Source organism: Suncus etruscus, chromosome 14 (genome assembly GCF_024139225.1).
Source record: "Suncus etruscus isolate mSunEtr1 chromosome 14, mSunEtr1.pri.cur, whole genome shotgun sequence".
In the NCBI taxonomy this organism is placed as follows: Eukaryota; Metazoa; Chordata; class Mammalia; order Eulipotyphla; family Soricidae; genus Suncus; species Suncus etruscus.
This window is the reverse complement of record NC_064861.1, coordinates 15,792,483-16,080,840: the sequence shown is the minus strand read 5'-3', so window position 1 is coordinate 16,080,840 and position 288,358 is coordinate 15,792,483. Positions and strand designations below refer to the sequence as shown.

The window sequence follows — 288,358 nt, the reverse complement described above, 5'->3', positions numbered from 1 at the left end:
GGACCATATGCTGGGAGTAGTATTGTAAATAGGGCACATCTGGAGCAGCAATTACGGTTTGACTCACCACCTTATTAATTTGAGGAAAATTCATTTCATTCTCAAGACCCAAAACTAAGTTAAAACAGAATAGATTAGAAAACACACCTTGTTGAAAGTCTTTGAAGATGACAATCATGATTAAATTTAAATATGAAATTAAATATTCATATTAAATTAAATATGAAATGATAATAATTTAATCATAATTGCATTGCTTTGGTTTACCTTTTTGATGGGGAAGCATAATCACAAATGCTTCCTTTTGTAACTTTGATCAAATAATCTTTGTAGCATAAAGGTTGCATGCCTTGCATGAAGCTGACCCAAATTTGATCCCCAGAATCACATGGTCCCTTAGCACCTTTGGAACAACTCTCTGAGCACAGAACTGCAAGTATCCCCTAAGAACTACCTGCTGCAACCCACCCAAGAGCAACCTTTGCTTCAAAAATTAGTGGGAGAGCATAGACATTTTGCTAATTGCCCAAGTATCTCTAATTTTAAAAAACCTATTTTTACAAGAGGGGAGAGAGCCAGATTATATTTGTGGGCCATGTGACTACTAGAAGATTAAATCCGGCCCAACCCTTTTTATTATCTGTGTTCAATATTCCTGGTCACTCTCATAGAATGATACCTAAGAACAAGCCATCAGGAGAGACTAGTAATCCCTACAGAGCCTAGTTATGTCCTTAAGTCTCTGTTATGAATGTGCTTGAAGACCCACAGAACAAATCCATTCTTCATTACAGTGCTCTTTTTTAAAAGTACAGCTTGGGAATACATCTAAGAAAATGCATGAAGACCTATGTCCTTCTGCCCAAGTAAGACTGCTGTGTTTGCTCAAGCTAGAGTTTGGTTTTGTTTTTTTTTAATTGTAACTGAAAAAAAAAAGTCTGGATTGGAGAGCTAGTATATCAGTAGAGCACTTGCATTTCATACTGCTGTCCTGGATTCCATCCTCAGAACCATACATTATTTTCTAAACCCTACCAGGAGTGATCCCTGAGGAAATAGCCAGGAGTACTATGGAGTATAGTCCAACCACACCCCACAAAACACATAAAAGAAAGGCAGCAGTGTGTGTGTACTTGACATCAAACCCAGGAACTCACATATCTAAAGGAGGATCTCTACCACTGAACTGCCGGATTGCTCCTGCTGGATGGTCGCTGCTAATTGCTGAAGAAACTGCTGGACTCTGCTCCTCCTGCCTTTTGCAGCCCCTCCTACTATTCTGGTCCTAAAAATACCTATCCAGTATATGGAGCCTGCTGGTTACTTTTTTCAAAATATTTACCAGGTTCTGGCATGCTTTACAGAAAATACTTTAAGTGGCTCCGTGGCTTCCATAGTCCAAAGCATGTAATCAAAATAATTTAACTTAAACCTTCCAGATACTGCATGATTCACCTCCTACTTCTCCAGCCACATTCCTGGCCACTGTTTCTGCTTTCTCTAGGTCAGGAATTTGCATTTTTTTCTCAAAAATCCAGAGAGAAAACAGTTTTCCTTTTCATATCATATAGATATTTTTACACTCATTTATCCTGCCCTAGCAGCACAAAAGCCCTACCTATTAATTATTGCTTACAGGGCAGCCTCACCTCACAGGAATTTCTCTCAGCAGCACCTTCAATATCTGGAACCTTATGTATTCTACCTTGGGCTCTTTACTCACACTGTTCCATATCTGCCTGAAGCACCATCTTTCCTTCCTCCTCATTATGTAAGATGCACAGGTCCCCGGTAATCTTATACCCATTGCTCTATGTGATTGTCCACCATTTCCAGGCTTCATTAGAGTGCCTGGCCATTGTGAAAGGTTCAGTTCTGGAAGGTCCCAGTTCAAGTCTTGCCTGTACCTACGTCCAGTTTTCTCCAAGGCTAGGAATATAGTCCAGTGGTAGAACAATTGTTTGTGTTTGTGAGATTCCAAATTCAATCCCTGGCAGTAATAAAAGGAAAAGGGAAGGAAGGACTGAAGGAAGGGAAGGGAGGGAAGGGAAAGAAAGGACAGAGAAAAGGAGGAAGAGAGAGAGGGAGGAAGAAGAAGGAAGGAAAGAGGAAAAATGGAAAGAGGAAGGAAAGAAGGATGAATGGATGGATGGATGTATTCTGAAGTTCAGTGCCAGTAGAGTAGGCAAATGTAGAATGTATTTTAGAGATATTAACTCATATGTAAATGAAAGATTAAGAAGATAATATATAACTGATCCAAAGAACATTTGTAAAGTATCCATCTACTAGAAAATTTTTAATGTAAAAGTATGTTGAATAAAAGAATTAGATTAGCTAATAAACTAGTTAATATGGTTTGATTAAATTTGCAGCCATATTTTATTTAATTTGTTGTTTTTATTTTAGGTGCTGTGGTTTATAATATTGTTAATGGGAGGGTCTTGTGCATAATATGTTCCAACATTCATTCTTCACTGACTGGCCACTTTCCTTCAGTTTTGGCCCATGTTCCCTGCCCCCCACACCTTTATTCTCTCCCCTCTTTCCCCATGGCTAACTTCCTATTAAAGGTCAAAATAGAAATAGCTCTTGGTTTCTATTGCTTTGAGGAATTTGTTATTTACCTACTATGTGCCTTTATATCCTGCATATGAGAGAGATCATTCTGTGTCAATCCATCTACTTCTAAGTTCACTCAGCCTGATGTAATCAAGATCCATCCACATAGCAGTGAATTGCATCACTTCCTCTTTCCTTATGGCTGAGTAGTATATATATATATATTCCTGTATATATTTATATATATTCCTGTATATATTCATATATATATATATATAAACACACACCAGAGTTTCTTTTTCCAGTCATCTGTTCTTAGATACTTGAGTTCTGAAATATTATTTGCACTCCTATGCTCATTGGACCATAACACTATTCAACAATAGTCAAAGTCTGGTATGATCAACTTTTGTAGTTACCAGTTTTGTCAGCAGAAACTAATAATTAATAGGCAAAATTTTGTATATTAATATTTTCTCCTAAGTATTATAGCCCAGTGATGATATAGAGAGATATAATTTAGGGACCAACGATACATACCATGCATATGCAAGGCCCCAAGTTTGATCTCTAGTACCACAAGGACCTCTATCACCTCTAATGTAGCTCCTCAGCACTTCTGGGTCTAGAAATAACACCACATTGCCCCAACACAAAACTATCAGACTGTTAGCTTGAGTTTACCAAGACAGGGCTCCTGAGCACTGCTTGCCTGTACTCTACAAAAGGAATTATAGAGTGCACCAGAATATCAAACATAAAGTTCAGTTTTGCAGTGACGGTATTTTCCAGTATGCCTACTTTTAGGTTTCCATATATTTTGTTAAGTATACCATGTCATTGAATAGTAGAAAAAATGGGTTGTTTATTTCAGCATAAATATGATTTACAATCATTTCATTCTGATTTCTGTTCAGATTAAGTGAGAGATAATAAGGCAGTATATATAAGGGTAGTTTTTATGTCAAGAACTACATCAAGCAGAAAGTTAGTTTTATGTGAAATGGTGGGTAGAACATTTCTTTTATTTAGAGAGATAGTCCAGAGTAACGCACTTTCATTATATATAATCAATCTGATTCTATCCTTGGCACTGCATATGGTTTCCTAAGCATGAAATTAGGAGTAAATAAGCCCTGAGCAGCAATGAATATGAACCAAACACAAATAAACAAAATAAATAAGTTACGTATGGCTGGAGAAAGTACAACAGGTAAAGTGCATACCTTACATGCAACAGGCTTGGGTTTCAACTCTGACACCACAATATTGTCCTGCACTGAATCAGGAGTGACCCCTGAACACAGAGTCACACACACAACTTTTTAAAGTTATGTCTTTGATTTCTAGGCTAGTTACTAAACTTTTATTTTAAACCCAAAAGTCTAACTTTTGATTCCTAAAATTAATTTCTATCATGGTTAGAAAAAAACATTCTTAAAACTGATAGCCCAGTGTAGCTAAAAATAAGACTTGGAGATATTTTCTTTTTATTATTTCATCGGGCCTTGGCTGCTTAGTTGGCAGTGTCCTAATTTGAATGAGTCCTGCTGTGAAGTAAAAAGCTGACCTTAGTTCTTTGGAGAGGTTATTAGGATTGCAATTTCTAAAACCAGCTGTCCTTGTAAATAGACCTCATCTACTACAGAGGAGCTTTTGCCCTCTCCTACAGATGTTTACCCTCACCTCACACAACTATCTCTGAAGCTATATGTTTTAATAAACCCTGTATGAAGTTTTTAACTTTTGCATTTGTTCATTATTCCTCTCCCCTTTCAGGGGAGAAGCATGAAAGGCAATCACCAAGGCGATCTGAATCCGGAGAAACTCAGCATGTTGAAGGGCCAGGATCATGGGGAGTTGATCTTGTCTTGACTCACCTCCCTTCTTCTTTGCCCCTCTTTCCTCCCCAAAATATTTTTTGAATTGTTGAGAATACAAACCCTGGGATGAGTCATTTGAGAGGAATTCTAAGAATCTCTGACTTTTATAAATTGGTGTTGCTCATGACTAATGAGGTGTTCTATTGTGAACTTGGATAAGGTAACTCCCAGGGGCACTTTCTTTCGAAGGGGTGGGCAGGAAGCCATATCACTCTGTAGTATCAAACTCAGGAAATAGAAACGGAATTGCTCCCACAGTGAGGATTTGTCTGTCATTTAGTACTAAGTAAGCTCAAAAGTCTAATTTTCTTTCTCTTCTTGGTAAAACAAATGCAAAAGGCAGAAGAAATTAATTATGTCTTATGGAATGTAGATAGTCCTAGCAAATAATAATTTAAATTCTCTAATAATTTCTTTGACTCATGACATACATACATACATATTGTCCTCACAATGAAATTTTAAATATCTCAAAGTTTTTTTCAATTTTTATTGTGATCATAAAGGCTTACATATCTTTCACAGTAGTATTTTGGGTACATATTAACATTGAATCAGGGGAATACCCATCACCAAATTTGTCCTCCCCCCATCCCAGTTCCTTTTCTGCAACCCATATACCCCACCATCACCCCCCCAGGCTGCTAGAGTAGGTGGACCCCTCTTTGTCTAGCTTACTATTTGTGGTCATATATCTGTTTGGTCCTGGTATCCTCCCTTGTTTCCCCCTCTATTTAAGAGGCTGAGCTAGATAAATCGAGTTATGTGGTTTTGTTTGAAGAAAAGAAAAGCAATAGAATGGGGTAAAAAATAAGAAAAAATAAAAATTAAATAAAAAAAGAAGTCAAATATTTTGAAAATGGGCAGAGACCTTCTAGAGGCTTTCAACCTCAGTTTGAGAGAGGACATGAAAAAGGTAATTGAAACACCACAACAATACAGAAAGAAATATCAAATTAAATATCCAGTGAGCACTACAGCAATAAAGACAGGCACCACACAATAGTCTCAGTTCTGAAATCAAATCATGCTGGAGTGCAAAAAGAAAGAGAAAGATAAGATAAAATAAAATAAAATAAAATATATTATTATAAAATATATAAAAACGAAATATAACATTGGAGATATCAACTTCAATATCTACACAAAAATAAAGACGTCAAAAATCGATCAATCAATAAATAAATGTGTGGAAAGATGATTATTTTGTGTTTTTTTTCCCCCCCTGCATAGGCACATTAAGTATTGGGGATATTATAGAGGGAATTCCCTTGGCCTAGGAGTTACAGGATTTTTCTACCCCTGAAGTATACTGTCATGGGATTAACTGTAGACTCCTTGCATGATCATTTACTCTCCCCTCGGTGCTTTTGTGGTGTATGGACGACTTCTGCTTGGTCTTGGATGGTAAAATCAGACCTCTGTATCTAGAGATCTTGGTGGCTGTGCAGCTCAAGGAATGGAGCTTATGATGGAGTCTTTCTTTGTGGTCCTAGGAGTTCTGCTTCTTCAGTGTCGTTTTAATTTATCTTCTGTAGTTGGTGGTCTTGGTCATTATGTTGCTCCTAATATGGAGCCTGGGATAAAGTTTTTCATTATGTTTCTGGAAGACCCGTTCAGTTGCGGTTGTCTCAGTCAGATCTCTGGAGTTGGAGATCTTGTTTGTTGAACAGATCGTAGACCAAAAGCTAGGCTAGAGCTTTTCTTTGCTGTTGTTGTTGTTGTTGGTCCCGGGTTGCGTACTGTCGAGTCCTGGTTGTAACAACCGGTCATCTGTATATAGTGATCTTGGCTTTTGCTCAGGTCAAAGGGTGACATGTTTTCTGTCGTTGGCTGATGAGGAAGGACAACTTGCTCTTAGATCAAGTTGTTCCCATTTCCTCGTTGTCAGGCTATAAATTTAGAACTGGTGCATGTTGGCATCAAAGCAGCATTATGATTGCCCTGGAGGGGATTTGGTTCCTGGAGCTGTTGTGGAGAACTCTGTCATTTCTATGTTGGGATCCAGGAGTCAAGGCTGGAAGGTCGGTGTCTAGTTCCCTGAAGTCTAAGTTGGTTCCACATGACATACATTCAGGGTGGGAGATGTCCCTGTGTTGTAAAGAAGTATGAGTTCTTATCCCTAGTAAATATCTCAAAGTTTAAAAAATAAATCAAAGTAGAGTTTCTAAGATGGGAAGATATTTTAAATGGCTAATATGCATGCTTTGAATGTCAGAGGTCCAGGTTTGATCCCTAGCACTGTGAGCACTGCAAGAAGGAACCTCCAGCTTGACCTGAGGGTTAACCCTGAGTATTACTGGCTATGACCCCCCACCACCAAATTCTAAAGCAAAAAAGTAATTTTTTCAATGTAATGGCATTTTCTATTTTTCAAGATAAAAATTGTTTATTGAAAGTAAAACATAAAAAAGAATTGGTTAAGTAAATAACTTCAAAAAATTTTGTAATGTCATGGAACTTTTAAAAAATAAAATTTGGTTTAAACTCAATTTTTCATTTAAGGGGGAAATCCTGGAGCCAGAGAAATAGCATGGAGGCTGGGCATTTGCCTTGCATGCAGAAGAACAGTGGTTCAGACCCGGCATCCCATATGGTCCCCCAAACCTGCCAGGAGTGATTTCTGAGCATAGAGCCAGGAGGAACCCCTGAGCGCTGCTGGGTGTGACCCAAAAACCAAAAAAAAAAAAGTGGGGGGGAGTCCAAATACATTTTCACTTACTCTGGCAATATCAATACCTATAAAATAAAATACCTAGTGTTCACCTCTAGGTACATAGCAAAATAGAGTTCTCAGAGATGCTTTGAAAATTTGTTACTCTTGTACCACTAATACCTCTGGGAAGATTGCATGGCATATTTTGTAATTCTCATATGTGTATTGGCCATTCAACATACTTTCATTTACTATTTAATTATTATATATTATTTATATTTATATTTATGTGTTTTATGATTTACTATTATCACGAAGATATTGGACCATTATTTGGTAAAAATTGTGGTTTCCAAAGTATTTTTGGAAAGATGTTCTGGTAAAGAAGAATCAAAAGTAAGATAGACAAGGGTGACCTGTAAGAAGCCACTTAGATGCAGAGTACGGAGCTCTCTGTCAACTCTAAGCAGAGGAAAATGCCGAAAATGAGACTTGTGGCCAGTCCACCAAAATAATATGCCTTGGTTCTAAAATTTCTCCAGCATTCTTGGTGTATCCAAACTTTCCCATTAACGATGGAAAGAGAGAGGGAAAGGGACAAGAAAACTATGTCACATAACTTTAAGTTATCCCATAGTCCTTGATCAATTTTGTAAGTGAAGCTCATGCAGAAAACTACATATTTATATGTTCTAGTCCCCTCTGGTTGTCTGAAAGGCTGACTGGGTCTCCTGACAAAGGGGCCTATGGAACTAGTTTTGCTGACAGTACAGTGTACTTTTTCCATCAATGTACTTTTGTTTAGTCACTTCCATTATTTGAGCCATTTAGGTAAATTTAAGAAGAGCATAAGATTATTGTTCAAGGGCAGAGTACAGGAGTGATTTGAAAACACACAACTGTGGACAGATGATTATTTTTTCAGACAATCCCGAGACCCAAGCACTGAGGAACCCTCCTTATGTCTCCCCAACTGATAAAGTTGCCTTTAAATTCTGTTATAGTAATGTGAACTACTACTGGGTCACTATGGGGTTAGCATCGTTGCTTTCAAAGTTTTTCTTTGTGTTAATTTTCTGTGACCCTGCACATAATCTGTCATCTCAAAAGATGGGGGTTTATTTTTTATCCACTCTTCATAGTGTCTAGAAGAGACAGAAAAACTTGATGTAATTATTTTTACATAATGCATTTAAAATATTTTCCAATGTACTGTTCGTTATAAAAATACTTCAACTGTGTCCACTCTATGTGTCAATAAGTGTATTGCCTCTGGAAATTATTGAATACAGTCCTTAAGAATTATATCTATCCTCTGTATAAATATGTAAAATACTTTAATGAATGATGAGGTGCTCAAATACCTAACACTTCCAAATTAGCATAGTTTCGTTGGCATTAATCAACTAGGTAACACCATAACCTTATTCTCTGGAAAATTCCCCAAACTGGAAGTTTCAATATCCATGTTCTGCTTAATCACATAGCATAAGCACACAAGCCTATTAAAGTTCCTACAAGAATTAATAATGAGGCAAAGCAAGAAAAAGAATTAATAATGAAATTATTGTAGAATTGTTCTGCCAAATATAGAGAATTAATTGATGGATTAAAATATTCCCAAGATCAAGAACCTAATTTATATTTTTCCAAAAATAAAAATTCCTTTGCTTTGGGGAAAATAAGTCAAGGCTTGGAAAATACACTGGTGTCACTTAATCACCTCATTTACTCTGAATAAATTCCCTGATTCAACATCCCGTGCTTTCTATCACTTTGAGTCCCATTCATGCACCTGCATTTCTGTTGTGCTTGGAAGACTGAGCAGATAGTTCTGCCTCCACTCACCAAGAGTTCTGTGCTATTTGGCATTCCCTTGTTTTCTTTTCCATTGAATTTTGTTTGGCCTTTGTGATCCAGATGTAGCATAATGCCAAGCTTATGTATTATAATGATAGTTACTACAGGACTGCAGAGATAGGACAGGGTTTATGTGCAGATTTTGAATGTGGCCCCTCGCTGTTGGATCCCTGCCATCCCAGAATTCTCTGAGTGTGGAGTGTGGTCCCCAAGCACTGCTACAAGTTTCAACTGGCAGAATGCGCTTGGGTTATATTGGTGGAGAATCACTGGAAGAGATTTACTGGCTGAGCCTCCTGAGTGGTGCATGAGACTCCCTCAAATGATGACGATGCTGATAGTCAACACCATCACCATCACCACCATCTTCATCATCATGTACAATTGAAAGAGTAAGTCACTCAGTGTCTACACTCTTACACATGTTAAGAATTTGTTGTTCATTGTCCTTAGTGTGGTAAGACAGTTCTATTGGAGTATTTGTATTTTTATTTAAGAAAAAGGCCATTTTCAAATAAATTTTCTTATGATTTATTGCAGTAAGTTTTTGGTACCTGTTTACCTGGTGTTCTGTATAAATTTTTCAGATAAAAAATGGTAGTGAGTAGAGAAAGTTTAAGATTTTAAGAAGCATAGAGTGCAGACTTTCAACTCTGGTTTCAAGCTGCTTTCCTTCTATCCATCCATCCATCCATCCATCCATCCATCCATCCATCCATCCATCCATCTTCTATTCATAGGAATATATCTGTATATATCCATCACCTGTCTGTGGGGAATTCATACTTAAACCACAATGTAATAGGTGTTCTAGGTCTTTCTATAATACAGAAGATAGAATATGGTTCTTGGTTCACAAATTAAGCGTAACTTAAAAGTGTTTTTTTTGTTTGTTTGTTTGTTTTTTTTGGTTTTTTTTTGTTTTTGTTTTTTTTTTTTTTTGGTTTTTGGTTTTTGGGCCACACCCGTTTGATGCTCAGGGGTTACTCCTGGCTATGCGCTCAGAAATAGCCTCTGGCTTGGGGGGAGCATATGGGATACTGGGGGATCGAACTGCAGTCCATCCTACGCTAGCGCTTGCAAGGCAGACACCTTATCTCTAGCGCCACCTTCCCGGCCCCACTTAAAAGTGTTTTTAATTTTTTTCTTTAAAGTCCTTTTATCTAGGCAACTTTAAAGAGAAATCATTTTGCTTTCTGAGAATTCGCTGTGCCAGCTGGATAAAAGTCTTGGGATTTATTTTTTATAACTGCCCCAGTACCTCAAAGAGGACTCTTGGATCCCTATTGAACTTTTTTAAACTCTTGCAAAAAACAGAGGTTAATACTAGGGGCCCGTGTGGTGGCACAAGCCTTGCCCTCACTAGCCTAGACTGGACCGGGATTCGATCCCCCGGTGTCCCAAGTGGTCCCCCAAGCCAGAAGCGATTTCTGAGAACATAGCCAGGAGGAACCCCACAAAAAACAAAAACAAAAACAAACAAAAAAGAGGTTAATACTATAATAGACCCAAGAACTGGCAATTCTATGGGTGTGGCAGGAGAGATATTAATAGGATTAAAACATTTCTGAGAACAGATCCAACAGTAACTCCCGAACACTGCTAAATGTGCCTCCCCAACCAAAAAGAACATCCCAGTCTCCAAGGGAAGATGTCAAATCCCCAGATATTGATCTGACTTTTGATTTTTAAAAAATCATCATTAAAATCATCTCCATGATCTAGCAAATGTCTTGTTGACCTGAACATGTGTTACCAGCCTTACAATAAAAGAGATAAAATTAACTTGATGGGTTGATCGATCAAGGTTCACTCCTGAAGGTTAATGATAAACTCATCTAAAAAAGTTTGTACAAATAAGTTGGAGATGGGGAAGGCAATGGGGTGGGGTAGTAATAATCTTATTATGTTCCATTCTGTGATTTCACTGAATGTAGGGTATAAAATATTTAGTGCCAATGTTAACTTTGAAGCTCAAAGAAATGTAAAATACAGAAAAAGAAAAAATTCTAACATTTCAGGGATAAGAGTCCATTAATGACAAGGCGCATTTTTTGCCATCTACTGGACAGCTAGCATTTAGTAAGTTTCAACTCCCATGTACTGAGTCCCAGGGTGCAGCAAATTCTGAGTTGAGCAGAGAGAATATTAAAGATAAAATGAACAGTCTGGGCTGTAACAACTCAAGGTTGCATTCTTAACATACATAGACTCATATTTAGTATATTTGTTGAAAATATTACCTACTCATCTCTGCATGTCTCTTATAGTTGAGGCAAGCAATTCTACTCTAACTTCTGGTGAGTGGACTTTCAAATTTCTTTATTCTGCACTCTGAAATACCTAACAAAATCACAGAGCTCCAACCACTTCTTGAAAAATTCAAGTGCTCTTATAATTGTAATCCTTTGAATTTATATTTGGTACTACATTTCTTTTGACTATTTTAATTAATGTTTTTCTATTTTAGTTTTTAATCTTAGGAATTGATGTTGTATTACACTAGGGTTTTGCTTTCTTGACTTTAGGTTAATGGGTTAGATATTGTTGTCTATAATTTCCTAAATGATATTTTTGTATGGTCTCAGGGCTTTTTGCGTGGGCGCATCATAGGCAAAATACTAGGTTTATAGGAGTTTCCATCCATTTTGGATGGGCCCTCAAGTTGTTTATTTACACAGGGAGTGTCTCTGCCTTAAACATTTTGTTTTGGTTTGTGTCTTAAGCTCCTATCTATAAATAATCAACCTTATTGGTACATCAATTTCGGACATCATATGGACTTCAGCCTGGACTAAGAACTTGGAGTAAGTTCAGTAGCCTATTGATCATCATTGCAGTGGCCCCCCACTGTGCAGGGGGTATATGCTTCTTCCTCCAAAATAAGGGCCTAAATCAATGAGCTCAAAGATGGGCTTTCTGGTCTACCTGGACTTGAATGAAAATGAGTTCAGAGAGATAGCATGAAGATAAGGCTTTTGCCTACATGCAGAAGGTCATTGGTTCGAATCCCAGTATCTGCCAGGAGCGATTTCTGAGTATAGAGCCAGGAGTAACTCCAGAGCACTGCCAAGTGTGACCCAAAAACCAAATACCAAAAACCAACAACAACAACGACAACAAATAAAGAAAAGGTGCTTCTTCTCGCCTGCTACACAACCTTTCTGGTGTCTCTTCGAAGGATCTATGTACATCTTAGATTTATCGTCTTAGAAGCTTGTAGTTGATTCCTTGATACATGTTTCTGGTTTTAGACACCCTGTGTTTAGGTCAGAAGTTTTTCTTTACATTTTCCTGTGATGCGCTTATGCAAACAGCCGCTCTTTTATTATTGACTAGTTTTTCCTTTAATAATTGTAGACAATATTGTTTGTTTACTAAAAAAAGAGGAGTTGTGTATGTAAATATTTTTGATATTATTATGTTACTAACCCTACCCTGATCAGTGATTGTGCCCTACCCTAGGGTGTGACCTGGCATTCTGCCCCCACCCTAGGGTGGTACCTTATTTTGCTTCCACCATTGGATGGTATCTGATCCCACCATTGGGTGGTACCTGAATCTGGGGGATAAAAAGGCAAGGGGTGGTTGGCTGGAACTGAGGCTGAGACCTTGGACTTCAGTCTTGAAGCTAATATTTCCACAAGCCTGACTGTCTGCAAGCTGTTTACCCGCTGTTTCACCTCATAACCTTCGGCTGGACAGGGTGGCAGATGCATGCTCCGAATTGGAGGGGAAAGACCTCATCCTCCATCCCTCAATCAGTCAACCTCTTCAGGGGCGGACTTGCAACAGTACTGAGAGGAAACTTTATAGCTATGCAAGCACACATCAAGAAGGAATAAAGGACCTAACTGAATAGCTTAATGAAGCAGCTCATAGAATTAGAACAGTGCTCAACAAAAGGAACCAAAAATAGGGAGACAGAATGAAATAACAAAGCTGAGAGCAGAAATCAATGAAGTGCAAACCCAAAAAACAATCCGAAAGATCAACAAAAGCAGAAGTTGGTTCTTTGAAAAAATAAACAAGATTGATAGACCACTGGCAAACCTAACAAAGAAAGAGAGCGAGAGAGAGAGAAACGATAACTGATATTAGGAATGAAAAAGGATCACTACTGATATGGCAGAGACTCAAAGGGTAATCAGAAACTACTTTGATAAACTCTATGCCACTAAAAATGAGAACCTGGAAGAAATGGATAAATTCTTGGATTCTTATAGTCTTCCACGGTTGAATGCAGAGGATGTAGCATATCTAAACACCCCCATCACTCTTGATGAAATTAAAACGGTAATCAAGTATCTGCCCCAAAGCAAAAGCCCAGGCCCAGATGGATTCACTAATGAATTCTTTCAAACTTTCCAAGAGAAACTACAACCAATCCTGGCAAGACTCCTTTATAAAATCGAAAAAACAGAAACACTTCCAAATAGCTTTTATGAAGCCAACATCACATCACGTTGATACCTAAACCAGACAGAGATGCTACCAAAAAAGAAAATTACAGACCAATATCGCTGATGAATGCAGATGCAAAAATCCTCAACAAAATCCTGGCAAATAGGATTCAATGCCTCATAAAGAAGATCATCCACTATGATCAAGTAGGTTTCATCCCAGGAATGCAAGGCTGGTTTAAAATCCATAATCTATCTACATCATACACAACATCAACAACAAGAAAAATAAAAATCACATGATCATATCAATAGACGCAGAGGAAGCATTTGATAAGGTCCAACACCCATTCTTGATCAAAACTCTCAGCAACATAGGAATGAAAGGAACCTTTCTCAATATAGTTAAGGCCATCTACCACAAGCCAGTAGCAAATATTATTCTCAATGGAGAAAAACTAAGAGCCTTCCCTCTAAATTCTGGCACAAGACAAGGCTTTCCTCTCTCACCACTCCTATTCAACATAGCACTGGAAGTACTCGCTATAGCAATTAGGCAAGAAAAAGATATCAAGGAAATCCAGATAGGAAAGGAAGAAGTCAAGCTCTTGATGTTTGCAGATGATATGATACTCTACTTAGAAAACCCTAAAGACTCTACCAAAAAGTTTCTAGAAACAACAGTCTCATATAGCAAGGTGGCAGGCTACAAAATTAACACACAAAAATTAATGGCCTTTCTATACACCAATAGTAATAAGGAAAAATGGACATTAAGAAAACAACCCCATTTCTATAGGTCCTTCACATTTTTAGTCAAGTCGATTCCAAGATATTTGAGTTTGTGTGGCACTATTGTGAAGGACCTATAGAAAGAAAACTATAAAATCTGCTTCAAGAAATAAGAGAGGACATGCAGAAATGGAACCACATACCCTGCTCTTGGATTGGCAAGATTAACATTAAAATGGCAATACTGGCCGGGCGGTGGCGCTAAAGGTAAGGTGCCTGCCTTGCCTGCGCTAGCCTTGGACGGACCGCGGTTCGATCCCCGGTGTCCCATATGGTCGCCCAAGCCAGGAGCAACTTCTGAGCACATAGCCAGGAGTAACACCTGAGCATTACCGGGTGTGGCCCAAAAATCAAAAAAAATAAAAAATAAAAAAAATAATAAAATGGCAATACTCCCCAAAACATTGCACAGATTTAATGTGATTCCTCTAAAGATACCAGTGACATTCTTCAAAGAAGTGGATCAGGCTCTTTTGAAATTCATTTGGAACAATAAACACCCTAGAATAGATAAAGCTATCATTGGTAAAAAGAATATGGGAGGAATTACTTCCCCCAACTTTAACCTTTACTAAAAAGCGATAGTTATCAAAACAGCATGGTATTGGGATAAAGACAGGCCCTCAGATCAGTGGAATAGACTTGAATACTCATAGAATGTTCCCCAGACATACAATCACCTAATTTTTGATAAAGGAGCAATAAATCCTAAATGGAGCAAAGAAAGCCTCTTCAACAAGTGGTTTGGCAAAACTGGCTAGCCACTTGCAATAAATTGAACTTAGACCCCCAGTTAACATCATATACGAAGGTTAAATACAAATAGATTAAAGACCTTGATATCAGACCTGATACCATAAGACATATAGAACAACACGTAGGCAAAACACTCCAGGACATTGAGACTAAAGACATCTCCAAAGAGGAAACTGCACTCTCCAAAAAAGTGAAAGCAGAGATTAACAGATGGGAATATATTAAGCTAAGAAGCTTCTGCACCTCAAAGGAAATAGCGCTCAGGATACAAGAGCCATCCACTGAGTGGGAGAAACTATTCACTCAATATCCAACAGTTAAGGGGCTAATGTCCAAAATATACAAGGCACTGACAGAACTTACAAAAAAAAAAAAAACCATCTAATCCCATCTAAAAATGGGGAGAAGAAATGGACAGACACTTTGACAAAGAAGAAATACAAATGGCCAAAAGACACATGAAAAAATGCTCCACATCACTAATCATCAGGGAGATGCAAATCAAAACAACTATGAGGTACCACCTCACACTACAGAGATTGGCACACATCACAAAGAATTAAAACAAACAGTGTTGGTGGGATGTGGAGAGAAAGGAACTCTTATCCACTGCTGGTGGGAATGCCGTCTGGTTCAACCTTTATGGAAAGCAATATGGAGATTCCTCCAAAAACTGGAAATCGAGCTCCCATATGATCCAGCTATACCACTCCTAGGAATATACCTTAGGAACACAAAAATACAATACAAAAACCCCTTCCTTACACCTATATTCATTGCAACACTATTTACCATAGAAGACTCTGGAAACAACCAAGATGCCCTTCAACAGACTAATGGCTAAAGAAACTGTGGTACATATACACAATGGAATATTATGCAGCTGTCAGGAGAGATGAAGTCATGAAATTTTCCTATACATGGATGTACATGGAATCTACTATGCTGAGTGAAATAAGTCAGAGAGAGAGAGAGAGAGAAAAATGCAGACTAGTCTCACTCATCTATGGGTTTTAAGAAAAATGAAAGACATTCTTGCAATAGTAATTTTTTACAGACACAAAAGAGAGGAGGTCTGGAAGTTACAGCTCACCTCATGAAGCTCACCACAAACAGGGATGAGTTTAGTTAGAGAAATAACTACATTTTGAACTATCCTAATAATGAGAATGTACGAGGGAAATAGAAAGCCTGTCTAGAGTACAGGTCGGGTTGGGTGGGGAGTAGGGAGATTTGGGACATTGGTGATGGGAATGTTGCACTGGTGATGGGTGGTGTTCTTTACATGACTGAAACCCGAACACAATCATGTATGTAATCAAGGTGTTTAAATAATATATATATATATATATATATATATATAAAGAAGACTTCTGCTTCGTCACAGATGGTAAAATAGGACCTCTGTATCTAGAGATCTTGGTGTCTGTACAGCTCAAGGAATGGAGCTTATGATGAAGTCTTTCTTTGTGGTTCTAGCAGTTCTGCTTCTTTGGTGTTGTTTTAATCCATCTTCTGTAGTTGATGGTCTTGGTCATTAAATCATTGCTCCTATGATGGAGCCTGGGATAGAGTCTTTTGTTATGCTTCTGGAAGACCTGTTCAATTGTGATTGTCTCAGTCAGACCTCTGGAATTGGAGAACTTGTTTGTTGAACAGATCGTAGACCAAAAGCTAGGCTAGTGTTTTTTGTTGTTGTTGTTGTTGGTCCCGGGATGCATACTGTCCAGTCCTGGTTGTAACAATCAGTCATCTGTATACAGCGATCTTGGCTTTTGCACAGATCAAAGAGTGACATGTCTTCTGATTTTGTCTTATTGTTGGATGGTGAGGAAGGACAACTTGCTCTTGGATCAAGTTGTTCACATTTCTCCCCCGCCCCACCCTATGACTGTAAATAGTATCTTCATTAAAAAAAAAAACTTTAACCTGCATAACAAAAATATATAAAATAATTTGAGCTGATTTTTTAAGCAGAGGTGGTGTCTGGATTAATGGCTACAATGAGCACGTTTTGCAATGCATAGCTTTTTGAAGCGGGGTTTGAAGCAGGACACAGCAACTCTCAGCTCCAGAAGCATACAGAGACATAAACACGGGGCTTAGTTTGTTATTATAGTGTTTGCCAAGGTCAAACGTGCCCCCCTTTATGGAGACTCGAGCCCCCCCCCCGGGGGGCGTGCCCCACTATTTGAGAACCACTGATCTAGTGACAAATTATTCTATATTTTCTTTATACAAAACAAGTCACAGAAATCAACCAAATTTGTCAGAGCCAGGAGTAAACCTTGAGCACTGCCAGGTATGACACAAAACTAAAAACAAAACAAAAAAAAGTAAAGCAAAGGTCTTAAAATAAAATATTATAGTAAATTAATTTTATGTTCAAACGCGAATTATTAAAAAGATTTAGATCACTTCAAAAGTTGTGATTATTTAGAATTATGAAATTGTATTTGGGGCCAGAGAAATAGCATGGAGGTAAGGCGTTTGCCTTTCATACAGAAGGTCATCATTTTGAATCCCAGCATCCCATATGGTCTCCCAAGCCTGCCAGGAGCGATTTCTGAGCATGAAGCCAGGAGTAACCCCTGACCACTGCTGGTCAAAAAAAAAAAATTGTCTTTGAATATAATAAGTAGGCTCTTTCTTGAATTGCTTGGTGGACAGATTTATGAAATAAGTAAATAAATAAGTAAATTATACACACTAAAAATAATTCCATCTTTTGATGATGTATATTAATTTTAACAGTGATAAAAATTAATGCATAACACTCACAACCCCATTACTACCAACAATTTTTGTTAGAAGTTAACTATTATCACTTTAATATGATCAATCTTTGTGCCCTCTTCTACAACCCCTTTGAATTTCATTTAAGTTACCATAGTTTATAGTTGTTTTTTTTTTTACATGGAAATTCTTAGCTAAATGAGTGGCTGTTTATTACAAATATCTGAAGTGCTAGAATGACTGGACATACTCAGGACCTCCGGGGCTGCAACTAGCAATGTTTGTGTGTGCCTGTGGTTCTGGGAAGCAAAATCAGGGTGACATGCAAGGCTTGAGCCTTAACCTCTCTCCTATCTTTCTGGCCTCCAGAAATATTTGTTTTTCCAAACAACAACCCATGACATAACAAAACATTTTTTAAACTATTGATAATAAAAATGTAAACAATTATATAAGAGGCAATTTGCAAGTTTAAATCATTTTTCAGTGGACAACAAATCTTGACAAATGGCAATCAAAAGATGGCACTCCAAAATGAGACAACAAAAATTTCATAAAGGCATCCTACACATCACAATTGCCTGCTATCCCCCTTGGATTTGAGGAAATTTGTAGCTTCACTAGCTTTTGCAAACTTGTCCTGATTTATATATTGCTGGATGCAATTTGCAGTTTACCCAGCTCTGTTACATTTGACATTCATTCTTTTTCTTCTTCCAAATAAAGTCTCATTTTCACACCTGAATATATGCCTCCATATTTCATTCCTGCTCATTGAAATTCTTTCTCTGTGCCCCTATCAATTTCATCAACATTGGGCCCCTGGCACTTTGGGGAGTGGAGCCCATCTATTCCTGCTGACCAAGATCACTGTCCTGTTTTCAATTTCTTAGCTTTTCGAGCGTGAACAGAGAGAGATTTCAGAACTGTGAATTTTACTTACCAATCTCAAATTCCTTTACTCAATATTCAAAGTCTTCATTTTCCAGTTCTAGTCTATCTCTTAAAGGAACATTTGCCTATGTCTACAAGTTATGTCCTTGGCTTTGTCTGTATATTTTTTATTCATTTACTGACACTTGCCCTTTGAAGTCCCTGAGGTGGTGCGGTATGGGTGGGGGGAATTAATTGGCACAAGAATATGTGGTAACGAGTATATATATTTTAGGGGGAAAGAAGTTTGCTAATTTTACCTTAAGCATACTCTTCACAATGTAAATCTGAAAGTAAAAATGGATGGAAACGTCAATTTTTTTTCTAATGGCTGTATCTGAATGGTGTGTGGCTATTATTTATTTATTGTATTTCTCTATAGTCTCAAAGCTCACAATGAGCACTTAGAAACAAAGCCCCAGACCAGACGATCCCACATGCCAGGATTCCGGCTCCTCTCCTACGGGTATGGTTGGGAATCTGGGCAGACAGCTGGCCAATGGCCTTCTGGGCTGACCATTTAGTCCAGGAGACCGAGATCCCCCCATGCCAGACTGGTCTTCAGGGCCAGGTTTGGCAACTGGGCTCTGGGGGGAGGGGGAGGAGGGAAACTCCAATCCCATGCTTTTTCAAACTGGAGAGGAAGGTTGCAGCTGGATCCAGAAGATCCCACATGCCAGGATTACTGCTCCTCTTCTACTGGCATGGCTGGAAAACTGGACAGACAGCTGGCCAAAGGTCTCTAGGACTGACCAGTTAGTCCTGGAGACCGAGAGCCCCCCACACCAAGCTGATTTTCAAGGTGCGACAAATTCTCTTTAAGCAAGATTTGGATGATAACACTCAAATAGATCTTTAAAGTCAGTCTTTATGGTCGTGACTTTCCCTACTGACTCCAAGCCGAAATCACAATTATAGTATATATAGTATATATATAGTATATATATATATACATAGATATATATATATATATATAGTATATATCCCCTGTCATGTATTGCCTCTCCCCTACCCCTGTGTCTCCTCTATCCCCGCATTCCCCAATCCTGATCCATTATCTCCCCTTAACTTAACCCTCTTTACCCTCAGTTGCTAACTCGGTAGGCACCAAGATTGACCTCCTGCCCCAACAGACCTTCTTCCAGCTCCTCAGTGAAAGACACCCTCTGGGTTCCCGTTTTCATGCCTTGGCAAAGAACTACAACCAGCATGCCTGCTGACTCATGCTTGATGGCCCCTCTCATCCCCACCAAATTGTGGACTGTTGCACGATACAGGAATTGGCCTCAGCAAAACTCCCAGATTAAAGACACTATATGGTTTCGTTATGCAGCAAAGCATCTCTCAAACTCAATTCCAAGGCCTGTGAATCGAAAAGTACCTTGGCTTTTACTCCCCACAAGAATATATCAAAAGACCTAATTGGGAGTCTTATATTGCCTATGGAAGCTCAATACCTGTATAATAATACATCTTAAGATGTGTATTCCTAAATATACAAGTAGCCTCTTCCACCACTTGTTTTATTTGAATACCTTTTCTTTTTAACTTAGTTTTATTTATTTGTTCTATTTTAATATATACATTTTTTCTCTATCGTTACCATTTTTGGTGCTGCTTGGTACAAAAAGCCTTGACTGGGATAAAAGCTCAGAACAAAACCAAACGACAGAGACTGTGTGTGCAGCCTGTTATCCTTACCCAGAATAGCACCAGTAACACAGTATGACAACATACGTTTTTGTATGGGCACAGTAAAAAAAGGGGAAACCATAGACACAGAAACAAGATCTTATCTTCCACGAATAAGAACTCACTTTTTATAGCAGAAGGGTGCCTCCCATCCTGAACATGTGTCATGTGGATACAACCGGTCCCCAGGAGATTGGACAGTGTTAGTCCAATTCGAAACCCCAGATCCCTGACATAGAAATGATACAGCTCTGGGCTACACCACCAGGAACTAAGCTCCATTGGGAGATTTATAACTACTCTGACACCAACTTGTGCCAGTTTTGATATGACAACGAGGAAAGGAAAACTTGACCTAAGACCAGGCTGTCCTATCACATCACCTAACACTATATGGAAATCAGAAGAGATATCGTCCTTTGAACTGTGAAAAATAAGAGCACCAACAACAGAAAATTGACTTTGACAACCATGACTGAACAGAGCCTACCTTGGGACTAATAAGGAAAACCCTACTTTAGGCTGTAGTCCAGGACACATAAACAACAACAACAACAACATGTCTTATTGCAGAGGTCCAACTTGAACAACAGAGACTGAGCAGAACCTTTGGATCCATAATATCCTAGGCTTCGGCTTAGGGACTGAACGAAAACAGGGAGCAAGTGTTACAGAAGACTGAACACCACAACGATGGATAGGAACCTCTAGTTTAGAACCTAGAGACTCTATCCTAGACCCTGACCTATAACCTGCGCAAATACCAAGATTGCTAGCTACAGTGGCTTGATTTTCTCACACACAACCGAGAGGAAACTTTGCTGGCATCACAAAAAAGCCTTTGGGATGGGGTAATGAGTATATATGGAGCCAGAGGTTGATACCATGATGGTATGCTTCAGGGATGGAGAAACCCTGAATCTCTTAGGCCATGGGAATTCCCTTTCTTCCCCAATGCTTACTGTGCCTATGCAAAAAAAAAAAAAAAAGTTGGGGAACACCAAATTCTACCACTCCAGCACCCATACCCTTTCTTGTTTTGTTTTGATTTGTTAGTTTTTGACTTTATTTTCCTTCTCTTTTTTCTTCCACTTTTCTCATTCTTTTTCACTCTTGAGGTTATTATTTAGAGATTTATTTTTATTTTTATTTGCTGGATCTATTTTTTCTTTTCTTTCATTTTGCTTTTCTTTTTTCTCTCTCTCTTCTTTCTTTTTTTGGTAGTTGTCACCAAATTTTTTTCTCCCCTTTTTATTATCCTTTTTATCTCCAACAATGGTGGAATAAATGCTTAATCTACAACAAGCTGTAAAGTGGAGACCAGTTGCACTAGCATACTGGGGGATAGAGGAGGGAGATATGGGATGCATACTGGGAACAGGGGCGGAGGGAGGACGGCACTAGTGGTGGGAATGCCCCTCATTCATTGTCACTATATACCATAAATGATGCAGTGAAAGATTTGTAATGCACTTTGGTCACAATAAAAATTAAAAAACAAAAGAAAGAAAAATGAAAGACATTCTTGCAATAATTTTCAGAGACAAAAGAGAAGAGGGCTGGAAGTTCCAGCTCACTACATGAAGCTCATCACAAAGAGTGATGAGTGCAGTTAGAGAAATAACTACATTGAGAACTAACCTAACAATGTGAATGAATGAGAAAGCCTGTCTAGCGTACAGGCGGACATGGGGTGGGGAGGAGGGAGATTTGGGACATTGGTGATGGGAATGTTGCATTGGTGAAGGAGGTGTTCTTTACATGACTGAAACCCAATCACAATCATGTTTGTAATCAAGGTGTTTAAATAAAGATATTAATTTAAAAAAAGAACTGTTGTAAAAAAAAAAGAAAAGAAACAAAGCCCCAAGTTAACTAGATCCAATCTATTTTAGTCATTTTTAAAGAGGAGAAAGTGCCTTGAATAAAATATGCCCTTATTCAGACTTTGTTTCAATGAACCATTCTAATGAATGGACCATTCTAATTGGAGCTTAAGGTTAGAAACCTGGCATTCCTGTGATCTACTCTCAGAAATGGTATTAACTTATTCAGTAGCCTTAAGCTCTTCACTTAACCTTTGAGTTCACTCTTTGTAAGGAGAGGATAATAGCCTTTCTGAGAGAATTACAATAAGAAATTAGCTTAGGTTTGTAAAGTGTTTTAAAGATGAGTCTCTGTATTAAATTGCTTTGTAATTTGGGCTATTATTTGGAGAAATAATGAGGATGGTAATTAATTAAGTGTCTGTGTTTCCAAGGTAAAAGGAAACAGAGCTTTATAATAATGTATAGAGTAGAATCTTGGAATGGAAGCTAATGACTTGATGAAGGGATTCAATGGACAAGTTTAAAATTAAAAGTCAGATGGAAACAGCACTGTATGTTCTCTCTGTATCCCACACAGTTGGTTCTTTTGAAAATTGTATTTATTTGTGTCGTTTAGAAACCAAGAAGGATTTAAGGATGAAAGGAAAGACAATCTTGTCAGTAATATTAACTACAATACAAATAGGGTAGGGAGAAAAACATTCAAGAATTGAGAAATGATTTTCATAAAAGTCTCTTCCATAGGAAGGAATAATCATTCATAATGTGACTTTAATATGACTCTTTCTGTTGATCAAAAATAGAATTATCCAAATCTGACTCAACCTGAACTTAGTGTTGGTGGTTAATGGTCCCCTGACAAGTTCTGAGACTTAAGAAATGAGTGGATAAGGTTGCAATACTGATTAAAGTCAACTGATTTGGAAGTAACTTCTAGATGCAAATGCAACCAACTTTTATCTTTATAATTTATTTGCTTGTAGGAAATCACAATTCATTAGAGGGCAGACACACATGTTTTTTACATCATCAAAAGTGTAAGCATGGAAAATAGTATGGGGGGGGGAGAGTGTGCCCCCAAAGGGTGGGAGAGCCTTCTTAAATACTGACAAAAGGCTTGTTTAATTGTTTAAGAAAGTCTATTATGTCTTTGATATTTTTTTTGAGAAGTGCAGAGTTCGAAATCAGAAGTGCACATGTGGTTTGTGTTGAGTTCATGTCAATGCAATTTGTTCCAGCTCTTCTATCTCCAACTGTCTTACTCCTATCAACACCAGACTGGAGAGGAAACAGGAGTTAGGAAGCTAGATCCTGCTGAAGCAAAATCTTGAACATAGAATGAGGGATGATCTTGTCCATACCCAGCAATGAAATTTTGTGACCTTAATCCCTATACTTCTTGGGATATTCGAGGTATTGGGATATCCAGGAGATTTACCTGGAGCCAAGCTATAGCTCTAAAAGCACAAAACTTGTCAGAGGCAATTTTATCTAAGTAAAGGAGTCACCATTCAGATCCAACCCTGGTACCAGCCCTGACCTGGCCCAATTCTCCCAAAGAAACTTGCAACCTTTTTGCACTACATTTAAGGTTGGTCTAGCAATTCCAATCTCTAATTTTGTTCTTGGGCACATTAGTCTAATTAGTCACATTAGTCTAAATCTTCCATAAGCACCCCCTAAATTTACCACTATCTTCCTTTTTGCCCTTATTGTTTTGCCAGCTTAAAGAATAGTAAGCAAAAATGCAGCTGTGAATGGTTTTGTTCACAGAAAACTTTTTTCAAATGTCTTCACCTTTATATTGTAAAAGACTTAAGACTGACTCAAAACTCAAGTCTCAAGACTCAAGATTCAAGACCCTCCATTTCAGAATTATGACTCAAATGGTCCTGGTCTGATGTTTTCTGTAAGCAACATCCCAATGGCTAAAACCAAAGGAAAGTGGAAGAGTGGGGGAGGGAAATATGATTTCAATGTTTCATATACTTCTTGTAACTAAATGGCTTTTCTCTGGAGTATGGACTTTTGGCCCAGTTAGTCAGTAGAGAGAGTATGCTGTTATGAAATGAACATTCAAAAAGGTAATAATCAGGTATTATGAGATAATAACAGTGTATAGGATGCTGTGCATTTTAATGACCTAAATTCTCCACAGTATATCATTTTTTTATAAAGATTTGTCCCTCTGATATTTCTCTATTCTCTTTCTCAGAGACCTTTCATGGGGTTTGCATCAGCAAATAAAATGAATAACAAGTTAAAATATTTCGAGTGCTAAGATCTCATCATATTATTCTTGTTTTGGAATTGTTTAATCAATAAGTTGCTAATAGTGTGCCTCAGTAGTAGATTAAGAGGCTAAGGAGTGTAAGGGTTTTGTTGTCTGAAAATTTTTCAGAGGAAGGAGGAACTTTCCTAATTATAGAAGAGAAAATCTGCATTTATTAACATAAAGATTCCAGTTATTTGCTTAATTATATGATTACACAGTCATATAAGTGTTGTCCATTTGCCTTACAAAACTTAAACGGTGAAGTGGTAAAGACTTTCTCTAGACCCATTTCTCAAACCTCTCTTAAGGCTGCCCATTAAATATAAGGCCTCACCTGCCCTTAGATTGTTTGTCAAATAACCATCATAAATTTTGGACCTGATGTATATGCTGCATCCATTTGTCTTCTGCAAAGAAACATTTTCATAGGCCCCACGTACTCCCTGCTGAATTTAAAGCTGATCTTTCTGGGGTTGGAGCTATAACACAGCAGTAGGGCATTTGCCTTGCATGTGGCTGACCCAGGACAGACTGGGGTTCAATCCCCAGCATCCCATATATTCTCCCAAGCCTGCCAGAAGCAATTTCTGAGTGCAGAACCAGGAGTAAACCCTGGGCACCGTCGGGTGTGGCAACCTCTCTGTCACCTCCCAAAGCTGATCTTTCTGCAGCAAACTGGTCTGTGATTGAACATTTTTGGGGCTGCTGAGGGTTATCAATACTTGCCTATTTCTCCATTTTCCAGTTGATCACATTCTGTTCTTGCTACCTGGGTCAAGGTAATGAACTAACCTTAACAGAACTAATGAGCTTCTCAGTATTACAATCCTAAAGATTTTTTTCATGTAAATAATGGGACTCACTTTTAATATGATCTAGTCATCCAAAATACTACCACTGTCATGTAATTTTTTGTTACAGTATCGGGGAGGTCTCTGTGTTGCTGCAGTTCTGAAACCTTATACAAACCTTATACATTTGCTCATACTTGTCATATATTTGCTGTCCATGGGAGCTGGCATATGTGATACTAAACAAAACTTAGGTTAGCAGCATGCAAGGCAAGCACCTTACTCCCTTTACTTTCTTTCCAGCCTCATACACCTTTTTTGTGCACTGAGCACCTCCAGAAGTGAGCCTTGAGTACAGAGCCCTAAGTAAGGCCCAAACACTGCCTATGTCCCTAAATCAAAAGAAGAAAGGAAGGAAGAGAAGGAGGTGAAGGTGAGGAGAAAGCAGAGTAAGGTCTGATGAAAGGATGACTTGGGGTTTGGATTGGAAAAGGGAATTATAATTTGAGGAAGTGAAGAGAAGATGAGTGAAGATAAAAAATAAGAAAGACTCACATGCACCTAAGGAAAGGAGAAGAACCAGAAGATCTTTCAGTATCAAGTATAGGAAGATTATACCTCTAATCAAATTAATGCATGCCATTTTAAAGGTTTTTTATGGTCAGCATTTATATCATTTGCAGCAGCTTAACTTTTAAAAAGAGTGCATTGAATAAGTGCTTTTCTTTTATTAAAAATAAGATTTTAATATAATTATTTTAATATAATAAGTTCATCTCTGAAATTCATTTTCCCAACACTTACTTCATGAGACACTGTGAAAGGTAGTGTCCTCAATCTGAGAAGTTTGTTGCAAGAAGCCATATCTCTACAGATTCTTAAAATCTGTGCACTCTGGGGGCCAGAACGGATGAGGTGCCCTGTGTGATGCAATTTCTTGGAGGTGGTCATGTAGCTGCAGGCATCTTCAAGACCATATATTCTGTATTTTCTTCCTAGTGCTCTTGTGGGGGAGAATTTAGTTTCCCCCCCCTCCCTATGTTGATGTTGCTTTTGCTATGTCAGAGGTGCACACGGACCTCACACAGTTCAGTTATGATGCTTCTGGAAGGATGGTATTCACACACTCATTCACATAACTTGGTTATGGTGCTCACTGTGATTCTCATGTCTTTATTTGCATTGTTTGCACATATGTTCATGAGAGTGTTAAAGGGGGACTGGGGAGGAGTGGGAAGCATTATTGCATTCCTAACTATAGTGCCCCAATGTTTTCTTCATTGTGTTGCTTTATGGGGCTGCATCCTTTAATTTTGATACTTGTATACACTTGACAATGATGCAGCTGGACAGTGATGCCTTTGCTGTTCATCTGAAAAGCTGTCAGGATGCACTGTTGCACATGTGGTGGCACCAGGAATTGAACTCATGGCCTTACACTTACAAGTCAAATGTTTTAGCTGATAATCTCTGTTCTGGCAACCAGAATTTAGTTTAAAATTCACAAAAGCTTGTGTAAATTTGGGTTAAATAACATTATAAATGAATGAGTCACTTTCTAATCAGGATCAAACACATTTGTTCATTTTAGAATCAAGCACAACAAAAAAATCACTGCTTTCTAAATTACCAGGTGGTATGTATATTATTGCAGTAAACATAGATAAACATATACCTACAAAGTATCATTCTTTACAGCAGACCTGTTCTTTGAAGAAAGAATAATTTCTCTAATTGATAAGTGAGCGATGTTTGACTTATTTCTTTACAGAAATGGATATTACAATTTTGTGTATAAGCATTTTTAGCAGCAAAAGACTTCTGAGCTTTACTTGTAATTTTCAGAAATGGCAAATTTGTCAATGTATCACTTTATAAGTACAGAATGAAAGTAAATTTTAACTGTTTTATACCTTATATGCATACAGCACAAACTTCATTAGAAAAGAAAATTCAACAAGTTATCTGTGTCATTAATAATGAACTTGAAGATACTGAAAGTGAACTTTAGAAGTCTATTTGGGGGGGCCGGGCGGTGGCGCTAAAGGTAAGGTGCCTGCCTTGCCTGCGCTAGCCTTGGACGGACCGCGGTTTGATCCCCCGGCGTCCCATATGGTCCCCCAAGCCAGGAGCAACTTCTGAGCGTATAGCCAGGAGTAACCCCTGAGCGTTACCGGGTGTGGCCCAAAAACAAAACAAAAAAACAAACAAAAAAAAAGAAGTCTATTTGGTACTTTCCATGTGCACTTTGATTTATTAAATACAATACTGAAATAAAAGCATACATTTTGGAAATGAATCTTTTAAATAAAAAGCTATGCAGTTTTGCTCTTGTAGATCTTCAAATAGTAGGTGCTCGTAGGCTATTTAAAAAATTAATACATATTTACTTGGTTAGTATAACTAAAATGCAGAATTAAAATGCAGAGTAAACAGTATATGCTTTATTATTTATGAACATTTTTGAAACCAGTTGAATTACTTAATAAAGACATCCTGAAGGAACCAGACTTCTTGGCCAACTATTAAGGGAAAAGACAAAACCCTCCTTGTATGGAGTTTGGCAAGGAAGCATCTCTTGGTTTTTCTATAAAAATACAGAGCAAGGGTAAATTGGGGGAGATGTATGGTGGATGAGGTAGAGAGGTACAGGATTCAAGGAAAGAACAACTCTTAGGCAAAATTATTTATTGAAAATCTGGAGCCACCCTCAATGCTTTTGGACCTATAGTTTTACCAATTTCATCTAGAACTCTTGAAGAAATGCACTTAAAAAACCTGCCTGTTAAATTCAGAATTCAGGGTTTTTTTTTCTTTAATAATAGCCATTTATCTAGGCTTTACTAAGAGTTTCACACCACTTCCTAAATTTGACATTGAAATTTGCATCTATACCAAGGTTGGAGGTTATAGGAACAATGACAGACACTAGTCTGAGTGTTGGCCACGCTTTGCTGGGATTGGAACTTAATGTGGATTTCTAAAATCCACAAGCTTAGAGACAGGGACGTGGATGATTTAGAAAAGAGATGACAGAAATAATGGTGCTCGGACAATAAGTTTATTCAAAATCCATGAATGTTGTACTTATTGCATGAAAAATATTTTTATATTCAACTTTAAATCATCCTCAGATTAACTATACAAAGATTGCATTTTGCAAATTCCAAGAGATTAAAGGGGCCATCAGCCTGGAGAAAGAAGCTCAATATAATTTGATACTTGTAGTTCATAGAGGATCAGATTTTCCAAGGGAAATTTCTGTTTAAATATCTTTAGAGCTAGGCTTAGTATCATATCTTTATTGCCAGTCACATGATTATGGCCCTAAAGAGTTAATGTCTGTCTTTGAAATGAGAATTGCTTTGCTCCTACTTATCTGTAGGGCTTGATAAATAGTCCTCAATATGCTTTCAAATCTTTCTTATTATAGTTCTCACTACATCCTTGGAAACAGGTGTTTATGGGCAATGTGGCTAATTAAGTGGTAGAAGTCAAGGGTTGGAGACAAAAAGTTGGTACTTTGTTCAGTCAGCCCTGGCAAATAAATAGCATTTGTGGAAAATCGGAGAGGAAGAAATTTAAATGTGTGCATGCCAGCCACATTGTTGTTCATCCTGTTGTACATTTCTGAATTTAAAAGTATTTAGTGATGGATCCCTTGTTTTACAATTATTAAGAGTAATTGGGGAGAATACTACAGCTTACATGTAGTAGTAGCTGGAAAAGATAGGTTCATTCTAGGAGGCTCCCATTACTAACTCTTCTCTCATTTTTGTCTTGTTTTGTTTTGTTTTGGGGTCACACCCATCGACTTTAGGGGTTACTCCTGGCTCTGCGTTCAGAAATTACTCCTGGCAGGCTCTGGGGATCATATGGGATGCCAGGATTTGAACCACCTGGATCAGCTGCATGCAAGGCAAATGTCCTACAATCTGTGCTATCTTTCCGGCCCCATAACTTTTCTCTCTTGACTGAGGACATATTGAAAAGAAGTACCTGAGAGAACTCATGTTTAGAGAGACTCTAACAGACAAAAGAAATTAGTGTATGTGAGATTTAAAACCTAGAAAGATGATTGATTTATCTGAGAAGATCCAGGAGGCCATCAAAGATGGGATAGGGTGTAAGTTGATGGTTTTCATGGTGAGTTTTGTCGACTAAATTTTCCAGTTCTGTCGTTTTTGTTTGAATTTTGATCATTTCTGTTATCAAATTCTCCTGAGTCTTAGTGACTGTTCAATAATTTTCTTTGAGTTTATTGACCGTCTTCAACATTTCCTCTCTCGAGTCCTTATCCAAGAGTCATAATTGATACAGTTATGATATCATAACTGATACTGGTTGGGTCTTCAGAGCTACCATCTTTATTTACTAAGAGTGGTAAGGTTCTGAGTTGCTTTCTCATTGGGTATTTGCAGTCTAGTGGTGTTTCTTATGTGTTGTGGTGTGGCTCATTGACTAGAAGAATTGCACAGCTCCAGAATGAAGCAGAGCGGCCACATTCTTCTCAGGAACCACTAATCTACATCTGAAGAGGTATTTCTGAATCACAAAGAGGACCTCATTGCTGCTCTATCTGTCTCAGGTTCTTTGGACTATAAGTTCATAGTAAATTTAATAGATCAGTGAAACAGGAAGACAAAAGGAGGACTTTTTAGTTGTAAGAGGCAACAGAAACATCTGGTGGAAAAGATGCAGGATGGATGGAGAAGGTTTCTGTGAAAATTTAGTAGTAAATAAAATCAGCAGGGTAGACAAAGTCATGTTGCCAAAAGTCAGATCCCAGGAAAGGTGGGGCCTCTGCACAGAGAAGCAATGGGAGGTCCTCCTGGCTAAGAGAATTTGCTTTATTCGGAGCCTAATTATTGCACTGCACCTGTCAGAACTCATTACCTTTTTCCTTGCCAGGTGCTACTTGTCCATGATTCATAGCGTCTAGGAGTGACTATAATTTTCCACCGGTTTTTGATTTCTCCAACCTGGTTATTTGAGTGATTACATGTGTGCTCATCTATATATGTGTGTGTGTTTAGGAGAGAGAGAGAGACAGGGAGTGTGCATACAAAGTGAAATCTCCAAATATTATATCCCTGTTCAAAGAGTATTTGTTCAAAGAGCTGATCTCAGACCATTGTGTATGCTAATATTAAGCAAATTACAGCAAAACAAACAGAAAAAAGTGAATGGTTCTGTAAAAAGTAAGCAATTCTTAAGAACATGACTTTCATATGTTTACAGGGTATGTTTGTAACTTTTAATATTTCTCAGAGGGGTAAGGGATTTCTTTGAGGGGTAAGGGATCTTACAAGTAGTAATCAAGAAGTTAAGGAACCTCTGCTGGTGACTTTGGCTACATCTCTTGGTTAAATGGACCAGTGGTTCACTGTTAGGATCCAAGACGCAGAGGTGGGTCTGTAGTTCTCCAGAGGTTCTCCAGGACTATAATACTCAGAATTCCATGTAGTGCAAGGGGTTCTAGGAACTGGGATCAGTTGCATACTATGCATGGACCCTGTAGTAGCTCCCTGGTTCTAAAAATGGCACTGGAGAGAAATTATATTCTTTTCTGTGAATCTCTAAAGAGAATAAATATGAAAAGAAAATTTTATAAGTGAAATTGCTCATTCATAGTCAATTTAATTAATATTAATTAAAAGTTATAACAATGTCAATGAACATAGTTTATAATGTACAATTCTCCTAAGCATTTGTACAGGTCAAACCTAGAGTATGGGCAGTTATTACCAAATGATGAATCATTTCTTCACACACATGCTTGCACATATATACACATAGTGATGTATTAATGACTTCATGATATTTTAAGATGTTGTATGAAAAAAATTACTGCTCTAAAAAAAATTATGCACTAGTAAAACTCAAAGTAATGCCCAAACTCTTCATCTTTTCAAATAATGCCTCTTTCTAGTCTCCAACTACCTACCCCAAATACCAAAGATTTTACAAATATTTATTTATTCTCACTTTTAAGCCTGCATATTTTTTTAGTTGTTTTTGGGCCACACCCATTTGATGCTCAGAGGTTACTCCTGGCTAAGCGCTCAGAAATTGCCCCTGGCTTGGGGGGACCATATGGGACGCCGGGGGATCGAACCGTGGTCCTTCCTTGGCTAGCGCTTGCAAGGCAGACACCTTACCTCTAGCGCCACCTCTCCGGTCCCAAGCCTGCATATTTTTAAAGATGTCTAGATCAACTTTAAACTAGTTTCTTCTATTATCAGTAATAATACTTGGACTTTTTTAGCCATTTTTCTCCATTATTACTTTTATGCTGGTATATAGTATTTTTCAAGAAATGCTTTATTGTTCTGTGGAAGTGGGTGCCTCACTCAAATTAAAAATAGGTCACAAATTTAGTCCCAAATGTTAACTTTGGGACAGATGTTTTCTTTCTTTATTTTTCTGCCATTGGTTCATTAGAATCCTTTTTAGCTTTACAATCAGAGTTAAATAAATAAACGTTTCCATTGGGAAAATTCAAACTTTCAACAGCTGCAAGCTCCACTGCATTGGTAAATTTATGTTTATTCTATAGTAAAACAATAATGCGTGGTCCTGCCTGAAGTCACAGCTAAAATTTAATCTGTTTAATTGGGCAGGTTCAGCGTGAGGTCCTTCTATCCTTCATAAAACTGTGCTCTAGTGTTTATAATTCTAGCAAATCTCCAAAAGTGAGTTACGGTTTGGTACTCAAAGTGGGAATAACCACAAGATTATTCAGAACATAATATCCCAATTAGGGGCACTTTATCTTTATACAATGGAATATTTAATTTTACTGTGACTAGAAATGTTTTTCAAAGAGGCAAAATAAAAGATTTTTTTCAAAGACCTTTTGTCTTCTCTACAGTTTTCTAAGGTAATTAGTGAAACAAAGCTTCAGTTTCTTTGACTAGAAAAGGAAAAAAGTTTTAAAACTTTGGGTTAAGTTTTAAAGAGAAGTCAAGACTGAATACAGGTTTTTGAATTACTATCTGAACTTAGGGCTTGGCTTCTCTCCCATCCTCTTAGTCAAGTGTTTAAATATAAACTGTAAACCCACAAATCAGATGTACCTTATAAAAGGAATTTAAATGCCAAGTTGTATGCTCTCCTCTTGTTGAATAGAATGAGAAGGAACCTGACATTTTGGGGAAACATTCACCATAAACATATTGTGTGATACAAATATGAACTCATTTTCTCTGCATTTATAGGGTGATATACTATAGACTTTATCTAGTTGATAAATACATAGATATTTACATAAGCATTTAGACATTCACATATTAATAAATGAAAATATATAGTTGTATTTCTAGGAGATATATTAGAATACTTAATACTCTTGATAATTATTTACATCCTTAGTCAGAGATAAATACTTATACCCCTAATTGTGTGAAAAAAAGAGCCTAATGTTTAGACATTACTAATTTCTCAACATGGAAGTAGGAAATAAAACAACATTTTTCTAGCTCCAAATTCTACTTTTTCATTCACTTTAGTTTTTCAAGATTGTGTAAACTATACCCCCAAAATCCATTTTTCTTTTAAAAATGGATTATTTTAACTAGAATATTATGTTTAAAAATAAAGTCTTTAGGGGCTGAAGTGGTTGTGCAAGCAGTAGGGCATCTGTCTGCTTTGTCCGCACTAGCCTAGGACAGACCAGGATTCGATCCCCGGCGTCCTATATGGTCCCCCAAGCCAGGAGCAATTTCTGAGTGCATAGCCAGAGGTAACCCCTGAGTGTCACCTGGTGTGGCCCCAAAACAAACAAAAAAAAGTCTCTTTACAAACCATCCTGATACCCATCTCAATTCCTTTCCTGAATAAAATAATCTGTCATTTAATGCACATTTTATATCTTTGTTGTTTTTTTTTTGAGGGGGGCACACCAGGTGACGTTCAGGGGTTACTCCTGGCTATGTGTTCAGAAATCGCTCCTGGCTTGAGGGACCATATGGGGCCCCGGGGATCAAACCAATGTCCTTCCTGGGTCAGCCGCGTGCAAGGCATATGCCCTACCACTGTGTGTGTGTGTGTGTGTGTGTGTGTGTGTGTATAATATTTTAAAAGCTTTTTCTTTAAAAGCTTTTTCTTATAAATAAGTATTGCTGAAGATGCATGTCACTTAATTTGGTGACAAGGGAGATAGACCAGGGATCAGTAGCACATTGTTTCCTAACCCTGGCATTGTATGACCCCCCCCCCCACAAGTACTTCTGGGAATAGTCTTGGTGGCCCCTAAATGAAGCTGGAATGTTCTGGTAATCCCCAATAAGCCCTAAGCATAATCTTTTAGCTCTGGTTGATACAAATCTACAATTTTATATGTTTGGTTATTTTCATAGAAGTCATGGGTTCTGAAAATAATTATTCCAGTTGCTTTTATCACTGGATATTATGTATGAGACATTGCTATTCTGGGACACCCTGTTCTAGCTTATTCATGATAACTGCCCTCTCCATCTGTTATTGTATCATAGACAGTTCAGTGATAGAAACTGCAACAAATATTGTGTCATGTTTTTACAAGTTCTTTGGAGCATATGTGATAGTTTTCTGTAGGAGTAGGATCTGTGAATAGAATGAATGAATGTGTCCATTTTTGAAGTTTAATATATCTCATAAAATGGAGACTTCCAATTTATCCTTGTGCAAACAATGTATGAGAGTGCTATATCTATGCCCCTTGCCAATTTTGCTGTTTGTAACCAATTTTAAAATGTTTACTGAAGCTATGTCATAAAAAAAAATAAGTCATGGGGCCGGGTAAGTGGCGCTGGAGGTAAGGTGTCTGCCTTGCAAGCGCTAGCCAAGGAAGGACCGCGGTTCGATCCCCCGGCGTCCCATATGGTCCCCCCAAGCCAGGGGCGACTTCTGAGCACATAGCCAGGAGTAACCCCTGAGCGTCAAACGGGTGTGGCCCAAAAACCAAAAAAAAAATAAATAAATAAGTCACATTATTTTGCTCCAGTTTGTCTTTGTTCTCTATAGAAATTAGCCATTTTCAGTGGTCATTTATGTTTGTTTTCTAATTGCTTTTCTACTTTTGTCTTTTTTTCTTTTAGGTATTTATTTTTTTCTAAAGATGTCTTTAGCCAGTCTTTGACTGTCACATTGAGTGCAAATAGTTTTCTTAGTCTGTGTCTTTGAATATATGTGTAATTATTTGTTGAATTGTTCAAAAGTTTTAGGTATTGATTTACTTCACAGTATCTTTTGTAGAATAATTACATTATTATTTAAGGTTTCATCTACCTCAAAGTCATGAGCCATTCTATATTTTTCTAGTAATCTTAAGAATTTGCACTGTGTAGGCATCAGGGAGATGGTGCAGTGACCAGGGTATTTTCCTGGATGCAGCTGATCTGGTTTGATCCTTGGTGCCTATATAGTACCTTGAACCCCACAAGGAGTGATCCCTGAGCACAGAGCCAAGAGTAAGCTCTGAGGGCCAGAGTGATAACCCAGTGGTAGGACTTTTGCCTTGAGCGTGGCTATCCCAGGACGAACCTCAGTTCGATCCCTGGAGTCCCCCAAGCCAGGAGCGATTTCTGAGCACATAGCCAGAGTAAACCCTGAGCATCACCGGGTGTGGCCAAAAAACAAAACAAAACAAAATAAAAAAAGGAGTAAGCTCTGAGATCTGAAGATGATGCTCCCCAGATAATCCCAATAATTTCCCACTTCTTTATCATTTGCATTTATTTTTAACCCAGTGGTCATCTGCTCCCCTATCCATGGAGGTTAGAGATATTTCCCAAATTAATTGTTGGGGTAAATTCTGAAGGTGTCTGTAATTGAGCTTGGTCCGCCAGCAGGCAAAGCATGTGCTCCAATCCTTTGAATTATCTTCCTAGCCCCAAATTCTATCTGTTGTATATGGTAATGTTATATAATGATGTCAGGTCTTTTGAAACCATCTAAAATAACAAATTGTATAAAGCTGATAGTGGAGACAGATTCCCATAGGAGAAAATAAAAAGGCAATTTCTCCACGGGCAAGTTCAAGAAGATCTGGTCCTTAATATGAGATGACTAATTTGATTCCAGATTGCTTTGACAGTTATTACCACTGAGATAGAGAAAGGGCTCTCAAAAAGAAAAGCCAGTACAAAATATACTTTGTGCATTTAAGGACAAAATTTTGTTCTTTTGGTGGTGGGTAGCAGAGCACTTGGAGATATAACCAAGCCACTCCTACCTTGTTGCTAGGGCTCTGTCCTAGCAGTTCTCAGTAGACCATGCTATGGCCAGGATTAAACCTGGGCCTCATGCTGCAAAACATGTACAAGCTCTTTGAACTCCCTGGAACCAGCATTTATTTTTTTCTTGTTCTTGTAGACTCTGACTGTTGAATAAGATACATGTCTATCGTAATTTAAGGGACTTTTCTGAGTAAGAGATAGTTATAGTAACTCATCTTTCATGGTCATCCAGGGAACAGAGCATATTATAGGTTCAGTAAGGGCCATGGCCTATTCATGTGAACAACTGTTTCCCTGTGGACATTGGACTGTCTGGTAGAGGACTCCATAGATTGGGTCTCTGTCGCATCAGATGCTAGAACATGGAAAGCAGTAGGGGTGGGAAAGAGGGAGACATCTAGATATCTAGATTGTGGGAATGTCCTGGCATCACCTCACACAGTCAGACCACAATCAACATGGAGAACCTTGCTAGCATGTAAATTCTGCCTATGTGCCTCAGAGAAGGTTGTTGTCTGATTTGGGAAAAGGAATCATGGATGGCAGAGGCAGGTAAGGTTGTAGTGATGTTTCCTGGGTCAGATTCAGGCTGTCAAACTTTGAAAGTAAGTTTTCAGAACTATGCTAATATCACATTCTCAGGCTATTTAGTCTAGATTTCCAGTTTGTACCCATTGTCAGATAAGTGCTTTTTCTGATTGAACATTGGCTTTCATTTTAGAGATTAATGGATACTATTTGAAAAATTAGGGGTAACAATAATTTTGGTATAGTTACACTGTTCTTGTAGGTATTTAAAACGGTCACTTTTTTTTTTGGTTTTTGGGCCACACTTGGTAATGCTCAGGGGTAACTCCTGGCTATGTGCTCAGAAGTTGCTCCTGGCTTGGGGGACCATATGAGACGCTGGGGGATCGAACCGCGATCTGTCCTAGGCCAGTGCTGGCAAGGCTTACCTCTAGCGCATGGCACCGGCTCCTAAAATGGTCACTTTTAAAAAACTTATTATGGGATGGAGTGATAGCACAGCATTTGCCTTGTATGTGCTGACCCAGGGCAGACCTGGGTTCAGTCCCTGGCATCCCATATGGTCCCCCCCCATAGTAGTGATTTCTAAGTGCATAGCCAGGAGTAACCCCTGAGCATTACCAGGTATGGCCCAAAGACAAAAATAATTAATTATTCTTTTTGTGTGTGTGTTTCTACAGTACTCTTGAGAATGAAATTTTTAATGTCTATCTCTTCTTTATAGTTATTTATATATAAGAAGATCATTGATTTTTTTAAAATATTTTTTATTTAAACACCTTGGTTAAAAACATGATTGTGGTTGGGTTTCAGTCATATAAGATGACATTCCTCCATCACCAGTGTAGCATTCCCACCACCAATGTCCCAAATATCCCTCCTCCCCTCCCCACCAGCACCTGTACTCTAGACAGACTTTCTATTTCATAATTATTCTTGTAGCCTATTTTAAAATCTGAGATGTACTATTTTATTTAAAAACATGACTGAATTGATTTGTTAAAATATTAATATGTGATTTAAGAATTTTGTATTTGTGATCTCAAGTGAAGTAGAATGTTTTCTCATAATGTTATTGTAGTATTGTATTTTTCAGAATACGGTAAACTGTGAGCTAAATTGGTTAAATTTAATTGTGGGGGAAATTGTTTGGCCATACTTTGGGGTACTCAAGGGCTATTTCTAACTTGATACTCAGGACAGATGCCTAGTAGTGTCTAGGGGATAAGATGTGATATTAGGGATTCAAACCAGAGTCAATAGGATACAAAGAAGTCATCTTAATTCCTCAATTATACTCTAGTCCCAAGATTGAATTTTTTTGATTTTGCTTTGTTAAGGAACGTTTTAAATAATATCTTTATTTAAGCACCATTATTAAAGATATTTGTAGTTGGGTATAAGTCATAAAAAGAACACCCACCCCTTCACCAGTGCAACATTCCCACTACAGTGCACCCCATCTCCCTCCTCCCCCAGCTCTGTCTGTATTGAAGACAGGCATTCTACTTCTCTCACAATTAATATTGTCTTGATAGTTGTCAGTGTAGTTATTTCTCTAACTGTATTCACCACTCTTTGTGGTGAATTTTGAACCGGTCCTTCCAGTCCTCATTTCTATTGTCTTTGGGCATTATTACAATATTGTCTTTTTTATATATATCTTTATCTAAGCACCATATTTACAAGCATGTTTGTAGTTGGCTTTCAGTCATGAACTGAATACCCCCCTTCACCAGTGCAACATTCCCACCACCAATGCCCTGAAATTTTTTCTAAGTTCTAAGTCTGTTTACCTAAGAGGAGGGAAAACTGCTCCCTTGTAACGACTCCCAAATAACTCCCAGTTATCTCCCAGATAACTGCTCCCTTATTATAATTTTGTGTCTTACATCAAATGGCTTTATATACATACCACCCATTATTATATAACTGTTATTATTGTTCTGTTGGATTTCTTGTTATTACTTTATGGACCAGTTTTAGTAACTTCCATCTTTCTAGAAAAATTGTCCAGTTTACATAGGGGATGTAAAAATTCAGGAACAAGGTTAGTGATATTGAGCAAAATTTTGTACAGTGTAAATTGTTTTGAATTAGTAATATCCCCTTTTATAATCCAATTGTTTTGAGTAGTATCCTCATATTTTTTTTATTTCTTTGTCCTAAATTGATCTTTTTTATTTGCTTTCTAAAAATATCACCTTTTATGATCATTTTATTCATTTCACTGTTTTAACCTTATTCATATTCTTTATTTAAATTGTGTATATAAACACTGTGGTTATAAAATTGTTCCTGGTTGGATTTCAGTCATACAATGCACACTGCCTTCACTAGTGCACCCTTCCTGTCTCCAATGCCGCCATTTCTCATCCCCCACCATCCCAACCAACCCCGCCATACCTAGGGCAGGCAATTTGCTTTTCTCTCTCTCTTTCTCTCTCTCTGCCTACGTGTCTCTGTCTCTCTGATTCTTGCTCTCTCTCTCTCTCTCTCTCTCTCTCTCTCTCTCTCCCCCCCCCCCCTTTTTGGCACTTTGGTTTGCACTATTGTTAATGGATGGATTCTTCTCCCCTTCCTTATCCCCTTTGAGTTCTTGTCCAGATTGATCGTTTCCAACTATTATTTTCCTAGCAGACCCTTCTTTATTTCAACTACACTCACTGCTCTTTGTGGTGAGATTATAATACTGGACTGAACCTTTTGACATTTATCTCTATTGTCTATGAATATTATTACCATTCTAGCTTTTGTTTTTCTTTTTTTTCTTTTTCTTTTTTTTTCTTTCTTTTCTTTTTTCTTTTTTTTTTCTTTTTTCTTTTTTTTTGGCTTTTGGGTCACATCCAGCCATGCTCAGGGATTACTCCTGGCTCTATGCTCAGAAATTGCTCCTGGCAGGCTCAGAGGACCATATGGGATGCCGGGATTCAAACCACCAACCTTCTGTATGCAAGGCAAATGCCTTACCTCCATGCTATTTCTCTGACTCCCTCTTATTTTTCTTATATTACACAAATGAATGAGATTATTCTATCTCTATACCTTTCTCTTTGGCTCATCTCAAACAGCATAATAATCTACATGACAAACATGTATAAGCATATTACATGACTTCATTTTTCCTAGCAGCTGCATAGTATTCAATTATGTAGATGTACCACAGTTTCTTTAGTCACTCATCTATTGTAAGGCATCTGGGACAAATATTTTAGTGGATGAGAATGTCAAGTTATACTTAGGAGTATTATTCCTGAAGTATTGTCTACTGAGAATTCTGGCAAAAAAATTAAGTAAGGATGTTTTATTAATAAGTGTTAGAGTTTGGGGGCCAGAGTGGTGGCACAATTGGTCAGCATCTGCCTTGCCTGCGCTAGCATAGGATGGAGCAGGGTTAGATCCCTGCTAGGAGCAATTTCTGAGCGCATAGCCAGGAGTAACCCCTGAGCGTCACCGAGTATGGCCCCAAAACTAAAATAAATAAATAAACAAATAAATAAATAAAATAAGTGTTAGAGTGTGATGTGGAGATTAGAGGGTATAACTAGGCATTAGTACCCATGATAGAGTCAACAGGAATCTAAAAAAATCAAAATCTAAGTCTTCTCATTAAAAAGAAATTGGCTTTTCACGGTCCAAAGCTGTTAAAACTTTTCCCAAAGCAGGAAAAATCACTATTGAAACATAGCTTATACTACTATTGATTTATAACTTTTGGCAAGAAAATAATCAACTTTTAATTTTAACTATCTAGTTGTTATTTGTTTTTCTCGTTTCCTCTTAGAACTGATGTTATGTTTATATGGATATGCCCATATGCTTAAAACTAAATATATTTGCATCCATTGAAATGGTTGATCTATTTGCATATGAAAGAGTTCTCAGTGAACAAATCCAGGACCTCATGCCCCACCCACCCCAAATGAGTAATTCTTAACACAAGAAATAATTGCACATATTTTGGTTTTTACATAAAAATTGTCATGTGCAATGTTATTAGGCTAAAAATATTTATCTTTTGAATAAATTGTTATTTTTTTACAATTCTTTAGAATGAGTGAAGCATTCTTTATTAGGTATGTTCTTTAAAATAAGTGGGAACTGGCTGAACTCTGCTGAAACTCTGATGCCAGCACTTCTATCTGCCTGTTTTCTGTGCTGTGCTGCATTGTTGGCCTGATTTCATTCTGTGTGTGGCTCATCTGCAGATGGCTAGCCTTCCCTGGAGGTGAGTTTACATGCCCAGAAAGGGGAAGCCACTGAACTCTGCTGAAACTCTGATGCCAGCACCCCTATCTGCCTGTCTTATGTGCTGTGCTGCATTCTCGACCTGACTTTATCCTGTGTGGGGCTCATCTACAGATGGCTAGCCTTCCCTGGAGGTGAGTTTACATGCCCAGAAAGGGAGGAGCCAGAGGAGCACATCATTTAGCCAATGAATACAACCACAACACGTAGAAAAACCCACAATACAAGTGTGACAATGGGGAAACAACGCAGGCCAGCACAAGACATAGAGAATGAAGACGGCAACTCAGATGACCAGTATATGGCCAACCTCTAGTCAGTCTCTCAGATAATGAGTTTAGAGTTGCAGTATGGAAGATATTCACAGAACTCAAAAAACGTATAGAAGGGAACACTAATAAGAATCAAGAGAATATGAAGATAGAAATCAGAAAACTCCAAACTGAAATTCCAGGTCAAATAACAGGTCTGAAAAACTCAGTAGATGAATTGAAAAAAAAATATGGATGAGATTTCCCACAAATTAACAGCAGTCTAGGATAGAATTAGTACACTGAAAGATGAGATGAATAACAACTCTATACAGCAGAAGCGATTGGAAAAAAGCATTAAAGCAAATGATCAAACAATGGAAAAATTAGTCAAAGAATGGGAACAGATGAAAATAGAAGTCTCAGATAAGATCAACAGAAAAAACTTAAGAATCATTGGAGTCCCAGAGACCCAGGAAGAAAATCTCCAGGAAGTCAAGAACATCATTAAAGAGAAACTACCAGAGCTAAAGAATGTATGTGATCAAATCCTGCATGCCCGAAGAGTATCAACTAAAAGAGACCCCAGAAGAAACACCCCAAGACACATCATAGTCACAATGATGAACCCCACAGATAGAGACAGAATTCTGAACGCAGCAAGATAAAAAAAATTGCATTCATGGGAACATCCTTGAGATTTACCACAGACCTGTCACAAAAAACACTCAAGGCCAAAAGGCAGTGGTGGGACATAATGACAAAACTCAATGAAACAAATGCTTCGTCTAGAATACTGTACCCAGCAAAACTCACTTTCAGGTTTGAAGGAAGAATACAAGGCTTCACAGACAAACAACAGCTCAGAAACTTTACAGACTCAAAACCAGTCTTAAAAGAAAAACTGAAAGACCTATTTTAAGACAAGACTGACCAACAGAGACACCAAACTTCGATAGAAAAATGACACTAAATCTCAGGACAATTCTTTCTCTCAATGTCTATGGACTAAATGCACCAGTCAAGAGACACAGAGTGGCTAAATGGATCAAAAAACTCAACCCAACCTTCTGCTGCCTACAAGAAACGAACCTGAATAGTCAGAACAAGCATACACTCAAAATAAAAGGCTGGAAGAAAATCATCCAAGCAAACAACACCCATAAAAAAGCTAGAGTGGCCATACTAATATCAGATGATGCAAACTTTATACTCAGGAAAGTTATAAAGGACAAAGATGCACATTCTGTATTAATCAAGGGATTTGTACAATAGGAAGAAATCACTCTCCTAAACATATATGCACCGAATGAGGGGCCAGCAAAATATTTAATACAATTGTTGACAAATTTGAAAAATAGTATCAATAACAACACAACAATTGTGGGAAAACTCAACACGGCATTGTCAACACTTGATAGGTCAACCAGACTGAAACCCAACAAGAATGAACTAGACCTGAAAAGAGAAATGAAAGAAAGAGGCCTAGTAGATATATATAGGACACTCCATCCCCAGAAACCTGGATACACATTCTTCTCTAATGTACATGGGACATTCTCCAGGATAGACTACATGCTAGCACATAAAACATACCTCCATAATATCAAGAGGATAGAAATTTTTCAGGCTACCTTCACTGACCACAAGGCCCTGAAATTATATGTGAACTACAAAGGGACAGAGAAGACTACCTGGAAGTTAAACAGCCTAATACTCAATAACCAGTGGGTCCGAGATAAAATCAAAGAGGAAATCAAAACCTTCCTGGAAACAAATGACAATAAAGACACAAACTATCAAAACTTATGGGACACAGCAAAAGCGGTACTGAAAGGAAAATTTATAGCTTTGCAAGCACACACCAAGAAAGAATGGGCATACCTGAATAGCTTAATGACGCAACTCATAGAATTAGAACGTGTTCAACAAAAGGACCCAAAAATAGAGAGACAGAGGAAATAACAAAGCTGAGCACAGAAAGCAACGAAGTCAAACCCAAAAAACAATCCAAAAAATCAAAGAAAGCAGAAGTCGGTTCTTTGAAAAAATAAACAAGATTGATAGACCACTGGCAAAACTAACAAAGAAAGAGAGAGCGAGAAACTTGATAACTTGTATCAGGAATGAAAAAGGAGAGATCACTACTGATATGGCAGAGATTCAAAGATTAATCAGAAACTACCTTGAGAAACTTTATGCTACTAAAAATGAGAACCTGGAAGAAATATATAAATACTTGGACTCTTATAATCTTCCACGGTTGAATGAAGAGAATGTAGCATATCTAAACAACCCCATCACTACTGAGGAAATTAAGACAGTAATCATATGTCTACCCAAAAACAAAAGCCCAGGCCCAGATGAATTTACTAATGAATTCTTTCAAACCTTTCAAGAGGAACTTCTATCAATCCTGGTAAGACTCTTTCATGAAATCAAAGAAACTGGAACACTTCCAAATAGCTTTTATGAAGCCAACATCACCTTGATACCTAAACCAGAGATGCTACCAAAAAAGAAAATTACAGACCAATATCGCTGATGAACACAAATGCAAAGATTCTCAATAAAATCCTGGCAAATAGGATTCAATACCTCATTAAGAAGATCATCCACTATGACCAAGTAGGTTTCATCCCAGGAATGCAAGGCTGGTTTAACATCCATAAATCTATCAACATAATACACAACATCAACAACAAGAAAAATAAAAATCACAAGATCATATCAATAGATGCAGAGAAAGCATTTGATAAGGTCCAACACCCATTCTTGATCAAAACTCTCAGCAAGATGGGAATGGAAGGAACCTTTCTCAATATAGATAAGGCCATATACCACAAGCCAGTGGCAAATATTCTCAATGGAGAAAAACTGAAAGCCTTCCCTCTAAATTCTGGCACAAGACAAGGCTGTCCTCTCTCACCACTCCTATTCAACATAGCACTGGAAGTACTTGCTATAGCGATTAGGCAAGAAAAAGATATCAAGGGAATTCGGATAGGAAAGGAAGAAGTCAAGCTCTTGCTGTTTGCAGATGACATGATACTCTACCTAGAAAACCCTAAAGTCTCTACCAAAAAGATTCTAGAAACAATAGACTCATATAGCAAAGTGGCAGGCTACAAAATTAACACACAAAAATCAATGTCCTTTCTATACACCAATAGTAATAAGGAATAAATGGACATTAAGAAAAAAACCCATTCACAATAGTGCCACACAAACTCAAATATCTTGGAATCAACTTGACTAAAAATGTGAAGGACCTATACACAGAAAACTATAAAACTCTGCTCCAAGAAATAAGAGAGGACACATGGAAATGGAAACACATACCCTGCTCATGGATTGGTAGGATTAACATCATCAAAATCGCAATACTCCCCAAGGCATTATACAGATTTAATGCGATCCCTCTAAAACTACCAATGACATTCTTCAAAGAAGTGGATCAGGCACTTTTGAAATTCGTTTGGAACAATAAACACCCTAAAATAACTAAAGCAATCATTGGGAAAAAGAAAATGGGAGGAATTACTTCCCCCAACTTTAAACTTTACTACAAAGCAATAGTTATCAAAACAGCATAGTATTGGAATAAGGACAGGCCCTCAGATCAGTGGAATAGGCTTGAATACTCAGAAAATGTTCCCCAGACATACAATCACCTAATTTTTGATAAAGGAGCAAGAAATCCTAAATGGAGCAAAGAGAACCTTTTCAACAAGTAGGATTGGCATAACTGTCTAGCCATTTGCAAAAAATTAAACTTAGACCCACAGTTAACATCACGTGCGAAGGTAAAATCCAACTGGATTAAAGACCTTGGTATCAGACCCGAAACCATAGGATATATATAACAACACATAGGCAAAACACTCCAGGACATTGAGACTACAGGCATATTCAAGGAGGAAACTGCACTCTCCAAACAAGTGAAAGCAGAGATTTACAGATGGGAATATATTATGCTGAGAAGCTTCTGCACCTCAAAGGAAATAGCGCCCAGAATACAAGAGCCACCCACTGAGTGGGAGAAACTATTCACCCAATACCCATCAGATAAGGGCTAATCTCCAAAATATACAAGGCACTGACAGAAATTTACAAGAAAAAATTCTAATCCCATCAAAAAATGGGGAGAAGAAATGGACAGACACCTTGACAAAGAAGAAATACAAATGGCCAAAAGACACATGAAAAATGTTCCACATCACTAATCATCAGGGAGATGCAAAACAAAACAACTATGAGGTACCACATCACACCATAGAGCTTGGCACACATCACAAAGAATGAAAACAATTAGTGCTGGCGGGGATGTGGAGAGAAAGGAACTCTTATCCACTGCTGGTGGGAATGCCGTCTAGTTCAATCTTTATAAAAAGCGATATGGAGATTCCTCCAAAAACTGGAAATCAAGCTCCCATACGACCCAGCTATACCACTCCTAGGAATATACCCTAGGAACACAAAAATACAATACAAAAATCCCTTCCTTACACCAATATTTATTGTAGCACTATTTACCATAGCAAGACTCTTAAAACAACCAAGATGCCCTTCAACAGATGAATGGCTAAAGAAACTGTGGTACATATACACAATGGAATATTATGCAGCTGTCAGGAGAGATGAAGTCATAAAATTTTTCTATACATGGATGTACACGGAATCTATTATGCCGAATGAAATAAGTCAGAGAGAGAGTGAGAATAATGCAGAATGGTCTCACTCATCTATGGGTTTTAGGAAAAATGAAAGTCATTCTTGCAATAACAATTTTCAGACACAAAAGAGAGAAGGGCTGGAAGTTAAAGCTCACCTCAAGAAGCTCACTACAAACAGGGATGCGTTTAGTTAGAGAAATAACTACATTTCTAACTATCCTAATAATGAGAATGTATGAGGGAAATAGAAAGCCTGTCTAGATTACAGGCGGGGGTTGGGTGGGGAGGAGGGAGATTTTGGACACTGGTGATGGGAATGTTGCACTGGTGATGGGTGGTATTCTTTACGTGACTGAAACCCAAGCAACACAATCATGTATGTAATCAAGGTGTTTAAATAAAAATATATTAAAAAAGCAGTAAAAAATAAGTTGAAACTTTTTAAAACTAGCTTAATTAACACACCTTTTTAATTGAATGTTTCTTTGAATTTTATATTTTTTAATATTTTCCTTTTGAAATTTTCACAGCTCCTTATCATAAGCATAAGAAATATTTTACTTACACTATAATCATTTTAAATTTCATGGGCCAGAATACCTCCTCGATATACTTTTTATAATTCTTACTGAAGTGAATGGAAACTTAGTTAGATTATTTGAGAGCAAAATTTGGGATTACATTTATATAGATATTGACTTTTTCCTGAGTCATACTTTATTGAAAAATTGGACATTTAAATTGGCTAGTATTACCTGTAATAAAGTATTTGAACTTGGTGCCATTTAGACATATTGAGACAAGAAGAAAAATAATATTGTGCTGCAGGTTGCTACTTTTCAAATTTTGACTTTCATTTCCCATGAAGAAAATATAAAACTGGAGAATTAAATACCTTCACATTTTCCTTACTAAACTCAAAAGTTAAACAGCATTGCAATTGCATGAGTAAAATATTTTTTATAGCATATAATAACACTGGAACTCCAGGAGACTGGCAGGAGTGGGGAAAGGAAATAGAGGAGTATAAGAGGGGGTATAAATGAAATATTGAGCCCAGGAATTTAAAACAAATGAACCAAATAGTTTTAAGATTAACTCATATTTTTTCATCTCTACATCCTTATTCTGGGAAAGGTATAACAGAATTTTCTAATAGTTGTATGTTTTTGATGTGGACTTTAACTATCTTTTAAAAATATTGCAATCATGTAGTACACCCAGTACTTAATTAATTCAGTTCTGTGTGGAAAGAATTCTGCCAAGAATACAGCTGTTAGAGCATTGTTTATCTACTCTGAGCATCAGACTTTCGATGGAAAAGCACAGGTAGCAGATAAAGTTCTCAACAGGTAGAGTTCTCTGATATTAAATGCATTTCTAAAGAACCTTTTTTTTCATTTTTTATTTTATTTTTTTGAGGGGCCATATCCAGTCATGCTCAGGGGTTATTCCTGACTATGTGCTCAGAAATCACCCCTGCTTTGGGGGACCATATGGGACTCTGGGGGATCGAACTGCGTCTGTCCTAGGCTAGCACTCCGGCCCCTATTTTATTTTTAAATTTATTTTTAATATAGTTGCAAAGTTGTTAATGACTGAGTTTAGATATACAATGTCCAACACACATCCTTTCATCAGTATACATTTCCTGACACTAAAATCCCCAGTTTGCTTCCCTCCCTCCTGCGGCTTCCCCAGTCTGCCTCTATGGCACATTTTTCTTTCTTTTTCTTTTTCTTTTTTTTTCCCTTGTTTTTTTGAGGGGGCACATCTGGCGATGCTCAGGGGTTACTTCTGGCTCTGTGCTCAGAAATTGCTTCTGGCAGACTCGGAGGACCATACAGGATTCCAGGAATTGAACCCGTATTTGACTGGGTTGGCAGTGTGCAAGGCAAGCCACTGGGCTATTGCTCTGGCCCCAATGGCACATTTTTTCTTTTCTCCCCCCCCTCTCTTTCTCTTGCTCTTCGTTTTTCTCCCTTTTAAATACTGGCTTACAAAATAATTATTGAAGGGGTGTCAGACCTGTCACTTTACCTCCCTTCATCAGCCAGCAGAAGAACATTTTAGCACTGAAGGATAAAAGGCTGTGCGGAGCACACTGGAGCATAACTATGATTGTCTTAAGGCATTAAAAACTTATCTTTATTTCATTATTTTGTGTATGTTTCTCCCTGGGGATCCCATACCGTGTTCAAGGTTTACAGCTGGATCTGTGCTCAAAGATCACTCTTGGTGGGGTTCAGGGAACCATAAGTGATGTTGGAGATCAAACTAGGGCCAACTGCTTACAAGGCAGCACTTTATCTGCTATATATCTTAAGTACTTTTTGAACCTGAAGAGTGCCTGGCCCTCCCCACTTTAAGCAGCACCCCTGTCACATAGACAAGGAATAACAAGACAATCCTTATTAAGCTTTCCTATGCTCTCACAGTAACACATTACAGATCTGTACTCCTAACTTCCTGTTTCCTTTTTTTTCCTTGCTGTTCCAGTAGTTTTTTGCCACTTTGTCAGAGGCGGGGAAACACTCCTTGTAGAAAGCAGTTCCTCACAGTAGGAGCTCAGGAGAAACCTTGCTCTGGCAGTGGTGCCTGGGGGAAGAGGTTTCCAGAAGCTATTTGGTGGGTTGACTATATAATTTAACACAGACTTTAGCAGTGTCTGGATGATTTCTTTCTTTTCTTTCTTTCTTTCTTTCTCTTTCTTTCTTTCTTTCTTTCTTTCTTTCTTTCTTTCTTTCTTTCTTTCTTTCTTTCTTTCTTTCTTTCTTCTTTTCTTTCTTTTTTCTTTCTCTTCTTTTTTCTTTCTTCTTCTTTCTTTCTTCCTTCCTTCCTTCCTTCCTTCCTTCCTTCCTTCTTCCTTCCTTCCTTCCTTCCTTCCTTCCTCTCCTTCCTTCCTTCCTTCCTTCCTTCCTTCCTTCCTTCCTTCCTTCTTTCTTTCTTTCTTTCTTTCTTTCTTTCTTTCTTTCTCTTTCTTTCACAGTAGGAGCTCAGGAGAAACCTTGCTCTGGCAGTGGTGCCTGGGGGAAGAGGTTTCCAGAAGCTATTTGGTGGGTCGACTATATAATTTTATAATTTAACACAGACTTTAGCAGTGTCTGGATGATTTCTTTCTTTCTTTCTTTCTTTCTTTCTTTCTTTCTTTCTTTCTTTCTTTCTTTCTTTCTTTCCTTTCTTTCTTTCTTTCTTTCTTTTCTTTCTTTCTTCTTTCTTTCTTTCTTTCTTTCCTTCTTCTTTCTTTCCTTTCTTTCTTTCTTTCTTTCTTTCTTCTTTTCTTCCTTCTTTCTTTCTTTCTTTCTTCTCTTCCTTCCTTCCTTCCTTCCTTCCTTCCTTCCTTCCTTCCTTCCTTCCTTCCTTCCTTCCTTCCTTCCTTCCTTCTTTCTTCTTTCTTTCTTTCCTCTCTCTTTTTTTGTTCCCTTCTGACATTCACTTTGTGTTGCTAAAATGATGCAAGAACGTTTAGATCTAAGAACTCAGCACTGTCTTTCGATAGAGAGATTTAAACCCCTGACTTCTGCAGAGAAAGACAACTGGAATTCGAATGTAGAGGGGACATCTGATCCCTGGTGTAAGGGAATGTTTTATTTTCCATTTTTGATTATTTAAATTTGGGGGCTATCTCTTCTCCAGAAAATATACCCAATCACACAACTAGAAGTCTTCTACTTTGGTTTCCCATATGTTGGGAAGATTCTCAGAACTAACAGTATGTTAGACTTGTATACAAGATCTTAAAAAGCTATAGGCCCATTTGACCACAGAAAATTTGGTGGGTGTGTCAAAAATAAGTGTGTGTAAAGATTGTTTATTGGCTGACTTCAAAGACTAGAAGGCTGTTACTTTAGTAATTACTAATTACTAATCACTTTAGTAAATCCTCCCGTCAACTTCCCTCAGTTGATGTGACTGATGGTTGTGATGCTACATATTTGGTAGTGGAGTTCACCTGGGCTGGTCACTCACTAGTTGAGATGCTCTCACATTTTCTGGCCTTGGTGGGTTGTATTAATTATGAATTATAAAGTCCTAGTGTTGTAGTGAGACCTCTTTTGTCTTGGCATGCACTGGTCGCCCCTCCTGCCCTCGGGTCTATAGGTTTCAGGGTAACGACTAAGCAATTCAAAAAGCAGTCAGATAAAGTTTCAGGAGGAATCCAGTTTTATTACAGGTCCTAACCTCCATGGGGATATCTCCACATGGCCTCTAAGCTAAGCTTTTTAAGCCAGCGTTTTTCAACCACTGTGCCACGGCATACTAGTGTGCCGTGAGATATAGTCTGGTGTACCATGGGAAAAATTCCAATTTCATCCGCAACATGGGGCTTTGGCATGATTGGTCTATTTGTGAACCTGAAGCGCATAATACAGACTATAAAACTAAAGACAAAAAGAGACTTAGAGCTGTTGACAAAGAGCTATGTGTGTGTCTTTCTTCGATTCCTGCCAGAATATCAGCCTTGTGTTCAGCCAAACAGGCCCAGGTTTTGCACTAAGTAAACTGAAACATGAACAATGATAAAATACTTTATCATTTCATAATAATAATATATTATATTATATGTAATATTAATATATAATACTATATAATAATATAATTTTATAATAAAGTAATAATAAAACAATTTTTGTGTTTATTTGATTCCTATTCAAGAGAATTACTTTATATATAGTCAGTATAGGCAGAGTTAAATTTTTTTTAACATTTTCTAATGGTGGTGTGCCTTGTGATTTTTTTCATAAAAAAGTGTGCCTTTGCACAAAAAGGTTGAAAAATACTGTTTTAAGCAACCTCCTTCAGTTGCCCTCCATCCATCCTGACTGTTTCTGCCTCTATGTACCCCTCCTCCCAGACTCTCTATTATCCTCTCTCCCAAACAACATCCCCACCCAGGAGTGGATGGGACTGACCATCCAAGTAATATTAGCATATGGCACTTGGAGAGGGGTAACATTGGTGCATGTATGACTTTTCCAAATTGTCATGATACTGGGATCACAGAAAATGGGGGTCGAGGTCCGAACCATATAGTTGTGCTCACAAACACAGATGGTGTAACCAGATATTGTTTGTGGTACCAGGAATCTCAGGCACTGAGCTTTCAGGATTGTGCTTGGTGTTTGGTCAGTATCAGGAATTGCACACTCAGCTTCTTTCTTACAAAGCAAACACCTTAGCCAAGAGACATCTTCCAGTCCTGGGATTTTACTTTCTTAAATTCACCCAAGAGGCCAAATGAACAACATTTGGAACCAGAGAGAAACGCAGAAGTTAAGTTACTTGCCTTAAATGCAGCTGATCCCACTTAGATCACATGATCCTTTGAGTGCTGCTGAGTACACAGGGGTGGCCCAAGTAATTTACAACCTCACAGGACCAAAGCAGCACTCAGTCCTTGCATCTTCACATAAAGCTGCTGATGAGGTTGGCCAAGAATGGGGAGGGGCCCCTATCTCTTCCCCCCAAAAGGAATCATGTTTTTGACTCATATGTAAAAGATATTAAGCTAGTACTTAATTATAATTGGAGGCAACAAAGAAATATCTAAAGTAAATTAAATGCAAATACACTTAGCTTTGGTGGGCTGGCTCAGTAATAACAGGATATCATTAGAAGCTTCTTCCAATGATGAGCTACTACCAAAATTTTTAATTTCCCCAAAGGAAAGTAGAGAAGCTCTTAGGAAATGTCAGTTCCACAGAGCATTATTGATGCTGATCATTGAGCTGCCACTGACATCCTAGCATTCAACTCTGAAGTTCATTTACAATCACATTTTTTTCTGAAACAAGTTGGTTCTTGCCTCTGTCCTCAGTAATCAGTGAATCATCATTATGATTATTAACATGATTGTTTTTACTCTTAGAAAATGATGATATATACTGAGGTGTTTCTTACTCAGTTGGAATGGTATGTTAAGAAGGGGCCCTTCAGAGGCCAGAAAGGTTGTGTAAGGGTTAAGACACTTGCTTTGCATGTGGCTGACCCTGATTCAATCCTCAGCACCATATGAACCTCCCTAATAGCCATTGCCAGGTGTTGGCTAAAACTCATAAATGTAAATATATACATATATATGCATATGTATGTACACACACACACACATATATATATAAAATATATATATATATATAAAATATATATATATATATATATAAATATATATATATATATATATATAACAAAGATGTCCAAGGATTGGAGAGGTAGTATAGTTGTAAAGTGCTTGCCTTGCATACAGCCAGCTCAAGTTTGATCTGAGCATGCCTCCATGTCTCCTTAGCACAGAGAAAAGAGTAAGCCCTGAGCAGCTGGGTGTGCCCCTCCACTCTGCCCAAAAAGAAGATGTCGTCTGTTTTTATATTTCCATTTAAAAGTCACCATTTCATTTTAATAAGGGAAAAGGAAATCCAGGATCACAAGTTGAGAGGTTCTAGTAAACAAATTTCTTACTAATTACTAAAGCTTCTGATGTGATAATTTTTGTGGATGAAAGTGTGGAGATAAACTAGATTCTGGGTATCAATAGACCAAATCTTAAGCCATCTGTCTGGGCAGGGGAGACAGCTCAGAACTGGGGTGTACAACAAGCTTTTGATACTTGAGTTGGAACCCCTTATTGCAGATTCTCAGAAAATATATGTAAAGGCCTAATGGGAAGTAGAACTGGCTGAGTCAGCCAGTACTGACCAAGGACATGGGAATCATTCAGTGAACTGTTTTAATGAAACCCTAGGCTTCAGAAGCATGAAATTGGCAAAGATCCATCACTTCCCTGACATTCACTTCTTGTGGATAAAATAAGTGAAGTCAATTCAGTCAGCAGGGTCCTTACAGAAGGCGTTTTGAACTTTAGGTTAGTGGAGAAGAATCTAGTATAGTATCTGGCCAATAAATCCTCAGCCCATGGAAACTATTACCATTGGTTCCGCCTCTCACATTGGCTCAACTTCTCTCCCACACCCCACTCCATAGTTCACATTGATTTCTCCTTTGTATTTCTTTTTTCCCTAATGTTTCCCACTCTACCCTCAACAACTTCTAGGTTTCTTCTAATGAAATGGTTTTATGATTCTTCTCTAGTACCACATATAAGTCTTTAGTGTCATCATAAAAAACCCAGGGATTATAGAAAATTTAATATCCTGCCTTTATTTTTTCAGGTTTCTGGGTTTTTTTCCTATGGTTTTACTGTTCTTGCGGAATTCATGCTAAGGAGTGATGGCTTCAGAGAGACAATCTGACAATCCCCTTCTGAATTTTATTTTCAAGAACATTTTCTTTTTTTTGAGCCGTACTAAATAAATCATCATTATTATTTTTTTCCTTGAGAACTTTGGTTTTGATATTCTTTCACTAGCAAATCCCTCTGACTCTCAGCAAACTAAAGACAAATAAATCTCAGTGTTTTTGGTTTTTTTTCTACTAGGCTTTTATTCTAGCAGGACAGTGGAAAATAATTATTAATAAAAAAGAAAATAATCATTAATAATGGTGACACAATCAAAATAATTAGGCAGTATGGGTGGTAAAAGTAATAAATTAATATGGAGTTTTAAGTCAAATCTTTCCTGTAATGAAAAAGTAAAATAAACCAAATAGGACTTACAGCACTGTATAAGTTTGAAGTCAATCACAAGTTTCTTTAGGCACATCACAAGTTTCTTTAGTCATAGGTTTTTAGAAAAACCCATCTCCTACAAAAGTAAAATTTGAAAGTAAGGAGAAATGTATTTGGTATTAATTCTCATGTCATGGAAGAGCAGTATTTTCTAAAATAATCAAATTGAGAACAGGATACTACTTTCATATCAATATTTTATTTTTTAAGCTTATTTTTAAGACCGAATTTAAACTCTTGATAGAAAGCAGACTTTTAATTTCCCATTTTTCAGAGATACTATTGAAAGGTCACTCTCTAGCTTTCAAAGTTTCATGGAATGACTCACCGTGCTACTTGCCTCAAAATCAAATTTCCAGTCAATATTGTGTATTTTGATTTTTCCTTGTGTAAGGGATTACTATTAAGAGCTTTTTATTATTAGTTTCCATGTTTTAGCAGCTCTTCAGTACATCCCATGAAATAGATAAAAAAAGAACATTTCATGCTTTAATGAATTAGACTGTCTGTTGTAACAGTCCTGGAAAGTTTCTTTTTTTACTTTTTTCAGATTCAGAAAGAACAGTATCCCCAAGTTGGCAACATGGTTTTCCAGAAACATTGTGGGCAACCAAGAAGGAGATAGGCCCCAGCAAGGGTCCTCTCTGAATAAGGAGTTTCACTCTAAAACCCAAATACTTGTTTATCCCTCTCTAATGTTCAAAAGCTATGAAAACTTCTATGCCCAAAACAACATGACACAATTTTGGACAATATTGACAAGGCTATGTGGTTTCAGGACCAGAGCAGAAAGACTGTGCTTGGAAAGAACCCAGTGTCCTGAAGAAAAACCACAGACCACTCTGTACTGGGGCCTGGTATCAGCAGGAACCAGTGGCACTGAGCTCATTTGGCTTTGGAAGCTCCAGGACACCAGTACTCATTTTTTCAAATTAATGTCTTCGTGTTTTGGAGATAGATGCCAAGAAGTGGTATTGCTGGGAGCTCTATTTCTATTATTTGTTGAGATCTCCATACTGCTTTTCATAGAGTCTGGACAAGATGATATTCCTACGAACAGCAGACAAGGGTTCCTTTCTCGCCACAGCTTTGCCAATGCTGGCTGTTTCCAAACTTTTTCCATTCTTATAGGCATGGGATAATATTTAATTGCTTTGATTTGCATTTCCCTAATCACGAGTGACAATAAGCACTTTTTCCTTATGCTTCTTGGCTATACATATATTTTTCTAATAAAGAGAAAATGTTCTTAAAGAAAACGCTTAATTGGATTGTCATAAAGGTCTTCATTCGCTTTATCTTCCGTTTGAGTAGGTTAGGGGGAGCTAAAAAGAAATAGGAGGGTTGAAAATAATCGAGTGTAAATGGAATTATGTAATCATGTATATCCAATCCATGTTTGCAATCAACAATTGCATTTATTAAGTATCAAGATCGCCGAATTGTAGATTCCTACAATTGTTTTTATTTCATTCAGTTTCCCCTATTACGGAAAGAGGAAGAGTTCATATGGAATGAGCCCAACATATGAAGCAAACTGAACAGGGAGCCAGAGCCATAGTATAGAAGTTAGGGTGCTTGTCTTGCAAGCATTGATCTGGGCTTGATCTCCAGCTTCACCACTTTGAGTACCCCCTAGGAGTGATATTTTAGTTTAGAGACAAGAGTAAACCCTGAGCACCATTGGGTGGCCCCCAGATCCTCCAAAACAAAAGAAAGGAACAATTCCATGTTCAGTGAAAAAATCTTCAGACTGACAACAGAACTGAATTTTCACCAAGTGGGAATGGCAATGAAGAGTCAATAGGCCCTTCCTTGGCTCAGTGGTGGCATGGAGTGGTAATACTGCCCTCCCTAAAACATGTAAACCTAGTTGTAAATGTATATAAAGACGGTACATATCTTTAATAACAATGTAATGGCAGCTTATTTTACTTTGATCACTTAAAAATAGAAGGCGCCTTCTGAGCAACATAGCAAACAATCATTTCAGATGAAGCATTTCACTGTTTTGCATTTGGTAATCCGGATTCCGGGCTCTGGGCACCAAAGATCTGACTTGCACGGTGCATGATACGTAATGAGTGAAGTTGCAACACGGGATCTGTCCCCTTCCCCCGGGACCCATCTCCTTCCCTGGGATCCATCCCCATTCCCTGTAAACTCATCAGCAAACTCAATTGGTCCTTTGCAAGCTGAAGTTTCGAGAAAACTGCATGGAAAAAAAAAAAAAAAGAAAGAAAGAAAATCCAAAAAAGAGCGAAATTTCCTAGATTCTGGGGTGGTTCCGAGTGAGGACTCGGGCGGGAAGATGCTTTGGGGAACTTGGCTGAAACTGGCTCAAGCTGAGTTTGGGGGTGGGGGGGCCCAGGTTCAGTCCTGGCTGGCCCCTTTGGAGTTGCATCCGGAGGTCCGATCCCCTTCGCCAGGGCGGAAAGAAAGATTCGGAGCGGGGCCAGCGCCCACCAGAACTGAGCATTCAGAAGCCCCGGCTTAGCCCGGCTCGCGGCTCCGAGCCTGGGCGCGGGTCCGAGGCGCCCACTCCGGGCCAATCAGGGCGCGGCGTCCGGGCGCCCGCAGCGTCCGGGCCCGCGCCCCCGGCGCCCCGGCGGCGGCAAAGGCAGCGGTGGCGGCGGCAGCGGCTCCGGGCCGAGCCAGCCCCGGGCCGAGGAGGGGCTGAGCCCCGGGGGTTCGTGCAATCGCCGGGGACCGAGGTGGGGATTCTGGGAGGAAAACTCCATTTCCTCCGGCCCGGCCGGCCTGGCCCGCCCCATCCACCGAGCCCCCAACTTTGGAAGTGCGAGGCGCGCGGCGGCCGGGAGGGACCATGCTGGGGATGTACGTGCCGGACCGATTCGTCCTCAAGGCGTCCCGGGTGCAGGACGGGCTGGGGCTCTACACGGCCCGCCGAGTGAGAAAGGTGGGTGCGCGGCGGCGGGGTGGCGGGGAGGGGCTTCTGCCCGGCGCACCCGGCTCCTAGCGGGCAGCGCCACGTATCGTGCCGGCGGGGCGCCGGGCCGGGGCTCCCCGAGGCTACACGGCCTGCTCCGCGCTTGCAGGAAGTGGGCCGGATGCGCCTCCTTCTGATCCCCTGGGCTCCGGGCACGTCTGGGCGCGGGCGAGGGCGCGCGTGGGTTGGGGGCTCCCCCGGCGCGCTCGCAGCCCTCCCATCCCCTCGGCGATGAATGGAGGTGGCCGGCACACGCCCCACTTTCGCGGGCTAACGAGGGGCGGGAGCACCCCAGGGTGCCGGAGAGCCCCGGGATTGCAGGCCCGAACCCCCCGCGGGCGGGTGTCTGTCCCTTCTTTCTGAAGGCCACAGCTGGGTTCTGCCAGGTGCTCACTTGAGGTCCCTTTCCTGTGCCTCTGCATTTCGGGGTTTGCTCCATTGCTTTGGATGTGGGTTTTGTATCCTACCTCCCCAAACTGGATCTCTCCTGCAAAGTACTTTCTCGTGCATAGTACTTTCTCATGCAAAGCCCACTTGGAAGCTGCATAGAACTTTGTATCTTGAAGCTGGGCAAAGAATGGAGATAAGTAGAAAGTTCCCTCCTCTTTGGCTGGAGTACAAGTAGACTCAGGAGCCGATGGCCAGAAGAGGTCAAATTCAGAAAGCGACCTTCCGATGACTGATTCCTGAGCAGATTCTCTGTGCTAGATCCAGATCTGATTCTTGAAGCTCCCATTAGGAATTGTTGTCCCCGTAAGAACGGGGTGCGGGCCTCCTGTCAGATGGCAAAGGACAGAAGGGAAAGATTATTAGACTTTCTGCTGAATTAGACGATAGTTTGAAAACAGGCTTAGACAAGAGCCGCATGGACTGGTAAGGTGTGCTACCAGAGGCTCATAGGTATCACCCAGAAAAATGGGGATACCTTGATCTCTTAGTTACCCCAGCCACTTACCCCAGCTCAAGTGCATGCGAAGAAAGTTTTGATTATATTTAAAGGGCCCGAGTTATATTTGAGGGCATTTGCCTTGCATGTGACTGACTCAGCTTCTATCCCTGCTATCCCATATGGCACCTGAGACTGCCAGAAGTGATTCCTGAATGCAGAGCCAGGAGTAACCCCCGAGCACAGCCAGATGCGGCCCCAAACCAAAAACGAACAAACAAAAAATATTATGTCTAAGATTCATTAACAGCACAACCTATTAGCTTTTCCCAGGGTAAAAAATAAAGAAAATAGTCCCCATGTTTGCTTTATTATAGGGGTGTTTGGAAGAATGTCAGAGATCAAATACGGAGATAGGTAGGCTGAACTGAAAGTACATTGAGGACTGGAGACATACGTAGTACAGCAAGTGCTTGCCTGTTATGCAGCCAACGTGGGTGATTGCTCTCAGGTGTGGTGGGGGTAATACATATGGTCCCCTCCATCAGGAGTGAACCTTGAACTAGGAATGAGCTCCCAAAGAAGAAGAAGCATAGTTAATGAAGGCATCTGTTTACCGGGGCTGGAGTGATAGCATAGCGGTAACTGACTTGGGACAGGCCCGGGTATTTTTTAAATTTTTAAAAAATATTTTTATTTAAACATCTTGATTAAATATATGATTGTAGTTGGGTTTCAGTCATATAAAGTACATCCGCCTTTACCAATGCAATCTTCCCATCACCAATTTCCCAAATCTCCCTCCTCCCCCGCTGCCTGTCTTTCAGACAGGCTCTCTACTTCATTCATTCACATTGTTATGACAGTTGTCAGTGTAGTTATTTCTCTAACTGCATTCACCACTCTTTGTGGTGAGCTTCATATCGTGAGCTGGACCTTCCAGCCCTCATCTCTTTTGTCTCTGAGTTATTGCAAAAATGTCTTATATTTTTCTTAAAACCCATAGATGAGTGAGACTATTCTGTGTCTATCTCTCTCCCTCTGACTTGTTTCACTTAGCATGATAGCTTCCATGTATATCCATATATAGGAACATTTCATGACTTCATTTCTCCTGTTGGCTGCATAATATTCCATTGTGTATACGTACCACAGTTTCTTTAGCCATTCATCTGTTGAAGGGCATCTTGGTTGTTTCCAGAGACTGGCTATTGTAAATAGAGCTGCAATGAATAGAGATGTGAGGAAGGGATTTTTGTATTGTATTTTTGTGTTCCTAGGCCATATTCCTAGGAGTGGTGTAGCTGGATTGAATGGGAGCTCAATTTCCAGTTTTTGAAGGAATCTCCATATCGCTTTTCATAAAGGTTGGACTAGATTGCATTTCTACCAGCAGTGAATGAGAGAGTTCCTTTCTCTTCACATCCCCACCTGCTCTGATTGTTCTCATTCTTTGTGATGTATGTCAATCTCTGTGGTGTGAGATGGTACCTCCTACTTGTTTAGATTTGCCTCTCCCTAATGATTAGTGATGTGGAGCATTTTGTACGTGTGTTTTGGCCATTTGTATTTCTTCTTTGACAAAGTGTTTATTTCTTCTCTCCATTTATTGAAGGGATTAGATGCTTTTTTCTTGTAAAGTTCCATCAGTGCCTTGTATATTTTGGATATTAGCCCCTTATCTGAAGGGTATTGGGTGAATAGTTTCTCCCACTAGTGGGTGGCTCATGTATCCTGGGCACTATTTCCTTTGAGGTGCAGAAGATTCTCAGCTAAATATATTCCCATCTGTTTATCTCTGCTTCCATTTGTTTGGAGAGTGCTATTTCTTCCTTAAAGATGCCTTTAGTCTCAGTGTCATGGAATGTTTTACCTATGTTGTTCTATATACCTTATGGTTTCAGGTCTGATATCAAGGTCTTTAATTCATTTGGATTTGACCTTTGTACATGGTGTTAGTGGAGGGTCTGAGTTCGCTTTTTTGCAAGTGGTTAACCAGTTGTGTCATTGCCACTTGTTGAAGAGGCTTTCTTTGTTCCATTTAGGATTTCTTGCTCCTGTATCAAAAATTAGGTGATTGTATGTCTGGGAAACATTCTCTGTGTACTCAAGCCAATTCCATTCATCTGAGGGGACAGACCTGGATTTTATCATCAGCATCCCATATGGTCCCCTGAGCCTGCCAGGAGCGATTTCTGAGCACAGAGCTAGGAGTAACCCCTAAGTGCTGCCAGGTATGTCCCCCCCCCAAAAAGACATTTGTTTACCAATTGGACAATATATTAAAGTAAATTTTTTACTTTTGGTTTTTGGATCACACTTATTGGCACTCAGGGGTCACTCCTGGTAGGCTCAAGGGACCATATGGTATGTTGAGGATCAAATCCTGATCAGTAGGGTACAAGGCAAGTGCTCTACCTCACTATGTTACTGCTCCAGCTCCTAAAGTTAACTCTTTCAAAGCAGTTGAAATAATGCTTTTCATTATTTCTCTTAATATAGGAAAATGGACTGGAAGAGACAGTACTGAGATGAAGGCTGTTACCATATATGCTTCGCAGCTGGACCTTGGTTTGATGTTGACGTACCACCTAGTGCAGGGTCAGGGAGTAGCCCTGAACAGTTCTCTGTACTCTGTACTCAGTGCTCTGTTTCCCTGTACCATCCTACCCAGTCTCCCAAATAGGAAAGTTCCTAAATGAGTTTTTCTTGGAGGTCTCAGGTCTAAATGTAATTATTAAAAAAAAATGAAACTTGCAAAAGTTACTTTGGTTAATGTTATGAGTAGTCTATCCCTGAAGAAAGTTCCTACATATTAGAAAAGTTACACAATCTCTATTTTTTTTTTTGCCTTCCATTAGTTAGCTTTTTAGAAAGACCAGGAATATGTATTTTCTTTTGATAATTTTATTAATTCCAACTTATTTTTCCATCTTTGGTTATTTGAAAGTTTCAGTTGTTTATGACATGAACAGTTTTCAAAACATCATGTTATTGCATATTATTGTTGCCAATACTAAATAGATACTAAATATTTACACAGGGAGATTTTCATATAGATCTCATTTAGAAGTGAATATTCAAACATGAGTAACTGTAAATTACATTATTACTCTGTGATCACATACTTTAGTTGTACTAAAGGGTACTTACCATAGAGACGTGATTCTGGATATTGAAATCAATATGATCTTGAAGGTTTGGGTTCCTTTACTTTCCAAATGCTTTGAAGACCTTGAGGATTTTTGTTGTATGGGAAGGGCCAAGCTGAATATCATTGCATGTAACTCTTTGCATATAGCCTTTTCTGTTTTCACTTACTTATGTGTGTGTGTGTGTGTGTGTGTGTGTGTGTGTCTTTTCTTTTTTTTCCTTTTGGCTGCAACCATTGGTGTTCAGGCATTACTGCGCTCAGAAATCACTCCAGGCAGGCTTGGGGGACTATATATGGTATGCCAGGGATCAAACCATGGTCTGACATGAGCAAGGCAAACGCCCTGTGTTATTGTTTCAACCCCTTTTCTGTGATTTTTATTTACTTTGCCTTTAAGGGGAACAACTTTCTGAGTAGTGCTTAGGAGTTCCAGAATCTCAGTAGAGTGATTCTCTGACAACTGGATCTGCAGTTTAAGGCTGATGTGCTGTGGAGCTGGGGATCACTGGGGCACCCTCAATATCCTGAGGGGAGCCATGTGGTACTAGGGTCCCAAAAGGTACTAGGGTCCTGAGGGAAGCCATGTGGTACTGAGGCATGCAAGGCCAATATCTTATCTCTAGCCTTTTTGTTTTTTTTTTTCCCTCAGTTGTTAATGTGCTCCTTGTGACCTTATTTCCTAATTCTGGCTGTCAATCAAGGGTTTGAGAGTTTTTCTGCAGCCTTATTAAAGAGCGTCCTCTTAAGTCTTCACCTTTCAGATTCCAAACAAATGTTGGCAGCTAACACTTTAGATATCATTGCTGGAAACTGCAGGTACTTTGTCTCACTCTTGTAACAGTGATTCTTATCTAGCCCTTGTTTTCCAAAGCACTTGCAGTTGAGGCTCTCTGTTGGTTTAGGAGTCAAACACCCTCATTAGCCGAAGATGGGGGTTCTTGCTCCAGAGAACCCATTCAACTCCTCCATCTGCCTGAGTTCCTTTGCTTTGGAACCTGCCAGCTCTTCTTAACTCTCTCTCCTCTTATACATAGAGCCTTGAAGTCCCCAACATCCACACTGATGATCTGGTTCCTGTCTAGTGTTCTGCTCAGTTTTTCCTAGGTAGTTACTTCTTTTTTTTTTTGCCTGTCAATTGCCCCTTTTTTCTTGTTATGGAGTGGGTATATAAAATCTATAGAATGTTAGGTCTGGAGCTGGAGCTATTGCATAGTGGGTAGGGCATTTTCCTTCTAGGCAGCCAACTCGGTTTTGATCCTCAACATCCTATTGGGGTCTCTCAAGCATCTTCAGGAGTGATTCTTGAGTGCAGAGCCAGGAGTAACCCCTGTGCAGTGCTGTGTGTGGCCACACCACCCTACTCACCCCCTAAAATTTACCACCTGTCAAGATCAGAACTTCCTCGGGCCTCGGAGATAGCGCAGTGGTAAGGCATTTGCTTTACACACAGCTGATCCAGGACAGATGGTGGTTCGAATCCCGGCATCCCACATATCTGAACCTGCCAGGAGTGATTTCTGAGCGCCGAGCCAAGAGTACCCGAGTACTTCTGGGTGTGATGCAAAAAAAAGGAAAAAAAAAAAGAACTTTCTTTTCTTCTGTGGAAATTAAAGGTTGAGTGAGGTGGTGAGAATCTTCCAGTATTTTGTTTAAAACAAGCCATAAGTATGCATTAATTATTCTTAGAGAAAGACCAGATTTTCTATCCCAAAACTTTTTTTTAATTGAGATTGATGTGAATTACAAGTCTTTCACAGTTGTATTTCAGTTACAGAGTGACAGTGAATTAGGGCCCTTTTTTCACCACCAGTGTTGACCTCCCTCCACCATATTTCTCAGCATGCATCTCATATCTTCACCCTTAGCCCTCTGGACTGCTAGTGTAACAGCTCCATTTTTGTGTATAGCTTATTATAGTCTGGGTCTCTTGATTCTACTGTCATTGACATTGGTTTTGGTATTTAGGACTGACCATTTTTTTTTAATTTCACTCTATGCTCCTGAGACCCTTTGGCCCCATTTTACCCAAAAACTTTGAGTAGAAAAACGTAGTCCTAGTTCATTCCTTTTATCCATATCCCCAATTACTGATTATTGATTGGAATCATAAAATTAACACTTGGGCCTTTGATATACCAACAGTATTTCATGCTTCTTTAAAGTTGTAGAACTGAGGGTCACAAAGTAATGGGCAGATTTCAATTAATATTGAAAGTTACTATATTAAATATATGGTTAGTTCTTGCCTCCTGCTGTCCTCTCTTGTAAACCATGTCTCTAAGCCAAATGATGAATTATGAAACAGGCCATTTAGTTGCATGTGAGCTAGTATTTAAGCTTTTGTGATCCATGTTATGATGAAATGACATTGGACAATATAAAGTTATTTGAGTAACTGCTGTACATTTGATTAAAAGCTAAGTAAACATCTTACTACATTACATTTAAAAAAAATATTAGGGCCATTCTTTCACTGGCCCACTTACATAATTAAACCAGAGAGTGGCAGGTAGAAGCTGACAATATGCTTAAATCCAGAAATGGGAAAGGGAGGCCATAAGATTTCTTCATGTTCCATTTTCTGTGATTTTATTGAGAAGATTTAGGTAGGAAAGATACTGCCTTCCCTTTACATTTACTGTGGTCAGTTTGATTCTCTTCCCTTTGCTGTTGGTTCATTTACTCTTTCTCCTAGCTGGTGCTGTAGATGTGTGGTGGGAAGATCCTGGGGTTTAACAGGTTAGCAGGACAGACCTTGGTCCTGAAGAAGCTTATTTTCTGGTATGGGGAGATAAGTAGGGAGTAAGGGGAAGAGGATGAGTTTAAGATAATGAAAGTCCATGAGAGGTGAAGAAAATGCCCAGGATGGGGTATTCAAGAGGAGAGGAATGTAGAGCATTTTTGAGGTGCACTGAAAGAGGAAGACCTTTCAGAAGAGATCAAACCTGAATTCAGAAGGTAAAGGTGGAGAGAAAGAGAGAGGGGGGGTGGTAGTCCTCATGAGCACAGAGAAATCAAGGTGTCATAGAAAGGTAGAGAGGTAGAGATAACAGGCTGAAGTAACAGAATCTTAAAATGGTCCAACTGAAATCATTCCATATTTGTTGTTCTTCTGACATTCTGATCTGCATAACTTCTAGAATTATTGTTCTATTTCGCACTTAAAAAGAGAGGAGTACTCTGTTGTATGCATCAACAACATCTATTCAATATATTGATGTGCACCCGAGAAATTTTCATATCTTGGAATGCAAGTAATGCTGCAGTCAACCTTGCCTCTGAACATTGCAGTTTGATTGCATGCGTGGAGGAGGTGCCAGTGATGCTACAGTACCCCACATTTTCTCTCCACTCTTCTTTCTGCTTAGGAGGACACTTGTGATTAGATTGGGCCTATTGAGTTAATCCAGGTTAACCTGTTGGGTTGACCAAGTACAAGGCAAGGACCCTACTTGCAGTAATATCACTCTTTGGCCCCCTGCAAAATAGCTTTTTATCCTAGGTCTAAGTTTTAGTCAGTGGATGCTTGATTTCCTCCCTGACAACTGATGATAACTGATCAGTGTGAATCCTCACTAGAGAGCAAACAGTGCCAGTGATGCAGGCCATATGTGCGTTCTCTTTCCTGGGTTCAAACATTTTCTCTTCATCAAGGAACTTAGTACAAGATCAATTCCAATGGCTAATTTTGCTTTACATGTGGCAGTTCAAAGTTTGGTTTCCATCCTTCATAGTCCCCTCAGCGCCACTGGGAGCAAAGCTAGAGCCCAGAGTCTGGAGTAACAGCCAGCAGTACTGGGTATTACACCAAATCCCCCCTTCAAGAAGTATATATTATTCGCTTCAATTAGTACTTTCCCCAAAATTTTATATTTTGTTTTTGAGAAACAGAGTTACACTTTATTCATTCAACAAATACTTGTTGAGGGCCAGAGAAATAGCACAGCAGGTAGGGCATTTGCCTTGCACACTACTGACCTGGGTTTGATCTCCATCCAGCATCCCCTATGTTCCCCCAGCCTGCCAGGAATAATTACTCCTGGTGCAGAGATAGAGAAATCCCTCAGCCCAGCTGGGTATGGCCCAAAAGCAAAAACAAAACAAACAACCCTCCAAAAGCCCCCAAATACTTGTTGTGTGACTGTATCAGGCATAGGACTAGTAGTAAGTAAACTAAACTTACTTAAACGTAAACTTACTTACACGTACTTAAACTTAAACTTAAAAGTAAGTAAACTTAGTACTCAACTATTACTAAGTTAGTGCCAGTAAGATAAGTATCAGTACTAACAGTACCTGGGTGCATTACATGCTGTGCACTTCAACCTTACAAGTAGCAGTTGTCATCCTTGAAGCTCAGTGGAAAAGGGACTTTAAGGAGGGTTATATCAACAATATGTAGACATATTTTGAACTTTTTATACCTTTATCACATATACTACATATACATTTCCATGAAAGAGCCCAAATTTGTTTATTTTTTGTTTGTTTTTGTTCAAAATAATCTAGGGCCATAGTGATAGTACAGTGGGTAGAGCATTTACCTTGCATGTAGCTGCCAGGATTATATCCTGGGCATCCCATATGTTCCCTGTGTACCACCAGTGATCCCTGAGTCCAAAGCCTGGAGTACCCCAAGAGTACTGCAGGGTGTTGCTTAAGTCCCCACTCCCCCCAAATCATAATGCCTTTTCAAGTAAAGTGTGAACTTTTTTTCATTCCATAGCATTCAATGATATCTCACCAAGGAATTTAATTTGCCTCAAGATTATTATTATAATTTTTTTTTTTTTTTGGTTTTTGGGCCACACCGGGTAACGCTCAGGGGTTACTCCTGGCTATGCGCTCAGAAGTCACTCCTGGCTTGGGGGACCTATGGGATGCCGGGGGATTGAACTGCGGTCCATCCTAGGCTAGCGCTGGCAAGGCAGCCACCGCGCAGGCCCCAAGATTATTATTTTTAACAACAGCATGTTTTGTGTTGTAGATGAGGCACCATTTTCCTTTATTCAGAAGGCTCCAGTGTCAGTTCCTCCTTCCCTTGATTCCTGCCCTTTTCTTATTCACTTTCTTTTGTTTGTGGGCCATCCCCAGAAGTGCTCAGATTTTTCTCCTGCCTCTATGTTCCGAAATTACTCCCAGTGGCACTTAGGAGACCATATTTGATGCCAGGACTAAACCAGGGTTGACTACATGCAAGGCAAGTGCCTTCTTCCTGAACTATCTTTCTAGCTCAGATGCACTATTCCTTGCAAATAACTCACTATTAATTTTTTGAATAATTAAAAGTAAGACTTTTTGTCTTATCTTTTTTGTGTGTGTATGTCTGGAACTCTCATTCTGTTTTAAGCTGCTTCTGTTATATTTTTTATAGTAGAACATATTCATTGAATGTTTTAGTGTTCTGAGTTGACTGGAAATAATTTCTTTTATGCTTTTGGTTGTCTGAAAGAAGTGTTTTTCTTTCATCTCTGAAATATGCCTTTCATCTTTTACCTAGTTGCCTTTTATTGAAACTCATGTAATTTTTCAATAGGAAGATTGCTGCAGTTCTTACCTTCTTTTGTACCTCATGTCTTTCTTTATACTTTATAGATATTTCTTTTGGATTTTTTTTTTATTTTGACTACAGCATGTCTAAGATGAAAAAAATGTCTTTTTAAAAAACTTTTAGTTTTGGAAAATGCTCTTCTATTATCTTACCAATTATGACTTCTGATCTAATATATTTATTTCTAGGACACTAAATACATATGTTGGAACATTTGATACAATATTCACATTGCTCTTGCTTGATTCATTCTCACCCCCTCCTTGTAGGTTAAGCAGTTTCTGTGATCTTTTCTTCAAGTTTACCAATTCTTTTTCAACTATGTTATTTCATGATGAGGGTGTTGAAGGAAGTTTTATTTGATACCATTGTTTTTTTATTTATAATATTTCATTTCAACTCTTTCAGTTTCCATTTCCATTATCTCCCTCTTTCTTTGGCCCATGCCTTTCGTCTTCCTTTTCCAGTAGATTATTTAACTAATTGTATGTAGCTATTTTTAAAGCCCTTGTGTGTTGGTTTCAACATTTGTGTCATCTCTGAATCTGTTGGTCTAATTTTTTGTCCTCATTTTTTTGGGGGTATTGTATTTTTGTATATCTTATATTCTGGGAGGAAACCTCCTGAACAGTGCTCAGAAGACCCTGAGCTTCTCAATGGGCTTACCTCAACTGGGCTTACTGCAAGGAGGTTTACTGCAAGGTCTGAAGGGAGCCACCCTGATGGATCTGGGGCTTTCCAAGGCTGTATATGGCAAAACTTTGGGACCATTTGATAATAATTTATTTGTTCTTGTTTCAGTGGTGTTCAGGGTTTACTCCTGGTGGGCTTGGAGGACAATGTGGATGCTGGAGATTGAACCAGAATTGGTTGCGTGCAAGGCAAAAACCTAACTTGTACTATTTCTCTGATCTCATCCCATGTGGCGGTGAGAACCGAACCATTAGATTATCTGCCAACACCTGTCTTCTATTTTTTTAATTGAATATAAGCATCATATATAAAGCAATTAGGAGAGTGGTAAGCTAACTTAGGTTTGGAAATCTTAGCATCTCTTAATTCTGTCTGGTATTTGTGAGAAAGTTTGGAATAAACCAGTTAGGAGCTAAGATGGCTTTGTGTTGTATTACTTTGTTTCTTTTCATTCTCTAATTATATTTGTATGCCGGACTTGAATCTCCTTAAATCCCTTAGTATACTTGACACATTCCTTTTAATTTAAAGAAATTGTTTTATGGAATATTTCTTGATTTACTTTTTGGGGGTCATTCCTGTCAGTGTCCGAGGTCTACTAGGACTATAATTAGCAGTGATTGAGGTAGCATGGGATGCCCCAATGACTCAGACAACCCTGGGCCTCACACACACCAGCTTGTCTCACACACACCAGCTTGTGCGTTACCACAGACACATCTGGTACTGTTAGTGTCTCTCACTTTCATAATATTTTCTCTCTGAGATCTTTGTGCTTCTTTGGGTAGGAATTTCCTTCAGTTGGTTGATTGAAGCAGTGACTAGTCATTGGAGGAGCTTCTGTGTTATTAGTCCTGCCCTGTAGGCTGGGGGAACTCTAGTGCTGGGCCAGCACAGACAGATTCTTGGTCAATACACTTCCTGGACTTCTGGTATTTTCCTGGGCAGCAAAGCTAGGAAAGTCCATGAGCTCTGGGTTTGGCACTCCCACCTCTTTGATTTTTATGTTTTTGATTTGGGATCCTTTAATTTCTAGTCTTTGATGCTGACTTCTCTGTTATTTTCCAGTTTATTGTACAGCTCTCAGATGTGTGTGCTAGAGTCTTGTGCTTGCATCTCCCAGGTGTGCATGTGATTGTAGCAGTTGTTTTACTAAAGATAAACGAGTAGTTTAGGGTTGGGTTTATATGAAAAAGCATTATATTTAGGTTACTGCATATGCAGCATTATACTCTCAGCTCTCAAATATTTCCATTCCACAGTCATTTTATTTGATTTCGTTTTTGGGCCACACCTGGTGGTGCTGAGGGCTTACTCCTGGCTCTGTGCTCAGGAATCACTCTTGGTGGGGCTCTGGGCACCATGTATGGTGCCAGCAATGAAATATGTGTTGGCTATGTACAAATCAAGTGCCCTACCACCTGTACCCTATTGGTCTGGCTCATCATAGTAATTTTGTAAGTCATGCATTTTCATAAAAAGGATGCTTTTATAGTCTGGGCAAGAACATTTTCTTTCATTCAGTATTAGATAAAGATAGACAACTGCAGAAATCTAAATGTTGTGGCCAAAGAGATAGAACAGGGGTTAAGGCACATGCCTTACATGGGACTGAACCCAGTTAGTTCAATCTTTGCACCATATGGCCCTTAATTATTGCTGGGGACATCCTCAGACCCTTTTGTTAAATCCTTGTCCCAGTTGGGTTGAGATGGGCTGGGCTGGGTCCCTGGGTCTCCTGTCAACCTCTTGGGAAAACAAAGAAATCTCTGCCTTGAGAATCATATTGTCCTGATAATTAGTTGGTATTTGGGCATTAACTGCTCTCAGTTCAGGCTCAAAATGTCAGATTGAAATTTTGTGTAATTCTCTTGGCTGCAAGGTGGATTTTTGAACCCAGCTATTATGCTACTATTCCAGATGGGGATAAAGAGGAATCAAGGCATTGATTGGGGTGTACTTGCTAGTGGACTTATTTCACCTTTGAGAGTCTGTAGGTTATTAGTTCTTTAATCTGTCTAAATGGGAAGCTGATGAATGTCCTTTTGTTGCCTGGTTGTATTTTACCTGACACAAGGTCAGTGCTCTAGTACGAATGGAATGGACAGAAGGAGGCAACAGGTCTCTTGGGGAATAATCACAATAAAGCAGGTTGGTTATTTTCTTACTGAATATTTTATAAATATCCTTGTGGAAGGCCTAATTGTATTGCAAGAGCACACACATGTGCCCAGTAATCTAAGACTGATGTGTAATTGCATTCTGTGTAGGGACTCTAGACTCCTCCTGTGAAAAATCATCACCATCTTACATGCAAGCAGTTCAAATACAAATCAATTTACTTTAATATAATTTGTTTCATTTATATGTATATGTTTTATTTGCTGAGCCATTTGAGAGTAAAATATAGACATTATGACAATTTATTCATACATATTTTGGAATGAGGTCATTCTCCTAAGTAGCCATAATATCACTTTGATATTATGTTCTATTATGATAGAAATAAGTTCTTTATACTTTCTCATTCTGGCTTATACTCCAACCACTTCAATTTTCTTTAAAATATTTTCATACTGCTTTATTATTGAACTATTTAGATAAGGACCACCTCTAGGCTTTGTTTTTTTTTCTCAAAATTTTTTCACATACACCCTTTCACACCCTCATTTCCTCTTTTCTAATAATAGCGACTTTCTGAGGAGACAGCTTTTAGGTCAATTGCTTCATAGTTTTGATTTACCTGAGTTTTTCCCCTGGGGTTTCCTTCACTGTGTTAACGCTCTGGCCCCTAATCTTATTTTAAATGTTGAATTCCCTGGTATCATGTTATGTTATTTTAAATTTGTAAATATTTTGTGTTGTGGAAATTAGTATTTTAAAATGTCTTTCAGTGGTTGGTTATGATGCTTTGAAGAAAATAAATAATGATTCTAGAAGAGAAATAATGGATTATTAGGATAATGATCTTTTGTACTTTTTCTTTTAATCATTGCTACTCAGGGTGAAAAGTTTGGACCATTTACTGGAGAGAAGAGAATGCCTGAAGACTTGGATGAAAATATGGATTATAGGCTAATGTGGGAGGTGAGGATCTGGTTTTTATGCTCAGTATTTTAAATGTTTCATTTTTATTGTGGATATTTTTTAAATTAAAAACTGTATTACAGTTTAGGTTACATGGTTATGGTTTTGATGTGCATAGTTACTGTACCCCATTCAACAAAAGTGCCCATAACCTATGACATTTTCCCTTTATATTAATTAACACTTTAAAAAGTAAGTTCCTCTTAACTACCCTTATATATAAAAACATAATTTCAAGGAGCTGAGTAACTGCAACCTTTCACATTAGAAAGAAATACTCCAATAGCATCAACAAGCATTTACAAAAATAAATTTAATAACATTAAAATGAAGTATCTTACTAGATAATCCTTCTAGAACTCTGATGCTTATTGGTTATCATAGCAAAATAAGTTTTTCATCATGGAAGGTGTTTGGGTTTCAAAATAAGTATGATCTTTTCCCTGAAATTTAGATTTTTATTTCTGTAAGAAATATATGCCCTAACTTCTATTTGTTAATTGCAGGTCTAATTGCATTGAAGCAATTATTTGCCTCATGTCTGAATGAAAACAACACCTTAAAATGTTCCTTAACTCATTTATATATTTAAAGAATCTTCACATGGTACATACTCTTTTAAAATCTAAAGTGTTTCCAATTCAGAGATCTTTTTTTTTTTTGAGGGGGGGCAATACCTAGTGATGCTCAGGGGTTACTCCTGGTTATGTACTCAGAAATAGCTCCTGGCTTAGGGGGATTGAACCGAGGTCTCTCCTGGGTCAGCTGTGTGCAAGGCAAATGTTCTTCTGCGCCATTGCTCTGGCCCCAATTGAGAGATTCTTTTTTTTGTTTTTTTTTGGGCCACACCCATTTGATGCTCAATGCTCAGGGGTTACTCCTGGCAAGCGCTCAGAAATTGCCCCTGGCTTGGAGGACCATATGGGACGCCAGGGGATCAAACCACGGTCCTTCCTTGGCTTGCGCTTGCAAGGCAGACACTTTACCTCTAGCACCACCTTGCCGGCCCCCAAATTTTGTTTTGTTTTGTTTTGTTTTGTTTGGATCACACCAGGCAGTGCTCAGGGTCCTCTACTGGCTTAATGCTCAGAAATCACCCCTGGAAGGCACAGGGGACCACATGGGATGCTGGGATTCGAACCACTGACCTTCTGCACGCAAGGCAAATGCCTTACCTCCATGCTATCTCTCCAGCCCAATTGATAGATCTTATATATACAGATGTATATCTATATGTTACAGGAATTTTTATCCTTGCTTATGCCAGTGTGATTTGTTATTTTTTGTTATTAATTTGAAAAAAAAAGGGCTTGAGTAATAGGAATGGTAAAACAGAGGACAAAGATTATTGAAATACAAACTTGGGAAAATAGACTCAGTGCCAAGAACGAATTTGGTTAACCTCCATGAAGAGGGATGGGAGCTGAACTATGTGTAGATGGTGCTGAAGAAAAGTATCATTTTAAAATCAGAAAGGTGAAGAGTACTGGACATAAGTACTGGTTTTACGTAGTCACCTTGAATGTGTATTTAGTACTGAGGGGCTCTTGAGAAAGTGAAGCAGTAAATAGAGCACTTCTATGTCCTGGAATTGGCTCACATAATTGTAAGGGTGGAGAGAGGCATGCATGAGAAGGAGATACTAGAAAGGTTTTCAGTGTGCAGTTTATCTTTTACTAGGAAGGTTTTTGGATGCTAAAAATTGGGGCAAGATTAGTTGTTCAGTGAGTAGAAAGGTTTTTAGATGCTAAAAATTGGGGGTCAGTGCAGTTGTTCAGTGGGTAGCTGTTCTTGGCTTTGCAAGTGATCAACCTGAGTTCAATTCCTGGCATCCCATATGGTCCCTTGAGCACTACAATGAATAATCTTTGAGTGCTGAGCTGGGAATAAAATTTTAAGTAATACATATGAAAAAACAGGTTTTTTTAAGAGATTTTTGTTCCTGAAATTTTCATTGTTTTGGTCAGTTTAATGTTTTGCACAGTTAGCTATGGGTATTGCTAAACAGATGCTTATGGTAAGTTTTTATTTTGTTGGAAAAAGGGCTTATTCTTGTATAGGAAATGTATAAATTATTTAACAGTGTACTAGTATATCTTCAAGTATTATTTTATTTCTTCAGTTCTTCAAAGTCTTCACGTTATTATTTGCTTTTATATTCTAGCGCTACTCAGTTCTCTTAGAAGGTTGTTGATTTTTCATTTTCTATTCAGGTATTATAATCACATAATAAATGCTATTCTCTATTTTGTCTCTTATTCTTTGCTCCAATTTGGAAATAAGTAATACTTAAACATTTTACCTAACTTGGAAGAGGACTGAAGAGGAGTATCCCTGTATTCTTTAATCCTGCCCTTTGCACATAAAACCTCTGATCTCCTTAACTTCTGCTTCTCTCTGTCCTTCGCATGATCTTCATTTTGGACAGTCAGCCCCTGGCGGCTCTGTTTCGGGAGCTACTGGCCCTGCTTGGGTCATTTAAAAACCCATCAGCACTTTTCAGCAGCTAAGATTTATTGCCTAGAGCTTTAATCCTTTTCCTTATTATATTAACTGAGTGAGCTGCTTCTCAGCCTTGAGTTATAGCTTTAAAGTCCTTTTTATTTCTGCTTTGGTAGTGCCAGGATTCTGAAGGAGCACAGAGAAGGGAGAACTGATCTTAGTCCAGTCTTGGAGCCTTTGAACTTTATCAAAGAGAGGTAATGAGATTCTTTCTCTGGGGCTAGTTTTTGAAATTATTTCTAATAGGACCCAGCACCGTGGAGCTCACCACTGGCGGCTCTCACCTGGACACTGAGGTAGCGTACATGTGGAACGAGAATCACTTACTGGAGGTAGTTTAGACCTAAACCCTCTCGGTGAGTCACCTTGTGATATGGAGAGATATGGGAAATGTAAAAGGCAAGAACATTTTCTCATGTGAGACCTTGAACATACAGCCATGACTGTAGGGAACACCTACTGATAGCAGACTGAGTGTAAAAATAATATGTGGAAGGTCTTCAAAGAGATGTTCAAGCAAGGACAGTTAGTGAGAGGAAAAGTCTGAGTGGATGAATTGATCAGCTTCTTTCCTTGAGAAGGTAGTTCGACTCTCACCACTTGAGATTTGGAAAAGAGGCTACAAAAATTTGCACTCTGCCCATTCAGAGTGGTGGTGTTTGTGAGATTATAGTGGCAGTGTTAGACATCTAAGGAATTCAGAAATGTTGCTGGCATTGGGAAGCTGGAAATGAAGCCGGCTACTTTCTAAAGAGTTGAGAAGGGTGAAAGAAGTAGTTTCCAATTTGTTTTTAATCCAGTATTTTGTTCTTGGACATTTGATATTTTTTCCATATTTTTGGTATTCTTTTCTATTAAATTTATTTAGTTGATGATATAAGACAATAGTAAAAGTTTTTTTGCCAATTATAATGCGTTTCTTTCTTTTTACTGTGATGTAGAATGAAAGATTTCATTCAGCCAGAAATTAATGTCTTAAAATGTTGTGACAAAGAGATGTGAACATGCATGACATGACATACAGAACTGAATCAATTGCACTGTCACACAAACATGGGCCTTCGAGTGCCTCAGTGAAGGCAGTAAAACATATTTACTAACAGATTTAGGAAAGATTTTTTTATAGTTCAACCATCAGAATTTATCCCAAAGGAAATAATTGAAATGTCTACCTCAAGAAAACAGACTGATGCATGGTGGGATTTTGATGACATGGATTAGCAAAAAGCTGTATAATAATGAATACTTTGTCACTGTGCTTAGCATAGTTGATGAATTTTGAAGCTGGAATCATGATGTATATCCTGTATTTTTCCATTCAATATAAAGTACGAACACTGGTAAAATTAACAAATAAAATGTTAAGTCAGGGTTATCCCTGCTTTGTTACAAGGTCAGTGATTGGGTGAGAGGACATAGGGATGAAGTCTGGGAATTTTATTATTGAATTAAAATCTTTAAGTTTCTCTTTTCAGTGATATTAACTTTAATTTATCATACTCTATAGGTTTAAGGCATGCAATATTAATTTGATGACCATATATACCACATTGTTAGAACTACCAAAACATCTCTAATTTCTGTCCACTACCATATAATTGGCTCCTTTGACTAGAATACTCACCTCTCTTTCCCCCTTTACTTCTGGTACCCAGATTTGTAGAACACTATATTTTAATCTTTGTACTAATTTTATTAGTGTGTTTACTTTAAGAGAAATCATTGACTCATAAAACTGAAAGTTATGCTTTTCTTTAATCATGTTAACCAAAAGTTTACTTTAACAATAGTACAACAGGATTACTTAGGCCATTAGTTGCTACTCGAATTGGGCTATCAGATTCAACTGGCACCTAAGCAATGAGAATTCTGTTAAATGAAGAAGGCTCAAGTGAAGGGTACAGGAATTGCAGGGATGGCTGTGAATTCAAATTATTCAAAGAATAGGAAGAACCAGTGATACTGGAGGCTAATAGATGAGGGACATGGGATTAGAGAGGCAGTGAGAGGGGTTTTGCGGTGGCAGAAAGAAGCCTTTGAAGGGCTTTCATCTGGAGAATGATGAGATCCTATCCTTGCTTGGAGAACACAGTCTATTGTGTGGAGAAATGAATAGACATTGACCATGATTCAGGAGTGATTGATATTAGCGTGGCTTGGCCCTCAGCAATGTGGTCTGCAAGAAGGGGTTGGTTTCAGTTGTGTGTTGGAAGTGACTAACATCTTGTGTACGTTAGTTGGTGTGTTGAAAGGAAGAAGTTGAGATGCACCTGAGTGTTCAGTGTGAGGTAGACATGTGGAGACTGGTGAGGATTTTGGGATGAGGCCATTGGTGAGTGAGGGGATGGAAAGGTAGGGGTGGGCTCCCAACTACATTGGAAACTGGGCATCATTCTTCTTTGCCGTTCTCTTCAGATTTCAGCAGAGTATATAGAAACATCTATGATTGGTAAAACTTCAATTGAGTTCTGATTCAATATTTAAAATCATCAATATTCAATCAGCTGAACATACATTGTTTAACTTCTTGACATAGTTAGAAAATACTAGTAATTTAAAGGTGAAATAAAAGAAACATCAATTCATTCCCTTACTATTTTACTACCTCTAGTTTATGTACTTTGTAGACATTATTTTGTTCTTTCTGTGAATATGGTGAGTTGACCGAATTATGACTGATTTGGATTTGATTGATTAGACAGTAAATTATACATTTTATGTTTTTTCCCCTCTCTTGCAGTTATTTTGTGATTGCAGCTGTTTTGTTATTTGGTAACTTGATTTAGTACCAGGTTTGCAATATGTTTTCATTTTTTGGGACATGTTTTCAATCTTTGCTGTTTATGGAAGTTCTTCTTAGGTGTTTGAGACAAAGTTTTTCTTTACCAAATGTTTTTCTTTTGCAGACATTAACGTTTTTGTTCTGAGTTCCAAATGGAATCACTTAGAGGAGGCATTAGTGGAGAATAAATAGAGAATAAATAAATGGAAAATAATTGGAGAAAGTCTTGAGGAATGTGGGGAACTCTGAAACAAGCAGAATACTTAGGTGTGCCATCCTCTTGACGTGGGCTCTCTAATTTGGGATAACACAGAAGTCATTGGATGTTCCTAATATCCTGGAAGGCCTAGATTTGTTCCTTGTTGTCATATGTAAATTCTTCACAAGATGACATCTCTGTGTATTCAACCAGAACTGATTTGACTAGAAGAGTACTTGGAACGAAGGTTGAGAAGTTTGCTTAAAGAGACAGCTCAAGGGGACCAGAGTAATGTACAATAGGTAAAGCACATGCCTTGCATGCAGCTGATCTAGATTTGATCCCTAGTACCCCATATAGTTCCCTGAACACTGTCAGGAGTGATTCCGGAGTGTAGATAGAGCCAGAGTAAGAAGTATCCCTTGAACACCGCTTGGTGTGGCTCAAAAACAAAAAGAGAGGATATGCCTTAATTTTGGGGTGTAGTTTTGAAATCCACAATGCACAACACCTGATAGGAATTATATCACATTGATGCGTGGGGCTACAACCAAAAGCAGCTCTAGTGTGTTTGAGTAATGAGGACATAATGTCAAATCAGACTATTGATTCTATGTTCTGTGGGGCAGCAGACTTCAGGGGCCAGTGGTCTAATGATGCTGCCCAGCTGTTGTTCGCCTCTGCACTTGACTGTCTCTCCTTGGCCTCTTCTCCAGTATGCTGGCGGGTAGCTAGAATGTGGGCCGGAGAGATAGCATGGAGGTAGGGTGTTTGCCTTGCATGCAGAACTGTGATTTGAATCCCGGCATCCCATCTGGTCCCCTGAGCCTGCCAGGAGCAATTTCTGAGCGTAGAGCCAGGAGTGACCCCTGAGCACTGCTGGGTGTGACCCCCAAACAAACAAACAAACAGCTATAATGTAACTCTCAGATTGCACTCTCTCTTCAACAGATCTCTCTCATCCTGTCCCAGAGCCATTTCTGAATTTTGAACTAGTAGAGAGAGTGATACTCTGCTTCCCCAGACCTTGTCTTTTGGAGGTTGGGGCTGATTGGCAGGCAACATTTTTTTGACTCATGGGTCCAATGGGCATCACAACAGTTTGGTGTTCTTTGAGGAGGATGATGTCTTCCCTGAGAATGACAGGACAATGATCCTTCCCATGAGGATGGAGTATGTCTTGCATGCTTTTTCTGCCCCAGATGATAGATTAGGATGAATATCTGGGGAGAAGGTGAGCTTGAATGCTAAGGGTTCAATATCCATGTCTCTTCTGGTTGCCTCAAACTCATTTGATTGGAACATAGAGTGTTCTGGGAGTAATAAATCTTAAAAGAATATGCTTCTAAGCCAGAGAGATAGAACAGCAGGTGAGTTGTTTGTTTCATGCACAGCTGAACCAGGTTTGATCTCTGGCATCAAATATGGTACTCACAGGCCACCAGGAGTAATTCCTGAGTGCAGAGCCAGGAATAACCTCTGGGCACAGCTTTTTGGATGTGAACCAAAAACCAAAACCAAAATCGAAAAAAAGAAAAATAAGAATATTCTTCTGGAAGTTCTTCATAGAGGTTGAAGTAAATGTTTTAGGTTGACAGTGTAACTGGAGTGGTAGCACAGTGGTAGGGAGTTTGCTTTGTATGCTGGTGACCTAGGATGAACGTGGGTTCTATCCCCAGCATCCCATATGGTTCCTCCCAAGCCAGGAGTGATTTTTGAGTGCAGAGCTAGAAGCAACCCCTGTGCACTGCCGGGTGTGCCTCTGCCAAAACAAAACAATACAAAACAAAAAGCAAAAAAGCAAAAACAAAACAGAAAGTGTAATGAAGGGAGATCCATCTATCAATCATGTTGTATTTTCAAAACCTTGATTGTTAGAAAGATACATATGAGGGGTCTCAGGTGCATTGTTGGAGTTAAGAAAGGACAGAACTGAGGATCCAAGTCAGAGTCAACAACATTGAAATCACAAGACCCCAACCATGGTGAAGGAGAATGTTCTTTTTTTTTTTTAACTGAAGCTCAACTACAAACATGTTTGTAATCATGGTGCTTCAATAAAGATATTATTTTAAAAAAAAAAAAGCTTGGGGAAAAACAAAACTAAAACAACCAAACTTAAAGGAGTTCCTGTTATGATGGCAGGCTTAGAGGTTAGGGGATGCTGGCATGGGAACATTGGTGTAGGGAGGTTGACACTGGAGTTGGGATTGTTCCTGAGAAATTGTTTGTCTAAAACTCAATTATGAATAATTTTTTAAATCACATTGGTTTAAATAAAACATTAAAAAATTCTTGACTGTTGTTTAAGTCATGTAAGTAAAAATTTAAAACAATACACATGAGTATAAAACCCTATATTATTTTTCTATGCATCTCACAGATTATTGTGTGTATTTTCTAAGTATTTAGGAACAATAGGAATATTCTCTGGGTTTTTTGTGTGCCTTATTTTATTATAAGTAACACTAGTATTGCATAGTTTTAGTCACTGAGAACCTTGTCTTCACTAGTAGTCTGCATAAATAGAGTCATCATTTGTGATTTTTGGGAAAGGAAGGTGGTTTGAGTCACAACTGGTGGTGCTCAGGGCTTTTCTTCAACTCTGTGGTCAGAGTTCACTCTTGGAATGCTCAGAGGGACTGTAAGTCTTGCAGGAGTAGGCTGTATGAAATGCAAGGCAAATGCCTTACCCCGCCCCCCATACTAACTTTTAGTGATTTTCTAAGAATTTGTGATTGTTTTAAAGTTTGAATTCTTACTTAGCTATAATTTATTTATCATGAACTTCACCACTTAAAATTTCTGAGCAGTGTAATTTGGAAGCTTTAACACTGCTGAAAACTTTAGTTGGGGTTATGTTTTAGTATGTACACATAAATCGAAATAAACTTAATTACTATTAATTTCATAAAGTTCCTTTGTTTATATTTAGTGTTGTACACTTGACATGTTCTAACAAATGTATAGTGGCATACATTTATCATTACAGTATCATATAGAATAATTTTTTTTTTTAATTTTTTTTTATTTAAACACCTTGATTACATACATGATTGTGTTTGGGTTTCAGTCATAAAAGGAACACCACCCATCACCAGTGCAACATTCCCATCACCCAAGTCCCAAATCACCCTCCTCCCCACCCAACCCCCGCCTGTACCCTAAACAGGCTCTACATTTCCCTCATACATTCTCAATATTAGGACAGTTCAAAATGTAGTTATTTCTCTAACTAAACTCATCACTCTTTGTGGTGAGCTTCCTGAGGTGAGCTGGAACTTCCAGCTCTTTTCTCTTTTGTGTCTGAAAATTATTATTACAAGGGTGTCTTTCATTTTTCTTAAAACCCATAGATGAGTGAGACCATTCTGCGTTTTTCTCTCTCTCTCTGACTTATTTCACTCAGCATAATAGATTCCATGTACATCCATGTATAGGAAAATTTCATGACTTCATCTCTCCTGACAGCTGCATAATATTCCATTGTGTATATGTACCACAGTTTCTTTAGCCATTCATCTGTTGAAGGGCATCTTGGTTGTTTCCAGAGTCTTGCTATGGTAAATAGAGCTGCAATGAATATAGGTGTAAGGAAGGGGTTTTTGTATTGTATTTTTGTGTTCCTAGGGTATATTCCTAGGAGTGGTATAGCTGGATCGTATGGGAGCTCGATTTCCAGTTTTTGGAGGAATCTCCATATCGCTTTCCATAAAGGTTGAACTAGACAGCATTCCCACCAGCAGTGGATAAGAGTTCCTTTCTCTCCACATCCCCGCCAACACTGTTTATTCTCATTCTTTGTGATGTGTGCCATTCTCTGGGGTGTGAGGTGGTATCTCATCGTTGTTTTGATTTGCATCTCCCTGATGATTAGTGATGTGGAACATTTTTTCATGTGTCTTTTGGCCATGCGTATTTCTTCTTTGTCAAAGTGTCTGTTCATTTCTTCTCCCCATTTTTTGATGGGGTTAGATGTTTTTTTCTTGTAAAGTTCTGTCAGTGCCTTGTATATTTTGGAGATTAGCCCCTTATCTGATGGGTATTGGGTGAATAGTTTCTCCCACTCAGTGGGTGGCTCTTGTATCCTGGGCACTATTTCCTTTGAGGTGCAGAAGCTTCTCAGCTTAATATATTCCCATCTGTTAATCTCTGCTTTCACTTGCTTGGAGAGTGCAGTTTCCTCCTTGAAGATGCCTGTAATGTCCTGGAGTGTTTTGCCTATGTGCTGTTCTATATATCTTATGGTTTTGGGGCTGATATCGAGGTCTTTAATCCATTTGGATTTTACCTTTGTACATGATGTTAGCTGGGGGTCTAAGTTTAATTTTTTGCAAGTGGCTATCCAATTGTGCCAACACCACTTGTTGAAGAGGCTTTCCCTGCTCCATTTAGGATTTCCTGCTCCTTTATCAAAAATTAGATGGTTGTACGTCTGGGGAACATTTTCTGAGTATTCAAGCCTATTCCACTGATCTGAGGACCTATCCTTATTCCAATACCATGCTGTTTTGATAACTGTTGCTTTGTAGTACAGTTTAAAGTTGGGAAAAGTAATTCCTCCCATATTCTTTTTCCCAATGATTGCTTTAGCTATTCGAGGGTGTTTATTGTTCCAAATGAATTTCAAAAGTGTCTGATCCACTTCTTTGAAGAATGTCATGGGTATCTTTAGAGGGATGGCATTAAATCTGTATAATGCCTTGGGAAGTATTGACATTTTGATGATGTTAATCCTGCCAATCCATGAGCAGGGTATGTGTTTCCATTTCCGTGTGTCCTCTCTTATTTCTTGGAGCAGAGTTTTATAGTTTTCTTTGTATAGGTCCTTCACATATTTAGTCAAGTTGATTCCAAGATATTTGAGTTTGTGTGGTACTATTGTGAATGGGGTTGTTTTCTTAATGTCCATTTCTTCTTTATTACTGTTGGTGTATAGAAAGGCCATTGATTTTTGTGTGTTAATTTTGTAGCCTGCCACCTTGCTATATGAGTCTATTGTTTCTAGAAGCTTTTTGATAGAGTCTTTAGGGTTTTCTAAGTAGAGTATCATGTCATCTGCAAACAGTGAGAGCTTGACTTCTTCCTTTCCTATCTGGATTCCCTTGATATCCTTTTCTTGCCTAATCGCTATAGCAAGTACTTCCAGTGCTATGTTGAATAGGAGTGGTGAGAGAGGACAGCCTTGTCTTGTGCCAGAATTTAGAGGGAAGGCTTTCAGTTTTTCTCCATTGAGGATAATATTTGCCACTGGCTTGTGGTAGATGGCCTTCACTATATTGAGAAAGGTTCCCTCCATTCCCATCTTGCTGAGAGTTTTGATCAAGAATGGGTGTTGGACCTTATCAAATGCTTTCTCTGCATCTATTGATATGATCATGTGGTTTTTATTTTTCTTGTTATTGATGTTGTGTATTATGTTGATAGATTTACGGATGTTAAACCAGCCTTGCATTCCTGGGATGAAACCTACTTGATTGTAGTGGATGATCTTCTTAATGAGGCATTGAATCCTATTTGCCAGGATTTTGTTGAGGATCTTTGCATCTGCATTCATCAGTGATATTGGTCTGTAATTTTCTTTTTTGGTAGCGTCTCTGTCTGGTTTAGGTATCAAGGTGATGTTGGCTTCATAAAAGCTATTTGGAAGTGTTTCTGTTTGTTCAATTTCATGAAAGAGTCTTGCCAAGATTGGCAGTAGTTCCTCTTGGAAAGTTTGATAGAATTCATTAGTGAATCCATCTGGACCTGGGCTTTTGTTTTTCGGCAGACATTTGATTACTGTTTTAATTTCATCAATGGTGATGGGGGTGTTTAGATATGCTACATCCTCTTCCTTCAACCGTGGAAGATTATAAGAGTCCAAGAATTTATCCATTTCTTCCAGGTTCTCATTTTTAGTGGCGTAGAGTTTTTCAAAGTAGTTTCTGATTACCCTTTGAATCTCTGTCATATCAGTAGTGATCTCTCCTTTTTCATTCCTGATACGAGTTATCAAGTTTCTCTCTCTCTCTTTCTTTGTTAGGTTTGCCAGTGGTCTATCAATCTTGTTTATTTTTTCAAAGAACCAACTTCTGCTTTCGTTGATCTTTCGGATTGTTTTTTGAGTTTCCACTTTGTTGATTTCTGCTCTCAGCTTTGTTATTTCCTTCTGTCTTCCTGTTCTTGGGTCCTTTTGTTGAGCATTTTCTAGTTCTATTAGCTGTGTCATTAAGCTACTCAGGTAAGCTCCTTCTTCCTTCCTGATGTGTGCTTGCAAAGCTATAAATTTTCCTCTCAGTACTGCTTTTGCTGTGTCCCATAAGTTCTGAGAGTTTGTGTCTTTATTGTCATTTGTTTCCAGGAACCTTTTTATTTCCTCCTTGATTTCATCTCGGACCCACTGGTTATTGAGCATGAGGCTGTTTAACTTCCAGGTGTTAAAGTGTTTCTTCTGAGTCCCTTTGGAGTTCACAAATAATTTCAGAGCCTTGTGGTCAGCGAAGGTAATCTGCAAAATTTCTATCCTCTTGATCTTATGGAGGTATGTTTTATGTGCCAGCATGTAGTCTATCCTGGAGAATGTCCCATGTACATTGGAGAAGAATGTGTATCCAGGTTTCTGGGGATGGAGTGTCCTATATATATCCACTAGGCCTCTTTCTTCCATTTCTCTCCTCAGGTCTAGTATATTCTTGTTGGGTTTCAGTCTGGTTGACCTGTCCAGTGTTGACAAAGCCGTGTTTAGGTCCCCCACAATTATTGTGTTGTTGTTGATATTATTTTTCAGATTTGTCAGCAGTTGTATTAAATATTTTGCTGGCCCCTCATTCGGTGCATATATGTTTAGGAGAGTGAATTCTTCCTGCTCTACGTACCCCTTGATTAATATAAAATGTCCGTCTTTGTCCCTTACAACCTTCCTGAGTATAAAGTTTGCATTATCTGATATTAGTATGGCCACTCCAGCTTTTTTATGGGTGTTGTTTGCTTGGATAACTTTTCTCCAGCCTTTTATTTTGAGTCTATGTTTGTTCTGACTATTCAGGTGCGTTTCTTGTAGGCAGCAGAAGGTTGGATTGAGTTTTTTGATCCATTTAGCCACTCTGTGTCTCTTAACTGGTGCATTTAGTCCATTGACGTTGAGAGAAAGAATTGTCCTGGGATTTAACGCCATCTTTATTTCAAAATTTGGTGTGTCTTTTGGGTAGTCTTGTCTTAGATTAGGTCTTTCAGTTTTTCTCTTAAGACTGGTTTTGTGTCTGTGAAGTTTCTGAGCTGTTTTTTGTCTGTGAAACCATGTATTCTTCCATCAAACCGGAAAGTGAGTTTTGCTGGGTATAGTATTCTGGGTGAAGCATTCATTTCATTCAGTCTTGTCACAATATCCCACCACTGCTTTCTGGCATTGAGGGTTTCTGGTGACAGGTCTGCTGTAAATCTCAGGGAAGCTTGCTTGAACATGATTTCCCCTTTTGATCTTGCTGTTTTCAGAATTCTGTCTCTATCTGTGGGATTTGTCATTGTGACTAAGATGTGTCTTGGGGTGGTTTTTCTGGGGTCTCTTTTGGTTGGTACTCTTCGGGCATGCAGGATTTGATCACATATATTCTTTAGCTCTGGAAGTTTCTCTTTAATGATGTTCTTGACCATTGATTCTTCCTGGAAATTTTCTTCCTGGGTCTCTGGGACTCCAATGATTCTTAAGTTGTTTCTGTTGATCTTATCATAGACTTCTATTTTCGTCTGTTCCCATTCTTTGACTAATTTTTCCATTGTCTGCTCATTTGCTTTAAGTTTTTTGTCCAATCTCTCCTGCTGTATGGAATTGTTATGTATCTCATCTTCCACAGCACCAAGTCTATTCTCAGCTTCTGATACCCTGTCCCAGAGCTTATCCATTTTGTCATTCACTTCGTTTACTGAGTTTTTCAGGCCTGTTAGTTGACATGTTATTTCAGTTTGGAGTTTTGTCATTTCTGCCTTCATATTTTCTTGGTTCTTATTAGTGTTCTGTTCAACTCGATCCATGGTTTCTTGGAGTCTGTTGAGCACCTTCCATATTGCTAGTCTAAAGTCCTTATCTGAGAGGTTGATTAGTTGTTCAGTCATTATCTGGTCCTCAGAATTGTCATCTTCATTCTCTATGTCTGATGCTGGCCTGCGTTGTTTCCCCATTGTCACACTTGTATTGTGGGTTTTTCTACGTGTTGTAGTGGTATTCATTGTCTATATGATGTAGGCAGCACACTCCTCTGGCTCCTCCCTTTCTGGATGGGCTGACTTGCCTCTAAGGGAGGGGAGTCCTCCGTGGATGAAGCCTCACACTGGGTCAAATCTTAGGCCCGAGCATGTAACAGAGAAGACAGTCCAGAGAGAAATGTTTGCTTCTGTGATATAGCGCCGTTCTTAGTGTGATTTTTCCTTCTTGTTGCAATGGAGTTCTTTCCTTAGAAAGAGTGCACGGCCGCGTAGCGAAGCGGAGCGGCCGTGCTCCTCTGAGCCTCTTTTTGCCCCACTCGCAAGAGTTTCACGCAAGAGGACAGTAGACAGACATAGACAGGTCACACTCACAGTCTTTCACAGCTGAGCCCCACTGGGCCGGTGTACTTTCGCGGATTTTCCCCGCCTGGTGTCACACACAGGGAGCCAGCTTTTGCAAAGGTTAGCCGGTTTTTATGCTCTGAAGTCCCTCCCTGAAAATGGCGTCTGGGCGAGCGAGGTTTCTGGAGCCTCTTTTTGCCCCACTCGCAAGAGTTTCACGCAAGAGGACAGTAGACAGACATAGACAGGTCACACTCACAGTCTTTCACAGCTGAGCCCCACTGGGCCGGTGTACTTTCGCGGATTTTCCCCGCCTGGTGTCACACACAGGGAGCCAGCTTTTGCAAAGGATAGCCGGTTTTTATGCTCTGAAGTCCCTCCCTGAAAATGGCGTCTGGGCGAGCGAGGTTTCTGGAGGCTCTTTTTGCCCCACTCGCAAGAGTTTCACGCAAGAGGACAGTAGACAGACATAGACAGGTCACACTCACAGTCTTTCACAGCTGAGCCCCACTGGGCCGGTGTACTTTCGCGGATTTTCCCCGCCTGGTGTCACACACAGGGAGCCAGCTTTTGCAAAGGATAGCCGGTTTTTATGCTCTGAAGTTCCTCCCTGAAAATGGCGTCTGGGCGAGCGAGGTTTCTGGAGGCTCTTTTTGCCCCACTCGCAAGAGTTTCACGCAAGAGGACAGTAGACAGACATAGACAGGTCACACTCACAGTCTTTCACAGCTGAGCCCCACTGGGCCGGTGTACTTTCGCGGATTTTCCCCGCCTGGTGTCACACACAGGGAGCCAGCTCTTTTTTTTTTATATGTAAGGTTTCCCCATTATTTAGTGTGTCTTTGCAGGGGGAGGTGGAGCCACATTGTATTGTCGGTGTGGTTGGGGGTGGACAGAGGGGATAACAGACACAGGTCACATACCCAAAAATGATAAAAAAAAATAATAATAATAAAATAAAATAAAATAAATAAAAACGTATGTGCTCACAAATGTATATATAGGACCAACATTTAAAAAAATAAATAAATAAATTTCAGAGGAAAAAAAAAAAAAGAACGAAAATGAGTTAGCGAAGTTTTTAAAGGACCAAAGTGGTGCAAAAGACTACCTTACATTTGGGGGAGAGCAGATAACGAAGTGGTGTATTACAGGTCTTATGCCTATGTTGGAAGTACAGTTTTTCCCATTGTCTTTTGGGTTTTTCTTGTGATGTGTGGGTTCCCAGGCATCTTCCTATCACACCCCCTGACCTTCTTCAGGTTGGTAAAAATTTGCGGCAGGGAGGTCTTGGAAGAGTTCTTGCATTGGGGATACTTTTGGACCTAGGTCCGGTTTCAAGAAACAGTCCATGTTAGGGGGAGTTGGTAGGGAGGGCCTCGCAGCATGAGTCCGCAGGGGAGTTGGCTGTCTTTTCTTGCCCGGGACGAGGTGTGGGTTTGACTGGGTGTCCCTTCTCTTGGGTGCTGGGTACTGGTTCGTTGGGGTAGGAGGTCGATCTTGTTGCCTAATAGATTAAGGACTGAGGGTGAAGTGTTTTAATATAGAGGGAGGTCTGGATGGGATTGAGGGGTGGAGGGATAGTTGGATTTCCAGAGGGGGGAAAGGGTAAGGTGTATGGAAGGGGTAGGGGGGGAGAAAAGAGAAAAATACATTAGAAAGAAAGGGAGAAGAGAAAGGATAGAAAGTAAAGAAAAGAATAGAAAAGAAAAAATAACCAAGAAAGTGGTGAGAAGAGAGGAGAAAATAGCAAGGGAATGCTGGTTTGCTTTAATGTGTTCAGTGAATAGAGCATGTAGTTTAGGTCTGTAGTTTACGTCGCTGTTACTGCTTCGGTGGTCTGACTGGTCACGTGCTTGAAACCCTAAAAGAAGGTAAACCTAGGTATAAAGTGTATGTTAAAGAGTTTTCTCAGGGCCAACTCGTAGTGCAAACTGGGTATGGTATCTCGTGTGGTATCCCGAGTTGCCATCTTAGCTTGTCCGCCCTTTGTATCCAAGAACGCCTGTGGACAGAAAAGCTGAGAGGTTATTTTAAATATAGTAAGATAGAGGCATTAATACGTAGTTTTATGGGATGTTTCCATTGGAGCCAGTGGTTTGCCTTGGTATTCTTTACCTGTGTTCCTGTATACGATCTCTACATGATTATTATGGGCCATTATTGTAGAAGGTTAATTACGTACCTGTTCTCTCTATGCTGCTGTTCTGGTGTTGCTGTTTTCTTTGTGGTATAATGTGTAGTCGTGAGTTTGTGTTGTTCTTTTTTCATGTGTTTTGGGCACTGTTCCGAGGTATATGTTGACTATTACAGTGGTTGGAGTTTCTACCCTGTTAGACCCTGTTATTTGATTGTTAAGTATTAGTTGTGATTGAGATGTATGTTCTATGTGCTTCAGAATAGTGCTACCATTCTGTGTTTATCTTTTGTCTTCTGACTTACTTCGTTTAACATAACATGATCTAAGTCCATCCACGTTGCTGCAAAATCTGTGATTGTATCATTTCTGACTGCCATGTAATATTCCATTGTGTATAGATACCACATCTTAATGATCCATTCATCTGTTGTTGGACATCACGGTTGGTTCCAAGATTTGGCTATTATACTGAGTGCTGCGATAAATAGTGGGGTGCACACGTATTTTGGAATGAATGTTCTTCCAACTTGGGGATATATACCTAGGAGTGCAATTGCTGGGTCAAAAGAGAGCTCAATTCTGAGTTCTTTGAGTACTCTCCAGACTGTTCTCCATAGATGTTGGACTAGGGGGCATTCCCACCAGCAGTGGATGAGAGTTCCCTTCATACCGCATCCACGCCAACAAAGATTGTTCTCAGTATTTTTGATGTGAGCCATCCTCACTGGTGTAAGGTGGTATCTCATTGTTGTCTTGATTTGGATCTCTCTGATGATGAGTGAAGGTGAGCATGTTTTCATGTGTTTGTTAGCCATCCTTCTGTCATCCTCAGAGAAGTGTCTATTCATTTCTTCTCCCCATTTTTTTATGGCTTTGTTTGGTTTTGAGGGGCTCAGTTTTCTGAGTGCTTTGTAAGTTCTAGATATCAGCCCTTTATCTGATATGTCTAGTGAAAAGATTTTTTCCCATTCTGTTAACTGTCTTCTTGCATTAAGTAAGGTTTCTTTCGCCATGCAGAAGCTTTTTAGTTTGATGTAGTCCCATTTGTTTATGTTTGCTGCTAAGGTTCTTGCCATTGGTGCTCCATTCTCAAAGACCTTTTTGATATATAGGTCTTCGAGTGTTCTCCCTATTTTATTCTCAATAAACTTTATAGATTCGGGTCTGATTTCAAGGTCTTTGATCCATTTTGAGTTGACTTTTGTATAAGGAGTGAGGTATGGGTTGATTTTCACTTTTGTACATGTGGTTTTCCAGTTGTGCCAACACCATTTGTTGAATAGGCTTTCTTTGTTCCATTTCAGATTCTTGCCTCTTTTATCAAATATTAGTTGGCTGTATATCTGGGGGTTTATGTCTGGGAATTCTGTCCTGACCCACTGGTCTGAAGTCCTGTCTCTGTTCCAGTACCATGCTGTTTTGATTACTATGGCTTTATAGTATAGTTTCAAGTTAGGTAAGGAGATGCCTCCCAGCTTCTTGTTTTTCAGTATGTGTTTGGCTATCCTGGGTCTTTTGTGGTTCCAGATGAATTTTGTTAATGATTGTTCTAATTCTTTAAAGAATTGTGTCTGGATTTGGATAGGGATTGCATTAAATCTATATATAGGAGTTTGGTATAGGAGTTTGGGTAGGATAGTCATTTTGATTATGTTAATTCTACCTATCCATGAGCATGGGATGTTCTTCCATTTCTTTAGATCGTCTTCAATTTCTTTCTGGAGTGTTTTGAAGTTTTCCTGGTATAGGTCTTTCACTTCTCTTGTAAGGTTGATTCCTAGATACCTGATATTTTTTGATACTATCTTAAATGGAATTGTATTTTTAATCTCTCTCTCCTCAACTTCATTGTTTGTATATAGAAACGCTACTGTCTTTTGTGTATTGACTTTGTATCCAGCCACTTTGCTGTATTGGCTGATTGTTTCTAGGAGTTTTACTGTGGACTCTTTAGGGTTTTTAATGTATATAATCATATCGTCGGCAAATAGAGATAGCTTGTGTTCCTCTTTCCCTATTTGAATTCCTTTGATTCCCTTCTCTTGTCTGATTGCTATTGCTAGGACTTCTAAGGTTATATTGAATAAGAGTGGAGAGAGTGGACAGCCTTATCTAGTTCCTGACCTTATTGGGAATGCTTCTAGTTTCTCGCCATTAAGTATAATGTTGGCTGTTGGCTTTTCATATATAGCTGTAACTATCTTGAGGAAAGTTCCTTCTAACCCTATTTTTCTGAGTGTCTTTAACATGAAAGGATGTTGGATTTTGTCAAATGCCTTCTCTGCATCGATTGATATGATCATGTGGTTTTTGTCTTTCGTGTTGTTGATGTGATGTATCAAATTGATTGATTTGCGTATGTTGAACCAACCTTGCATTCCTGGTATGAATCCCACTTGGTTGTGATGTGTGATCTTTTTGATGAAGTGCTGAATTCGGTTTGCTAGAATTTGCTTTAGTTGCTTGTGTATGTGGAATGAAACAGTATTTAGTTGTCATACCATGACTGGCATATTTCACATAGTATAATGATTTTAGATTTCATGGATGTTACATAGGACAGGATTTCCTTAATTTTTAAGGCTAAATATTAGTCCTTTGTAGGTTTAGATTGTTCATTCATCTAGCCATGGGACATTTGGCTTCTGATACATCGAAGTGGAAATTATGAACTTGTATACACAAGTGTGCAGTTAGTGCTTTGAAACTCTTTTTTTATTTGGTCATATGTGAGAAGTGAGATGCTTTTCTGGGGGCCTGGGTTACAGGATCCTACTGCACCTGTGTCTTTATTTCTTGAGGAATTTTCATTCTGTTTCCTTAGTGATTGCACTATGGTTCACCAGTTGAGCATATTTGTCCATATACCCCAACACTTGTTATTTTCAATAGAGCATATGTGAGTGTGCATATGTGAGCATATGAGTGTACATGCATGATGTGGTATTAAGGACTGAACCAAAGGGCATACACATATATTCTTTACAATTCAATCATATTCTGACCCCAATTTTGTGTTGTATAAGTGTTTTTTATGCTCACTCACATATGTGAGTGAGCATATGTGAGCATATGAGTGTACATGCATGATGTGGTATTAAGGACTGAACCAAAGGGCATACACATATATTCTTTACAATTCAATCATATTCTGACCCCAATTTTGTGTTGTATAAATGTTTTATATAGTAACTGTCAGAATGGGTTTGAGGTATAGATACTATTTTAAGATTTTTAAAATACAAACACACACATATATAAAAATATATGTATATGTATATATATATATATATATACACTTATCAGTATTGAAAGCTATTCATTGCTACAGTAACTGACCAGATGCTCACATGACAAAATCAAACATGGGTAAAAGTAAAATTGGTTGTTGAAATTTAAGTAGCATGACACCAGAATTAGATGAAAATGTCTTAAAGGGTGAACTTGGTGAACATGGATGTCTTGTTCCTGATGAGTAATTTTGCTTGGAGATTAGACTGACCACCCAGATTGCATGAAGAAGTAGAGTGCTGGGGCTGGGGAGATGACCCAAAGCAGAGGAGTTCCAATTTTATTCCCATTACTGCAAGGAGTCTGAGCAATACCAGGAGCAATCCTTAGTATTATCCAGCTTTGGGGTAGTCCCTGAAAGCCATCTCTAGATGTGGCTCCAACACAAAACAAGAGAAAGGAAGCAAGGAAGAGAGGGAGAAAGGGAGGGACAGAGGCAGGAAAAGAGGGAGGGAGGCAAGGAAGGAAGAAGGGAGGAAGGAGGGAAGGATGGAAAGATGGAAGGAAGGAAATAAATTAGTATTGAGAGTAAAGATGAGAAGAGCTGCCTACTGAGTACTGGCTTAACTGTGTCTGGAGGGTCTCATAAGTTCTAGGTATTGGGTCTGGTGTGGAAATGTATAAACAGTTGATACTCAGGCAGGTTCTTAGCCTGAAGAAGAGCAGAAGCAAAGGAAGGTTTTTCTCTTCAAGCAATTGACAGTGTTGTCATGTTCATGAAGGCTTTGCTTTTCTGTGTGAGGACAGAGCTAGAAAGGAAATACACATGGAAAGAGGAGACAGACAGAAACAGAGAGAAGAGAAAGTGAGTCAGAGAGAGAGAGAGAGAGAGAGAGAGAGAGAGAGAGAGAGAGAGAGAGAGAGAAAGAGGAGACAGACAGAAACAGAGAGAAGAGAAAGTGAGTCAGAGAGAGAGAGAGAGAGAGAGAGAGAGAGAGAGAGAGAGAGAGAGAGAGTTCTAAACATGAAAAAAAAAAACAAAACCTTGCCTGGCCTTCACAAGGTGCAGGGAACCCTTGAGGGAAGTCTAGCTGAGGCTGCTTGGTGGGGGTTGCCAGAAAACTGCCCTAAATTCTTCCTTCTCTGGAACCAGAGATACATAAGACTAGGATACACCTTCTTGTGGGCATGAAACAGTGTGGGAAACCAGACAAAAGTCACTTCCACATTGCACATTCATGAAACAGTTATGTTCCTATTTACATTTTATCCCTTACCCCAGGCTCCCTATGACTCAGACTTGGGGGACCCAGCTCTTTTGAAGATGTCTAGAACTTGGGGCTGTCTTGGTTGCTGAGAATCTACCTTTTTTCAGAGTGCACTCTACCAAGTATTCAGCAGAGCCTAATATTTCAGCGCATCTCTTCCCTCTCCTCCTGCCTCAAGATTTCCCCCTCCCCTGCATTCTTAGCACCATCATTAGTCCCTGCCCACTCAGGACTCTGGTTCATCCTTTTCCTGCTGGGTCCCCTCCTCTCTTGCCCATGCTTACTCTTTGCTTCTGTGAGGTCTCTCTCTGCTCTCTGCACCTCTGAGGCATCCTGCAGGATGTCTAGGTCCCCCACAGCCCGTGGCCCTTCTAAGTGTGGCTGATCCATTTGTCTCTACAGACAAATGCTGGAGCAAAAGACAGCAGGTAGGGTGTTTGCCTTGCACAAGACAACCCAGGTTCAATCCGAAGCATCACATCTAGTCCTCTGAGCACAGCCAAGAGTAATTCCTTAATATAGAGCCAGGAGTAACTCCTGAGCACCACAGGGATTGCACCCTATCCAGAGAAATTGTTCCTGCAGACAAAACAGCCCATTTCTTGCTGGAAATGAAAAGTGATGGAGTCTTTATCCCGATGCCCTGGTGTCTAGTCTAGTGCTTGACACATGTTCCTTGTTTAGGAATTTGAGGGTGAATAGAGGAAATGAATATATGTATTTATTCTTCTGCTTTCAGTCATCATATCAACACATGGTTCTAGAAACCTGATTCTGGTTGGGGTATATGGCTAAATCTCCAAGTGAAAGCTTAGATCCCCTCTTCCTGCTCTGCTGCCCCCCTTTTCCCTTTCCCTTCTTCCTTATTTCTCTTATATGCCCCTTCCTTTTCTGCTGTAGTGGATCTTCACAGTAGTCCCCCCTCCCCCGTGATTTCCATGGGGACAAGTTAGTCCCACCTCTCCCCGCCCATGACAAAGGAGACTTAAAAGCATAACCTTGTTCGATTTCTACACATTAGACTTTTTATTTACTTGTTCTTGCATATTTCCTTTGTATTTGTGCCAATCTCCTGATGCCAACCATCTGTTGATTCTTAATAAAAACACAGGCTCTGTTTGTATTGAGTCTCATTTACATTTTTGTTTGCCAAGGTCTTTTGCTATTAGTATTTAATATAGTAAATGTGAGAGTAGTGGGCAAGGCTACAAGTCTCTTTATGAGCTGCTTGCTTTGTTTGTAGGTGATTATTTTTATTTAAGCTATTGTGTGGTTACTGAGTTCTTTGTTTTGGTAACAATTTGTATCTCTCATTTACATCTAATTTAATGTAAAACAGTAGATCTAATGAACTCTTTCTGTTAGTCAAAAGCACTTGCCTCAGTGTAACTACTTTGCATACATTGGAGGGACTCCAAACACTGCTGAAAGTTTTCATAAAATTCTACCTGTGGAATTCCATTTTTATTTTTATATAAAGAAGATTAATGTTCATGGACCTGCATAAATTCCATTGAATATTTGGCCTCTAATTTCTTTACTGTATGATAAATTACTATTCAGAAGAAATTTGTTCCTTGAAGAAATTTAAGGACAGCTTAGATAATTAATGTTTTGGTGTGCATATTTCTTACTTTTTAACTTTTGATTAAGGAGTCATTAAAAAAATCTTTCCTTCTTTTTAGACCCTCGATCATTTGACTCACATACATATTTCTGTCCGGAATTTGAAATGGTAATTTTGTATTTTCTAAACTCAGACTTTTTAAAACCCAAAAGAGAGCTGTGTTGACATCATGCTGTGGGATTCCTTACTGTCTCTGACCTGCATTTTAATAGATGCCATTATTAATAGTTTAGAAAGACTGTACGTTTTAGCATAATGGATCCAGGCTTTATCACTGGGACTCACTTCCGGGCCAAAGGGAGTTTGGTAATTACTTGACTACACTCTGGTGAGCTGCTTAAACACATAAAGGACTTCTGTCCCCTGCTGACTGACACGGAAGATTTCTGTCCCCTGGTGACTGATATGAAGGATCTCTATTCCCTGCCTCCCCCTCAAGGACTGACATGGAGGTCTCTGTTTTCTGCTGCTTGGAGGATCTCTGTCCCCAATGACTGACATGCTTTTCTTTTCTTCTGCAAATGACCTCTCCCCTTGCTGTCATTGCCAGAACCTCTGTCAACCTTCTGATACTTTTGTTTTTTAGATTTTGGTCCACACAATCTGTGCTTAGAGTTTACTCCTGACTCAGGGATCACTGCAGGTAGGCTTGAGGACTATTTTTGGTGCTGGGGATAGAACATAAATATAGATAGACCATGCGGGCTCAGAACACTCCGCATGCCAGGATTTCTGGGGTGTTTGTCTGGTATGTTGGGGGCTCTGGGCAGGACAGCTAGCCATAGGCCCCCTGGGCTGACCACTTAGTCCAAGGGAACAAGATCCCCCCCCCACACCAGGCGGGTCTTCAGGGCCACGCCTGGATAATCGGGCCCTGGGGGAAGGGGGTGAGAAATTCCTCCCTATGCATCCAAAAACTACAGAGGCTCGGCTGGACTCAGAACACTCCGCATGCCAGGATTTCTGGGGTGTTTGACTGGTATGTTGGGGGCTCTGGGCAGGACAGCTAGCCATAGGCCCCCTGGGCTGACCACTTAGTCCAGGGGAACAAGATCCCCCCCCACACCAGGCGGGTCTTCAGGGCCACACCTGCTTAATCGGGCCCTGGGGGGAGGGGGTGAGAAATTCCTCCCTATGCATCCCAAAACTACAAAATCGTTTGTTTGCAAGGTAAAGTGTCCTACCTACAGAACTATTGCTCTGACCCCATATTCTGCCACTGTGGGTCTCACCGTTATTGAGAAACCTCTTGGTTTAGAGATTTTGGGGGTGGGGCACACCCAGTGGTGCTCAGGGGTTACTCCTGAGTCTGTACTCAGAAATTGCTCCTGGGTTGGGGGACCATATTGAATGCCAGGGATCAAATCCATGTCTGTGCTGGGTCAGCAGTGTGCAAGACAAAGGCCCTACCACTGTGCTATCACTTCAGCCCCTGGTTTAGATTTTTTTTTTTAACCTAGTAATCTGAAAGCTGAAAACTCTAGAGAGCATATTTCTTATTATTTAGGGCAGGGGTCTCAAACTCGCGGCCCACGGGCCATTTGCGGCCCTCCATACAACATTTTGTGGCTCTGTCCTAGAGGAATCTTGTTTTGTTTTGTTTTGTTTTAGTTGTTTGGGTCACACACCCCCAATGTTCAGGGCCTACTACTGACTTTGCACTCAAGGATCATCCCAACATTGCCTCCTGCGGCCCCAGGTAAATTGAGTTTGAGACCCCTAAGGGGTTGGCAAACCCTATAGTACTCAGGGTTTACTCCGGACTCTGTGCTGAGGGATCACTTCTTGTTTAGGTCAGGGGACAATATACCATGCTGGGGATCAAAATGGAATTTACTGTATACAAACACCTTATCCAAGTGCTGTATCTGTGGCTCCTAAATTCCATATCTTAAAAAATATATTTTTATCAGCACAACCTGACTTGATCTTACGTGAGGCCATTTTGAGCTTTTTATTTGTATTCTTCTTCCCATAACTCTTTGTACATTTAGTTGCAGCATTATGAGTGTGTTTGATTATGGGATAGTTCCCAAATGCTGTAGAAAATAAATCATGAAAAGTATAGTATTTTTACATTATTACCCTTTTTAAGTAAAAGTTTAAGAATGCAATGTTAATATGTACCTAAAATATTATTGTTAAAGATATGTAAGCCACTATGATTAAAATAAAAATTATATTAAAAATAAAAAGAATGCAGCATCCCTCAACATCTGATTGAGGCATTGTGATACAGCCTAGGAACATTTCTATTGCTTTGCAGGGGTCTTCAAACTACGGCCCGCGGGCCACATATTGTATTTGTTCCTGTTTTGTTTCTTCACTTCAAAATAAGATATATGCAGTGTGTATAGGAATTTGTTCATAGTTTTTATTTTCACTATAGTCTGGTCCTTCAACGGTCTGAGGGACAGTGAACTGGCCCCCTGTTTAAAAAGTTTGAGGACCCCTGCTAGAGTTACAGACATTTCTATAGAGATCTCTTAGGGCAACCATAATAGGGTAACAATGTAAAAAAAGCTGTAGATTTTAGAGTCAGTAGGGGATTCTTTGTTCATGAAAGTAAAATGTCATGTATATTCATGAAATAAAACATGATAATATTTACGTGCAGAGATTGTCCTGGCTGGCAGAAGTTCGCTGCACAAATATCCTGTTGTCTCCTGTCACCTTTTGAAAGTCAAAGAACCCATTAAGCAGGTTAGCATAGCTTTTTTTTTTCCAGATGGCCAGAACACTTTGTCAGATTTTTGTATTTACAGCAGCTGCTGGTGAAAGAAGGTTGTTTGCTATGTTATCATTTTGAATGTTTCATCTTAAAAAACAGTTTGTTGGGCTGGTAGGGTGTTAGCCTTGTGCGCAGCCAACCCAGGAAGGATGGTGGTTCAAATCCCAGCATCCCATGTGTTCCCCTGATCTTGCCAGGAGTGATTTCTGAGTGCAGAGCCAGGAGTAACCCCTGAGTGCCACCAGGTGTGACCCAAAAACCAGAAAAAAAAAGTTTGTTATGGAGCCAGGGAGGTAACACAGCTGGTGAGGCATGTGCCTTGCCAGAGGCTAATCCTAGTTCAAACCTGGCACCACTTATAGACCCTTGAGTCCCTTTAGGAGTGATCCTTGAGCACAAAGCAGGAGTAAGCTCTGAGCACAGCTGGATATGCACTGCTCCACTCTCTGCAAAAGTACTTTGCTGCAAAATTAAAAACATTCCCTTGGGAATAGCCCCACATTTGTATCCACTTTAGCCTTCAGCTAATGTTAGGTAATACCTGGTGAGTGTCACTTTCCCCAACTTCTCTTTATTGTGTTCTGCATCTGTATTTTGAATGGTTTCTTATGTTTTTATGAAGTGAAAAAGCAATAGAAAAATATTTGTGGTCGATAGTTTCCTTATGTGTTAAATTGTTAATACAAGATTGATATCTCTATGTCTACCAGTAAAAAGAAGATCCCTGTATTTGTCTAGAAAAAAAGTGAGAAAGCATAAATTAAGAGTTAAGATTTGGGGAAAGTAAAAGAAAGAGGAAATTTAAAAACAGAGTTAAGAATTTTATTAGAACTGATTTAACCCAGTAATTTAAATTAAATTTTGGTTCCATGACTTTAATTAACTACATTTGACTATCGTCATTATTTTGTTTTTATTTGGGAGTAGACCTGGGGGTGATTATGCCAGGGATTACTCCTGGCTCTGTGCTCAAATCATTGTGGGGTTTGGGAGACCATGAGGGGTCCCAGGGCTCAAACTCACATTGGCCATATACAAGGCAATTCCCTACCCATTTCTCTATCTCTCCATCCCTGTTTCTATTACATGTTTTTTTTTGGGGGGGTCACAATTAGTAGTAGTCAGGGCTTATAGTTGGCTCTAGGAATCAAGGGACTAGGTGGGCTGTCAGGGATTGAACCCAGGTTGGCTATATGCAGGGCAAATACCTTACCCACTATATTATTGTTCCAGCCTCTGGTTTTATGACTTTAAAGAAATTAGCTGCTAACCCACCTGAGTCCAGCAGCTCTTTCTCCAGTCTTTCCCACTTACCTGAAAAAATAATAGTCAGAGAATTTAGTCATCCCATACTTCTGATGAATCTAGCCTACTATAAAAAGTGGATATTACATCAGACAAGGGGCTAATATCTAAGATATACAAGGCACTGACAGAACTGAACAAGAAAAAAACCACCTAACCACATCAAAAAATGGGGAGAAGAAATGAACAGACAATTTCTCAAAGAAGAAATACAAATGGCCAAAAGGCACATGAAAAAATTCTCCACATCACTTAATCAAAAAAAGAATGAGGTACCATCTCACACCACAGAGATTGGCATACATCACAAAGAACAAGAACAATCAGTGCTGGCGGGGATGTGGGGAAAAAGAGCTCTCATTCACTGCTGGTGGGAATGCCATCTAGTCCAGCCTTTATGGAAAAACAATATAGAGATTCCTCAAAAAACTGGAATTGAGTTCTCATTTGATCCAGCTATACCACTTCTAGGGATATACCCTAGGAACTCAAAAACACAATACAAAAATCTCTTCCTCCCACTTATATTCATTGCAGTACTATTTACAATAGCCAGAATCTGGAAACAACCAAGATGCTCTTCAACAGATGAAAAAGATGCAAAAGAAACTGTGGTACATATACACAATGGAATATCATGTGGCCATCAGGAGAGATGGCCTAGAACAATGGGGTACAGTCAGGTGGACTGTCCTGTTTCCAGAGAGCTTCCCTAGACATCTTCCAACACATAACCTATACCAAAAGCTAGCCCCTTTGCTTTTTGCTCTGATTGCATAATACATGGTGATTGCATTGGAATTATAGAAAAATAAGGACTATTCCTTGCCAGACTTGGAAGGGAACACAACAGTCCTGGAAGCACACAGTGAAGTTGCAGGGAGTGAGGCGTGAACATGTGTGCATATGTGGGGTTCTCGGGGTGGGGGGGGAATCTGCCTTTATTCATATTGAAAATAGGGTGCCTAAGCATTTCATGCTTGATAGTTGAATTTAAAAACAGAAGAGTGGTATTTACAGTGCAGGGAGGGAAAAACAAAGAGCTAAATGCAGTAGCAATCATTTAATTTAATCCCTTGCTAGTCTCCAGGCCCTGAGCTGGTCTCAGAGGCTGGTGTTTGAGAGTGTGGATTAAGTGATTGGAAGGACAGAGTCAGAAATCCAGATGTCACACTGGAACCTGAAGTATCCTTAGTAAGGATCAAGATTCCTTTTTGGAAGGGGTGGGGATGTAAGAAGTTATTGGCTGGGGTATGGAATGGCAGCTGTGAGAAAATCTGATCACAGGACTCAGATCACAGTTTCTCCATTAGAAAACATAGTTGGCATTAGTATTTGTGCCCTAGGTTTGTACACATTCCTTGCTAGACCTTTTGTTGCCAGAGTGTCTCAGGCTGCCACACACAGCTTGGTCTGCAGCAGGGAGCTATTCCTATTCCAGTGATCCTGGCAATGTGATTCCTTGGCAGAAATCTAAAAAATGTGCTCCAGTAAGAGGGCTACGAAGGCCTCATGGATACTTGGGGACCCTTCGGAGCCAGGCCTGCTGTTCTAATTGGATGATAGGAAATTAGAGCTTTTGCTTGAATTATTGAGTGAAAAACTGAATGTGTGAGGCAAGTGGAGAAGTGCTTCTTGGAGAAGACATATTTCGAAGTCTAGTTCACTTGAAAAGTGCATGCTAGGGTGCTCTCTCTCATGCTCTTCAGGACCCACCACAAATTATGTCTTGACATTGCCCTTCTATAGGAGTACTGGGAATTCTTGGCCATTTGAAGGAGTAGGTGAGAAATTTGAGAAGAAAATTTTAACTGTCCTTTATGTTTGCATATAACATTAATATTAGAGATTTTATTTTGATAGGGGCCACATCCTGCTGTGCTCACGGATTAGTCCTGGCTCTGTACTTAGGGTTCATTTATGGCAGTGCTCATAGAGTAATATGTGGTACTGAGGATTGGAGCCTGGCTCACTTGCATATAAGGCAAACACCTTAATTCCTGTAATATCTCTATGGACTCAATCTTTTAATTGTATTATTTTCTGGAAGCTGTTGCATAAAGACAGAGATCTATACTGATGGTGGAAGAGCTAAGATCCAGAGAATGTCTGGGCCAGAACTGGCATGTAGTATGTTCAGAGCTGTGTGTTTGTGTATGTATGTGCATATGTGTGTATGTGTGTGAATCTAAACACCAAAATTGGCATGTTTTAGAGTCCTTTCAAATATTCAAACTAAAACTTTGCTTCACTAAACTCTTTGCTTAGAAACAATAAATCCCTGCATGTTTCCAGTGATGGGTCTTAGTAATTTCTGAAAATGTGTCTCTCTTTGTTTTCAATATGACAATAGTGCATTGTCAAAATTGATTACAGGAACATAATGACTTTTTGTGTATGTGCTCCAGAAGGTACCCTGAAGTTGGGTTAATTAAACACTGAAGGCAAGACATATGGCTTTACGTCACTAAAAAACAATTGAAGGAACAGTGTCTGTAACTTAAATATAAAAATATGATGACATGTTGTACTCTGAAGACATATATACTCTAAATCTTAGTGCTTAAAACTATCTTTTTTTGTAAAGCCTTGTTGAAAGACAGAAAGGAAAATTTAGTTTCTTTAATAAACAAGTCACATAACATAGCATATTATGATTTTTCATTATGGATAGTATTATTATTTTTGGAGGAACAAACTATATTCCACTGCCATGAAATTTTACCATATATTAAATAAAATGTAGTTGATTGTATTTCACACTAGCTGGAGATACCTAATGGTTTCTTTGCTGTGGAGACTGGATGGCCCCTGCATGGAAAGGGACAAATTTCACAGATATTCCTAGTGACTAAAGCAAAATAATAAGTCTCACATTGTGAAACCTTCTGGAAAATTCAAAATCATCAAAGAAATAAGTGTCTTTTTTATAATTGAATAAACAAAATATCAACCCTTAAGAAAAGACTATTTGTTTTGCCTATTTCCCTGGCAGATTTTCTCCATTTGAGGCAAATCTTTTTGTGAGTTCTTGATTTTTCCATTCCATTTCTAGAATGGAAAACCAGCCATGGTGACTTATATTCAGCCCGGGAACCTGTATCCTTGAGAAAGGGTGTGAGACCTGGTCCAACATTCTCTTGGATGCTTGAGAAGTGAGATTAGCAGAACCAAACAGAGATGAACTTGCCAAATTTCTTCCTCCACAGTGAGAGGGCACAGTGGTCAGGTCAGAGCATTAAGGAATAGAAGCCCAGTGTGACCATTTCCTCTTTCCTATAAGGATTTGCTTCGTTTCTGACTTGTGCTTACCTTTCCCATCTGAGAACATCCCTTTCATCACATGGCCAGGTATGTGATGGTCCTCTAAAGGACTGTCACCAACATTCTTCATCTCCATGAAAAGTTGAAGAGAGGAAAGTATTTGGAATAGTCTTTTTGACAGGGGGGAAAATACAGTTGGCTTCAGAGATGAGATGTTGAGACATTGAGACATGATTCTCAAAGGAAATTTGAAACTTCCTTATTTGTTAGGCTTTAAAAATATTTATTTCCTTAAGGGTCATTATTAAGATAAACAAATGACAACCTTAATAGTAGCATATGTTTGGGATTCACTTGTATAAAAAATTGAACTCAATTATTCTCTTTGAATATCTCCTGAGAGTTCAGTGAGATAATACTGTGCTTGGGTTAGAAAGAGGAAAGTGGTGAAAACAGATAATTTGATAGGTCTGTGAAATAATCAAGACTGGAAAAGTGGTTAGGTGCAGTGACAAGCTTTCTCCTCTTGAAAAGTGGAAAGAGAAGGCAGCCCTGCCCCAACAATGCAGTTAAGTGACATATTAAAATATACCTATAAATAAATTATTTTGTTTTGGTTTGGTTTTTGGGTCACACCCGGCACCGCTCAGGGGTTACTCCTGGCTCTATGCTCAGAAATCGTCCCTGGTAGGCACAGGGACCATATGGGATGCCGGGATTTGAACCACCGTCCTTCTGCATGAAAGGCAAATGCCTTACCTCTATGCTATCTCTCCGGCCCCCAAGAAATAATTTTGACCAGAAAAGAACTCTCAGCACTTGATGTTTCTGAGAGTTGATTGCACTGAGAGTCATCTAGATATCTACTAAAGGAAATAGTAGGTTCTGCTTGGATGGACATTGCAGGAGGAAGAATGTATATTAATACAGCATCTACTCAACACCAGCCAATAAGAAAGGCATATGCGGGGCTGGGATATGGCCCAGTGGTAGAGGGCTTGGTTTTGTCTGCAGGAGGTTCTAAGTCTGATTTTCCTTCACCTTAGAAAATAGAAAGGCACGTGAAAAAAGCATTTATATCCTGTCCTTGATATGGTTAGTATGGCTCATACCCACTAGGAGCATCAACTCAAAGCCTTTTATGTTTCAGGTCCGTGGAAACAAGGGTGAAGTTCTCTACATTTTGGATGCTACCAACCCACGCCACTCCAACTGGCTTCGCTTAGTTCACGAGGCACCATCTCAGGAACAGAAGAACTTGGCTGCCATTCAAGTGAGCTTATTTGCTTCTTATTTGTACTGTGCACCATGAGGGGGAATGAACTAATTTATAACTATACTCCCTGTTTTAAATTTATTTCCCAATGACCTGCTTCAAATAACAGTAACCAAGTCATGAAAAACAGAAATCTCATCTAGTCAGCATATGCATGCAAGGGCAAGCCCGGCTGTAAATTGACACCAGATCACTCACTTTATGGGAATTCTTGAGGGAATGAATTACATGTTATGATATTGTCCTTGGCAGTATCTTGCTTTCAAGTACTTTTAATTCATTCAGTGGGTGTTTATAGATAGGTTTTTATTATTATGGGATGGTTTGTTTGGCTCATGGCACAATATTCTGTGCTATTGTTTGGAAAAAGGTTTCCTGGAGAAAGTTTAGTGGGGTAGGTCCCTATGGCTGGACTTGTTCATTTAAAGATAATATATGTATAGTTCACGTTTTTCTGAGCAACTGAACCAATAGGAGTGCTCTCTTTTGGAAAAGGACAGAACCCGAGATAGCGAGAAGCTTAGAGATTTATTATAAGAAATTGCCTCATGCAGTTATGTGGAGTGTTAAGTCAGAAATCTGCAAAGTCAATTTGCAGTCGCTTGGAGCCCAATACTCATAGACTTCTGTAGAACTAATCCTTAAAATTGAGAGCCAAAGAACTTAAATTCACAGAACTGAGATTACCAGGTTAGGGGGCATGGAAATGATAGATGTGACCCCTGGGCTGGGATAAAGGGGCTTGGGCACTTATCGACATTGCAAAACTGGATGTGGAAATAAATATAAAAATAAATTTATTTTATTTTGTAAAAATACAAATGAAAAGGATGCAAAGGACAGCTCTTTTGTCTCAGTTTATATTTGAAGTACCAGAGGCCTTCAGTAGAGGCTGTGGGGCAGAAGAGTGGACCTTCCTCTTTGAAGGTCATTGGAAGCATCATTCACCTGGGAGGGTCCCTTCTGATCCTGCTTTGGCCACCCACATTGTGCTTTATAGAGCCCCCTACTTAAATGTGAATCTTCCACAAAAGCACCCATCCAGATGATGTTTAAACAAACTTCCAGATAACTGATAACCTATCAAATTGACTCAAAATGGGGACTAGGTTTTACTGAATTCCGCGTTCCTGTATTTTAATATCACATTGCACTTCACCCTAACCTTCCACAGTATGAACTGTGAGTTGTCTTGAAGTGATTCTTCCTGGGCTTTAATATTAGCAAGAGGAGATTGGCTCAGAAGGTTTGAAAGGGTCCCTATGCATGAAACTCATTGAGAAGATGGTTAAGAGAATGAAGAAATAGTAGCTCTGTTGTGGGACTGTTTACATGCTGAAAGTACAGAAAAACTAAGACTATGGTTGGTAGGAAAGATATAAGAAAAAGAAGGAAACACATTCATTCATACACACACACACACACACACACACACACACACACACACTATTATCTAGGAGCTTTGTGTATTTTATGTCATTGACTCATAAAAGCTCTCTTGATATGCTCAATGATTTGCTGCCAGTTATGCTGATTGTGCTCAATTACAGGTATAACACCAATAGTGGTGGGAAGGAAATGCACAGAATTAGTTTTTAAAGTAGCTAGAAAACACAGTCCTCTTGAATATTCCATTTCCTAGCATTCCTAATCAGAATATTCCTCTACAACTGAGTATTGTGTATCAAGTATGATTGCTGTCTCTTTGTATGAATAAATAAGAGATGCTCTTACCAAAGGATCTGGGTTGGAATGGAAAATAGGATCTTTTGGCTGCCAGAGATATTTGAACCAGGTTTAAAATAATTCAAGACATACATTGATCCAATCCCAAATTTAAGCCTAGTAATATTTTAAATAGGTAGGCTTTAAGTTGTTTTTTGTTTTGTTGTTTAGTCACACCCGGTGATGCTCAGGGGTTACTCTAGCCATGCATTCAGAAATCACACTCCTGGCTTGGGGGATTATGTGGGATGCCAGGGGATCGAACCATGGTTCGTCCTAGGCTAAAATGTGCAAGGTAGACACCTTACCTCTTGTGCCACCGCTCCAGCCCCTAGGCTTTAAGTTTTTTTCAAGTATTTAGTTTGTTTTCTGGGGCAAACTCATCTCAAAGGCCCTTCATTTATATCAGATTTATTTTTATTACAGTCTTAGTTTAAATGTTTCTTTGTAAATGCTGTTAATTACTTCTAGTACTATGACATTTACCTAGACAAATCCATAGTTATGTAAGTTCATTGTATTTTTCAGAATATTATTCTTTTTAAACTGAAATCTTCAAATGCTTAATCATTTTATGTTTTATTTTACATTTCTTTAGTTTGAGAAATTTCTTTCTGTTGCCTTATTTCTTTACCTTCAGTAGCTCTCCCACTTTCTCTCAAACTTTCTAGGCGGTAAACTTTTGAGTTGTTCCTCATTTTCTCAGGTTCCTTATGTTGGGTAATCAAATCTTGTATCTCTTTAACTTAATTTTTTACTACCTACATCTGCTGCTCTGTTCTCCACCTATATATCTGGTCATATTGAGCCATTTTTTTTCTACCTTTTTTCTCTACTCTTTTTTTCAGTAATTTCTAAATTTCCAGAATTTCTAAGACTTACACAGTTCTTATGGTCATTTAGTATATTAAATGCAGTATTTTCTTCTCCATTTATATCAACTGTTTTCTTGCTCAATGAAAGAAAACAGGGATCCACAAAAAGATGACTATTGCAACATTATGACTCCCAGTAATTAGGATTAGATTTTATAAAATAGGCTGAGGTGGGGCTAGGACTCTAATCTTAGTTTAAAATGTAGATTGCAACTCTATCCAGGATCAAATAACTTAATGTGGAAGTTGTGAAACTATTTAGAAAATTTAATTTTTTCTTTATAATCTATTATCAGTAAATGTTTGAACTGTCAAAATATTTTGTATACCTACATGCTCAGGGTCACATGAAAATTTCTCAGTTTAAAAGTGTTTGTATGATAGAAAGTTAAAGAGAACTTTAGTTAGGAGAACTTATTCATTAAAGAAGCCATCAGGTTTTATACCTAAATTTAATATTTGTTTAAATGCCAGAGGGAGAGTCCTTTGGTGTAGAAGTGATGGGATTCCTTTATCTCCTTTTCACTTTTTTCTGTTTTCTCTTTGATGGGGCCTGATGGCCTGTTGACCATGTTCCTTGCCATAGAGATCCATGTTTCTCTTTCTAGTTCCCTTGTGGTGTCTCCTTTCTGACATAAACAGTAGCTAGTTTAGCACAGGGTTCAAAATCACACTGGGGATGAGGGCAGAGAGCATCCTTGTAGGTCCCCTGGCCCACAATGATGGCAGTCTTCTGATGGGGGGGCTTCCCTCTGGAGAATTGCATTTTAGAAACCTTGAGTTGGTAAGAGAAGATTGTAATGATTCCTGCATAACATTATGAATTACTTGCATTCCAAATTGTATCTGAAATTTGAGGTATTCAGGAAATTTTTTATTTGCTTTGTATGTCCCAGGAGTAGAGTAAATGAGAAACATTTGTGGCTCTGTGGCTTACTTGGTGGAAAACGTCAATACTTGGTCCAATTTTTTGGATAAGGGCATAAGAATTTGAGGTCCGTTTTGACAGGGGGTTGGAACTCCTTCTTGGAGACTTGATTTTAGTTGGAGTTTTGCAATGTATTTGATTTTGCAGATGACGATTTAAGTATTTGAATTATTGGAGAAAGATCTCGTAAGCAAATAGTTCTTTCCAAAAATATTTTCAGCTATTCTAGCAATTCAAAATTTGAAAAATCTGGCTTAAAATGAATGTTTAAGCTCCTGTTCTGAGAGATAACAGGGGTTAAAATGTTTGCAGTACATTATGTTGACCCCAGTTCAACTCCTAGTGCTTAGGTCCTTTCTTTCTAACTTACTTCACTGTGGAGTAAGAGCCCTGACCACTGCTAGGTGCTTTCTGCCAAATGAGAAATTTTGTTTGTTTGGAGGCCATACCCAGCTTTGCTCGGGGATTATGCCTGCCACTGGAGGTCAGAGCATCACTATTGGTAGTGCTTAGGGGATCATATGGGTGCTAGAGATTGAACCTGGGTAAGTGGCATGCAAGGTAAGCACTCTACCCACTATAGTATCTCCCCTGCCATGCAAATGAGAATTATTATGTTCAGTAAGAAATGGTGACTCTTATTAAATGTTAAGTTTGTTACATGAAGAAAAGTTGTTTTCTCAGAATTTGGTAGGTATTAAAATTTCTCACTTTTTGATAAAAATTATTTACACAAATATAGATTTAGGCCATTTAAAGTGAAGGTTTGACTTCTTTGGGCATTTCAAGGTTAGTATCTATGGACTTAACTCTAGACATATCTACTCTGGGACTCTTGCACTGTATTATTTACATAAATGAAAAGGTACTTTGGTATTTTTAGGAAAAAAGCACACATGGAAAAACATTTGGTTCCTGGTCTACCTTTTGAGGGGTGTTAGGCTGTGGGAATGTCCTTTGAATAAGCTGAGAGGACACTGGGCATCAGTCCAAGCTTGTAAGATCAACACTTCAGTGTTTCAATTCCAATGGTATTTCCCCCTTTTTTTAGGAGAGCTTTTCTCTTATATAATATTTTACTTCCAGCTCTTCCTTGTGTGGTCTGCCTATATGAAGATGGAGAGACATAGCTTTTTATCCAGTCTTTTCTCCCTGTGGCACAGGACCAGAGCTGGGAGAGTGCTATGAACCTTCAAAGTCAGCAGTGACGTGTGTGTGTGTGTGTGTGTGTGTGTGTGTGTGTGTGTGTGTGTGTGATAAATAACAGACATTTATGTCACACATTTATGGAGTCAGGGAACATCAATGTCAAGCCCCTGCCAGATTGGATGTATGATACAGCTCTACTCCCTGGGTCATGGACAACTCTCCTTTTACAGTTGCCTTAAAAGGAGTGCGGGGTGCCCTTGGGATTTATTTCATAAGGGCATTAGTCTCACTGAAGGGGTTTCAACCTCATGACCTAATCTACTCCCAGAAACTCTACCTTGTCATTAGAAATCGGCATGAAAATTGGAGTTGCTCAGACATTTGGTTGATAGCATATTCTGATCTCATTTCCTTTCCTGTATGATTATGCAGGAGTCCACACATGCTTTGACTGTTGAGGATTTGTTCTCTCCTTCCTGTGTACAGATACTCTTCCAGACCAATGAAAGATCCTCATATTTGAAGCTCACATGACCTCCATATGGATGGTCACACTTGGACTGTTCATCACTGCTCAAGAGCCACTGACCTCTCTTTGACTGAGTTTCCTCATTTTAACTCTTACTGGCTTTCATTGCTTATTTGGCTATTTGATCATATTCATCATGGAGCAGATTTCTCGTTCTGATAAATAAAGAGTCTATCCTGGCTTTGACGATATGGTAGACATTTAGAAACTTGTTACTCTGAGAGAATATCTGAATTTCCTTTTATCTTGACCTTTGATCAAGGTCATTGTCTTTGGTGACCTCTTGAACAGTAATGGAATTGATCTGGAGGGATTGGGAGGAAACTGTACATGAATTTTAGTTAGAAATGGCTTCAAATAATCTGCATACAACTGATTTGGGTTCAATTCTCAGCAGAACATATAGTCGTCTTCCTGGCAGTACAAAGAGTGAATTCTGAGAGCCAGAGCCAGAGCAGCATCATTTTAAAGTTTAACTCACAGGTTTATTTTACAGATAGAAGAGTTGGTCCAGTGAATTGGGCACCCAACAAAGGCATTGCATGAAGTTGACTCATATTTGATCCCCTACACCACATATTGTCTCATTAGTACTACCAGGAGTGAGCCTGGAGCACAGAGCCAGGAGTAAGCCCCAATGCGGCCTAAAACAAACCAAACTTTAAAAACTCATGGCACAGCTACAAGTTTCTTCATTGACATTAATCCAAAGGCTTACCCAGTAATGTTAGTGTAGAATTCAAGTAGTAGCAGTACCAACCAAGGAATAAAAATATCCAAAAGATTTGTCACTTATGTACAAAACTTTAAGTAATTTTCTCATTCTGTTTGTTTTTACCCTCTGTTTCTTACCAGATACACACTATTTCTATGATATATATGTTCAAGACTCTGTTATAAAATAGTAAGGACATAAATGTCTCAATTGTTTTTCAAGAACACTATAAAGTTAACACTAAAAGAGTCCACACAAATTTAAAGTTTTTTTCTTCTAGTAAGGTACATGCTAGTTTTTTATGAGACTAAAAATTAGTGAAATTTTGTCGGAGATATGGTATAGTGGGTAAAACATTTATTTTCATGCAGCTGACCCAAGTTCAACCCCTGGCATTGCATATGGTCCCTGGGGCCTGCCAGGAGTGATCCCTGAGTACAGTCAGGATTAAGTCTTGAAAACTACCAGGTATGGTCCAAAATTAAAAACATAAACAAACAAAACATCTAAAGTGAAATTATAAGCCTTGGGTGCTATGAGGTTTTAAACCCCAGTACTCCTGGGCCAGTGTGCTTGTGGGAAATAGGGAAATTTTATTATGACTTTTCTTTCTGTTGTTTGCATGAAGGTTGGAATTTTTCAGCAGGCTGAGTATTTATGAACTTGCCATAGTTCCACTTGTTTATTTTTGTTTCTTTATTTTTTGCTCATGGAGTCAAATCTTTGAAGACACCTCTAAGGTCCATTTCCTAGAATGCTCAGCCTATATTATTCTGGACATACTTTATGGATTCTGTTCTAATATTGAAGCCTTTAATTCACTTTTTTTTCCCTTTATTTTTCAAAAAGGTTTTCTTTTTGCTCTTAAAGACAGTAATTTTAAAAATAGGATTGACTTTAAATTATTATGGTAGTCACTGTGTGCCAAAGTTTGTTCTAGAAAACAGCTTCAGATTTTCAGTTGTTGAGGCCCCCCAGACTTTATTCTTGAACTGTGGGTATGGGTTTCTGGAGGAGCTGGGCCTCTCCAGCTCGGATCCTCAGAGTTTCTGAGAGGAACCATCTATATCAGTGATACAATGATTTTCTGGTGGAGGGGATGGATAGTGGTTGGAGCATGGGTTAACTCTTTCCCTGGAACATAGAACTTAGTTTACTTGGCTTCTAATCACATTTTACAGGTTAGTCATCTTGTTGACCCTGGTAGGGTTTATGCCTAATAGGCCTGTTTTGGGTCATGGGGTGGTTTTTGCTCACGTCCTGTTGGAGGAAGTGAATCCATTGAAATGCTATGATCTGTCACAGTTGTGCCTCACTCTCATAATTATATTAATGCTAATAGTCTGTGTTCATATTATACTGGGAAAATGTTTATTTCCTCCTGTTTATCAGTTTTGTATATTGAATTTGATAGAAAATAATAAGTTGATTCAGAGCTTTGGTAATAAAGAGTTAAGTGAGAGGATCTCCAATATGGCATTCTAAATTTTTTTTCTGCATCTTTGTCACTTGTCTTGGTGACTGAATAGGAATTCACAAGTATCCCTCTGTTCCCCCTACACCCACTTGTATAAATTATTTATACAAATTATTTAAATTTATAAGCCCAGAATTAGTTCTGGATGTTTTGTTTATTTAGACCACACCTGGTGGTACTCAGGGATTACCGTTGATACTCGGGTATAACCAGAGTTTTTTGGCACAAAGTTTGTGCCGAAAAACCTGAACTTATACGTGGGTCATGCAGGTTATTTGATTCGGTGTGCACACACCGAATCAAATGCACGCAGTCTCCAGTCGTCTTCTGACATCTGCTGGCGGGGGCGGTGCTTCAGCTGAGTTCATAAGTCGCAGCTGAGCTGAAGAGGTAGGCGGCTGAACTGAACTGGATGCCCCAGAACTATTTAACCTACAATATTCTGCGCTTTGTATGAGACCGACAGCAGTGATGATGATATTTGTGAACTCAGTGATGATGACAATGGCTATGCTGATACCCTCACATCACAAACAGCTGAAGCTCTGTTTGGACATACAGATGATGATGAGGAGGAGAGATCCAGTTTTGAAGGATTTTAACTTTTGTGATTTGGCTTGATTACCTGTTAAGCTACAGTTTTCTGCACTTTATTTAAAGTTTTAAAGTTATGGTTGCTATTTACAGTTTTTTTATTTTTTTTTTATTTTTTTTATTTTTTTTAATTAATTTTTTTTTAAATTTATTTAAACACCTTAATTACATACATGATTGTGTTTGGGTTTCAGTCATGTAAAGAACACCACCCATCACCAGTGCAACATTCCCATCACCAATGTCCCAAGTCTCCCTTCGCCCCACCCGACCCCCGCCTGTACTCTAAACAGGCTCTCCATTTTCCTCATACATTCTCATTATTAGGACAGTTCAAAATGTAGTTATTTCCCTAACTAAACTCATCACTCTTTGTGGTGAGCTTCCTGAGGTGAGCTGGAACTTCCAGCTCTTTTCTCTTTTGTGTCTGAAAATTATTATTACAAGGGTGTCTTTCATTTTTCTTAAAACCCATAGATGAGTGAGACCATTCTGCGTTTTTCTCTCTCTCTCTGACTTATTTCACTCAGCATAATAGATTCCATGTACATCCATGTATAGGAAAATTTCATGACTTCACCTCTCCTGACAGCTGCATAATATTCCATTGTGTATATGTACCACAGTTTCTTTAGCCATTCGTCTGTTGAAGGGCATCTTGGTTGTTTCCAGAGTCTTGCTATGGTAAATAGAGCTGCAATGAATATAGGTGTAAGGAAGGGGTTTTTGTATTGTATTTTTGTGTTCCTAGGGTATATTCCTAGGAGTGGTATAGCTGGATCGTATGGGAGCTCGATTTCCAGTTTTTGGAGGAATCTCCATATCGCTTTCCTACAGTTTTTTTCTTAAGCAATAAATATTGAAAAACATTTAACCTACTGATTCCTCAATTATTATAATTGTTTTGGATATATATTTTTGTTTTTGATATTTACCGGTGGCTGCTGCATTTTCCACTTTGGCTTATACTCAAGTCACTGAGTTTTCCCAGTGTTTAGGGTAAAATTAGGACAGTGGGCTTATTCTCAGGTTTGCTTATACTCGAGTATATGTGGTAACTCCTGGCTAAGAGCTTAGATGTCACTGCTGGTAGAAAAGATGAAATGCTAATCTGATTTAGGTAGACTTAGGTAGACAAAGCAAGCACTTTACCCTTGAACTATCTCTAGGGTTCACTAAGAATTGTTTAGAGGATGATTTCTTTTTGCATTGATTACCATCATGTCATTCTAACTGTCAATTTTTGATTTTCACTGTTCATCTCCTTCTGAATACAGTGCAGTAACGCTGCCAATTTCCCAATCCTGGCCTTTCTTCTATTGTTCATGTGTGGACCACCACTTGCCAACAAGTAAAAAAACAACAATTTTAAGCCCCAGGTAAATGCAGCAGATACAACAGGTACAACAAATTACCCATGATCTCTTCTGGAGTTTTATTTATTTGCACACAGTGGGAATTGCTATTTCCTTATAAAACACATTTACTATTTTGAAAAAGCAGCACTGAGCCTCAGTGTCTGAGTTTACCTGACGATATCACCTAGAAAACTGGAGTTTTCAGAAGCAGTAATGGGCAGGTTGTCCGAGATAGTTGAAATTTGTGAATCAAGCTAACCCGTTGGAATATTTGTCAACAAAGACTCATATGCACTTGTTATGCCTTACTGCAATTTGATGAATCTCACTTGTCTTTTAAGTGGAGACAATATTTAGCATGTGCAGTAACTAAACAATCTACTGCTTTACATAATACTCTAAACACAAAATTGTGACAGTCTGTTTCATTTTTCGATGCACTCCTAGTTTGATGTCCTGTTATTTCTATATCATTCTTCCTTCTGGAGGCTGGGATCTAAGAGTAAGAGTCATGATCACATCAGCCTGTATGCACATTTCCCCTGCAGGTTCATTAACCAGCTGTCATAAGACTGAGTTTATTTCATGTGTGATTGAATCCAGCTCTGGGGAGGGATAAGATAATGAAATCCACATCCATCACTTTAGGAATTAAAATCAAAGAGTTCTAGAGATAAGAAACTTGCCTAGGGTGACAGAACTGAGAAGAGGAAAGCCAAAACTAGAGTTTTTTTTTGATTCTTAATTAATTCTTCCTGACATATAAACAGTTCTTTCTGGAGAATATTAACATTAAGTACAGTTTGTCAGGGGCCAGAGAGATAGCATGGAGGTAAGGTGTTTGCCTTTCATGCAGAAGGTCGGTGGTTTGAATCCTGGCATCCCATATGGTTCCCCGAGCTTTCTGAGCATAGAGCCGGGAGTAACCCCTGAGCGCTGCCAGGTATGACCCAAACACCAAAAACCAAAAAAAAGAAAGAAAGAAAGAAAAAGGAAGGAAGGAAGGAAGGAAGGAAGGAAGGAAGGAAGGAAGGAAGGAAGGAAGGAAGGAAGGAAGGAAGGAAGAGAAAAAGTACAGTTAGTGGAATGACAGTGCCTCCTATGCATGAGATGGCGCTCACTTAGTCAATTATAGGTTCTGAGCCTGATGTCTCACCAAAAACATAAATTTGGTGACTCCTTTTAAGTGGACAAAAAAACGTTCTATGAAAAAAATTGTGGTAGCCTTTAAATAAATTGGCTTATTTGGGATATACCCATTCAGTAAATTTGAAATTGTGTAGATTAACTCTTCTTTAGACATGCCAGCTCTTCTCATGGTTATAGTTCCTCCCTTCAGACACATTCCTGTTGGCTCTGGGAGTCCCCAGGTGGGAGCTTTACAATTTGTGTATCATCTTCTGTGTCTTTGATTTTCCCTTATGAAAAAGATAGACTGGCTGGAGGAGGTGGCATTGGAGAAAGAGACTGATACTACATTATCCTTTATGATTTATCTCCTTTCTGCCTACTGACCACCAAACAGTATTACTGAATCTCCCAAAGAAACCCTTTGAGGTCGCTACTGAGCACCCTGTTTTGGAGAGAAGTAACTGAGGCAGAGAAAATGTGAAGACCTTTCATATTCATCAGCTACTCACTGATGGTTTAGGATCCCAAGTCAAGTCTGTGTGACTCCAGATTTAAGTCCTTCTCCCTAATGATACTTAAATTTCCACCCATTTCTCACTATTTGCATATGGGTTACAGTGCAAATTTTCTGATGAAATAAAGTAGGGGAAAACTATAGAAAACTGCAAAGTGACCTTGAGCAATCATTTAGCATGTTAAACATCTTATCAGAAATTAGTAGGATGTTGAACACCTTATCAGAAATTAGTAGTAGGTTCAGAACATTGATCAACCTAGGAGTTAATCATTGTTATTATTATCACTTTACAAATGAAGAGACTAAAGTCTTGGAGAGATCACAAAGATGCTCACATAGCTGTCAAGTGGCTCAGTAGATGAATCCCAGTTTGATTCTAAAGCCATAGGTCTGGTTTTAAAGTTGCTCCCTTTGATATCCTTGCTCTTCCTCCCTAGAACTGACTCCTGCTTTCACGTACAGAGATGGGGTTCCCTGACCTGTAAAATTTTGCAGCCTGTGTGCTAAGGCACTTGCTAAGCTAAGAATGAGTTGCTGGTGCAGTATGTCATACTGCTGTTTTATTTGGACTATTTACATAACATTAATCATGGCAGTTGAATACAACTATAACAGCTCTACTTTTATGGCTTGACTTGCATATGAATTAAGAATGAATTTTCCTGGCCAAACCTAAGAATTGGGTGAAGTCCTACCCCCAATAAACTGCTCTGTAGTAGACTGTAACCTAGACACTGGCAAAGTTATGTTTCCTGTTGAGTTGTCCCAATGTGTTATTCTTTGTTTGCTGATTTGTCTTTATTTTTTAGGCTTAGCTGAAAACCCTGACAACCTTTTAGTTATCATTGGTTATTCTGAAGGACTCTTACTTTGCAAATGTGTTGAAGTTTTAAATCTGGCTGAATTGACTGGCACTCTTGGATACTGAATATAAGAAAATATACAAAGTGAAAAAGCACAGATGCAGAGAAAAATATTGTAGTTTGTAGCTTTGTTAGCCACACCTGGTGATGCTCAGGGCTTATTCCTGATTCTCTGCTCAGGTGTTACTCCTGGCAGTGCTCAGGAGATAATAATATGTGGTGCTAGGAATTCATCTAAGGTCCATGTGTGCAAGATTCTGCTTGCTTCTCAATCGCTTTGTATGTTACTTTGTATGTTACTTCCTCTTTCTGTAGTCCAATTACTGGTATTATTGGAATAGACACCCATTAATAAGTAAATAAGAAAATGTTATTTTTTTTACTAGTGAGTTTTTACATTTTAAGATACAGTATGAGTCTCTTGGTATTCTCTCTCACTGTAACCTTTTTTTACTCATAATGAGCAACCATTATGAGTATTGCTTATGCTGTGGAGAACACATGGTAATTCTTGTCCTCTGCCTGGAGGAAATCATCTGGGAGACCAGATGCAGAGTAGAGTTTCATAGATCTCATAAATTAAATGATAAAAATTAAAGAAACAAGTTGTAGGTGTGTTGCCAATTGAAGTTAAGGCTTTTATGTACAGATTGTTTTTTTATCAGAAGAAATGCATGTCTTTGGAAGGTTCTAGAAGGTGGCATGGAGGATGATGGCACTAAACTCTGCCTCAGGTAATTCTGAGGAGTTCTAACAGGGGGACAGAGGAGCCATCTTTGCAGTGATACTGAGACAGGAGTGCGTGCAGTGGTTTCCCAGTTAGTGTGCTAGAGTGATGAAGGTAAGACTGGTTCCTTTGCAGTATGCTGAGGATAAGAGTTCAGTTATTGCGAATCAAATTGGTAACATATTGGAATTGACTGTTGGCGCCAGTTGTTGAATAAGATATTAATTATGGAGTCCTGGATGGGGCTGGATGATGGTGAGATGGATGGAGGGAGGCCCTTCTCTTCCAGCCCAGGCCATGCCTTGCAACTCTCCCCAGCCGGAGGGTCTGAGGTCTCAGGGTAGCCAAGAGGAAATGATCCACAGGCAGTCAGATTTCAGAAGACATGAAGCTTTATTCAAGATCCTAGCCACCTAGGGCTAGGCTAACCTTTTAAGCACCCTATCCCAGCTTCCCTGCCATCTTAACATGTTTCTTCCCCCTCCATCCTGCCAGCTCTTCTGCTTCTCTCTTGCTGAATCTCTCTCAATCTGCCTTTTGGCCCTGAGGCAATCCTTTTGTTACCTACCAAAGACCCCTCCCAGAAATGGGCAGGTCTTATTATCACCTAAGGTTATACGAGGAGAATGGGGGGTGGGGTAAAAGTGACTAACTCTAGACTTTGAGGCTCCTGAACTGGGACTGGAGATAAAGCAATGGATTTAGTCAATAATATTGATGGGATGTATTAAGTGGAGTTGGGAATTCTGGAATTGAGAGTGTGAGAGTGTTGTAGGAGTAGAGTGAGCCACTGTCATGGTTTGCCCTTGTAGCTCCCATGTTTAGCACCAAAAACACTGTTCTGGAAAATCTTTCCTACTTTACAGGTTCTGATGGTCAGTTGAAATCTGCTTAGGTCCAGAGATGAGAATAAAAGGTCCAAACCAGACAGGAATGAGAGGTCCAAACCAAAGCAGCCATTAGTATTAGCAAATGCAGAATGTGATAGCCAGAAATCTAGAGAGAGCCATTCAGATTTCAGGTAGGCAGGAAGTGGGATTAAATTATATTTATAACTGAAAGCACTTTGGCCAATTGAAATTTAACCAAGATCCTCATTGTTGAAACAACTTTGTGTATGTGAGTTTGATATATATTTTGAGGGACAAAAGAATCTTTTTAACCACTGGCTCACTGTAAAAACAACAATAACAAAAGCTATATATCATGTGCTGTGTGCTTGCTAGATTTTACTGGGGAGATTTTAATGGGAGAATAGAAATATTCAAGGCTTACTCCTGTCTCTGTAGTCAGGCTCTGGCTCTCACTCCTGGTGGTACTCAGGGAACATATGTGGTGGCAGGGACAAAAATTAGGATTGGCTGTGTGCAAGGCAAGAGCCTTTTCTCTTGTACTCTCTCTAGCCCTGCCTTACCTTTACATTTTTTTCTATAAGGTAAACACAGATGTATTCTACATTTTACTAATGAGGAAACTAGTTATTAGAGCGTTAGCTTAGTTATTTTGCTAATCTTTGAACTTGAGGCAATTTGTGTCTCCTGGTATCAAGTCACTGCATCTATTTATAGGAGAATTAGTAATGTGTAAACTGGCAGGAGGTTATGGAAAGATCCTTGCAGGTTCCCTATTTAAAAGCAAATTAAGACTTTTGTTGATATAATTTTCATTTTGGGGAAGTATATCTCTACTGTGTATGCAGTTTTTTTCTATTGGTGATTTTTTTTTTTTTTGGTTTTTGGGTCACACATGGCAGCTTGGGGCACCATATGGGATGCTGGGATTCGAACCTGTCCTGAGTTGGCCGCGTGCAAAGCAAATGCCTTATAGCTGTGTTATCTCTTTGGTCCCTTGATGAATCTTTTAAAATTAATGGTCAGTATTAAATTTTTTCCAAATTCCATTGTGTGACATTCAGATTATTGGGCCTTTTTTGAATGGCCAATGGCTTAACATACCAAAAAGTGGCAGCTGAGAATGATTAGTGAATAAGGTAAAGTGAAGAGAAAAAATATATAAAATATAAAATATTCAGAACAAGCAACAGTATTGCAAGAGATAAATAGCAGTTGGAAAAATCACTGTTGTGTGCCTTAGCCGGTGATATGAAGACAAACCAGCTGAGGAATTTTATTTTTTGAATAAGTATTATTGAGCATCTTTCTTAGCCAAAGTGTTGGCACTAGATTCACCTGGATCCAGTCACCAGAATCAAGCCAGGCACAAGCCCCAAGCTAAGAAATTAATTTATCCCTAAAAATGAAATGTGAGGAGGAATTCTGTCCTGAAGAAGCCACAGGCCTGTGACCAAAAGTGACAGCTGCATTAGGGAGGTTGATTTCAGAGTCATAATATTAAGTCAGTTATAAAGATAGAGCAAAAGGTCACTGTCAGGCTAATGGCAATGAGACAAAGATGCTGAGTCCCAGATTATTGGGTCTCTTGGCTTGAGAAGGGTCTCCAGGTGGGAAACTTTCCCAAGAGAACTCTGGAGAGGAATCTGCAGGTTCTGACAATCAGAGGTTTTGTATAAAGGAGACTTGTATAAAGCTGAGCTGCTGGTTTATTCAACTGATGAGGCGTAGAAATGAAGCAGTTTTTGTCTTTCTTAAAATTATTTTAGTAGCAGTTAAAAGGAAGAGATTATAGGGGCCCGGAGAAATAGCACAGCGGCGTTTGCCTTGCAAGCAGCCGATCCAGGACCAAAGGTGGTTGGTTCGAATCCTGGTGTCCCATATGGTCCCCCGTGCCTGCCAGGAGCTATTTCTGAGCAGACAGCCAGGAGTAACCTCTGAGCACCGCTGGGTGTGGCCCAAAAACCAAAAACCAAAAAAAAAAAAAAAAAAAAAAAAAAGGAAGAGATTAATTATTGTCATGGGCAGTGGCAGGGGAAATGGGTGGCTACCATTAAATGAGGAATAACATAGTACTTCTAATGATATTTTTTATCATATTTAGGCATGTAAAAAAACCTATGTTTTGTCCCAGGGGACTGTCATTCTGCCTTTACTCACATTAAAGTTTTAACTAATTGCAATAATGCCATATATAATAAATACCTGTTCTGTCGACTAAAATATTTTCCTCTGTCTTTGGTATTTACTCTCAGTTTCTAGCTCAAAGCTCATGGAAGCCTTGGAATTGCCTACCTAGTAAAGTGTCATCAAATGTGATCCTTGTTTATGTAGTAATTTGGGAAAACACCTTAAGATTGACTGGTTGTAGGGGGAACCATGGTGAGGATTGATTTCTGATTACTTCCCTTGATTTTCCAGTGGGGAGAGGGACCAGTGGTCAAGGAATCCATCAAGCCTGCCCATGGATGGTGCTCATATAACCCTACCCCCAGGTTTGGTACATTTGGGGATTGGCAAAAAGGTGGAGCTTTGGGAAACTGCATGCCAGGAAAGAGCATGGGACTGTGTGGCCTTTTCCCTTCATACCTTGCCCTGTGCATCTCTTCCACCTCAATGTTCCTGAAAAATATCCTTTGTAAAAGCTGCTCATCTAGTAAGTAGATGGGTTTCCTGAGTTCCAGAAGTCTCTTGGACCAATGAATAGAACCTGGGGTGGGTGTCTAGGAAACTCTGATCTCTATTTAACTCAAAAGTACAGGTCTCCGCCTGCATCTAAGGACAGGTTAGCAGGAACTTTCAAAGTTGGTTGTTGCTTGGATGCCTGCACACAGTTCCAAGTGCTGGGCTCTGTTGTCTCAGAGATTACCCTTTGTCCAGTGGAATCTATAGGACTCTGGTTAGATGGTAGAGCAGCGTGGAGTGAATTCTCAGACATCTGGCTAGTGCCCAAGAATTGCTAGTTGATTCAGGGAAGCCTATTTTTCGCGCATTTGCATGGAAACTGCTGTCAGGGCATGCAACATGCCAGTTTATTACAAAGTCCTTTTTTAATTACTGAGTTCTTAGCAGACATGTGCTCTGTCTCAGGACTATAGTATCAATTCTTGTTATCATGTTTAAAATGATCAAATATTTTGGGGCTCTGAAGGCCATCACCAAATGAATGACTAATGTGCAGGAAAACCATCCTAATTAACTTTCTTGGATATTGATCAGATAAACCCCAAGATTGATTGCACTCTGAAATTTTTATGAGGCCTTTGTTGCTTTGGATAACTACTCTCTGAGAGTACTTTCCTAACACTAGAAAGAACAACTTCTGAGTTTATTCATAGAGGCCTCGCTTGCTGCACATATGTGTTATTCTGATTTTTTATAACAGTTGTATAGAAGTGAGTTCAGTGTTCTTTTTTAAATTTTAAATTAAGTTTTTTTGTTTTTTTTTAGGACCACACTCAGTGGTGCTCAGGGGTTACTCTTGGCTCTGCACTCAGGAATTATTCCTGGTGGGCTTGGGGACCACATGGGATGCTAGGGATCGAACTTGGGTCAGCCGCATGCAAGGCAAATGAACCTGCTGTCTGTACTCTCAGTCGGGCCCCCACCTTTTTAAATTTTGTAATTGTTTAAACACTGTAGTTAAAACACATTCATAATACAGCTGATTTTTTCACATTTAAAAAGTTCTTCATGATTGAATTTCAGTCCTACAGTGTATAGCACCCTTCACCAGTACACATTTCCCACCACCAGTGTCCCCAGTTTCCCTCCCGCCCTCCCCATCTGCCTGTCTCTGGGGGCATGTATTTTACTTCTCTCTTTTTTCTCTCTTTCACTTTCGTTTTTTTTCCTTTTAGACAGTGTGGTTTGCACCTTTGTTGCTGAAGGGGCATCATAAATATCACTTTACCTCCTTTCTGCACCCAATTTCTTGTCCAGAATGATCATTTTCAGCACTCGTTGTCCTAGTGGTTCTATCCTTCATATCTGGAGGTATAACATGAAAAACACTTCTTGTAGTGTGCTAAATGTGATAGGAATTTCCCTTTAGTAAGTAATAATAGCTAATCGTTAAATCTGTTTCCATTCTGTGGATATTTGTGCAACCTTTTAAGGCAAAGTCATCATTTCCACTTTTGTTCCATAAAATTTCAAAGCTATCTTGTAGATCTTAGTAGGAAACAAAAAAGTAAACTCAACTAAATCACTGTTGAGTGTCAACTTCCACCTCTCACCTTCTTCACCTGAGCATTTATATGGGCTTCTTGCATCTCTGTGGCCATAGATATATTCATCACATTCTACTGCCCTCCTACTTTTCCTTTGCCCAAACACATGGCCTGTGATATCGCCAGAGGAGACAGCTTTGTTCTGAGTTCCATGTATTATTTCACTCCTGGTGGAACTTATTGTCCTGCTGTCCCTTCACACACCATGAAGGTTCAATAAATCCAGGCTCTGCTTTGGCTTCATTTGAACCCCAGCAACCTATCCACTGCAAACCTAAACTATGTAAATGAGCAATTCTGGCTGTTTCTCCAGGGGACTGCCAGCCGTGAAGCCTCACTTGTGACTTCCCTGATGTTTGACCCCGGCCCAGAGAAACTTTTGTGCTTGTGGATTCCAAGTGTGAAGTTTCTGGTGTTTCTTAGGGAAGTGGCCCCTCTCCCCAAACCTCTCTCCTAAGTCCTTTAGGGGTTGGGATTTGTGGGGCCTTTAGAATCGATTGTTTCATTCCCAGTTTCACTTTCTGGAATTTGATTCAAATTGTGGTATTTAGCTAGAGGGTCTGGTTTTCTTTTCATCTGTCTTCTGTACTTTTAGGGGAAGTATTTAGGGCATCTCTGTCCATACTCAGACACTTCCAGGTGCCCAGTCTAGCGAAAAGAAAATTCTGTTTGGGGAACCAGTTTTTTTGTTCAATGGGTACTTTGCAATTTGAAAAATATTTTTTTCCTATTGTACATTTGGTGTTCATGCTAATAAAATTCTGAGTATCTTATTGTTTTCTGTGTTAGTGACCCCATTACTTCACATATAGATCCTCTACCACCTGGGTGGGCCTCTACATGTCCAGTTAATCATGCAAAAGTAATTTTAAAATGGAAAGTAATTAACCTTATTTTATCTGAGAAGTAGGACTGTCCCTGTTTTAAATCTGTATTTTGTTGGCCAGGATTTATTATACAGTTTCTTTTTCAGCGTCCAGGTTAACTGGAGAGTCTAATAACTATTAAAAATATGTACATTCCTAGTGCTTTATCATTGGTACCTGTATACCATGCCTCTAAAAATGTTGTCTTTATTACTTTCAGACACAAGCCATCTGTTCAGCATTTATAAAGATTCACTGAGCTAATATGACAAATGGTAACATACATTTCTGTCTCAACTTTGTCTCAGGAAGGAGAAAACATTTTCTACTTGGCCGTTGAAGATATAGAAACAGATACAGAGCTTCTGATTGGCTACCTCGACAGTGACCTGGAGAGTGATGAGGAAGATGGGCCCATGACAACAGTGATCAATGAAGGGCAAATGCAAAATCCTGATAGCCAATTGACAGCAAGCAGAAAAGGTATTTATTATTCACTCTTCTGAATGACTTGCAGCACTGACAGTGGGGCTGGAAGATAGTGGCATTGTCAGAAGAGATGGTCTCTAGGCAGTTATTGCTGTCCTGGATGGGGAATAAACCATAGTGGCTCAAGTACCAGCAGGAAAAGGTGGGTGCTGGGCACGAAGCATGGATGTGCCTGCAGAACCTGCCTGAGGTGAGAGACAGATCCCCTGTGTTGTGGAATGGAAGGCCCTGTGAGCTTCTGTCTTTGCCTCTGACTTGCCTCTCATGTGTCTGGAAACTGGGCCTATCACAGTGCTGGACCTTCACTGGCTCATCTGCACAAAACAGGGAGAGCTCAGGTTCTGGGCCCCTGTAATTCTTGTTTCTCATGCTTCTTTGGGATGATTTGAGTTCCCCCAATCTTTTGCAACTCTTTCTATTCTGATGATAGAGGCCTGTGGATGGGAGCACTTTTGGGATCACCACAAACCTGTGGTGGAATCGGGTCAGTAAGTTCTGCCCCTCAGGAGCTAGAGCGCTCCTTTGTTACCTGCTCAGTGAGGGAACAACAGGGCTGAAAAGAAGCAAGAGGCATGTCATGGGTGACATCACTTCATTATGGACTGATCCTTCCTCAAAAATGAATTTGGTACCTAAAAGTTCCCGCAGACACTGGTCTCTATAGTTGCCTTGGGGATTTCTTTGAGGGGAGGTTTTGATTCCTTTTGGTCACCTAAGCTGAGAAAAGTATGCATGTCTTCAGAGTTGTTGACTTCTACTTTTATGTCTTTGAGTTGGATTATTTAAGGGGGAGGCAAGGCTAGGCTGTTTTATGTTGTTCAGATATACTGATGCTGTTTTGGAATGTCAGATTTGGGGTGTCTGGAATTCTTTATCCCTCCTTGTCAGTGTTTCTGCCTTTATTCATTGCCCTCAGGCCATGCTGTTGTTTTGTTCACTCTTTTAACTGAGATTTTCAATACCTCCTTAATACTTATCTGTTATTAATTTTACATCTCAATAAAGTTTTTCAGAGGTACAGCTTAATATCTTGCTGTTTGTAGGAGAATATACCCATGTATGTTTTGATTATTTAAAAAGAATTGAATTTGTATTTTATTTCTGGTAAAACAACAGAAATCTTTTAGAAAATAATTCATATCTCATCCCCTTAGTATCACTTTTTCATGGTCACTTTTACTTGCAAACAAAATATGAGTTATTAATTAGAAACTATTAAAAACAAGCCTTATTTTAAAATGAGGACAGACATGAGGCAGTCTTGGTTTTAATTCTGTCTCTACATCTGTGTCCATCTTAATATGCAGATGGTTTTCGCAGCAAAGAGGACCAGACCTGTCCCCAGTGTGAATCCACTTTTACCAGTGAGGTGATTCTGGCCGAGCATCTTCAGACCTTGCACCAGAAGCCCATAGAGGAAAAGGAATTCAAGTGCAAGAATTGCAAGAGGAAATTCCCAGTAAAGCAAGCTTTGCAGCGACAGTGCGTACAGTCAAAAAGATGCCCCCTACCCACCGGAAAAAAATAAAAGCAACAAAACCCAAAAAAACCTCTTTAAAATGAGATGCTAATTCAATTTGTTTAGATTCTTGAACTTGATTCAGTCACATAGTTTGCTTAGACTGTGTGAAGGCTTGAGTTGGGAGAACGGAAACATTCCTTATGCTTGTGGACTCGTCATTGTTTAGTATCATATGTTGAATCCCAGAACATTCTAATTGTGAAGTTTAGCAAGGAAATATTTATGCTGAAAGGTGATTGTCCACTTTATAACTTAACATTAATTTGTTATTTTGCTAATATGAACTTCAGTTAGAAGTTTGAAGTTAACTTCAGTTAGAAGTTCAGTTAAAATTTTGCTACTGTTAGGAGGGGACAGGTAAGTTTTTGTTTTTTTTTTTTTTTGTGTTGGATGTTCCTTTTGAAATCAGTATAGGGAATATTTACTAAAGAGAAACAGGAGTGTTTGGGCGGTACACTTTTTATGACAGTTTTTCACAGAATTTTTCTTTAATTGATGAATAATTTATAGAATAAGAGGTTACAGGACATGATGGTTAGGTTAATCAAATGATATCACAGTGTTCTGCTTTCCTTATTAATCTGTTCATAGTAATCACATGCTATTATGAATTCAAAAAGGTGAGAAAGTAGACACATATCACCATTTTGACAGGCTGTCACCATTTGAACAAGAAATCTGTGACATCTTAATGTTTCATTTTTTTATTCAAGAAAAATGAGGAAATGTGCTGTATTTCATATTGAGACTGCATTCAGTATAACTACATTTCTGCTTTTGCTCATGAAATTTGAGATGGAAAAGTTTGCATAAAATGTAATAAAGCTTACATAACACAAGGATTATACCCTTGGAAATTAGGTATTAGGCTCCAAAACAAAAACAAAAACAAAAAAAACCCCAGTCAAGTGCTATGTACGTTTTAATGAATGGATTGTAAACTCTGTTATCACCAGCATGGTATTTATTTCATGTCTTATTAATGATTGTACATAAAAGAATCTTTGGGGCCGGGCGGTGGCGCTGGAGGTAAGGTGCCTGCCTTGCCTGCGCTAGCCTAGGACGGACCGCGGTTCGATCCCCCGGCGTCCCATATGGTCCCCCAAGAAGCCAGGAGCAACTTCTGAGCGCATAGCCAGGAGTAACCCCTGAGCGTCACAGGGTGTGGCCCAAAAACCAAAAAAAAAAAAAAAAAAAAAAAAAAAAAGAATCTTTGGCTTAACTGGGTCTTAAGTTAGGCACTACTCAAAGTTTAAAAGAGCATGACGAGAGATGAGGACGATGTTTTTCTGTAGTGATCTTTTCCTAAGTTTTGGTTTCACACTTCCAGTTTTTCTTTCCTCTACCTTTCATTTCCTTTCAGCGTTCTTCACTGCAAAGTAAAAAGCAGCTTGAAAGACTCTTCTCAAAGTTTTCAATGCTCCAACTGCAATGCATCCTTCAGTTCCACACCAAGGTTTTGTTTCTCTGTTATCATCTTACGTCCTTGTGGGGTCCCTTTTTGTGCATGTTGTGACTCATTGCCCCATGAGCATTTAAAGACTTTCCTGCTTCCCCACCTGGGCAGCCCATGAAATGACCCAGAGAGCCCTCTGGGGGGTGGGGGGGAGGGAGAAGGCTGATTCATAAAAGAATGCCCGGCTGGCCAGCTCAGAAGCTTGTGTGGTCCTCATCACTTCTTCCTGTACCCCCTTCCTGATTGTCTTGTAGTTTTGAGCGGCACCAGGAGACTTGCCGGGGGGATGCCCGGTTTGTGTGCAAGGTCGACAGCTGTGGAAAGAGGCTGAAGAGCAAGGATGCCCTGAGAAGACACCAGGAGAACGTGCACACTGGTGAGACATCGTAGGAGGGTCCTTTGGAGAGGGGGCTTCCTCCCTATGGGCCACAGGGCTCTGGTTTCAATACTTGCCCTAGCCCTGCGCTGTGCTTTCCCCTTGTGTCCCACACAGATGTGGAACTCTAGCTGGTGGTGGGGCTTTTCCTTTTGCCAAACACTATTTCTTTTTCAAGTGGATTTCAGCAACTTTTGTCTCCTCTCCTTTCTCTGAATTCTTCACCACTGCTTGGGAGTCAGTTTTGCATGCAGAAAAAGTTCCTAGAAGTTTTAAAAGCTAATTTTTAACATTGCAAATGCGTAAAATTTCTTTTTGGACAGATAGATTCAAGCTCAGAGGCACACACTTCTGCCTTAATATTTTTTACAGGAAAGCTGCTTCAAAAGCTGCTTATGTTTCTCCTATTTGGAGGAAATTACTGGCTGCATTTGGATATGGGGCTTGGATGTGTTTGGATTAATAAAGCAGACACTATTTGAATTCCTTCTAATGGCTAGCTAAACAATGAAACAATTATAACATTTGACTGTCACTGAGATTTCATCTGCTCTGCACATGGGAAGCGCGTTTTCAGGGAGGGATTGAATCTATTATATGAGCAGCTGGCTGGGGCATCAGAGTTAACTTTCTACTTCCTCCTGTCGTTTTTCCTCAGAGAAGGCTGAAGTTCATGGAACTTCTCACACCCTTCTGGGCCTCTGCTCTTCTTGGGAGTCCACTGTTGCCTTTGATTCGGGTGGGGTTGGAGGCAGTCAGGATCAGGGTGTCCTTGGGAGGCCAGAAAGTCGCTTCTATTTTTTTCCCCTGTCCCTTACCTTCCCCACAGAGGAATAACGGTGAATGGCCAGGCTGAATGTTGTCTGGTTCGATGTGTATTTATTAGCCAAGCAGCCAAGCCATGTCTCCCTGAACATATTAGTAGAGGATAGTTTGCTCTCTCAGTCTGGGCTGTCCACTAAAGGGAAGCTACACATGAATGCTTCTGGTAGTTCAGGCCTCTTTAGGGAATGCATGTCACTAGCCCTCATCCCCTCTATTTTCTTCATGAGACTGTGAGGCTGATTCAGGGAAGATGAACATTCATTCTTTACATTGAGCATGGGGCCTTGTAGCTTTGTGATAGACCTGTCTTCCTAGTCTTTTTAAGCCATTGTAGTTAAAATGCTGTTCTTAATTTTCCCCATCTCTGTCTGCAATGTATTAGAACAAATCTTTCATGTCAATTTTAAAGTTAACTTTGCTGAACTAAGTGAAAAACCAGATGCAAGCTGAAAACTCTGGAAACTTGCTTTCTTGTTATTAAGCATATGGTCTTCAGACTGTGCTAGAAGTATAATTTCTTGGAGGCTTCTTGTAATTGGCCTGAGATATTAGGATATTATTGATTCTGGAATTCATGGTGATTTTGGAGGAAACCATTCCTAAAAGGAAGTTTTTAATTTTTTCTGTGCGTGGATCTTATAAAAGGTAAAATTCACTGGATTTCAGCCAAAGGTCACTGGGTGTACTTATTTTTGGCTGACTTTGGTATAGTGTATCATTCATAATTTCTTTCCTTCCTCCCCTTTTGGGAGAGAATATTCCACCTTGAAAAGAACAAGACAGTGTTCATGCATACAGTGGCAGAGCATTTACTAGAGGGAGGCAAAGGTAGTTAAATAAAGAGGATATCTGGTAACTTTTACCACTAACAAAAAGTAGTAAATCATCATATTGATGATGAGGAATGTTCTTGTTAGGTACTTAGAACGGAAGATGCTGATAAGAAAGCAGGTGTGTGTGTGTGTATGTGTGTGTGTGTGTGTGTGTGTGTGTGTGTGTGTGATGTGTTTATGCTGTGCGTTACTTTATTTAAGGCAATGCTAGTTTTTATGATTGTGACTGTATCTTAGGGACACAGTTTCAGATCTCTTCTGAATCTCTGTCTTCACAGCACACTCTCCACCAAAGTGCCAGTGTCTGTCCCTGTTCCTGTTCTCTGTCCCTGTTCCCCTCCAGTAACCTCAGTTCTGTGGTCAGAGTCAAATGGTTGGTGTTTGTTTGATTTTGTCTGAGCCTTTGCATCTCTCTATCTCACAACAGAATGGGGTCATCTGGTAGTTTTTCATTTCACTTAGCGTATCCCCTATAGCTCATTCATGTTGTCACAGGCAAGATTTTATTTATTTCTTTGGGGGGGGGGTAGGGACTTCCCAAGCAGTGTTCAAGGAACCTGGAAATAATCCTTTATGACAGATGATTCAATGCTAGGATCTGCCAGTGTCGGGGGCCATCAGGGCCACATCTAGCATTTCTTGGGGGCTGTCTAGGGCTAGAGCCATTCATCTTGGGGATTAGGCACGTGGTGCTAGGAACTAAACTCTACTCCTTGTGGATTCAAGACCTGTACTTCTGTCCTCTGAGCCATCTCTCTTGTTCCAGAATTTTCTTTTTTCTTTTTTTTTTTTTTTCTTTTCTTTTTTCTTTCTTTTTTTTTTTTTTTTTTTGGTTTTTGGGCCACACCTGGCAATGCTCAGGGGTTACTCTTGGCTGTCTGCTCAGAAATAGCTCCTGGCAGGCACGGGGGACCATATGGGACACCAGGATTCGAACCAACCACCTTAGGTCCTGGATCGGCTGCTTGCAAGGCAAACGCTGCTGTGCTATTTCTCCGGGCCCTGAATTTCATTTTTTCTTAAGCAGAGTTATATTCCATTGTATATCTGCACCATATCTTTTTTACTCACTCATCCCATTGGTCACTGGAAATGTTTCCTTTCCCCTCTATAGGAAACACCAGCTGTAGAGAGAAACTAGGTTTCAGATTGTGATTTATATGCTTTCACAGAACCCATGCTGTTGAGGTGACATACCTGTGTGAGATCTTATTGCAGTGTCAGTATGGCTTATACCATCTCTCAAGCTTCTCCTACCTTTGAAAAGAATGTGGACTCTGAGTATTTTAAAAAGTGGAAACTACACACCAGATATTTGTATTTAGCCAAATATAGGAAAATGGAAATAGGGGAAGGTTTAAATAATGACTTTGTAGATACTTGTACCCTTGTGCCCAGGGAAGCTGATGGATCCTAAGAATCTTCCCAGTTACCTATAAGGCCACATGGAGTGGGACAGATACTCACTTCTTGACTTTATCTTAGATTTTTATGGGGCTAACCATGTGCTTTCATACTTATTGAAGACCACAATTTTCCTCTGTTTTCAGATGAACATAATTTTTCCCCATTTTTCTCCTCAGAGGAGCTCTGATTTAGTTTTTGGGGAGTAAAGGTTGAGGGAATTGGAGGGATTGGGCATAGCCAGGACAGGGAAGAGAAGCAAGAAGTGGTTTAGCTCATGTATTTCTCTGGCCAGCTGTGAAAGAGGAACAGGAAAAGAAAGTTAGGGATTATAGCCTTACTGAGGGAGTGCTCAGACAGTGTGTGTTAGTTGGGAAAGGATATTCTCAGCAGCTCCGCATACATGGCACATTTGTATGGGGAGTTGTCAGGTGCTGATTTTTCTTGGGAAAATTTTCTTCTCTAATTGCCAAATTACTAGTTGCTCTTTAGATGTTACCTATCACATGCAATATAGTATCTGATGACCCTTTGACTGTTTCTGTTTAAGTCCTGATGTATGTGGTTTTATTCTTTAGGAGATCCTAAGAAAAAACTCATCTGCTCAGTATGCAACAAAAAGTGTTCTTCAGCATCGAGTCTGAGGGAACATAGAAAGGTTAGTAAAATAGCTTCTACTGCTTATTGGATTGTAAGCTCTTATAGTCATCTAGGTTGTCTGTCATGTATATTTTGAAGCATTTTTTAAGCTAGCACAAACCTTTGTTATTAAGTGCATGAAAGACATGTAGAAAAGTGAATGTTGAAAAGAATATTTTAAGTTGTTGAAGCGTTCCTCCATTGATAGGATCATGTCTTGACCCTCATGTCTTTGCTCTGACACTCCATTCTGGTTTCCAGCTTTGCCAGTTGCTGCTTGCTCAGGAATTATTGTGTATTTTTGTACTATGCTCTATAGTGACATTTAATTAGTAAACAGATATGTATTTTATATTTATATTTGAAGAACTAGAAGTATTAGCATATCAAAAATATCAACAAAACCCTCATGTTGGGAGAAATGATACTTAATGGATTTCATTTATAACTATAAACCTTACTAAACTATTTTCATTTGAAAAAGTTATCTAAATAAGTGGTATTATTAACCTTAGCAATATTAATAATAATTTAATACAGTGTTTCACAGAATTAAAATGAAACTTAGATTTTTGTTCATATGCAGAATCAAAACTTCATATTTTAGCAAAGATATCAATGATATTTCCTAATTATGTATGTGTTTTTTTATTTTTTGTTTTTTCGGGTCACACCTGGCAGTGCTCAGGGCTTACTCCTGGCTCTACACTCAGAAATCGCTCCTGGCAGGCTCAGGGGACCATATGGAATGCCAGGATTTGAACCACCAACCTTCTGCATGAGGGGCAAATGCCTTATCTCCATGCTATCTCTCCGGCCCCATGTGTATGTTTTTTAGACTGTTTAAAAACATACAATATTTTCTGTCAAGAGATTTAATACTGAGGAAGAGAGGCAATGCTATTAGTGATAGTACTTTTGCTATGATTTTTAAATGAATTTTGGCTCTCCATTTTGTAACTAGATTATTCCCAAATCCCGTGGCATGACTTAAGAATCATCTGACACTCAAACCTATAGCTCCAACCATGTACTGTGAATTTGACCTCTGACATAGGAAATAAGTTAATAAGATGTCTGACTGAAGTTATGGAGTAATTTTGACCTGTAGGGATAAAAAAAATACAGAACTATTGGACAGTTAGAGAAGTGGTTATCTTCTTAACTTACCCTCTCAGTAACCTTGAGGGTCTGTTTCTCATCTGTGAAATGTGACATTAACTCATCAACACTTTTACATTATTTTTCTCTAAGTGACATGAGACTTTTTTCCTTCAGTTCCAAGTGGTTACTTGATTAAATTATTCTAAAGTAGGGAACAGTTTGTGAACTTATGGGTAATTTTTGCATAAGGACAATGTGCTCTGCAAATAAGCATTGAAGTTACTTGTAAAATAAGTTTTGCATAGAATGCTATTCCATGTACTTGTTCTTGGAAGTTTTAACATCTTTTATAATTTAATGCTTTATTTTTCTAATCTCTTGAAGATAGTTTATTAAATTAAAAATTCTACCTGTTTGAGTGTTTCAGCAAAATCGATTGTGACTATGTTAGCAGATGGAAATCCCACATGGAAATGGCTGGAAAACATTGCCTCTGTTGTCTATAGAATATTAGTAACCTGCACAGTGCAATGCTTCCTAATCACAACATTGTTCCTCTTTCAACTTAAAGCCCTTCTGACTCAATCTATTAGCTGAATTTATGGGCAGTGTTTACTTCTCATTTTTATGGTATGCTTTTGGGCTACACCTGATGATGCTTAGGTCTACTTCTGCTCTGCACTCAGAAACCACTCCTGGCAGTGCTCAGAGGACCATATGGGATGACAGGGATTGAAGCTGAGTTGATCTCATGCACGACTATACTATTGTTCAGGTCCGAATTCAACTCCATTTTTACTCTACTTGGATGGGAATGAGGAATGTCTAAGTTTGGTTGCAGTATTTCACCTTGCCAGTAGATGGTGCTTTATGAATATACCTAATTGCATTAAAGTCTAATAAAGTATTTGTCATTACTATCTATGTACTACCTTTATGTTTCAGTAGATATGTGTTATGGTCCTTCTTGAAAATTGTTGCATTTGTAACTTCAGATTATAAATATTCTTATAAACTTGATAAGCTGTACATGTTTAAAAAACATGCTTTCCTTAGCAGTCAGCATAAATAGTATCACCTGTCACTTTCATTTTAAACAGATTATTTTATTAAGCCATAGGCATTTTGAAAATAGCTTTGGGCTGAATTTTCCACTATAAATAAGACAATGCAAAATGCCTTCATATATTGTAAATGTTCTCTTATAAATTAGGGGACATTAATCTATAAATCAGACAGAATAATTAAAGAAACAAAATAGAGATCCCAGAAATAAACTATGAATATAGTCATAGTCAATTTATGACAAAATAAGAATATAAAACTGGAAAACATTACTCTTTAATAAGTGGTGAAAAGAAAACTGCAAGGCCACATGTAAAAAAATTTAAACTGGACCACATCCTATATCATATACAGAAATTTACTCCAAATGTCTAAAACATAAATATAAGATCTCATTCCATAAAATCCCTGAAAAAATCCCTATATTTGTAAGTTCCTTGGAACTGACTGCAAAACTAAGAATGGTGGGGAGGCACAAGAAACCAATAGAATTAGACCAAACTAAATATCAGCCTAAAAAACCATCAAACAAAAAAGTTAATGATTTGAGAGAAACTGATCATAAAACACTGTCAGAAAAGGGATTAATACACAATATATATAAAGAACACATACAACTTTATAAAAATACTAGTTAGAAATAGCCAGAGGAGCTGAGTACATTTCTTTTCTGCTCCAATTATGCAGCTGTCCAGTACACAAGTAAATGATGCTCAGTATTTCTATTCATTAGAGAAATGCAAACCAAAACCACAAGGAAAGAGCAATTGAATTTACCCTTTAAGAACTAGAGTTAATAAAGTGAGTGTGACATTTTGGTTCATAGTCACCCTTTGCTTATGGATTGATATTTAACTTTCCATACTCTAATAAAAACATGTGTTTGGGAAGAAGGGGTGAAATCTTTCAGGCTAACCATTCTCATGCCTATGGCTTACTTGTTTTTTGCAGATACAGTGTTCTTTAAAATTGTAGGTTTCTGATAACCTTTCATCAGGCAAGTCTGGCAGTGCCATTGTTTACAGCAGCCCATGCTGACTTTATGTCTGCATCATAGAAATAGTTTCAACTTTTCCATCATTCAGTTATGGTGAACTGTTTACCAGGGACTTTTGATGTTACAATGATAATTGTCTTGGTGTGTCCTGAATTGCTTACTCCCTTGAAATAGCAACCTTGTTTTGATGTTGTGTTCCACCAACATTTCCCATTTTTTTCCCTTTTTGAGCCCCCATTCCCTTGCAAAAACGGTGCTGAACTTAAATGAATTGTTACTTGTCCAATGGCCCTACAAGGGAAACACTTAAGTCAAAAGCTAGAAGTGATGAAATTTAGTGTGGAAGGTATGTTTATCAAAGGCTCAAACTGACTGAAAGCTAGGTTTCTTGGATTAGTTTGCCAAATTTTGTATGCAAAAGAAAAGCATGTGAGCAAATTGAAAAATGAACCTATGAATAAAAACATGGAACAGCACCATTGCTGATAATGGAAAGTTTTCCATGGTAAGGGCAGGAGACAAGTCAGCTACAGTATTAGCCAATGCCTAAACCAGGTCAAGGTGCTCATTCCCATAAATCCTATGAAGACTGAGAGAAGTGAGGAAGCTACAAAATAAAATCTTGAAGCCAGCAGAGATTGGTTCATAAGAAGTTTCAGTTGACACAACAGGTGCTGGCGGAAAAGCTGCAGCGAATTCTCCAGATCTTGTGAAATTCATTAATTCATTAATCACCACAGGTTTTCAGTGCAGACTGGACAGTCTTGGAAAAAGAGGTCACTTGGGACTTGATTGTCTGGCTTCAATGGCTGGCTAAAATTTACATGGGACTCAGCTGATGACTTTAAGTTAAACCTGTAATTATTTATCATTCTTAAAAAGTGAGGACCCATTAAAATTACGTTAAATTTACTGTCTATTCTATACATGAACTAACAAAACCTGGATGACAACACAAATGTTTTTAACATGATTTTGTTGAATTAAACTCACTGCTGATATCTACTCCTTGAAACAAGAAAAGCTAAAAATGGATTTGTCATTGTGAAAATAATGTAATATGTATACATGTTTAATTCAATGATGCACACCTGAAATGTTATAATTATATAAAATTATGAAATTATTTAGTGTCAATAAAATATATGGTTGAAAATAGTAATTTTCATTGACTGCACCTGGTTCTTAGAGGTCTGTTGGAGGTAAATGTGGTTTTCATGTCATTCATAGAAAGAACACCCTAATTGCTCTTGAGAAAGAGCAATTTTGGCTTTTCAAATCTAAAAGTAAGGCAGTGGTTGCCATAGATAGTGATTCCTCTGATGAATCTTGGCAAAACCAGTTGAAAGCTATCAATAAAGAATCCTTTATTCCTGATAACCTTCCCTGATTCATGGGAAAGGGCAAAACTATCATTATTAACAGGAGTTCAGAAATAGCTGGCTATAAATACTCACCAATGACTTTGAAGGGTTCAAGACTTCAATTAAAAAGTAACTGCAAGTGCAGTGATAGGATGTTATGATTTACAAGAAATGTGTTGTTTAGTCATTCAGACACTGTCTTGTCCATAATCCTGGATTTCAGCTCACCAAACTCTTGGGACTTGCTGACTGATAGAGCAATAGGACTTCAAATATTTTGTCTTGTCCTCTGTTTCTGAAGCAATTTTAGAGTCATAAAAGTGGGCAATTTGGTATTTCAGATTTGTGCTCATGAAAGTAATTTGGGAAATACCAGACGTGGCCACAGGTTTGCAGGAGAACTAGATCTGTGACAGGAGATTTGGGACTTCTCATCCCATTGGACTGTTGAGGAGACAGGATTGTCTGTGTGCAAGTAAGAAGGCTTCCATAAAACCCAAAAGTAGAGACTTAGGTTGAGGTTGAGTAAGTTTTTCTCCCAGGGAAGACATGGGATGTCTGTGCCGTTTCTCAGTAGCTTTCTCTATACATTTATTCTATCTGGCTGTTCCTAAATAATATACTTGGATATTATTAACCCACTTAGTAGCTATTATACATGCATGTGTTCAGAGCAAATTAAATAAACTGGGCTAGAGTGTCCTGGGAACCTCTGATCTGTTTGTTAGCACAGGTAATAACCCAGGCACACAGCCTGCATCTAAAGTGGAGGCAAGTGTGGGAGGGTGAGTCCTTCATCTCTGGAATTTGGAGAAGGCAGGTTATATATCAGACCCACTATATGTGTGGTTAGGTATAGGATTAAGGTCCCATTGCAAGCCTATGTCCTCTCAGCCTTGCTCCTGTTCCATCTCTTTCCCTTGAGTTATTCCAGGCTATTTAGACCAAGAGAGATAATTGCCCAGAGCCAGCTTAGTCCTGCACACATTACTCATTACTCTGCTGGTGCAGGCAGGGTCTCTGCCTTGACATTTTACTCTAGTGTTCCTGTCATCCCTGCAGGGTCTTCTGTGGTGCCATATTTGCTGGCGTATAAGACGACCGGGCGTATAAAACGACCCCCTAATTTTGCAGTTAAAACATAGGTTTAGGCCTATATTTGCTGTATCAGACAGAATGTTCCTGTGCTGCATGTGCTGCATTTGTTCCTGTGCTCATGTACCACAATGAGCCAATCACAACAATCAAAGGTTCAAAGGTTATACTGTCATAGACTTCCTCTCTGACTCTGGCCAATCTGAGCAGGCTTTTGACAGTGTAGATTCGGGTCCAGAACATTGTCTAATTTGCATACATCAAAAGCCTGCTTGGATTGGCTGAGTTAGAGAGGTGGTCCGAGCAGCCACCTGCAGTGATTGGTGCAGGATCGAGTTGGAAAATTCGTTTTGTGGCAATATTCAGACAGTTTTTGTTTAGCGGCATATTGAAACATTTTTTCCGGATATACTCAGCGTATAAAATGACCCCCGATTTTCCGTTGACTTTTTTTTGTTTCAAAAGTCGTCCTATACGCCGGAAAATACATAGTTACTATTCCTCCTCTTCTGCTAGAGGGCCTTTGCTTGCTCTTTATTTAGTGCTGTGAGATCTGCCTAAAATGAGATTGAAGCAAAATGTAATTTGACCAAAACCACTTTTGAAATGTATTGGCATTCATTAGGACGATCAGTATCTCTAGTATAACATTTCATACAACTCATTCCTCCTAGACCTTTGTATTTGGTTTCTGGTAACACATTGTAGGCATATCCTCATGCAGTTTACTAGTTGCTTTGATTTAGTGTCTGGGAGAAAAATAAATGAACTAAATATTTAATTGTATTTTTATATTAACTATGTCCTCTGTTATTATTATGTTTTTGATCTTTTTATTAGGCACTTCCTGTCATTTCCATTTTGCTGTGAGGGTAATGTCTTTTCTTATTGTGATTCTTGTCTTTCACAGTAATTTATGTGTTGTTCTGTAAAAATTATATTGAAGCTTAAGATACTATTGACCTCACAATGTTACCTATTATCAGGTTGAAAGTTATGCATAATCAAAAGTTAATCTATGGTAGGTGTAATATTTTGCAAATATTCTAAATTTAGTATGCCCTAAATAGATCAGCTGTCCCATATTTAAAACATGTTCAATTGTACTTTTTAGTGTCATATTTTTACAAGGTAATTTATACTTATAAAACTTTCAAATTATGTAAGAAGTTCTGGATAAAATAGGCTGACTTACATAGCTTGATAAATAGTATGTGTTCCCTTGCTTATACTTCTACGTAAGATTGACTTACTGTTCTTGTCCAATAATTTAGTTCAGTTTAATTTAACTATTTTCAGATTCATGAGATATTTGATTGTCAAGAATGTCGGAAGAAATTTATTTCAGCTAACCAGCTCAAACGTCATATGATCACCCACTCAGGTAAGAGAAATATTTTTTAATTTTTTTTTTACTGAAATCACATCAAAGTTTCACTTGTTCTTTGTAGAGCTCTGAGAAGTCAGTAGTCCTTGTAGCTTGACCATTGGCTAGCAAGATGATTTTGAACACAATGCTTCTTGAGTCCTTAGTGTATTAAAGCAAAGATAAATTGGACAAAGACATTTAATACAGTTTGCTTTGGATAAAGCAAAGATAATTGAACAAAATTTTATTAGAGATCTTCAGAGTCCTTTTTTAATTTGTTATTATTTCTTCTTGAGCCTTATTTTAGTCTTCATCTGATATGTTTTTTTATTTTTAAACTTGCTAGGAAGGTTTAATATTATTTGTATACGATAGTATAGTGTCTGATATTTAGGAAAATTTCAGAATCATTATTTTTACATCTCTATATGCTTCTATGTTAAATTAAGTTACTAACATGCTGCTGAGGAAGTTACAAATAGAATTAAAGTCAATGTTTTAAGGTCCTAGTTTTATTTTAAGCAAGTTTGAGTTAAATTTTTAAAAATAAAAACAGCCCTGAAAATAATTTTTGATTTATGAGGTCTCTAGGATGTCTATAATCTGAGGCCATTAAAGTCAGAATGTTTTTAAATATTCAGTTTGTTTGGAGACAGAAATAGATATTTTGGCAAGGGAAAACAGGAGATCAAAAACTGGTGGCCTTCAGATATGGTTTGTTTGAAACCAACAACTTTCAGGCTAGTTGTCAACATTACATGAGTATTGTATAAATATAACTTGGCCATAGCAATCTCAATGTGTGCCTTCTGCTGCGAATGGGCAGCTGAGTATGCATGGAGCCCATGTGCCTGAGAGAAGCATATCTGTGGTTCACCTCTCCTCACAGAGCTGGGTCCTGGTAGAAACACACATTCTCTCGACCACTCTTTCCATCCTGAATCTTTCATCTACTGTTTTCCTTGGATTTAAATTTCCACCTTTATGTTGAATTAATAAAATGACTGGGGGGGAGCATTGGGGGGAATCTGGGGACTCTACTCAACCGTATTTGGGAGCCACTTCCATATTAGTACCCCGGTCACTTCCAGTATTGTCCAGGACACCATGTGGTGCCCAGACCCAAATAGAGCTTCTGAGTACAAAGCCTGTTCCCCTGCCCTCTGAGCTGTCTCCCTGGCATAGAGTCATCTTTAAGCTAAGCTAGGACATACTTTGAGTTTACAAAAGGCCTTTGAAGCAAGCAGATCACATTCTTTTAATAGGCTCTCATCTCTAATAGGTACACTGGGGAGGAGATATTTTTGCAGCTGTTTTGATAATGTTTCATTAGTTTTATTCCTAAGTAGTAATGCAAGGTAATGCTATTTCCTTTTTTTTTAACAAACAAACAAGCAAACAAACAAAAAAACTTTCTAGAGCTATGAGATTGCCTCAATTTCTTTTTTTCCCCTCCCCGGCAGAAAAACGGCCCTATAATTGCGAGATTTGTAATAAATCTTTCAAGAGGCTTGATCAAGTTGGGGCCCACAAAGTCATCCACAGTGAGGATAAGCCCTACAAATGTAAGCTTTGTGGAAAGGGATTTGCCCACAGAAATGTTTATAAGAATCACAAGAAGGTAAGAGTTTGTACTGCTTTTATGTTTGACTTTTTATTTGCTGATAAGATTCCCAAGGAATTATCTCTCTTTTAGAAGTTGCTGTCTGAGAGATAGGACAAGGGGGTAAGATCTTGTAGAATGCTGATTTTATTGGAATCCACTATCCAGGTACCATTGCAAATGGTCCCTTGAGCAATGCCAGGAGTACTGAGTCAGCACTGAGTCCTGAGCACCACTGGTTGAGGCCCTCTAGTAGCAGAAAATTGCTGTCACTTAGGAGCCTGCTGAGTAGGGTGGAGCTTTGAGTGAAGATCTAGAGTGTTTTCTCAACTTGCCTGGACCTACCAACTCTCTTGCCTGGCCTTGTTTTTCCCCTCAGTTTTCTGTAGAAACTTCTCATAAGGAACTTGTTCTCTATACCAGCATTTCTAAACGTTTAACTCACCCTGGATTCCTTCTGACCTGTTTCCCATTTCCCTTTTCCCAATGGTTGGACCCTTGTCATGTGCCATGGCTCCCCAAATGCCTGCATCAGGGTCAATGTGCTGCTAGCTCCAGAGCCAGGAATTTTAACTGTTATTTTTTTCCCTAATCCTAAATTTCACACTCATTTTCTGTTGCTTATTTGATTCATAATTGAGCATCTTTTTTGACCTAGTGGATTAGGTATGTCCCAGAATGAGATATTTATTCATTTTGCCACAGAAAACTTATATTTGTAGTTTACTTTGGCTAAAGTAGTCACTATCCTGTCTTTGTGTTATCTTATACTACTTTGTAAAATGAGAAGCTAAATAAATCACAATCCACTTGCTTCATAGCCTCCTGGTTTTCACATTTAGAAGGAAGGAAGAGGTAAGTTAGAGAGCAGAGTTATCCATTTCTTTATGAACCCAGCACTCTTTCTGTCACTCATCTTCCTCACTTTCACAGCTATGCATATAGTTTACCTGTTATTCAGGCTTCCATCTTTTAATCAGACAATCCTTCCCAAACATAGAGCTGGTGCTTCACTGTGGTTTTTGAATATTTTAAGTTGAATTTTACTGCCCTGAACAAGTTTTAGTGCATGAACCCGATTTTGTCACAGTTAGTTCAGAGCAAAATACTATGCCCTGAACCCACTCTCTCATTTTCTGTTCTTTTTTTTCTGCTTTCTTTTTTTTTTGGGGGGGGGGTCACACCCTGCGGTGCTCAGGGGTTACTCCTGGCTGTCTGCTCAGAAATAGCTCCTGGCAGGCACGGGGGACCATATGGGTTACCGGGATTCGAACCAACCACCTTTGGTCCTGGATCGGCTGCTTGCGAGGCAAACACCACTGTGCTATCTCTCCGGGCCCATTTTTCTGCTTTCTTATGATCCTAAACAACTTAACATTTGCCTTAATTCAACTCTGCTCTCTAACTTACCCCTTCCTTCCTTCTAAATAGGGCTCTATTGATTTTTGTTTGTGTTTTCTACATTTTTCTCAAGCTTTTTGTTTCAAAGTATTATTAGTCTTATCATTTTTTTGAGTAAGAATCAAAAAATTTTTATCTGAATTCAAAATTTGTCCAAAAAAATTTGAAAAACCTTAGACATGAATTTTGAAAATGTCTCATGATGTGATAAATGCTTTCTTATTGTTTTGGTTAATATAGTTTATCAGGATATTTTATATATGGATAACTTTTTACAGGACTTCTTTACTTATAACATTCCATTGACATTTTTGGCATTTCTATATTCATTGAAACTTTATTTATTTATTTTTTTGTTTTTGGACCACACCCGATGATGCTCAGGGATTAAATCCTGGCTATGCGCTCAGAAATTGCTCCTGGCTTGGGGGAACATATGGGACACCAGGAATCAAACTGAGGTTTGCCCTTGATCATCCGCATGCAGGACAAATGCCCTACTGCTGCGCTATCACTCCAGTCCATTTATTGGAACTTTTAAGAAAGATTTTTTTGTTGTTGTTGTTGTAACCAAAATATTTATTGATAGATTGAAGAATGCAATTTTATTTTATTTTTTATTTTATTTTTATTTTTTTTTTGTGGTTTTTGGGTCACACCTGGTAGTGCTCAGGGGTTACTCCTGGCTCCATGCTCAAAAATTGCTCCTGCAGGCACGGGGGACCATATGGGACACCAGGATTTGAACCGATGACCTTCTGCATGAAAGGCAAATGCCTTACCTCCATGCAATTTTAATGGAACAAGGCACTACTAAAATGGTTTGATATACAGTCAAAAAAAATCATAATCTTCAGAATTTTACATAGACAAGTCAAGAAACCTCTGAAGTACCTAATAGATCAGTGTCAGACAATTCTTCCCTTTCATAAAATACTTGATTTTATATATCACTTGATTACAAAGTCAGACTGATACTTCATCAAAAATTCTTCAGTCATTTCTACTGGAGTAATCCAGCCCAGTAACCTCCTAATCCCCACTCTTCCCTATCTTGAGTTAGTTTTCTTTAGAAACCCCCATCCTGAACTATGGTGCATACACAGTCTAGGATGGCCTTTCAGAGCAAAGAAGCTAGCATTCAAGCAAGCAAGCAATGAATCAGAGAGTGCCAGTCCCAGCAGATACATGATGAGGACTCAGACAAACAGACTATAAAATGATAGCAGCTTAATTCATTGAGGTCAATATTAGTTGACTTAGAAAATTGCTCTGGCTCATAAAACCTTCTCAGTTTGTTCTGCCAGTGCCAGGCCAATATTTATAAGGGATAAGCAATGTTGCTTATAAGAGGAGCTATGGGGTCATTGTAAGCAAGTGGCTAATGATCTGATATATTAAATTCTTTGGACTTGTATTAGAAGCTCATTATGGCTTCCAACATAATATTAATATTTTCCAAATATAAATTCTTAGAGAATTGTGTGCAAAACTTCAAGATACTGAGGTCAATCTTTAAATCTCTTGGACTGGTATAAACAAGGCACTTCTGTAACACTAATCTTTCTATTGGAAAGGTGAAGTAAAAAATATTCCTGAGGCATAAATCATCTTGAAGAGGTGGTAATACAGGAGGTGATCAGAGTACTTACCCTCTTTGCACAGAAAGCTGGGTGATGATGGTGTCCCCAAACTAAGCCAATCTTCAGGCAAATGTCTGTTTCTGAAGCTACCACCATAATAACAGACTAACAGGAGGAGCCACACAGGTTGGATCCTGAGAATCAGAGGTCAGAGGGAGAGCAACTTGGACAAGCCAACTAGAGGTTCCACTTTCATCTCATCATGGCTACCACCCTTCCAGAACCTTCCCCAACTATCCTTCACAAAATAACAGAGTGCAAGAGATGAAGAGAGGGTCACACAGTTCTGAGAAAAGTATGGATTCCTGAAATGCTTCTATAAAGGCAATATCCCCAAGATTCATAAATCCCCAAGGTAAATAAAAATGGCCAAACCACAGAAAAATCCTGACAAATTAGAAATGCATTTATCACTCCTTAGGCCTCTGAGGAGACCTTCAGGTATTCAAGAAACACAGACAGGCACAGGAGAGATTTCCCTTGAAGTCCTCAGAGTGAAAGGAGCAAGAAATCCTAAGTGGAGCAGGGAAAATCTCTTCAACAAGTGGTGCTGGCAGAACGGATTAGCCACTTGCAAAAAAGCAAACATAGACCCCCAGTTAACATCATGCATGAAGGTAAAATTCAAATGGATTAAAGGCCTTCATATCAGACCTGATACCATAAGGTATATAGAACAAATTGTCGGTAAAACACTCCAGGACATTGAGACTAAAGGCATCTTCAAGGAGAAAACTGCACTTTCCAAACAAGTGGAAGCAGAGATCGACAGATGGGAATACATTAAGCCGAGAAGCTTCTGCACCTCAAAAGAAATAGTGCCCTGGATACAAGATTCACCCACCAAGTGGGAGAAACTATTCACCCAACACCCATCAGATAAGGGGCTAATATCCAAAATATACAGGGCACTGACAGAACTTTACAAGAAAAACCATCTAATCCCATCAAAAAATGGGGAGAAGAAATGAACAGATACTTTGATAAAAAAAAAAATACAAATGGTCAAAAGGCACATGAAAAAATGTTCCTCATCACTAATCATCAGGGAGATGCAAATCAAAACAATGATGAGATACCATCTCACACCACAGAGACTGGCATACATCACAAAGAATGAGAACAAACAGTGCTGGTGGGGATGTAGAGAGAAAGGAACTCTTATCCACTACTGGTGGGAATGCCGTCTAGTCCAACCTCTATGGATAGCGATATGGAAATTCCTCCAAAATCTGGAAATTGAGCTCCTATTCGACCTAGCTATTCCACTCCTTGGGATATACCCTAGGAACACAAGAATACAATACAAAAACCCCTTCCTCACACCTATATTCATTGCAGCACTATTCACAATAGCTAGGCTTTGGAAACAACCAAGATGCTGTTCAACAGATGAATGGCTAAAGAAACTGTGGTACATATACACAATGGAATATTATGCAGCCGTCAGGAGAGATGAAGTCATGAAATTTTCCTATACATGTATGTACATGGAATCTATTATGCTGAGTGAAATAAGTTGGAGAGAGAGATGCAGAATAGTCTCACTCATCTATGTATTTTAAGAAAAATAAAAATCATTTTTGCAACAATCCTCAGAGACAATGAGAGGAGGGCTGGATCTTCCAGCTCACTTCATGAAGCTCACCACAAAGAGTGGTGAGTGCAGTTATAGAAATAAATACACAGAGAACTACCATAATCATGTGAATGAATGAGGGAACTGGAAAGCCTGTCTGGAGTACAGGTGGGGGTGGGATGGAGGGAGATTTGGGACATTGGTGGTGGGAATGTTGCACTGGTGAAGGGGGGTGTTCTTTACATGACTGAAATCTAATCACAATCATATTTGTAATCAAGATGTTTAAATAAAGAAAAAAGTTGCCTATAAGTGCATCATAAAAAAAAAAGAAATGCATTTATCAGCAGAGCTTGAGGTACCATGCAAAACAGAAAGGACATACAGAAGTTGAGAGCATAGGGTGAAGAAAACAGCCAAGCTGGAGAGAAATCTTGCCAGCTCCAGTAGCCAATGCTCAGGGAGAAAACTTTTCTGGCATATTCTTGGCAGGAGTTCCTTGCTCACTTTCTCAGACTGGATGGACATGTGACATTCAGTAGCTGAACAGGGGGAGATGAAGTTTAAATGGAGATCAACCAGCAAATGATAAGATCAGAAAGAGACTATATGTATGATTCTGTAATGCCCTGTTTACACACCAAAAGCAGGTGTGTTTATGCAACATATTTGGTGTTGTCATGCAACAATATTAGTATAAGAGCTGATGTGGGGCTAGTGGGCAGAAGGATGCTCGAGTTCTAGTTCTTAAATAATAGAAAGCAAGGAACAGTTTCCTCTTGGTCCTTTAATGAAGGACTACATCCATCTTCTCTGAAACCTTAACAAATTCAGTGAATACTATTGCACTGTTTCCATCTTGGTTAGCCTCCCAGATAGGCCTGTCTGCAGTGCTACTCAACTGCTCACCTGAGATATTCACTCTAACCGTGTTAGCACCTATAATAGCTCATCACTGGAGATCTTATTTTTATCCCAATCATAGGGTTAAAAAGCAAAGTGGTTTGTTACTTCCACTCTTGAGTGGTTCTGGTCCATTCACATCTTTCCTTTTTTCATTTTCTTCAATGGGTCAGAAATGAGCCAACAGTCTCATGAATCCATGGAAGTTTACTTGGTCTTCTCCCTTTGGAAAGAAGGAATTGATGATCCTGTCTTACAAATGGTTAATAAAAAGTCCTGGAATCCATTGAAAGTCTTGCTGGCTGAGAGTCCTTCTCTCCTTTGTCCAGGCTGGTGAAGCTGATGTAGAGGTGATCTGACTGTGGGAAAAGCTCATTTCCTTCTTGATCTCAAGATCTTTGTCCTGCAGTAACATGGATATCTGAGACCCATCACAAAGTTGGGCTACTCCACAGCAGAAGCAGTGGTGGCAGGAGGAAGGGAGGAGGGAGAGAAGGGAAGGGAAGGCCAAGGGTCAAGAAGGGAGAGGGCACTTTCCACTCTATAATGAGAAGTTTGATCTCTTTTGACATCATTAAAAGAATATCAACTTCAGCTTCACTTCAAGAAAAAATTTACCTAAGGGTAAACAATTCATGGATAGTGTCCCAAATTCTGCCTACCTGATTTCCAGCTGCCCACCCTTTTGTTTAACTCAAGCACTGTAAGTCTAGGGGCAGGATCATATTCATGATTTTTTGAATTACATGACTATAAAAAATTATCTGGCTTGTTTCCTGCCATGTCTCTGCAACCCTTTTGCTTCTTTTTTTTTGGTGAACCTGATCTATCCACATTTATGAGTTTTTCGCAGTTTGGCTTATGTTATATGCCATATGGGAATTTGGCACGAGATTTTTGCACCATCTCTCATAGTTTCAGCCATAAATCATATGAAAGTAATAATGATCTTAGGAAGGCTAGAAACAGTGCTGCCTCTAACTTTCAAAGTGGAAAGCACATTCAAGGCAAATGTGTTTCTCACTGTGTTATGATCCTAGCATGTGTTTGGTGTGGTTATATGAAAATGCTGTGAAATACTCTCCAAGAATGCAAAAAAGGGCAAACTTTTCTCCCGACTCTTATCATTATTCCTTAATGGCTGGTTAGAAAATTGAATTGAAAATAAGGATGTGTAACATTGGATCAGATTGATTTTTTTTTAGATTGATTTTTTTATCATGTAGTACAACCAGAAATTGTCTTAATTAAATTTTATTTTGTAGCCCTTATATATTTTCCTACTTGTAATTTATTTGGAACTTGATTTCTCTAATTTATTCTTTGCATATATAAATTGTCTTAATAAAAGAGGTATTTTCTTCATGATAAATAATAATATTTAGTGAAATTTGGAAATTTCTATTTCTACAACCCAATTATTGGTCTTGTCATCTTGCTAGTTATAAAGGCTCAACAGATCAAAATATGTTTTTCTCTCCTGAACTTTTTTTTAATAATATAATTTTTATTTTGATCATAGTGGCTTACATATAGTTGACAATAATATTTTAGGTACATATTTACATAAAATCAGGGGGGATTCCCATCACCAATTTGTCCTCCCTACACCTTTGTTTTTATCCTACCTCCCATATCCTCTTCCCTCACCCCCAGGGCTGCTAGAATATATGGTCCCCTTTGTACCTAGCCCACTACTTAGTAGTCTTGCACCTGCTTGGTCTTGGTGCCTTTTTCCCCCTTTAACTGGGAGGCAGGACTAGCTAGTTCAAGTTATGTGGTTTTGTTTGAAGAAGAGAAAAGCAATAAACTGGGGTAAAAGTCTAATATGCCGAAAATGGGCGGGATCCTTCCAGAGGCTCTCATCATCGATTTGAGAGACGAAGGAGAAAAAGAAGGTGAAAGACTCCACCAGTACAAAAAGAAGTATAAAATATCCAGTGAGGACTCCAACAATAACGATAAGCACCACACAAAAACAAACAAACAAAAAAACGCCATGGTCTTGAGATAAGAAACATGGCATAGCACATAAAGAAAGAAAAGAAAAGAAGAGAAAAAAAAAGGTATAACTGGGGACAACAACTTCAGTAACCACACCCAAACAAAGAAATCAACCAAAAATAGATAGGTAAATAAAAATGATAATAATATATGAAGATTAAAAAATAATATATAAAAAATAAACAATGTTTTGTGCCTTTTTTTTCCCTCCTGCCCTGGCATAGTAAATATTGGGGTCATTCGAAAAGGAATTCACTTTGCCTAAGAGATATGGGGTTTCTCCATCCTTGGAGTATAATGTCATGGGATTCTCCTGAACTTTTTTAATGATCATTTCATATGGTTTTTTGTTGGCCTTTTAGAATCTGGATGATATAAAAATTATGTGGGTCCACATGTGCCTTGACTCTTTAAATCCCAAGTGGGCAAATGCCTCATACCCCCAGGAGATAAACAAGGAATCTGCACATTTTCTTTTGCTCGTTTGTAAATTTGCTCAAAACAGAATCAGGATAAAATTTACATAACTGCTTATGCTCCAGGCAGGATTTCTTGTCATTGAAGCATTGTGTTTCCTGGAGCTGACATTATTTGCTCTATGGCTGAAATGTGTACACAGGGTTTTCTGCAGATGAAGTCATAACCTCCCAGGGAACAGAAATATGTCTGTTCAAATAAAAAAATTATCTAGCCTGATCCTGTTTAGAACCTTCTATGGACGAACTTCAGAGGCCTATAAACGTTCCATACAGTTTCTTCTGGAATGATAAACTTTTTGGGGGGTTCCTGTGGTAATAGTCTCAGCCAGGATTTGCAAAACTTTGCATCCTGACCCCTTTCTCAATCTAGAAATCAGTGTCAGGAGTCAAGTATAAACTTTTGAAATATCAGTGTGTTTTAGAACATCAAAATGTTTAATGTTCTAGAAGGACCAATGTCACCCTAAATAGATGTGGTTTGTCTTTTTTAATTATTTAAAGAAAATGCATCACCTAGTTGACCATAATACATTTGTTTCCAGATAAGAGAGAGCAAAGTTATTTATATAAAAAAAGAAAGAATATAAAAGAAAAGGGAAGAAAAATTAAAAAAAAATTTACAGTGGAAAGCACATTTGTGCAAATTGTTGTAGACTCAGTGAAGTTATTAATATGACAGGTTTAACTGTCCATTCTGTTAAATTGGTATGATCCTATAGGGATGACCGCATCAAATAAATGAAGCTGTCCAGAAATTCAAAGCACTGTTATTGATTTTAGGGGCATGTTCTTAGCCTCCTGGAAAGATGAGGTGCCTACAGTTGCTTCAAAAAGCTCTGGTGATATCAGTCTAAACACCAGTATACCTGAAGTTTGATCAGATTGGGGTCACTAAAGGAATTGTAGAGGGGTGATGAAGCAGGACCATAAGTAAAATTGTGAATCTAGGTATTGGATGCAGCAGTGTGGCTTTGGCAGAACAGGTACTTGACCTACCTCTCTTCCAGCTGTGTGGCTGGAATACCCATGATTTTTTACAGCTTGATTTACATCTTTTGAGAAAAGAGTGAGTCTCTGGAGTTGGCCTGGTACAAACATGGTGATGACCAGTTTAGTCTTAAAAACCATAATTTGAAAGATAAATGTTACATAATAGGAAAGTCCTTCAAAAATTTCTTAGGAAAGGGACCTCCACAGAGAGCAAGAGTAAGTTTCTCAGTGTTCCTTGAATAATGGGAGAAGAAGTAGTGGGTTCACTTATGAGGCCTTGTCATGCACTGTGAAGAGAAACTCACTCTTAAAGGGGTACACAGGAATTGAACCTGACCAAGGCAAACCACAACACAGAAGCAAACCTCAGATTCCAAGGTCAACTTAGCCAACAGCAAATCACTCACCCTCATTATTTCCCAAAACAAAAACAAATAAAAGAAACCCTTATTATTTTTTAGAAACTATTTTTATAAACCTTTGAGTTTTCCTGTTCAACTCTAAGCTTGAAGATGTTTCTACCCTTTAATTCACATACCCTTTCACTGCCTTGTACTTTGAATCTGGCAGTTGTTTCCTGAATAGGTAAAATCCATCGAAAGACTATGGCCCCCTCAAACTAAGATTTAATTATCATAGTTAAGTCATGGTTGTAATATGAAGAAATATTTCTTTTAGATATATTTTTGAACTATATTCTGACACAGGCAGCCTTGTCTTTTTTCTGTATTCTCATGATTTAATGAGCCTATCAAGGAACTTGGGATCACTGTGTATTCTTTCAACACTAATTGAGTTTACTAGTTGAAGTTAACTTAAGTCCTCTTTCTATGTTTAATTAGAACATGTTGTCTTGTTCTGATTTTCTGAACCCTTTCTTAGCTCTGGGATAAATATTTGACTTGTACCTTGCTGCCAAATCTTTGAATTTCCTCACTTTAATAGAAGATCCTCCCTCCCGGCTTTGTTTGCCCCAATCCTGCTGGCACAGAGCTGCCTCCCAGCCTCAAACCTTTACTCTTTGCTTTCTTCCTGATAACTCCAGGCTAGCATTTGCCTGCCAAGTGTGCCCTGGGCACAGTTCAGCCCTCAAGCCCTCTACTTTTTACCAGCCCAACACAATCCTGATCTGGGAGTTGAACTCACCTTGTTTGACTGGCCTGATCAAACTGCAGATGCCTTATCCCTCCCAGAGCCATGGAGGGCAATGTGGGAAGAGAGGTATTTACATTTTTAAACTTAATGAAAACTTTCTTTCTCTCCTTCGCCTCTTTCTTGCTGCCTTATTCCTTTTAGCAATGAAAAACAAGTGCTTGAAATCAATATGAATGCATGGTGGTCTGTAATTGAGTATATAACCACTTTCTCTTTTTAGAGTCTTTTTTTGGGAGGGGGCCACACCCGTTTGGTGCTCAGGGGTTACTCCTGGCTAAGCGCTCAGAAGTTGCCCCTGGCTTGGGGGACCATATGGGACGCCAGGGGATCAAACCTCGGTCCTTCCTTGGCTAGTGCTTGCAAGGCAGATACCTTACCTCTAGTGCCACCTCACCGACCCTTATAACCACTGTCTTGTGCTCATGACAGTTCACTCTGGGAGATGTTTTGCAGGAAATTCCCATTGGTATTATAAATTGTATATGTTATCAGTATAACACATTTGTTCTGATCGCATCTATATTCAGAGGCTAGAGGTAACTGAGGGTGCTTTGAACCCTAAGCCATGCTTTTCCATGCTATGTGTTTAATTGTTTACAGTGGGCTGGAAGGTGGAAGCTAGAGAGTTTTAGACTGGGATTGATGTGGTTGGGTGGCAGAATAGAAACTGGGTAAGGTGATCAGTGGAATGGGAAAGACTGAGAAGAGAAGCCAGGGTTCGGTCAAATGCGTTTACTAGTGAGATGCTGTTACCCACGGGGTACCACCTTCACTCCAGGAATTTTCTCATGTTGCCATGTTGTTTTTGTGTAACCAAATTTTCTTCTGATTAGAATTTGAAGAATAACACAAGGTTTCAGTTGGGCTTGTGAGAGATAAATATGTTTGAATGTCAATGGTTTTCTGATACATGTTTTCAGGGACTTAAACTCTGCTTTAACATTATGAGTTTTTGATGGGCTTCTAGAAAGTTATTTCATTTTATTTATTTATTTTGGCACAAGTATGGCTACTTGGACCAATATTGCAGTTAATATTTTTAACCTACTTTTTAGTGATGCCAGAGTGTGTATAGTAAGTTAAGACTTGGATTTGAAAGTTATGGGTTAAACAGTTTATTTGGCTTTGATTGCTCACATACCAAGTGCCTTGAGAAAAAAAAAAGCCCAATATTCATTTAGTAATGTTAAAAGTACCCTTTATCTGTATTGTCACCAACATTTGACTTCATGAGTCAAATTTATTTAATCTGAAATTAAAACATGATAATTATTGCATTTTAACAAAGGCAGATAAAACGTTTTAATGTTTATTTTCAGTTCTGTTTCTTTTGATACATGTTTGTAGGTTGGATTTTGCTATTTTTCTCCATCTGCCAATTTGCATCTTTTGAATAAATAAGTTTTATGAGTTTATGTTTTCAATATTTCATGGACAAATGAGTTTTATGACTTTGGAGTACTTAGATTTTTAATTTTTATGTTTTACTTGGAAAACATTTCTTATTTCAGTATTATGCAGATATTAATTAATGCCTTTAAAAGTTAAACTGGTCTCTATTTTTTTATTAGTATTTAAGTCCAACAAAAATTTTATTTTTAGGAGTAGAATGAAATAGATTAATGCCCTATGATTATACATCTCATAAAAATCTACTTTTCTACTCACTTTAACATTAATTTCTGTTCCAGTAATTTCTTAATTGATGTCTGTGTGTCTTTTTTCTTTTTTCTTTTTCTTTTTTTGCCAGACCTTGCAGTGCTCAGGGTTCACTCTTAATGAGTTTGAGCTTGGGAGATCACATAGAGTAGAAGGATCAAACTTGGGTCAGCCATGTTCAAGACAAATACTTTACCCCAATTTACTGTCACTTTGGCCCCTAATAATGTGTTTTGATATGATTTGTACAATACTACTCTGATGTATATTTTTATGTGGTATTTTTGGAATATTAACAATCAGATATTTTACTTAAATATCTTTCTTAGTGGAATAAGTGTCATGTTAAAAAATTTCATATTTACAAAAATTATTCTTATGAGCACTTGCATATATAAGTGCTTAAAGATTGATTAAGAAATGAGATGGAGGGGCATGGGGCACAGGAAAAAAAAGAAATATTTCATTGGGGCCAGAGAGATAGCATGGAAGTAAGGTATTTGCCTTACATGCAGAAGGTTGGTGATTCAAATCCCAGCATCCCATATGGTCCCCTGAGCATGCCAGGATCGATTTCTGAGCATAGAGCCAGGAGTAGTCCCTGAATGCAGCCGGGTGTGACAGAAAGAAGGAAAGAAAGAAAGAAAGAAAGAAAGGAAGGAAGGAAGGAAGGAAGGAAGGAAGGAAGGAAGGAAGGAAGGAAGGAAGGAAGGAAGGAAGGAAGGAAGGAAGGAAGGAAGGAGCGAGGAAGGGAGGGAGGGAGGGAGGGAGCGAGGGAGGAAGGGAGGAAGGAAGGAAGGAAGGAAGGAAGGAAGGAAGGAAGGAAGGAAGGAAGGAAGGAAGGAAGGAAGGAAGGAAGGGAAACAAAATATTTTATTTAGGGGCTGGAGAATTTCCCAGCTCCCACCTTTTAGGTGAACCAAAAGAGGATGAGACAAAACCCCATGACCCTAGATCGGGTAGCATTAGCCAGAAGATCTAATGAGGGCATTTAAAAAGGAGATAGAAACAATAGATTAAACGGGCCCAAAAAGCCATGGATTTAGCTTTAAGGCAAGTCCCTATATTTACGGGAAGGTTTATATAAAGAGTAGTGAATTTTAAACAACAATCTTAGTACTATTAGTCTGAAATATAAGTTAAATGGAAAACCTTTTTAAGGAGTGAGCTCTTCTCAAATGTTTTGTGTCTCACTAGAAAATGTCATACATATGAGCCAATAAAGACTTAGATATGAGGGCCGGAGTGAGAGTGCAATGGTAGGGCATTGTCTTGCACACAGCTGACCCAGGATGACGACAGTTCGATCCCCGGCTTCCCCAATCCAGGAGTGATTTCTGAGCGCATAACCAAGAGTAACCACTGAGCATCACCAGGTGTGGCCCCAAAACAAAACAAAAGATATGTACAAATGAGAACTAAGTGTTATAATTAAAGTGCGTTCTTGAACACTTTTTTCAGTCAAATACAGTCTTTGTACATAACCTCCCATCTGAGAGTTTTATACTTAAAATACTCTGGAAACAGCCAAGATACCCTTCAACAGATGAATGGCTAAAGAAACTGTGGTACATATACACAATGGAATATTATGCAGCTGTCAGGAGAGATGAAGTCATGAAATTTTCCTATACATGGATGTACATGGAATCTATTATGCTGAGTGAAATAAGTCAAAGAGAGAGAGAAAGACACAGAATGGTCTCACTCATCTATGGGTTTTAAGAAAAATGAAAGACATTCTTGCAATAATAACTTTCAGACACAAAAAAGAAAAGAGCTGGAAGTTACAGCTCACCTCATGAAGCTCACCACAAACAGGGATGAGTTTAGTTAGAGAAATAACTACATTTTGAACTATCCTAATAATGAGAATGTACGAGGGAAATAGAAAGCCTGTCTAGAGTACAGGCGGGGGTTGGGTGGGGAGGAGGGAGATTTGGGATATTGGTGATGGGAATGTTGCTCTGGTGATGGGTGGTGTTCTTTACATGACTGAAACCCAAACACAATCATGTATGTAATAAAGTTGTTTAAATTAAAAAAAAAAAGAAAAAAAAGAAAAAGTAGAAAATAACTTATAGTTAGTTACATGCATGCAAGAAAGTTAAGCACTCTACTCTGATTAGGGAATTCTTTTTCTTTCTAAATTTTTTTTAATTGAATCACTGTGAGACACAGTTACAAAGTTGTTCCTGATTGAGGTTAGCCATACAGTGACCCTTCACCAGTGAACATTTTCTGCCACCTATTTTTCCACATTTCCTCCTTTGGCCTCCCAGCAGCCTGTCTCAATGGCAAACATTTTTCTTCTCTCTTCTACTTCCTTTCTCCCTCACCCCCTCTTCTTTTCTTTCTCCCCAACTTCTTCCTCTTCTTTGTTCCCTCTCTTTCCCTTTGTCTATCTCTCTCTTTCCTTCCCTCCCTCCCTCCCTTTCCCTCTCCCTTCCCTTTTTTCCTTTCAGGCACTGTGGTTTACAAAACTATTACTGAAAGGGTATCATGCATTCACTTTACTCTTTTTCAGCACTCAATCAATTCATTGATTAGAGGAATTATTATGTAGTTGGCTTCTGGAATTGAACTTTGTACTAAGGAGGTCAGGGTTGAACTATGCAAGGTTGTAGATCTGTAGCAACAGCACCTAAATATTACCCTCTTATCTATAAGGCCCCTACTTTTCCGTAGATAGAGAGCTTAAGCTGATTTCTTTCTCTCTCTGGTTCCTTTTCATTTTTGTGTGGAGAACTTTTAAAGAAGTCAGTTATAAAGTCGACAGTAAAAATTTATTTCCCAACCCTTGTGAACAGCCAGATGACATACATTTTATGTGGCTTTCAGTTTGTTACGTGACCCAATGGGACAATAATAAACTCTGCTAGACCTGAAGCTTCAATAATAAAACTTTTTTTTTAAAAAGTATAGTTCTAATACTTATATTGCTGCAATATTTTTCCAAGTTTATTTTCTATATGTATTTATTTCCCCTGAATTTTATGATAGTTTTCTTGCTTTGCACTTTACCCAAAGGGAAAAAAAATAGTTTCCAGTAAATACTGTTACTTTTTTGTGGTATAATATATATTATTGCTATTCAAAATACCTTTTTTAATTATAAATTTTTTCACTTATAAATTTTTTAAATTATAAATGGTTCTGTTGAAAATCATATCCTGCTTCCATGATATGAGTATTTTTTTCTAGGGGCTAGAAATGTGCTAATTTAGTAATTATTGTAGAAAAGTCATGCCAAATATCTTTAGAAACATTTTAAGGACATTTTATTAGGTGTTGTGAATATTATGATAAATTTCCTATGCATATTCTCCATCTGTAACAGTAATCAGATTTGATGCCTACGAAGAATTGGGGCATATAAAGTTACATTTTGTAATGTTCTTTTATAGACTAATTCATCACCATGACTTGGCATTTAAATGTGAATTTCTATAACTCAAGGGTAATGCAATTAATAAATTAGTATAAACTTTGGCATTCCTCAGAGATGAAAATTGAAAGCTAGCATATCTTTGTAAAAGCTTAATTTTGGGGGTAGGGAGACAGTACTTAGGGCATTTGACTTGCATGAAGACAACTGAAGTTCAATCTCCAGCATCACAAGTTGGTTCCCCAAGTTCAGCCCAAAGTGATCCCTGAACACAGAATCAGGAGTAAAACCTTGAGCATAACTTGGTAAATCCCAAAAACAAGAAGCTATAGTAAAAAAATAAAAACAAAACTTTAATTTTATCTGAAATCCAACTCTTTGTTCTATAGACTATCTTCCAGGACTTCTTTGTAAGTATGACTATGCATTAAGAATTGCATCCTACCTTTCCCACTCAAGAATATGTCATGGAGGATTTTTCAAGTCCAAGAAAATGTACATAAAATTCAACTAGAATTTAAGTCATAGGCTTGTGTCTGTTGAAAGCATGTAAGAGCTTCTCTTTAGAAGTAGAGATGTTTGTGCAAAAGTTTACCAGCTACAGTTTCGTTGCTTTGAGATAGAGCCATAGAACTCATTGGGAGTGGAATCTCTGCTGTTTCAGCCTTGTTCCTAGTTCCTCATTTTCTCTTCACTTTATTGCTGAATGGGGCTCAGGTCACTCTTAAAGTCATCTTCCTTCTTTCTTTGTTCTATGCTTCAGATCCAAGTCCCCAGCAGGGCCTGTTAACTCTCCTCATCTATCCAGATATCTAATATTTGATGTCTGCAGCTGCCGTGCTGATAGCAGCCTTAGTCATCTTTCCCTTGATTTATCCCTGTTGCTTCTCTGGCATCTACCTGCTACCTCCTGCTCTCCATTCAGCCTCCTTAGCTTCCTGCTGAGTGCCAGGTGAATTATGCTACTGAACAGCTTAGAAATTTCACTTCTGATAGTAAAACCCCAAATCCCTGCAGAGGCCAGCTGTATGCACCTACGTGATGGACTTCTCCTCTCTATACATCTCCCATTTCTCTCACTTCATCTCTCACTTCTCTGCCTTGTCTGCCCAGCTCCAGTCACACTAACTTCAAGATCTTACCAATATCTGCAATAAGAAGTATGGATCCTGGACACTGTTCTTTCCCATCACTTCTCTCAAAGGTCACCTTTTCACTATGACTTCCGGCACCACAGGTTTCAGATGGCTCCCATTGTCTGAAATACTTCTTTCCCTTTTTGTTTGCCCCCTAGTGTGTACAGCATATTCTATCACTTGACTCTCCTCTTCCTGCTAGAATAAGTGCTCCTTGGGTTTCCTGGGGAGAGGGGTTATACTAGGCAGTGCTCAGGGATTAGAAATGGATCTGTCCCCAGGGGTCACCCTTGGCAGGGCTCAGAGAAACATATGGGATGCTAGTGGTGAGAGTTAAACTTGGAAGCCTACGTAAGGCAGGCATTCTGTCCACTGTACTATCTCTCAGACCCCAAGGCATTTATTTATTTATTTATGCTTTGGAGCCACATCTGGTATTACTTAGGGCTTACTTTTAGCAGGGTTGAGGGGTTCATCATAGTGTTACCAGGGATGGAACCTGACTTTATCACATGCAAGACAAGTGTCCTGAATGCTGTCTTATCTTCCTGCCCCACGCCCTTTTAAAAAATTACTTCATTTAGTGTTTTTATTTAATATGATTGACACAGAGTAATGCTTGGCCAAAAGTTAATGAAAAAAAATTTGTTTTTGGGCCACACTCAGCAGTGCTTAGGGATTACTGTATTTTCCGGTGTATAAGACAACTGGGCGTATAAGACGACCCCCTAATTTTGCAATTAAAACATAGGTTTACGCCTATACTCGCTGTATCAGACAAAACGTTCCTGTGCTGCAACTGTATGTACCACAGTGAGCCAATCACAACAAGCAAAGGTTCAAAGGTTCTACTGTAATAGACTTCCTCTCTGACTCTGGCCAATCTGAGCAGGCTTTTGACAGTGTAGATTCAGGTCCAGAACATTGTCTAATTTGCATGCATCAAAAGCCTGCTTGGATTGGCTGAGTTAGAGAGGCAATCCGAGCAGCCTTGCAGTGATTGGTGCAGGATTGAGTTGGAAAATTCGTTTTGTGGCAATATTCAGAGAATTTTTGTTTAGCGGCATATTGAAACATTTTTGGGGATATACTCGGTGTATAAGGCGACCCCCGATTTTAGGTTGACTTTTTCTTTTGTTTCAAAAGTCATCTTATACTCGGGAAAATACCTCCTGGCTTTGTGCTCAAGGATAATTTTTGGCGGTGCGCAGGGGACTGCATGCGATGACATAGATCAAACCTGGGCTGGCTGCTTGCAAGGCAAATGCCCTACCTGCTGCACTATCTGTCACTCCAGCCCTGAGAAATGAATGAAATGCTATTTGGAGGCCTGTCCTTGATCTTAATACAGTTAGTATATTTACAATTAGTATATTAGTAATATTAAACTTCAGTTTTATGTTCCAAGTACTTTTGTCACCAAATATATTTTGCTTTACAGTTTTAAATTTAATTCTTTCATCTAAATATCTAGGTCTTTAAAGTAATTATGAAATTTACTCATTTTCTTCTAATTATTAAAGGTTTTATTCATCAGTCTTGAAAAATACCTGGGTCTACATGGAATTTATCTTATAGTAAGAGTTGAACAGTGTCCTCCATTTTCTGCAAGTGTCTATTTGGTTGTCCCAACACCATTAATAAATTTTCTACTATTCTACCAAATTTGACATGCCAAATGTCAATGTTTTCTGTGCTAGGTATAGATTTTGTGTAGTGAATAATATCCACATTTTTTTTCCTTACTGTCTTATTGGTCTATTTCTTTCCTGTTGTCCTTTGTATTTTAGCTACATTTAAATATCTCGAGTTTGTTTTTCAAAGTATTTCTCATGCCTATCATTAGTGTTTCTAATATATATACTTATTTGTAAACATTGTTATCATAGAATAGGATTTTATTCATATATTTGCACCAAATGTATTAATTCAGATATGTGATGGAAAACAGGTGAAGTGATTGGTCACTGTTTTTGTTGTTGTTTGATTTTCAGTTTTAGGTTTATCTGGTGCTTTCTGTTGTTTCCTACTTAACACTATATTTTGTCTTGTATTTGATTATGCTTGTTGCATTCCTGCTGCTTGCTATTTGGAAAGTTTTTGAAACATTTCAAGCATTATTTTGCTTATTTACAAAAAGGGAAAATAGTAGTAATTTATTTTATTATTATTTTTAATAATAGTATTTCAGTCATTATCATATAATAGTGTTCTCCTGTATTAACTTAATTTCTGTTAGGATGTCAAATAATTGATGTAGCACTTGACAAAAATACACTTTTTTTTGTATTTCCTAAGTTTCCTAATTATATATGGTACTAGGGGTAGAATCTGGGTTGATTAAGTGCTAATTATAACCTAAGTAAAGGTTATAACTGAATTTAAAGATAAAGCAGCATCTAGGACTACAGATGATTTGGTCAGTCAGTGGCATTGAGAGGAAAGGGTAGAAATAGCTGCCTGCTTCACAAATTTCTCAGAATCAAAGCCTGTGCAGTGTGGGGGACTATCTTGAGAGAACTTGCACATCTTTTCTCTCTATAATAACAAGTCATAAGTGACCTGTTTGTGTCCAGATGGGTAGGCCAAAGTCACAGGAGCCACTTCCTTCATATGATACTGTAGTGCTGACTCATTGCAATGGAGCTGTCTGTTCTCCTGGAAACAACGAGTGTCTCTGTGGGATGACCATTGTCCCTTTCCCTTTCTTAAATCATAGATGCTGCCTCTTTGCCTCTAACCACTCTGCTTCTGGACCCACTTAACCCCTTTCTCTTTTCTAACAGACCCACTCAGAGGAGAGGCCCTTCCAGTGCGAAGAGTGTAAAGCACTGTTCCGGACCCCGTTTTCTCTGCAGAGGCACCTGCTCATACACAACAGTGAGTCGCCATCTGGGCTAAGGGTGACAGGAATTCCCTCATTTCAGGACTTCGGGGTGAAGAGGGACTGGGGGGTCTGGGCCACACTCAAAGGTATTCAGGGTTTATTCTTGGTTTTGTGCTCAGAGAGCAAACCCAGGCAAACTGCATGCAAGGCAAAAGCCTTCCCCACTGTACATCTCTCCAGCCCTGTAGTCTACTTGAAAAGTTGAAAATTACTCCAAATGCTGCCTTCTAACTACTCTTCCTGTAGTTTAGCTTTTTTTCTTAAACTGTATTGGGAGCCATTTAAGAGCCATTTCACTTCATATCGTGACATCCTGTTTGTGTTTAGATGTAAGACCATTTCTTAGTTTTATCCAGTAAGACATTTTTGAGGTTTGTGATGGAATAAACCTTGATTCCTTTCTCTGTAATGGTTTAGGAGCCAGGTCTGACACTGTAGTACAGGCAGAGCATAAACTCAGGAATTGGGTCCATTGGTGAAGCAAAGACATGGCCCTGATGTGGTTCCTGAGTTTTTATTCCCCTAAAAGCAAGTATACTCTGGTATGATTATACCATCATCCCACAGAATCTGCTCTACTTTTTCCTTTTTCACCCTAGTCTCTGTTTTCTAGGCAGGAACTTTAATTTTTCTTTCAAATGAAGTTCCGCACAGGGAAATTAGACCTGCAGGCCTGTCCTGAGCTGTTTCCAGTAACACAGTTAATAACCGTCCTGCTGCAGGGCAGTGTGTTATGAGATGTCACCACTTTTTGGGAACCCAGCTTTGAAGTGGATTCTCTGTCCATGCTGAACTCACCTGAGATTTACTGCACTGCTGTATTAGACATGAAAGAAACTGGCCCAGAAGACATGCCAGCCCTTGCTTTAATGAGTTGCCTAATCAGTACAACCTCTTCTACACATCATGTTCCTACTGATCCTTAAATTTTTAATATTTCTGAGGAAAGCCACACAATTACTCATTCTGACAACTGATGATAGAGATAGTATCTGGGAGGAAAGTTTTCTCAGGACAGCTAAAAGCAGCTCAAATTCAAGTTAATAAATATCTCCAGGTTCTTATGAGTACTGAGGAGTGATTGTGACTAAAGGCATCTCGTCCATTATAAAAGGACTACTCAGAGCCCTTGCCATTCTGCATGCTGGCATGACTTGCCATTTGCCTTACAAAGAAAAATTTTCCATTGAAGGAATAAAATTGTTCCTGAAAGAAGGAATTTCCATCTTACTTCAATTTCATAAAGAACCCATTAAGAAATGAATGGATTTTAGAAGGGAGATTTAGACTCATGAATGAATTTAGACTCTTTCTAAGACTTAATGTCTCTGAAAGTGGACCTGATGCTATGGAACTGTTTCTTTGGAAAGATAAACATCTTTTTAGTAATAGCAAGTAATATTGCTAAGCAGAAATCTTATATTTCTGATTTCAGCTTGTTGGTTCTATTCTGGCTGGAACCTAGAGTTGAAGTGTACTTCCCATGCTGCATAATTCCGTATGATATACTGATGATTATTCTAAATAGTCAGTGACTTTTCGAATCTTGTCTCATGTCAACTAGTCCCAGAAAATCTACTTTGATATTATTGCTCTGATAGTCTACTTTGATAATAAAGAGGAAATTATTTTAAGTTAAGTTAGGCATGAATTAAAATGAGAGAACTTAAAGGTGAGAAATCCAGAAATGGATGAAATAGAGGACAAAATACTATTTCCCAATTGTCAGGATGAAAAAGCAAATCCCTGACTGGAGCGGTGGCATGGAGCAGTAAGGTGTCTGCTTTGCCAGTGCTAGCCTAGGACAGAACATGGTTCGATCCCCCAGTGTCACATATGGTCCTGCAAGCCAGAAGTGATTTCTGAGCACATAGCCAGGAGTAAACCCTGAAAATCACCGAGTGTGGCCCCCAAAACAAAAAAAATAAAAGAAAAAGAAAATCCATTTAACACTAATAACAGCAAAAACAAGCAAACTAAAAGGCTTCTAGAGCTGCTACTCAGAAGCTGCACCACACTTTGGCTCAAAATAGTGTCATAATTTGTCCTAATCTAATTGGAAAGGTGTTTTTCAACAAACAGTGAAACAAAAGGCAAGCTACTAGTTAGCCTTTCACTTTGAAGGTAGGGTAGAAATTCTGATAAACTAATGGTAGAGAAGTGTGATAAAGTGAAATTTTGTTTTGGAATTTAAAATTTCCAACAGAGGGGCTGGAGAGATAGTACAGCAGTAGGGTATATTTTTTGCATGCAGCTGGCCTCGGTTCAATGCCATATGGTCCCCTGGTTGCCAGGAATAATTCCTTGAGTTTCAAGTCAAGAGTAACCCCCCCATATTCTCTACTCTTTGTGGCAAGACTATTACAGACTGGTCTTCCTACACCTTATCTCTATTGTCTCTGGATATCATTCTCACACTGTTTTTTTTTTTTCCCTTATATCCACAGATGAGTGAGATTGTTTTATGTTTATCCCTCTGCCTCTCACTCATTTCAATCAGCATAATAATCTCCATGCTCGTCCATTTATAAGCAAAATTCATGAATTCAGTTTCCTAACAGCTGCATAATATTCTTGTCCATCCATGTATAGGCTAATTTTGTGACTTCATTTTACGGCTGCATAATATTCCATTGGGTATAAACTACAGTCTCTTAAGCCACTCATCTGTTATTGGGTACCTGGGTTGCTTTCAGATTCTGGCTACTGTGCTGCATTGAATACAGGTGTGCAGAGGGCATTTTTGTATTATGTGTTTATGTTCTTGGGGTATATCTTAGGAGTGGTATTCCTGGGTAATATGGAAGCTCAATTTCTAAATTTTTGAGGAATGTTTATATTGTTCTTTTAAAAAAGGCTGAACTAGTCTGCATTTCCACAAGCAGTAAATGCAAGCCCCTTTCTTTATGCATCTATGCTAGTATGAAATCATCCCACACACTGTATGTCCAACCCCAGGTGAACCATTCTAAAGCAGAGTTGCTGCATGAAATAATCCAGACCAGACTGAAGGTGATATATGTGTAGTCTGACAATCTCCTACCTCATGTGGAGAGCTGCCTGCCAGAACTGTTGTTTTTAGAGTAGAGACCGTCCCATGTGGGGGAGTAAAGATAGAGTAGGGCAGATAACTCAGGCTATCCTGAGCCTGTTCTACCCAGGTTTACATGTAAGACAATCTCTGTTTTGGGGTAAAACCATGTTGTAAACAAACAGATTTTGTATCTGTTTGAAACCAGGGATGATCTTTGTTTTGGGTAAAACAAGGTATAGGTTAAGGCTGCACCATTGGCATGTAAAATGCTCATGGTCCTCTCCAGTGGCTCATGCTACATGATATCATCTCTCTGGTTGCTGATGCTGTCAGAGTCACTCGAGTCATTCTCTGCAGTCACACCATTATTGTGGTGTTCTCGGCAATTGCCTCTTTCGCCATAAGATTGTTGTTCATGACTGGTTTTTATGATGTGTGATAGTCTCTGTGATATGAGATGATATCTCATTGTTTTGAGTTGCACCTCCCCGATGACTAGTGATGTGGGCCATTTTTTCATGTCCTTTTTGGCCATCTGTATTTCTTTTTTGAGGAAATGTTTTTATTTTTTTCTCCCATTTTTTGACAGGGTTAGATTTTTTTTCTTATAAAGTTCAATTATGCCTTATATATCTTAGATACTAACCTCTTCTCTGATGGGTATTGGGTGAAAAGTGTCTCCCATTCCATTTGTATCTTAGTCACTATTTTCTTTGATGTACAGAAGCTTCTGAGTTTAATGTACTTCTACAGTTTTTCTTTGCTTTCACTTGCTTAGTGTTTCATCCTTGAAGATGCCTTTGGCTTCAATGTCTTTAATATCTTTAATGTCATGGAGTATTCTGCCTATATTTTCCTCTATGTGTCTTATAGTTTTAGGTCTGATATCAAGGTCTTTAAAATCCATTTTGATTTGACCTTTGTGTATACTTTAAGGAGAGGTCTGAGTTAATTTTTTGCATGTAGTTGACCAATTTTCCCAGCACCACTTAATGAAGAGGCTTTCCTTGTTCCACTTTGTATTTCTTGCTCCTTTATCAAAAGTAATTGTAAACCAGTGTGATCATCTCTGGATATTCAAATCTATTCCATTGATCTGAGGGTCTCTATTTCAATATCATATTGTTTTAATGATTACCAATTTATAGTACATTATAAAGTTGGGGAAAGTGATTCATCCCATCTTTTTGTAGTTGTTGTTGCCAACAATTGCTTTAGATATTTGTAGACATTTATTTCTCCATATGAATTTCGGGAGCATCTGATGAACTTCTTTGAAAAATGTCATAAGGATTTCTATAGGAATTGCACTGAATCTGTATAAAGCCTTAGGAAGTATTGACATTTTCTTTTTATTTTGGGCCACACCCAGTGACACTCAGGAGTTACTCCTGGCTATGTGCTCAGAAATCGCTCCTGACTTGGGGGACCATATGGGACACCAGAGGATCAAACTGCGGTCCATCCTTAGTCAGCCATGTGCAAAGCAAATGCTCTATATCTGTGCCATTGCTCCAGTCCAGAAGTATTGATATTTTGATTATGTTATCCTGCCAATCCATGAGCTGGGTATATGTCTCCATTTCCTGTGTCCTCTTTTATTTATTGAAGCAGTGTTTTTTAGTTTTCTTTATATTGCTCTTTCACTTTTTCATTAAGTTGACTCCAAGGGAATTGATTTTCTGAGCACAATTGTGAATGGAAATGTTTTTAATATCTTTTTCTTCTCTTTTGTTATTTGTATACAGAAAAGCCATGGATTTGTGTGTTTTGTTGTTGTTGGTGGTGGTGGTGGGTTTTTTTTGCAGATTTTTGCGTAGCCTTCCACTTTACTATACAAGTCTATTGTTTCTAGAAGTTTTATTGTGGAATCTTTGGGATTTTTAGATACAATGTCATATCACTGCAAACAATGAGAGATTCATTCTCTTTTCCTATGTGGATGCACTCAATAGCTTTTTCTAAAATAATTGCTATAGCAAGTACTTCCAGTACAACATTGGACGAAATAGCAAGAGGAGGCAAACTTGCTTTGTGCCATATCTAAGGGAAAGACTTTTTCATTTTTCCCCATTGAGTATAATGCTTGTAATGGATTTGGTATAAATAGCTTTGATAATGTTGAGGAAAATTACTTTAATTCCCATCTTCTTGAGAGTTTTTATCATGAGTGGGTACTGGACCTTCTCAAGTGATTTCTCAGTGTCTGTTGTGACAGACAGATGTCTCAGTGACATCTCAGTGTCTGTTGACATATGATCATATAATTTTTGTTTTTTTCTTTTATTGATATTCTGTTTTATATTGATTGATTTACATATGTTTTTGTCTTGTTTTGTTTTGTTTTTTGGGGCCACACCCTGCAGCTCTCAGGGGTCACTCCTGGCTCTATGATCAGAAATCGCTCCTGGCAGGCACGGGGACCACATGGGATGCTGGGATTCAAACCACTGACCTTCTGCATGCAAGGCAAATGCCTTACCTCCGTGCTATCTCTCGGGCCCCTGATTTACATATGCTAAACCACCTTTGCATCACTGGAATGAATTCTGTTTGGTTATGGCAAAAAAGCTTCTTGATGAGTTGATAGATTCATTTTGCTACTATTTTGTTGAATATCTTTTTATTCATGTTTATGAAGCATATGGACCTATCTCTCTCTGTCTCTCTCTCTGTCTCTCTCTTTCTCTCAGCATGGTATCCTTGTTTACTTTGGTTATCAGAATGATGATGGCTTCATAGAAACTATTTGAGAGTGTTTCTGTTTCTTCAGGTTCCTGGAAGAACTTGAAGAGGATTGGCAGTAGGTCTTCTTTAAAGGTTTAAAATAATTCAGTAGTGAGTCCATCTTGACCTGGGCTTTTGTTTTTGGTAAGCCTTTTGATAAACCTTTCAATTTTCTCAATAGTAATAGGTCTATTTAGGTATTCCACATTATCTTCGTTCAAACTTGGTTCAATGCATTAGTTTTTGTTGTAAGTTATGTAGTCCTTTTTTTTCCTTTCTAATAAAAGTTTGCAAAGCTATAAATTTCACTCTTTCTTTTGTTATGGAAAAATATAGTAAATATGTGACATCTTTATATTAAATTTTTTTATTGTTTCCAAAATTTATAAAGAAAAAAAGATTGGCTTGAAAGAAACACTATTGGCATAGTCAATTTGTTTCAATATATAAAATTACTAATATTCTCTTTTAGAAATCGTTTTTTTAATATATTTTATTTAAACACCTTGATTACATACATGATTGTGTTTGGGTTTCAGTCATGTAAAGAACACCACCCATCACCAGTGTAACATTCCCATCACCAATGTCCCAAATCTCCCTCCTCCCCATCCAACCCCCGCCTGTACTCTAGACAGGCTTTCCATTTCCCTCATATATTCTCATTATTAGGAAAATTCAGAATGTAGTTATTTCTCTAACTAAACTCATCACTCTTTGTGGTGAGCTTCATGAGGTGAGCTGGAACTTCCAGCTCTTTTTTCTTTTGTGTCTGAAAATTTTTTTTAATTTTTTTTTTATTTAAACACCTTGATTACATACATGATTGTGTTTGAGTTTCAGTAATAAAAGGAACACCACCCATCACCAGTGCAACATTCCCATCACCCATGTCCCAAATCTCCCTCCTCCCCACCCGACCCCCGCCTGTACTCTAAACAGGCTCTGCATTTCCCTCATACATTCTCAATATTAGGACAGTTCAAAATGTAGTTATTTCTCTAACTAAACTCATCACTCTTTGTGGTGAGCTTCCTGAGGTGAGCTGGAACTTCCAGCACTTTTCTCTTTTGTGTCTGAAATTTATTATTGCAAGAATGTCTTTCATTTTTCTTAAAACCCATAGATGAGTGAGACCATTCTGCGTTTTTCTCTCTCTCTCTGACTTATTTCACTCAGCATAATAGATTCTGTGTACATCCATGTATAGGAAAATTTCATGACTTCATCTCTCCTGACAGCTGCATAATATTCCATTGTGTATCCATGTCTGAAAATTATTATTGCAAGAATGTCTTTCATTTTTCTTAAAACCCATAGACCATTCTGCATTTTTCTCTCTCTCTCTCTCTGACTTATTTCACTCAGCATAATAAATACCATGTACAACCATGTATAGGAAAATCTCATGACTTCATCTCTCCTGACAGCTGCATAGTATTTTATTGTGTATATGTACCACAGTTTCTTTAGCCATTTGTCTGTTGAAGGGCATCTTGGTTGTTTCCAGAGTCTTGCTATGGTAAATAGTGCTGTGATGATATAGGTGTAAGGAAGCGATTTTTGTATTGTATTTTTGTGTTCCTAAGGTATATTCCTAGGAGTGGTATAGCTGGGTCATATGGGAGCTCGATTTCCAGTTTTTGGAGGAATCTCCATATCGCTTTTCATAAAGGTGGAACTAGACGGCATTCCCACCAGCTGTGAATAAGAGTTCCTTTCTCTCCACATCCCCGCCAACACTGTTTGTTTTCATTCTTTGTGATGTGTGCCAATCTCTGTGGTGTGAGGTGGTACCTCATAGTTGTTTTGATTTGCATCTCCCTGATGATTAGTGATGTGGAGCATTTTTTCAGGTGTCTTTTGGCCATTTGTATTTCTTCTTTGTCAAAGTGTCTGTCCATTCCATAAATTTCACTCTTAATAGCACTTTTGCTCTATCCCACAGATTCTGATAATTGGTGTCTTCATTCTCAATTGTTTCCAAGAATCTTGATTTTCTTTTTTGATTTTTGTTTCTGATCCACTAATTGTGCAGCAGTCAACTGTTTAATTTCCAGGTTTTAAAGTTATTTTCCATGACTGCTTGTAATTCACCTCTATTTTTAGTGCTTTATGATTTGGGATACCCTCTCCCTTTAAAATAACAAAGAGCCATTATTTTGCTTACATGGAAGCTGCTGTGGCATCTTTTTTCTCTTCATTCTTTTTCATGTTTAAGGTGAGAGGACTTTTAAGTGCCATCACTGTGATGCCACCTTTAAGAGGAAAGACACCTTGAATGTCCACGTCCAAGTGGTCCATGAGAGACACAAGAAATACAGGTGTGAGCTCTGCAATAAGGCCTTTGTTACACCATCTGTGCTCCGAAGTCATAAAAAGGTGCGTAGTAGCTTTCTGGTGTAGATTACTTTTCTTAATTTCTATATCACGCTTGTCATTGTCATGTAGTGGTTTGATGATCTAGTGTGTCTACTTATAACAATAAGAAATGCATGACGTAGAGAACCAGTGAGAATATATCTGTCTGAACTTTTTCAAAAGAGAGCCTAGAATGAGACATGAGTTCCTCAGAGCCTAGCTAATATAAACTTGGCTGGTAAGTGGCTCAGACAAAAATAGTCAGTGGTAGCTTATCATGTTCTTGAAATGTTGATATTACTATAACTTTTAAAGGAATATGAATAATGGTTTAATTTTATTTTTTGAGGATCAGGTATTTGTATTCATATATTTTAAAAAATGCACAGGGCTAGACTTACAGAAAAATAGAACAGCAAGTACAAAGTTTCTCTATAGTCTCTGTTCATGCTCCCTTCCACCTGTTTCCTGTTATTATAGTATTATTTATTAGCAAATTCCATAGAGATGCAATACCACACTAAGAGGGAGCCCTGTTAGAAAGTGTCCTTGTGGACTTCAGTTAACAGTGCTACATCCAAAATAACATTCTTCAATGCTACTTTATATGCTTCTGACATATTTCTGGTGTAGGCTTTATAGGATTTCTGGGGTCTCTTGTGTGATACATTCTAGGAAATTTGGAGACTGGGCTGGGCTTGGTAAGTATTTGCTCGACTCAAGTAAAACGGCGTTTTTTTTAATTATTGGTGATTAGAGATGATTCTTGTGTTTTGTGTCCAGATCACACGTAGATCACAAGTTTTTTTTTTTAATTTGTTGAAAAAGTCCATTTTAAGTATGTTTACAAAAATAGCAAAATTCCAGGTAACACTCATAGTTAATGCTTTTTTTGTTGGCTCTGGAGATAACCTGACTAAGGGTCATTTTCAGCCCATTGTGTATCACGAATGAATGTGGAAAAGTGATTCTCACTCTTCCTCATCTTTATCTTGATGTTAATCTTTAATGTAGGAGTTTCCAACTAAGTAAATATAGTGATTTCTTATACTTTTAAGGCAAAGTATCTGTGATCTGTCTTGAATTGCAGATCATCACAAAATATATTTTGCAATGTTCTATAGACTTCCTTCTCTATTATCACTTATTTCTATAGTAACTTGCTTCCATGCTTTCTTATCCAAGTTTATACTTAGGTTTTATCATTAATCCTCTTGTATTTTTAATACAAAGCTGAATATAAGGTCAGTTTAGTATTTTCATCTTTACCTTGAGAAACTTGCACCAAACAAGAGACTGAAATCCTATGCATGAGCAATGAAATATTTATGTAGTAGAAAAAGAAGGCCTGTGAATTTTTATAAAGCTATTGTGAGCACATTGGCAGTTAGTCACCTGGTTGAACTGATCTCACATTGTAACGGTAGATGAATACAATTTCGAAACTCCCTTACTCAAATCCAGAAGGTGCTGCCGTACTGTGTCCCTACTGTCAACGGCAAGAAGATGGTAAGTCTGCTGTATATTAAAATGTTAGATCATTTACTTTAAATTGAGCCACAATGTGAACCAGGGGAGTGTGGCTCTTACTGAGGTGTGAAGAATGTAGAACTGCTGCCTGTAAGAACTTATAGTAAAAATGGAAAGTTAAGTGCCTGCCAAATGCAGGCCTAAAGTGATATCTGTGGGAGAGTGTCATGGGCTAGTGTGGCAGTTGATTCAAGTCTATGTCTCAAGCTCTAATACGATAGAAATCCTTTTTCATTTTTTCTTAGACTATGCTAAATTTTATTGTGAAGATTAAGTAGATGGATTTAGGTCCTTCCCAATGTGTAGGCTTTTCCTTTTACGTGTACATGTCAGTAATCCTGTCTCTTGATGTCTCCTCCAGAGTATAATGTCTTAGTCTTATCCCTGGCTTCTTCCCACTTCCAGTGTATGGTGACCCAGATTTGTCCCTAATCTGTCTTATATCCAGTATATATATTTCTAGTCTGAAGTCTTCAGCAGGATCCCTGTCCCCCTCTCCCTTTCCTGGAGCTGCTATTCTCTAGTAACTTGTCACTGGATGTCTGTAGGGTTCCCTATTTCCTTAGCTTGCCCAAGTGTCTTAACCATGGCCACATGTGTGTGGATAAGGTTCCTTCTCTCTTGCAGTCAGTCAGGGTTTAGGTAGATTTCTAGAGAGCTCACCTCCATCCTTTTCTGGGGCTTGGAGAATAGGATCTGAATGAGACAGATGCTGGCTAAGATACTTAGTTTATTGCCCCTACTTAAAAATGTTGTAAATATGGGGGCCAGAGTGGGGTAGGCATTTGCCTTGCATGCGGCTGACCCAGGATAGACCCGGGTTCAAACCCCAGCATCTTATATGGTCCCCAAGCCTGCCAGGAGCCATTTCTGCAAGCCAGGCAGGAGTAACCCCTGAGTGCCACTGGGATGGCCCAAAAATAAAAACAAAAAAAAATTGCAAATAGAATAATAGATAGCCACATAAGATTATACAAATTAAACATAATTAGAAGGATATGACATAATAAAGTGAGTCATTTTCAGTAGAAGATAAGAGCATTCTGGGAGCCAGAGTTACAGTACAGTGCTTGCATTTATCACAGTTGGCTGCACCCTTGATGGTCCCTTGAGTCTTTCCAGTTGTGATCTCTGAACACAGAGTGAGGAGTAAACCCTGAGCATTTCTAAGTGTATGCCCGCCATGAAGATGAGAGTATTTCATTTAGTCACTGGCTCATTGAGGTTGTCAGATGAGGAGATGATAGCTCTGCTCCTCACCATCGCTGGTGCCTTATCATCATCCCTCTGGAAGCTTCCTTCACCTCTTTCCTGCCTCTGGGGGTTTTGTGCTGTCCAGGGGTCCCAAGCACTTGGCTGTGGTATTTTCACCTGTAGTTTTGATGCTGCACACTGGCTCCTGGTGCTCACCCTCCTTCTTTACATAGTACTGCCATGTCTTCTGGTCATAGCGCCTGCAAGGGACATCACTACAGTGTCAGGACACTCACACAAATGTGTTTAGGGGCAGGGAGACAGTTGGAGGACTCACATCCAACCTCCTTGGTTGCATGCATTTTTGATTGTGGCATTCTCTGGTGGTCATTACTTTTTGTTTTGGTGCCTGTGTGGATTGGGCAGTGGTGTGCCTGGAATCTTGGATCAGAGAAACTGAGATTGTGTGCTATCCATGCTGGTGGTTTCAGGAACCCAACTCATTGCCTCATGCTTGCAGAGTGGGCACTCAGGCTACTTCTTTTTTTTTTTTTTTTTTTTTTTTTTTTTTTTGGTTTTTTGGGCCACACCCAGCATTGCTCAGGGGTTACTCCTGGCTGTCTGCTCAGAAATAGCTCCTGGCAGGCACAGGGGACCATATGGGACACCGGGATTCGAACCAGCCACCTTTGGTCCTGGATTGGCTGCTTGCAAGGCAAACGCTGCTGTGCTATCTCTCCGGGCCCACTCAGGCTACTTCTAAGTCATCTCAAACTCCGAAGGCTTTATTAAACAAACAAACAAGTAAAACCCTCAATTCTTTCTATATTCATTAGTCCAAATCAATTTCAATAATAATTCTTGCAAGAAAAGTGATGCATTTTTGTGATAGAGCATATGTTTTTCATATGTAAAACTCTGGGTTCAATGCCTCCATATTGAGGATAAGTGGGAAAGACATAATACTTGCCAGTCTCTTGACAAAAATAGATTCAGGCTCTGAGAGCTCCATTTTATGGCGAATTGGTGACCAACTTTATGCCTCTACTTTTAGGTTATCAGCAAAATTAAAAAAATATTGTTAGAGGCTGGAGAGAGAGCACAATGGGTAGGGTACTTACCTTGCCTGCAGCTGACCTGGGTTTGATCCCAGTATGCATATGGTGCCCTAAGCACTGCCAGGAGTGATCCCTGAGGGCAGAACCAGGAGTAACCTCTGAGCACGGCAGGTGTGACCCCAAAACTAAAAACCACAGTCTTTAACCCTTGTCATAAAGAACATGAAGGTATATGAAGACATTTGTCTTTCTTTATCTTATTTTTCTTCTCCTTGTTGAGAAGTAAAGTGTGTTTGTGAGTTGTGTTGACCCTCCTTAATGATGGCAGAATCCTATTCTCTCATGACAAGATTGTTAGACTGCTTGGAAATGTCCCAGCTGCCTTTTCTTTGAGAAGGTCACTCCTTTCGGTTCCCTGTCAGGGAACCAAAAAAAAAAAAAGGAGAGGGTCACTTTTTTCAAAACTAACTTTTGATGCTACTGACTCGCCGGTCCTCATGAGGTGGTTTAATGCCCAGATTAAAGGTCTGCTGAGGACAGGAAGGTCCTTTGAAACTGACTGTGCCATTAATCCCTGCTGATGGAAAGATCAAACACAGATTAATCTTCCCTTTCTGCTATTTAGTCCAATCGGTTCAGTCAGACAAGCATAGTGCAGGTAATAGATTACTTTATTGAGATTAATTCTGTCCTCAAGAGCTAAATACACCCAAAGAATGTGAAAAATGCTTCTAAGGAAGTGTTTCTTGGCAGCTGCCCCGGGCAGCTGGGGCTTTCTTCATGATTCCATGCTTTCCCTAGATTGAACCGGCTTTGTAGAAGCTAATCGTTTTTAGATGGGAGCTCTAAAAAGACTTAAAAAGTAAACTGCAGAATTATTTTCAAATTAGCACTAATGCATGATGCTAAGGTTTTGTGTGTGTGAGTGTGTGTGTGTGTGTGTGTGTGTGTGTGTACATATCTGTGTGTTTTAAGACCAGTGGGACTACTCATGATAAATTGTTGAAAATCTCATTGTGATAGTAAATCATTTTAATGAAACATAATCCTGGCAAAAATGGATTTACTGTAGTCAGAGGCACTTAATCATATTTTTTTTACTGAATTCTTTCTGTGTATCTTCCACTCTTCTTATTCCTTTCCATGTAGACACATACGGGAGAGAAGGAGAAGATTTGCCCTTATTGTGGTCAGAAATTTGCCAGCAGTGGGACCTTACGAGTTCACATCCGCAGCCACACAGGTATGTGCATAGGGATTTGTGTTACAGCATAGAGAAAGCAAACTCCTCCCAAGAATAGAAATAGGGTTGTATGAACAGAATACCTCCCAGTGTAAAATGCATTCCTGACTGCTTCCCTTTGTCTTAAAGTATTGCAAAACCCACTATTTACTGAGAAAAACTTGGAATGAGTGTCTGAACTGGATGTGCTTGACTGTTTGGTTGTGATAGAGCCACAACCTCTTTTATTGTTCTGATGGCGGCGTTGTGGTTGTTTTTTTTTTTTAAATGTATTTTTAGTCACCATGAATTTAAGTTACAAAGTTATTCAGGAAAATATATAATTTTTGTTGGTTTGGGGGCCACACCCACCAGTACTCAGGGGTTACTCTGGGCTCTGCACTCAGAAATTACTCTTGGAAGGCTCAGGGAATTAAAGAGGTACTGAGGATTGAACTCGGGTTGGCCACATACAAGGCAAATTCCCCACCAGCTATGCTACTGCTCTAGCCCCAGTGATTGCTTTTTAATAGAAGATTAAGAGCACCTCTTAAGAAAAATCTCCTGTAACTCACATATTGGGACATCTCAACTTTGTAAAGTCTTTGAATGTTACTCAAAAGCAATAGAATTTCATTGGAATGCAGGTGAGGTGATTTGACTGGAATATCTGGTTTGCCATACCTTGTTTTCTAAAGAACTGCCTTCATTTGCCTGCACATTTTCTCTGATGAAGCTGGGCTATCTAATAAAGGGTGAATGAACAAGTAAGTGTCTTGAAAGAATATTGTAGAATTTTACTTTTTGTGTCAAGATGAACTTGGGAAGGTTGAGATGAATGCTCAGTGGTACTCTTCCCAGAGCTGAGGTGTTTGGCTGCTATGATGAGTGTATCCCCAGGACCTAGCACAGTGCCTGTTTAGTGAATGAAGATGACATATATGAGTCAGCTGAAAATCACCACTAGGGTTATGATGCACAGGAGAAAAGGGCTGTGGTGGGGTGTAATTTTGGAAAATTTCTGGCTAAACTGAAAAGACAGGACCCATTAGTAATATCTCAGAATCCCCTCTTCAGTATTTTTACATGAAGCATGTTACCAAGAACAACTTAAGGGACACAGGGAAACAAAAGAATAATGGGAGGAAAGGAAAATAAAGGAAGGAAAGGAGGTATTCTTAGTCAACACACATCTAGAATAAGGCGGCAGTGGTGGTGGTGGTGGGGTGCTTCAAAGTTGTGTTCAGCCTGTGCACAGAAGCCCAGGGCAGCAGAAAGGAGGAGAAGTCAAAGGAAAAGAGCAGTCAAGGGCCAAACAGTGTGGGACTCCCAAGACAGCAGCTCTTTGAACACTATATCCTAATAAGAAGAATTAGTGATAGAAGCCCTTGGATGTCAACAGGACCCCTTATCGAGTGCCGCACAGAGTGAGGGTAAATGTGATGGCAGCCAACTCATGTTATCTATCAGTCTTCCTGAAAGGATGTATTTGACCTCCCTGAAAATAGATTTTAGAGTCTGTTCTTCCAATTTTCTGTCCTGTCAGTATGCATTTCTGTTTTGACTTGATGGAAGGAAGGTAGGACATGAGCAAAAAGCATATTATGGAGCCCAAAAGGGTGAAATTTATACACTGCCCTGAGACTACAGGGTGTCACTGAATTCAGGATGTTTGGTATAGTATGTTTTTTATTTACTTTATTTATTTATTTATTTATTTATTTATTTATTTATTTATTTATTTATTTATTTATTTATTTATTTTTGACTTTGGGGCCACACCCAGTGATGCTCAGAAATTGCTCCTGACTTCGGGAACATATGGGATCCAGGGGGATCGAACTGCAGTTTGTCCTAGGTTAGCAAGTGCAAGGCAAACGCCCTAACACCTGCACCACCATCCTAGCCCCTATATTTTATTTTATAGGGAGAACGAATAGTTGGGAGAAAAGAATAAATTACTTAAACTTATATTTGTCCACTCATGTTTAATTATGAATATCTTCATTAAAGGTACAAGCACAAGAGAGTTGTGTTTTGGGCTCCAAGAATTTTCTCTAAAATATTAAATGTATGCAGTGAGTCTTCTTGTTTTCTATGACAGATCTCTCTCTAGTCACATTTAACCTATAAAGAATAGTCTGAAATCCAAATAATATTTTGCATGGAGTGCTTGTTTTTTGTGTACATAAAACTTTGCCAAATGTTATACAGATTTTGGCCTTTTGGATAGGTAGTTGTTCAGCAAGAGAACCGGCCATTGAAATTTAGCCAACATTGCCAGAGTCAATATTGGCATTAACATGAAAAAAAAAATAAAAGGTGGCACACATTTATTCACACAAATAGAGAATTATTTAGTTGTTTTCCTATAACTATACTGCTCTCTTTCAAATCTGAATGATTTAATTTTTTTTGTGGGGTGACTTGTGCCCACCCTATTGGCCAGCAAGGGTCAACTTCTTCCTCCAGGTACATTTGAGGACCCAGGATGTTCCCCCCAGCTCATAACTGGGAAAGAACGAGTCCCAGGCTGATAACCAGAGACAGTGTATTCTCTTCCAACAACACTTAACCAAAAGAAGAACTGGGATATTTGAAGAACATAGCCCAGGGAGTAAGTGAGGTACAGGGGAGAAGCTAAGCATGAGCAATGGGGCTTAGAAATGCTCCTGGAACAACAGTGTTAATAGGTAAATTATCCCCTTTAACCAGAGCTCTCTTTGAGGGAGGAGGGATGGCCAAGGTCAAACCCTATTAAGAATCTCTAATCATGGAGGATGTACCTCTTTTTGTACTGTCCTTCCACATCAGTCACTCTTAATAATTGTGGACCCTGAGAAGTTGGCTTCTTGAGCTTTTAGCTGCAGCTGTTTATCAGAAATTAAGAGCTGCTCTTTTATTAGAATATTAATATTTAGTAAACCCATTTACTGATAACCCATTTTACAGATGATAATTACATGTTCCTTATTAGAAATATAACTTTGTGAGAAGGGGAGACATTGTTTTATTTTTTCTGACACTTTCATGACCTGTTCAAGAAGAGGCAATTGGATTCTCATAGTTGTATCTGTTTATCTTCTAGAGTATATTCTTTTGGTGTAGAATCTGCAGGATATCTGATCTCAGTCCTGAGGTGTTGGTACAATGAGGGTTTTGAAAACCAGCTATTTAAAATAATTCTTGGTATTGATAAATTCTTGATTCTTTTCAAAAAATTCATTTTGAAGGCTGACAGTAATGAAGAATCAAAATAATTTCAGTCAACTTTTCCAGTGTTGCTACATTAAAATCCATTGGTGTGTCCTGTACTTCTAGTCTTTTCCCACTCTATCTTTCTGTAACACAACATACAGATCATTGGGGAAATACTGGTTCACTGGGTTATATACTCTCCCACCTGTGATAAAGTTATCACTGAGCTCCCTAGGCAGGTCTGGAAGCTTTTGCATGTGGGAGCAGATACAAGTTTCCTCAAATCCTAAATTTTGTTACAATTGTAAGAAATACTATAATTTCTATTTTTTGCTTGCTTTTTGAAAGTGACACGCTCATTTGTCTTTTTCCCCTTTTTTCTTTTATTTTATTATTATAATAATAGTTTTTTTTTTTGACCAAAGTGGATTACAGATCTTTCATAGTAATATTTTAGGTACATATTGACATTGAATCAGGGGAATTCCCACAACCAAAGCTGTCCTCCCTCCATACCTTTTCCCAGCATGCATCCTATATCCCCCTCCCTTACCTTTCAGGCTGCTAGGATTAAGTGGTCCCCTCTGTGTCTAGCTTGTTGTAGAATGGGTATCGATTCTGTTGTCATTGGCTTTGGATTTAGTGTTTAAGTCTGATCATTTTTATTACTTCTTTGTGATCATACAACTGTTTGGTCTAGGAACCCTCTATTATTTCCCCCTCAATTTGAGAGGTGGAACAAGATGGTTCAAGTTGTACGGTTCTGTTTGAAGAAAAGAAAAATAAATAAATAAAATGGGGTAAAAAATCAAACAAGCAAAAAATGGGTGGAGTTCTTCTAGAAGCTATAATATCAATTTGACAGAAGAAAGGGAAAAGGAAGAGAAACACAACAACAAGACAAAAAGAAAAATCAAACAAAAGATCCAGAAAGCACCACAGCACCACAGCAATAAAGACAACCACCAACACAATAACCACGGTCCTGAAATAAAAACAAAACAAAGCACAAAAAATGAAAACAACAACAATAACAAAACCAATAAAAATTATTTTGTGCTGTTGCTTTTTTTTTTCTGCATGGGCACATCAAATATTGGGGAAATTAGAAAGGGAATTCCCTTGGCAAGGGTCTCAAACTCAATTTACCTCGGGGCCGCAGGAGGCAAAGTCGGGGTGATCCTTGAGTGCAAAGTCAGTAGTAAGCCTTGAACATTGGGGAGTGTGACCCAAACAACTAAAACAAAACAAAACAAAAAAAAGATTCCTCTAGGACAGGGCCACAAAATGTTGTACGGAGGGCCATTTGTGGCCCGTGGGCCGCGAGTTTGAGACCCAATACAGCGTTTCTCCATCCTTGAAGTATACTGTCATGAGAATAACTACCCCCTCCATACCTGTTTATTTACTCTCCCCTAGGACCTTTTGTGGTGCATGGAAAACTTCTGCTCTGTCATGGATGATAAAATCAGACCTCTGTATCTAGAGATCTTGGTCTCTGCACAGGTCAAAGAATGGAGCCTAGGAAGTCGTCTTTCTTTATGGTTCTAGAAGTTCTGTTCCATCGTTGTTGCTTTAGTCAGTCTTCTGTAGTTGGTGGTCTTGGTTTTTGGAGCCTCGGATAGTCTTTCATTGTGTTTCCAGAAGACCCGTTCAGTTGTAGTTGTAGTTGTCTTGCCTTTTTAAAGAAACAAATGTTCACCATATACTCAAATTCAATAACCATGATAATGTCCATCAGTCATTTAGTTTCAAATAAGTAATGGTTATTCCATGATAAAAATGAAAACATTGCCTATTCAGCTTACATTTTAAATTGAGACAATGTCCATCTGTCAAAATATATATATATATATATATATATCTTAAATGCATTCTTGCTATTTTTGTCACAATGAATATTCAGAAACTGGTACTAAAGAGTTAGGGTTTTACAAAAGGGTTCTTATTCTTACTTCATTGAAGGTATTTTGTTTGTTTTTGGGGGCCACATCCGGTGACGCTCAGGGGTTACTCCTTGCCATGCATTCAGAAATCGCTCCTGGCTTGGGGAACCATATGAGATGGCAGGGGATTGAACTGCGGTCTATCCTAGGCTAGTGCCGGCAAGGCAGACGCCTTACCACTCTATGTAATGGCTCTGGCCCCTCACTGAAAGTATTTTTTTGTGTTTTTTTTTTTTGTTTTTTGTTTTTTGGGTCAAACACAGCAGCGCTCATGGGTTACTCCTGGCTCTACACTCACAAATTGCTCCTGGTAGGCTTGGGGGACCATATGGGATGCTGGGATTCGAACTACCATCCTTCTGCATGCAAGCAAATGCCTACCTCCATGCTATCTCTCCAGCCCCTCATTGAAGGTATTTTTAAGTGAAATTTTTAAGTTTCTGCCGAGAGTGGATGATTGCTGAAAATATAGTGATTACTGAAAATTTCACTATTTCTATAATTTTCCTAGGGTATGAGCTGCTTAAACATGTACCTTTTTGACTTGTAAGACAAGATTACTCATTCATAGCTGGACCTTTCAATTAGGTGGATGCATGTTTGAATTGACCCACTGCAATGCAATGGTATCTCTGTGTACTCAACAATGGTCAGGCTTTTTCCATTATGTTCAAGTTGTTTTCACCGTGTTTGTTTTTTTTTTGGGCCACACCCATTGACACTCAGGGGTTACTCCTGGCTATGTGCTCAGAAATCGCTCATGGCTTGGGGGGGACCATATGGGATGCCAAGGGATCAAACCGTGGTCTGTCCTAAGCTAGTGCTTGCAAGGCAGACACCTACTTCTAGTGCCACCACTCTGGCCCCTGTTTTCACTTTTTTAATAGTATTCCAGCCATCAATAATTTAGAAATCCAGGGGTTTATTTTGGGTGGGATAATATTAAATAACACTGTTTCAAGAAAAGGAAGTGAGAGTGGAGTTTCTTCTTTCCATTTTGCTGGTGAGAATCATCCAGTTTGCTTTCTGTATAGTGATAGTTTTAGTTCCGGTCACACTTAAAGTAGTTTTGGTGTGTAGATTTTTAGAACAGGTCTTCTTTTATTATCTAGGACTAATGATTATTCTATGAGACAAAGTAACAGCTGTTTGGTTTGTCCCTGTTTTAGAGGAATAGGAATTTTTGTCTTTTACACCCCTATTAGAGTGAAGCCTGACAAAAGTTTTTCCATTCATTTTGAAATGTTTTAAATAAAGTTTGCACCCACTTTATAAAGCATAGTCTTCATGATTAGGTGATTAAATAGGTACATACCTGGCAAGCGTGCACAGGACACTTGCTTTCATAAATATTTAAAATGCTATATTTTTTATTTTTAGAGAAGAAATGACTTTAAAAAATGAAAATCCTTTAGCCAAACAAATGCCCTGCAAAATACAGTGAGTTGCCAAGGTTACATTGCTTTTGAGTTTACCTAGAAGTAAATTGAGCGTAGGCCTTTTCCCAGTGTATCACTTTACTGGTATTTGTATTTCTTGATCTTTAGCATACTTCTTAGCCCTTATTGTTACTTCTGAACTTACCATAGAATGAAAACATTCCTTCCATTAGGTCTGAAAACATGATCTTGTTGATGTATCAACCAATTGAGGATAATCATCGATAATCAATTCTGCTCAGAAGCTCAAAGGTCTGTAGCTTGTTATTTAGGGTCTAACCAAGCTGCTGTCATTTTCCAAACACAAACCTAATTCTCTTTTAAACCATCAGACCTAGTTCAGATCTAGGATCTGGATTCTAGAGTCAAGACTATGGGCTTTCAGGCAAATTTTTTTTTCTTACCACCTTGAAAGCACTGAAGTAGGTTGCTGAACCTACTTAAAGGTTAAGTTTCCTTTTCTGAAGAAATCTTCATCTTTATACCCATGTCCCAGCCTGGTCTGGGTAGAGAGATGCTGGGCACTGAGTAATATGGGTCCTCTGCATTACAGCATGGTGGTCTCCCATGCTGTACTGGTGGTGACTGAATTTCCCAGCCCTTATTTTCCTGGCTGGGATTCCTCCACCATGCAGAGACATTCCCCTCACTTCCGATGGCCTGCAGTAGTGCCTTTTCATATAGAGCCTTTACAGCAGCCTGGAAGTATCTCCAGAAGCTCAAGAAGGATCGATATTTCCAGGAGGTTGTATTGTCATGAGGGTGTGCTGTATAGCTATTGGGAGAAGGGAGGTGTCCAGCAGGGTTGCAACCACTGTGGGTACAGGGGTTGGGAGGATTGAGACCAGTTAGTTCAGTAATTCATCATGGGGCTCTGGGCAGGAATGGTGGATGGCACTCTGCGGCGGGTTAGCTGGAAACAGGGAGCACATGGTCCTGTCGGTTTATAGCTCCTCAGGGTCAGCAAGAGAGAGGTTCATTCTGCCTGGGAGCCATGGATGGTGACATAAATCCCTTCAGTTGTTCATAAATTATGAAAGAAATTCTAGGCACTGCTTTTGGGGTTATAAAGCTGTGGGCTAGAAGGTTAATTACTTGTCTACAGTTTCCACCAACTTTCTGTGTTAATAGATACCGGCTGTGTTGGCCCTTCTGGCCCAGATTTTCTTGCTCACTGCTCTCTGAATATAGTAATAAATCACTGTCTTAGGAAATATTTCATTTTTCTGCTAAATACCTGTGATCAGCATAGCAATAAAGTGTATGAAAATTAGGTGATGGGGTCTTAACCATTCAGTTTTTTTCTGAAGCTTTTTGTCTGAAATTAGTTCATTAGTCATATTATTTATGTCTAATTATTTAACTAATTATTATGATGTTATTTATTAGTCATAATATTTGGAGTTATGGAAACAGTGTCTATCATTAGAATCAGTAATTCATAAATAAAAATAGATACTTAAAAGAAGTTGTGAGCAAGAGAAAATCAAAAGCATTTAAAGACATTTCATAGGAACTGGAGAATCTGCATTTGGAAATTTAGGAATTAATTCTGTGGAATTTTTTTCCTAAGTGGTTGATTACCAACTTTTTGGCCCAAATCAAATGTTCTTGAAACTGCAGGTTTTAGTGTTAGTAGAACAGCTAATCAGAGAGAGTGCTTAATTCTTCAGAGGAAGAAACATCTCTGACTCACACTTCAAGAGCTTCAGCATTTTCCTAAAATAAAGCTGTGGACTCTGACTTGAGGTTTTTTGGTATTACTTTCACATATAAGGGGTGTTTCTGTGATCTCTGTCCACACCAGCAGAACGTGCATTTTGTCCTCTCCCACCCACCTTGTAATCTGCTCCTTTCCCTCAATATTTTGGGGTATAAACCTGCACCAATAACTCCTAACAAGAGTCATGATGGATTTTTTGTTTGTCTGTTTGTTTGTGTTTATTTTTGTTTGTTTTTTTGTCACAACCAATGGCATTGGGGTTACTTCTGGCTCTGCACTCAGAAATTGCTCCTGGCAAGTTCAGGGGACCATGTGGGATGTCAAAAATTGAACCCTGGTCTGTTCCGGGTCAGCCGATTGCAAGGCAAACACCTACTACTGTGCTATCTCTCTGGCCCCGTCATGATGGTTTTGATTTTATTGCCAGTATAATGATCTTTTTTCCTTTCCAAAAATATCAAAAGATCTAGTTGTTTTCTGTGCAAAAACTATAATGCTTATGTTAGGGGATGGACTATGGTAGGCTGTATTGTGGAAACCAGTGAGAGTGAGGGAGTTTGTCTTTGGAGTACAGTGGTATGAACAGTCAGCAAATGAAGTAATAATGTAGCTTAATCAACTACAACCTGTGTATGGAGATCTCCCTGGCACTTCTCTTTCCCTTTTCCTCCCTGTCCTCACCCTTTGCTTCCCTTCCTTCTCTCTGCTTCCCCTCTTTGGATAAATTAGAGGTTCTCCAACATGGAAGTGACCTTGCCAATGATTGTCCCCAATAGCTTTAATAGGTTTGAAGATTATTAGATAGAATCAGTAATCAGTATCTTTATTAAATCAGAAATCTCAAACACACTAGCATTTTTCTTCAGGGTTAAACAGCTGAAGAAGGTTTGAACCCTGATTGCAGTGATCTTCCACATTGCTTCCCCTTTTCCACCTAGAACAACTTCATTCTTCTGTTTTTATAATCCTTGAATTGCACTTTTTGGACTGTGCAAGAATTAGCAGTGTCTGTAAAGAAGCTTCTGGATTCTTTTGCTACTAATATCTCTGTATTTTTGAGGGCTCATGTGCACAAGAAAGCTAGTGAGTTTGCAGGCCCATGAGGCCTAAGGATGGGTCCTTCTGCAGTGTGGCCCCCTATACACACACACACACACACACACACACACACACACACACACACACACACACTCAAGCTTATAAACCTCCAGCAGAAATTCCTCATACAGAAAACAGCAGAGCAAAAGGATGAATAATTTTCTTCCCCAAGCAGCAAAACCCAATCAATGACAACCTTACTCTATTTATTGTCATTTCTTTGAAGTGTTCCTTAGAGCAATATTGAAAGTTCTTAGGTATAGAGGTTTCTCCTTGATACTGGAACCTTTGTGATATGGCCAGTATCTGGCTGGCTTGGGCATTGCAGGCCCCTGAGTCCTCCTGGTCTGGGTATTATTGCTCCTGGTGGACCCAGCCAAACATCCTGAGGTGGGAATGGGTCACCTGGGTCTCTTAGTTAATTCTACTTCATTGCATCGACGGAATTCTGGTCCCTTTGATTCTGCATTTCTTATCTTTTCTGAGCACTAGGAAAACTAATTTGTTTTGTTCTCAACCCTTAATTTGGTACGAAGGGAGCCAGTGAGTTTATTTTAGAATAAAGCTTTAGTCCACTTAACCTCTTTAGAAATGAGGTGGAGATTGAAATGGGGGAACCACAGTTTGGTTCTTATGGGGGAAACAAATGTCTTTTTTGGCTTGTTCTTAGTGCCACAGAAACTTGGATTTGAGAAGCCAGAACAGTCTTGATTCCAATGGCAAAAGGCTCTTGAGATTAAAAGTCCCTTCAGTGAACAATTTTTTTTCCATTTTACTGCCCACTTATAGTAAATCATTTGTTGCCTTTTACCCCACCCTAAACCTTTAATCCTCTTACGGAGTATCTATAATTAACCAAGGGACAAATGTGGTCACATTATTTTTATTGTCTTTGAAAAGTTGGTATCATCTGTTTTAGTTTCTTCAGAACATCTGATTCTGTAGGATTTGACGAATGGGAGTATTCCAAGAGGTGCAATGTGGGATTCAGTAAGGTCTATGGGACTTCCTGGATCTTTTTGCTGCAGGAAGAAAAAAAAATGGTATCTGAATTCATAGGAAAGTGCCAAGAATGAACTTGAGCTATCTGAATTTGTCAGGGTAGCATTTCACTCCTCTCTGTGGTGTAAGTTGGATTTATTAGAAGCTCTGTAAATTCCAATGGAATGGTAAGTAAGCTTGGAAACTTGTTGGGCTGGCTTCTGCACAGTTATCATTTTCATTTAGAATGTGTCACTTTGATGCTTTGCAACAATTTTTTAGTCTTCAAAAGAAAAAAATATACAAATGAAAAGTAACAGCCCCGTGATGTTTGTAACAAGCATTTTTCTAAAGAATTCCATGTATAAAACTCAAAGGGCCAGAGAGATAGCACAGCAGTAGGGCGTTTGCCTTGGATGCAGTCGACCCAGGATAGGTTGAATCCTGGCATCCCAGATGGTCTCCAGTGTCTGCCAGGAACGATTTCTGAGTGCAGAGCCAGAAGTAACCCCTGAGCACCACCGGTTGTGACCCAAAAAAACATAAGAAAATGAATCCCATGTATAAAATTCAAATCATATGGAACCATCTTATTTTTCATGTACAAACTTTGAGGCTTTAAAAGTTGACATTGCAGCACTGAATTTTGAAAGAAAATTTCAAGTGAAATCAAAAGTATGGCTTAAAAATTATTAAAAATCATTTAAACACTAATGAATATGGATTTACTAAAAATGAAATTTTGGATCTCATCTTAAATTATGTTTGTATGTATTTCTATCTCTTCATCTTAAAGATGAAACATTCAAATGTTTCTAAAATAGAATTGTAAATCAATTCATCACCAAACATGTATCTATAGTCATGGACAGAATCACCTCAAAGTATAGTATCTTGGAATAAAAAAAACCTCTTTAAAAATAAAACATGAAGGGGCTGGAGAGATAGCATGGAGGTAAGGCGCTTGCCTTTCATGCAGAAGGTCATTGGTTCGAATCCCAGCATCCCATATGGTCCAATGAGCCTGCCAGGAGCTATTTCTGAGCATGGAGCCAGGAGTAAACCCTGAGTGCTGCCGGGTGTGACCCAAAAACCAATAAATAAATAAATAAATAAATAAATAAATAAATAAATAAATAAATAAATAAAAACATGAGATGTAACCTGAAATTATACTCATAAAATATAAGACAAAATCATAAAAATGTTTTCAAAAACAGTTTAGTCAACATTTCTTTAATATATACCATGGGTTAAGCTTTGCCATTTATTTAAAATTGTTTCAAAGGAGGGGCAGGAGAAATAGCATGGAGGTAAGGCATTTGCCTTGCATGCAGAAGGTCGGTGGTTTGAATCCCAGCATCCCATATGGTCCCCCTCCCCCTCCCCGAGCCTGCGAGGAGTGATTTCAGTTTAGAGCCAGGAGTAACCCCTGAGCGCTGCCGGGTGTAACCCAAAAACAAAACAAAAAAAAATTATTTCTAAGCATAGATTACACAGTTTAATCATGGTAAAATATGCACAACTAACTTACCATTGTACAGTTAGTACAATTTTTGTATACATTTTAATCTTCAGTGTTTAATCTTTATTTAAGTTTTATTTTAATCTTCCTAGATTCATCATGACTATTTGTTACGTTCAGCATATTTTATTATTTGAAACAAACTGTTATCTCGGAGCTTTTTGATAAAGCAGTCAAGTTCATTTATTTTTGTTTGTTTGTTTTTGTTGTGTTTTTGTTATGGGGACACACCTGGTGATGCTTAGGGCTTATTCCTGGCTCTGTTATCAGACATCACTCCTGGGGTGCCAGGGACTGAACCTGAGCCAGCTGCATGTGAAGAGCCCTATCCACTACACTATCATTACGGCCCCATCAAGTTCATTTCTTTTTTTATAACTTTAAGCAAATGGTTACAAAATTGTTTATGATTAAATTTCAGTCAAACAGTGCTCACCACCATCCACCAGTGCACATTTCCCCATGTCCCAAATTCCCCCCTGCCTGCCTTTGCATAGAGATTTCATCTCTCTCTCGCTCTTCTCTTTTTTTCTCTTTTCTGTTCTGACACTGTGGTTTGTACTACTGTTTATAGAGGCTACAATGTATATCACTTTATCACTTTTCAGAACCCCATTTTTTACAGTGATCAGTTCATTTCTTAAACCATGGTCAAGTATCAAGATTGCTGGTGTAGAAATACCTTGTCTTGCAGGAGTTTTCTTTGTTAATATCAGGTTACATGTCATGTTTTTATTTTTAAAGAGGTATTTTTATTCCAAGATACTATACTTTGAGGTGATTCTGCCCATGACTATGTTTGGTGATGTTTGGTGATATTTGGTGATGAAACGATTTACTCCTATTATCATGAAGATACAGGCTAACCTGAACTCTAAATTACTCTTTTTATTAGTATCTTCATGCTTTGGGAGGCCTAACATTCTTCTGATGCTCATTTCTTAAATTAGGTTTCTGTCTTTTTATCTATTAGATGTTCTACTCTCTTTCCCTTATATCTTCAGAGTTCTTTTTTCTGTCAGTTCCTTCATTTTGCTCATCTCTATTCCTCATATGAGGGAGATTCTCCCATATTTGGCTTTTCTTCTTTCTGTTATTTTACTTAAAATGACTTTCTCTGTTCTATCCCTGAAGTAGTAGAAGGAAGAATTTCATCTATTCTTACAGCTGAGCAGTATTTCTTTGCATCTGTAGACCACAGCTACTTTGTCCCCTCAATTGTTAGACACACAGGTTCAAAATGTGTTTTAAAAATGCATAAATGCCATCTATCATTTATTATCTAAAGGCATATAATAAAATAGAATTGTTCCCAAAATGGAGCAATATTTGCCAATGGTGTTTATTATAATGACTTTTTTGGTCCTTATGAGGTAGCTTGTTTGGAGACTAAACTCATAAGATAGTTTATGTCCTCTTCACTAGTTTATCCTGGAAGAAAGATTGTCTCCATCTCCTTCTGTAAAATTTCCATACTGCTGTTCTTGAGTAGTGTATTTCAAATACTTTTTAACTAGTCACATTTCAGATGTGTCAATGGTCAGGATCCCAGCTGGAAACAACCAAGATGCCCTTCAACAGATGAATGGCTAAAGAAACTGGTACATATATATATATATATACAGTGGAATATTATGTAGCTGTCAGGACAGATGAAGTCATGAAATGTTCCTATACATGAATGCACATGGAATCTATTAAACTGTGTGAAATAAGTCACAGAGAGAAAGAGAGAGAGAGAGAGAGAAATACAGAGTATTCTCACTTATCTATGGGTTTTAAGAAAATTAAAGACATTATTGAAATAATTCCCAGAGATGAGGGCCGTAAGGACTGGCTCATCTTATGAAGCTCACCACAAAGAGTGGTGAATGCAGTTAGAGAAATTACTGCACTGAGAACAATCATAACAATGTCAGTGTGTGAGAGAAGTAGAAAGTCTGTCTTGAATACAGGCAGGCAGGGTGGGGGGTAGATGGGGACATTAGTGATGGGAATGTTGCACTGGTGAAGAGGGATATTCTTTTATTACGACTGAAATCCAACTACAATCATGTTTGTAAACACACTGTTTAAATATTTATTTATTTAAGTAAATAAATAAATACACCTGCTAAAAAATAAAATAAAATCCAAGAGGGGAAATACTTTAACAAATTAAAGACTAAAATTCCCCCAAATTGTGCTTGTAGTGTTAAAGTGGTATCCAGGAACTATATTAATATTAAAAATTTATTATAGGGGCTGGAGAGATAGCATGGAGGTAAGGCGTTTACCTTTCATGCAGAAGGTCATTGGCTCGAATCCCAGCTTCCCATATGGTCCCAAAAGCCTGCCAGGAGTGATTTCTGAGTATGAAGCCATGAGTAACCCCTGAGCACTGCCGGGTGTGACCCCCCAAAAAAACAAACAAAAATTTATTATAACACTGTGATATACTGAGTTGTTCATAATACAGTTATTTTAGGCATTAAATATTTAAACACCAATTCCATCACCCATTTACCTTTCCTTCATCAGTATATTCAATTTCCCACTCAATACCCTACCCTGCCCCTTTGCTGGACCAAATTTACTTCATATTGTTAGAACACAAAGTCAATTTAATTATCGAAACTTAAATCAGCAACTGTCAATTTGAAATAATTGTCATATCTCTCTCCATGGTGTTACTAATGCCAGTGTCTACAGATTTACTGGGTGCGAGGTGAGCTGTCTGTGTTGAGCTTGGTAGATTTCTATTTAATTTTGCCATCATATTTCTTGTGAAACGACTGCATTGAATCTATGAAAATTTGTGGTATTGCATGGTTACTTGTGGCCCTGGCTGCTTGTTGTCCAAGATCTGAAACTAATTTGATATGTTGGTGGTTTGAACAGGTTAAGTTATAGAACTGACCCATTTTTTCAGAAGTGTTGAGTATGGTTGTGGGCTGCTGTGGTTCATGAGAAAGGGGAATCTGCTCCCACCCATTCTGAGAATGCAACTGAGGTATCAGTCCAAAATAGACTACCTGGAAAGAGTTGGTGTCCTTTTGTTTATTTGTTTGTTTTTTGTAGCTTGAAAGATGACCCATTTGATTCTTTTGCCTCTTTGTGTCTGTGGCTAAGTTCTCTTTCTATTCACACTGATATCTTTAAATTTTCTTTTGTAAAGAGAGAATGGTATAATAAACTCAGATTCAGCATTAGTAATGAAAATTTAAAGATCTCACATGAATACACTACATTTTTCTTCTTTTAGAAATATTTAAATAATTATGGTAATGACAGAGTTAGAAGATCTTTTTCTTCAAGAAATTAGAAATGCTGCAACTATCTAAAAATACAATCATTATATTACAGAAATCTGTTGTCTTCAATGTATTTTTTTTTAGAATTTTATAACATAAAATAATGTATTTTTAGAAAAGCTTTTTTTTCCCCTAGCTCCTGTTAGTAAAATGATGCAGGCAGTCATCTGGTGAAACCATTCATAACTGTATTCCCAAAGGCGAGGACATTAATTAGACAACTACTGAATGGATGAATACCCAGTCTGTGTATGCTTAACATCCACTGAAAATTAGCCTTTAATAGTTACTATCATGTTTGTTTGTTCTGTAATGTTTTTCAGGGGAAAGAGGAATAGTGTCATGCCATTCAGTATCAGAACCTAATTATCCTTTAGCATGCCCAGAACTGGCTCTCTGCTTCACTTCTTCCTTCCTTCTCTCTTGTAGGTGAGCGTCCCTACCAGTGCCCATACTGCGAAAAAGGCTTTAGCAAAAATGACGGGCTCAAGATGCACATCCGGACTCACACCAGAGTAAGCATTCTCATTGACACCCCATAATACACACTACACAAACCCCAAAGCACCCTTTGCTTTGCTCGAGGAACTTTGCTTGAGAAAATCATAGTCCTGTATCTGATGAACAATTGAGGATACCAGTAAATCCAAAGGCAGTGCCAATCTGTTGCTAAAGGGGCTCCATTCTGGAAATGGAAGGATGGTCTTCCATAGCAATAGGAGTTGCAGTGACAAATGTCAAGTAAATGATAGTAACATTTTAGTTCTCCAAACCACAGCAGTGTTGGTGTGCAGCAGGTTCCCAGCCACAGGAATATTCTTGCAGGGTGAGGTTGTTGGCTTATGACCATTATTTGATTCTTACCTGTCTTATCTGTAGGGAAGATGGGAAATCCTGTGTGGTGCAGGGAGTAAGGCCAGTGTGTGCTCATTCCCCCTTCTCAAGGCTGGTCCCCAGCTGTCGTCACTGTGACTTTCCAGTCTGTCACCCTCAAGTGTCTACCTTACACATGTTTTTTTTTTATTGAAGATGCATTTTTAAAGTGGCAGCTGATAAGGGGGATCTCAGCTGAGCATAGAATGCTCGAAAGGGTTATTCTGAGGCTTGATTCTTAAGAAAAGTGAAGAACAAGCATTGAGTCAGAGTGAGAAGGAGACAGGGTGCAGAGGAAGTCATACAGCTGACAGTCTTTAATTTACTTAATTTTTTAAGGGGATCTTACTCCTGTCTTTGTGCTTAAGGATCAGACCTGGGTCAGCCACATGCAAAGCATGTTGTGCCCTACCCACTGTACTATTACTTCAGCCAAGGCTCACACTTGTACATGAACTATTTGAAGAGCAGGCTTGACAAATTTTGCTTTTTGTAATCTACAAAGAGGAAGCTATAAAAACCAACTTTTATAACTTTAAAGTGTTCATTATGATTTTTTTCCATTGGAAGACTAACATTCTGCCCCTAAACTTTGACTTTGTGCTGTGAAGACAGAAGGAAATGGCTTAGTATCACGTTTTGAGATATTTTCAGTTTGGTTCTGGAATTACAAAGCCTCTTACTGTTTCTGGAAACTCTCCCCTCCATCTCTTGGGCATTCTGTGCACTTGGCAAATAAATCATTTTAGATAAATGGTTTTAAGGTGCCCACTGTATTTTATTTGGCTCCGAAAGTACACCTGCGTGAAATTGAACATTCTCCCCTTTCCACAATAAACTGCCTTCCCTTTGTTTAAAAATCTTTCAAAAGTATCTTCTTTTTTTGAGACTGATGAGTATCATTTCCACCCTTTTTCCCAAGTGTGAAAATTCTGATGTCTGTCTACTCACTGGGCAGGGCACCCCTTCTTTTTTGCTCTGCTCAGGGATCTTCAGGATCTTCAGTTAGGGACACTTTGTTGGAACCCTATCATATCCCTAAAATGAGGACTGCCAGTGTGACCCCAAGAAGAAACCTAACAAACAAATGAACAAACAAACAGAAAACAAATAAAATAAAATGAGCTCCTCTAGGTCAGATATTCTAGAACCTGCTAAGTGGTTCTCTCTAGATTGTGAGAATTAAGAGATGAACATTAAGATGAGAGTTGAGAGATTAAGTGTCACATAGGTCTGGACTTTGAGCACTTGATAACTACTGAAAAGGAAAACTATCCTGTAGGAAAACAGACTGAAGCTTTGAAGGAAACATCTGCAATTTCACACCAATCAGGGTTTTTGCAAGAGGGGAGATACTTGATGTGAGAGGTTGAACAGGCATCACTGATATGCAGTTATCAGTGAAACCTACATTTTCATTCAGCTGCATTGATTGGGGTTAAAGGTTAAAAGCTTGCACTCTCCATCTCTATTATTGGAGCCTCTGGCTCCCAAATGGGGGTCTGGTGAGAAACAGGTCTGGAAGCAAATGTTGATGCAGAAAATAATCCACACAGTAAAGTTGTACAAGAACGAGTTCAGGAAATCCAGTACTCAAGCAAGGAATTCAACTACCCAAGCGTCCTATTCCTATGATGGAACACAGCTCAGTGGAAGAATGAGCCTCTGCCTTCCACAGACCCCTTCTTTTATTGACAAGAATAAGGTCCTATTCTAGGGTGGGAGAGGAATACCAAGTAGGGAATAATCCAATATACCATCACCAGATCACACACTAGGATGGAATACAAATATTGATTAGGGTAGATTCAGTAATACAACACATCTCCGAGACGTATATGCTCTTATTGAACCCGGTACTTGAGGTTCTTTTCCTCCACACAGTCCACATGTGCAGACCCTCCCATCCATCGGCAGATACAGTTTGAGATCACTTCTTGGAACTTGGTCAGGCTGCCCACCTATGTCATGTTCACACAGATAGTGAGCCATGACAGGAAATTCTGGGATCTCAGAGTTCAGAAGAAAACTTCTGTGTTTCCGGGACTCCCTTGGGATCAGATACCAGGCTCTTGGGATCAGTCCCTGTAAAGGGCCCAAAAGCTTAGAACTCTGGGTAAGAACTAGCAATAGCTGTGGGCCATGTGGCCAGCTCTCATGACATGAGTGTGCTGACCCTTGAGATGATGTGAGCCATAACCCTTTAGTGCACCCAAGGATGGTTGCAGGACCATACCAAATACTGAGTCAGTGCTGCTTCTGTCCCTGAGATCTGCGCTGTTTGCTGTGTAGCTGTAATAAGCTGGATCAAGTAAGTACAGAGGTTTCTGTGCTCTACTACCATAGACAATTCCAGGCAGAGTGATAAAGTGAAGTGTGTGATACCCTCAAACAGAGGGGAGCTGTGTCTTACAGTGTCACCCTTATAGTGAGGGGGGCATCACAGAGAATCAAATTCACTTTACAAAGTTACATATACAGACTGGCTGAGAAAGACTTGCTTTCTGAAAAAGATGGAAAAAATTCAGAAACGTGTTCATTCTCTTTGTTTCTATTTAATTCAGAGATCCCCAAATCCAGAGGCAGTTTTGTGTATGGAAGTAACACTAACATTTGTAAAATAAATATATAAATAAATAAGATGCTAAATTAGGCTTTATCATCCAGAGGGCAAAGTGACAGACTCATCACCTATAATGTTTTCTCTTCAACACTTTCTAGAAAGTCAGCACTGGACACAGTGGCTCAGTCTGAGCTCGCTTGCTTTGCCTTCATTGGGAAGGCCACCATGTCAAGGCAGATGAGGTTGTGACTGAGGTCTATTCAGTGCAATCCTAGGCAATCTCAGCTTAGACTTTGAAGCCAACTGTGAGTGCAGCATCTCCTTTTTAGGACTTGACTCCTTACCTGGACATTTTCTGACTGAGGCTGGGAGGAAACTTGCATTTCTGGGTGAATTTAGCCTTTCTTAGAGCTGATCCTTCCACATTTAAGATCTGACTTCTGAGCAGACTGTTCAGATGCCTCCTCTCTTCAGTCTGTCCGTCTACTGGATTCCTTGCGACTCTGTGTGAAGTCAAATTATAGCTGGAGCAAACCACATAATTTTGACATAATTAACTCAGTAAATAGGTCTCTCAGTAAAAGAAACAGTCCATTCCAGTAGCAAATGTTCCTTAAATGATCTGTTACACATAGGAAACACTGGGCACTGCCAGCAGTAGCCCTGGGAGTTAGTTGATCTCACCAGAGCACCTCTTGCTGCCTCAGCCATGAGTCTTTCTGAAGAGAAGAACTGAGAAGAAAGAAGGGAGAAACCACTCAGAGGCAGCAGCTGTGATGAATACACTGGGCTCTAGAAACCCTGGGCTCCTGGGCACTGCTGTATCACTTGTGGAGGACGTACAACAGATATATTTTGGAGGAACAGACATTAGCAAGTGTGGGAAGTGGTTGAGTGACAGAGTCCTGAGGTCTCAGTACCTGAGGCCTGGCTCTCCTGGCTCCTGCTGGCCCTGCCCTACCTGTGGTACAGTTCCTTCTGCTTCTGTTTTGTCCTATTCTTTGGTGACTGGGTGGGGCACTCCTCTCTGGGAGCCTGTTGCCCAGATGTATATCCCCTGTCCCCAGATGCTGCATGGGCCCTTTGTCATCCTGTATCTTAGACTTTGTCTCCAAGGTACTTGCTTGAGGGAATGGTGGTCTCGGATTGTCTGACTAGAGAATCCCTCTCCTCGAGCATCTAAGGAAGAAGGCTCTGGTGAGCCATCCCTGCAAGGCAGCAATTTGGATTTAACACATTCTTTATTCCTCTCATTGAAGTATTTGGGAGGGTGTTGGATGAGAAAGCTGTCCTCAGGGGAACACATAAAAATCCGTTTGAATCATGGAAGAGCATAGTGAGACTTTGTTGGCAGTAGTGCATGATGAAGGAGAAGGAGGTGACTCTCTAGAGCCCATCACTGTGCCTGGGGTTTGTGCAGTAACCGCTGGGCACAGGATTTTCCTAGCAGATCTCAGGGTACATGAGATGGCACTGAGGCTGCAAATATTTATTAGACCTACTGTGTGCTCGAGATGGGCTTGAATGGGGGCTATATAGTTGAATACTTGGTGTCAGTGTCTGGAGCTTCCATTGAATTCATCAGATATGGTAGGGTGTAAAGATATAGATTCCAGGAGCCAGAGAAATAGTACAGTGGGCAGAGCAATTGCCTTGCATGCAGCTGAGCCAGGTTCAATTCCCCAACAACCCTTGAAGCCCACCAGGATTGATCCTTGAGAAAAGAGGGCGAGCACAACCCCATTAGACTCCTAGGAAAGCAGAGTCGATGATTCTCACTCATTAATTTCTGCTATTTGAGTGGGTTCTGAGTTTATCTTCAAGACTGTTGAGGACCATGAATCTGTGGCCTGTGCTTGGTCTGTCCTGCATCCTTCTGAGTTCCCAATTCCTAGTGGGGGGACTGTTAGCCTGGACCCAATCCACCCTGATGAAAGACTCCTAAATTTTACCTATACTCTCTGCTGTTGCTCTGAGCTCTCAACTCTTGCTGGTCACTTGGGTGTTCTCACTAGGTCCTAAAGGGCAAGAGAAGGGAATGCTTATGGGAGACTCTTCCTTGGCATCACTAAAGAGGAAGGCCTTTTCCTAGCCTCCAGCAGGTCACCTTGTGTTCCCACTCCCTGCTGAAGGTCAAAGGAGAGAAAGCATCAGAATTTCCTAGACTCATTTCCTAGTCTAGCAACCTAAGAAAAGTCCTCATCTACAGCCATTCTCCCTATGGTCCCCTCCCTTTAGACCAAGGAAGGAAGACTCTACAATCAAAAGGCTTTGAGGGAGAGCATGGCAAGCATTAATATGTGACCTTGCACATGGCCAATCTGATTCAAACCCTGACACCCTATATGAGCCTCAGAGTCCTGCCAGGAGTGAGCCCTGAGCACAGAGCCAGGAGTAAGCTCTGAACACTGCTGGGTGTGCCCTCCACCAAAATAAAGTCTCTGTTCACCCACCTCCTAGCTCCCAGAAAAAGCACAAATGAATAGAAACAAGATTCATATAAATTGTCCCAGGGAGAAAAATAGTATAGGAAATGTATTACTTTGCAAAGAATATTGGCCCCATTTTCTTTTAAAAATTGTACATTGCCTATTCTTAAAACAAATCTTCTTTATACATTTTCAGACAGCCTGTACTTTCCTTTACAATGTGACTTAAAGACAGATTAGTTAATTTAAATAATGACTAATTAAACTAATGTTTTTTTTGAAACTGCTGCTTAGTATTTTAAGGGATGTTTCTTACCACCCCCTAACCTTTTTTGGCATGATTAACACAGCTGGGATTAATGATTTTGTTTTTGTTTTGTTTTATTGGGGGCCATGTTCAGAAGCACTTGGAGGCTACTCCCAGTTTTGTGTTTGCTCCTAACACTGCTGGGGACCACACGGTGCTAGAGATTGAACCTGGGGCTCCAGCATGGAGAGCTTGTGCTCCAGCATTGTGAGCTGTCTCCCTGGCCCATCTACAGTGTTTTCACGACATTCTTTTTCTTTTTCTTTTTTTTTTTTTTTTCATGACATTCTAGGGACATCTTGGAGTTCAGTGTGATTTATCTGAGTTCCTGAGCAGAATGAAATTCAGAATTTCACTGAGAAGGGATCACTTCATGTACTGTCTGTTATCTAGATACTTCTGTTGTCCCCAGCAGCGGGACTCAAGCCAGATCTCTGTGCTGTACATTGTAAATTCTTCAGAGGATCTGGGGCCTTTATTCCCACATCTCCAATGTCTTTAAGAATCAAAAACTAAAACCTTTTTCTGTGAGTAGTTGGTGACAGTTTCTGTTAAACTTATGCAAACAATGACTTTAAGTGGTTGTTGCCTGTCCAGGGAGGCCTTGATTAAAGAAACATGCTGACCGGCAGGGCCTGTTTCTAATCTAACATTAGCCTTAGATGGGCACGTGGGTTTCATCTCACTCGTCCTGCCCTCTGCTGTTTGGTATATTGTATGCTGTGTATTCCAGAAGGGGTGAGGTATGGCAGCCCTCACCTAGGTACTGGGGGGAGAGGAGAGAGCAATCAGCATCTTGGGGCACCAAAGGGGAAACTGCCTCATCTTGGAAGAATGCAGAAGCAAAGACAGGTGGTAGGAGAGACTGAGATGAGTGAGGAAAGCAAGAGCAGAGGGGCTATGGAGTCCAAGGAGGGGAGAGCCACTGCATTTCTGGAAGAAAGCAAAAGCATTGTCATCATCCAGGGGCCCCATGACCCATCATGTATTACAAGCTCTGGAAAGTCAAGCAGGGGAACTGGAGACAGTCCTTGCATGTCTGGAGACCATTTGAGGTCAGAGTGTGTGTGTCTTTAATAGCTTACCAGGAAGCCTTGTTCAATATCACAAAATAAATCAGAGTTTTGTCCCTCCCTGCCACAAAATTTACTTAACTGTACCTAGATTTCCTAGAAAATTCCATTTTGACCCAGGAACTTCCCTGCCTACGGGGTTTATCACTTATCTTTCCAGGCACAAAGGTCTCCAGGATCTGTTCTTATTTTCTGGGTCCATCTTCCTATGGGGAGACCTTAACTCTCCTTCTTCTTCCTGTCCCTTCATTCAGACCAACCTGCTGCCTCTGACATCCACTAAATGGTAGGATTTGTTTCTCTCTCTCTCTCTGCTATTTGTGCTGTAACTGACAGCTCCTTGTCTGCTTCCCTGAATAGTTCCCTACCCATAAATCCTAAACAGATCTTCATGTGATCCAATCACTGCTCTCTCATTTTCTGACCCTTCCTTGCATTGCTGGGCCAGGGCCCATACCTTACTCAGTGCTTCACTTTCTCTCCCCTGTACCTTAGCCCAGGTGCAGGCCTCATACTTTGGAGGTACTACATGATAAAGTTGATTCCAGTGGATCTTGTCCCTGTCCTGTTGAAATGGCATTGGTCATGTAACAATGCATGTGAATCTCAGGCCTTATGGTTATTGTGGCCAGAGTCCAGTAGTGTCCTTCTTTCCAGGACTTTAGGGCAAGCTGAACACACCCTCTAACTCCAGTCTGCAGCTGTCTCCAGCTGATGGTTTCTGTATGGGATGGACATCAAGGTGCTACATGGGAGGTGCATTGGGGACACTCTTTCTGAAACATCTGCTAAATGTCTTCGTGAACTTGACGTAGTGTCTGGAAAGCTGTTTGCAGTGAGCTGAAATAAAGCTTTATAAATATTTAGCATTTAAGTAGATTGCTGCTTCCCTACCACTATATTATCTTTCTACTTTAATAATAGACTTTAGGGTATAAAAGAAAGTACAAGCTGTCTGAAAATGTATAAAGGAAAGTTTTCTTTGTTTTAAAACTAGGCAATATACAATTAATTTTTAAAAGAAAATGGGGCTATTATTCTTGGCAAAGTAGTACGTTTCCTATACTATTTTTCTCCTTGAACAATTTTATATGAATCTGCGATCTATTCAAGGGTGTTAATTATTAAAGCATGAGAAGAATAAGAATAAATATAAGAATGCGTTTTCCATTAATGGATTTCAAGAACAACTATTATACCTAATTCCCTTTTTTCAGATCAGATCTATAGTCTCAATTCCATGCCTTTTTAAATCCAAATTATATCATTCATATGCTTATCTGGGTATTGCATAAAAGAAAGGCTGAAGTAATGCGGAATGTCTTACTAATGGGCCATATTCTAAGATTAGCACAATCCTATAGTACAGATCTAATACCTCATGTTATTGATGAAGGTTGTGAGGCACAGAGAAATAGGCTATCCTATGTCCTTAGATTGGTTAATATGCTAGGGACCAGCCCTGGGTGAAGTTTCAAAGCAGAGTGTACAGTCAGGGGGCTCATAGTCTTATGAACTGAGAGCTCGAACTATCCTTCACATTCAGTATTTATTGCTAGAACCAGGAAACATCATCAGTGGAGTAACAATTCTCATTGTTCAAATGTTTGATGTAAAATCACCCCACACACTATGTCTCCATTCCCAGGTGATAAGTCTGAATCAGAGTTGTGGAAGAAATAATGCAGACCAGGCTGAGGGTGAAACACATGTTGTCTGGCAGTCTTCTACCTAGTATGGAGCCTGCTGCCTGCCAGAATTGCCATTTTTATTGAGTACAGGAACCACCCCTAGGTGGGGCAGTAAATCTACCCAGGTTTATAAGTAAATATTTATAAGTAAATAAATGTTTGGGGGGTAAATACAAGTTGTAAGCAAACATAAAAGAAGCCAGGGATGACCTTTGTTTGGGTAAAATAAGGTATAACTCAACAGTTTGACACAGTCTATTGGAGTTAAACTTTACAGATCTAAGTGCCTTAGTATATTGGGACAAACATTTGTTTTGTTTTGCACTATCACTCTGGCCCTTTTTTTTTTTTTTCAATAACCAGTGCCTCCTGATTCCTCTGGCTTGGCAGGATAACTGCCAGGAGAAATCACACCGAAAACAAGCCTGAGCTGCCCACCACCACTACCACCCTTTCTCCCAGCACCTGTGCTCTTCAAGTTTATTTTAGTGAAATTTCATCCACCACTGGGAAAGCAGCAGGACACAAAGGTGATAGCTTTTTTGGTTTGTTTTTGCTTTCAGAGGGAACTACACCCAGTGATGCTCAGGGGTTACTCATGGCTTTGTACCCAGAAATTACTGCTAGTGGACCTCAGGGAGTAATATGGAATGCCAGGGATTGAATCTGGGTCAGCCACATGCAAAGCAAATTCCTTACACACTGTGCTATCACTCTGGCTCCAAGCTTTTTGTCATCATTTTAATTAATGCAGTGAAATTACAGGAATACTGATTTCTCACTTTTCACCAGTGTTGCTTATGTGGCGTTCATTTTGCTTCACTGTAAGGTAAAGAGCAGCATAATGGGCATGAGAACCTTTCAGATCTCTGAATCTAACCACTGTGTGTGGGGCCTGGTTATCTAAGTATATGCCTGTGAATGTATGTGTGTGTACTCATACATGTGTACTTGCCAGGAGCCAAACCCAGGATTTTTCACAGGCAGATGCAATAATTTAGAGTTAGAATGGCTTACAGTAGTGGCAGGTTGCTGTCAAGATCTGAGCTAGATGGTTAGGTTGTCCTCTCAGATGGTTGTGAATATTTGTGTTTGTTTGGGGGCCACACTGATGCTGCTCAGGGTTTACTCCTGACTGTGCTCAGGTATCATTGGCCAGTCTTGGGAGATCATATGGAGGTGCCAAGGATTGAGCCCAAGCTTTTTACTAGCTATTCTATTGCTCCAGCCCATTGTGAATATTTTGTTAATGCTCTGATTTCAGGACTTCTAGACTTTTCAGTAAAATATGTTTCTATATTTATGAAGGAAGCATTAGACCAGTGCCATTAATTTGGGTGTCATTCTAGTTTTCTATTATTCTCTCCTCTCCTTGGCAGGGATTGCACAAGTGCCTGGCATCACTAGTGCTGTAGCCCAGAGCACTGTGAGGGCAACATTCCTTGAGTTGTCACTTTTGTCCCTGAAGGGCTTTTGCAGCTGTGGCTGGAAATGGCTTGCTGCACTGGGGAATCACAGAAAAACTTGCCAGGATTGTTCTGGCCCTTATAGTGGTGCCAAGAACCAATCATACCCCTGTGTGTGCAGGGCAGGGATGCCAAGCCCCTTGATGCTTCTGCCAGGACCTTGCTTTTAACTTCAAGTTTAATTATGGAGAGAGAGGGGTGGGGAGGGAAAGAGAGACAAAGAGACAGAGACAGAGAGAGACAGAGAGAGGCCAGTGCAGTGGCTGGAGCACCATGTTCCATGTGTGTGCAGCCCAACTTCCATCCTTGGCACCACGTGGTCTCTACTGCACCCCTAGATGTAGGGGTACACCCTAGATGTAACCCCAGTGGCTCCCAGGCCTGAAGCACCAGGAGCGGGCACTGTCACATCCAATAGTGAAATGTACTCAAGGATATTCCTTTTTCTCCACCGAAGATTTGTATCCTTTGGTCTCTTCATTTTCATCTCAAAAGAGGCAGTTTATGGTTCTAAGAACATAAATAGCTTTTCCAGAGGAACTAAAGCATATATAAGGCTAGATATTTGTTTTCTTTGAAAAACAGTGAGATATTTTCCCCCTTTATTTATTGCTTAAGTTTTTATTCTCTGCATCAGGATGATGATTCAGTAGAGAAAACACTGCACTTTCTGGGGTCCCCCGGTTCTGGGGTTACTGAGCTCCTCTACTCTGAAGAGCTTGAAATAAACTCCTTGTCATAATCCTGATCTGTACATTCAACTCTGCTCTCAACTAACTTTCTGTCCTCAATCATAAATGACTTTCTTAATGTGACAGTCTCAGTGTGGAGTATTGGCCTTATTGCTTTGTTTCTCATCTATCTTCAGTTAAGTTCTGTTAGCTTCTCATTGTGGGAAATCTGCAGTGTAGATGTAACTTTTTCTTAGTTGACCAAAGTTCTAGAAAGTGTAAATGACTGAAAAACTGAAGGCCAAGGCACTACCTCTATTGAGCAGGGGACATGTACTGAGAGGACTATTTGGTGGAAAATGGAAAGAAGTTTGTTCAGAAAGAATAAGTCTAGGGCTGGAGCGATAGCACATAGTGATAGCATTTGCCTTCTATGAGGCCGACCTGGGACAGACCCAGGTTTGATCTGCATCCCATAAATTCCCTTGAGCTTGCCAGGAGCGATTTCTGATTACAGAGCCAGGAATAGCCCTGAATGCTGCCACATGTAATTCAAAATAAACAAGAACAAAAAAGTTAAAAAAAAAAAAAAAAAAGAAGAAAAAGAAGAAATGTCTATGCTCTGATGCAAGAGAAAGAAGATATTCACCTAAGAAAGAGGCCACTTAAGTCTTTTTATCTCTCTGAATATTTGGGTACTAGACCTTACTAAGTGGTTTCTGCAATCTTTCAGTGAAATCAATTAGAGAGATATTTATCTTACTATAACTATATAATTATATGAATAGGGCAACACATAATCTCAATTATATAAATATAGAGGATATGTTAGTTTTGATTTTATAAAAAATACATGACCATAATATATTACAATATATGACTATAACATATACATTTACTATATTACAGCTCCATTTATAGTTTTTACTGTTGTTCCCTATATCATTAAGTGATAAAAATAGAAAACAAGGAGAACCAGATTGGTAGCAATTTTTCAAGCACATGTAATCACTCAGTATTCACACTTAAAAGGCATACCAGGTTTGCCTTTTGCTTCATGAAAGTCTGACTTAGAGACCAGGGTGGTGCAGATGGTTTGTGAACTTGCTGCAGGATGGTGTACTATGAACAGGCCACATTACTGCTTTCACTTTGGCCTCTGGAAATCATTAGGTCGATGAATGGGTAAAAACCCATGAGGACTGATAATCTGATCAGAGCCATCCAGTTGTGAGTGACATAAACCACTCATCCAGAGCTGAGAATTATGATGGAAAAACCAATAGTGTGATGCCTCACAGAGCCAGAGTAATTTCTCTTCAGACAGTGACAAACACCAGAGGCTCTCCCTGCATTATTAGGACTACGCGGAGACACTCTTCCTGGGAGCCTGGCCACCCAGCCCTGAGGCTTTTGGCACTAGGCTTCACCCAGGTTTTCAGCTGCCCAGAGTACCCAGACAGATTCAGGCAGGATTCCAGCTCCTGAACTTGGTGAGGACTATAGTGTAAAGGTCTGCTCAGATCTATCCTGAGCAAAAGCTCCCAAAACAAGAGGCCCACTTAAGTCCTCACTGCACAGACCTGGCAGGCTGACACCCTCCTTGCTAAGATATTTACTGTGTCCTGGAGGTTCTAGAGGGCCTGAATTTTCTAGGCTCGATTATCCCTGTTTTATCATTTTGGCTCAGCAAGACATTCATTCTACATTTTTGCTACTCAAATCGTAGAACTGGCCACACTAATCCCTTTGCAGGATAGGCTGAAATATTTTCTTGTGCTTAATATTATTATTATTATTATTACTACTACATAATTATTTCATTTACATCTTATTATTCTTACATAATTAGCTGAAAACATGTGATAGTTGATACAGATTACTATATGTATTATTTATTCTTTATGGCATTGACTTAGAATATTTTACATTTAATTTACTTTTGCCCCAATTGCACCAATATTGCCCTGACACCTGTTTTCTGCTTGGTATTCTTCCCAGGACCTACTAATCTAGAAAGCTGAAATCTTGCACAGATAAAAGGTGTCCCCAGAGAAGACCAGACGAGTCTCTCTCCAGAGGGCTTCACTGTGTTCATCTGACCAGCAGACTTTTTTTTTTTTAGTGAATGGAATTTGCCTAAACCACCTTGCTCCTGCTAAATTCTTTTACTACCCAATAACTCAAACTGCAACAGGGTTCCTCCTCCGAACCCAAAGTCTTAAGATATTTTAATTGGATTAACCTGTGAGTGCCACAAATTCAAACCTCCTTTGTCATGACCATAAGTTGCTGCTATGTATATTAGCATGCATGCTCTCTCTCCTCTCTCTCTCTCTCTCTCTCTCTCTCTCTCTCTCTCTCTCTCTCTCTCTCTCTCTCTCTCTCTCTCTCTCACACACACACACACACACACACACACACACACACGGAAGAGATGTACATGCAGTTTTCTAAGTATGAGGTTTGCTGTTTGGGGTCTTTTTTTATTCACTAACTAAACATAAGTGGTCCATTGTGCTAGCATGAGCTAAAATGAACATTTTGCTGAAATATGACTTGCCTGACTGCTTTGGATCTCTCATATTTATTTGAGTTTTGTAGAGGCAACAGAAGTGAAGGCACTAAAATTCACATGTGTTTTAGACATGTAAGCAGTATACCGAATCACTGCCAAAAATAATGACATTCCATCTAGAAGTTAGTCTGTAACATGCGGGACAGTTTATTGCCAAGTAATATATGACTCTTATGGCTGAAGTCAGCATTTTTGAAATATCAAATTAATTCTGTTTCTATTTCCCCATTGGCAGGACATGAGTGAGTTCTATAACATCTGTCCTGTGGTCAGTGCCATACTGCTCCATGCAAAGAATCTGCTCCTTTTCATGAAATACTGGGCTCAACCCCAGACCCCACCTCAGTCAAATGTCTCCAAAGGAACCACTGCATGTTTCTTTCTCTCTGCCAGGACAGAGGCTTTGGGGTTGAGTTCTATGGTGTATCTGATAGGAAGGAAATGCATACATGCACTGAAGTCTCCCTGAGCTTACAGGCCTCCCTGTGACTCCTGGTAATCAACTGCCTCCCCTTAATCTAATCTTCTACCAATTGCTTTATTTATGTTGATTTGAATTAGGTAATAGCTGATGTGAAAACTCTTGGAACTGTACTTATAGATGAAAACAGAGCAAATTTCTAAGAGTAATTGGGCAATTCTAGACCGGTGTACTCTGAAGGAACTGGTACATGTAAAGTAAGGGACACATGTCAAAAATGAAGACAGTAAAATATGATTGTGTCAGCATGTGAAGGAATGATCCATAGGTGAGGTGTAGGATTCCATTGCCATTTGTCTGGAAATCCAGACAAATCTTTAAGTTATTCTCTCCCTATTTTGTGACAAATACCTGTAAATGGAATCATGTGATTTGTTAATCTCTTGTAATTTTGGAACAATTTTCTTAGTACCTTGCATAAAGACCTCATGAACTTTTATTGCCATCATTAGTGTACGAGAGTTCCTTTTTCTTCTATCCTTACCAGCAGTGTCTATTTTTGAACAAGGCCACTTTCACAGGTGTGCAGTGGCATATTTGATTTGTGTTTCCCGAATAGTTAATGATGCTGAGTGTTGGTTTTCATGTGTCTGCAGGTCATCTGTATGTTGTATTTGGGAAGTTTCTATTCAGACCCTTCTCCCCGGTTCCTGATTTCATGAACATTTTAGTATCGTTTTTTTTTTTATTTTCTTAAAAATGCCTTTGAAAATTTGATAAGGATTGCTTTGAGTGCTGTTTGAGATAGATGACCATTTAACAAACTTAATTTTTCTAATTAATGAGTAAAGATTATCTTTTAATTTATTTTAACAATGGCTTTTTTATTGTTATGTAAGTCTTTTACCACCTTTATTAATTCATTACCAGGTATTTTATTATTTTGACATGACTTTAAATTGGATTTTTTTTTTACAATTTAGCTCCTAACTTCTTGTTTATGTTTAGAACTGCAGCATATTATTTATTATGAATTATTTTATAGCATTTTACAGAATTCATTCATTTCCAGAATATTTTTGGAGTTGTAATGCTTTCTATTCCTACTCTCTTGAAAACAGAAATAATTTACTTCTTTTTCTCTTTGGTTCCTTTTGCATCTTTTTCTTGCCTAATTAGTTTGGCTAGAACTTCAAAATTTATGCTGGTCTGTAATGAGGGCATAGGTATTTGGGTCCTATTCCTCATATGATGGGAAAGCTTTTGAGTTCTTATCACGGTACATGTTAGCTGTGGGTTTTTTACCTACAGCCTTGTTTTTTATTAGATGGTCAACAAATGAATGTTAAATCTTGTCAAATGCTTTTTATAATTCTCATTCATTTAACTTCTGTTTTTCTTGGATCATTACATTAATAAATATGCATATGTTGAACACCCTTATATCACTGGAACAAATCCCACTTGATTATGATGTTTGAATCTTTTAAGTATTGTTCAATTTGATAGGCCATGATTTTATTAACTTTTGCATCTGTGTTTATCGGAGATATTGTGGCTCTTGCATGGTGTGTTTGTCTGGTTTTGGAATAAGAGCAATGTTGGCCCTATAAAATGTTCATAAATTTGGGAGAAAAGTTAGAAAAATATTGGTATCTGGCCTTGGAAGTTTGGGGAAATTTACACCTGAAGTTTTCTGGATTTTTGCCTTCTGTGTGGTGACTGAACTCAGAGCTCAGTGAGTCTAGTGGGTGAGTTACCCTTTGGTTTGTGGCCCCCGTTCAGTTAGCTGCTAGATATGGTACCATCTCCCTTTTGCTGGCTTTACCACCTCCATTCACTCCTTTCAGAAATACAGGTATGCAGGCCACTCAGGGTTTTCAGGTGATGGGATGTTGAGAATTGTGTGCAGTCATACAGGATTCTGGTTATAGTCTGAAGGTCAGCAGATATCAGGGGTCACAGTGAGGAATTTCTTGGGCTGTGGAACCTCAAGGACAAGCACAAAACTAATTCCTAACAAAGGTGACCAACTTATTGGTTATATCAATCATGAATTTGAACTCAATTAAGAAATTCTCTTCTCTAGAATATATTAAGATCTTAACAATCAGAGGCTAATAGGTTAAAAAGTCACCACTGTTATTTTTGTAATGCTTATTGGGTTACCATTGATGATGATAATATTTAATTGGAGCAATAGGAATGGTGCCTTATCAATTGGCTCATTAGCATCCATGTGTCCCACCAGTAAATGTAAGATGTTTTCGCCAAAAAAAAAAAAAAAAAAAAAGAAGCATTAGAGAAAGAAAATTGAGCTCATATCTAGTTGCAGGGGAAAAAATGTGTCAGATGCAGAAGGGCAAAGCTGAAGATGAGAACTTTCTAAATAAAATGTATGTTCTGCAGCTACTTTTAGTATTTTAGAAGTGCCAGTTTGATAGTCAAAATCAGAAAACAAGAATCTTGTTGGATCATCTATTACTTCATTTTTTTAAGAATTATTTTTTTAAGGTTGGCTGGCTTTGTCCAAACATTCTGTGACTCAAGCACCTGTAAATCCAGCATGATCTCTGCCAGGACAGTGAGGGCATCTTCACCTGTGCAAACAGACTAGGCTGAGTTTTTCAGCAGTGCTGGGAGCTGAAAGGGGCAGGTTCATGCTCCCAGCACCCTGCACAGTGTGTTGACACAGAGATGTAATTTATATTGATGATATGATTTCCTCTGACTCCTGCCTGCTCTTTGATGGTTTTGCTTCACCTGTTGACATGAACTTGGCTAAGCTGCATGCTCATTTGGCCATGGGGGAATCAGTTGCATATGTGATAGCACCTTTCTGCTATGTTCTCATTATTTTTCAAATTAGTAATGGGATAAGCATGGGGTTTCTTTAGAAGCAGAGACCCCTTTTTGAAGGCTTTTGCATCTCCTTTAGCCCCTACAATCCATTTCATGGTTTTATTCAAAGATGGATTACACTTGTCACCATCACATATGTCAGGGAATGTGCCTGTTGTTTTTGGAAATGGGCACATTGAATTAAATCTACTCTCTAGACTGGTTGGAGCTGTCTCTTGAATGAAAGTCTGTGGCTCTACTGAGTTCTTTCTTTACATCATTTCCTATTCCCCCGCATCATGCTCCTTCAATTGACAAGGGTCGTTAGAATTTATAACATACCATATTTCAGTGTAGCCATAAAAAAATCATGGTGATGGACAAATGTACCATAGTTCCATTTTCATCTGTCTTGTCTTTGCTAATCGTTTGGACTCTTTTGGAGGATATATTCTATGGCTGCATTTCCTATGCTTCCTACTATAGTGCCTTGCTCAAGTACATAGAAGACCTTTTCTAAAGGATTCATTCTCTGTGTCATTACCACCTAGTCATGGCAGTGTCTGGATTGCTGACAACTCATTTGTAACTAGAGCTTGAAACATTTAAACGAATTGAAATATAGTCTTAAATTACTAGTTCAAATATAGGAAGGGGCCCTTGCAGAGAACGTGGGGTTTTCTCTTCCTGTCCTGGCCTTTGGTGCTATGTTACATTTTTCAGGAATATTCCACTGGCCAGTGAATCTCTTTGAAATACACACACACACACACACACACACACACACACACACACACACACCCTCTTTATAGAAATTGTAAGACTTTGATTTTCATGATTTAGGGTACATTAAAAACACTGAAAACAGGGCCAGAGTGATGGTGCAGCAGTATAGCGTTTGCCTTGCACACGGCCAACCCAGGAACAACCTGGGTTTGATCCCTAGCATCCCATATGGTCCCCCGAGTCTGCCTAGAGTGATTTCTGAACGAAGAGCCAGGAGTAACCCCTAAGCACTGCTGGCTGTGGCCCAAACCAAAAAAACAAAAAACAAAAAACACTGAAGACTTTATGCAGTGAGAGATGAAGGCACTGCCACCAGGAAACTATATTCTCCACAGCTTTTGGCAATGAGGCTCCAGAATTAACTTCCTGCTCATCTGATTAGTTTTTGAAATTGGACATCCTTGTCTGAGACAATAAATATACTAGTACATGGATATTATTTTTCTTTTCCATAGATCATGTAACTTTTATTTTCTCTAATATTTTTGTACCTATTTCCTTATATTTTTAATATTTCAAAGATTATTTTTATAATATTTTAACATGAGCATAACTTTATCTTATTCTCATATTATTTTATTTTCTTTTGTAAGGTCTTTGAGGAAAATAAATGCTGAACAATTCATCTGAAACAATTAGTGATTATTAAAGGCAAAATATAACTTCTCTTTACGTAATTTAAATAACATTTTTTTACTTCACCAGCCTTCTTTCTTCTAAAGATTACAAAGAAAACATCCTTTATCATGCATGAGTATGTTCTCAGCATTCTTACCAGCAGATTTTCGATTGTTTTACACCTCTTTGTGCTTTTTCGAAGAAGGCTTCTATCCAAAATTATGCTCCCATCTTTACCACCAGAGTTCTTAGAGTGAGTCATTTTTTAAAAATAATTTAATAATTATTATTGTGACCAATGTGAATTACAAGTCTTTCACAATTATATTTAAGATACATAGTGACAGTGAATTAGGGTCTTTCCACCACCACTGTTTTCCTCCCTTCAAACCTGTTCCCAACATGCATCCCATACCTTCTCCCCTTGTCCCCTGGACTGCTAATGTAACTGATCCCCTTTGTATGGTGTTATGCTTTTTAATGAATGTCCAGCTACTAACTTTGAGTTTCACTTGTTGTTACAGTGGTAGATTTCCATCCTTGAGTTACAATAGTCTCTGCCACTAGGAAGTAAGGCCATAGGAACAGGCATTATCTTTTTTGTTTGTTTGGGGAAGGGGAACACCCAGAGGCACTTAGGGCTTTCTTCTGACTCTGCACTCAAGGATCACTTTTGGTGAGCTCGGATGACCTATGTGGTGCCTGGGATCAAATTAAGGTTGGCCTTGTGCGGTGCTTCTCAATTATTTTCTTTATGCACCCCTAGGAAGAAGAAAACATTTTTGTGCCCCTGTGTGACTGTAAATAGTATCTTTATTTAAAAAAAAACTTTAGACTGCAAAAGAAAAATATATAAAATAATTTGAGTGGTTTTTTAATCAGAGGTGATGTCTGGATTAATGGCTACAATGAGCACGTTTTGCAATACAAAGCTTTTCCAAGGGGGTTTGAAGCAGGACACAGCGACTCTCAGCTCCAGAGACATAAAGAGACATAAACACGGGACTTAGCTTGTTATGACAGTGTTTGCCTAGGTCAAATGTGCCCCCCTTTACAGAGCCTTGGCACGCCCTACTATTTGAGAAGCACTGGCCTTGTGCAAGGCAAATGCCCTACTTACTATACTTTCACTCTGACCCATCTATATGGCACTGTAATTGGGAAGATACATACTGTCAAAGTCTTTCTTCCCTCAGTAACTGAAAGCCCTTCAGTTACAAAGAGGTTTATTAAATTATGTACCAGTGTGAAGGGGGAGGAGGTTGTTCTTTTTATGACTGAAGCTCAACTGCAAACACGTTTGTAATCATGATGCTTAGATAAAGATATTATTTAGAAAACAAAACAAACAAAAAATAAAAACTAGTACCAGCAATTTTAGGCATGGCACTAGCTTGTGCTGGTATAGTTCATTGTCCCAGGATCTTTCCATTGCCTTCAGCCACCTCTTCACAGACTCAGGCCTCACCTCTGCATGTCTTCATATCAATAGGCCTTTTCCAGAATCCCCAGTAGACTATCCTTTTTCTATTTGAGAATCATCATCCGGTCACATTCCTTCAGCCAAAGAGCATCATTGGAAAGAACATTCCATTCGGCCTCATTGGTTCAACCACTGATTCCCAGAGGTGTCAGAATATAGGAAGAGATGGTGGGGAGGGTTATGTGTCTGTGCGACAGGCATTGATTGTAGCTCCATTGCTGGCAGATTTGGGGGTGGGAATGGCATATTTCCCTTGACCAGGAGTTTCTTTTTTGGCAATGATAGGCCTTGCTGGAGTGAGTACATAGCTAGGCAGAAGTTGAGCTCTGAGCTGGGGGAGGGGGATGTTAAAGACTGTGAATGGGTAGGGAACAGTGGCCCTAGAGGAGTACCCTCTGTTGATATTTACCTTTATTACCAAATCGTGTGCCCTTGGAAATAGTTTCCAACTGTGTCTTCACCTCTGTTTTGGTGTTTTTGTTTTTGTTTTTTCTTTTTTTTTTTGGATTCTGGCCCACACCAAGTGATGCGCAGAGGTTACTCCTGGCTACGCACTCAGAAATTGCTCCTGGCTTGGCAGACCATATGAAACTCAGGGATAAAACCGTAATCTGTCCTAGGTCAGAGGCGTTCAAGGCAAACACCTTACTGCTGCGTCACCGCTCCAGCCCATGTATTCACCTCTGAAGGGAGAATAATTCCAACCAAATTGACAGCATTGCTCAACACTTTAATTGGGTGTAGGGGGGATGGACCCCTAAACGTTTTCCATCCTTTGGGAGCCAGTATAGTGGGAATAGAAGAAATTAAAAGTTGTTGCTGATGGTATAATAATTGCAATTGTTAGGTGAGTCGATGATAGATCCAATCAGAAGCTTTTGATTCAATTGCACGTTTGAGGCACCTTGGAAACTTGAATGTGTCTGAGTGTCTGGCACCTGGGCTGACCAGTCACACTAGGTTCTCACATTGGGCTTAGAAGCCCCCGGATAGGAATATAGGAAAAGTTTGTGCCTCAATATTCCAAATGGGCCAGTTTAAAGCACCCCAGGACCAGAGGGAGACGAGGTTTCTGAGCTAGCTGGGGTTATTCTTTGCAGGCAGACAAGATTTTTCTCTCTGCTCCCTCACGCAAATGCTAGGGCTTTCTGTCCAGCCGTTGCACTGACATGCATAGTTCCATGAACAGCCTCAGAGCAGATTGATTGGAAAGCCCCCGAGAGACTTGTTGTTTCTATTTAAAATCTGTGTGCAAGCTTAGTATAAAAAAATGTATTCCATTTATGGAGCTTATTTTTAGTTTTCTATATGTGAATTGTGCAATTCATTCTCCTTGTTTATGGGAAGTGTGTTTCCCATTAGCAACAATGCACACCCAATTACAGACATGTGATGTCAGAAACCTGCTTTAAATATTCAGCCTGCTTTTCCATGGACTTTGAAGAGAGCTGAGGTTTTTAGGTACACTGTTTACCAGGCCTATCTTATCTGTGTGTGTCAGTCTTATCAACTGTTGAAAGATCACACTACTATAAAAAAAAAAAAAAAAAAAAGAGGTTGAGCAAAAAGTCACAATAGCTGTAAACTTCTGTGAAAGGTTTCCAGGGCCAAGCATTCATTTGAGTGCTGGCTGCAGGCCAGTACCAGAGATCTGCAAGCTCTACCTCTGCCTGGGGCTGCCTCTTAGCATAGGTTATGGGGTTACCATTAGAGACCTATCCCTACACTAAAATCCCACCCAAGATCCTTAGAAGACTGAGGCATTTTATAGAAGCAGAGAACCATGCACCACTAGGCAAATGGAAGAATCTGGAAATTTTCAGCCTATCACAAGCTGCATCCTGGGAAGCAAGTCTACTCTGGTTAGTGCAGAGTTACTGCCCAGACCTTTGCCTCTTTGCCTGAAGGCTCTGTGATTAGTGGGGACCCAGTGAAACCAAAGCCACTGCCATGAATGCATGGAGACCTGCCACCAACACACACACCACTTGCATAAACTACCACCCAGAACTGAAAAAGAGAGAGAGAGTGACAGAGACAGAGACAAAGAGAGAGAGACAGAGGCAGAGAGAGGAGAGACAGAGAGAGAGAAAGAGAGAGGTTGAGTGTGAGAGAGAGAGAGAGAGAGAGAGAGAGAGAGAGAGAGAGAGAGAGAGAGAGAGAGAGAGAGAGAGAGAGAGAAACCAAGTATCTTCTTTTTATTCCTCTTGAGGCCTGCTGCCTCTGCCTGGGGATTTCTAAGAGAAAGGGAGAGATAGATGAAAATTTATCAGCCAGAGGTGGCTGGGAGCACTGGCTTCAATACCCAGAGATAATAGAGATGAGGGCTGGAAGGACGGGCCCATGATATGAAGCTTACCACAAAGAGTAGTGAGTGCAGTTAGAGAAATAACTACACCAACAACTGTCATGATAATGGTAGTGAGTGAGAGAAATAGAATGCCTGTATTGAAGACAGGCTGGGGGTGGGGGAAGAAGGTACAGGGGGCATTGGTGGTGGGAAGGTTACATTGGTGAATGGGGGTGTTCTTTTCTATAATGGAAACTCAACTACAAATATATTTGTAATTATGGTGTTGAAATAAATATATTATTTAAAAGAGAAAGCAAGGAATAGATACAAAGCGGGCAGCATCTCTCCGATGCTTTATCTCTGTCCCCCTACCCCAGACCAGCAAGCACTACTCTGGTCACTATCCTGGGACCCCCTGCACTGTCAAGATTTTCCTTTTATATCTAACATAACAAGGAGGCATGCCAAATGGATGTGTCCAGTCTCAACTGTTATTATAGTGGGGTTGTCCAAGGGGCATGTCCAAATTCATCTGCCACACATCAACACCACTAGGTCCTTGTATGCCCCCACATTCTGGTGCCTGATGGAGCAGCATCTCTGGTTAGGCTCTGCCTTGCTGAGAACAGAAATCATCCTCACCCCGCTTAAAAGACAAGATCTTCTAAAGCTGAAGGAAGTAGACATATTTTTAGCTTTAGAAAAATATGAAAACAATATGAAAATAATTATTTTTAATATGTTTTTGGGAGTCCACGCATCAATTGGTATTCAGGGATTACCCCTACTTTGTGCTGAGAGGTCATTTCTGGTGGTGTTTAGTACCTTACGGAATGCTAAGGATAGAGCCACGTGTGAAGCAAACACCCTATCTGCTGTTCTATTGTTCCAGCAGCTGTTAATGTTTTATACAGAAAAAAAAATCTAAATAGAGAAAGAGGAATTGTAGATCTCCAGGTCTCTTGACAGGAGTCTTGCATCTGTTTCTACTTTCTAGCTCTCCACCTAGTCCATCCTTAAGACCTGGTACTTTCCTGTGTAGCACTAGCATGGCAAGTTGTTTTAGGGTTCAGTGAAATTTTGATGGTGAACATATATTTTGGTAGTGTGTGTTGTAGGATTTGTTCACCTGGATGATGCTAAAAATAATTATAGGCATGCCAGTGATCAGAGTCTAATATTGGCTGACTGCTGGTCTAGTGCAGCCCAAGCCTCTGTGGTTCTGGTTCCTTTTCACAGATGCATGTGGAGGCACGTATGGTGTTGAGACCACATAGTTGCTACTCTACACCTGAGTTATTAGTACCCTATTGTTAACCTTGCTCTGGGCCATGGGGAGGGTCCCCAATGGACTTGGCTGGGGTCAGGCTGGGCTGAGCCACAGATTGACCATTGGGCACTGTCTTCACACATAAGGGGCACCACATCTGAAATAAGGCAGTTTGCAGATGGAAAAGTTGGAGTGTGAAATGACTGCCCTAAAGGCCTTCAAAAGTACAAAGCAGCCCTTGAGTTGCAAGTAGCCTACCCCAGAACTGAGTTATGTATTAAGGAAGGTCGCCCACGTTCACCGCCGCCACAGCTGAGAAAATGGACGCTGTTTAGTTAGGAACTTCATCTGTGAGAAACTCAGACCAGAGGTGGGCTTTGTAGGGTTTTTCAAGGCTCCTTTCAAAGTAACAGGCTGGAAAATCCAGCAAGCCAAAATCATCACTTTTCTGCACTTGGCGGGGGAACATTCAGAGCCATGAAAGGTCCAAGTGCTCTGCTGTGGAAGTAGTTCCTTAGTTGTGGGTGGTGCCTAGACTATGCAGGAGCTTTGATGTGGAAAGTTTAGTTTGTGAAGTGGAAGAAAGGGACCCCAAGGCTGCTTTGGGCTCACAAGTCAAACCTTCTCCTCAGTGAACCGTGTTTCCACACCCATCACTGGCTAGCTCCCCAAAATCCTTTTTTGGTGCTTGCAGATGGGGTTTCCTTGCATGAATGGGATCAGTCTTACACACAATGTTCTGCAATTTACCTTGATCTCTCTCTGCACAGTAGAAGCTTGTTTATCCCATCCCACTGATCATGGGCGCTATGAAAGCAGCCACTGGGAAAGTGGATCTGTCTATGTTAATGGCATCATGGTCATCTCCTACCCGTAGCCTCATCTCTGGTAGTCCTTTGGTGGGGATTGCCTCTCTGACGTCTGGTGAGTAAGTCCTAGTTGAATTAACAAATGTTCCCACAAGGTCTGTTTCAAAGAATTTTAACTTACATAACCTTTCAGATTTATAAAGACATGATTTTATTTTTCTGGCCCAGAGTTTAACAACCTTCCAACCATGGCCCTCTGTAGTCTTCTTTTACGTGCCCGTTGCCCTATTGGTTGCTTGTGCCCCCCCTTTCCCCTCTTGTCTTATGCCTTAGCATCCTATTTATGTGATTTTTCACTTGTGTTCCACTTGGAATATCCTGGAGGCCCACAGGGGTCCCTATGAGAAATTAGACATTGAACATATCCCTATAAATCTAGCCTATTAAATATTTCTCCCTTTAAGTGACACATAGACCCTCTGTTTGCACTATTCAGTAATAGTTTCCATTATTAAGACAGTGGAGAAGCTGTTTGGCTCCTGAACTGCATGAGCTTTCAAGAAGACAATCAAGAACTTGGTCACTTCGTATTTAGTAGGGCCGAACTAATGAGTTCAGATGAGTTGTAGGCATCACACACTAGGCTCTGAGACGGTAGTGGAAGCTGTTTCTCTGATTATTCTTTCCATCCTACTGTCTGCCGAAATGGAAGGGTTTTTAACAAAGCAAAAGAAACCAAGAGAGAAATAATTGCTGGATCTGGGTGTAATGAAAGTTAAAAGGCAGCTAGGTGGGAAGGTGAGGTAATCAGTTGTACAGGGACACAATTCAGCCTCATATCTCCCGTGGGAGATCCATGCCTCCAACTCTGAAGGGCAGGAAGCCACTTCTGCTTCCCCACCCCATCTTTGCCTCATGGTCCTCACTGCTAACCCTGTGTAGCTTCCAACCACTGTCGCAATGAAGAATAGATACTCAAGTTTTTCAATATGCTGCACATAGGTACAGATTCTTTAGCACTGGAAAATTGAGTCTAGTAAAGCCAGCAGAGCTTTCTTTCTCTATTTTTAGAGAAAGAGGCAGGACTACATTTCTTTTTTATTGTTGTCTTTGGGGTAAAGTTTTATTATACCATGTCCACAACCAAAATACCAATATTCATCCATCATTGTCCATAGACTCTTTCCCCACCCCCATTAGGTATCCACAGTTCACTGTCATTCTAAGGGTTTGCTTTTATTGGACATAATTTCTTTATCTTATTCTTTCTCTTTTTTTAGCCAACACAAAGCTCTCTTTTAATAAGGCTTTAGGTTTTTTTTAGGTTTCTTTCACATTTTTTTTATTCATTTTAACATTTATATTTACTTTGTCCCTCGAGCCCCCAGATTGTAGTACATTATAATATTTCTTACACAAAGCAATCCAAAGCCACAAAATTTATGCAACTCCCTTAACATTAAAAGCTGTAGTATTGTTGACACAATTGATAATAATACAATAATTCATTAAGAATGAGTCAAAGGAGCACAACAAAGACTCTGTCGGTGTGGAAATTGTTTGCATAGGCCCAGCAAAATATAGGGGACATAGAAAGAAAAAGCCTTGGCCTAAATACAAGGAGACCTTACCTCTGAAGTTTTCTGGTATAAGACCAACTCTAGGCTTCAGCCATAATAGGTTGTCCAACCCAAGTCATTGTCTCTAGTACCAATACACTTTTATTTTTCACACAGTCACTATTGTTGGTGTCAGGTTTCTATAGCCAAGGAACTCAGAATATGTCCATATCCTAATAAGAGTAGATGATGCGGAGCACCCTTTAGTTTCACTCACAATTAGAGGGTGATGCAGAGCTCAGTCTTTAAAGCAGGTTGTTATTGTTGTTAAGTTCTCTGGGTGTTAAAGGGAAGTCTCTGTTGAATAGGTCTATGCCAAAGCAGTGGTAGGATCTTCCATGGTAGAGGATTGCATTCAGGTGATGTAGTACACAACCATGGTTATTTTGTAGATGGCATCCCTGGTTCAGGGGTAAATGGACAATGCCCATTCTTTCAAGACATGAGCCAGGTCTTTATGACAATGTTCAGGATGTAAGGTCCTACCGCATTACAAGATTTGTGTCTTCCCACCTCTCTAAAATAAGAACGTGTTTGTATATAATTTCCCATTTTAATGTGCCTATGCAAAGGAAGAACAGTATCATATGGTGAGATTGGTGCCTATGGGAATGCTAGAACAAGTCCAACAATCCAGTTGACTTGGTTCTTATATAAATGTTAAATGGAGGGACACTTCTACAAACTTCCTTATTTAACAAATAACAAAGGGAAGGAAAGATAAAGAGGGACTCTTTCCACAAAATACCTTATTGAACAGTTCACAAAGAGGAGAAAAGATAAAATGTGGGGAAAATAAACAATCTAACTTAAAACAATAGACTCAATTGTCACCGTTTGTGGGAACTAATCAGAAACCTAGTATGGTAGTGACCACAGTTACATGATGAAGGAAGGAAGAGGCCAAGAGGCCACTGCGACTAAACAAGTAGGAAAAGATTACTGGCCTCTTTCCAGCCTGAGAGTCCATCCTCTCATTTTTATTTTGAATATATATGGTACCCTCACGCAAACTGGACTCTTCCCAGAGTCCACCCTCCCACTTTTATTTTGAATATATATGGTACCCCACGTGAACTGGTCTCATTTCAGCCTGAAAGTCCATCCTCCCATTTTTATTTTGAATATATATGGTATGCACAGGGACGCTAGCCCCCGCACGGTTTTAAAATGGAGACCAATGAGAAAAAAAAATACCAGTGAATGTCATGACATACACCAATATTGCATCGGCCCGCCCTCCACCCCATGCATCCCCCATCAGTGTAGGGAGAGAAAGGGGGAAAACCTGAGGACCACTATAGAGTCCACCTGGACCTGTTACCAGGGAAGGCCTGGAGTAAAGGGGAGAAATAGGGGAACGGCTGGAGGCCTGTCAATCCTCCCAGCACCCCCTAAGCTAGGGAGTAGGCCTCCGGCATGGGCTGTCCCCTAACCCCATACCTGGGAAGAGCCAGCCTCCAGGATCAAGGAACTGGAAGCCAGACATCTGCCCGGCGCTTCCCCTTGCTCCTCCCCCCTAGAGTAGGGGGGGGGAAGCTTGAGGACCTCTAAAAGAGTCCACCTGGAACCCACTTCAGGCCACCTGAGCTGGCACCCATGGAAGGCCTAGGGTCCAGGGGGAAATAGGGAATGGCTGGAGGCTTGTCAAACCTCCCAGCACCCCCCAAGCTAGGGAGTAGGCCTCCAGCATGGAGTGTCCCCTAACCCCATACCTGGGAACAGCTGGCCTCCAGGATCAAGGAACCAGAAGCCAGATACCTGCCTGTCCCCTCCCCATGCTCCTCCCCCCTAGAGTAGGGAGGGGGGAAGCTTGAGGACCCCTAAAAGAGTCCACCTGGAACCCACTTCAGGCCAACTGAGCTGGCACCCAGGGAAGGCCTAGAGCAGGACTACATTTCTATCACCCCACTTAGCCTCCGTGACTCTTTCCCTCCAGCAGGTGCCTAGAACATAAGGGTGGTATTTCTTTAAGATGAGTTGTAAATGATGTTGGTGAAGTGAGATCCCAAGATTGTAGAAGTCATTTGTGAGGTCAGCTCTGAGGCAAGTAGAGTACTTATAAAGAAGCATTCACCATCCACTTTGGGAGAATTACTCCATTTATTTTAGGTGGGAAAGGAATATTTATAATAGTGGAGAGTAGGGTATGGACTCTGTCAGCCAGTCAGATGACATGGGAGAGGGAATTAAAACAGGCTGTGTGCTTCTGTGTTTAGGGAAAACTGAGTAAGGGGATTAGGGAAAGCAGGGTGTGTGCTCAAGGTGATTAGAGTAACTGGGAATAAGGGGGAAATTAGTAAGAAGAATGTGAGCTTTTCTGGGAAATAAAAAACATTTATTTCCTCTGAATTCAGATCATTTGGTTTTATTTGGAAAAATGTGACCTCTGGCATCAGTGTCATTTCTGGGAGCAGGAATTCTCTACCTCTAATTTGGGTTCTGTTCACTGTAAACTGGATCCCTTTAACGGTAGGCTTGAATAGGCTCTTCAAGAAGCCAAGTACTGGGAGTTCACTCTCTTGGGAAGCTTCTAAAGTGGTGTATTTTTCTTCTTTGACCTAGGGATGAGAGATCCAGCTTTTTGCTCTCCTCACTAGGTCACCAAACTCTGAGCCTTTCCTGCTAAACATGTGACAATTGATTGGGTCCTTTGTTAGCATCTCTGGGAGAGAACCTCAAAAATAGCCTGTCAGGCATGTGACAGGCATTCCAACAGATACAAAATGATGTCATCAGATGGGCCCTTGGTTGAACCACATTGTCAATCCTAAATTGAAGGAATCTTAAATGAGTAAAAATTTCACTCATTACATTTTCACTCATTACATTGCTGTCAATACAACATGATCACTTCCCATGTCTTTTTATAAGCGACAACACGTGAACATAATTTAATGATATCATGAATGGTATCATTGGTATCAATGATAGTGTCTATATCTGAAAATTATCAGTATACAAGGGGGTGAATGTAGGTGTAAGACTTAGCCAACCAGTCTAAGGTACTTTATAGTGTATCTCTGCTTTTTAAAATTCCTATGACAATTCCAAGAACTCTGCTCTTAAGTGAACCTCAGTATCCTGGTTTGAACCATACTCCAAGTACCTGTATGACCATTTCTGGAATAGTGGTTCCCAACTTCTTTATATCTGCGGGCCAGTACCCTTACCACATTAAAACTAGTGCTTTAGGATGCTAATTTGGTCAGTATATACAGTAGGAGCAAAAGGGATTTGATTTATTAGTGAGACTCAGACCTTGGTTTCTACTGCCTTCTCTGCTATTTCATTTGGATGTTTCTTACTTTCTCTGCCTGATACCAACCTAGTCTTGGGTGCTCACTTTCTCTAGAAGTGTAGGGGAAAGTTTCTGGTTAAAATGCCTAGAACTGGGACCAGAGAGATAGCATGGAGGTAAGGCATTTGCTTTCCATGCTGAAGGACAGCGGTTCGAATCCTGGAATTCCATATGGTCCCCCGAGCCTGCTAGGAGCGATTTCTGAGCATAAAGCCAGGAGTAAACCCTGAGTGCTGCCAGATGTGACCCTAAAACAAACAAACAAAAAGAAATGCCTAGAACTACATTTTCTTTTTTTAATAATAGCTTAAATGTTGAAGAAATAGGTGTCAGAGGTAATATAGTATGTTAAAGGAGTGCTTATTGTGTTTAGTAGAGAAAAAAGACACTTCTTAAATTTGCAGTTTGTTTTGTTTTTAGTTGACTGTTCAGTCATATAAACTGAATTATTTTTCATCTTAAAAATATAGTGGAGAAAAATATAGTTGCATAAAGGGTCTATGCAACATACCCTCTAATGCAGAATAAGGCAAAGAGCATATAATCAAACTTGGGGGGAAAAACATGAAACAGTGGAACAGTAAACCCCAGAGACCCAAAAAGCTGAAAACCTGGACTAAAAGGTCATGTTGAGATTACAATAGCCTGTAGGGTGTGTGCTAGTATTGGTTTCAGTGGTAGAGGGAAAAGGAAACTAGCTGGGACCCTGGAAACTTACATTCAGACTGAAGTAGAGAACTAGAGATAATTTACCTTTAGCAAACAGTTTGTTTTGGAGTTGTTCTCCTAGAGTTTGTAACCACAGGCCTTTCTTTAAGTGTAGTCAGAATTCAAACAGAATATTTGCTGACCAGTGAGCCCCAAGGCAAGAAATAAACCTAAAGTGATCTTTGATTGATAGCATCCCAGAGTGCCTGGCAGAACCAAATATAAAAACTGTCTGGAGGGACTTCCCCTCCACTTAGAGGTCACAGGATTGGAAGAGATAAAGACCACCAAATGTGAATACAGGGTTCCACATTCCAGAGAGGGAAATTAGAGCCTTGAGCAGGAGACAGAGGAAACCACAAAGGGCAGAATTAGACTTCCAGGAAAGCTTAAGATAGAGATTTTTGATCAGATAAAGGAAATCCTAGAACTGCCTAGAATAGTTTACACTTAACTTTATACTTACCCATTTTAAAGGAAAAGAACTAAATACGAGGTTCTAGGAGTTAAAATTGTGATAGTGGTAATGAAAAACTTAAAATGTGCCCATTAAACAGCAAGATTTTTGTGGCTGAAGACAACTAATAAAGTCAATCATTTGAAACAGAATTACTCAGAGAAGTTGAAGGAAGCCCTGAGATGGGAATGATAAATTACAGATATTGGATTTATAGACTTTCTTTCAGCAGTGTGATAAAGTTATTTCCAAGTAAATTATATTCTTGGAACAACAATTATGTTTAAAAGCATGAAAAACAAATATGTACAACTAAACCACACTATATCAAGTTATTCCATATTTTATATTAACATCAACACATAAAGGTACACAAATTAGTTATAAAATGTCATTGGGACATTGTACAGTGACTATATTTAATTAATGTGCTGCATATTTTAATTACTGAGATTAGATCTTAGTTAAAGATTTATCCAAAAAATTAAGTATGCTGTAAAATATTAACTAAACTTACTGTACAGAACATTCTGCAATGTAGACAAACACAAGATCATTAAATTGTATTTGAAGCTCATGTGTAATATGTTACCTTTAACAAAAGTTATTTAAGAGTTAAAAATATCAGAAAAGGGGGTGAAAGACTCGTTCATGTCCTAAATTCTCCTCTTACTAAACTGCGGAACCCCCAGAGACCACCCCAGTTTCTCCAGAAATGGAAACAGTGACGATGTGAGGCCCATCAGAGCTCTTGTGTGCCTGGAATCTCCTGACCTCTTTAACCAAGGTTTTGAGTACTAATGCTCACTCCATCTGTCCTACTGTGATGTTTTCTTTGAAACTACAAGCAACTGATTAACAGTTAGTTCAGACCAGTGATTTCTTGTCCCTCAGTACCTGGTATTGGACAATACAGTGTCCTGACCAATGTTTCTTGTCTAGATGCTGTGGAGAGCCTTTGAAAGGCTACATCATTGCTTTAGGCACATTGTTTCTACAGGATTTTATACATAAGTAGTACAGAAATCTTACCAATATTACACATTCATTTCACCCAGTGCAAACCTAAAATCAAAAAGAAATTTTCATTTCTTGATTTAGATCAACATAACCAGTACATTGGCTATTAATCCCTTTAAGTATTTGTGCTACATTTTATGTAGTTATAAATTCTACATTCTCAGAAGCACTTATTTATGCACAATAGGCAATACTGTCATTAGATCTTTTATTATCAGTAGAATTTCAGTTACTCAACTGTTTTACTAATGAGTCATTGAGTTGAATTGTTTGCTTGGGGAGTTTGCTTAGTCAGCTCACCTCAGTTTCAAAACCCAAACATGAGGTTGAAGAGTTAGTACAGTTTTCTTTGCACATAGTGAACCTGGGCTCAATCCCTGACAGTCCTATATGGTCTCCAGAGCACTGAAGAATGTAACTCCAAGCACAAAGATTTCCCCCTCTATAATGGGTTGAGGGGTATTCTCTGTTCAGGGAAAGGAGAGAGAAAACAGTAAAGGAAGCAATGAGTCAATCAGAGACAGGCCAGGTTGCTATAGCTTCCTGCCAGCTTCCTCAGGAGAGCTGCAGCTGTGGTACAGGTCTCCAGTGTGCTTCCTCAATGCTATGACACAAAGCTGACACAGGGTGTTTTGCTGTCAACGGTGCAGCACCGGGATTGCAGGGAACTTCCTAAAGGTGTCTTTTCATTAATAACCACGGGTAGCTGCAGGATATACTGACTCATGTCTTTATCCCTTGAGCATGTCCTTCCCAGAATCTCTTGACTATCCCTGGTTCTGTTTTTTGGTGAAAGCAATTAAACATTGACACCATTGATTTCTCTTGTGCCTTCACTCAACTGTGGGTTCAGGGAACCAAAAGTGGAACATCTTGAGCAGCTTATATCTGTTTTACAATGAAAATGTTGATGTTTCAGATGCTGTGGACCAGGGGTCCTCAAACTTTTTAAACAGGGGGCCAGTTCACTGTCCCTCAGATCATTGGAGGGTCTGACTATAGTAAAAACAAAATGTATGAACGAATTCTTATGCACACTGCATATATCTTATTTTGCAATGAAGAAACAAAACAGATATAAATACAATATGTGGCCCGCGGGCCATAGTTTGAGGACCACTGTGTGTGGACTGATCCAACTTGGCATTTAGAGTTATTTGGAGGATCTTTACAAATTTGGCTAATTGAGGTGTTTCCACTGAATCTTTTGAGGCAGGTGCAGAGAAAAATAGAGTAAAGGGGGCAGGTGGCATAACTTCCTAGAGCACCTGCACAACAAAATGGGCTCTTTGTTACAAACTGTAGAAGAAATTTGTAGGTAGATCTAGTTTATCTTAAAGGTGACATTGTTCTCAAATAAGAGATAGTAGCCTATTTTTAAGAAAAACTGGGGCCGGAGAGATAGTACAGTGGTAAGGCGTTTGCCTTAGATGCAGAAGAACGGTGGTTCGTATCCCGGCATGGTCCCCCGAGCCTGCCAGGAGCAATTTCTGAGCATGGAGCCAGAAGTGACCCCTGAGCGCAGCCGGGTGTGACCCAAAAAAAAAAAAAAAAGGGAAAAAGTAAGGGAACTCATAGATCAGTTTGGAGGCTATGTAAACATCTGCCCTTGGTTTATGTTTTAGACAAATATGGCAAATAAATTAGGCAATTTTTGGATTTGGTAATCTCAGGATCTACATCAATTTGAAAATCCTCTCCTTTCACACTGAATCACTGAGGTTTAACACATATGTAGTGTTATAAGAGTATAAGTCTTAGGGGCTCAGCAGGACTAGCTTACATCACTTCAAATGGTGTTTTTATTTTGTTTTGTTTTGTTTTGGTGCTACACTTGGTGGTGCTCCTGGCAGGCTTGAGGAACCATCTGGGATGCAAGGATCAAACATGGATTGAAAGTGTGCAAGGCGAATGCCGTTCCTGCTGTGCCATCATTCCTGCAAACTAGTTTTCTTTGTGTCACATCCACAGTTGATGAGTTTCTAACTCTGCATACAAGTGCTTTGAGAATACAGAGAAAGGCCAGGGAATGAGTCCTCTATTAGGGGATGATCACGTGAGGAGTATCTGCATGGGGAGATGAGTCTATTGGGTACTGAGACTCCCTGGGCACATATATGTGTTAAATGACACCCTGCTTTTATGCAAAACAGACATTCCCCAACTTCCTCTTTCCTTTTCACCCATCCTTTTGTCATGTAAATGCCTGCCTAGACTGTAGTAGCTTGATATAGGTACCTTTGTCACTCACTCAACCCTCCCCCTCCTGGTTGGGAAATAAAGGGGTTATGGTTTTGGCTTGGCATACAGAGAGACCATGAGGCAAGCTACTCCATGATTCTCTCCTGACTAGCTAGGTTTATTTGTATTTATTTTTTTGGTTTTTGGGCCACACCCGTTTGACGCTCAGGGGTTACTCCTGGCTATGCGCTCAGAAATCGCCCCTGGCTTGGGGGAGACCATATGGGACGCCAGGGGATCGAACTACGGTCCGTCCTACGCTAGCGCTTGTAAGGCAGACACCTTACCTCTAGCGCCACCTTCCCGGCCCCTAGCTAGGTTTATTAATTCTTTACAGCTACCCATCTTTAGATCCAACCACCTGGAGTTGGAAATATAGTGCTTGGGGTGATTTTACACATATGCAGGTTCAGTTATTAATGTGCTTAATTTTTCTTTGAATTATTAAAGACAAGTACTTAGTATTCATGTGCCACTGAGTTAAAAAATAATCTTTTATAATGTACGACTATTAGGGAAACTACTGTTAATATATGCTGAACAAATCTTTTTCAGATTTAGTAATTAGCCAGCTGTTTTAATGAAACATTGTTGAGTTATTAATTCATGCAAACTTGGTGATATAGGTTCTTACTATCAAAAAATGGGGAGAAATTTGGGAGTTTTTTCTTTATTTCTATAGAGTTTGTGGCCAAAATTTTATTTATTTATTTTAGTGAAGCAAAAATAGTTTTTGTTTTGTTTTGTTTTTTGTTTTTTTGTTTGTTTGTTTTTGGGTCACACCTGGCAGCGCTCAGGGGTTACTCCTGGCTCCACGCTCAGAAATCGCTCCTGACAGGCTCGGAAGACCATATGGGATGCTGGGATTCAAATCAATGACCTTCTGCATGAAAGGCAAACACCTTACCTCCATGCTATCTCTCCGGCCCCAATAGTTTTTACTAAAAAATTTAGATGTGATAGGAGAAAAAGTGAGAAATATGTGTTCAAGAGAGTAAAAGCCAAGATTTACAATAGTAATGTGGATGGTAGAGTGAATATCTCATATATGTGATTCCTGGCCTCACTGACAAAAACAAAACACTAATTTAGATTTTATAAGAAAACAATCTGTCTTGGAAAATAAAAAGAATGATAAAAATAAAAATGCAGGGCCCGGAGAGATAGCACAGCGGTGTTTGCCTTGCAAGCAGCCGATCCAGGACCAAAGGTGGTTGGTTCGAATCCCATATGGTCCCCCGTGCCTGCCAGGAGCTATTTCTGAGCAGACAGCCAGGAGTAGCCCCTGAGCATTGCCGAGTGTGACCGAAAAACCAAAAAAAAAAAAAAAATTCACAGTTGAGCCTTACCTTTAGAAAAACTACTTACCCCTCCCCATTAACATCTGTTGAATGTTTGATTCTAACATTTGCATCCAAGAATCCCTCACAGTTTGCACTATCTAGATCAGGGCTCCCAAATCTGTTCCATCTGTGCTGCTGTTAGCATCTTTGTACATTTTAATGGCACTGAATCCCTAAGCAAAACTGAGTTCATCTTATTTAAGTCCTTTCTGTCCCATCCACGACTCAGGATCCAGCTCTTCTTTGAAAGAAACAGAGCAGGGTCTAATGCTGACACTGAACTGCCCCACGCTTGTAGTCATTGGATGGAGGTGGAATGTTTCTTGATTCCCCATCACTCAGGGTTTCACTGCCAGGGCCACCCGCAGGAAACTGCATCCCTTGTTCACAGCAGTCTCTTTCCATTGACTCCAGGAGAAGCCATACAAGTGTTCTGAGTGCAGCAAAGCCTTCAGCCAGAAACGGGGCCTGGAGGAGCACAAGAGGACTCACACCGGGGAGAAGCCTTTTCAGTGTGATGTGAGTTGAGCTACCCTTCCCTTCCCCCATGTCTACCAGGAGCATGAGTGTGTGGGACTGGCCTGTGTCTTTTAGTCTCCTGAGCTGTTGAATCCACAAAACACATGGTAGTGATTTTACTGATCCTAGATTACTGGCAGCAAGTCAACTCTCTAATTTCCTTAAGTCAGGCTCACACCCTGTTCTAATGCAATTGGGTTGTTATCCCATGGTCTAACTCATCAGGAAGATTTGAGGCCTTGTTATGTTTCTGCCCTAGTCTTTTCTAGGTTAATGGTGGTTAAACCAGAGATTTAGTTAATTCATTAAGGTCAAATACTAGATTTTTTAAATGTGTAAAAACTCTTCTTTGTTCAAATAACACTACTGCCAATTCTTAAAATGTCCTGCTATGACATTTAAGTAACTATTTCTATCATATCAGTTAAGCTGATCTTTTTAATGAGCAAAGACAGTATTTTCAATGTCACTAAAATTAATTTTATCCGTGATTAATTAAAAAAAAAAACGGTTTAACAAAGTGCAGCCTTTCTCCTGAATTTTCTAGTGCGCAGGCACTAGAAAATAAGCATCTGGGTATTTATTTCTGACACAGAACAGCAACAAGCATTTTAGTGTAGCCCCTGTGTTGGAAGAGCTGTTCAAGGTGGAATGTGCAAGGTTGCACAGAACAGAGCTGCCTCTAAACATGGAAGGAAACTTGATTCTCTGGTCTCTGTGGCAGCTCCCACGAGAAGAAGCTTCAGGTCCTATGTATGAAAGGAAACTCATAAACACAAGATGTTTTCCTTGTCCTTCCAAGAAACTTTGGTGGGAAGGTTAAAGCAACAATGAGCTCCCCACAGGAATCCCCATAAAAATACCTCTTGTCAAAAGAACTTCTTTACGGAAAGAAATGTTCTGAATTGCCGGCAAAAGGCATACAACTTAGGCATTTCAAGTAGTTTAATTGGAAGCATGTTCATAAGGGAAAACCTATTTATTCAGTTGTACAATTCCATTACAAAGTTGATGAGAGAAATTAAAATAACTATGCATGAGTGTCATTCCACACTCAACTGCCAATGCCAGATATTCATTGGCCATCTACTTTCTTGGATAAAAGGAACATAATGTGGGCTTTTAAAGCACACAACATGATTTTTAATAGTTTTCAATCATATTTTCAAACTGATTATATTGATATCTGTAGTGTATTCATAAAGGATATTGGTCTGTCATCTTCTTGCTTTATAAAAGTCTTTATCTTTGGGAAGTGCTGCCATCACAGAATGACCTAGGAAACATTTGTTCTTTTTTGGAAGAATTAGTATTTCAGTTATTCTTCAAATGTTAGGTAAAATAATTCATCAGTGGAACCATTTGGTACTCAATATACTGGAATCTTTTTGCAATTGAATTTCATCTCGGGTTGGAAAGTGCAGTGGGTAGGGTGCTTGTTTTGCACATGATGGTACCACAAATGGTCTCCTGAACCCCATCAGGACTGATCTCTGAGCACCACCAGATGTGCTCCCCAAAAATAAAGCCCATGGAAGGAATTAAGTATAGAAACCGAGGAAGGTGAGCGAATACCCGCATTTTTTTTATCCAAAATAACATATCAACTTAAGGAAAAATTAGGCAGAGGGTCTTAATAGGCATTTCACCACACTAGACTTATAGATCACCAGTGTTGAAGAGATGTTCTTTCTGGGTTATTACTAAAGCAGTGCGGAGCAAGGCTGCAATGAGATTTCACCTCTCATGGGTTAGGATGGACAACTGCGAAGAATTGGGTAAGTTGTTAAGGAAAAGGAGCCTGTAAATTTGTGCAGTTTCTACAGAAATAGTATGGTGGGTCCTCAGAAAATTTGAAGTGTAATGTCTAGATCATTTCATAGCTTTAAGTATTTATTAAAGAATATTAAAATACTAATTTAAAAACTCATGTTTGTCCTGTGACCAATAGTGCAACAACTATTTAAAAAATCTAAGGTGTGGAACAAAGTCAGAATCTATCAATGAATAATTGGTTCAAAGAGATGTGTGCAGAGTGGACCACTACTAGGCTACTTTAAAAAAGGCTGCAGTCTTACTTTTCCTGACAACACTGATGGAGTTGAGGAGATTAAACTAGTGGATTCAGTCAGCAGAGGGAAGAAATAATATAGTATTTGCCTTCCCACTTATTTTTAGATACAATGAAACAAGACAAATCAAAAAATAATGCTTGCTAAAATAAAAAAGAACTAGATTAATGGAAAAATAGGTTTCTAAGTAAGGTGCTGTAAGCATTTGTTGGCCATTTTTTTTTTTTTTTTTTTTTTGGTTTTTGGGCCACACCCGGTAACGCTCAGGGGTTTCTCCTGGCTACGTGCTCAGAAGTTGCTCCTGGCTTGGGGGACCATATGGGACACCGGGGAATCGAACCGCGGTCCGTCCAAGGCTAGCAAAGGCAAGGCAGGCACCTTACCTTTAGCGCTACCGCCCGGCCCCTGTTGGCCATTTTTTAATGAGACAAAATTGCAAAGATTAGTGGTAAGAAATACCTGTGTCCCTTATATCACCTAGAACACAGATATTTTAAGAGCTTTAATATAACATTGTGAATACACTCACCGCATCATCAAGAAGGAAATAGCATCTTTAGAGCAGTAGCTAGTAGCTGGGGCTCAGAGGCCTCACATTTAAGCTATAATCTCTTTTGAAATATAATTAATAAATGTGGACTATGCATATTATTCATTTCACTTCTGGTTCTTTTTCTTTTTCAGTTCATACTAAAGGGGATTTACCTTAGACAGTCTATGTAGATAATAAGATTGTTATATGGCTGCCAGGTTTCTCGGCAATAACTGTTACCTGTGGATCTTCTATAGGTTTGTGATTTGGCTTTTAGTCTGAAGAAAATGCTGATCCGACACAAGATGACTCATAACCCCAACCGGCCCCTGGCAGAATGCCAGTTCTGCCATAAGAAGTTTACAAGGAACGACTACCTCAAGGTGCATATGGACAATATCCATGGTGAAGTTGACAGCTAATGGAAGCTGTATGCGACTTAAACCCTTCACAGGAGCTTCTGACCTGGAACACAGAGGTTTCTCCCCTGATGGACGTAGCAGAAGTCGCCCAAAGGAATTCACTGGTCTCAGTTTTCACTTGCCTAAACTTCAGATTCCTTAGGTGCAAATGCAGAAAAGTAAATTACTGTTTTTACCAAGCTTTGGAACAAACAGAAGAGAATGACTCTGTTGCGCTGCCTGATATGGCCTGTGCTTTCTCGAGTATAAAAACAAAGAAGGAATCTTAACTCTTTCGTGGCCTTCTCCTCACAAGAAGCTTATCAGTTTCCATTAGGTCTTTCTACAATTGTTACTCTTGTGTGTACGTCTCTGTGAATACTGGTTATTATGAATTTTACCCTAAAAATCAATATGCCCAACTATTTTATTGCACATGATATTTTGAAAGTGATGTCTTTATTCTTAAGTATGAAGACAGGATAAAACTTGCTTTCTCAGGAAACCTCAAAAATCAAGCTTATGCCTGACCTACACTAGGTCAGTTTCAAATAGAGGTATTTCAAAACCAAAGCATCTTTTGCAACATCTGTCCTTTTAAACAAGAAACCTTACTTTCTTCTCATCATATGCTCATGCTCTGGAATATTTTTGTAAGATTGCCACAACAATGACCAGGTCCTTCCCCTTAAAGCTTTATTAAGCTGATTCTCCTGTGTTCATAGCCAATTTTCTTTGCAAATAAAAAGGGGAAGAGCTTAAGGACTGGGGCCAGAGAGATAGCACAGTGGTGGGGCATTTGCCTTGTGTGCGGCCAAACTCAGAGGGACCTGGTTTGATCCCCGGCATCCCATATGATCCCCTAATCTTTTGGGGGTGATTTCTGAGTGCAGAGCCAGGAGTGACCCCTGAGTGCTGCTGGGTGTGACCCCCAAGCCAATCAATCAGTCAATAAAGTTTAAAAAAAAAGAGCTTAAGAACTGAACTGACAGTATAATGACAGCATTATCCCAGCATGAGTGATGATATCCCACTCCTTTGCCTGTTCATTGCACAAGATATGTCGATATATTATTAACATTCTGTGTTGCAAAGGGCATTTCCAAGAATCATGGCAGGCAGTGATGATGAAACACTTTTGAAGTAGCCTCAGTCATCCTCTGTAACTTGGAGTCTACTATGAACATATAAGTGTGATGATTGAAACAAACACTGATGTTTGAGGGAAATTAAAGTATGAACCATAATTTCTTCTTCAGGTTAAGTTCCTGTAACATTCTTGATAACAATTACATTGAAAATTTTGTGTTGTAAAAAGACAAGATAATGATGTCATAATAGCAGAGAGAAATCTCAAACCCCAGAGGGAAAAAAGGCTAGATCATGGACTTTTCTATTTGGGGCCCACTCAGAAAAGAGGAAGTGATTGGGTTCTGATTTAAGGGTTACCTAAAGACATTTTTTTTTGAAGTTAGGAATCTCATTTTAGAATTCTATTTTTGCTTAGTTTGACTTATAAAAGGAAATGTAGCACAACATAGATATTTAAAGTGAAATAGCGCTAAATTGAAATCCCTCAAAGATAACATTTAAAAAAATCCATCCCTAGATTATACTTTAGAAAGTATCTAGACGTGGATGTATATAATAGTGTTTTGTATCTGAAATGATACTGTTTCTTTTTTTTGTTTTTGTTTTTTGGGGGGCCACACCCATTTGATGCTCAGGGGTTACTCCTGGCTAAATGCTCAGAAATCGCACCTGGCTTGGGGGGACCATATGGGATGCCAGGGGATCCCGTGGTCCTTCCTTGGCTAGCGCTTGAAGGCAGACACCTTACCTCTAGCGCCACCTCACCGGCCCCGAAATGATACTGTTTTTATAAAACTAAATTCTGGTTTTTGTTTCTTACTGTTTTAGATCAAAAGTGCTTTATATGGGGTTGAAGCGATAGCATGGTGGTAGGGCATTTGCTTACAAACGGCCGATCCAGCATGGACTCGATCCAGGACAGACCTGCTTCGATCCCCTGCACCCCATATGATCCCTCTAGCCAGGAGCAATTTCTAAGCATATAGCCAGGAATAACTCCTGAGTGTCACCAGGTGTGGCCCAAAAACCAAAAATAAATAAATAAAAAGTGCTTTATATCATTTGAATAAAAGGACAGCTGTAAAATTGGATAATGGGTATTATTTTGAAGCTTTCTGACCATTTCCCATGGATGCTATCCTCTATATGTGGCTTCACAGTCCAGTTATGTGTCCAATGTAAAAACTGACATGAAGTCAAATGCCCATTTTATGTAATCTCGGTGACTCACAATCTACAGGGCTGCCAGGAAAGTGACCCTCCAAATCACACTGTCACTGGTGCTTCCTGCTAGGTAGAGTGATAAATGGCTGAAGGTTTGTTGAAAGGGAAAACTGTAGTCATAAGGGTGGAAAGATCTACTAGTACAGCTTTTGTTTTCAAAGAACTAAAACCAAAGCAAACTAGAGGACTGCTAGTACCCTACATTTAAGAATTTAGCAGTAATTAAAGGCCTCTTCTCCCCATGAACTGAGCAAGTGCTAATCTAACTAAAGGCAAACTAGACAACAGGTCCCTTTCCTATTATTGCTGATCATCTCTCTTGGGAAACGTTTAACTCTTTAGAGCTAATTCTAAGGTCTGTCCAATAATACAGGTAGTTTCAACTCTACCTTGATAATTTTTTTGTATGCTTGTATGCTACTGTTTTAGACATGTGTAAATCTTAAATTTGATATTTGTGAGTCACACCCAGTGGTGCTCAGGAATCACATGCAGACAGGCAATTGAACCTGGATCAGCTGCAGGCAAACCATTGAGCTATTTTACAATTATTCTTTCATACTCTGACCCTCCTTCCCCCATCTATATTCCTTTTATGTATGATCTTATTGAATTCTATGGTTTCAAATCTCATGAATTCATGAATTAGAATTAGGATTCTAATGAATCCTAAGCTTATTAAGAGTCTGAAACAGGGTGTCTCTTTACATTTCTAGTTGCTGACATCTTCTTATCCTGCTAAATGCTCAAATCTTGGCTTCAAATGCAGCATTCGAACTGGCCACAGTCCTCAGTATGATGGAGTACTCACTTCACTTGCCTCAGTGCCTTGGTTTTCCTGGTGTGTCCAACAGAAACTGTCAAGTTTCCCTTTGTAGGAGAAAAAGTGCCTCTTGAAAGCCCTAAGTTTTATCCTTAATATTGAAGTCTGTGTATATGTAGAGAAAGATCCTTTGTAAATATACCCACACTTTTAAAAAGATTTATTATAAGGAATTTATAATAAGTCTAAATAAATCATTGCAACCGTTGATGTCAGCATCTTGTTTTTCTCTAGAGCTGTAATACCATTTATAGTAGTAACAAGTAAACGAACATTTTACATGCAAGAAAGAAATGTAATTGACGTCACTGCCCGGTCTCATTGCTGTTATCGTTTACATCTCAGCATTTCTGTATCTGGAAAATCTAAAAGCCAAGTGAGGTTGGGGTCAAGATACTAAGACACAGCAACAGGAGATATTTCTGATCCTACTCTCTGCCCCACATAAAGCTATTACTCAAAACAAAGAAACCTGGAAGATACTAGTATCTGAGCAAAAATTACACTGGTGTTTGTAAATTGAATTTAAGGCTGATAATGGTTACAGCTCATGTGATATACTTTTGGGGGAGAAGCATACTTAGCTATGTTCAAGGCTTTCTCCTGGCTTGGACCATATGGATACTTAAGATGAAATTCAATCTGCACCACACAGGCAAGCACCTAACCATTTGGACTCTCTTTGAACCCACATATTTTTTTTTGGTTTGGTTTGGTTTGCTTTAGTTTGTTTGTTTGTTTGTTTGTTTGTTTTGGGGCCAAACCTGGCAGCACTCAGGAGTTAATCCTGGCTCTGCCTTCAGAAATTATGGAAGGCTGGAGGAGCCCACGCTTTTGTTGTTGTTGTTGTTGTTGTTGTTGTTGTTGTTATTGTTTTGCTTTTTTGGGCCATACCCTATAACACTCAGTAATTACTCCAGGCTGTGTGCTCAGAAATTGCTTCTGACTCGGAGTACCATATGGGACACCAGGGGATCAAACCAAGGTCCGACCTAGATTGGCCGTGTGCAAGGCAAACGCCCTACCACTGTGCTATTGCTCCGGCCCCAAAATATTTTTTTCTATTTTTTTGGTTTTTGGGCCACACCCGGTGCTGCTCAGGGGTTACTCCTAGCTATGCGCTCAGAAATCGCTCCTGGCTTGGGGGACTATATGGGATACCGGGGATCGAACCACGGTCCTTCCTAGGCTAGCATGGGTAAGGCAGACACCTTACCGCTTGCACCACTGCTCCGACCCCTGAAACTCATGTATGTTTTAAAGAGGTTTATCACCTTGGAATAGCCTCAATGTTCTGTGGTTTCTCTGATTAAAGAAAAAATAAAAGGCTGTGAACAAATGATAGTTCATATGTTTCAATCATCTGGGCTCAAAAGTGTTACATCTCTGATTGCTATTTAATATTTTAAAGCTCTGAAACTCATGAGTTGGAGCCAGAACAATAGCATAATAGGGCATTTGCATTGCACACGGCCTACCTAGATTCTATTCTCAGTAACCCATAGGGTCCCTCGAACCTGCCAAGAGTAATTTCTGAGCCAGAGCTAGGAGTAACGCCTGAGCACCTTCAGTTGTGGCCCAAAAACCAAACAAATACTTGCCATCCATGTCAGAATATAATTTGACATCTTAGATCCATAATGTAGCAAAAAATACTATCTTACTAAACTATTTCACCCAAAATAGTGCTGCTCAAGTGTGCACATGTAGTTTCTATTAACAAAGATATTTTGAGCACAACAATGATGATACTTTTATTGTTTAATGTTCCAAACACTGAGGCAATTAGATTTTTTTTAATTTTTCAGGCCATGCTGCATGGGCATAGTAACTGGCTAAAGGTAAAATTGAGGCTCTAAGTTGTATTGACAATTCATGTGCTGAATATTGAGAAAGGATCACTGTCACATATATAAATTCAGGTAAAGAGTTGGTATAAAGTATCAAGAAATACTGTAGTTATGGGGCTGGAGTGATAGGACAACAGGTCAGGTGCTTGCTTTGCGCATAGATAACTCGGTTTCTATCCTCTTAATCCATATGGTACCCTTAGCCTGCCAGGAGAGATCCCTGAGTACAGCCAAGTGTGGTCCAAACAGCAAAGAAAAAAAATTATAGGCTTACTAGGACCTCATTATACTTAAACCAGACTGAAATTCATTTGCTTCTGCAGACTAAAAGAAATGAAAAGAATTTCAGATCAACGTGGATGCCTAACTTTTTATTGCTTTGTTTATTTTTTGTTTTGTTTCTTGTAGGACAAAAAATGCTCTTCTCCTTAAGGTGAGTTTTGTTGGGTGTCTACCATGATAGGCTCCCCCCCCCATTCTAGTGAAAATTATATGCAAATTTTAGCTGTGCTTAAAAAAAATCACTTCTGGTAGGATTTCAGTTTAAGAAAAGTCTTGTCTGAGGCTCAAGTGATAACACAGTGGGTAGGGCCTTTGCCTTGCATGCAGCTGACCCGGGTTTAATTTCTGGCATCCCATAAGGTCTCCAGAGCCTGCCTGAAGTGATTTTTAAGTGCAGAGCCGGGAATAACTACTGAGTGTTGCTGTGTTCCCCCAAAACAAACAAAAGTCTTTTTGGGGGGTGGGGGGCACACTCGGTGAAACTCAGGGGTTACTCCTGGCTATGCCCTCAGAAATCACTCCTGGCTTGAGGGACCATATGGGATGCCAGGGATCGAACTGTGGTCTGTCCTGAGCTAGTGCAGGCAAGGAAGATGCCTTACCGCTTGCACCACCACTCTGGCCTCACAAAACAAACAAAAGTTTTTTCTGAATTTTTTTTTCTTTTGGGTCACACCTTGCAGTGTTCGGGGGTTACTCCTGGCTTTGTTCAGAAATTGCTCCTTGCAAGCTCAAGGGACCATATGGGATGCTGGGAATCGAACTGAGTTCTGTCTTGGGTTGGCTGCATGCAAGGCAAATGCCCTACCACTGTGCTACCTTTCTGCCCCGTGTCTGACATTCTTTTTGCTTTTCAATCTGTGATGATGATTTTTCCTGGTCTAACCTCACACTGTAGTCAATACTCAAGCATTCTACACACCACCAGCCTGTAAGTTGGTTGAAAGTCTTACACTAAACATAATGTAAGTTGCTCTGTTCTATGATTCTGCCTAAGCTAGCAAGCTCATTTATAGAGACAAAGCCAAGATTTTAAGACTTGTAAGAGACCTTAGTTCTATTTCTGGCACCACTTGGGTCAGTTATGAATGCAGACCTAGAGGCCTCCAAGACTTTGGAGCGGTCTGAATATTCCTTGGATCTCAGGCTCTTGCACTGAATTGTGGTTAGCCCATCCCAAGAGTGAAGGAGTAGATGTAGATAAAAATGGTTGTAATTGAAAACCTCCGGCACCTAGGTGGGGAGCTGTTCAAACTGGTAGATCCCCGCTACTACCACACTTAGTGGTAGATAAAGCTGCTGTTAAAGTGCACTGGTCTACAGAGTGTTACTTATTTCTAAATTAGCATCTAGACAGCTGTAGCTGCCTTTGATAAATAAGGAAGGTCAGAAGTTCAACTTTACAACTTGGAGGCCATTTCTTTTTTTTTTTAATATTTTTATTTTGAATTATGAGAACAAAAGATGCAAAGAAAGAGGAAAAGGTAAAGTTACAGTGGAAGGACAATCAGCCATAACATAATTCTCAGAAGAAGTCCCCTTGCTGATATCTTAACTTTGAACTTTCAGCCAAAGAACGTTAAGATAAATAAAACAGAATCCATGTACAATTACTTTGTCCCTCAAGTCCCCAGATTGTAGCACATTATAATATTTCTTAACAGCACACAAGGCAATCTAAAGCCATAAAACTTACGTAACTCCTTAAACATTAGAGGCATAGTATTTTTTATATTTCCATGTACATGCATATTAGCTTAAGTTAACCTCAAATTTTAAGTGGGTGCATTTAACCTCAAATTTTAAGTGGGTGCATTTTAAGGATTAGAGTCAAAGGAGCACAGTAAAAACGGTGTTAGAGTGGCAATTGTTGTTTGCATAGGCCCACCAAATGAGAGGCATGGAAAGGAATAACCTTGGCCTAAATACAAAGAGATCCTACCCCTGAAGTTTCCTGGCATAAGACCAACTCTAGGCTTCAGGCAAGTTATCGTCCGATCCAAGACATTGTCTGTAGTGCCAGCACACTTTTCACACAGTCTCTGTTGTTGGTATGTTTCTGTATTAAAGATTCTGGAATCTGCATATTATAAATTGAAGTCATGATGTGGAGTGTCTTCTCGTTTCACCTCACCATGAAAGGGCAGTGCAGGAAGCCCTATCCTGTAAGCAGGTTGTTGTTAAGTCTTCTCATTGTTAAGGGAAGTCTCTTTTCAGCAGGACGATGTCTGAGCAGTGGTAGGGTCTTCCGTGGTAGAGGATTGCTTCCAGGTGATGTTATAGACAAACCTCACAATTAAGGGGCAATACAGCAAGCCCTGTCCAGTAAGCAGGTCATTGTTTTTGTTAAGTCTTCTTAGTGTTAAGGGAAGTCTTTTTTGAGTAGATCGATGTCAGAGCAGCTGTAGGGTCTTCCCTGGTAGAGGAATGCCTCCAGGTGATGTTATATACAACCTTGGATGTTTTGTAGATGTCTTCTCTAGATCAGGGGTGAATGGAGAGTGCCCATTCGTCTGAGGCCTGTACCAGGTCTTTATGTCAATGTTCAGGGTGTAAGGTCTCATTGCACTACAAGATTTGTGTGTTCCCATCTCTATTAGATAAGAACTTATTGGTATGTATAGTATTTTCCCATTTTAGTGTGCCTAAGCAAACAAGAAATAAAGCCACGTGGTGCTATCAGATATATGGGGGTGTAAGAACATTTCCAACAAACCCATGACTTGGTTCAAACATAAGAATTAAACTGAGGGATTCTTTCACACCAAATTTCATATTGAGCAGTTCACAAAGAGAAGATAAAAAACATGGGGGAGGGATCGTCACTGTATAAGAAAATATTCAGCAAAAGTTATAGCCGTCAAAGAAAACACCCATAAAATGTTAAAGAGCCTTAAGTGTCCCTTTTATGCCTTTTAAAATTGTTGGGTGGGTGTTAACTCCAGAGCACCACTTTCATCTGTGACTTAGGACTCTACAGTACTTAAGTTAGAAAGGGTAATTGAGGAGTAATGATGATAGGAGTTAAGGAAGTTAAAGAGAAATATGATCTTATGAAGGGGTATGCAAAAGGGCAGAGTACAAAATGGACATTCTGCATACATAAAAAAAAATACAATGATACTGAGTACTATTAATGTTTCTTGTGCGCGCGGGGGCAAAAGCCCCCGCGCGATTTTGAAAATATAGACTGGACAGAGATTACCAATGACTTCAAGAAACTGGGAGGCCAGAAGTTCAGGGCCCCACCCAGACCCTCCCTAAGGAGCTGAATGGATAATGGGGGAAAGCCTAGGGTACCTTCAAGCTCCACCAAGGGGCCCAACTCACCGGCTTTCCCAGGTATGTGGCCCGGGGAAGCCCTGGAGATCTAGAGCAAGGTGGTAGAGGGGTGCTGGGGTTACCCAAGTCCCGCACCCCCACTAGGCCTGGTTAGGAAGGCCTCTGGCATGGCGGTGGCCTGCCAAACCCCCTCCTGCTAGACTCCCATTTCTGATTTTCTGTTGGAAGATGAGAATATGGTGTGTGTGTGTGTGTGTGTGTGTGTGTGTGTGTGTGTGTGTGTGTGTGTGTGAGAGAGAGAGAGGGGGGGGGGAGGAGGGAGGGAGAGAGACAGGGAGAGAGAGAGACTGTTCACAACAGATAAGTCTCATGGAATGTTGCATAGAATAGCTAGAAATGCTGAACAGTTCAATTCTGTGGTAGTTAATTACTGCTTTGAACTGCGTCTTCAGTCATGGTCTATATAGAAATACATGTAGGAAATCTCCTGGCCTTACTGCCTGGTTATGGGATTATCCTACAGGAGTAAAACAACAGTTTGTAGCTCATTTGTCAGGCAGACCGAAGCACATCTTTCTTCATGACAAACTCCAACACAGCTTTGCACTGTGCTCTTCTCATGGGATACCTGATCGCTCTGGATGTTTGGGGTCTTTTTTCCCCAGTCAATTAGGTTTTGAGAGTGATAAGTGGGTATTGTTTCTGGTGGATTCGTGTGACGATATTCAGGATAGTAAGCTGTATCATTTCTGCTCGGCCTATATGTTAGGAAATTATGGCATGAATTCAATTGATTAGTGTGTTACTAGACAAAGCCTCTGTTGAGCCAATTGACTATAAACTAAGAAAACTATTCAGTTTTTTAAGCCGCAAGTCTTATCCCTAATCTAACAGCTCCAACAGAGGCCATGTGACTGGCCACTCACCAGGGATGCAAAGAGGAGGGTTGGCATAGAGAACACTGCAGTCCAGAGTCCACTAATGCCCTTCTAAAAATGGTTAAGTTTAGGGGCCAGAGAGATAGCACAGCGGTAGGGCATTTACCTTGCAAGAGGCCTACCCAGGACCAACGGTGGTTCAAATCCCAGCATCCCATATAGTCCCCTGTGCCTGCCAGGAGCAATTTCTGAGCAGAAAGCTAGGAGGAACCCCTGAGTGCCACCAGGTGTGCCCCAAAAACCAAAAATAAATAAATAAATAAAAATGGTTAAGATTAAACATTCAGAGCCCAAACCTAACAGCCAAAGAAATGCCATTGAACATAATCTACAGAGCCCAAACCTGGTAAATTGGCCCCACCCAATAAGGTGGATGCTGATCTCTGCTGTGTATTTGAGTGCCAGAGAGCCATTATAAAGGACTGCTGCCTTGCTCCCTGTCTGCTTTTTCTGCACAAGACAGCCAAGAAGACACCATTGAACATAATCTTTAGGCCCCAAACCCAGGAAGATGGCCCCATCCAATAAGGTGGAGCCAGAAGAGTGGCCACAGGCGCATCTTCTAACCCAGGGACCCCACCGCAGCACATAGAAAAACCACTATGCAAGAGTGGGAAACAACACAAGACAACATCATGCACATAGAATGAAGATGACCTGAAAAATACCAACCACCTAGTTAGCCTCTCTCAGATAAGGAGTAGAAATATGAAGGATGCTCAAAGAACTCAAAGAAAGCATAGATTGAGCTCAACAGACCACAATGATAGAATTCAGAAAATTCCAAACTAAAAGGTCTAAAAAACTCAGTAGATGAAATGAAAACCTCAATGAAAATTCTCTCCAATGTAGTGCTACCAGCTGAGGATGGGGTCAGTGAGCCAGAGGATGAGATGCAGAACAACTCCATACAGCAGAAGAAAAGATTGGAAAAGAACCTTAAAGCAGATGGTCATACAATGAATAAACTACTCAAAAATGTGAAAAGATGAAAATAGAAGTCTTAGATAAATTCAACAGAAACAACAGAGGAATCATTGGAGCCCCAGAGACCCAGGAAGTGAATACTAATAATAAGAGTTGGAGAAAGTGTGAGAAGAGGAAGAGGAGGAAGAGGTAGAAGAAGGGGAAGAAGAAGAATAAAAAGGAAGAGGGAGAAGAAAAAGGAGGATGAGGAAGAAGAGAAAGAAGAAAAGGAGGAAGAAGAGGAAAAAGAAAAAGAAGAAGAAGAAGAAAAAGGAAGAAAAAGAGAAGAAAAAGAGAAAAGGAAAGAGAAAGAATGGGAAGAAGAAGAAGATGAAGAAGAAGAAGAAGAAGAAGAAGAAGAAGAAGAAGAAGAAGAAGAAGAAGAAGAAGAAGAAAAAGAAGTAGAAGAAGAAGAAGAAGAAGAAGAAGAAGAAGAAGAAGAAGAAGAAGAAGAAGAAGAAGAAGAAAATGGACTGAAGATTTATTTTTTATTTATTTTCTTATAATAGTGTCTTTGCTTAAGCATCCTGATTATAAACATGTTTGTAGTTGGATTTCAGTTTAAAAAAAAAAGATTAAACATTCAAAGAATACTGTGATTGAAGAGTCCCAAGAACTTTCCATTTATAGACAGAGCTGCAATTGAATCCCTGTACCTCCACTTCTCCAGGGAGAGAGAACAAGCTCTCTAAGATAACTCACATTCTGAACTAGAAAGAGGGTAACGGAGAGGTAGAGATTTATGCCCCTGCATTTCTTCCCTTCATAGATGGTATATTTAGGGACCACTGTTGCCCGTGTTTTATTTTTTTTCTGGTTTTGGTTTTGATTTTTGGGTCACACCCAGCAGCGCTCAGGAGTTACTCCTAGCTCTCTGCTCAGAAATTCCCCCTCAGAAATTGCAGGCTTGGAGGACCATATGGGATGCCAGGAATCAAAACACTGTCCTTCTGCATCTAAGGCAAACGCCCTACTGCTATGCTATCTCTCTGGCCCTGCCCAGGTTTTTGATGTCACTCAGCCAGCATTCATCAGTCTGACTCTGTAAACTCCCCTTCTAACCAGAAAGCGGGGCCTACTGCACATAGCTCCTGCCCTCCCCCCACTCCCTCTGCATGTGGACACTGCTCCATTCATTTCTTCTTTTCACCAGCTTCCTTAATTTCCGCCATAAGCTCACTTCTGCAGAATGAAACTCTGAGAAGTTAGAAGTCACTTTAAGGTAGGATACATAGAAGCATATTTTTGCTGTCCTGAATACACCCTAACAGACTAACTGGAGTAGACAAAACCCATGTTGTACATAATTCTCCCTGCTTCTTTGAAAAGATGCATCTTTGTCTATGCCCCTGAATCTTGTGTTTTTTCCCAACAGCAAAGTAGGGTGACCTTTTATGGTCAGAAGACCTTCGGAGCAGGTAGTGAAGGTAGCTTTTCTTCCCAGTGTGGACAAACAACCCATAAGAGAAAGTAAAAAGAACAAAAATATATACATGTATTTACATTATATACTACTGATTATATTATATATACTGATTAAAGGATAATGATTAAAACTTAATGTTACTGGAGTAAAACAAACACCTAGATTAGTAGAAAAGAATTGAGAGCCCAGAAATAATCATATATATACAATTTATGGCAATGGAGCCAGGAATATATAACTTTTTCAGGAAAGTCTCTTTGATAATAGGATCAGAAAAACAAGCAGAAAGAAAAATATTGCTAAGTACCACCTAATACCATGTCAATTATTTATTCAAAACGTATTAAAGACTTGGTTTTACATAAAATGTAAAACCAAAAGCCATGAACTACACAGAAAAATAGAAGATATGTTCCATGACAGTGGCCTTAATGATGTATTTGGAAAACAGATTTCAAAGACAAGGGAGACAAAATAAAAAATAATAGGACTACTTCAAATACAGCTGCTATGTAGTGAAAGAAATGATCATATTTATAGAAACATTCTACTGGATGGGCATAATCAGAAGATAAGATACTAGTGAACAAAAGTAAAGGCCTCATAGAACTCAGAAAAAACACCCAATTTTTAAAAATAGGCAGAGGTTCTGAACAGTCAACACCTTTCCAGAGAAGATATACAGATGGCCAACAGGCCTATGAAAAGATATTGATCTTCTCCTATTAAAGAATTAAAAAGCAAAACTACAATGAACTTTCACCTCACATCTGTGGGGCTGGACATAGCCCAAGAAAAAAGGAATAAATGTTGAAGAGAATGTGAATAGCCACTCTCACAGTCCATTGGTGGAAATGGGAATTTGTATAGCCAATACGAAGAGTAGAATGAGTGTTCTTCCCCAAACAAAACATACCGAGTAACTCGAGGGCTCACTTGTGAGTTTTTACTCAAAAATGACACACCAATCTGAATAAATTAATCTGACCCCATGTTTATTGCAACATTATTTCAATAACCCCACGAAGGAAAAAAACCTAGTGCCCATCAAATGATAAAGAAGCCTCATCTTCACACTCACACACAATATAAAATAGTCTATTTTAATACTATTTCTATTTAATACCCTATTTGATCTAATTAATACTTTTAATACACTATTAATAACAGTAAAATTATGCTAATTTCAGTAACATGGATAGACATGATGTACATTATACTTAGTGCAGTAAGATGGAGAGGGAAAAAACATAATTATGGCAATTCATATGTAATATATAGAGAAACCAATAAAATGAAATAAAAGAATAAACATTTAGACTCTAAGACCAAGTAGTGGTTATTAGAAAGGGAAAGAGGTGCTAAAGTGAAGGATATAATTGTACTTTTTAGTGGTGAACTTAATGTAGTATATACAGATGATGCTGCATAATGATGTATGACTGAAACATTCATAATGTTGTAATGTAATGTTACTTCAGTGTTGAAAAGCTAGATTATCATATCAAATAAGGTCAATGAGATAATTTTACAGAAAAAATGCTCTTGCATGTTTAAGTGCCCTAATGGTTTCAGTAAATTAACTCAGCTAATTAATTCCACAGATTTAGTCATATATAAAGCTCAAACAGAACTGAGCATCTTAACTGAGAAGAGGTAGGAAATTGAGTTAATGAATCAATTTTATATGCAATACTTTAAAGAAAAGAATCATAGTAAACTCATACATACATACATACATGCATGCATACATAATTAAACAAATTTTTATTTTTAAGTTCATTTAAAATTTAATAACTCACATTTCATACCAGTACATAAAATAGAAAAATTCTTCCATGTTGAATGTCTCATAAATTTATATAGTCATGTAACTATGCTTTAAATGTATATCTAATATGTGTCATAAATGATAAACTAAAAAATAAAGTTTGACTAATAAAATATAGGAAAATAATTTTATCACTGAAAGAACATTATGCATAAATTACAGCGAGGAAATATAACTCATAAAATCCACTGATAATGAATACTTTATAAACAATGTGGTTAATTCAAATATATCATTAAATGACAAAAATATTTAGCTTTTATGAGTTGCTTGAAATTTTTGATTTTATAAATCTTTTTAAAATGTGTTTGCACAAACATGTTTGCTACATGAGCTATAATATAAAGTAATATGAGTTTTATTTTTATGTTTATTTCCTTTATTTAAAAAGAATATATAAAATATTTATAAAAATATTTTATAATTTGGATTGGGCTAACTTGAATTATAAAATGTTTTTCTTGAGTTTTGTGATATTTTTCTTTTTTTCTTTTTTTTTAAATTAATATCTTTATTTACACACCTTGATTACAAACATGATTGTGGTTGGGTTTCAGTCAAGTAAAGAACACCCCTCTTCCCAGTGCAACATTCCCATCATCAATGTCCCAAATCTCCCTCCTCCCCACCCCACTCCCACCTGTACTCTAGACAGGCTTCCTACTTCCCTCATTCATTCACATTGTTATGATAGTTGTCAATGCAGTTATTTCTCTAACTGCACGCATCACTCTTTGTGGTGAGCTTCATGCTGTGAGCTTCCAGCCCTCCTCTCTTTTCCTCTGAAAATTATTGCAAGAATGTCATTTATTTTTCTTAAAACCCATAGAAGAGTGAGACTATTCTGCATATATCTCTCTTCCTCTGACTTATTTCACTCAGCATAATAGATCCCATGTACATTCATGTATAGAAAAATTTCATGACTTCATCTCTCCTGATGGCTGCATAATACTCCATTGTGTATATGTGCCACAGTTTCTTTAGCCATTCATCTGTTGAAGGGTATCTTGGCTGTTTCCAGAGTCTTGCTATGGTAAATAGTACTGCAATGAATATAGGTGTAAGGAAGGGATTTTTGTATTGTATTTTTGTGTTCCTAGGGTATATTCCTAGGAGTGGTATAGCGGGATGATATGGGAGCTCAAGTTCCAGTTTTTGAAGGAATCTCCATATCGCTTTCCATAAAGGTTGAACTAGACGGCATTCCCACCAGCAGTGGATAAGAGTTCCTTTCTCTCCACATCCCCGCCAACACTGTTTGTTCTCATTTTTTGTGATGTGTGCCAATTCTCTGTGGTGTGAGGTGTTACCTCATAGTTGTTTTGATTTGCATCTCCCTGATAATTAGTGATGTGGAGCGTTTTTTCATGTGCCTTTTGGCCATTTGTATTTTTATTTTGCCAAAGTGTCTGTCCATTTCTTCTCCCCATTTTTTGATGTGATTAGATGCTTTTTACTTGTACAGTTCTGTCAGTGGCTTGTATATTTTGGATATTAGCCTGTTATCTGATGGGTATTGAGTGAATAGTTTCTCCCACTCAGTGGGTGGCTCTTGTATCCTGGGCACTGTTTTTTTTTGAGGTGCAGAAGCTTCTCAGCTTAATGTATTCCTATCTATTTATCTCTGTTTCCACTTGTTTAGAGAGTGCAGTTTCCTCCTAGAAGATGCCTTTAGTCTCAATGTCATAGAGTGTTTTTCCTACGTGTTGTTCTATATACCTTATAGTTTCAGGTATGATATCAAGGTCTTTAATCCATTTGGGTTTTACCTTCATACATGATGTTAGCTGGAGGTCTAAGTTCACTTTTTTGCAAAAAACAAAAACAAAAACAAAAAAACAAAAAAAAAAACAGTTGTGCCAACACCACTTGTTGAAGAGGCTTTCCTGATCCATTTAGGAGTTCTTGCTCCTATATCAAAAATTAGCTGATTGTATGTCTGGGAATATTTTCTGAGTATGCAAGCCTATAGCACTGATATGAAGGTCTGTCTTTAGTCCAGTACCATGCTGTTTTGATAAATATTGCTTTGTCATACGGTTTAAAGTTGGGGAAATTAATGCCTCTCATATTACTTTTCCCAAAAATTGCTTTAGCTATTTGAAGGTGTTTATTGTTCCAAATGAATTTCAAAATGGTTTGAACCATTTCTTTGAAGAATATCATGGACATCTTTAGAGGGATCACATTAAATTTGTATAATGCTTTGGGGAATATTGCTATTTTAATGATGTTACTCCTGCCAATCCATGAACAGGGTATGTATTTCCATTTCTGTGTGTTCTCTCTTATTTCTTGAAGTAGGGTTTTATAGTTTTTTTTTGTATAGGTCCTTCACGTCTTTTGTCAAGTTGACTCCAAGATATTTGAGTTTGTGTGACACTAATGTGGATGGGATTGTTTACTTAATGTCCATTACTTCCCTATCATTATTGATGTAGAAAAAGGTCACTGATTTCTGTGTGTTAATTTAGTAGCCTGCCACATTGCTATATGAATCTATTGTTTCTAGAAGTTTTTTTTGTAGAGTCCTTAGGGTTTTCTAAGTAGAGTATCATGTCATTGGCAAACAATGAGAGTTTGACTTCTTTGTTTCCTATCTAGATGCCCTTGATATCTTTTTCTTGCCTGATCACTATAGCAAGAACTTCCAGTACTATGTTGAATAGAAGTGGTGAGAGCAGACAGACTTGTCTTGTATCAGAATTTAGAGGGAAGGCTTTTAGTTTTTCTCCATTGAGGATATTTTCCACTTGCTTGTGGTAGATGGCCTTAACTATATTGAAAAAGGTTCCTTTCATTCCCATCTTGCTGTGAGTTTTGATCAAGAATGGGTGTTGGACCTTATCTAATGCTTTCTCTGTGTCTATTGATATGATCATGTAATTTTTATTTTTCTTGTTGTTGATATTGTGTATTATGTTCATAGAATTATGGATGTTAAACTATCCTTGCATTCCTGGGATGAAACCTACTTGATCATAGTGAATCTTGAATCATCTTCTTGATGAGGCATTGGATCCTATTTGCCAGGATTTTGTTGAATATCTTTCCATATATGTTTATCAGAATTTTTTTTTTGGCAGCATCTCTGTCTGGTTTAGGTATCAAGGTGATGTTGGTTTCGTAAAAGCTGTTTGGAAGTGTTCTGTTTTTTCAGTTTCATGGAAAAGCCTGGCTAGAATTGGTAGTAGTTCCTCTTGAAAGGTTTGAAAGAATTCATTAGTAAATCCATCTAAGCCTAGGCTTTTGTTTTTGGGCAGACATTTGATAACCGTTTTAATTTTCTCAATAGAATTATAAAAAATTTAACCATATTTTCTCTAATTATATGCCTGTAATGAGTTTATTACCTAGAATTATTTGAGATATTTATAACATAGAAATCACTGACTAAAATGTTTTATGAAATTGAAAAATATAATGAACTAGCTATAAATTTGTATTGGAATAAATCTCCTAACAATTGAAACACTTGCTATATATTTGATAACTTATCCAAAATTTTATTTCCTAAATTTTCATTGAGTTTTTATAAATAAGCTTTTTTCAATATGATTAAAGCAAACTTTTATGTGAATATTTAAGATTGTAATAGAACCTTTAAAACAACTTTATGATGCTTAAAGATTAAATACTATTATGTAATTTGCAAAATGTATCTCAGAATTTTAAAAAGATTTATAATAAATATCTATATTTAACATTTTTAGTCCCTCCAGATTCTAAATTTTCTACAAACGTTCTACAAATGTTGATGATGAAAATAAAAAAATTATAAAAGGAATTCTTTTCATCATAGTGATAAGCTTTATAAATTTCACTAAAAAATAAAATGATTTGCTGTAAGTAAATTGCTATGAGATCTCAGAAACAGTTGATGTTTGTTTCTTGTTTGTTTGTTTGTTTGTTTGGGGATCATTTGTGGTGATGCTTAAGGGTTTCATGCTCTGCACTAGAGAATTGTTCCTGGTGGTGGTTGGAGGACCTAACTGGATACCAGGGATTGAACCTGGACAAAGCAAGTGTCTTTTTCATTGTACTGCTGCACCAGCCGAGTAAAGTTGACTCTTATCCGCTGTGATTTCTGTGCATTCCAAAAGTGTCTGGTACCTCTAGTGGGAGCAACATCAACTTTGTCTGTTTCCTTCATTTTCTACTTTTTTCCCATAAATTCATTGATATTCATTAAATACTTTGAATATATTTGTCATGTTTTGTAATATGGTAAGAAAGAAGGCTTACACATTTTTATTAGGAATATTCTCTTCTTTGAATGAAAACGAGGAGCATCTGTTACAGAAGACTGAACACAATGATGGAACAGAACCTCTAGAACAGTAAAGACTCTAACCTAGACCCTAGTCTTAGGACCTGCGCAAATACCAAGATCACTAGCTACAATGGCCTCATTTTTTCACTCACAACTGAGAAGAAAGTTTCCTGGCACCACATAAAAAGCCCTTGGGATGAAGTAATGAGTATCTATGGAGCCAGGGGTTGATTCCATGATGGTATGTTTCAAGGATGGAGAAGCCCTGAATCTTTTAGGCCACAGAAATTCCCATTCTTCCCCAATGTTTACTGTGCCTATGCAAAAAAATAAAAGTGGGGTGGAATGCCAAACCCTGCCACTCAAACACCCCTTCTTTTTCTTGTTTTGTTTTGATTTGTTAGTTTTTTTATTTTATTTTCCTTCTCTTTTTTCTCCCACTTTTCTCTTCCCTTTTCACTCCTGTAATTATTATTTGGTGACTTTTTTCTTTTCTTATTAACTGGGTGCATTTTTTTTCTTTTTCTCTTTCTTTTTTTGGTAGTAGCTACCAAATTTTCTCTTCCTTTTTTTCTTATCCTTTTTATCTCAAACGACAACAGAATAGATAATCTACAACAAGCTGTAATGTGGAGACCAGTTACACTAGTACTCTGGGGGGAAAAAGGAAGGAGATATGGGATGCATGCTGGGAATGGAGGTGGACGGAGGACATCGCTGATGGTGGGAATGCCCCTCATTTATTGTCACTATGTACCATAAATAATTCTGTGAAGAAACAAAATAAAATAAATAAAATAAAAAAAAGAATATTCTCTTTTCACCTACAAATGAGAGGAAAGTTTCCTGGCACCACAAAAATGCCCTTGGGATGGGGTAATGAATATATATGAAGCCAGTGGTTGATCCCATGATGGTATGCTTCAAGGATGAAGAAAACCTGAATCTCCTAGGCCATGGGAATTCCCTTTCCCCAATGCTTACTGTGCCTATGCAAATGTGAAGGACCTATACAAAGAAAACTATAAAACTCTGCTCCAAGAAACAAGAGAGGACACGCGAAAATGGAAACACATACCCTGCTCGTGGATTCGCAGGATTAACATCATCAAAATGGCAATACTCCCCAAGGCATTATACAGATTTAATGCTATCCCTCTAAAGATACCCATGACATTCTTCAAAGAAGTGGATCAGGCACTTTTGAAATTCATTTGAAACAATAAACACCCTTGAATAGCTAAAGCAATCATTGAGAAAAAGAATGTGGGAGGAATTACTTTCCCCAACTTTAAACTGTACTACAAAGCAATAGTTATCAAAACAGCATGGTATTAGAATAAGGACAGGCCCTCAGATCAGTGGAATAGGCTTGAATACTCAGAAAATGTTCCCCAGACATACAATCACCTAATTTTTGATAAAGGAGCAGGAAACCCTAAATGGAGCAGGGAAAGCCTCTTCAACAAGTGGTGTTGGCACAATTGGATAGCCACTTGCAAAAAATTGAACTTAGACCCCCAGCTAACATCATGTATGAAGGTAAATTCCAAATGGATTAAAGACCTCGATATCAGCCCCAAAACCATAAGATATATAGAACAGCACATAGGCAAGACACTCCAGGACATTACAGGCATCTTCAAGGAGGAAACTGCACTCTCCAAGCAAGTGAAAGCAGAGATTAACAGATGGGAATATATTAAGCTGAGAAGCTTCTGCACCTCAAAGGAAATAGTGCCCAGGATACAAGAGCCACCCACTGAGTGGGAGAAACTATTCACCCAATACCCATCAGATAAGGGGCTAAGCTCCAAAATATACAAGGCACTGACAGAACTTTACAAGAAAAAAACATCTAATCCCATCAAAAAATGGGAAGAAGAAATGAACAGACACTTTGAAAAAGAAGAAATACAAATGGCCAAAAGACACATGAAAAAGTGCTCCACCTCACTAATCATCAGGGAGATGCAAATCAAAACGACGATGAGATACCACCTCACACCACAGAGAATGGCACACATCACAAAGAATGAGAATAAACAGTGTTGGCGGGGATGTGGAGAGAAAGGAACTCTTATCCACTGCTGGTGGGAATGCCGTCTAGTTCAACCTTTATGGAAAGCGATATGGAGATTCCTCCAAAAAATTGAAATTGAGCTAACATATGATCCAGCTATACCACTCCTAGGAATATACCCTAGGAACACAAAATTACAGTACAAAAACCCCTTCCTTACACCTATATTCATTGCAGCACTATTTACCATAGGAAGACTCTGGAAACATAAGATGCCCTTCAACAGACGAATGGCTAAAGAAACTGTGGTACATATACACAATGGAATATTATGCAGCCGTCAGGAGAGATGAAGTCATGAAATTTTCCTATACATGGATGTACACGGAATCTATTATGCTGAGTGAAATAAGTCAGAGAGAGAGAGAGAAAAACGCAGAATGGTCTCACTCATCTATGGGTTTTAAGAAAAATGAAAGTCATTCTTGCAATAATAATTTTCAGACACAAAAGAGAAAAGAGCTGGAAGCTCCAGCTCACCACAGGAAGCTCACCACAAAGAGTGATGAGTTTAGTTAGAGAAATAACTACATTTTGAACTTTCCTAATAATGAGAATGTATGAGGGAAATGGAGAGCCTGTTTAGAGTACAGGCGGGGGTTGGGTGGGGAGGAGGGAGACTTGGGACATTGGTGATGGGAATGTTGCACTGGTGATGGGTGGTGTTCTTTACATGACTGAAACCCAAACACAATCATGTATGTAATCAAGGTGTTTAAATAATAAAAAAAAAAAAGTGGGGGAGGGGGAAACGCCAAACTCTGCCACTCAAACACCCCTTCTTTTTCTTGTTTTGTTTTGATTTGTTAGTTTTTGACTTTATTTTTCTTCTCTTTTTTTTTCCACCTTTTTCTTTCTTTTTCACTCTTATGGTTATTATTTGGAGATTTTTTTTGTCCAGGTGCATTTTTTTCTTCCCTCTTTTTTTCTCTTCTATCTTTTATTGGTAGTTGCTACTTCTTCCCTTTTTCTTATCCTTTTTATTTCCAACGACAACAGAATATATAGCCAATCTACAACAAGCTGTAAAGTGGAGACCAGTTACACTAGTATTCTGTGGGTAAAGGAGGGCGATATGAGATACATGCTGGGAACAGGGGTGGAGGGAGGACAACACTGGTGGTGGGAATGCCCCTCATTCATTGTCACTATGTACCATAAATAATTCTGTGAAAGATTTGTAATGCACTTTGATCACAATAAAAATTAAAAAAAAAAGAATATTCTCCATAGGAGCCAGAGATATAGCATGGAGGCAATGCATTTGCCTTGCATGCAGAAGGATGCTGATTTGAATCCCGTCATCCCATATGGTCCCCTGAGCCTGCCAGGAGCGATTTCTGAGCATAGAGCCAGGATTAACCCCTGAGCATTGCCGGGTGTGACCAAAAAACAAAACTAAACAAAAAGAATATTCTCCATGTATATCTTAGATAATGGCTCCTTATCTGATGGGTATTGGGTAAATAGTTCCTCTCATTTTATGGGTGGCCTTTGTATCCTAGTTACTATTTCCTTTGAGTTGCAGGAATTTCTCAGCTTAATATAGTCTCATCTGCTTACCTCCATTTCCACTTGTTTGGAGAGTGATATTTCCTCAATGAAGATGCCTTTAGTCTTAATGTCATGGCATGTTCTACCTACATGTTCCTCTATATACCATATATACTGGGTCTGATATCAAGGTCTTTAATTCATTTGGATTTGACTTTTGTCAAGGTTGTTAGATGGAGGTCTAAGTTTGCTTTTTTGCATGTGGCTGATCAGTTGTGCCAACACCACTCGTTGAAGAGGCATTTTTTGCTCCATTTTGCCTTTACTGCCCTTTTATCAAAGATTAATTGATTGTATGTCAGGGAACATTCTCTGAATACTCGTCTATTCCATTGATCTGAGGATCTGTCCTTATTCCAATACCATGCTGTTTTAAAGACTATTCCTTTGTAATATAATATAAAGTTGGGGAAAAGTGATGCTTCCCATATTTATTTATTTTTTTATATTTTTTAATAAAATGAATTTTAATGAATTAAAAAATAAATGACCAGAACATTTGAGTATGCACTTTTCCAAAGAAGACATTCAAATGGCTAATAGGCAAAAGAAAAGTAAATTCAATTTTACTTACTAGGAAATGCAAGTCAAATTGTCTTTAATTCTTAGTGCCTTTTTTTTTTTGATCATAGTGGCTTACATATTGTTGACAATGATATTTTAGGTACATATTTACATAAAATCAGGGGGGATTCCCATCACCAAATTGTACTCCCTACACCTCCGTTTTTGTCCTACCACCCATATCCTCTTTCCTCACCCCCAGGGTAGCTAGAATATGTGGTCTCCTCTGTATCTAGCCTACTGCATAGTAGTCTTGCACCTGTTTGGTTCTGGTGTCTCCCTTGTTTCCCCCTCTAATTGGGGGGGCAGGACTAGCTAGTTCAAGTTACGTGGTTTTGTTTGAAGGAGAGAAAAGTAATAAACTGGGGTAAAAGTCTAATACACCGAAAATAAGCAGAATTCTTCTAGAGGCTCTCAACATCGGTTTGAGAAACGAAAGAGAGAAAAAAGGTGAAACGTTCCACCAGTACAAAAAGAAGTGTCAAATATCCAGTGAGGACTCCAACAATAAACACAAGCACCAAAAAAAAAAAAAAAAACCACACAAAAAACAAAAAACCCCACAAAAACAAACACAAAACAAAACAAAACAAGCAAGCAAACAAACAAAAAAACACCATGGTCTTGATATAAGAAACATGGCATAGCATACAAAGGAAGAACAGAAAGGAAGAGAAAGAATAAGTATAACTGGGGACAACTTCAATTATCACACCCAAACAGAGAAATTGACCAAAAATAGATAGGTAAATAAAAATAATAATAATAAATGAAAATAAAATAATATATATAAAATAATGTTTTGTGCTTTTTGTTTTTTTTCTCTCCTGCCCAGGCACAGTAAATATTGGGGTCATTCGAAAAGGAATTCACTTGGCCTAAGAGATATGGGGTTTCTCCGCCCTTGGAGTGTATTGTCATGGGATCAACTATAGACTCTGTTCAGGATCATTTACTCTCCCAGTGGTGCTTTTGTGGTGTTTGTAAGACCTCTGCTCTGTCCTAGGTGATACTATCAGGCCTCTGTGTCTAGAGATCTCAGTATCTGCACAGATCCTGCGGTGGGATTTATGATGAAGTCAGTCTTTGTGGTTCTAGAAGCTCTGTTCCATCAGTGTCATTTTAATTCATCTTCTGTGGTTGGTGATCTTGGTCTTTGCACTGAACCTAGGATGGCACCTAGGACAGTGTCTTTCTTTGTGCTTCCAGAAGCCCCATTCCGTTACAATGGTCTCTGCCAGACCTTTGGAACTGGGGATAATGTTTATTGTGCAGATCGTAGTTCAACCCATATTTATTTTTCTAAGAGTTACTTTAGCTGCTCATGGGTATTTATTGTTCCAAATAAATTTCAGGAGTGTTTGACCCACTTCTTTGAAAAAATGTCATGGGTATCCTTAGAGGAATTGCATTCTGTACAAAGTTTTGGCAGCTAAGGTGCTGCCAGAACTTAACAAGAAAAAAAAATCTAACCCCATCAAAAATGAGGAGAAGAAATGAACAGACACTCCTCAAAGAAGAAATACAAATAGCCAAAAGACACTTAAAAATGCTCCCCACCACTAATTATCAGAAAGATGCAAGTCGAAACAGCGAGGTACCATCTCACACCACAGAGACTGGCACAAATCACAAAGAAAAAGAATAATCAATGCTGGTGGGCATGTGGAGCGAAAGGAACTCTCATTCACTTCTGGTGGGAAAGATGTCTACTTTAGTCTTTATGAAAAACAATATGGTGATTCCTCAAAAAGCTGGAAATTGAGCTAACATATTATCCAGCTATACCATTCCTAGTGATATAGCATCAGAACTCAAAACCACAATACAAAAATGCCTTCTGCACACCTATATTCATTGCAGCTCTATTTACAATAGCCAGACTCTGGAAACAACCAAGAAGTCTTTTAACAGATAAATGGCTAAAGAAATAGTGAGATATTATGCAGCCATCAGGAGAGATGGTCATGAAAGTTTCCTATACATGGATGGACATGGAAACTATTATGCTGAGTGAAATTAGTCAGAGGTAGAGAGATAATACAGAACAGTTTCATCTATGAAATAAAATAAAATAAAATTGTAATAAAATAAATAAAACATTATTGTAATAATACCAAAAGACAAATACCAAATAATACCAAAAGACAATAGAGATGAAGGCTGAAGGACCTTATTAAGCTTACCACAAATAGTGGTGAGTGCAGTTAGAGAAATAAAAACACTGACAACTATCATGATAATGTTAATGAGTGAGAGAAATAGAATGCCTGTCTTGAATACAGGCAGAATGTGCAGGAGAAGGGGTATGAGGGCATCGTTGGTGGGAATGATGCACTAGTGAAGGAGGGGTGTTCCTTTTATAATTGAAACCCAACTACAAACATGTTTGTAATCATGGTGCTTAAGTAAAGATATTATATGAAAATAATATTTTCCAATTATTTTCCTTTTTTGAATGCTCTCTAAGATGAAATGTGTGCTAAAATGAATTAATTTTAGTTCACCTTCAAATTTCTCAGCTAGAGAAATTGTTCTCTTAAAATTAAATTTTTTTCACGTCAGTAAAGTGATTTTGTATGATTTCTTTCTTTCTTTCTTTATTTATTTATTTATTGGTTTTTGATTTTTGGGCCATACCCAATGATGCTCAGAGGTTACTTCTGGCCATGCAGTCAGAAATTGCTCCTGGCTTAGGGAACCATATGGGATTCAGGGATCAAACCACAGTCCACCCTACGTCAGCGTGTGCAAGGCAAACAAATGCCCTATTGCTTGTGCCACTGCTCCAGCTCTATGATTTTATTGTTTATTCTTACATTTTCCGTGTAACAACTTAATTATTACTCTAAAATGTATAGTTATTATTACTGAGATAATATGGTTTATATTAGTGTTAATTTAGATGCTGTTGCTGAAATACCTACCACCAAAGAGAAAAAAAAATCAACCCTACCACTGTCCTTGAGTAGCTTGCAATCCATCCAACCCTTCTCAATGTGTCACCCCTACTTCATAACTTCACTTCTGACATCAGGCATAGTCCAAATAGTTTCATCTATACTGCTTTACACTATTTGTACGTTGTACATTCCCTTGCTTTGTTTACATGCCACATGTGAATAAGATAGGTTTTTATCCTCTTTCTGACTTAACTTGCCTAATATGACTCCTCAATTATATCCAAGTTGTATCAAACAAAAACTTATTTTTATAGCTGAATATAATGGATATACATTGATATACATATAATGGATATACTGAATATAATGAACAAAATTTTTCTCTGCTTATGAGTCATTGTGCTTCCCTAATTTTGTTTTAATTTAGAGCAGGGGTTGGGGATGTGATGGTATCCGACAGTGCATAGGCTCTGTACCCAAGGGTCATTCAGAGCAGTGCTTGACAATCCATATGTTGTTCTGGGACAGAATAGGGTTAGCAGCATGCAAACAATCACCTTAATCCTTACACTATGTCCACATCCTTATTTTTGGAGAAAAATTAAACCTATAAGGAAAGAAATCTTATGGTACTAAGACTAGGTAAAGGCAAAAACTATGTGTCAGATAACTCACAAAATATTTGTGATATTTTTGAATAACTGAAATATTTGCAGTCAAATGCTCTAACACTGAGCTATATTCACAAATAGCTAAAATATTTGAATAGTGGAAAATAGGCAGAAGAGAAGGAGACTATATGAGTGATTTATAGAAAACTGTAGAAAAGCCAAATGAGAAAAGCCAAATTAAAAGATAATTGTAAAATCTCAAATATAACGTATTTATTTCCTTCCTTTTTCTCCCACATACTGCCACCACCATCATCACCCTAAGAGCAAGAATGGCTATAAGTAGGAATTAGAGAAAACTGTAGAATGACAAAGGAGGATATTTTGAGCGAGGCTTTAAGTTAAACTCTACTAGGCATGGAAAGTTGGGAATGCCATCTAGTCTGATCTTTATAGATAACAATATGGAGATTCCTCCCAAAACTGGAAATCGAGCTCCCATACGATCCAGCTATACCACTCCTAGGGATATACCCTAGAAACACAAGAATGCAATACAAAAATTCCTTCCTCACACCTATATTCATTGCAGCACTATTTACAATAGCCAGACTCTGGAAACAACCAAGATGCCCCTCAACAGACGAATGGCTAAAGAAACGGTGGTACATATACACAATGGAATATTATGCAGCCATCAGAAGAGATGAAGTCATGAAATTTTCCTATACATGGTTGTACATGGACTCTATTATGCTGAGTGAAATAAGCCAGAGGAAGAGAGATAGACACAGAATAGTCTCACTCAACTATGGGTTTTAAGAAAAATAAAAGACATTTTTGCAATAATTCTCAGAGACTAAAGAGAGGAGGGCTGAAAGGTCCAGCTCATGACATGAAGCTCACCACAAAGAGTGATGAGTACAGTTAGAAAAATAACTACATTAAGAAAAATGAAAGACACCCTTGTAATAATAAATTTCAGACACAAAAGAGAAAAGAGCTGGAAGTTCCAGCTCACTTCAGGAAGCTCACCACAAAGAGTGATGAGTTTAGTTAGGGAAATAACTACATTTTGAACTGTCCTAATAACGAGAATGTATGAGGAAAATGGAGAGCCTGTCTAGAGTACAGGCGGGGGTCGGGTGGGGAGGAGGGAGACTTGGGACATTGGTGATGGGAATGTTGCACTGGTGATGGGTGGTGTTCTTTACATGACTGAAACCCAAACACAATCATGTATGTAATTAAGGTGTTTAAATAAATTTAAAAATAAAATAAAAGAAAAGAAAAGAAAAGAAAAAAAAAGAAAGAAAAATAACTACAGTGAGAACTATCCTAACAATGTGAATGAATGAGGAAAGTAAGAAGCCTGTCTCGAGTACAGGTGTGGGTGGGATGAGGAAGAGGGAGATTTGGACATTGGTGATGGGAATGTTGCACTGGTGAAGGGAGGTGTTCTTTACATGATTGAAACCCAACTACAATCATATTTGTAATCAAAATATTTAAATAAAAATATTATTATAAAAGAAGCTTTGAATTGAAAATAAGAACAAATCATGCTTTTCATTTTTATAGATTTTTTTGTAAAATAGATCAATCCCTGAAACTTTGGTGAGCTTCATAAAAGTAAATCTAAGCAAAAAAAGTTCTCATTAAAAAATAAATATATATGTATTTACATTTCAAATTTTCTATCTAAATGACCTTTTGTTTAAAAATGTTTTTATTAAAAGAACTATGATTAATGATACTGTTATCGGTAAGTTTCATGCATACAACTTTCCAACAAATCTCTCCACATCAATATCCACTCCCCTCCACCATTATCTCAAGGTCCCCTCCCACCCCCACACCCCACCACCACCCTTGGTAAGCTCAGTTCTATAAACCAGTTCTAGATGATCTTTTAATCCATCTGCATCTTACAGTATCAAAAATGTAGTTATTTAATTTATCAAAATTAAAATTATTAATATTAATTATTCATGCAATTTAAATTAAAATATATAACTTAAGTTACAAATAATAGAAATGTATTATGTTATAATGTAATATATAATGTATTACATAAATAGACATAATGATTAAAAAATATTAACACCATGTTCAGACTAGTTCTAAATGTAGAGAGGCTCTGACAGAGCAATAGAAACTTGATATATCCTCATTAGAAAGGAAATAAGACAGAGCATAAAAACCGGCTAACCTTTGCAAAAGCTGGCTCCCTGTGTGTGACACCAGGCGGGGAAAATCCGCGAAAGTACACCGGCCCAGTGGGGCTCAGCTGTGAAAGACTGTGAGTGTGACCTGTCTATGTCTGTCTACTGTCCTCTTGCGTGAAACTCTTGCGAGTGGGGCAAAAAGAGCCTCCAGAAACCTCGCTCGCCCAGACGCCATTTTCAGGGAGGGACTTCAGAGCATAAAAACCGGCTAACCTTTGCAAAAGCTGGCTCCCTGTGTGTGTCACCAGGCGGGGAAAATCCGCAAAAGTACACCGGCCCAGTGGGGCTCAGCTGTGAAAGACTGTGAGTGTGACCTGTCTATGTCTGTCTACTGTCCTCTTGCGTGAAACTCTTGCGAGTGGGGCAAAAAGAGCCTCCAGAAACCTCGCTCGCCCAGACGCCATTTTCAGGGAGGGACTTCAGAGCATAAAAACCGGCTAACCTTTGCAAAAGCTGGCTCCCTGTGTGTGACACCAGGCGGGGAAAATCCGCGAAAGTACACCGGCCCAGTGGGGCTCAGCTGTGAAAGACTGTGAGTGTGACCTGTCTATGTCTGTCTACTGTCCTCTTGCGTGAAACTCTTGCGAGTGGGGCAAAAAGAGCCTCCAGAAACCTCGCTCGCCCAGACGCCATTTTCAGGGAGGGACTTCAGAGCATAAAAACGGCTAACCTTTGCAAAAGCTGGCTCCCTGTGTGTGACACCAGGCGGGGAAAATCCGCGAAAGTACACCGGCCCAGTGGGGCTCAGCTGTGAAAGACTGTGAGTGTGACCTGTCTATGTCTGTCTACTGTCCTCTTGCGTGAAACTCTTGCGAGTGGGGCAAAAAGAGCCTCCAGAAACCTCGCTCGCCCAGACGCCATTTTCAGGGAGGGACTTCAGAGCATAAAAACCGGCTAACCTTTGCAAAAGCTGGCTCCCTGTGTGTGTCACCAGGCGGGGAAAATCCGCAAAAGTACACCGGCCCAGTGGGGCTCAGCTGTGAAAGACTGTGAGTGTGACCTGTCTATGTCTGTCTACTGTCCTCTTGCGTGAAACTCTTGCGAGTGGGGCAAAAAGAGGCCCAGAGGAGCACGGCCGCTCCGCTTCGCTACGCGGCCGTGCACTCTTCCTAAGGAAAGAACTCCATTGCAACAAGAAGGAAAAATCACACTAAGAACGGCGCTATATCACAGAAGCAAACATTTCTCTCTGGACTGTCTTCTCTGTTGCATGCTCGGGCCTAAGATTTGTCCCAGTGTGAGGCTTCATCCACGGAGGACTCCCCTCCCTTAGAGGCAAGTCAGCCCATCCAGAAAGGGAGGAGCCAGAGGAGTGTGCTGCCTACATCATATAGACAATGAATACCACTACAACACGTAGAAAAACCCACAATACAAGTGTGACAATGGGGAAACAACGCAGGCCAGCATCAGACATAGAGAATGAAGATGACAATTCTGAGGACCAGATAATGACTGAACAACTAATCAACCTCTCAGATAAGGACTTTAGACTAGCAATATGGAAGGTGCTCAACAGACTCCAAGAAACCATGGATCGAGTTGAACAGAACACTAATAAGAACCAAGAAAATATGAAGGCAGAAATGACAAAACTCCAAACTGAAATAACATGTCAACTAACAGGACTGAAAAAGTCAGTAAACGAAGTGAATGACAAAATGGATAAGCTCTGGGACAGGGTATCAGAAGCTGAGAATAGACTTGGTGCTGTGGAAGATGAGATACATAACAATTCCATACAGCAGGAGAGATTGGACAAAAAACTTAAAGCAAATGAGCAGACAATGGAAAAATTAGTCAAAGAATGGGACCAGACGAAAATAGAAGTCTATGATAAGATCAACAGAAACAACTTAAGAATCATTGGAGTCCCAGAGACCCAGGAAGAAAATTTCCAGGAAGAATCAATGGTCAAGAACATCATTAAAGAGAAACTTCCAGAGCTAAAGAATATATGTGATAAAATCCTGCATGCCCGAAGAGTACCAACCAAAAGAGACCCCAGAAAAACCACCCCAAGACACATCCTAGTCACAATGACAAATCCCACAGATAGAGACAGAATTCTGAAAACAGCAAGATCAAAAGGGGAAATCATGTTCAAGCAAGCTTCCCTGAGATTTACAGCAGACCTGTCACCAGAAACGCTCAATGCCAGAAAGCAGTGGTGGGATATTGTGACAAGACTGAATGAAATGAATGCTTCACCCAGAATACTATACCCAGCAAAACTCACTTTCCGGTTTGATGGAAGAATACATGGTTTCACAGACAAAACACAGCTCAGAAACTTCACAGACACAAAACCAGTCTTAAGAGAAAAACTGAAAGACCTAATCTAAGACAAGACTACCCAAAAGACACACCAAATTTTGAAATAAAGATGGCGTTAAATCCCAGGACAATTCTTTCTCTCAACGTCAATGGACTAAATGCACCAGTTAAGAGACACAGAGTGGCTAAATGGATCAAAAAACTCAATCCAACCTTCTGCTGCCTACAAGAAACGCACCTGAATAGTCAGAACAAACATAGACTCAAAATAAAAGGCTGGAGAAAAGTTATCCAAGCAAACAACACCCATAAAAAAGCTGGAGTGGCCATACTAATATCAGATAATGCAAACTTTATACTCAGGAAGGTTGTAAGGGACAAAGACGGACATTTTATATTAATCAAGGGGTACGTAGAGCAGGAAGAATTCACTCTCCTAAACATATATGCACCGAATGAGGGGCCAGCAAAATATTTAATACAACTGTTGACAAATCTGAAAAATAATATCAACAACAACACAATAATTGTGGGGGACCTTAACACAGCTTTGTCAACACTGGACAGGTCAACCAGACTGAAACCCAACAAGAATATACTAGACCTGAGGAGAGAAATGGAAGAAAGAGGCCTAGTGGATATATATAGGACACTCCATCCCCAGAAACCTGGATACACATTCTTCTCCAATGTACATGGGACATTCTCCAGGATAGACTACATGCTGGCACATAAAACATACCTCCATAAGATCAAGAGGATAGAAATTTTGCAGACTACCTTCGCTGACCACAAGGCTCTGAAATTATTTGTGAACTCCAAAGGGACTCAGAAGAAACACTTTAACACCTGGAAGTTAAACAGCCTCATGCTCAATAACCAGTGGGTCCGAGATGAAATCAAGGAGGAAATAAAAAGGTTCCTGGAAACAAATGACAATAAAGACACAAACTCTCAGAACTTATGGGACACAGCAAAAGCAGTACTGAGAGGAAAATTTATAGCTTTGCAAGCACACATCAGGAAGGAAGAAGGAGCTTACCTGAGTAGCTTAATGACACAGCTAATAGAACTAGAAAATGCTCAACAAAAGGACCCAAGAATAGGAAGACAGAAGGAAATAACAAAGCTGAGAGCAGAAATCAACGAAGTGGAAACTCAAAAAACAATCCGAAAGATCAACGAAAGCAGAAGTTGGTTCTTTGAAAAAATAAACAAGATTGATAGACCACTGGCAAACCTAACAAAGAAAGAGAGAGAGAGAACCTTGATAACTCGTATCAGGAATGAAAAAGGAGAGATCACTACTGATATGACAGAGATTCAAAGGGTAATCAGAAACTACTTTGAAAAACTCTACGCCACTAAAAATGAGAACCTGGAAGAAATGGATAAATTCTTGGACTCTTATAATCTTCCACGGTTGAAGGAAGAGGATGTAGCATATCTAAACACCCCCATCACCATTGATGAAATTAAAACAGTAATCAAATGTCTGCCGAAAAACAAAAGCCCAGGTCCAGATGGATTCACTAATGAATTCTATCAAACTTTCCAAGAGGAACTACTGCCAATCTTGGCAAGACTCTTTCATGAAATTGAACAAACAGAAACACTTCCAAATAGCTTTTATGAAGCCAACATCACCTTGATACCTAAACCAGACAGAGACGCTACCAAAAAAGAAAATTACAGACCAATATCACTGATGAATGCAGATGCAAAGATCCTCAACAAAATCCTGGCAAATAGGATTCAATGCCTCGTTAAGAAGATCATCCACTACGATCAAGTAGGTTTCATCCCAGGAATGCAAGGCTGGTTTAACATCCGTAAATCTATCAACATAATACACAACATCAATAACAAGAAAAATAAAAACCACATGATCATATCTATAGATGCAGAGAAAGCATTTGATAAGGTCCAACACCCATTCTTGATCAAAACTCTCAGCAAGATGGGAATGGAGGGAACCTTTCTCAATATAGTGAAGGCCATCTACCACAAGCCAGTGGCAAATATTATCCTCAATGGAGAAAAACTGAAAGCCTTCCCTCTAAATTCTGGCACAAGACAAGGCTGTCCTCTCTCACCACTCCTATTCAACATAGCACTGGAAGTACTTGCTATAGCGATTAGGCAAGAAAAGGATATCAAGGGAATCCAGATAGGAAAGGAAGAAGTCAAGCTCTCACTGTTTGCAGATGACATGATACTCTACTTAGAAAACCCTAAAGACTCTATCAAAAAGCTTCTAGAAACAATAGACTCATATAGCAAGGTGGCAGGCTACAAAATTAACACACAAAAATCAATGGCCTTTCTATATACCAATAGTAATAAGGATGAAATGGACATTAAGAAAACAACCCCATTCACAATAGTACCACACAAACTCAAATATCTTGGAATCAACTTGACTAAATATGTGAAGGACCTATACAAAGAAAACTATAAAACTCTGCTCCAAGAAATAAGAGAGGACACACGGAAATGGAAACACATACCCTGCTCATGGATTGGCAGGATTAACATCATCAAAATGTCAATACTTCCCAAGGCATTATACAGATTTAATGCCATCCCTCTAAAGATACCCATGACATTCTTCAAAGAAGTGGATCAGACACTTTTGAAATTCATTTGGAACAATAAACACCCTCGAATAGCTAAAGCAATCATTGGGAAAAAGAATATGGGAGGAATTACTTTTCCCAACTTTAAACTGTACTACAAAGCAACAATTATCAAAACAGCATGGTATTGGAATAAGGATAGGTCCTCAGATCAGTGGAATAGGCTTGAATACTCAGAAAATGTTCCCCAGAGATACAACCATCTAATTTTTGATAAAGGAGCAGGAAATCCTAAATGGAGCAGGGAAAGCCTCTTCAACAAGTGGTGTTGGCACAATTGGATAGCCACTTGCAAAAAATTAAACTTAGACCCCCAGCTAACATCATGTACAAAGGTAAAATCCAAATGGATTAAAGACCTCGATATCAGCCCCAAAACCATAAGATATATAGAACAGCACATAGGCAAAACACTCCAGGACATTACAGGCATCTTCAAGGAGGAAACTGCACTCTCCAAGCAAGTGAAAGCAGAGATTAACAGATGGGAATATATTAAGCTGAGAAGCTTCTGCACCTCAAAGGAAATAGTGCCCAGGATACAAGAGCCACCCACTGAGTGGGAGAAACTATTCACCCAATACCCATCAGATAAGGGGCTAATCTCCAAAATATACAAGGCACTGACAGAACTTTACAAGAAAAAAACATCTAACCCCATCAAAAAATGGGGAGAAGAAATGAACAGACACTTTGACAAAGAAGAAATACACATGGCCAAAAGACACATGAAAAAATGTTCCACATCACTAATCATCAGGGAGATGCAAATCAAAACAACGATGAGATACCACCTCACACCCCAGAGAATGGCACACATCACAAAGAATGAGAATAAACAGTGTTGGCGGGGATGTGGGGAGAAAGGAACTCTTATCCACTGCTGGTGGGAATGCTGTCTAGTTCAACCTTTATGGAAAGCGATATGGAGATTCCTCCAAAAACTGGAAATCGAGCTCCCATACGATCCAGCTATACCACTCCTAGGAATATACCCTAGGAACACAAAAATACAATACAAAAACCCCTTCCTTACACCTATATTCATTGCAGCTCTATTTACCATAGCAAGACTCTGGAAACAACCAAGATGCCCTTCAACAGACGAATGGCTAAAGAAACTGTGGTACATATACACAATGGAATATTATGCAGCTGTCAGGAGAGATGAAGTCATGAAATTTTCCTATACATGGATGTACATGGAATCTATTATGCTGAGTGAAATAAGTCAGAGAGAGAGAGAAAAACGCAGAATGGTCTCACTCATCTATGGGTTTTAAGAAAAATGAAAGACACCCTTGTAATAATAATTTTCAGACACAAAAGAGAACTTCCATCTCTTCTCAGGAAGCTCACCACAAAGAGTGATGAGTTTAGTTAGAGAAATAACTACATTTTGAACTGTCCTAATATTGAGAATGTATGAGGGAAATGTAGAGCCTGTTTAGGGTACAGGCGGGGGTTGGCGGGGGAGGAGGGAGATTTGGGACTTGGGTGATGGGAATGTTGCACTGGTGATGGGTGGTGTTCCTTTTATGACTGAAACCCAAACACAATCATGTATGTAATCAAGGTGTTTAAATAAAAAAAAATTAAAAAAAAAAAGAAAGGAAATAAGAAACATGGTTGCAAAGAAATGTTCCTCTGCTCAGAAAATAGCAAGAAGAGTCTGTTCTCACTTCAGTCTTTCTATTCCTGAGCTTCATTTTGACCCACGGGAATTTCCTGGCACTGAGCTATGGAAGTCAAATAAACTTCCACCCTGGAAGCAGAACATGAAAAATAATTGGCCTTCTACCTTCCAGGTCTAGTAAATATCTGGACATCTGGGTTTTCACCTACACACACACTGACTTGGGATTATTAGTATTCCTGTATATTTATCCATAAATTCTGCTTTCCCTGTTTTTATGCATGAACTCTTAATGATCATCATTGAGTCTTAATCACTTTGCTCCCAATTTCACCCACCAATAATAGAACTTTGCTCCAACAAAGCTGACCTCACTTACCTGCATCATCACCACATAGTTTATTATTATGATTTTCCTATGTAAAAAATAAAATCTTAATTGTTTTAAGATTCTCTTATGATCCTCTCTTGCACTTTAGAAGAGAATATTGTTTGTGTGTGTGTGTGTGTGTGTGTGTGTGTGTGTGTGTGTATGTTGTACCTAACTGCTGTTAATTCTCTCTGCCAATTTCTCTTGGATTCACTCCAGTGTATTTTTTTCCAGTGACTCCTCTGACATGGCTCTTGTCAACATGGACAGTGACCCAGATTCTGCTAACTCAGTTTGTCAGCATGTTAGTTTTCATTGTGTTGTCAGTAGCATTTTAAAGAACTCAGTTTTTCATTTTGTTTTAAAAACCACTGAGAAAATAAGGGTGATCCTGGAGGGATTTAAGCAGACAAAGTGCCATGACTTGCATTTAACAAGATCTCTGCTGAGTGGAGAATACTGATGGGAAAATACCTTTGTTTCTTGCTTTATATAAAAAACTTCTTTATTAGTGGCTTCTCTTTCCATGCATTTTCTTCATGTCCCGTGCTTCCCCCAAAACCTGGTGAATATACAGTTTGAGACTCTCCTCTAAGAACATTATTGCTATCTACACTCACTCAACACAGTGAGTTTATCATATATAGATCCTTGGTAGGTTCCCAAGATTGAATTTCTACTATTTATTACAGAGATTAAAAAGCTCAGTCTTCCTAAATCTTTATACTTGTCTAACAGGTATCACTAATTTATTGTAACCAGAACTGAGTTTCTGGGACTCATTCTTTATCATATATTTCACCCCAAACTTCCAGATCAGGAAACATGCTACATAATTAGCTTTGCTGCGACCCCACACACATACAGTACTCTACTACACTGCATTTTATTTAGCAACAAATGCTGGTGAGTCTACTTTCAAAATATAACCTTTTTTATTAATAATAATTTTTATTTTGACCAAAGTGGATTACAAATCATTCACAGTAGTAGTTCAGGTACATAGTGACATTGAATCAGGGGCATTCCCACCACCAATGTTGTCCTCCCTCCACCCCTGTTCCCAGCATGCATCCCATATCGACCCTCCTCCCCCCCTCCCGGGCTGCTAGTATAATTGTATCTAGCCTGTTGTAGATTGCATATCATTTCTGTTGTAGTTGGCTCTGGATTTGGTGTTCAAGTCTGTTCATATTTTATTTCTACTCAATGTTCATATGACTGTTTGGTCTTGGTGCCCTCCTTTATCCCCCCCTCAATTTGTGAGGCAGAACAAGATGGTTCAAGTTATGTGGTTCTGTTTGAAGGTATGAAAAAAAAAAAAGAAAATGGGGGCAAAGATTCAAGCAAGCAAAAAAAATGGGAGGAGTCCTTCTATAGATTAGAAATATCAGTTTAAGAAAAGAAAGGGAAAAAGAAAGGAAAACCTAAAAATAATACAAGAAAAATTGAACCCAAAAAGAAAACAAAACAAAAACAAACAAAAACCTGAAAAGCACCAAAGCAATAAAGACAAAACCAAACACTATGTTCCTGAAATAAAAATAAAAGGGGGGGATTAAAAAAAATAATATGTGCTATTTTTTATTTTTATTTTTTTCCTAGGCACAGTAAAAATTGGGGAGATTAGAAAGGGAATTCCCCTGGTCTAAGAGATACAGGGTTTCTCTGCCCTTGAAGTATACAGTCTCCATACATGCTCTTTTACTCTCTCCTAGGTCCTTTTGTGATGTCTGGAAGTTATCTGCTCCATCGTGGCTGATAGTTTTTTATCTGAAATCAAGTCAGCAATCACAGAAATTATGTTCACTACATCAGGTTGTTTCACTCTTTCAGTTAAAATTCTCAAATATCATCCCAGCCCCCCTCTTCAACCATATCTTCAGTAGCTATGACTCTCAACACAGACAGCTTTATTTATCTGTGGAGGAAAAGAACATTCTTCAGAGGACTCTCAAGTCAAGAGGATGGCACACTTGGCTGGCTAGATGTTTGCTTCAAGTCACTTGATACTTGGAGAAGAATTTCAAGAGCTGGAAGCATATAACACCACATACTGAGATTTGCTATTAATAGGAAACTACAAACCCAAATTTAATAATAGAAAGGAATAATACAAAAAAATGGAACTTTTTGCACATTATGTAGGTGAAATCTTGTAAATTGTTTTCCCAAGAGGAAAAATATCAGTCTTATTTGTACGTATGAGTGTCTAACAATCTGAGTAATCTAGATTTAATATGTTTATGTGTAAAAAAGAAGTCATTTGCTCTATTTTAATTTGGTAGAGAGAATTTAATGCATATCCAGTGATACTCTGGCATTACTTTTGGCACTGTTGCTCAGGGGTCACTCTTGACGGTACTCAGAGGATCATATGAGGTGATGTGGGTTGAACCAGAACTAACCAAATTGCAAGGCAAGCTCTTTAATTCCTGAGCCATCTCTCTAGCTCAACACATATTTTACATTTGCTTGTTTAGTTATGTTAGTGTAGACACCATTACTGCCCTTTTAGTGATAGCTATTTTTGAGAAATAAAGTATTGTAATGCCTTATAAAGGTTGACTTAATTGAGTGAATTTATTATCTGAAAATTGCTAAAACACTCAATATTATCTATAGCCCTATATTTATAAACATTCACTCAGTTTTTCTGTAAACGTAAAAATCTCTGAAGTGCATTAACTTAAAATGCACATTAGAATATTTGATGTGCTGGGGCCGGGTAGGTGGCGCTGGAGGTAAGGTGTCTGCCTTGCAAGCGCTAGCCAAGGAAGGACCTCGGTTCGATCCCCCGGTGTCCCATATGGTCCCCCCAAGCCAGGGGCGATTTCTGAGCGCATAGCCAGGAGTAACCCCTGAGCGTCAAACGGGTGTGGCCCCCCCAAAAAAAAACTTAAAAAAAAAAAAGAATATTTGATGTAATAAATATATAAGCATAATATTCTATTCAAACGTAGCAATATATGCATTTCTCTCAAGTGTATGAGAAACATTCAAGGACAGATCAGATATATGGCACAAAACAAGTCAATATATTTAAGAAGATAGAAGTCATATGAATCATCTTTTTTGAACACATTTCTATGAAGTTAGTAATCAAATATGGGGGAGAAAGCTGGAAGAATCAGTACCTGGAGAAATTTAATAAAGGGCTATTGAATAATATTGAGTCAAAGAAAAAAATTTTTATGTCTAGAGTCAAGTTAAAATTAAAAACCATATACCAAAATTGTTGGTATACGGTATTAAAAATACTTATAAAAAGGTAAGTTTATAAAAATACAAGTCATTGGTGATGGGAATGTTGCACTGGTGATGGGTGGTGTTCTTTACATGACTGAAACCCAAACACAATCATATATGAAATAAAGTTGGTTAAATAAAAATAAATAAATAAATAAAATACAAGTCATCTAAAAATATCAATCTAATATTTAATCTGAGATTGGATTAAGAAAAACAATAAATCTCAAAATAAATTGAGGAAAGTAAATAATAAGAGTGAAGAGAAAATAAATGAAATAGAAATCGAAAAGGCAACAAACTGGAACTAAGAATTGTCCTTTGAAAAATAAAACTGACAAATTGAAAATTAGAGAGAAGTATCAAAAGGATCCCAAATACAAAAAAAAAAACAAAAAACAAAAAACAAAAAAAAACAATGAAAAAAAGAGGGATAACTTCTTAGAAGCATACAAACTTCAAACATGGACTCATAAAGAAATAGAAAATATGGGGCTGGAGAGATAGCATGGAGATAAGGCATTTGCCTTTCACATAGAAGGACGATAGTTCAAATCCCGGTATTCCATATGGTCCCCTGTGCCTGCCAGGGGCAATTTCTGAGCATAGAGTCAGGAGTAACCCCTGAGTGCTGCCGGGTGTGACCCAAAAACCGGAAAAAAAAAAAAGAAATAGAAAATCTGAATTGATTGATCCCTAGTTCAGAGAATCAGAACAGTAACTAAAAACTTCCCAAAGAACAAACCCAGAACTAGACACTTCACTAGAAATTTCTATCAAACTTTCAAATGAATTTTAACACATACTTCTTAAAAAAGGGTGGGGGAGACCGGAAATTTCTAGTGCAGTTTATGACACCAGACTTATTCTAAACTGAAAACATACCAGACTACCGACATACCAGTTCTTAAAAATATTAAGAAACCAAATTTAATAGTATATTTAAAACTATACAACACAATTAAGTGGAACTTATTCTGGAGATAAAGGGATAGTTCAATTTAAACAAATCAACATGTTATATCCCATAAATACAGTGAAAGACAAAAACAATATGATTGCCGCGATATATACAGAAAAATCTTTTGGCAAGATTTTGAATGCATTTATATTTAATAGAATTTACAAAAAATGGGTATAAGAAATCTATATAAACAAAACAATGGACACAAAGGGAAACCCATAGCTCCACATAATCAATGGTGAGAAACTTTCCAAAATTTTATATAAAAACTCAATAGCAGAAAGATAATTTTAAACCTTTCATTATTTTACTTAAAGGGCACAGAAACATTTTGGGGAGTTGAAACATAAATGTTTCAATTAATCACCCAGTTAATATTAGTTGCACATTTTGTTCTGGCTACAGGGTCTGTTATAATGCTGGTTACAAAGTAGAATTTGGAGACTCTAGTATGAAGTTGAAAAATGTAATAGCTCTGATTCCCATTCAATGAGGAAACAAAAGATTAGGTTGAGAAATATCTTACTCTATTATCCCACTTATGACTAGCCTGATCTCATCCACTTAAAAGATATTAAAAGTCCATTATATGCAATAATTATGCCAATGCTAAATTACTCATTTGAAGATGTGAAGTTCATATTTATGATTTTCTCAGTTTACTTACAAATTATTTTACCTCATGACTTTCATGTGTATGTTTTACAGTGAAGGTTATATATTTCACATTGAATTCCAGCAGACTTTCATTTTTTATTTTGACATCAAGTTATCTGCTTTTGAAGAAATCAGGTCTGATCATTTTTTCATGGAGTGCAGCCCCCTTGATTTGTAAAATACTTTTGATGTGGTCTTAACTCACCAGTTAATCATTTTCTCTCTATTAATGCTATCAACTAATTTCCATTTAGTAGCATAAATTCAATAAAAGACTCCCTCTAGAAATAATATATAATTTCTTATAAATTCTCTAAGGAAGAATTCAACTCTACACCAAAAGTGATAAAATAGGCACTCCTGCTTCAAGCCTCTATCCTCCCACACCCTTTCTCCTATCTCAGTCTCTTTAGAAAGATATCGGACACAGCAGTAGCAGCCAGCTTTCGAACCTTGACCTCAAAGCCTCAGAACCTGACTGATGCTATTGGACCACCAAGTAACTTCCTGGAAGTAGACAGCTTTAATTCATAGACGGTGGCTTTGGGCCTGTGGTGCTTCACCTCCTATGAGGTTCACAGGCGGCAAGTCTACCTATCTTCAAGCTAAAGGAGTGATGTGGTGTATGGTGCCGCTATAGTGGTTTTGAGTGGCTCAAAAATGAGCTGGAGCATAAGATTGTAGTATCATCACTTCCTGGGAAAGCCTTTAAACGACAGCTCACTTTTCGGGGAGACAAATGTTATCTCTAAGGAGTCCTTCATTGAAGAAAGGAGGCAGGGTCTTGAACAATTTATTAACAAAATTTCTGGGTAGCATTGGCTCAGAACGAATGTTGTCTACGCATGTTGCTACAGGAGAAGGCGATTGACAGGAACTATGTCCCTGGGAAGGTGCCCCAGAAGGAGACGGTCTCTCCACCAGCCCTCTACTTTCCTGTTGAGTTGACAATGATTTTTACACTAAACCTCTCTCTTTGATCTGAAGTTGGCTGTCCATCCCCTGGCCTGATAGAAGATCTGGTGGCATTGTGCTTCTTGATACCTGACTATACTGTGAACATTCTGCTAGGATCCTCTTCTCTGAGGAGAGGTGGGACGGTATAAGAGGATATCCTTTGTTTGGGGGTGAGGGTGGGGGTGGGATATTGAAATGAAAGGCAATTTGTTATCCATTCCAGAGGGCTACCTTAGGGGGTTAAGGCACTGGAATGCATACTAATGCTACAAGTTCGGGAGATTTTTCTTACATTTATATTTAACTAGGAGCTCTGATCAGGGAACAACTCTACCTTTCCTACTTGCATGTACTTCTTTTTCCTTTTGGGGAAAGTGGTAGAGAACCAGAGCTGTCCTTGTTTGCTCTAGTTTTACTCCCATTTTTCTCAACAATATATTTTGTTGCTGTCTCCCTTCCGCTGGTTATAATCCTAGAATCAAAGCAGTCTGTTGTGAGGATCAAGTAAGTGTGTGGGCTTCTGGTTTCTGCTTAAGAGACAGAAGAAAGTTAGAGGGCAGTAGGGAAGCTACCGTTTTCTAGTCTGTTCCCTTTCTGGTGCCCATTCTGGCTTCCAAGTTTTGCTCATCAGCAGGAAATGGGCATGGGCTTGCATTTCTCCCTTCTCAAGTCATCATTACTTTCGAGATAGTTTTCAGGTTTGGTGCACTCTCAAAAGTAAAAGTGAATCATTTTCTAGATACTTTCCATTGGCAGGGCAGGGATAACCACACACTTCTTTCCATTTTTCCTCTTTCCCATGCCATTTAGTTGCTTCTGCTATAAGGAAAAAGCACATTAGCAATTTACAGTTTCTAACTTGTCCAAAGAACTTTGAGCTATTGGATGCTCAGGGGCCAGTGTCGCTGCCTTCCCCAACTGGATGATAGGGTTACTGAACTGACTACATTTGTTTTGCATGGAACACCAACATTCTTCTCAGAAGCTGAGCTAAAGTTAGCAACTAGGTGTCGCAAATTTTAGAGTCAGTTGCAGCTTCTTTTTTTTTTTTTAATTTTTATTTTTTTATTTAAACACCTTGATTACATACATGATTGTGTTTGGGTTTCAGTCATGTAAAGAACACCACCCATCACCAGTGCAACATTCCCATCACCAATGTCCAAGTCTCCCTCCTACCCACCCAACCCCCGCCTGTACTCTAAACAGGCTCTCCATTTCCCTCATACATTCTCATTATAAGGAAAATTCAAAATGTAGTTATTTCTCTAACTAAACTCATCACTCTTTGTGGTGAGCTTCCTATGGTGAGCTGGAACATCCAGCTCTTTTCACTTTTGTGTCTGGAAATTATTATTGCAAGAATGTCTTTCATTTCTCTTAAAACCCATAGATGAGTGAGACCATTCTGCGTTTTTCTCTCTCTCTCTCTGACTTATTTCACTCAGCATAATAGATTCCGTATACATCCATGTATAGGAAAATTTCATGACTTCATCTCTCCTGACAGCTGCATAATATTCCATTGTGTATATGTACCACAGTTTCTTTAGCCATTCATTTGTTGAAGGGCATCTTGGTTGTTTCCAGAGTCTTGCTATGGTAAATAGTGCTGCAATGAATATAGGTGTAAGGAAGGGGTTTTTGTACTGTAATTTTGTGTTCCTAGGGTATATTCCTAGGAGTGGTATAGCTGGATCATATGGGAGCTCGATTTCCAGTTTTTGAAGGAATCTCCATATCGCTTTCCATAAAGGTTGAACTAGACGGCATTCCCACCAGCAGTGGATAAGAGTTCCTTTCTCTCCACATCCCCGCCAACACTGTTTGTTCTCATTCTTTGTGATGTGTGCCATTCTCTGTGGTGTGAGGTGGTATCTTCTTATTGCTGGGCTGCACTAAGACTACAATGAATTGTCATTCATTTGCTAGGGCCCACTTATCTATCTTGCACCTTGTGGGATGGGAGCAAGTTAACTCTGCTGTCAAGTGAAAAGTGGGGAGTCTTTGCTTACACTCCTTGTTATGGAAATATTGGAGATCTCTAAACATGCCTTGGGGAAAAGGATTACCCACACTGAGAAGAACTGTTGAAAAGACTCAAATTGGATTTCCACAGAATTTTGACTTCATCTAAATGTTGCATTTCCTGAGATAGATCAGCTCTCCAGTTGCTAAGCTTATGCAAGAGAGGCTCTTTTCCCTTTTCTCTGTCATCAATGTCAATATTTGCTGCTTTTATTTCTTCTTTTTTTTCTCTCTTGCCCCTTGGGCCACAACCGGTGACACTCAGGGGTTATTCTTGGCCTTGCACTCAAAAATCCCTCCTGGTGTGGGGGCCCATATGGAACACTGAGGGATCAAACCAAGGTCCATAACAGCTCAGCCACATGCAGGGCAGATGCTTTATTGCTTACGCCAATGCTCCAGCCCCAGTTGCTGTCATTTTTATTTGTAATTTTTGTTTTTGATTTTTCAAAGGTTCCTTCTTTCATTGTGCACAAATACTGATACCTGAGTCCCCATTTCTGCTGTATATATTCATTCTACTTTGGGGGCTTTTATTTGGCAAACTGTTTATTCTTCTATCAGATAACTCTGTTAAACCACTGTGAAATTTAAAAATGTGATAAAATAGGACATATGGTAACTCCTTTTACTAGCAATGGTGGTTACTATGGATGAGGATTCTATTACACAGAGCCATGGGCCCTTCTTTTAGCTATTTTAGGTGCCATAATGGACATGCTCAGGACTTACTTTTAGTGGGAGTGAAGGGATGGAAATATAGAAATATTGGGGACCAAACCTGCATTGGCTGTAGGCAACATTTAGGAACCAATGCCCAGAGATACTCAACTTCTATTGTTTTACAGCTTAGGTAGAGAATGATTATCCAGAGAGCAGAGAGGTTCAACCCAGAAAGCACTGTCCAATGGGCATGCTTTCTTGAGTATTTTATAATGTCCTACCCCTGTCCTGAGTGTGGTAGGAAATCTCTTCTTTCCCCTAGTGGGGGTCCTTCTTAAATCAATGGAGGGAATGGGGTTCTCTCTAGGTGGCAAAAAAAAAAGAAAAAAAGAAAAAAGATTTAGCTCTTCCTGCTCTCATATCATTTTCTGGGTTTTGTTAATTTTTTTAACCCACTCTCAGTTTTAGACTCTAGTTATTGGTAACTCATCAGTTTTCTTCCACCAAGGAAGAAAAACCTTCCATCAAATTTCTTTTCACCAAGGAAAATAAACGTTTTTAGATTTCACACAATGTTATATATTAAAATTATTTTTCATAAGAGCAGAGACTCAAAATTCCCCAAGAAAGACCAATATTTACTTTCCTCAATTCATACAATCAACAGAAAAGTAAAAAAAAAATAGCTAACATTTCCACAGTAATAATTTTTAGAAAGACAGGTGCATTCAAGTTCTCCTATACCAGTACTATGTAGTAATGATTTCACATTGAACTAGAAATAAAATCACTGATATGACCAGATATAAATAAATAGTATAATCTCAATGAATTCCAATTTTCTCTCCTTAAATAATATTTATGTGCACACTATTGGTAAATACTCCAAAATTACTTAAATTGTTGAAATGAATTGAAATGTTGACTGTATTTGAACTTTAGAAAGTTTTGTGCTTTTTCTTGGTTTTTCAGGCCACACCCATTTGATGCTCAGGGGTTACTCCTGGCTAAGTGCTCAGAAATCGCTCCTGGCTTGGGGGGACCATATGGGATGCTAGGGGACTGAACTGCGGTCCTTCCCTTGGCTAGCGCTTGCAAGGCAAACACCTTACCTCTAGCGCCACCTCGCTGGCCCCGAACTTTAGAAAGTTTTAAAACTCAGATCATTTTCACCATGTTCACAACACAATTATTCTCTCACATAACACATATTTGATTCAAACACAAGTTTACAAGAGAAAATTGCACTTCATATGTGGGGAAATTCTCACAGGCAGAATTTGCTTGTATTTCTGCTTATATTATCTGGCAAGCCTGGAATAAAAATCAAAAGTTCATGAGTGATCTATAAGAATGTTCTCAGGGGTGATGGGAAAGTTATTCTAAAAAATGCATGTTTTGAGCTGAAATAATACCACAGCACTAGGGTATTTGCCTTATATGGGACTAATCCAGGATGGACCCAGGCTCAATCCCCAGCCTGGTCCCCTGATCCTGCCAGGTGTAACCCCTGAGCACTGCAAGGTGTGTCCTTTCCAAAAAAGCATGTTTTTATTCACCTCCAATTTAATCACACCTAATTATTTTCTGAATTTGACCTTGCTTATATGTAATTTAACTTAGATATAATTAAGATGGGCTCATATGAGAATAGGCTGAGCCTCAACCTAAAGAAATGATGTCCTTCAAAAAGGGATACATAGAAATAATACCTTGTGAACATGAAGGCAAAAGTCTAGGTGACAAAGCTCCAAGCCAAAGGATCCAGGTTGTTAGCAACGGTCCAGATATTCAGACAAAATTCTGAAAGATTCTCAGAAGGCATGTAAACTGCCAACACAAGACTTTCAACTTCTAGTCCAAGGACAGGAATCACACATTTATGCCATTTATTCTGCTCATAGTTCACAGTACTTGATTACTAGAAGTAACAACCCTAGAAAGTAACTGGGTACAAATCTAAAACTTTATCATTGGAAAATGCTTACAGAAATAATGTTAATTTGGTCACTTCTTGTAGAAAACAAAGACATTTGTTCTCAATTAACAATCTTTCATGTAACAAATACCTGACCAAGATTTTTCTAGGTAAGTTCAAGGCCAGAAACATTTCCAAAGATGCCAAAATTCTTATTGAGATGATGAAAAAAGGAAGGATGCTTCTAATTTGTTCTGATGCCTACTTAAAGTTGAACACCATTGTTAAGAGTGTAGAGTTAAAATGTTGCAGTAGTGAAGGGTTTTATTTTTTTCTATGTATAAAAAAATAAAATAAAAAAAAGAACAGAAAAGGCCTCCCAATGCTTATCATAGGCTGTGTTCTTTACACTGACAGTAAATGCACCCCATATACAACTCAGTTCAGGCCCTTTGCCTAGTCTGTATTGTGAATGAGGGACAAAATATAAAATAAAATGTTAATACAATAAATTTTCTTTCTACATAGAGCACAGTTTTAATAAAAAATGCATAAGTCAAGTAGACTTCATAGAGAGTCGAGTAAAAGATATTCACACCGATCTTGATGAAGGTCTAAAATCAATTTAATGCCTAACAGACAGCTCAAGTTGACACTGCGGCCATAATAGGACTCAGCCATGTGTTCTATCCAGGTGCTCACTATATTGCATTGTTCTCAGTGCTGCTTCCTGGAACCTGCACATGGGAACAGCAGGTAATTTGATCTTCCTAGGACCTGGACACAGGGTGAGGCAGTCCAGCACTCCAGGTACAGGTGCCTGCAGCTCATAGCTTCAATATATGCAATGCATATAAATTGAGTTGCACATATGTGCTCCCATGACCTCACGATTCTTTACATCGATATATATTAAGCTTCAAAGCTGTGACCAGCATTCATTTAGGTTTATTGGGGAGTAGTTATCTATTAGGTGATTCATTTATCACTTCTTACCCCCACATAATTTACCACTTATTATTTATCTTTATCTACTTGCTCATGTACTTCTGAAGTGACTTGTTTTTGACTTTTAAGAATCAAGTATGATGAACATATACTATTTTATTTTTGAACTTTATTTTTCTTTTGGGCCACACCCAGAAAGGCTCAGGAATTACTCCTGGCTTTGCACTCAAAATTACTCAAAATTTGGGGGACTATATGGAATGCTGGGGATTGAAACTGGGTTGGCTATCATGTGCAAAACAAACACCCTACCTGCTGTATCATTGCTCTGGCCCTGAAAATATTTTTATTCTCTGTACCAAAAGCATATCAGAGTGATATCACTAGTTTTGTAGATAGTCAAGTACCTATTTCATTCTTCTTAAAAATTAGGATGCCTGGTGTGTAAAGTTTTAGCATCTTCAGAGGGGTCCTATGAGGTGATGTTCAGGGGTCTCTGCTGGCACATTCAACCTAAGGGCCTAGTGTTTAGCAAGGGTAGAAGAACGAAGGAAAACTTGGGCTTAGCAGTGTTGTGAGTCACCTAGACTTGAGGGCTACATCTAGGAAAGCCTACAATAACTTGTATGCTTACAGAAGTGCCTCGTGTAACATTGTAAAGCTGGGGTGTCAATGCATGGCCCTATTCATCTTTCTGATGAGTCATTTACCCCACTACCCTTCTTCTGGGCATGAAGATCCAACATAACCAGGTCTCAGAGGAATTTTAAGTTGAGGGGATTGATGTTTGTGCCCTGGGAAGAAGGCTGGGTGGGAGAAAAATCTCCATACATATATGTATGTATATATAGAGGCTGTGTTTACAAAGACAGAAAGCACAGGTACTGGGAGTAACCGAGAGTGGGCCACAGCTCCCAGCCACCCATGACTGTTGCTTCCAGGGAGCAACACAGCAGCATCAGTGCAAAGTCTATCCTATATTTTAAAGGGTTGCCCCCACCCCCGCAGTTTAGAAAGTTTCTTTCCACACTGATATATAAACTATTCACTCTAAATGAAAGGATCTTTTATTGATACTGTTTGGGGTCAGTTACAGAGTGAGCCCCAGTAGCTAGTTCTAGTGCTTCGTCTGGAAAACCTGAACTTCCACTCCCATCCACTCTCTACCTCACCTCCCCTTTCCTTGAAGCCTGGAATAGCAGCACTGGGGAAAGGAGGGGTGCTAGGGTGCTTGCTCCATTTAAATGTGAGGTGAGCTGTGAGGGAGGATAAATGAGAAGGAAGGCCCATTTTGAGGTGATGCTATTTTTCTTCTGCAGTCCAGACTTGTGTGTGACAAATAACATTGTCTAATAAAGATTTAACATTGTAGGAGACACAGTGAAAAATATTTAGTCTTTGGGCCCGTTATTCTTGCTCACCGACATGGCTGTGGCTGAATAAGAGCCTGCACAGCAGTGTGGTCATAAACAACCCACTCTCTTCCTGTCTCATCATTCTTGGGCTCGTCATAACACTTTGATGCTTTTTCTAGAAAAATATTTCCCTTTCCTAATTCAGTCCCTTAGGCATGATTTCCACAGGCTCACATTGGCGGAAATGATTTCTACTAAAAATGAAATCTAATTAAACCATTTATCACCTTTTTCTTTTTCCAAAGCAGTAGAGTAATAAATTAGCCCTGTGGTCTACTGTGCGGCTGATAGATAGGGAATAAAGATGTGGAGTCATTTATTTCAGCTGCAAACTTGGGGATAAAACGTTTGTTGGGCTGCATGCCAAGGGCCATTCAGACATGATAGCTTATAGGATGCAGTAAGAACTGCTATATCCAAAGGGGACAGAATGTTCTGTCTTTCACCCCTAATTCCAACCATTAACCCAGGGCTGGAGAAACCTAACACTTTGTATTATACCATGAAGTATGTTTTTGATAGGGGTAAGAAGATAAATTCAATGCTGTGCAGAATATCCAATTCCATCATAATCTTAGCAGAGAATAAAACTTATTGGCCTGAATGAATAATGTCAGTAATCCTAAAAAAGATAAATGAATAAAACCTATATAAATTATTTACTACTATTTTCAGTTGATATTTGCAAATTAATAAATCAAGTGGCATGCATATAATAGACTCTACAACTATTTCAAGATAAAAGAAAATGCTCAGGACAGCTGTTTATGGAACACAAAAATTTAGTTGGTTCCACAGTTTATTAGTTTCCTAAAATATAATCTATTATTCAAAGTCAAACTCAAACCAACTAGGTTTTCTTGCCAAGCACATAACTTTTATATAATTGTTCAATTAACATGGAAGTTTAAATATCCTCCACTTTTTACATATTTAAGATTTTAGGTTAGAAAATATTTTTCTGGAGAAAATGTATGAAACATATACTTGAATCAAACCTGATTGTCCTACTATAAGCCAAAATACAATAATCCATGAAAGCTATAATATCAAAGAACATTATTATTTACCAAATAAATAATAAAAAATCCTGCTCACGAGGGCTGGAGTGATAGTACAGCAGGTAAGGAATTTGCTTTGCATACAACTCACCCAGGTTCCATCCTCATCACCTCATCCTTCAAGCCAGCTGGTAGTAATTTCTGAGTGGAAAGCCAGGTATAAACTTTAAGCACAGCTGTGTGTGGCTCAAAACAAACAAACAAACAACAACAACAACAAAACTATGCAGGGACCAGAACAATAGTACAGTGGATAGTGTTTGTCTTGTATACCATAAATCTAAGTTAACATCAGCATCTCATATGGTTTCTCAAGCCTGCCAAGACTGATCCCCAAGTGCACAACCAGGAGTAAACCCTGAGACTGCAGTGTGTGACCTCAAAACTAAAAAAATTCCTGCTCAAATTTTAGAAGAGGGTATAATCACTGAAGGTCACCAAATAATCTGTACAAATAAAGATAGGAAATGAATATGGATTGAAATGAGAGACAAGGTTTGATTAACAATAATAGTGCAAGAAATCATTGCTTTAGTTATGGCTTGTTCAGTGGTTCAGCTCAAGAAGATTTTATCATTGTCCTTATTACAATGCTAAGCTGGAGTTTTTGGTGGCTTTCAGTCAGCAGACAAGACAAAGGGCCCTTTCATTTTATGGCTCTAAATATTTTTTGGTCCAACTGTTTTATGAAATAAGATAGAAGAAAAAAACACAAAGGGAAAGTACACACATTCTTTGTAAAAGCCCTGATATAAACATGACACACACAACTTTTGCTCTTAGTTGATGGATGAAAACCAGCTCTTCAGTCACTTCTGAGCAGGTGAGGTAAGCACTCCTTGCTGGACACCCTCTTTGCAGTAAGAAAGAGATGCACAGATCATGTGGGATATAAGGGTTTCCTAGGGGAATTTTATCCACAGACATATTTGTTAACAATAGTCTCTCTTAACCTAAAAATTTTCTGGAGATGAATATTCACAAGTCAGTTTGTTAAGTATTCTTCAGATCAGACATCCAAAATGCAACTGTACAAAATGCAGACTATCAACTTTTTTCCCAAAGTTTATTCTCTGCCATATTTTTATCTGAACATTGATTTTGCTGTCTTATTCCTGTCAAAAACTTGCATAATATATTTGATTTTTCTCAGTATTTTATAACTTTATGGAACTTTTTATTAGGGGTAGGAGAGAGATAGGGTAAAGCACTTGCTTTTCATGTGACCAATCTGGGTTCAGTCCCTAGCATCTCATAAGGTCCTTTAAGCACTTTCAGGAGTGATTTCTGAGTCCAATATCAGGAGCAACTTTTTAGCACTGCCTGATATAACCCCCAAACCAAACACTAAACCAACATTTTTTTTATTCTTTCCCTCATCTCTATTCCTTTAACTCTCCCCTTCCCATTAATGCAAGTACATCTTGTTTTGACCTCCTGATGTCATTCAAGGCACATTTCAATTCACCTGTCCAATCAGTGATACTTCCAATGTCTCTGAACTTTTACATTTCCTATTAAACATCAGTCTCATGAAATATAAAATCAAGCACCCCAAATTCAACTTCTGCTTTCATTTTGTGTCACATGTTCACTATCTTTCCAAATAATGTCAAACTCAAATTTTAGATTTAGCTTCCATTCTATGCCTTTTGTCCCATATTTTCTCATATTAATTTCCTAGTAGGCAAGCTCTGATTCAGCATGCTTCCACCTATCCTTTCTTTTTTTCTAGAAAGTTCTTCCTCCTTTTTCTTTCTCTCACTTATTCTGGGGTTCTGTGCTTTTTTCTCATGTCCTGCTTGAGTCATTTCCCTCAGGAAGAGTGATGCTCTTTCTGGGTGCTGAGTTTGGAATTGCTGTGTTATCCTGGCACAGTCTGAATTCTACTGCTCCATGTCTTGTGCTGTATCACAATAATTTAGTTCAGACCTTCTGGGAATTTTTTTTTTAAGAAATATGAATCAAGGGCCAGAGAGATAGCATGGAGGTAAGGTGTTTGCCTTTCATGCAGGAGGTCATTGGTTCAAATCCCAGCATCTCATATGGTCCCCAGTGCCTGCCAGGAGCAATTCCTGAGCGTAGAGCCAGGAGTAATGCCTGAGAACTGCCAGGTGTGACCCAAAAAACAAAACAAACAAACAAAAAAGAGACCCAAACTTTGGGGCCGGTGAGGTGGCGCTAGAGGTAAGGTGCCTGCTTTGCAAGCGCTAGCTTACTATGTATCTCGTCTCTGGTCTCTGAAGACTTTAAAAAGTATACATTCTGGATCTTGAGGCTTGGAATGGATGGTTTGCCTTGTACATGGCCAACCTGGGTTATGTCCTAGGCATCCGATATGATTTCCTGAGCACAGCTAGGAGTGATTCTTGAGTGCCACTTGATTCTTGAGTGATTCTTGAGTGATTCAGGAGTAGCCACTCAGCATCACCAGGTGTGACTCCATAACAACAACAACAACAGAAAAAAGAATTCTGGGACTGGGTAGATAGCTCAAAAGGACTAGAGCATACATAAGGCCCAGGCTTTGATATCTGACACTGCATGCCCCTGAGCATAAGTAGAGTGGGACTCCCAGTACTATGAGGTTCATACGCTTTAGCCATGAGATGGAAGCTTGAGAAGAGAGCAGACTCATTCTTCATGTCACAGAGAGAATATATTCTACTGCACAGTACTGGATGTTACAACACAATCATTTTACAAAGTGATAAGGAAAAAATAGAGAACCCCAAGGACTTCTATAAATCACAGCTATAAAAAAGGCACAAGATGGTATGGAATCAGATAATGTCACTGCCTGGAGGTATGATAATCCAAAGGGAAGGAAAAAGTGTCTAGCAGACATCTAAACAGAGAACTTGGGATAGGGAAAAAAGGATGCCAAATAATATGATGAGAACCAGGAAAGGCTGGGAAGTAGCTCTGCACAGATCTGTAAATAATGCAGTGATCTCTGTAATCCCTAAGTTTGTTGTCTTGTTAGATGTTCTTAATTACTGACATGTTTTTAAGACCAAACTGTTTCTTTTAACCTACAGAGCATATTGAATAGTCAGCATATAGCACTGGGGAAATTGGAATTACACCCAAGAATGTTTCATCTTTCATAATCTTCTCCCACCCAAACAGAACAAAGAGCAGAACCCAAAGATTGAATTGAAAAACTCCTTGAAATGTGAATTTTCTCTTTCTCGTTGGCTTTTAGGAACTCATATTTATCTGGGATATACATAGCTATCTTATGAGGTTACAAAATAAGGGAGGGCTGAATTTATAACAAAGATGCATATAAACTAGATCCCACTTTGTAACATTAAGAATTCAATTTTTGATTCCCAAAGTCATAAGCTATTCATTAAAATTACAAGCACTGAATAATGTTAGTTAGTAAGGAGAATAATAGTATAAACTTGACCTCTCATATTAAGTTGTAGGGAGTTAATTAGACAGGAGACCAGCCAGCACACATTAATCTTTAAGAAGAAAATTACTCTTCAGGGGCCATAGCCAATTGGGGGGGGGGCAAATGCTCTGGTAGGGCATTTTCCTTACACTCAGTTGACCTGAGTTTGATCCTTGGCACCCCAGATGGTCTTTCTAAGCCCTACCAGGAGTGAGTGCAGAGCCTGAAGCAAGCCATGTGCATGGTTGAGTGTGAGCCCATTCTTCCCTCAAAAAGAAAGAAAATTACACTTTGTTTCCATTCTATTAATTTCCCCATTTGCTGTACTTAAATTTCTCCCTCTCTCATCTTTCTAGGATTCAATATATTTTAAAAGTATTTTGAAGAATTCCTGATATTCTAAATGTTTTTCTCCACTACTACAGTTAAATGATGTTTATAGTCATACTGTGGAAAAATCTTTATTAAAGAAAAGAATAATGTGGGGCCTGAGTAGTGGCACAAGCGATAAGGCAGTCTGCCTTACACACGCTAATCTAGGATGGACCACAGTCCGATCCCCCAACATCCTATATGGTCCCTCAAGTCAGGAGCAATTCCTGAGCATATAGCCAGGAGTAACCCCTCAGTGTCACTGGGTGTGGCCCCAAAACCACACACACACACACACACAAAATAATATAATAGTAATGTAATGAGAATTTTTAAAAGATATATAAAGATAGCAATGTATAACACCATAATAACACATTCTCAAATCTCCCAATTCGTTCATAGATTTTTGCTTCAATATGTCATAGAAAAATTCAACCTTATGGTTGAACTACTAAGCAAGGCAAGAACTTGGGTGTTTGTTGCAAGGGATATGTTCCTGTACTGACTCATGGCTAGCTGACCCAGAACTAGCAGTGCCTTTAGCTGACATTGTCATAAAGTTTAGTTCCTTATTATGTCCTGATCACCATCATTCTTCAGTTTAGTACACCACCATAGAAGCACTGAAGTGAGTAAAGGCATACATAGTATCTAATGTTGAAAAAGATGTTGATATTTGGGTGTGAAGATGGCTCAGAGGGGTAGTGGTATGCAATATCATGTATATGCAAGGCTCAAATTTTTATTTTCAACCACATTTGCAATATTTAGAATAACTCCTTGAAGAAATGCAATGGTGTAAATGGGAATTGTTGCAAACACCCTTGGGCCCAGAGTATAATGAGGAAAAGAAAAGAAACTGAGTGGAGGAGGAGAAGCACAAATATGAAAGGATGGGGCCAGTGTCCAAGCAGTCTCAGATCCATTGGTGGACCTGAAAAAATAATCATACAACCATAATAATAGAAACTGCAATAACAGAGAAAAGGGGGGAATCTAAAAATAGGCATTTTTATGGACCAAGATCTATCACTGATTTGTAAGCACTACATTAAAAAAAGTCAATACCATACTATTGTTTGATTTCCAAAATTTAATTTCATAAAAACCTAACCCTGTTACAGAATTACTTATAAGTGCTAGTCTTTTTTTCTCTCTCTCTTTTTTCTTGTTAGATTGGTTTTGGGACCACACATTGTAATGCTCAGAGTTATTCCTGGCTCTATGCTCAGGAATTACTCCAAAGCAGTGCTTGGTGGACCATGTGGGATGCTGGGTAATTGAATTTAAGCTGACCATGCAAGGCAAGCAACCTATTGACTGCACTATCTCTTGAGCATCAGTGTCTGTCTTTCTTTCTTTAAAAGTACTTCCTGGAATATTATTTTTATACTACTCTTATATCAGATTGAGGATCTAGTTCTTCCTAAATTGCATAGTTTACATCCTACATGGATATTGGCTTTGTTGAAAGCTCTTTTTGAGCCTAATTATATGAACATATAATTTCATATCAGGTATGAGTTATATGGACAGGGACCTCACATACAATGTGATATGCCTCTCTTTGTCCTGGTTTATACAGATATGGGTATGATGTGTATGTTAAAAAGCAACAGGATATAATTATTTTTTCTAGTCTTGCCTTTGTGATTTTTTAAAACTTATTCCTTCGATACTTTTATATTGATATGAAATAAGTCAAAATGTTCAAAAGTAAAAACAAGCAAAGTGTAACTTTGTGCTTTGGAAAATAATTCCCTCAACCTCAATTCTACTTTTAACTAGTTTTAACTGAGTCAATATTTGCTCAAAGGCACCTTAGGTCATTATCTGGATTGGAGGAACAAGTAACTTGACATATAGACAACTCTCCTTTTTTCTGATGGTTTTCCTGTGACCTGGCCTGAGCACCCATCATCTAGCCGGTCCTGGGTTTAGTAAAGTGAGGGCTGCATCTCTGCACTAGGCACATCTGTTCCTAACTTGCCTTATCTCTCTCAGTCCAGTCTGGATAGTTCATCTATTTTTCATCACTTATGAATGTCTAGGATTTTAAGCTGGTATCATTTTCTCTCTTCACTTTTTTTAAAGGCTATTATTCTGGTCTTTCTTTTCTTCTATCTACACCCAGGTTCATAAAATATTTGTGTTTGCTCACAGAACTCAACAAAATAGAGTTTCATTCTTCTGCTCTTTTAACAAGAACAATCCCTTTGAAAGCTGTGAGTGATGCTCGCCAGAAGAGCACTCCTGCATTTGCTCCAACCTGAGGCCTGAGTGGTTCTTCTAAGGAAGATCAATGAGGTATTTCACAAAATGAGTCAAGCTTGTGCAGTCTCTTGACTTCTGACTCAATCATACTAAGAGGAAGAAAGCTTTGTCTTGAATCTGGTGAAGGGATGTCTCTACACCCCTCTCCACTTCTCTCCTAGCTTTCAAATAGATAAATTGGTCCAAGTAAGTCCTGGCCACTTCTAAATAAAATTTTTATCTTTAAGGTTGAATTTTTTAAATTCAATACTTCTTTAGTGTCTACAAAGTTTCAGAAAAATACAACAGAAGTCTATACACTTATATTTTAATGAAATGAGATTTCCTTCCAATTTTTAATAATAGTGTATTAAATTAAAGGATGAAATCATCATAGATGATATGATTTAAATGTGCACACTCATAAATGGTGAAAAGTCAGATTTACAATGAAACACTGGTAACTTCTTGGCCGAGCAGTTTAGGCAAGAGATGAGATCAGAGACCAGAATATATATGGGCCATGAATCTGCATAGTCTCCAAAATATTAGCTACCAAGGAGCATGGGGTTGTTTAGTTTTAAAGGACTTTTGACTAATAACATCTTTTCTGGTAAAAAAAAAAAGGCATCATTCCTTTAGGTACATGCTTATCCCCAAACCATCCCATGCTCTCTGGTTAGTTTCTGCTAGAGCAGGGCAGCTCACAGCTGAAAATGGTTTGGGGTTTGTTGAGCTGGAGCATTTTGATAAATAGAGATAAATGATCAAAATCACCCAGTCTCTAAGCCCTAGAAAAAAAAAAAGAAAAAATGACAGCATAGAAGTCTCCACAGAGATTTTATGTATGTGCTTACCAGCTGGTTCTATCTATACGGCCAGGGTTCCCCAGGGGAGCCCCTTAGCCCTCAAGGAGGAGGGGAGTGTTCTGCAGCTGTAAGAGATTTAGATCCCTTTCATGTGCTGCTTGAGCTACAACAAACCTGGTGTTTCAAAAGAAAGGGAACAAGGCCATAAGGTGTTCACTGGGCAAGCTCACCTGTCAAGCCTGCTTGCTCAACCTCCATGGTCTAAAAGAGAGGATGGCACCAAAGCGCTCAGATGTTACCAGCATTACAAGCAAGCCTGTCCCTTTCTGGCACTGTACCACAGGCCAGGTAATGGCAAAACATTGTGATCCACGATGAATGGAAACATTTTGGTGGAACAGTTCAGCTGTCCACGAGGACATGAGGGGTGAGGGACAAAGAGGCTGTGAGACAGGTTATAAGAGAAGAGGGCGTTGGTCCAGGGAGAACTTTGTGGGGAGTCATATGTGCTGACAATTCAAGACTCCTTGTCATCTGGCCAGCTCTGTGGTGACAAGCCAAAGAGCAGATTTCTTGGAGTCATCATTTTCCTCTACATAGTCATCAGAAGGATGAGCCTTAGAGTTTCAGCATAATTATGAGTTAATGATTCATAATAACATAAAGCAAAAAGATAAAGTATGGAGCTGGCAACAGTTTTGGATAAAACATTTAGTGTAATCTTTGCAGACAATCACAAAGGTGCAGTTTCTTCTTTTTCCGTCTTTCACTCTTTCTTTCTTCTTTCCTGTTTCCCCCTTCCATTTTTCCTTCTTTCTTCTTTCCTTCTTCCTTCCTTTCTTTCTCTCTTTTTCTTCCCTTTTATTATTCTCTTTATTTTTTTTTGTTTGGGTGGGGTGCTTGTTTTTATCCAAAATGGATATCCCAATGTTATATACCCTTTGTTTTGTACATATTTGTGTTTCATTTTAGTATTTTGTAATTTAATCATTATAATGTCACTACAAACCTTTATCTTTTAGATAAAAAGTCCTGCCTTTTTCATAGAATCTTGGGACACAAATTAGTTGTTTAACTTCATATTTCTGCATTTTTCTATAAAATTGAGAAGGAAAATTAAAAAAGAAAGGATGGAGGCCAGGGGCCAAGTGGTCTCAGGTGCAATGGTAGAGATAAAAGGGACAGAACTAAATATCCTAGCCAAATTCCACAAAAATAGACTCAAGAGACCCAAACTATAACAATCTAAATTTAAAATGTGCCTTTTATACTGGCATGCTAGAGGGCAAAGGGTGGATGCATAGGAAGAATTTTGGAAACTTTGTTGGATTGACACTAGTGGTGGGGTTGGCCCTGATTCACTGTTTGTATGAAAACCAACTATAAAGGATTTTGTAAATTACAATGGTTTCAATAAAATAAAATTTTATAAAAGAAAATAATATGGTAGTCATAAGTGATTATTATAACAGTAATATTATATATTATAAAATTTATTATAGCAATAATATAATTATGGTATTTCAATAAAATACTGAAAACAAAAAATAATAATTAGAAAGCAATTTTATGGCCAGAGTATTGGGCAGTTTTGAAATCTGGCTTATTCTTTTGCTTTCCTGCACATCTTATTGAAAGCAGTAAAAAAAAAAAAAAAGACTGCATGGCTATATCTGTGGGGTCATGAGCAGTGAAGTTTTTTGTGTGTGAGAAATCTCAGGTCTTCTACTGGTCCCTTTGAACCAGCAACAAGTGAACTCACTGTTTTGGAAGAAGGCTAAAACCATCAAGAGTTGACAATGCCCTCTTATCTTATCATCAAAACATACTGTATTAAATAGAAAATTGCACTCCTATTTTGTGGATTAACTATAAACATAACACAGAAGAATCAAGGACTTGCCTAATTTGTATGGCCAAATTATATTTTATAATTGTGAGTTGCAGTATAAGCATAGATTGGGTACAAAATATACTGGGAATTTAAGAAACCATTAGATGACAAGTATCAATGTAATTGCCCTTTAGGTAAAGAATACTGTCCTTAAGTCAAAATTCCTATGCTTCCACTTTCTATCTTCCTCCTGGTCCATGCTAAAGGTTGTCTTAATCATAATTTTCAGTGATAAGCAGTGTTGTTTGCTTTATAGTTTATCGTGTGTACATCCTTGAACAAGATGATTAACATAATCAAGACATGATATATGAACTGTTTATGAAATACTTCTTGAGAACAATAGGGCCATAAGTTGGGAAGATACAACTCCAAGACATTGCAAGATGATGACAGGCATCCTATTGCAATAGAAGCAATTTTTCCATCTTATTTACAACAAGGTTAAGTAAGAGCAGAGCAGAGTGACTCAGAGCAAGTGACCAGATTCCAAAGAGTAAAGAGGGTGGATTTAATTTACACAACCCTGTGCAGTAGTCATTTCCATAATACAGTTATCTGCATATGGGAATTGGAGAGCAGAAGAAACAATTAACATGGCTTCTTTTACCACCATCAAATACAGTCCTATAGTTACACAAAAAGATATGAGAATTCCATGTTGGCAAACACTAGCATTAAATAGGCACAACTTTTGGGGAAAAAATCAAGTTGATGACATTAGTGTCATCAATAAAGGCAGGACTAGAAGAAATGAGTTTTACAAAAAAAAAAAAGGGATTTTATTCTGCTATAGGATAAAAATAAAAGATTTAAAAATAAGAGCTTCTGCCAGAGCAATGGTGCACCAGTAGGGCATTTGCCGTGCATGCAGCTGACCTAGGATAGACCTAGATTCATATGGTTTCCCCAAGACAGGAGCAATTTCTGAGTGAATAGCCAAGAGTAACTCCTGAGTGTCACTGGGTGTGGCCAAAAAAAAAACAACAACAAAAATAAAATAAAATAAGAGGTAACTGCTTTCTCTTGAACAGCAGTTATTACTATCTAAAAGAAAAGTTGATTGAAATATAAGGACAATAGTCTAGGACATAAACAATAAGAATAAATAAATAAATAAAAAAAAACAACAAAAATAAAATAAAATAAGAGGTAACTGCTTTCTCTTGAACAGCAGTTATTACTATCTAAAAGAAAAGTTGATTGAAATATAAGGACAATAGTCTAGGACATAAACAATAAGAATAACCTGTATTAATTGCAACTAACTAAATATATAAAATATAGTAAAATGTGATGTAAGATATTCTCAACGAAGTATAACTTCTTTTCAAATAGCCACAGAATATTTATAATATTGAACATTCAATTACATCATGAAAGTAATTTTATAATAGTAATATCAGAGGCTATACTCCCTCCAAAATCAATGTAACAAATACGATCTTAACATTAATACATCTATGCATGAATGCATGCAAATGTGTGTGTGGAGGCTTTGATTTAGTTTTGCTTTGGGAATATTCTGAATACTGTGTCAGAGCAGACACTGTTATGGAGCAACAGATCTAAGGGCATATATGAAGGGCATGCTGCCCGGGTATTGATGAATTGTGTTAAAGTGAGGGTGCAGTTCTTGGCAGAATCAGGGAAGTGGCTACTAACAGGGTTTAATATAGTGTTTCCCAATGAAGGATCTTATAATTTCTCATGAGCCCCTAGGATATTTCAAGGGGGCCATAGTCAGAAAAGGGTTGAGAAACACCATCCAAGAAATGGTCTAAATCACATCTAGAATTGTTTGTGTTTCTTTTTTGGGCCACACCTGGTGACACTCAGGGGTTACTCCTGGCTATGCGCTCAGAAATTGTTCCTGGCTTAGGGGCCATATGGGACACTGGGGAACAAACCGAGGTCTGTCCTAGGCTAGGGCCGGCAAGGCAGACATCTTACTGCTCCATGCCACCACTTAGGCCCCTGTTTATATTTCTTTTTTTGTTTGGTTTTGGCGGTGCTCAGGGGTTACTCCTGGCTGTCTGCTCAGAAATAGCTCCTGGCAGGCACGGGGGACCATATGGGACACCGGGATTCCAACCAACCACCTTAGGTCCTAGATCAGCTGCTTGCAAGGCAAACGCCGCTGTGCTATCTCTCCGGGCCCTGTTTGTATTTCTTTAGGAAAGGGGGGCATAAGGGAAGATTTAGGAATGCTAAGTAACTAAAAACAAAAACAAACTTAAAAAAAAAAGTAACCAAATACAAAGAATAAGGGACCACATTCAGAGTTACTTTTCAATAGCATTGTCTTAGGTTAGACTTTTGTAAAGAGCTCAGTAGTAGACATTTAGGATCCTACTGTTCTTTATTTCCCCGCAGGCCCCCCCCCCCACCCCGTTCCTATTGTTCTTTACAGCAAACTAAGAAATGTCACTCTACTGAACTTTATTGTGCAAGCTAATGAAAATTCACTATATTTTTACATAGGCATCCTTGACTTGAATTAAGTTAATTTATTGTCAGTGTGCTAGCCTTCACCAAGAGAAGTGACCATACAAGGAAAACTGAAGCACACTTTTTAAGATGTTAACCCAACTCCTATCTGTGATCCTTTTGAGGGGGGGAGAGCTTGGACCACATCCTGTGATGCTTGGTGGTCATTCCTGATAGATTTAGGGGACCATATACGGAATCCGATATTAAATCTGGATTAGCCATAAGCAAGTCAAGCACCCTTTGAAAGACTGGACTAAATCTTGTCTTATAAAGTTGGTAACTACTCAATGGGCACAATCTTTAAATACTGCAGAAACCTAGGATAACTGCCCAACACTTCTAGAACAACTATTGGGTGCACTGAGCTGCTATAACTCGGAAAACAAAAGGACAAAACAAAAAATATTGTCAATCAAATCACATCATATGGGTCACTGAAAAATTTGATGACTGTGACTTAGATGTTATAATTAAGGTTATAACTTTCTTTTTTCTTACCTTCTTGCTTTCTTTTCTTTATTTTTCTTTCCTTCTTTCTCTCTTTGTCTTTCTTTCTCTTTATTTCTCTCTTTTTCTCTTTATTTCTCTCTTATTCTCTTTCTTTCTCTCTCTTCCTTCCTTCCTTCCTTTCTTTCCTCCTTCCTTCCTTCCTTTCTTTCTTCCTTCCTTCCTTCCTTTCTTTCTTTCTTTTTCTTTCTTTCTTTCTTTCTTTCTTTCTTTCTTTCTTTCTTTCTTTCTTTCTTTCTTTCTTTCTTTCTTTCTTTCTTTTCTTTCTTTCTTTCTTTCTTTCTTTCTTCTTTCTTCTTTCTTTCTTCTTTCTCTTTCTTTCTTTCTTTCTCTTTCTTTCTTTCTTTCTTCTTTCTTTCTTTCTTTCTTTCTTTCTTTTCTTTCTTCTTTCTTTTCTTTCTTTCTTTCTTTCTTTCTTCTTTCTCTTTTTCTTTCTTTCTTTCTTTCTTTCTTTCTTTCTCTTTCTTTCTTTCTTTCTTTCTCTTTCTTTCTTTCTTTTTCTTTCTTTCTTTCTTTCTTTTCTTTCTTCTTTCTTTCTTTCTTTCTTTCTCTTTTTTCTTTCTTTCTTTCTTTCTCTTTCTTTCTCTCTTTTTTCTTCTTTCTTTCTTTCTTTCTTTCTCTGCTTTTCTTTCTTTCTTTCTTTCTTTCTTGCTTTCTTTCTTTCTTTCTTTCTTTCTTGCTTTCTTTCTTTCTTCCTTCCTTCCTTCCATCCTTTCTTTTCTTTCTTCTTTCTCTCTTTCTATTTCTTCCTTCCTTTCTTCTTTCTTCTTTCTTCTTCCTTCTTTCTCTTTCTTCCTTCCTTCCTTTATTTTCTTTCTTCTTTCTCTTTCTCTCTATTTCTTCCTTCCTTCCTTTCTTTCTTTCTTCTTCCTTCCTTTCTTTCTTTCTTCTCTTCTTTCTTTCTTTCTTTTTCTTTCTTTCTCTCTCTTCTTTCTTTTTCTTTCTTCTCTTTTTTCTTTCTTTTTCTTTTCTTTCTTTCTTTCTTTCTTTCTCTTTCTTCCTTCTTCTTCTTTTCTTTCTTTCTTTCTTTTATTCTTTCTTTCTCTCTTTCTTCCTTCCTTCCTCCATTTCTTCCTTCCTTCTTCTTTTTCTTTCTTTCTTTCTTTCTTTCTATCTTTCTTTCTTTCTTTCTTTCTTGCTTTCTTGCTTTCTTGCTTTCTCTTGCTTTCTTGCTTTCTTGCTTTCTTGCTTTCTTTCTTCTTCTTTCTTTCTTTTCCCACAGCCAGCTATACTATGGCTTACTCCTTTCTCTGCCAGGGATCATTTCTCTTGGCTATATGAATGATTGACTTCAGCATTTGTCCAAATTTTGTCTCTATTTGAATTTCTTGTTCTCAGCACATAGGAGAACAATCCAGAACTTTAGAACATGTCTGAATAACTAAAGAATGAATTACATTCATGCTTTTCAAATGATGAAACAGGCAACCAAAAGGAAACCTGACAAAACAGACAAAATTGACTTTAACCATCAGCAATAGTTGCTATTAAATTTGCACTTTTTAAATTTATCTCCAGAAAAAACAATGATCTATTTTCACAGTCACAAGGAATAAAAAAGCTCAACAACAGGTTTTGATCTCACCCAAAAGATCATACTTTCTAAGAATGTTTTATAACAGTTATGGTTGTCACATAACTATGATTAATTGAATTTTTGTCACCAATAAGCCTTTAACTTCTGAGACAGTGGCAGAAATGAATACTAGAAAGACTTTATCATTTGGTAATGCTACAGGTTTTAAGGAATGAAAATCTAATGATGAAAGAAGGAATCTAGCTAAATTATGTTCAAGCTGCAGTTTGACCTATATTGGCTTTCTTCAGAGCTACCATTAATGTGTCAGCTATATTTCTTTTCTTGCTTTAAACTCATATTTCCCTGAAGTAACAGTAAATTATTTTTTCCTGTCCTTATTCACTTTCTTCAAGTGGTGCTGAATGATTACAATGCAAACCTCCATGTTTCAATACATGAACTTCATCAATCCATTTTGCACACAAGCAAATTATTCTTCCACAATCATTTCTAGCACATTTGATGGAGAGATTTTCAATGTTAATATGAAAAATAAAACCAAGTGGTGATTTTCTAAAATCAATTGCACTTGTGAAGAAGTCTATCTTCTTATTCAAAAAGACGTCCTAAGTAATAGCATGCACATTTTGAGATCATTTAATCCCATGAGTTCAACCTCATGATAAATCTTTTATATATGCTAACAGATATGTTGGGTTTGAACTATTAGTCGAATTGTATTAAATATTTAATATTTGATATCTTTTTTATATATATTATCTTATTTAAACACCTTGATTACATATATGAATATGTTTGGGTTTCATCATGTAAAGAACACCACCAATCACCAGTGCAACATTCCCATCACCAATGTCCCAAATCTCGCTCCTCCCCACCCAAAGCCTGTACTCTAGACAGGCTTTCTATAAACCTCATACATTCTCATTATTAGGATAGTTCAAAATATAGTTATTTCTCTAACTAAACTCATCCCTGTTTGTGGTGAGCTTCATGAGGTTTCATGTGTCTGAAAATTATTATTGCAAGAATGTCTTTCATTTTTCTTAAAAACCATAGATGAGTGAGACCATTCTGCATTTTTCACTCTCTCTTTGATTTATTTCACTCAGCATAATAGATTCCATGTACATCCATGTATAGGAAAATTTCATGACTTCATCTCTCCTGACAGCTGCATAATATTCCATTGTGTATATGTACCACAGTTTCTTTAGCCATTCGTCTGTTGAAGGGCATCTTGGTTGTTTCCAGAGTCTTGCTATGGTAAATAGTGCTGCAATGATATAGGTGTAAGGAAGGGATTTTTGTATTGTATTTTTGTGTTCCTAGGGTTTACTCCTAGGAGTGGTATAGCTGGATTGTATGGGAACTCAATTTTCAGTTTTTGGAGGAATCTCCATATTGCTCTCCATAAAGGTTGAACTAGACGGCATTCCCACCAGCAATGGATAAGAAATCCTTTCTCTCCACATCCCCGCTAACACTGTTCTCATTCTTTATGATTTGTGCCAATCTCTGTATTGTGAGGTGGTACCTCATAGTAGTTTTGATTTGCATATCCCTGATGATTAGTGATGTGGAGCATTTTTTTCATGTGTCTTTTGGCCATTTGTATTTCTTCTTTGTCAAAGTGTCTGTTCATTTCTTCTCCCCATTTATTGATGGGAATAGATATTTTTTTCTTGTAAAGTTCTGTCAGTGCCTTGTATATTTTGGAGATTAGCCACTTAACTGATGGGTATTGAGTGAAGAGTTTCTCCCACTCAGTGGGGGGCTCTTGTATCCTGGGTGCTATTTCCTTTGAGGTACAGAAGATTCTCAGCTTAATATAATCCCATCTGTTAATCTCTGCTTTCACTTGCTTGGAGAGTGCAGTTTCCTCCTTGAGGTTGCCTTTAGTCTCAATGTCCTGGAGTGTTTTACCTATGCGTTGTTCTATATATCTTATGGTTTCGGGTCTGATATCGAGGTCTTTCATCCATTTGGATTTTACCTTCATACATGATATTAACTGGCGGTCTAAGTTTAATTTTTGCAAATGGCTATCCAGTTGTGCCAACACCACTTGTTGAAGAGGCTTTCTTTGCTCCATTTAGGATTTCTTGCTCCTTTATCAAAAATTAGGTGATTGTATTTCTGGGGAACATTCTCTGAGTAATCACGTCTATTCCACTGATCTGAAGGCCTGTCTTTATTCCAATACCATGCTGTTTTGATAACTATTGCTTTGTAGTAATGTTTAAAGTTGGAGAAAGTAATTCCTTCCATATTCTTTTTCCCAATTATTGCTTTAGCTATTCTAGGGTGTTTATTATTCCAAATGAATTTCAAAAATGCCTGATCCACTTCTTTGAAGAATGTCACGGGTATCTTTAGAAGGATTGCATTAAATCTGTATAATGCTTTAGGGAGTATTGCCATTTTAATGATGTTAATCCTGCCAATCCATGAGCAGGGTATGTGTTTCCATTTCCACGTGTCCTCTCTTATTTCTTGGAGCAGGGCTTTATAGTTTTCTTTGTATAGGTACTTCACATCTTTGGTCAAGTTGACTCCAAGATATTTGAGTTTGTGTGGCACTGTGAATGGGGTTGTTTTCTTAATGTCCATTTCTTCCTTATTACTATTGGTATATAGAAAGTCCATTGATTATTGTGTGTTAATTTTGTAGCCTGCCACCTTGCTATGAGTTTATTGTTTCTAGAAGCTTTTTCGTAGAGACTTTAGGGTTTTCTAAGCAGAGTATCATGTCATCTGCAAACAGCGAGAGCTTGACTTCTTCCTTTTCTATCTGGATTCCCTTGATATCTTTTCCTTGCCTGATCGCTACAGCAAGAACTTCCAGTACTATGTTGAATAGGAGTGGTGAGAGAGGACAGCCCTGTCTTGTGCCAGAATTTAGAGGGAAGGCTCTTAGTTTTTCTCCATTGAAGATAATATTTGCCACTGGCTTGTGGTAGATGGCCTTAACTATATTGAGAAAGGTTCCTTTCATACCCATCTTGCTGAGAGTTTTGATCAAGAATGGATATTGGACCTTATCAAATGCTTTCTCTGCATCTATTGATATGATCATGTGATTTTTGTTTTTCTTGTTGTTGATGTTGTGTATGATCTTGATAGATTTACTGATGTTAAACCATCCTTGCATTCCTGAGATGAAACCTACTTGATTGTAGTGGATGATCTTTTATTTAAATTAATTATCTTTATTTAAACACCGTGATTACAAATATATTTGTAGTTGTATGATTACAGTCATGTAAAGAACACCCCACTTCACCAGTGCCGGATCTACCTACTCCTCACCACACCCACACCTGTATTCAAGACAGGCTTTCTTTTTCCCTCATTCATTCACATTGTTATGATAGTTTTCAGTGTAGTTATTTCTCTAACTGCACTATGTGGTGAGCTACATGTCATGAGCTACACCTTCATGAGAAGATGGGGGGAAATAAGAGTTGGGATTGAGGCAGTAAAATATTAGAAATGAGATTTGTAGGGCAGTATCAAGGTCACAATACAAGTTGGATGTTATGGATATATACAATATATGCATACAATACTATTAATAGGAAAAGAAAGAGAAAAAAATTACAGTGACTGTCCCAACATAAACCAGTGCTAGAATGGTCTGCCCTCCTCCCAAAGCACATTCCCATTAATGTAGGTAGAGTTGGGGGAAAGCCTGTTGACCCCTATAGAGTCCACCTAGACCTGCGTCCAGGGAAGGCCTGAAGTCCAAGGGAGAAAAAGGGGGACAGCTGGTGGCCTGCCAAGCCTCCCAGCACTCCCCAGGCTAGGGAGAAGGGCTCCAGTATGGGGCCTCCTCAAACCCCATACCTGGCAAGAGCTGGTCTCCAGAATCAAGGAGGAAACCGGAAGCCAGATGTCTGCCCGCCCTCCTCCCCATGCACCTCCACCCTGGAGTACAGAGGGAGGGGGGAAGCCTGAGGACCATTAAGAGTCCACCTGAACCCACTTCTGGCCATCTGTGCTGGCACCTAGGGAAGGCCTGGAGTCAGGGGGAAAAGACAAGGACGGCTGGGGGCCTGCCAAGCCTTCCAGCACTCCCCAGGCTAGGGAGAAGGGCTCCAGTATGGGGCCTCCCCAAACCCCATACCTGGCAAGAGCTGGTCTCCAGAATCAAGGAGGAAACCGGAAGCCAGATGTCTGCCCACCCTCCTCCCCATGCACCCTCCCCGTGAAGTACGGAGGGAGGGGGGGAGCCTGAGGACCACTAAGAGTCCACCTGAACCCACTTCTGGCCATCTGAGCTGGCACCCAGGGAAGGCCTGGAGTCAGGGGAAAAAGACAAGGATGGCTGGGGGCCTGCCAAGCCTCCCAGCACTCCCCAGGCCAAGGAGAAGGGCTCCAGTGTGGGGCCTCCCCAAACCCTATACCTGGCAAGAGCTGGTCTCCAGAATCAAGGAGGAAACCGGAAGCCAGATGTCTGCCTGCCCTCCTTCCCATGCACCTCCCCCCTGGAGTAAGGAGGGAGGGCGAAGCCTGAGGACCCTTAAGCATCCACCTGAGCCCACTTCTGGCCATCTGAGCCAGCACCCAGGGAGGGCCTGAAGTCCAGGGAAAAAAGAGGGGATAGGCTATGGGGTCTGCCAAGCCTCACAGCACTCCCCAGCCTAGGGAGAAAGTCTCCAGCATGGGGTCTCCCCAAACCCCGTGCCTGGCAACAGTTGCATAAGCTTAGTTTTTCTGATCTGTTAGTTCAGTGTGAAAATTTCTAATTTCAGTTGACAAATCCTCTTGATGCTTAATTGTGCTCCAGTCAAGTCTAATGATGCTTTTTTGGAGCTCCCTGAACATTTTCCATAATTCTACTCTAAACTTCTTATTTGAGAGTATACCTAGCTGTTTCCTACTTTTTAGATTATTACAGGAGCCATCTTGATTACTGTAAATATGGGGTGTACTGCAAAAGTACTCCATTGGTAAGGCTGTAGATTGCTTCTTACAATGTGCAGAAATGGAATTCAGGGGTTACAAGTGTGGGTCCTGGAGATTATAGTCCTTGGTGTGTCTAGGCTGGCTCAGCAGAAAAAAGGCAGAGAGCATGGCCGCCATTCTTTATAAGTCTCTGGGTACCCAATCACACGGCAGGAATTGGCCCCACATTCATTGGGTGGGGACATCTTACCTGTGTGGGTCCTGAAGAGATTATATTCCTTGGTGTGTCTAGGCTGGCTCTCCAGAAAAGAGCGGATGATCTTCTTAATGAGGCATTGAATCCTATTTGCCAGGATTTTGTTGAGGATCTTTGCATCTGCATTCATCAGCGATATTGGTCTGTAATTTTCTTTCTTGTAGCATCTCTATCTGATTTAGGTATCAAGGTGATGTTGGCTTCATAAAAGCTATTTGAAAGTGTTACGTTTTTTCGATTTTATGAAACAGGCTTGCCAGGATTGGTAGTAGATCCTCTTGGAAAGTTTGAAAGAATTCATTAGTGAATCCATCTGGGCCTGGGCTTTTGTTTTTGAGCAGATATTTGATTACCGTTTTAATTTTATCAATAGTGATGGGGGTGTTTAGATATGCTACATCCTTTTCATTCAACCATGGAAGACTATAAGAATCCAAGAATTTATCCATTTCTTCCAGGTTCTCAGTTTTAGTGGCATAGAGTTTCTCAAAGTAGTTTCTAATTACCCTTTGAATCTCTGCCATATCATTAGTGATCTCTCCTTTTTCATTCCTAATATGAGTTAACAAGTTTCTCTCTCTCTCTTTCTCTCTCTCTCTCTCACTTTCTTTTTTTTTTTTTTTTTGCCAGTGGTCTATCAATCTTGTTAATTTTTTCAAAGAACCAACTTCTGCTTTTGTTGATCTTTCGGATTGTTTT

The 288,358-nt window shown here is 38.9% G+C and overlaps 1 protein-coding gene and 3 pseudogenes across 1 annotated transcript; 3 read left to right on the top strand and 1 right to left on the bottom strand.

The window, feature by feature from the left end:
* The first annotated feature begins 55,395 nt into the window (after positions 1-55,395).
* Positions 55,396-221,398, top strand: PRDM5 (PR/SET domain 5). Its single transcript, XM_049786905.1, has 16 exons — positions 55,396-55,635; positions 68,953-69,036; positions 99,759-99,881; positions 118,730-118,904; positions 120,218-120,392; positions 121,796-121,888; positions 122,143-122,264; positions 125,905-125,984; positions 132,890-132,974; positions 134,423-134,580; positions 153,686-153,779; positions 161,769-161,929; positions 166,840-166,933; positions 182,545-182,630; positions 217,391-217,495; positions 220,357-221,398. The coding sequence occupies exons 1-16, from the start codon at positions 55,543-55,545 to the stop codon at positions 220,519-220,521; spliced, it is 1,893 nt and encodes a 630-aa protein (XP_049642862.1). The 5' UTR covers positions 55,396-55,542; the 3' UTR covers positions 220,522-221,398.
* Positions 135,132-143,699, bottom strand: LOC126027489 (calcineurin B homologous protein 1-like; annotated as a pseudogene).
* Positions 221,399-255,617: 34,219 nt separating the features above from the next.
* LOC126028303 (sorting nexin-12-like) lies at positions 255,618-261,205 on the top strand (annotated as a pseudogene).
* A 4,959-nt stretch (positions 261,206-266,164) lies between these two features.
* Positions 266,165-266,276, top strand: LOC126028819 (uncharacterized; annotated as a pseudogene).
* Positions 266,277-288,358: the final 22,082 nt, after the last annotated feature.

Coding starts and splice junctions, on each gene's coding strand:
- PRDM5 (XM_049786905.1), top strand. CDS start 55,543: ATGCTGGGGATGTACGTGCCGGACCGATTCGTCCTCAAGGCGTCCCGG. Junction 55,636..68,952: donor CGGCCCGCCGAGTGAGAAAG/GTGGGTGCGCGG, acceptor ATTGCTACTCAG/GGTGAAAAGTTTGGACCATT. Junction 182,631..217,390: donor ACATCCGGACTCACACCAGA/GTAAGCATTCTC, acceptor CATTGACTCCAG/GAGAAGCCATACAAGTGTTC.